The sequence below is a fragment of the Leucoraja erinacea genome, chromosome 3 (genome assembly GCF_028641065.1).
Source record: "Leucoraja erinacea ecotype New England chromosome 3, Leri_hhj_1, whole genome shotgun sequence".
NCBI classification, from domain to species: domain Eukaryota; kingdom Metazoa; phylum Chordata; class Chondrichthyes; order Rajiformes; family Rajidae; genus Leucoraja; species Leucoraja erinaceus.
This window is the reverse complement of record NC_073379.1, coordinates 16439060-16727417: the sequence shown is the minus strand read 5'-3', so window position 1 is coordinate 16727417 and position 288358 is coordinate 16439060.

The following is a 288358-nucleotide window of genomic DNA, read 5'->3' as shown; positions in this document are numbered from 1 at the left end:
GCCGCCCGACTCATCACCCACACCAAATCCTGGCATCTCATCACTCCAGTCCTCAAACAACTTCACTGGCTTCCCATCTCCCACCGGATCACCTACAAAATCCTGGTCCTCACCTACAAAGCCCTCCACCATCTGGCCCCCCCATATCTCACTGACCTCCTCTCCCCCTACCAACCCTCACGGTCCCTCAGATCCACATCAGCCGGTCTCCTCTCCATCCACGTCCAACCTCTGCAGTTTTGGGGACAGAGCCTTCTCCAGGGCAGCTCCCAGGCTCTGGAACTCCCTCCCCCAACTGATCTGCAATTCCGTGTCCCTCACCATCTTCCAGCCTCAAGACCCATCTCTTCACCTCTGCCTATCCTTAGCCCCACGTCCCCCTCCCTTTTCATCTGTGCTTGAATTGCCTCATAATGTGTTTTGTATTGAATTCTGTCTTTAATTTGTGTACTAGTCATGTCTCTACTATTTATTTCATTCCGCTTACATGTTTTTCCTCTACTTGCTAAATTTTTGTAAGGTGTCCTTGAGACTCTTGAAAGGCGCCCATAAATAAAATTTATTATTATTATTATAAACACTACCGCTGCGCCACCATGACAGCCCTATTAAAGGGCCTCAGTAAGGATAGGTGCCCTCAGTAACAAAACTATCACAGCTGCATGTCCTGCAATCCAATATTGTTACTGAAGATAGACTCAAAGAGCTGACATAAATCATGAGTTCAAATCTTCGCAACGGTAGCAACAAACATGAGTTCCAATCTTCTCAATGGTAGCAAGGGGGAACTAATTCTATTAATTAAATAAATCTACCATTAAACATGGATCTGAATCATAATCTAAATCTTGATTCTCAGAATGCATTTGACATGAAGATAGACACAAAATGCTGGAGTAATTCAGCGGGACAGGCAGCATCTCTAGAGAGAAGGAAAGAGTCTGAAGAGTCTCGACCCAAAACGTCACCCATTCTTTTTCTCCAGAGTTACTCCAGCTTTTTGTGTCTATCTTCAGTTTAAACCAGCTTCTGCAATTCCTTTCTACCACTATGGTTACTGTTGTGCTTCAGAGACTGACAGAAGGAAAGGATTTAGGCTATTGTATCCAAGCCAGCGGAATTGAAAGTTGGGACTAATTTCGCATTCCGATTCTGAATACATAGCCACACAATGGGAGGTGGGTGCCTGGAACGCGCTGCCAGGGGTGGTGGTGGAAGCAGATATTATAGTTGAATTTAAGAAGCTTTTGGATAGGCACAGGAATATGCAAGGAATGGAGGGACATGGATTGTGTGCAGGCAGATAAGAGTTGGTCATGGCATACATTTTTTTTGGCACGGAGATTGGGGGTGAAGTGCTTGTTCCTGTGCTGTACTCTTAAGGTCATAAGTGATAGGAGCAGAATTAGGCCAGTCGGCCCATCAAGTCCACTGGGGTCAAGGAAAGAGCATTCACCAATTGTTTCCACCAATCTTTCCACCACCACGCACAAGAAGCACAAGAAGCGACAAGACAGACACCATTGTATGCAAATGCCGAGAGGTGTGTTCAGCTCTGGCTGGGCAACTTCTAATCTTGTGTGTGGACTCCATAAGAAGAAGATCAAGTCTTCTCCACCATTCAAACATGGCTGATCTATCTCCCCCTCCGAACCCCATTCTCCTGCCTTCTCCCCATAACCTCTGACACTCGTACTGTTCTATAGACACAAGGAACCGCAATGCCGGTTTATAAAAGAAGATACAGGTTGCTGGAGTACCTCAGCAGGTCAGGCAGCAACTCAGGAGAACATGGATGGGCAATATTTTGGGTCAGAACCCTTCTTCAGACTGATCATCAGTCTACTATATACTATCCCAACATTTAAGAAACAGGTACATGGATAAGACAGGTTTGGAGGGATATGGACCAAATGCAAGCAGGTGGGACTAGTGTAGCTGGGACATGTTGGCCGGTGTCAGTGAGTTGGGCTGAAGGGCTTGTTTCCACACTGTATCACTCTATGACTCTATGACATCTCGGCATTGCTGACAAGAACATCATTAATTGATGTTCTCTCATTGTCCTTCCATGTTAAATATGCATAGAACATAGAACAGTGCAGAAGACACTAAGTGCTGGCGTAACCCAGCGGGTCAGGCAGCATCTCAGGAGAACATGGATAGGCAGTGTTTCAGGTCAGGACCCTTCTTCAGATTGATGATCTCCTATCCATGTGCTCGCATTTGGTCCATATCCCTCCAAACTTGTCCTATCCATGTACCTGTCTAACTGTTTCTTAAATGTTGGGATAGTCCCAGCCTCAACTACCTCCTCTGGCAGGTTGTTCCATACACCCACCACCCTTTGTGTGAAAAAATGACCCCTCAGACCCATTAAATGTTTCGCCTTCACCTTAAACCTTGATTTCCCTACTATCGGGACAGTTTTAATGTCCAAAGCTCCAGTATTTCCCCCTTGTTCATTTTGACCCATTATAAAAGACACAATTAATAGGAAAGTGAATAAGTAAATTATATTAGCACAGATTGGCATAGTGTAGATAAAGATCAATAAATGCTCTCTCATTTAGCTGACAAATTGTTATCATAATATGCGATAAGCGGGCTTGAGTCAATGAGAAGTGGATGATTAAGCCCAACCTCCAGAGAGTTATTCTGGAGCACTCAACCCATTAGAGACCCTGCTTGTTGCAAATAACACTGTGAAGTGTGTTTATTTTACTTTATCGCTCCTTAACGCACAGATCTCTCACTCGGTGTTTCTGTGGAAACTACTTCAAGTGAACAATCGGTTCTCTGCAATCACCTGATGGTCGCTGGTTAGTGGTCCAACTGTTATAGGAGCTGCCCTTCACAGTAAGTTCCAGATCGATGTTGTGTGAATCACGAGCAATGCTAACATTTCAATAAACCTGTTTCCAATCTCACACTGGTACCTCTGCAGAAATGCGCAGAAACTAGAAATAAATGGTGGCTCACATCATGTGTAGGAAAGACCTGCAGATACTGGCTTAAACCGAAGATAGACACAAAATGCTGGAGAAACTCAGCAGGACAGGTGAGAAGGAATGGGTGATGTTACAGGTCGAGACTCTTCTTCAGACTGAAGAAGGGTCTCGACCCGAAATGTCACCCATCCCTTCTCTCCAGAGATGCTGCCTGTCCCTCTGAGTTACTCCAGCATGTTGTGTCAGATTCAGATTCAGATTCAGATTAAGATTCAGATCCATGTTTAATTGCAGATGTATTTAATTAGTGGAATTTGTTGCCCCTTGCTACTGTTGAGAAGATTTGAACCAATGTTTTGCACACGTCAAGTAACCGAACCACCTCACTATGATATCAAACACATAGCTCACTGCTCGTTAGTGGTAGATTTGAAACGTCGCCTATTCCTTCTCTCCACCAATGCTGCCTGTCCCACTGAGTTTTGTGTCTATCTATTGTGGATCACATAATTTAGCATATTGATTGGAAGATACTTCATGGAGGCAGGCCCTAAAGCCCACTGAGTCTACACCGACCATTGATCACCCGTTTGCACTAGTCCTGTGTTATCCCACCAGGGGTAATTTGCAGAGGCCAATTAACTTACAAACCTGCACGTCTTGGAGTGTGGGAGCAAACTGGAACACCAGGAGGAAACCCACGTGGTCACAGAGAGAACGTGCAAACTCCACGCAGACAGCACCCGAGGTCAGGATTGAACCTGGATTTCTAGCGCTGGGTGTTAGCAGCTCTGCCAGCTGCACCACTGTGCCGCCATAACATATCTGTCGATCAGACGAAGTGACTGTCCAGGGATTCCTATCTAATTCATGAGGGTCACAGCTTAGAAATAAGCAGTCGGGTTAAAATTAAACTATCAATTTAGAGATCAAAGGAATGTCGACTATCCATTTCCCTTCATAAACACTGCCCGATCCGTTGAGTTCATCCAGCACTTTGCTTTACACCATTAGCAGGTTTATACTATTAGTAGATTAACCCATGATGAGCGTTGGTCGGCACTGGGCCTGAACTCTCTGGAGTTTTGAAGAATGAGAGGGGACCTCATTGAAACAAACAGAATGGCGAAAGGCTTGGATAGAGTGGATGTGGAGAGGATGTTTCCACTAGTGGGTTAGTCTAGAACTAGAATTCATAGCCTCAGACTTAAAGGACGTTCCTTTAGGAAGGGGATGAGGAGAAATTTCTCAGGTCAGAGGGTGGCAAATCTGTGGAATTCCTTGCCACAGAAGGCTGTGGAGACCAAGTCAGTGGATATTTTTATGGCAGAGATAGATAGACTTTTGATTAGTACGTGTGTCAGAGGTTATGGGGAGAAGGCAGAAGAATGGGGTTAGGAGGAAGAGATAGATCAGCCATGATTGAATGGCGGAGTAGACTTGATATGCTGAATGGCCTAATTCTATTCCTATCACTTATGACCTTATGACCTTATGACCTTATGAATAGCATTGATGGTGAAATGGGTGCTGTGGCCAATTAATGAAATAATCTTTCCCTGATCACTGTTGCTGGCTTTGACCTGTGTTTTTCATATCTTTCATTTATTTGCTCTATGTACCTTTACATACCTCTAGTTTTTCCTCTCCCCCGACTCTCAGTCTGACAAAGTGTCTCGACCCAATACGTCACCTATTCCTTTTCTCCAGAGATGCTGCGTGACCTGCTGAGATCGCCCAGCACTTTGCTTTATATAAATAGCATTGATGGTGAAAAGGGAACTGAAGCCAATTAATTAGTTAATTGAAGTTCGTTACTTCTTAGCTAGCACTATGATGGGGTTTCATTGTGGAAAATTCCTTGCGGCCCATCACATTAGATCCAATCCCTGAGCCACCATGGCAGGGCCGGCCTTAGGAGGTGGGGGGCCCAATTGGGAACAATTTTCATATAAATATAAATAAATAATTATAAATGAGTCACGTGTCGTGAGTAATATGAAATCTTAAACCGCGCATGCGCAGATTGTTCTCCTCTCCGTAAAAATAAAAATAAAAATAAAAATAAATAAAGTAACAATTCAATTTACCCAAGGCTTCCAAATTTCCTTCTTTCTGATTTACTGAATGGGTGGGGGGTGGAGGGTGATGGCAGGTGGAGAGATGGTGGGAAAAACGGGAGCACACCGGGACAAGTTGAATCAGTTGTCATCTTATTGAATGACTATGCTAGTTCAAAGGACCAATTGGGGGGAAAGTTCCTTTCACAGCGTGTGGGGAGTCGAGCCAGGGGTAAAGTTGTGGGGAGGGCAGGAGCATTGAGAAGGAGGGGGTCGGGGTTCATGCCAGTAACCCACTCACTCACCACTGCCGCGGTGCTCCGGGCGCGGATCCACCGCATTGTGGACGGGGAGGGAAGCAGCGCGCGAGGCGCTATCCCCGGACAGCAGAACCGACTGCCATCTCAGTACCTTCTGCCGGCCCGCTCACCTCTGGCAGTGCTCTCCATCTGAACAGTGAGGGGACCAGCTCAAGAGCAAAGATTATAGAGCGGAGTGGGTCAGCGGGAGATGGATAACATCACAGCGGGCGGTGGAGCTTACTCCTGTGTCAGCGCGAGCAAGGGATCAATTGAGGTTACTCACCCTGACATATGGAGTAAGCTCCACCGCCCGCTGTCCTGTTATCCATCGGCCGTGTAACTGCTCTTGAGCTGGATGCTGGTATGATCCCCGACCGCCTCCTTCTCAACGCTCCTGCCCTCCCCGCAACCTTACCCCTGGACAGACTACCCACACTCTGTCAAAGGAACCCTGCCCCCCCAGCAGCGCTGTCCTTTTACAGCCGCTTCCCACTTTACAGCTGCTTCCCATCAGCTGCTAGCAATGATGGATAGACTTGGCTATCCCTCAGTACAGCGACATCGTTCTTGAAGTTGCTGTACTGAGGGATAACGAAGTCTATCTTTCTTGACTAACAACCTAACCTTCGGCCTCCAAGATACAGGTACATTTTCTAGCAACGTTTCAAATTGTTGAGATTTTAAAAATCACATCTGCAATTTATCACAACAGACAAAGCATAAAAATAAGTTTAATTTGACACCTAATTCACTTTGCAGTCAGGATCGAACCCGGGTCTCCGGCGTTGCAAGTGCTGTAAGGCAGCAACTCTACCGCTGCGCCACCGTGACCGCCCTAGCTGATCTATGCTTTTCCAGGTCATATCTTTACTTATTCACCCAACCTTATCAATCATAATGCCCCAGTGATGCCAGTGCTGTCAGCAAGGCATTTATTGTCAATACATTTTTGCAATTAATTATAACACAGATCAAAGGCTGTCTTCAGTAGAACTTAATTAGATTCAGACACTCTCTTTTTATAGTGGCGTTACAGGAAAGCTGTGCTGCACTTCAATCAAGAGCTTCTTGCTGTATTTGCTATAAATAATTGAAATGGATGACGGCAGATGAACCAGCAGCAAATTTCTCTGTGTGATCTTCAAACTTCTCGAAAGATCTAAATGATTGCCTCTAACTACATCATAAATGACGGCTTCTGTGATGCAAAACAAAATGATGCTTTAAATGAATCATTGACGTTCTTTGTCGACATAACATTTTCAGAACAAAACTTCATCGTGAACGAGACAGCCTCCTTTCTGGTATCTTGTCCCCTTGTTTAATTCTCATTAGGTTTGATGGTTCCTTTATTATTACCTGTACCAAGGTACAGTGAGATTCATTGTAGGAAGGAACTACACTGAAGATAGACACAAAATGCTAGAGTAACTCAGCGGGACAGGCAGCATCTCTGTATGGAAGGAATGGGCGACGTTTTGCGTCGAGACCCTTTTTCAGACTGAGCATCAGGGGAGAGAGAGTCAGAGAGAAAAGGAAGTGTAAGAGATCAAAAGTGATGAAGATCAAGGTAAATGTAGAAAAGACCATAAAATTCTGGGTTTTTTTGCGTACAAATCAGTAAGATGTTTGCCAGACATAAGTACAATCCCCGATTAACTACATATAACCATATAACCATATAACAATTACAGCACGGAAACAGGCCAACTCGGCCCTTCTAGTCCGTGCCGAACACTTATTCTCCCCTACATCTTGCATAGAAACAGCCCACTGAGTCTATACGCTGGAGTCGCCATCTTTTGGCATCATTTCACTGCAGCTGGTCTATAGTCTAAAGGTGGGACTAGTGTAGATGGGGCATCTTGGTTGACGTAGACAAGTTGGGCCGAAGGACCTTTTTCAATGCTGTATGACTATTCGTCATGTAGTTGAGACATTACTGACTGAGTTCCAGTAAGAGGCACGGGCCACATATTTATACTGAAATGTTTTTTTGTTGTTTATTACTGGTTTGACAGAGTACCATGTTTACACATTCTGTTATGCTACTGCAAGTAAGAATTTCATAGTTCCGTTTCAGGACATATGACAATAAGACATTCTTGACTCTCTTGAGGCTTGAAGACTGATAGCCTTACAGGTATAATAGTGTAAGCCATGCAATAATGTTTGCAACTTATCCAAGGTTATGTCGAATAAAGGAAAGTTCATTTTGGATTTTCATGACGGACGGAATTTGATAACGTACACAGGAAGAGCAGGAGAGCTTTCATCAGCAGGAGAGTTGCTGACCAGGGCACACACATTTAAAGTGATGGGCTTAAATTGCCAGGGAAACGGTGGTGGCCAGTGATATCTTCTTCGCTGTTGTGTGCTGGGGCAGCAAGGTAAAGGCCGTGGATGTCAACAGGATGAACAAGCTCATCAGGAAGGCTGGCTCCATCCTGGGGGCAGGGTTAGATTCATGGGAGGGGGCCTCAAACTGCGGAGCATCCTGGACAATACTGTAGCTCACCCCCTCCATGTCACACTGGTCAACCCGAGGAACACCTTCAGCAACAGACTGGTTCCACCAAGATGCAGCACAGAACACACACAGGAAACCCTTCTTTCCTGTGGCTATCAAACTGTACAACTCCTCGTATTCATGTTGTGATCCCTCATCCTGAACTTTCCATTCGGTAATTTAATGTCATGTTACACATGTGCTGTGCAATAACTGGTCACTTAAATTTCATTATTATTACCTAGACACTGCTTCAGCCAATCATCCCTGTCCCGCTTGCAATTGGTCCAAAATGCCACAGCGAGACTTCTTTTTTTTTAAAGCATGTATTTATTTTTTTAATTTATTATTGATTTTAATGAACAGGAAGAAGAAAGATACAAAAAAGAAAGAAGAAATAACCCCTGAACTAACAAAAAAGAAAAAGCAGAGATATATCCCACTGCTCTTCCCTACTCCCGCTCACCTGATCCTAGCGTCGGTTTTGAATTTGTGTTCAACCATTCTGTTGTTGAAGAAATTCAATGAAAGGAGACCATATTTTGGAAAATTGATTTATCAGCTAAAACAAGCCTTATTTTTTTTAGATGTAGTGTCTCGGTTATTTCTGTGATCCACATCTTCACTGTGGGAACTGTTATCGTTTTCCAGAATTTAAGTATAAGTAAATTCTTTTAAAAATGTTGCAGTTATTAAACCATAGTCAAGGAAACATCTTTGGAATATCATTAACTTAGAGCAGCCCTCCGACATTCCTATGCAGCGAGACTTCTAATGGGTACCTGTAAAAGAGACCACATCACCCCGATACTGGCCTCTCTCCACTGGCTCCCAGTACAGTACAGAATCAACTTCAAGCTCCTCTTATATGTATACCAAACCCTTAACGGGCTTGCCCCCCTCTATATCAAAAATCTTCTAACGCACTATTCTGCCTCCAGGTCCCTCAGGTCGGCTGACTTGGGGCTACTGACTATCCCGCGGTCTAGGTTTAAGCTCAGGCGTGAATGCGCTTTTGTGGTTTTCAGCACCTAGACTGTGGAACAGCATCCCTCTCCTCATCAGAACCACCCCTCCATCGACTCTTTTAAGTTGAGACTAAAAACCCATTTCTACTCCCTAGCGTTTTTGAGGCCCTAACGTTCTGTGCTTCCATGTTAATAAAAAGATGATCGTTTGAGGGGGCGTTTTAAACAGTTTTAAACAGTTTATGTATGTATTGTTGTGTGAGTGTACCATTGTATGTAGCACATTAGAATCTGCACTGATGTAAAGCACTTTGGTCAACGTGAGTTGTTTTCAAATGTGCTAAACAAATAAAATTGACTGACTCACTGATTAAAACACAACACAAAGGATTTGGTTTTCTATGAGGATGTTGCCAGAACCCAGGGGAGATGATCAGCAGGCTAGAACTTTATTTCTGAGAGTATAGTTTGGTTTGGTTTAGTTTGTGGTCACGTGTACCGAGGTGTAATGAAAACCTTTTGTTGCGTGCTATCCAGTCAGCGGAAAGACTATACATGATTACAACCAAGCCATCCACAGTGTATAGATATATGATAAAGGGAATAATGTTTAGTGCAAGATAAAGTCCAGTAACGTCCAATAGTCCGAGGGTCTCCAGTGAGGTCAATAGTAGCTCAGGGTCTGCTCTCTGGTTGTGGTAGGATGGTTCAGTTGCCTGATAACAGCTGGGAAGAAACTGTCCCTGAATCTGGAGGTGTGCGTAGGACGCTAAAGGGCGATCTTATAAAGGTGCATAAAATCATGAGGGCCATAGATAGGGCATATGCACAGAGTCTTTTACCCAAGGTAGGGGGGATCAAGAACTCGAGGGCATAGGTTTAAGGTGAGAGGGGAGAGATTTAGAAGGAAACTGAGGGGGATCTTTTTCCACATGGAGGGTGGTGAGTATATGGATAGAGAGGCCCAGAGGAAGTGGTTGAGGCAGGTACGATAACAACATTAAAGAAACATTTGGACAGGCCAATGGAGTTTAGATTGATATAAGCCAATTGATATAGGACTGCACAGTGGCATAGCGGTAGAGTTACTGCCTTACAACGCCAGAGACCCGGCTTTGATCCTGACTATGGGTACTGTCTGTACGGAGTGTGTACGTTCTCCCCATGACCTACGTGTGTTTTCCTCCGAGATCTTCGCTTTCCTCCCGCACTCCAAAGACGTAATTGGCTTGGTGGAAATATAAAATGGATCCCCAGTTTGTGTAGGGTAGTGTTAATATCCAGGGATTGCTGTTCGGTGCGGACTCGATGGGCTGAAGGGCCTGTTTCCGCGCTGTACCTCCAAACTAAACTAAACAAAGCTAAATGCAGACAAATGGGATGACCTCACATGCAGCGTCATAGTCAGCATGGACAAGTTGGGCTGAAGGGCCTGATTCAATGCTATGTGATTTCATGCATCTACGATTTCACTTTGTTAACAAGATTCACAAACATGTCCTGATGCCCAAGAGAGTCTGAAAGAGGAAAGGAAAGTTGGCTGGCTTGTTACCGAGTGGAGGATTACAGTCCTGAAATGAGGAGGCTGATTTTCAGCGAGGTTTCAGACTCTCTGTATGAGATAATGCAAGAAGATTTCCTTCGCAGTAAGTCCGATCCTTCTCAGTTTTGTTTGCTCGGGGAAGATTTGGATTTCCTGTGGAGTCGACGATCATCTTTTTATTAACATGGAAGCACAGAACGTTAGAGATACTCACCGGGTCAGTCATCATTGGTGGAAAGAGAAACAGAGAGGCCACACTTTGATGCTGACCTGCACCGGTCCCAATTGCGGTGTTAGGACCGTATCGCTTGTGCCCTCTCTATTGGATGTCGCTCTGATCCCCATCACTGGCCAACAGGCCTGGAGAGGCCAATCCACAGCACCATTGGTAATAGCTGGCTCCAATTGGTGGCTATCAAGTCAAGTTTTATTTGTCATGTGCACATAAAGTGCAAGTGAAATGAATTTGCCAGCAGCGGTACAATAAAAAAAGAACACACAATACACAATAAAAATTTAACACAAACAAAGGCACAAAATTTGTCCAGTCCTGCTCCATTTACCCCGTGGTCGGGAACATAAACATCGGCAGTCGCCGCTGTGGGAGTCCAGATGTTCAGACAAGGTAAGTCCAGGTAAGTCCTGAATTAGTGCCTCCCCACCGGAGACCGCGGCTTCAAGCTGGTGTAGGCCGCGGGCCAGCGGTCAAAGCTCTTCTCCTCCCGGATCCCCAACGAGGGATCCCAGACTCCGGACGCCGCGCCAGCTGGAGCTTCAGGCTGCCGCGGGCCAGCGAACGGAGCGCTCCCCTCCAGCGACCCCCGGCAAGGGCTCGCCTGCTCCACAACAAAAGCGTCCTCACTGCGCCCGCTGCTGAAGCCCCGGGTGCGTCTCCGGGAAAGGCCGCACCGATCCTCGACGTTAGGCCACGGGGGAGGCGACATGGAAAGAGTCGCCTCTCCGTGGAGGAGGCAGCCGAAGCGGTTTCCCCCTTCCTCCCCCCCCACACCACCCCCCACACAAGACACACAGAGACATTAAAAACACACATTAAGACACACTAAAAAAACAAAAAAAGTAGTAAAAACAAACACGCCGCTGTCAGGGCTGCCGGCTCTCAGTGTCCCCACCATCCATTTGTAATGGTTGGCTACTTGTACCTTGTTAGCCTGCTCCCTATAAAACCCCCCTCCCCAGGTACTTTCCCCTGCAACCACAGGAGATGCAACACCTGTCCCTTTAGCTCCCCTCTCAACTCCATGCAAGGACCCCAAAAGTCTTTTCAGATGAGGCAGAGGTTCACTTGCACCTCCTCCAACCTCATCTACTCCATCCGCTGTTCCAGGTGCCAACTTCTCTACATCGGCAAGACCAAGCGCAGGCCCAGCGATCGTTTCACTGAACACCTCCGCTCAGTCCGTCTTAACCTACCTGCTCAGCACTTCAACTCCCCCCTCCCATTCCCTACTCTGACCTTTCTGTCCTGGGCCTCTTCCATTGTCAGAGTGAGGCCCAAATTGCAAATTGGAGGAACAGCACCTCATAATTTGCTTGGGCAGCTTACACCCCAGCTGTATGAATATTGACCTCTAACTTCAGAGAACCCTTGCTTTCCCACTCCCACCATCCCCTCTCCCTTCCCAGTTCTCCCACCAGTCTTACTGTCTCTGCCTACATTCTATCTTTGCCCAATCTCCTTCCCATCTTTCTGAAGGAGGGTCTCGACCCGAAATGTCACCCATTCCTTCTCTCCAGAGATGCTGCCTCACCTGCTGAGTTACTCCAGCATATAGGTCTACCCTATAAGACCCAAGCCAGGACCGAGTGAAGGGCCACATTAGAGCGCAGCCACTGAGTTTCCAGGATCATCGGAGACTGCCTGCACTGCCCTTTTCAAGCCCACACCTGAGATTGCCTGGATAAAGCTGAGAGTGCCAGCTCTTTCTCTTGAGACAAAAGTGAACTGCAATTACCATGCTTCCTCCTTCGAAGGCCTAAACTGAGTTGCCAGGACAACCCTGGGATCGCCAGCACCACCACACATGTGCCCAAACGGTGAGGGTCAGCGACCCCATCTGATCCTGGACTTTCTTACCACTGTAACTAAAACGTATCAGGTGAGTTCACCTTACTGCGAGTGTCAGTGTGGTCATTGCTGAACCCGGCATCCTCCTTGACGACACATCCTCCACACCTTTCCTTTCCAAAAATCTTTTAAATGTATCTGAATCCATCACTCCCTCCGGCAGGCCATTCCAGATATTCACCACTCTGTGTGGAAAAACCTGCCCCTCAAATCTCCATTAAATGTCTCCCATTCCTCCTTAAACCTGGCCTTCTAATGTCCCCTGCCCTTGGAAAAGGATTGGCCATCTACCTTATCTAGGCTCCTTCATTTCATGAAACTTTATAGGGTCACCTATAATGGCTGGAGATTGTAATTAGTTTCTTACTTTGCGTTTGTCCTCAGAATGTGATATCTGTCCGCAAGGTTGGCTCTCCACTATCAAGGATACCACTCGTCCAAGTAAAGGGGCTGTCCCACTTGGGCGACCTAATCCGCGAGTTCTGGCGAGTTGGCCCTCGATTCATACTCGCAGCATGGTCAACACGAGGTCCTAGGAGGTCTTTGTGACTCTCCTTCAAGCTCGATGGTAGTCCCCGTGTGCTCGAGGCCTCAGCTAGGACGCGGCATATTTTGCAACACTGTGAAAAATGCCCGTGAGTAAAAAAAGGTCGCCAGGGAAAAAATCAATACTTTTTTTACTCGTAGGTTTAGTCGAAGTAGGTCATAGTAGGTCGGCATGTTAGTCGTAGGTAATCAAGGGTAGTCGTTGATAGTCTTCATCACAGTCGAAGGGAGGTCGAAGGGAGGTTGAAGGAGATAGAAGGTCGTCTTCACTCTCCACTATTCGGTGTCCAATTTTCCCGAAGATAGTCTTCAACATAGTCGAAGGAGGTTGAAGGAGGTCTTCAACATGACATTTTTTCAAACTCTCCTAAACTCTTCTAAACTCGCGAATTAGGTCGCCACAGTGGGACAGCCCTTAAGGTTGTTGCCAGGACTAGAGGGTCTGAGCTATAGGCAGAGGTTCAGTAGGCTGGGACTCTATCTCTTGGAGCACAGGAGGAAGAGACGGTGATCTTATAGAGTTGTATAAGATCATGAGAGGAATGAATCGGGTGGATGCACAGAGTCTCTTGCCCAGAGTTGATGAATCGAGGACCAGAGGATATAGGTTTAAGGTGAAGGGGAAAAGATTTAATAGGAATCTGAGGGGTAACTTTTTCACACAAAGGGTGGTGGGTGTATGGAACAAGCTGCCAGAGGTGGTAGTTGAGGCTGGGACTATTCCAACATATAAAAGCAATCAGAGAGGGATAAAAAGCAATAGGAGGGATACACAGGTTAGGAGGGATATTGACCAAATGCTGGCAGGTGGAACTAGTGTAGCTGGGACATGTTGGCCAGTGTGGGCAAGTTGGGCCGAAGGGCCTGGTTCTGTGCTGTATCACTCTATGACTCTAAATGTTCTCGGATTGACATTTTTTATATTTTGTTTATACAAGACTTTCCGCTCCATCTCCCTGAATCCTTTCCGTTCCAGAGAGTGAGCAGCTTGAGATATAGTCTTCAGAGAAGCTTGGCAAGTGCACGGATATATATCAAACTAATAGTTCTCCCTGCAGTAATCTCTGACCATCTATATTGGCAGCAGTGAAGTTTAGTAGCTTCCAGCAGGCTACTCAGAACTGTAATGAGCCTGTCCCACTTAGGCGATTTTTCAGGCGACTGCCGGTGACTGTTCAGTTGCCGGCAATCGCCTGAAAGACTGCAACTGCAACAGCGACTGTCAGAGTGGAACACACGCACACACACACACACACACACACACAAACACACACATACACACACACACACACACACACACACAGACACACATACACACAAACACAAACGCACACACACACACACACACACACACACACACCCCTTCCTTCACCAGCCTGTTATGCAGGCGGAGGTCAGGGCAAGTGGGGGGAGCGCAGTCTGAGTGAAATTCACATGGTGTAAAGCCAATGTGATACAGACACACACCACGATGAACAGGAAGGTTGGCGCTGTAATTAATATGTCTAAAGCACAGTGTACAGTAAGTCCTTTAAAAGAGGGGGGGAGAGGGGGGGGAGAAGAGGAGAGAGGAGGATGTAGGGGGGAGAAGGAGTGGAGACAGCTTTTATGAAACCAGAGATACACGGCTGTGAAGCTCGGCGGACATTTAACATTACCGGTCGGTTATCCTTGGTTCTGAAAACTACTGCTTACTTTTTTTTCCCAATGAGCCAATGAAATTCATCGGTCAGCACGAGAACTTTCGACCTCCAGGTAACCCACTAGGACCTCCTGGCGACCCACCTACGGCACTAGAATTCTCGCTACTCTCCATGGCGGTTTCATTCTAGTCACCGCTAATTTTTCAACATGGAACGACTAGTTCCCAGAATGCGGGAACTCCTCGCGACCATGAAAGCGACTCCCCAGCAACCACCCGCGATCATGTGGCGACTGCATAGTCCCCTGCCGTCGCATAAAAAGTTGCCTAAGTGGGACAGGCCCATAAGGGTACTGGTTGTCAGTGGATTTACCTTAGAGAGAGATTCCTTACTTTAGAGATTATGCTTGGAAACAGATCTTTCGGCCCACCGAGTCTGCGCTGTCCAGTGATCACCCCATACACTAACACTCTCCTACATACCAGGGACAACTTACAATTGTACTGGAGCCGATCAACCTACAAACCTGTACGTTTTGGGAGTGTGGGAGGAAACTGGAGCACCCAGGGAAAACCCGCACAGGTCTAGGGGGAAATGTACAATCTCCGTACAGACAGCACCTGCAGTCAGGATCAAACCCGGGTCTCTGGCGCTGTACAGCAGCAACTCTACCGCTGCACCACTGCGCCGCCTCTTCATGTTTGTGAACTTTAATTACATGCTGTGGAATTTATTCCAGTACCTGGTAGTACTATGGTGGTAAAGTGGTTAGATGGTCAAACTGGAACTTCTGGGTTCAAATCCCACCGTGACAGCTGTGGAATTTAAAGTCGGCTGATAAACAGGAAATTAATGTCAAATTGGCAATAACAAATGCAAAATAAAAGGATTGCAGTAAAAACCCACTTGGTTTGGCTGGAAGGTAGTGAAGCTGAGGCTGTATAAGGCACTGGTCAGGCCACATATGGAGTATTGTGAGCCGTTTTGAGCCTTCTATCTGAGGAAGGATGTGCTGGCTTTGGAGAGAGTCCAGAGGAGGTTTACAAGAATGATCCTGGGGATGTTTGAGAATGGATGAGGAGTGTTTGAGAGCTCTGGACCCCTACTTGCTGGAGGAGTGATCTTATTGAAACCTGCTGGATAATGAAAGGCTGGAGATAGATTGTTTTTGAAAAGGATGTTTCCTCTAGTGGGAGAGTCCAGAACCAGAGGGCACAGCCTCAGAATAAAAGAATGTACCTTTAGAATGGAGATGAGGAGGAATTTCTTTAGCCAGAGGGTGGCGAATCTGTGAAATTAATTGCAGTAGAAGGCTGTGGATACCATGTCATTGGGTATTTTTTAAAGTGAAGTTTGATAGAAACTCAACGGGTCAAGCAGCATTTCCAGAGAACACAGATAGGTGACGTTTTGGGTCAGGGCCTTTCTTCAGACATCAATGTGCTTCTTCAGCTACAGCGCCATTCTTTCAATTTTCTGTGTTCAGTTGCTCAAAAAGCAAACAAAATGCAGATGCTGCAGATACTCACCAGACTAGGTTGCTTCCGTGGAGATAGAAACTCTTTGAAGCACTTCCCTCTGGTAGGTGATAACGGACTGTCAAAGCCGCCACAGTCAGACATAAAAACAGCTTTTTTTCCACAAGTATTAGTTCTATTCAATAACCAAAAGTCTGTAGCCTCCTTTTGCTCTGCTGTTTTATTTAACGTGTTTAACGTTATTTTATTCACGTGTTTAAACTATTAGTAGACTAAGCGCGGACCCCCGACGCAATATTCCACCACTGACCCATAACCCCCAACTGCGCAAGCGCGGCTGAGCAGTTCCCGTTGTAACACCAGAGATCCCCGTTGTGACGCGAGTCACAGCAACCCTCCCGCAACTATGCCTTGCCATCCCTCTTCCTACCTCCCGCTCCTCTTCACCTTCCCGTTCTCCTCCTCCCCTCCCCCACTCCCTCGCTCACCTCTCCCTCCCTCTCCTTTCCCCTACACTCAGTCACTTCCTATCTCCATCCATAACCCCTCTCCCCTCCCTACCCCCCCTCCCTCTATCTCCCTGCTCACCTCCCGCCCTATCCCACTCCCCTACTCTCCCACCTCACCTCCCCCACTACCCCCTCCTCTCCCTCTATCCGCCATCCTCCCCCACACTCCTTCTCAGCACCCCCACATTCCCCTCCCCTCCCTCCCCCCTCCTTTCCCTCTATCTCCATCCTCCCCCACTCCTCACCTCTCCCCTATCCCACCCCCACAATGAAAATCGCATTTAAAAAAAATGAAACCTCCTTGTATGTGTACATACTTGTTCAAGAAACGTGTTCATTCATCCATTCATACATTCACTCATTTATTCATTTATTGATTCACTCATTCATTCAAAGAGAGTTGATTGTTCGGTCGATAACATTTCAACACACATCTGAGCAACTTTCTGCGGATGCTGCCTGACCTGCGTATTCCAATTACACAGTAGCATGAGCAATTAGTGCTAATTATAGGGTTATTTAATCTTGTTAAACCCACGCAGAATAGATTGCCAGTAGTTGATTTTGAATTCATTTCTTGTGGCCAAATCATGTCTCGGGAGCCAGCACTCACTTGTAATCAGTCAGACTACTGAATGTAATTTCCATTGAAGAGCTCCAGTTTCCTCCCGCATTATAAACATGTACAAGGATCAGTTACCTGATGGCAGCTGGGAAGACACTATCCCCGAATCTTGAGGTGTTTGTTAGAAACATAGAAACATAGAAAATAGGTGCAGGAGTAGGCCATTCGGCCCTTCGAGCCAGCACTGCCATTCAATATGATCTTCTTCTTGCGTATGGCGTGCACAGCCTAAAGTTGTAGGACAACTTGTTCTATTTGATCTTATTTGATTGTGCACACCAGGATGATTGCATTTGTCGAAACAGGGCGGACCACGTGAAGGTTGCAATCTCCCATCCCATTCAATATGATCATGGCTGATCAGTACGCAGTTCCTGCTTTCTCCCCATATCCCTATCCACGTTCAGCTGAGATGCTGCCTGGCCCATTGTGTTTTTCTAGTACTAGTTTAGTTTAGAGATGCAGCATGGATACAGGCCCTTCGGCCCACCGAGTCTGCACCGACCAGTGATCCCCGCACACTAACACTATCCTACACACACTAGGGACAATTTTTACATGTTTTTACACCAAGCCAATTAACCTACAAACCTGTACATCTTTGGCGTGTGGGAGGAAACAGAATATCTCGGAGAAAACCCATGCATGTCACAGGGAGAACTCTGTACAGACAAGCAGCCATAGTCAGCATCAAACCATTTCTCTGGCGCTGTAAGAATGCAACTGTACCGCTATGCCACCGTGCCACACGTGGTTATGCTGGTGGCCTTGCCGTGGCAGCATGAAGTGTAGATGGAGATAATCCAATGTTTGTCAAGTTAGATCAGATGTTTCTTTTGAATTACTTCTGATTACCTGTTGGTAATTCCCTGCTCATATGAATATTGAAATGTTCCTTGGAGAGTAATATCAGGAGTTTGGTCACGTTGTGGCACTTGACAGCGCACTGTGTTAGTCCGTTCTTGTCAGCAACTCTCTCACTGAAGTCTGCATGTTTAAATACATTATGAGCTCAAGACAGAGCCCCACTGTGGCAAGATAACATCATGGCAAATTCCCCCGCTTCATCTTTAAAGGTGAACTTATTTATTCCATGTTACCTTGTCTTCCTGGTTGTGGGAATATGAAAATAAGGAAGCACAAAATGCTCTTGTAACTCAACGGATCAGGTAGCATCTCAGAGGAACATGAATAGATGACGTTTCAGGTCGGGATCCTTCTTTAAACTGTCTGAACTTAGAGTCATAGAGTCACACTGCCACGGAAAGAGGCACTTCGACCCAACTTGCCCACTCCGACCAACATGCCCCATCTACACTAGCCCTACCTGCCTGCACTTGGCCATTTCCCTCTGAACATGTCCTATCCATGTACCGGTCCAATCGTCTCTTAAATGTTGTGTTTGTACCTGCCTCAACTACCTCCTCCACCATCCTTTGTGTAAAAAAAGTTACACCTCAGGTTCCCATTAAATCTTTCCCCACCTCACCTTATACCTTTGTTCTCGGGTTCTCGGTTTCCCCTACTCTGGGAAAATTCTCTGACCATTTACCTGATCTATTCCTCTCGTGGTTTTGTACACCTCTATAAGTGCACCCCTCATCCTCCTGTGCTCCAAGGAATAAAATCCTAGCCATGTATACTTTTTGTTGCATGGGTAATACGCAACAAAGAGCTTTTTTCACTGTACCTCGGTACACGTGACAATAATATTATTAAACTAATCTAAAGAATCATTGGAACTGTGAGGGAAGGGGAAAGATTGCCCACAAGGGGCTGTGCAAGCGGGATGGGACAGCTCCTCACTTGACTTGTACTGTGTTTGTGTGTGTGTGTTTGTGTGTAGGGTGTGTCTGCATGTGAGTGTGAGAGTGAGTGTGCGAGTGTGAGAGTGAGCGTGTGAGTGTGAGGAGAGAGAGTTTGAGAGTCAAGAGTGTTTTATTGTCGTATGTTCCAGATAGAACAATGACATTCTTACTTTTGTGTGTTTATCTTCAGTTTTGAACCAGCATCTGCAGTTCCTTACTATACAGAATACATAAACATATTACACTATAAACAATATAATAACGAGGGAGAACATTTTTTTTCAGTGTGTGTGTATACATTCAAATACACATAAAATGCTGGAGTAATTCAGCGGGACAGGCAGCATCTCTGGAGAGATGGAATGGGTGATGTTTTGGAACAAGACCCTTCTTCAGACCGGCTGACAAAGATAGAATGTAGTCGGAGGCAGTAAGACTGGTGGGAGAACTGGGAAGGGGAAGGGGCTGGAGAGAGAGAGAAAGCAAGGGCTATCTGAAGTTAGAGAAGTCAATGTTCATACCGCTGGGGTGTAAACTACCCAAGCAAAATATGAGGTGCTGTTCCTCACCCCAGTTTGCACAACAGCAGTATGAACAATGACTTCTCTAACCAGATAGCACTTTCTTCTCTCTCCATGCATGTGGGAGAGAGTGTGTGTGAGAGAGTGTGTGTGTGAGAGACAGTGTGTGTGTGTGGGAGAGTGTGTGTGTGGGAGAGACAGTGTGTGCAAGAGAATGTGTGTGGGAGAGAAAGAGAGTGTTGGAGAGAGAGTGTGGGGGAGAGAGAGTGTGTGGGAGAGTGTGTGTGTGACCCTGACCTTCCTCCAGCCCACTTCCCCTCCAATTCTGACCCCTTTCTCAACACTGTTTCAATGCAAAATCAGCATAGCATTAAGGAACAGCATCGTATAGCGCGACTGTGCATATTACAGTGCCCCTGGACTCAAAACTGAATTTAACAATTTCAGGTCACATATCTTTCAAGTTTTCTTCAGGATGTCAGAGGGTCAGGAGAGACCTGATAGAGTTATATAAAATTATTAGAGGCATAGATTGGGCAAACATTCATGACACAAGGAACTGCAGATGCTTGTTTACAAAAAAAAGTGCCGGAGTAACTTGGCAGGTCAGTCAGCATCTCTGAAGAACATGGATAGGAGATGTTTTGGGTCAGGACCCTCTTCGAGGAGAACTTCTTCAAAGTAGGCCCACCTTGGGGAGATTTCGCAGTGGAGCAGACAAAATGCCGAATCACGTAACTGCAAATGGAGGTTTACAAGAAAAGAAAAATGCCATAGAACGTTGGTGGGCGCCGTTTTGGGTTGAAGCAGGGTCCCGATATGAGACATTGCCTATCCATGTTCTCCAAAGATGCTGCCTGACCCGCTGAGTTAATCCAGCACTGTGCCTTTGGGGGGGGGGGAGAAAGTTCCAAGGAGGTGTGTGCAGGGCAGGTTTTTTTACACATTAGGCAGCTTGGCGGCCAATAGTGCTGGTGGATGCAGATATGATAGAGGTGTTCAGATAGGCACATTGATATGGATGGAATGGAGAGATATAGATCACCTGTAGGCAGAGGAGATTACCGTAAATTGGCATTATATTTGGCATGGACATTGTGGGCCAAAGGGCTTGTTTTAGTGTTGAACTATGTTCTATTTAAGATTCTGTACCATGTTATATGTTCTATGTCAGAACTAGCAAGTTCTGGTGAAGGATTGGTGACTTTCTTGACAATTGATTTACTCTCTCCACGGCTGCCAAATATTTCCAGCTTATTTTCTTTTATCTCAAATTTTCAGCCGGTGCAGTGTTTGTATCTCACTGTTCCAGCATTGTTTTATACTCCCTACTGTGTTATCCTCTTCTATCTGCATGATCTTCACTATCCTTTCGCAGACAACACCATTGCCAGCTTGTGACATAAGGTCATAAGGCCTAGGAGTGGAATTAGGCCATTCGGCCCGTCAAGTCTACTCCGCCATTCAATCATGGCTGATCTATCTCTCCCTCCAGACCCCAATTCTCCTGCCTGCTCCTCATAACCTCTGACACCCACACTAATTAAGAATCTATCTATCTTTGCTTTAAAGATATATCCATTGACTTGGCCTCCATAGCCTGCAGTGGCAAAGAATTCCACAGATTCACCACCCTCCTCATCTCCTTCCTAAAAGAACATTCTTTCATTCTGAGGCCCTGATACCACCGGGTGGCGCTGTCAGCGATGGCAGCCTTACCATCAGTTTGCCTGTCAACTTGTTTTTTTTTGTTGTCATTTTTTAGCGTGTTTTAAAAGTTTGTGTTAATGTTCTCTGGTTTGTTTTATGTGGGGGGTGGGTGAGGTGGTCGGGGGTAACTATTTTTCAATCTCTTACCTTGCCGGAGATGCGATTGTTTTCCGGATCGTATCTCCAGTCCCTCTGCGGCCTAACATCATTGAGCTGGACGCATTGCTCGAGACTGACTTTGAGCCCCACTGCAGGGCCGTGGACTTACCATCGGAGCCGATCCCTTGCCTGGGATCGACGCTCGAACCGCGGCCTGCGGACGTTAACATCAAAGAGCTCGCAGTCTCCTGTAAAGCTCCAAAAGCCACACGACGTTCGACAAACCCTGAGCCGGGGTAGATCGCCCAGCACAGGGCAGCAGAGATTCCCCCCCAATGCAGGAGCTTAATCGCCCCGACGAGGAGGCCCGCGGCTGGCTACAGGAGTAAGATCGTCCCGTCAACGGAAGGTTAGAGGCTGCCGACCGCGGGAGAGCAAAGAAGCGGATTGAACTTTTTTCCGCCTTCCATCACAGTGAGGAATGTGGAGGTCACTGTGGTGGATGTTTATGTTAAAATGTAATGTGTGCTCTGTTGCTTTTTATTAGCATGACTGTATGGCAAATCAAATTCCTCGTATGTTGCAAAACATACTTGGCTAATAAAGTATGATTATGATCATGATTATGATCATGATCTCTCATCCTAGACTCTCCCATAAGCGGAAACATCCTCTCCACATCCACTCATCCAGGACTTTCACTATTCTGTAAGTTTCAATGATTTCCCTCCTCATTCTTCTAAAATCCACCGGGTCCTTGCTGACCAGTGATCCCCGTCCATTAGTTCTATCCGACACACATGGGACAATTTGCAATCTTTAACAAAGCCAATAACTTACAAACCTGTACGTCATTGGAGTGTGGGAGGAAACCAAAGAAAACCCACGAGGTCACAGGGAGAACGTACAAAACTCCGTACAGACAGCAACCGTAGTCAGGATTGAACCCGGGTTCCTGGTGCTGTGAGCAGCAACTCTACTGCTGCGCCCTATTCCTTGATTTTTTCACTTCTCTGACCGGATGAAAAGCTATTGACTGTAAACCTGTCCAGAATGTTGCCAGCATTTTCTGATTATTTGGACCAACTCGACGACATTGTTGAAGGATTTATAAATATTAATAAACGTTGAATTATCTGGTAATAACACCTGGTAATAATGCAACAATGGAGCAGAAGGAAGATTGCTAAGTGTCAGAAGTGTGCCTTCCACTGGCAATGTAATATAGATCTCATTAGATTCAGTTGGTAGCATGCTGAAGGTGCATAATTGATATCTTTCCTAGCAATATACCTGGCTGCATTGTGAAGTATTTGCATTGCTTTATTGCAAGAACAGTTGTTGAATCTATGGCTGAAGCTGCAGCCAGGCAAAGGCAGGTACTCACTCGTGACCAGTGATCCCCGCACATTAACTCTATCCTACACACACTGGGGACAATTTCCAATGACACCAAGCCAATTAGCCCACAAACCTTTACGGCTTTGGAGTGTGGGAGGAAACCAGGAGATCCTGGAGAAATCCCATGCAGGTTTCAACAAGAACGAAAAGACTCCGTACATACAGCCCTCGTAGTCAGGATGGAACCTGGGTCTCTGGCGCTATAAAAGCCCTGTCCCACTGTACGAGTTTATTCAAGAGTTCTCTCCAGTTTCCCCTGATTCGAACTCGGAGATTTACGGTAATAGCCGCTCGTAGGTACTCGGAGCTCTCGTGGACATTTTTCAACATGTTGAAAAATCTTCACGAGTCTTCCCGAGCTTACCGCGTTTCCCGGGTACCTGCCGTTAGCGATACGAGCCGCTAAGAGATGTCCCGAGCTCCGACATACCCGCTACGTACATTCTACGTGCTTCCACGAGTTTGATTTTTTTTTTAAACTTGGGAGAGCTCTTGAATGAACTCGTACAGTGGGACAGGGTTTTAAGGCAGCAACTCTACCGCTGCGCCACCGTGCGTGTCCCCCTTCTTGTTCAACGTCCCAGTGAATATCTTTTGCAGTCTTTCTTTTGCTCTCACATCCCTCCTGTGGTGTGACGGCCACAACTCAACACAATGCTTCAATTGTGGCCCAATCCCGTTGCAGCCTCACGTCTTAACTCGTGCACTCAATGCCTTGGCCCTATAAACTTAAACATAGCAAATGCCTTTGCCTCGAGTTTCAGTTTAATTTCAGTTTAATTTATTGTCACGTGTACTGATGGTCACCAAACAGGTAGATAGTAGTTCAGGACTGCTCTCCGATTGTGGTAGGATGATTCAGTTGCCTGATAACAGCTGGGAAGAAACTGTCCCTGATTCTGGTGTTGTGCGTTTTCACATTTCTCTACCTTTTACCCAATGGGAGAGGGGAGAAGAGGGAGAGGCCAGGGGTTCGACTCGTCCTTGATTATGCTGCTGGCTTTGCCAAGGCAGCGTGAGGTATAAATGGAGCCAATAGAAGCAAGGTTGGTTTGTGTGATAGTGTAGGCCGCCCACGTCCACAATTCGCTGCAATTTCTTGTGGTTTTGGATGGAGCTGTTCCCAAACTATCCAGAGATGCAACCTTTCAGAGACGTGGACTTGCACCGCTCTGTACATCAACCCTTTAAGGTCCTTGTAGTTCACTCTTTATGTCCCATCAGAATTTGATTTCCCGAAAGTTTGAAGCAGGTTAAGTAATAGCCTTAAAAAGAATTTGGGCAAATATTTGAAAACGTTAAAAAAAAAAAAAATTCCAGGGCTGTGGGGGAAAGAGGACAGAAGTGTGACCCTTTCAGGGAGCTGCCATGGGCCCGATGGGCTGAACGGTCTTCTGCTATGATGTAAGATCTATTGTCTGTTCTGGAGAGATTCTAGCAGCAACCAGAAAGAAAAACTAAGGACAACAAGTGACCCATCAAACTGAACAGGAGAGAAGAGGCCAGGAGAGGGGTGGATGGGGGAGGGGAACGTGGGGGGAAGGGAAGGGCGGTGTTACAAGTTCATAACTTACAGGAGTAGAATTAAGCCATTCAGTCCATCAAGTCTACCGCACTATTATTAACTCATGGCTGATCTATCTTTCCCTCTCAACCCCATTCTCCTGCTTTCTCTCCATAACCCCTGGCACCCGTAAAAATCAAGAATCTGTCAATCTCCGCCTTAAAAATATCCATTGACTTGGCCTCCTCAGCCGTCTGTGGCAATGAATTCCACAGGTTTGAGCAGAAAGTCTGCGTTATGGTCTGCTTGGATTTGCCTGGGGAAATCAATTTGCCTGTCGGTAATCGATGTGAAAAAGATGGAGCCATAGGGTGTCACGGTGGCGCAGATGTAGAGTTGCTGCCTTGCAGCGCCAGAGACACGGGTTCGATCCCGACCATGGGTACTGTCTGTACAGAGTTTCTACGTTCTCCTCGTGACCTGGATCGGTTTTCTCCGGGATCATCGGTTTCCTCCCAAACACCAAAGATGTACAGGTTTGTAGGTTAATTGGCTTGGTATAAAGTGTAAATTGTCCCAATTGTGTGTAGGATAGTGTTAGTGTGCGAGGAACACTGGTCGGTGCGGACTCGATGGGCCATATCTATATCTCTAAATTTCCATGCTATATCTCCAAACTCTAAACTAAAAACCTCTAAACATTGCTGTAAGGGACATGAAAACCATGTCAGTTATTGGCTAGCATTGGACACGAGCAGGCAGTATTTCATGTTTAGTGCAGCAATCTCACGAACATCACTGTAAGAGTCGTGAATCTTGCAGCCACATGAACCACTCGTGTTGATGAAGAGAGCAGGGAAACATTTATTTGGGAAAAGCAAATGAAAATGTTATAAGGGGCTAGCTAGCTTGTTGAAAACCAATCTTCGGTTTTTAAGCTCCTCATACCCTCGCTCAGTTGTACTTTGGAGTGGGAACAACAATATTTTAACTAGAGAACTGACAATAAATAGCAGGACCCTAGGGTTAGCTGCAGAATATAGCAAATAAAGAGGGCGGCATGGTGGTGCAGTGGTAGAGTTGCTGCTTTACAGTGCTTGCAGCACCAGAGACCCAGGTTCGATCCCGATTACAGGTGCTGTCTGTATGTTCTCCCCGTGACCTGCGTGTGTTTTCTCCGAGATCTTCGGTTTCCTCCCACACTCCAAAGACATGCAGGTTTGTAGGTTAATTGGCTTGGCAAAATGTAAAAATTGTCCCCAGTGTGTGTAGGATAGTATTAATGTGCAGGGGATCGCTGGTCGGGCTATGGAAGGTATAGAAGGGCCTGTTTCCGCGCTGCATCTCTAAACTAAACTAAACTAGTCAAGGGATGCAGATTAAGTAATAGCCTTCAAAAGGAGTTGGGGTAAATATTTGAAAATGTGAAGAAAAAAAATTCCAAGGGTTCTGGGGTAAGAGGACAGAAGTGAGACACTTTTAGGAAGCTCAGGTATGAAGATAGTAACATTAGTGGACAGGGGGCGCGATAAAGACTCATCTTCATTAGTCTGGGTGCCGAGTACAGAATCTGCAATATCATGTTAGGGCCATACAAGACATACAAGACCTACATGTAACCCTTGCTACTAGAAGGATGTCATTAAACTGGAAGGAATGCCAGACAGCGGAGTGAGGCAATCCCTTGCCGGGGATCGCCCAGTGTTGGAGCCCCGTCCTGCTCGGCCTGTGGACTTCGGAAGCTGCAATCTCCAGTAAGAAGATTCCTTGAGTACGGTCCTTGACAGATCTGGGTCAGGATCCAGTGGAATGGAGTCCAAGACGACTAGGGACCATTTTCTGGTGCAGCTTTCATCCGCCTTCCCAGCCGTTGTGACAAGTAGCAAGTAATAATTTCATTGTTCTGTCCCGGTGGATATAAAAATGAGAGTCTTGATGTGACTCTTGATTCTATCTGTATCAGAGCATCATTGCTATCCACCATTGTTTTGGTATTGAGTCATTGGGTGACACAGCGGGGAAACAGGCTCTTCGGCCCAACTTGCCCACGCCGACCAACATGTCCCACCTGCACTAGTCCCACCTGCACAAGTCCCACCTACCTACGTTTACCCCATATCCCGCTAAACCAGTCCTATACATGGACCAGTCCAATTTATTTTTAAACATTGCGATAGTACTTGCCTCAACTACCTCCACTGGCAGCTCATTCCATACACCCACCAACCTCTCTAGGTAAAAAAGTTCCCTCAGCTTACGATGAAACCTTTCCGGTGAGTAGTAAGCCTAACAAGATCAGGAGCGATTCTTTAGGATTTGGGAGATAAGATGGTCAGGTGAAAAGTGAAAGTAATAATAATCATAATCATAATCATAATCATAATCATTTTTTATTAGCCAAGTATGTTTTGCAACATACGAGGCGTTTGATTTGCCATACTTTCATACCAATAAAAAGCAACAGAACACACAAAATACATTTTAACATAAGCATCCACCACAGTGACTCCTCCACATTCCTCATTGTGATAGAAGGCAATAAAAATTCAATCTCTTCCCTTCTTTGTTCTCCTGCGGTCGGGGGCCTCGAGCCTTCCATTGACAGGACGATCTTGGCTCCCGGGTCAGGGCTGGTCGAAACTTTATGCGCTGTTTGGAGCTCCCGACATCTACGGTCTTACCTGAGACTGCGAGCTCCTCGATCGCAGTCTCCGATGTTAAGTCCAAGTCCCCGTGGTGGGGCTCAACGTCAGTCCCGAGCAAGGCCGCCAGCTGCATGATGTTAGGACGCGGAGTGACTGGGGATACGATCCGGAAAAGCATTCCATCTCAGGAAAGGTAAGAGATTGAAAAAAAGTATTCCACCGACTCCCTCCCCCACCCACCACATAAAACAACCCAGAGAACATTATAACACAAATTTTAAAAACACATAAAAAAAACAAAAAGACAGACAGATTGTTGGTGACGCTGCCATCATGCGGCGCCCCCTATATATAATAATACAGTTAATAAATGTATATAATAAATAGTTAATAGTTGCTAGTTAACAATAATTAATAACTGACAATAATTAATGATTAACTATTAGTTAACACTGACCAATAGTTAATAAATGAATCATAAATAATACAGTTAGATTTAGCATAGTTATGGAAATGAATAAAAATACAACATATTTTAAATTATGTGAGCCCAGTTTTACTCGACTGGGAACTGATTGAGGAAAATTGGACAAGAGTCAACTCACTGAACGTAAATCAGTGTCAGATCGACAAGAAAACATGCTCCCTTGAAGAAAAAGGTTGGAGCTGTCGAATCTAGAGCTGTTGGATTAGAAGACAGGCCAAAAAAATAAAGCTTCTGACAGACAACAAGAGCTTAATACAACAGAAAGTCTGGAAGGGTGCAGAAAATGTAGGCATGGAATTAAAAGGAAAATTGGAATCGCAAAGAGATGGGTTGGAAAAATACTTTCAACAAAGAAAACACAGGAATATTTTATCAGTTCATAAAAAGCATGAGTATAATTGTCGGGCTATTTAGTGGCGTAAATTAGTTTAGTTTAATTTAGAGATACAGCACAGAAATAGGCCCTTCAGCCCACACCGACCAAGGATCCCCATACACTAGCACTATCCTACACACTGGGGACAATTTACAGAAGCCAAATTAACCTACAAACCTGTACGTCTTTGTAATGTGGAGGAAACCGGAGCACCTGGGGATATCGGCCACGGTCATGGGGAGAACATACAAATTCCACACAGACAGCACCTGTAGTCAGGATCGAGCCCGGGTCCCTTGCGCTGTAGGGCAGCAACTCTACCGCTGCGCCACCATGTTGCCCTAATGATAACCTATGTATGAATCTGAAGATTGTGTTGGGTTATTAATGAATACGTTTTCTTTGCAATAGAGAGGTTGATTCTGTAGTTTGGGCAAAGGAACATGAACCATTGGATGGCATAAAAATGGCAAGAGGAGGTTTTAAGGGATTTAGCATCTCTGAGCATAAATACTCAGTTTAGGTGAAATATAACCAAGGCTACATAGAATCTGTTGAGGGTGGGTACTCTAATGATCATTTGTCAATGCTCCCTGGCTGCTGGAACGTCGCCAAATAATTTGATGAAATGCTAAATTTAATATTATTTAATATGTGCAGGATAAAATGTAAATTACATGCCAATTTAATAACTTTTTCTTCTTCTTCTTATTGCGTATGGCGTGCACAGCCTAAAGTTGTAGGTCAACTTGTTCTATTTGATCATGTTGATTGCATTAGAAGAACCAAGGCGGACCATGTGAAGGTTGCAATCTCCCACCTCATTAAATTAACTGCAATGATGAGACAAATGTTAGAATGAATACTAAGGAGCATTAAAAACCATTTGGAAAATTAATGCTCAAGGACTGTTCAAATGAACTTTTTAAGGTAAGAGGCATCACGGTGGCGCAGTGGTAGAGTTGCTGCCTTACAGTGGCAGAGACCCTGGTTCAATCTTGACTACGGGTGCTGTATGTACAGAGTTTATACAATGGTGGCTGTCTTGCGCTTCTTGTGTTTCTTGTGCTTCTTGTGGTGGTGGAAAGATTGGTGAAAACAGGGCCATGACGTGAACACCCTTTCCTTGACTCCATGGGGATCGCTGGTCGGCATGGACTTGGTGGGCCAAAGGGCCTGTTTCCATGTTGCATCTCTAAACTAAAATAAACCTGGTCCAACTAATTTGAATTTTCAGAGGAGGTGATAAGGATGGCCAACGAGTGTAATGTGGTTGGCATGGCATGTTGTTATTGGTCGCGTTTCTGATAAGATCGCATGCGAAAATCTGGTGGAAAAAAAATTAAACACCGACAGAATCCGAGGAAAGGTGAACAGTTAGGTCCAAAATTGACACCATACAGGGAATAATAATTGACACACGTTTTTTTTGCATTTGAGAGGCTTTTACCGGTGGGGATCCACAGAGCTCAGTACCAAGTTCTTGAGCTTTGCCATACATATTAATGATTTTGAATAATGCAGGCTTGATAAAGAAGTTTGAAGGTAAAACATATTTTACCAACGTCAATCAAAGTGGACGGTGGCAAATGGAACTTAACATGGAGACAAAGTGTAAAGGGAAGAAGTGTAAACTGGAACGATATGAAGAAGGTATATTCCTTTTCTTTTCTGTTCTGCTTTTTTTTATTTTCCTCTTTTTATCTACATCTTTATGGGCTCTTTCTCTCTATCTATCCACAAACTACTAATTGTTAACTTCTGGGGCCTACACATCACTACTTTCATTAATCTCTTCTTTTTTCTTCTTTTCTTGCATCTATCATTTTTCTATTGTTAAATTTAAAACAAGTTGTACACTAAATGTATTATGTTATATGCAATGGTTTATACGACTGTACAATGCATCTAATAAAAATATTTTTTAAAAAAAGTGTAAAGTGAATGTGTTTGGGGAGATGGAACAGGCAAGAAAGCACACAATAGGAGGATTGGCACAAAATGAAACACGAATGAAGGGAGGTGCCCACTTGATAACCACAATGATACACTTGCATCTACACAAATGTGCTTGTTACCATGTAGAGAGTTTATTATTGAATATGGAGTTAGTTATTGTCCAGCATAGGTGTGTGCGTGTGTATACGTAGTTAGAAACTGCTTTGGCTTTGGGCTTAGTTTTCTTGGTTGAGCGCTTATCATACAGTCATAGAGTGGTACAGTGTGGAAACAGGCCCTTTGGCCCAATTCGCCCACACTGAACAACAATGTCCCATCTACCCTAGTTCCACTTGCCTGCGCTTGGTCTATAACCCTCCAAAACTGTCCGATCCATGTACCTGTCCAACTGTTTCTTAAATGATTGGATAGTCCCAGCCTCAACTACCTCTTCTGGCAGCTTGTTCCATGCACCCCCCCACCTTCTGTGTGAAAAAGTTACCTCTCAGATTCCTATTCAATCTTTTCCCCATCACCTTGAATCTATGTCCTCGATTCCCTCACTCTGGCTAAAAGACTGTGCATCTACCCGATCTATTCCTCTCCCGATTTTGTATACACTGTATTATCCTGGTGTTACAGCTCAAGTACTTTGTGTTCAAAAGTAGTAATCAAAACGCTATCTATCTCTCCACTGACATAGCCTCCAAAGCCTTCAGTGGCAAGGAATACAACAGATTCACCACCCTCTGACTAAAGAAATTCCTCCTCATCTCCTTCCTTAAAGAACGTCCTTTAATTCTGTGGCTATAACCTCTAGTCCAAAAGAAATATCCTCTCCACATCGACTCTATCCAATCCTTTCACTATTCTGTATGTTTCAATGAGGTCCCCCCTCATTCTTCTAAACTCCAATGAATATAAGCCTAGTGCCATCAAACGCTCATCATATGTTAACCTATTTATTCCTGGGATCATACTTGTAAACTCCTCTGGACCCTCTCCAGAGCCAGCACATCCTTCCTCAGAAATGTTGCCCAAAATTGCTCACAATATTCCAAATTATGCCTGACCAGCACCTTATAAAGCCTCAGCATCACATCCCTGTTTTTGTATTCAAGCCCTCTAGAATTAAATATAAGCATTGCGTTTGCTTTCTTTACTACTGCTTCAACTTGCAGATTAGCCTTTTGGGAATCCTGCACCAGCACTCCCAAGCCCCTTTGCACCTCCAATTTCTGGATTCTCTCCCCATTTAGAAAAGAATCTATGCCTTTATTCCAAAATGCATGACTCCGCACTTTGCTACACTATACTCCATCTGACTATACTCCTTCTCAGCCCACTCTCCCGACCTGTCCAAGTCCTTCTGCAGAGTCCATGCTTTCTCTACACCACCGGCCCATCGTGTGTCCAATCAAGCCAAATACAAGTCTGTAGAAGGGTCTCGACTCGAAACGTTATCTATTCATTTTCTCCAGTCATCTATTCTTTTCTATTCATGCTGCCTGGCTCACTGAGTTACTCCAGCTTTTTGTCTATCGTCAGATACAAAGAAAAATGTCATAGAGTGCGGAACATAGTGTTACAGCATTATAGTGTTACAGTTACAGAGAAAGTGTAGATAATGAAAGTTCAAGGGTTACAATGAGGTAGGATGGAAGATCGAGACTACAACTTTAGCTGATGAGAAGACCGTTCAGTAGTCTGATAACAGCAGGGAAGAACCTGTTCCTAAATCTGATGGTCTGTGCTATCAAGCCTTTGTATCTCCTGCCTGAAGGATAAGGGGAGAAGAGGGAATGACTGGGGTGGAAATGGTCCTCCATTATATAGGATGGTCTGCCAAGGCAGCGTGTAGATGGTGTTGATGGGAGAGGGCGGAGGCTGATTTTCATGATAGATTCGGCTGCGTCCGCAGCTCTCTCATTTCTTGCAGATTTTGATAGACCTGGCGCCAAGCCAAGCTGCGACATTTTCGACATTGGAGATACACCAACATTCCTTCGTCTTCTTAGGAAGTAGAAGCATTGCTGTGTTTCTTTGGGTGTAGCTTCCAATGTAGTTGGTCCAGGACAAATGATTGATAATATTAACGTGGAGGAACCTGAAGCTCTTAACCATCTCCCCTTCAGCAACCTTCTTTACCAATGATTGGACTGTGTTCACCACCTTGTTTTCTTCAGTCAAATTCCTTTTACAAGTTTGGACTCCGGGTGGCGCCAGCACTGGCTGCCTCGTCAACAGTCTGCCTCGTCCCTTTCTTTTTGTTGTTTTTTAGTACGTGTTAAATTTATGAAGGAGTTTAGTGTTCTATAGCTTGCTTGTGGGGGGGGGGGGGGGGGGGGGGGGGGGGGGGGGGGGGGGGGGGGGGGGATTTAGGGGAAACAGGAGCTTCAACCGCCCCAACGCGGGGCCTTCGATTGCTGACTGCGGGAGCTTCGATCGCCCCGACTGAGGATGGTTCGACTACCCCGACCGCGGGAGAAAAATGAGGGAAGAAGATTGGATTTTATTGCCATCCATCACAGTGAGGAATGTGGGGAATCCGCCGTGGTGGATGTTTATGTTAACTTTTATGTAGTTGTGTGTCTTGTTGCTTTTTTTAGTATGGCTGTATAGTCAAGCCCCCCTCATTGTCAGCAAGATGAAGGACCTGGTTAATGTCTGGATTCAAGGGGTGTTTAATTGTCATATGCACTGGTGATAGAAGCAGAATTAGATCATTTGGCACATCAAGTCTAAACCAATCCAATCATGGCTGATCAATCTTTCCATCTCATCCCCATTCTCCTGCCTTCTCCACATAACCCCTGACAGCTGTACTAATCAAGAGTGTATCTATCCCTGCCTTAAAAATATCCACTGACTTGGCCTCCACGGCCTAGCGGACTGAGGACAAGAGGATCAATCTTACCTTGCCCTTACTTTGTTGCTGCTTTCCCACTTCACCAAAGCTTGACCTTCATCAAAACCTACTCTTTAACTTCTTTAACTTCCCAGCAGCTCATCCACCTCAAAGTAGCCCTTATCTAAACAAGTTTTATATTTGAAAACAATAATCCCTGATTTTGACCCCAACTGCTAGGGGTAAGTAGATCTTTAGACTTTAGACTTGAGATTTAAGGGCCTGTCCCACTTTTACAACCTAATTCGCGACCTCTGCCGAGTTTGCCCTTGACTCATACTCGCAGCATGGTTGTCACGAGGCCGTAGGAGGTCGTAGGTAGGTCGTAGGAGATCGTAGGTAGGTCGTAGGTAGATTGTGATGCTAGTCGTAGGTAATTGTGGCATCAAGTAGGTTGGGCGCTTTTCTAGCCTGATGAAAAATGCCCACGAGTAAAAAAAGGTTGTGAATCAGGTCGTGAAAGTGGGACAGGCCCTTAGCACCATGGAGACAGGCCCTTTGGTGACCCAATGGGCCCGCACGGACAAACAACTGCCTTGTACACTAGCACTACATGCACGCAAGGGCAAATTACAGAAGCCAAATAACCTACAAACCTGCACTTCTTCAAAGTGTGGGAGGAAACTGATGCACCCGGCGAAAAGAGTGTTGGAAGGAACTGCAGACGCTGGTTTAAACTGAAGATAGACACAAAGTGCTGGAGTAACTCAGCGGGACAGGCAGCATCTCTGGAGAGAAGGAATGGGTGACATTTGGGACGAGACCTTTCATCAGACCTGAAACGTCACCCATTCCTGCTCTCCAGAGATGCTGCCTGTCCCGCTGAGTTGCTCCAGCATTTTGTGTCTGGCACCAAGAGAAAACCTACCGAGGTCACGGGGAGAACGAACAAACTCCGTACAGACAGCACCTGTAGTCAGGATCGAACCTGGCTTTCTCCCCCAGTAAGGCAGATAATCTGCCGCTGCACAACCGTGCCGCCCTCTGTTCTAGTTAACCTATATGCATGGCGTATAATGTGGCTCAAACCAATTAACTCTCCCCCAAGCAATCCCAGTCTCTCTACATTATCCTCGTAGCTGAAATGTTGCAGTACTGAGTACATGTTGACAAATTGCCTCAGTGCTATGATTATTGTCTCACGCTTGCTGTGCTCACTTCTACTCTAACCTCCCTGATCTTAAATTTCACGCAGAAAGGAAAACATTCTCTGTGCATTTTTAACAGCATTCTCCCTCTGATATATCTGCTACCTGTACAGATCTGTCAGCATGCCCTCCAACGTCCATTTGTCCCTCCAATGCTACTCAATCCTCTCCTATTGTGTCGGGAGGATGCTGCTTTATACTGATGATAGACACAAAAGACACAAAATGCTGGAGTAAGCAGGTCAGGCAGCATCGCTGGAGAAAAGGAACAGGTGATGTTTCTTCTCACATTCCCCGTCCCTTCTATCTTTCAGTCTGAAGAAGTGCTCCGACCTGACACGTCACCGATTCCTTTTCTCCAGAGATGTGGCCTGACCCGCTGAGTTACTCCAGTACTTTGTATCTTATATTTGGTCGTTACAATTCCATAAACTGAATCCCCATCTGCCCTTTCAGATCAATGATGCAGAGAATGGTGTCAGAGGTTAGAGGGAGAAGGCAGGAGAATGGGTAAAGTGCCTGTCCCACTTGGGTGACCTAATCCGCGAGTTCTGGTGAGTTAGCCCTCGACTCATACTCGCAGCATGGTCGACACGACGTCGTAGGAGGTCTTCGTAACTCTTCTTCATGCTCGAGAGTGGTCTCCGTTCGATAAGATCAGCCCTTAGCCTCTTGTGCTGCAAGGAATAAAGTCCTAGTATGCCCAACCTCTCCCTATACTTCAGCCCCCAAGTCCTGGCAACATCCTTGTAGCTCCAACTTTCCAGCTTCATCGGATTATGTATTGATCTGCCATTATTTTTCCATATAAACCACTCCCATATGACTCCAGATTCTGAGGATCAAATCCAAAATATCTTAACATGTGCAAATTGATTACTCAGCAGCTTTACATTTTGGTTGATGAAGACTTTTTGTACAAATTATATCATAATAATTTTAAACCAGACGTCCTGGAACCAGCTGGGCACAAACGGCACTGATTTGAATTTAGAGAGCGAGAGAGAAAGAGAGAGAAAGAGTGTCAAGTCAAGTCAAGTCACTTTTATTTCTATAGCACATTTAAAAAACAACTCTCATTGACCAAAGTGCTTTACGTTGGTGGAGGTACTAACGGTGTACAACAGTGGTTCATAGAGAAAGAGAAAGAGAGAGAAAGAGAAAGAGAGAAAGAGAGAGAAAAAGAGAATGAGAGAAAGAGAAAGAGGGAGGAAGAGAGATAAAGAGAAAGAGAGAAATAGAAAGAGAGATAAAGAGAAAAAGATAGAAAGAGGGATAGAAAGAGAGAGGGAAGGTAAGGGAGGGAAGAAGGAAGTGAGTTTAGCGAGAGTTAATAGTAAGATTAAATGAGAACTTACCAGTTCAAAGTTTGATCATTATTTTATGAGGAGTACATTGAGGGAATACGTGAAGAACCCTGTAAGGACGCATGCATGTCATTCTTCAAAGCAGCGGTGTGAAATCACAGATAACTGTAATAAATGAACATAGTAAGATTAGAGAAGAAAATGCCAGTTGAGTATATGACCATGGGTGGGAGCGGAGGGTACGTATTCCCTCAACGTACTCCTCATAAAATAACGATCAAACTTCGAACTGGTAAGTTCTCGTTTAATCTTACTATTTTACTTCGGAGTCACATGAGTGACTACGTGAAGATTTCAAAGCTCTGTGATTTCATGCCGTGGAAACGAGTCCATGCATCACATCTGCCTTAATTGACTGTGGGAGGAATTGTGTTAACATGTTTAGACATGAATCCAACATTGAAATCCATGATAAATTGTTAACAACAAATTATAGCCCCTATTTATGGGGTGAAATTATATGACAGAACTTAAAATTGGCTCTGCAAAGTTCCAGTTTAACTACTGGTTTGTGGTAGAATAGTTGGAACATTTTCCCCTGATCCATCCTGCTGTCCCGAGGATTTGGTTCATTGGTACATCCAACTCCATAGCTGCCGATGTAGTTGCAGCCCTGGTGGAATAAGATTTGAATATGTTAGTATCCACCCCAGCTGTTGTTAAAACCTGTTTCAGCCATCTGGAAATAGTTTGAACCAACACCTTTTTGTGGGTTTGTTTGTGGCTGATTAGTAGTGCCATCTCATAGCCTCAGATGTTTTTGGTGTTCTCCATATAGAACAATAATTGTCTTATTATACAGAGACGATATCTGTAGGGTAATCCCTAAATTCTATTTTGAGGCCTGATGATCCCGGTCTGTTCTGTTTGACTAATTCGTAATATGAAATGTTATATTCCTGTTGAAGAAGTCATATAGTCCAGCCTTAACTTATGTACGACTGTACCCTTAGTGCCGTGACCAAAGCCATCAGCATGACTGGTTTGTGTGTCAGTCTTTGCAGGGACAGAGCTGTTGCTGGAGACCAATTCCTTAGCAACGTTAGGGCAATACTCATATCCCATTTAGAGAGTACCTGGTTCTTGGGGATAGATATTAAAAATTCGCCTCATAAGTTTGGTTACCAGGGGTGAGTCCCAACAGAATGACGCTCTGATCCTCGCCATAGATATGTTGATAGGGTACTTCTGGCGCAGTTAATGGCACTGTAACTGAGCCCCTCATCATAATGGAGGCCTGCCAGGAATTCGAGAAGAGACGTTATGTTCATCAAACTGTAGGTGATGTTGTTTTTGTGACTATATATCTCCTATTTCCTGATTTATACCAGATATAGTTTTTGGTGGACTGTCTGTGGCCCGCTGAGATAATGTTCAATGTTCGGTCTGCCAGTCCCACTTGCAGTAGAGGTTTCTTTAGACTCTACAAATTGATAGGTTTGTTTGTTTTTGACATGGATTGGTTCCCCTGTTGTGGGATGAACCAATAATCTGGTTGTTTCAGGATGGTGATGCATGGTTAAACCCCATGTTGAGTATCACAGGGAACCATGGTTAATTAGGCCAATCGGCACTACCAATTAACAGATGCTGAGTCTTGTTGTATTTTTCGTAATACCCGACTGATGATGCAGAAAAGGAGAGAATGCATAGATAAACAATTGCCCCCTCAATGCAGTGAAAAGCATCGAGGAAATCCGGTGGGCGGCGCAGCTCTGGCCAGCAGCGGCCTCTGCAGTCTGTCCGCGTTTTATTATTTTTCTGTCTGTGTTTTAATGTAGTTTTTGTTATTTTTTGTTGGGGTGTGTGTGTGGGGGGGTGGGGGTGGGGTGGGAGGGGGGGGGGATACTTTTTAAATCTCTCCCTGCACTGGAGACCCGACCTTTCTCGTCGGGTTTCCGTTGTCGTTGGGGCCGCAACGAGGAGCGGCCTACAACAGGAAGAAGCCGGGGACTCTGGTGCTACAACTCACCGTCGCCATCGCGGGGCTGGCCGAGTCCGGAGCGGGTGGAGCGGTGGAGGAGCGCTGCTGCTGCTGCTGCTGCTGCTGCGGCCCGACCGGAGAGTCGGAGGCTCCAACGACAGGTCTGTGGACGGCGGCACCGGGAGCCCGCGGCTCCCTGGAGGGAGACCGCTTTTCAGGGCTCTCGCAACGGCGACTTCCCCCGCCCGAGTTGCGGGGTTGAAGAGCTCCTGGAGCGGGGCCTGACACCACTGCCCCGCGCGGCTTGGAATGGCCGCGGGACTCTGCGAGCGCACGCCGGGGGCTCTAACACCAAGACCCGGTGTGCGACCTCGCACCACCCGGCGTGGCTTTAATGGCCGCGGGACAATCGCCATCGCCAGCCGGGGGCTTTGACTTTGACTCTGACATCGGGGGGGGGGGGGGGAGAGTGCTGTGGAGAAATAAGTTTATTTGGCCTTCCATCACAGCAATGTGATGGATGTTTATGTAAATTGTGTTGTGTCTTGGGTCTATGTGTTTGTATGTATTGCTGCAGAAACGGCATTTCATTTGGACCTCAAGGGGTCCAAATGACAATAAATGTATCTTATCTTATCTTATCTTATCTGTCCCTGCTGTCCCAGGGTCTAGTTCCCAAGAAACACAGTTTGGTAACTGGTGATTAAGTCTTATTTTATTGAATTTGCGTGACCTGATGTCTGTCACTGATTTTTGGGTTGCCTGGTAGGTAAGTAGCTGATATTCCATTTCTCTGGATACACCATTACCAAATTGTATTAGTCAGATTGTCACTCTGTAGTCTAACACGCTGGTGATTTATCCCAGAGCAGTATGACTTTAGGCCATAGAACGCACCCCACATTTCCAGGTAGTTTATGCCCAGTGTCTGTGATAATTATGCCTCCTGTGCCTTTCATCTACCTCCACAGATGGAAATTGGTAGTACCCCAACCAAGCGCACTGGCATCAGTTTGTAGCACCGCTAAGGGTTTGCTGATAACGATAGGGTTGGAACAATGCCAAATGTTATCCCTCCACCATTTTAATTCCATAAGCTTTGATTGGTAGCTTATTGGTCTGTCGAAATGACCAGTATTAACTTTGAGTGTTTGTATTTTGCCCTTTGTAGATTTTTGGTAATATAAAGTTCCAAATTGTGTGGCTGGAAAGGCAGACACCATATGCCAATTATACTTGCTACCAATCTGACGGTTCACTGATGTCAGTGGGGTTGTTGCAGGCCTCAGTTAAGACTGTAGCCTTGTCCTTTGGTGAAGTCACCGACATGCGAGCTGTCAATAGTGAACCCCAAATAATCCATTATGTTGGTAGAAGTTAGTTTAGATTCAACTGGATGGATGATAACCCCAGTTTTCACCCAATTGTATGGTGGCTGTTACAGCTAGTTAGGCCAACTCCAAAGTTATGCCCACAATTAGTATGATCATATGATTATGTATTTGGTAGAGCTCTATACTGCCAGAGCTGTCCCATCCAGTTGAATTTTTTAAAATAACGTTTGTGATCAGTCCGTGTAGGCACTGAATAGTAAGCATCTTTTAGTTCGATGCTAGCCATGGAGTAGCCTTTGGAAATCAGTCCTTTAGCAGTTACCAGTTCCCATTTGTACTGAATATATAGTACAATGTATTCCAGCCAATCATGTTGGGTTTACCCATTACCCCTTTTGCACAATTCAATGGTATACCCCTGGATACTGCTTAGGATATAAGTGTCTGTAGTTAATATACACCATGTATCCAAAAGAGTGTAATCTCCCACCAATGTGTGTATTATCCACTCTTCCTATAATTTGTAAGGGACCAAACCCACCTACATCCATTGTTACCAGTGGAAGTTTGCTTCTTCTGTGTGGTCTTCGTGGAGGTTGAGGCACCGGTGTCTGGGTTTGTTTTTGGGTTGGGGGTTTGCGCATCTTCCAGAAAGGCCGGTCTGGGCTATGGTCTAAAAGACCGCTGTCCTGTATGCCCGGCCTTTGAGCTTTCACCAGCTTCTCTTGTTCTGCTGGTGGGTGCATAAGGGTGCTGTCTTTGGCTGTAGGAGATCTTTAATGCTGTCGCCTTTATGAGCCCCAGGGCTTTCCTAAGTCCTGCTCACACATGTTTCCAGATGCTAGTTCCACGACTGAAACATTCAGGGATGCGCAGTTTCCTGGTCCCAAGTATTTTTGCAGTGGTGCATCGTGGTCTGGCTGTATGTATTTGGACACCATGACCAGTAGATTTTGCCTTCCAGCACCCCCTGCACACTTGTAGTTTTGATCATCAAAACCCCTCTTCAGGGTCAGCCCAGAATTGACCCCCCAGTACTCCCCTCTGATGAGGGAGATGCACTGTGCAGCCCTACAAGAGGTGCTGCTGTGGGTTTTACATAGTGCCCACAGTGACTAGACTCCATCTCCCGGAGCCTGTCATGTTGGAGCTCGGCTGCATAAGCCGCTCCAACCGGCTCCAGCGCTCACGGTCGCTGGCCGCCCAAAGTCGGACTCATCAGTCCTCGACTCTTTTGGTTTTCTTCTTGCCTTCCCGCCCAGACGTAGTGTTTAATCTGGCCGGTGCGGGTGCGAAGTCGGGCACAGCTGTTCCCTTACGGGTGATTCCTGTTCCCTTACGGGTGATTCCTGCTGGCGTCCGCAACTCCGCGGTCTTCCCCCGCCAGCTCTGGTCGACTTCTTTGCCTTGTGCATGTTTCCCCCCACCTGTGGAACAGTATGGGAACAATAAAGACCACAATATCACATACCTGCAGGTCCAGGCTTAAAACTTGCTGTTATGGGGGAACGTCTTCCACCCCTCCTCCTGCCGTTTTGATTTGTCAAAGCCAACGGCTCCGTTCTGTAGTCTCCCGCCCAGCCATGGTGTTTAATCTGGCCGGTGCGGGAGCGAAGTCGGGCACAGCTGTTCCCTTACGGGTGATTCCTGTGCCGTCTGCCGTTGTTTGCACAGCTCTCCATGTTTCCCCACCTGTGAAACAGTATGGGAAGAATAAAGACCGCAGTTTTACTTACCTGTAGGTCCTGGTTTAAACTGTCGCTACGGGGGAACGTCGTTCCACCCCGCCTCCTGCCTTTTCGACTTGTCAAAGTCGACGGCCCCATTCTGAATAGTCTCCCGCCCGGCCGTGGTGTTCTGGCCGGCGCGGGACCAAAAGTCGGCACAGCTGATCCCACTTACGGGGCTTGTGCCTTCAGCTGCTGCTGGCTCCCACAACTTCGCGGTCCTCCCCAGCCAGCTTCACTCACAGCACATGTGGACACTATTTTGTCCAGCTTTCCCCCCCCCCCGTGTAAAAACAGCGCGGGGACAAAAACTACCGCAGAGTAAATCACTTACCTGCAGGTCGCGGTTTCAAACTTACCACTGCGGGAAAACGCTCCACCCCGCCTGTCGTTTCGCAAGCGTGAAAGCGATATGACACGCATGCGTCCTGGCGGGGTTCTTCACGTAGTCACTCACGTGACCCCGAAGTAAAATAACAGAGAGGTGTAGAAAAAGGGGAAAGAATAAAGAGCAGATAAAGGACAAGGGGTGGGGGAACAAGTGTAGACATAAGGTTTAAGAGTGTGAAAAGGAAGAACAAGAAAGATGAGGATAGATACCGCAAAGGAGAGAAATATTTCCAGCTACACCACAGCTTTGTCTGAAAGTATTTCATACGGCCAAGTATGCTTTGGTCTGCTTTGGAGAGCAGTTACTACTGGGGTAGATGAACCTAATGCCTTCTGAGGCTCTATCATATGTACCTGCTTTGTTGCTTTAAGTCATGCCATTATTCCTTTCCAGTTTATCCATTAATAAAATATTGCTTACAAACTGTGAAAGAAAGATCACTGCCAGCATCTTTCTGGAATGTGTAATAACTATTTACATTTGGGGGCGACATCTTAGTCTACAATTTACTCTGGCTGAAAGGGATTCGTGATTAATTTTAGATGGAAGCTGTGTTTAAATATCCTCAACATGGTGCAGGATATTAAATAAATATGATGGAATCACAGTGTATTTCTCTGCCATGTGGCATGAAAAATCACAGACTAATGTTAAAACGAAACTACAGAATATTAAATAGATGATTGTTATCGTAATTGGTATTTTTAAATGCAATTTATTATAGAAACATAGAAACATAGAAATTAGGTGCGGGAGTAGTCCATTCGGCCCTTCGAGCCTGCACCGCCATTCAATATGATCATGGCTGATCATCCAACTCAGTATCCCGTACCTGCCTTCTCTCCATACCCTCTGATCCCCTTAGCCCCAAGGGCCACATCTAACTCCCTCTTAAATATAGCCAATGAACTGGCCTCGACTACCCTCTGTGGCAGAGTTCCAGAGATTCACCACTCTCTGTGTGAAAAAAGTTCTTCTCATCTCGGTTTTAAAGGATTTCCCTCTTATCCTTAAGCTGTGACCCCTTGTCCTGGACTTCCCCAACATCGGGAACAATCTTCCTGCATCTAGCCTGTCCAACCCCTTAAGAATTTTGTAAGTTTCTATAAGATCCCCTCTCAATCTCCTAAATTCTAGAGAGTATAAACCAAGTCTATCCAGTCTTTCTTCATAAGACAGTCCTGACATTCCAGGAATCAGTCTGGTGAACCGTCTCTGCACTCCCTCTATGGCAATAATTTCCTTCCTCAGATTTGGAGACCAAAACTGTACACAATACTCCAGGTGTGGTCTCACCAAGACCCTGTACAACTGCAGTTGAACCTCCCTGCTCCTATACTCAAATCCTTTTGCTATGAAAGCTAACATACCATTCGCATTCTTCACTGCCTGCTGCACCTGCATGCCTACTTTCAATGACTGGTGTACCATGACACCCAGGTCTCGCTGCATCTCCCCTTTTCCTAGTCGGCCACCATTTAGATAACAGTCTGCTTTCCTGTTTTTGCCACCAAAATGGATAACCTCCCAGTTATCCACATTACACTGCATCTGCCAAACATTTGCCCACTCACCCAGCCTATCCAAGTCACCATGCAGTCTCCTAGCATCCTCCTCACACCTAACACTGCCCCCCAGCTTAGTGTCATCTGCAAACTTGGAGATATTGCCTTCAATTCCCTCATCCAGATCATTAATATATATTGTAAATAGCTGGGGTCCCGGCACTGAGCCTTGCGGTACCCCACTAGTCACTGCCTGCCATTGTGAAAAGGACCCGTTTACTCCTACTCTTTGCTTCCTGTTTGCCAGCCAGTTCTCTATCCACATCAATACTGAAACCCCCAATGCCGTGTGCTTTAAGTTTGTATACTAATCTCCTATGTGGGACCTTGTCGAAAGCCTGCTGGAAGTCCAGATATACCACATCCACTGGTTCTCCCCTAACCACGCTACTAGTTACATCCTCGAAAAATTCTATAAGATTCGTCAGACATGATTTACCTTTTGTAAATCCATGCTGACTTTGTCCAATGATTTCACCACTTTCCAAATGTGCTGCTATCCAATCTTTAATAACTGACTCTAGCATTTTCCCCACTACAGATGTTAGACTAACTGGTCTATAATTCCCCGTTTTCTCTCTCCCTCCCTTTTTAAAAAGTGGGGTTACATTAGCTACCCTCCAATCCTCAGGAACTACTCCAGAATCTAAAGAGTTTTGAAAGATTATTACTAATGCATCCACTATTTCTGGAGCTACTTCCTTAAGTACCTGAATTTCACTCAATTCCTCCAACTTCTTTGACCCGCGGTCCCCTGCTATTTCCGGCAGATTATTTATGTCTTCCTTAGTGAAGACGGAACCAAAGCAGTTATTCAATTGGTCCGCCATATCCTTGTTCCCCATGATCAACTCACCTGTTTCTGACTACAAGGGACCTACATTTGTTTTAACTAATCTCTTTCTTTTCACATATCTATAAAAACGTTTGCAGTCAGTTTTTATGTTCCCTGCCAGTTTTCCTTCATAATCTATGTTTCCTTTCCTAATTAAGCCCTTTGTCCTCCTCTGCTGGTCTCTGAATTTCTCCCAGTCCTCCGGTATGCTGCCTTTTCTGGCTAATTTGTACGCATCATCCTTCGCTTTGATACTATCCCTGATTTCCCTTGTTATACACGGATGTACTACCTTCCCTGATTTATTATTTTGCCAAACTGGGATGAACAATTTTTGTAGTTCATCCATGCAGTCTTTAAATGTCTTCCATTGCATATCCACCGTCAACCCTTTTATAATTAATTGCCAGTCAATTTTGGCCAATTCACGTCTCATACCCTCAAAGTTACCTTTCTTCAAGTTCAGAACCATTGTTTCTGAATTAACAATGTTACTCTCCATCCTAATGAAGAACTCAACCATATTATGGTCACTCTTGCCCAAGGGCGCACGTACAACAAGACTGCAAACTTCCTCATTACTCAATGCCCAGTCTAAAATAGCCTGCTCTCTCGTTGGTTCCTCTACATGTTGATTTAGATAACTATCCCGCATACATTCCAAGAAATCCTCTTCCTCAGCACCCCTGCCAATTTGATTCACCCAATCTATATGTAGATTGAAGTCACCCATTATAACTGTTTTGCCTTTAACGCACGCATTTCTAACTTCCTGTTTGATACCATCTCCAACTTCACTACTACTGTTAGGTGGCCTGTACACAACACCCACCAGCGTTTTCTGCCCCTTAGTGTTTCGCAGCTCTACCCATACCGATTCCACATCCTCCAAACTAATGTCCTTCCTTTCCATTGCGTTAATCTCCTCTCTAATCAGCAACGCTACCCCACCTCCTTTTCCATTCTCTCTATCCCTCCTGAATATTGAATATCCCTGGATGTTCAGCTCCCAGCCTTGGTCACCTTGGAGCCATGTCTCCGTGATCCCAACTATATCATAGTCATTAATAGCTATCTGCACATTCAACTCATCCACCTTATTACGAATGCTCCTTGCATTGAGACACAAAGCCTTCAGGCTTGTTTTTACAACACTCTTACCCCTTATACAATTATGTTGAAAAGTGGCCCTTTTTGATTTTTGCCCTGGTTTTGTCTGCCTGCCACTTATACTTTTCACCTTGCTACCTATTGCTTCTACCCTCATTTTACACCCCTCTGTCTCTACGCTCACACATTTAAGAAACCCTTTCCCTTTAACTCCATCCTCCACTATCCCATTCAACACCCCACCCCCCTTATTCAGTTTAAAACTACCTGTGTAGCAGTGGCAAACCTGCCTACCAGAATGCTGGTCCCACACCTGTTAAGATGCAATCCGTCCCTTCTGTACAGTTCCCCCTTACCCCAAAACAGATCCTAGTGATCTAAGAATCTAAATCCCTGCCCCATGCACCAGTTCCTCAGCCACACGTTCAGGTCCCGTATCTCCCTGTTCCTGCTTTCGCCAGCACGAGGAACTGGAAGTAAACTGGAGATAACAACGCTGGAGGTCCTGCTTTTCAGCATTTTTCCGAGCTCTCTAAAGTCACGCTGCAGAATATTCATCCCCTTCTTTCCGACATCGTTTGTGCCGACATGCACTACGACTTCCGGCTGTTCACCTTCGCCCTTGAGGATTTTCTGCACTCTGTCCGTGACATCCTGGATCCTGGCACCAGGAAGGCAGCACACCATCCTCGAATCCCGTCTGTTGCTGCAGAAACCCCTGTCCGTACCTCTCACAATGGAGTCTCCCACTACAATGGCGTTGCCTGCCTTAGGCCTTTTTGGTTTTGGCTCAACAGCCCGATTCGCATCGCAAGTCAGTCCGCCGCTCAGTGTAAACACGTCTTCTGTCCCAACAGCTTCTAAGCGGGTGAACCTGTTCACAAGAGGTACAACACCCGGGGACGTTGACATTCCATGCTTCCCTCCCTTTCTCACTGTCTCCCACCTTCTCTCTTCCAGTACCTTAGGTGTAACAATCGTACTGTAGGACTTGTCGAGGAACGACTCCGTTTCTCGGACGAACCGGAGGTCATCCACTTGCTTCTCCAGCTCTACCTGGATGCACTTCTCGCATTTGTAGCAGCCAGAGGCACCAGCGGTATCCTTGACCTCCCACATACTGCAAGAATCGCACTGAATCAGCTTGCCTGACATCTCCTTCTTTCGTCTCTACCTCTCAAGCGTATTGCGTGGTCTCCTCTCCTCAGCCTCCTCGCTGAAGACTCTCGAGCCAAAGACTCACACTTCCCTCACAAGGCCGCTCACTCACTAAGAGCCGTCTTGCTTAAATTGACTGATAAATTGCCTGATTTACCAATTTACAAACCAAATTCCTCAGTTTTCAACTGTTTTCCCGGCACTGACTCACTTCTCTCCTCCCACTTGGGCAAGAGCCAATCAGTCGTATCTCTTGCTAATCTCCTGCTGCTGTTGCTCCCAAATCTACAGCAGTTCTGAGTAAAGTGTGCCTGTCCTTGGCCTCTACTGTTCAACTCTTGATTGTAATCTTGTTACTATTGTAATGACCAAATTTAAGACAGAGTGCTGGAGTAACTCAGCAGGTCAGGCAGCATCTCTGGAGAACATGGATACGTTTCATAGAGTGCTGGAGTAACTCAGCGGGTCAGACTGCAACTCTGGAGAACATGGATAGGTGACGTTTCACAGAGTGCTGGAGTAACTCAGTGGGTCAGGCAGCATCCCTGAAGAGAAGGAATGGATGACATTTTGGTAGAGGACCCATCTTCAGATTGATTATGTGGGAATAGGGAGAGGAAAATTGGAAGAGAGATGTTGGACCAAGTAATAGGTGGAGTGTTCTGGGCCTGTCCCACTTAGGCGATTTTTTATGCGACTGCCAGCGAATAGGACAATGGAATTCGCCGAAGTCAGCACTAGCGACAACCTATGTCACCTGGCGACAACCTACTACAGCACCTACGACAACCTATGACAGCCCAAATTGTCGCCACTGTCGCCGAAAAATTTTCAACATGTTGAATATTTTTCAGCAGTCGCCGAAAAAATCACCTATGTAAGACAGGTCTATAAGGAGGAACAGCAGAAGCTGATTTACACTGAAGAGGTTGGCACAAAATGCTGGAGTAACTATGCGGGTCAGGCAGCATCTCAGGAGAAAAGGAATTGGTGACATAGAAACATAGAAAATAGGTGCAGGAGTAGGCCATTCGGCCCTTCGAGCCTGCACCGCCATTCAATATGACCATGGCTGATCATTCAACTCAGTATCCTGTACCTGCCTTCTCTCGAGACCTTTCTTCGGCAGAGTAGGGCAAACGCCTTGCTGAGGGCCGATGAAAAGCTGAGGCCAGAGCCTCGGGCCGGAGGTGGAGCCTTGCGGGCTGACAAAGCTAGAGGTCTGCGGAGCCCGTAGCAGGGGCCTGGGTCGGCTCCGCGGATGTGTCCGGCAAGTAGCCGGCGACATTTGTGGACAGTTTGGTGCGGCAGTCGATGATGGTGGCGGACAAGGACGGACAAGTGGAAGTGAGGACGCCGTTGCCAGATGGAACAAAGGAGGACCTGGCGTGGGGGGGACCACCGTGAGGGTGGGGAAGAACATTGGACAATGGATGTCTCGGAGTGGGTGGCCGCCATTAGAGAGGGGGGGGGGGGGTGGAGAACAAACAGGGACATGGCGTGGGGCTACTTTGTGACTTTGTTACACTGTAATTGCCTTTTGAGTGGCGATTATTTGCACACCTTGGGTATACAAGCAAAGAATTTCACTGTGACTCGTATTCATTCATAAAGTATGCATTCTTTCATTCATTCATTCATTCATTCATACATTCTGCATTCATTCATTTAATCATTCATTTTTTAATTCATACATTCAATCAATCATTCATTCATTCATTCATTCATTCAATCATTCAATCATTCATTCTTTTATTCAGACCAGTCCGATGAAGAGTTCTGCCCCGAAACGTCACCTGTTCTCCAGTGTTGCTGCTTCACCTGCTGAGGGGGGAGAGGTTGATAGGCAGATGTTTGGACATAAGCCAGAGATGAAAAGACGGATGGTGTATGAAAAAATGATTTGAAGAGTTCCACTTCCTGTCCCCATACTGAACTTTCTGTCCTGGGCCTGCCCCAAGAGTGATGCCACACACAAACTGGAGAAATATCTCCTCATATTTTGCTTGGGTAGGATACTACCCAATGTTGTGAACATTGAATTCTCCAGTTTTAGGTGAGTGGCCACAAACTGATCTTCAGAATCTGGAGTCGGAATGGGAGCAATGCGACTGGGAAAATAACGGCAGGTCGGTATATAATCGCATGCAGCTGGAAAATCTGGAGAGAGTGCTGAGACGATTTACGATGATGTTGCCAGGACTTGAAGGGCTGAACTGTATTATCTTATCTAATATCCATAACTTAATATCCATAAAGTGGTTGGTGGGGGCGCTGCACGCCGGCGCCCTGTCAGCAGCGTGTCCGTTTTATTTCAACTTTTTTTGTTTTTTTTAGTATGTTTTAAAGTGTATTTTTGATGTTTCTCGGTGTGTTTTGTGTGGGGGGTGGAACTTCGGCGTCGGGGGAAACATTCCTCAGCGGCTTGTAAAAGTCTGGAGCGGCTGCCTCCTCCCCAGAGACCGGGGCACTTGTAGCCCTCAGGCCGCGCCGGTTGGAGCTCCGACCCCGGCAAACTCGAACCCTGGCTCTGCGGCGCTCCAAATCCAGTGCCGCCCGCGGCCGGACGCCCGCAGCTCCAGCTCCGCGATGTTTGGATCGACGGCCACAGCGCTCCGGAGCTTACCGCATGGCGACCCGGTAAGGTATCGCCCACTCCGTGTTGGTATCCCAGTGCTGCCGAAGCTGTAGTCCCGGCCGGTCCCGACAGGAAACGCCGCTCCATTCTGGATGGTAGGCCGCGATGACAGGGCGAAGAAGCAGCTTGGAGGGATGCTGCCTCTCCGACCAGGTAGGTGACTAAGAAATACAGTTTCCCCCTTCCCCACCCCCACCCCCCACATAGAAGACCTCCACTAACATTTTTTAACAGGACTTAAAATAAAATAAAATAAAAAAAGGTGTAGAGACAGACTGCGGGCAGGCTGCCATACACAGACGGCGCCCACTCCTGCACATCCACCATTATTCTAAGGAATAAAGTCCTAGCCTGCCCTTTAGCTCAGGTCCTTGAGTCCTGGCATATTCTGAAATTGGTTTCTTATGAGCCCAATGTAATAAGAATTTTGGAAGCATTGATCTACATACCTTAACATTTTGAAGCTACATTGTTTTGATTAGTTAAAATAATTAAAAACCGAATTTAAATATTTAATATGTATGATGCTCGACATCTTGTCCTGTTTTTGATTTGGATACAGATCAATACGCTTTAATACCTTTAAGTGTATGACAGTATATTTGTGTTGAAATCAGAATATTATTAAGATCCAGGTTTTTGGTGACTTGCTTGGAAACCCCTGACATCTGTCCATTAGAGAGAAGTATAGAGAGAAGAGAGTGACACGGTGGCGTAGCGGTAGAGTTGCGCCAGAGACCCAGTTTCGATCCCAACTACAGGATCCCTGCCGGTACGGAGTTTGCACGTTCTCTCCATATCCGCATGTGTTTTCTCCAGATTTCCTCCCACACTCCAAAGACATACAGGTTTGTAGATTGTTTAAGAAAAACTGCAGATACTGGAAAAATCAAAGGTGGACAAAAATGCGGGTGAAACTCAGCGGTTGAGGCAGCATCTATGGAGAGAAGGAATAGGTGATGTTTCGTGTCGAGACCCTTCTTCAGGGTCTCGACCTGAAACGTTGCCTATCCCTTCTCTCCATAGATGCTGCCTCACCCGCTGATTTTCTCCAACATTTTCGTCTACCTTTGGGTTTGTAGGTTAATTGGCTGTTATAATTGTAAATCGTCCCTGGGTTGTAGAATAGTGCTAGTGTACAGGGATTGCTGGGCGGTGTGGACTTCGTGGGCCAAAGGGCCTGTTTTCTCGATGTATCTCTGAACTAAACTGAACTAAACTAAGATGACGGTAAATGAATTAATAATGATATAAAGCAATGTAGGATAAAGTGAGCTTACCTTTATAATGACAGGCATTGAAGACTGTCTGATGTTAGTCAATGCCACACTATTGGCTGTGGTGACTGTTAACTCATGCCCACTGGGAGTGTGGTTAATTTTAATTAATTCATTAAAATGTATTAAGGAAAAGGGTTTTCCATCTGATTAGCCTGAAATGTTTCCAGACCGAGGTCCCATGAGAACCAAGACACGCTCGCTAATCTGCCATGCTGATCAATATCCCCATCCATTTAAAAGAAAATGATTGTGAATACACTTGAACAAACTCCAAAATCGTCATTGATGCTAAACGTTTCCCGGTATGTGGCTGTCGGGCGACTTGTCAATCCTGGTAGCAGCCAAAATATGTAGGAAGGATGCTGGTTTAAACAGAAGATAGACACAAAATGCTGGAGTAAGTCAACGGGACTGGCAGCATCTCTGGAGAGAAGGAATGGGTGATGTTTCGGGTCGAGACCCTTCTTCAGACTGGTCGTAGCAGCCAGTTGCACCACAGGGAATCCTAGCGCACCTGCTAATCTCTTTAGTGGACTGACGGGCTAAGGTTTTTCCCACACAGTGAGTCGATTTGCTCTGGAATATTTTGCCTGAAAAGATGATGGAAGCAGTTTTATCAGTAGCTTTCGAAAAGGGTAATGAAAGGGGGTGGCACAGTGGCACAGCTGGTTGTGCCGTTGCCTCACAGTGCCAGATACCAAGGTTCGATCCTGACCTTGGCTGCTGTCTGTGTGAAGTTTGCACGTTCTCCCTGTGACCGTAAATTGGTACAAAAGGCTGGAGTAATTCAACGGGACAGGCAGCATCTCTGGAAAGAACTGATGGACTAAATTTCTTCAGTGTGAAGTAGGGTCTCAACCTGAAACGTTACCCATTCCTTCTCTCCAAAGAAAGCTGAGTTACTTCAGCATTTTGTGCCTATCTTTGGTGTAATCCATTACCAGCCTTCGTTCTTGCACATTCCCCGTGACTGTGTGGGTTTCCTCTGGGTGCTCCGGTTTCCATTCAGCATCAACAGTTTCCTGCATCTGCAGAAAGCTTCACAATCTTCAACGCCACCAATCCAGGACTGAGCTCACCTGGCTGATAGTTATTGAGTTTTAATGCATAGAAATACTTACATATTGTGCACGTTCAGAAACCAAGATGTAAGCCAATATCATCTCCTACTAGGGTTGCCAACTTTCTCACTCCCAAATACGATGGTCCTTCACCAACAGGTCCCAGAAACAGGCCTTTCAGCCTACTGATTCCGTGCCGCCCAGCGATCCCTGCACATTAACACTACCCTACATGAGGGACATTTTTACATTTATACCAGGCCATTTAACCTACAAACCTGTAGGTCTTTGGAGAGTGGGAGGATGCTGAAGATCTCGGAGAAAATCCACGCAGGTCACGGGGAAAATGAACAAACCCTGCACATACAGTACCCGTAGTCGGCATCAAACCCAGGTCTCCGGTGCTGTAAGGCGGCAACTCCACTGCTGTGCCATCATGCCGCCCTAAGTTAACTAAATCCTAAGTTAAGTATTGCAATGATTAACTCCTGTGTGTGTGTGTGTGCGCGTGTACTTGTATGTGCATGCACGTGTGTGTGCATGCCCATATGAGCGTGTCTGATTGTGAGATTTGTGTGCATGTATGTACACATGTGTGTGGATGCATGTCTGTGCATGCGGTTACATCCATGCGAATGAAGCTGCATTTGACAGCATGATCTAATGAGTAGTTTTATTCACCTTGAAAGTATGAAGCACCCGGGCACTTAGAGGTACATTGGTCAAAGAGCCCAGGAAAAATAGGAGAATAAGATGATATATTTCCACTCTGAAGTTGTTTGTTATCTAAAATGAACTGCCTGAGAAGGCGGTGAAGACAGGTATTCTCATTACATTGCAGAAATATCTGGTCAAGTTCTTAACTCACCTTGGCATAGATGACTACAGACTAAGTGGCGGAAAATGGGATTAATATAGATGATAGACACACAAGAATAGACCATTCTTCAGGATTAATATAGGTGTGTACTTAATGGTAAGCTTAAATATGGTGCGCCTATTGGCCTGTTTCTGTGCTGCATGCCTATAAGTTCACAGCTCTTGACACAGCGGTAGAGTTGCTGCCTTACAGCGCTTACAGCACCAGGGACCCGGGCTTGATCCTGACTACGGGTGTTGTCTGTACGGAGTTTGTGTGTTCTCCCTGTGACCGCGTGGGTTTTCCCCAGGGGTTTCCTACCACACTCCAAAGATGTACAGGTTTATAGGCTAATTGGCTTGACATAAATGGAAAAATTGTCCCTTGAGTGAGTAGGATAGTATTAATGTGCGGGGATCGCTGGTCGGTGCGGACTCGGTGGGCCGAATAGCCTGATTCCGCACTGTATCTCTAAACTAAACTAAACTAAACTAAACTAAACTAAACTAAACTAAACTAAACTAAACTAAACTCTCTGAAGTACTTCTCACATGAAGGATAAATGCTAACATTGACTAACTGGGCTGACTTGCTTCTGTTATCTAACTTCTCTGAGCTGATTGTCTGACACCTCAAGGAAAATATTGAATCCTTGATTGAATTCAGTTTATCTGGGCTTAGTTCTAGTTGCTGATCATAGACTACACACATTCACTTGGCAGCTTAGTTAAACCACCTTCCTCACACCACTTGTGCAGGAAGGAACAGCAGGTGGTGGTTTAAACTGAAGATAAACACACAAAGCTGGAGTAACTCAGCGGGGTCAGACAGCATCTCTAGAGAAAAGGAATAGGTGACGTTTCAGATCGAGACCCTTTTTCAGACTTCGGCCCAACTCACTTTGACCAACATGTCCCATCTACACTAGTCCTATATGCCTGTGTTTGGTCCATATCCCTCTAAACTTTAAGTTAGCTTTCATTGCAAAAGGATTTGAGTATAGGAGCAGGGAGGTTCTACTGCAGTTGTACAGGGTCTTGGTGAGACCACACCTGGAGTATTGCGTACAGTTTTGGTCTCCAAATCTGAGGAAGGACATTATTGCCATAGAGGGAGTGCAGAGAAGGTTCACCAGACTGATTCCTGGGATGTCAGGACTGTCTTATGAAGAAAGACTGGATAGACTTGGTTTATACTCTCTAGAATTTAGGAGATTGAGAGGGGATCTTATAGAAACTTACAAAATTCTTAGGGGTTGGACAGGCTAGATGCAGGAAGATTGTTCCCGATGTTGGGGAAGTCCAGGACAAGGGGTCACAACTTAAGGATAAGGGGGAAATCCTTTAAAACCGAGATGAGAAGAACTTTTTTCACACAGAGAGTGGTGAATCTCTGGACCTCTCTGCCACAGAGGGTAGTTGAGGCCAGTTCATTGGCTATATTTAAGAGGGAGTTAGATGTGGCCCTTGTGGCTAAGGGGATCAGGGGGTATGGAGAGAAGGCAGGTATGGGATACTGAGTTGGATGATCAGCCATGATCATATTGATTGGCGGTGCAGGCTCGAAGGGCCGAATGGCCTACTCCTGCACCTATTTTCTATGTTTCTATGTTTCAATAGACCAGTTAGCCTGACATCGGTGGTGGGAAAGATGCTGGAGTCAATTATGAAAGATATAACCATGTAACCATATAACAATTACAGCACGGAAACAGGCCATCTCGGCCCTATAAGTCCGTGCCGAACAACTTTTTTTCACTTAAAAAAAAAAGCCTCTGGCGTCTCATTCCATACACCCACCACCTTTGTGTGAAAAGGTTATCCCTCAGATTCCTATAAAATCGTTACCCCTTCACCTTAAACCTGTGCACTCTGGTCCTCGAGGCCTCCTCTCTGGGCAAGAGATTCCGTGCGTCCACCTGATCTATTCCTCTCATGATTTAAAAAACCTCTATAAGACCACTCCTCATCCTCCTGCGTTCCAAAGAATAAAGTCCCAGCCTATTCAACGTCTCCCTATAACTCAGACCCTCAGGTCCTGGCAACATCCTTGTAAATATTCTTTGCAGCCTTTCCAACTTATTAACATCTTTCCTATAACATGGTGCCCAGAACTGAACATAATCCTCTAAATATGGCCTCATCAACATCTTATATATCTGCAACATGATCTCCCAACTTCTATACTCAATAATCTGATTGATGAAGGCCAATGTGCCAAAGGCCTTTTTGACCACACTATCTACCTGTGATGCCACCTTCGAGTAACTATTTACCTGCACTCCTATATCCCTCTGCTCTGCAACACTTCCCACAGCCCAACCATTCACTGTGTAGGTCCTGCCCACGTTAGACTTTCCAACATGCACACCTTACATTTTTCCGTTAAATTCCATCAACCATTCAAAGAGTTCCGAGATATTTGAACCAATGACTATGAATAATTGGTAAATAACACTTGGCGTTACCAAGAAAAAAAGATAGGCTCAATAACAGAGTGTAGAAACAAGGAACTGCAGATTCTTGTTAATACCCAAAATGCTGGCTATTACACAAGAAGTATTGGAACAACTCAGCAGGTCAGGCAGCATCTATGGACAACATGAAGTCTGACGAAGGGTCTCGACTGAATCGTCACCTGTCCATGTTCCCCGGAGATGTTGAATGACTTGCTCGAGAAGGCTATTGTGCATTGGCCTTCATAAGTCAGAGTATTGAGTATTGAAGTTAGGGGGTCGTGTTACGGTTATAAAAGACATTGATGACGTCACATTAAGTGTATTGTGTTCAGTTGTGGTCACCAAGGTATAGGGAAGATAAAAGGGGCTGCTCCTTGCCTTCTGGCTGCACTTCGTATCCACGTCCTCATGTTTGGACACCCTGTGCATAGGGGAGAGGGTAGGGTTGACAATGTCCTGGTTGGGTTGCTCCTGGGCCAGGCCAAGCTGGCCATCCGCAAGTCACGGTGCCAGGCGGTAGAGGGCTCTGCCCAAGCCGGCTGCCTGCCCCTTTTCTGGGATTACGTCCACACCCGTGTGGTACTAGAGAGGGGCAGTGCGCTGTCCATGGGGACCCTGGGGGATTTCTGGGACCGTTGGGGGGGGGGGGGGGGGGGGAATGCATCATTGATAAGGATGGGGAAATAGTTATTTAAGAATATTTGATTTAGGTACTAAGGTGGTCGGTTTTGTTGTGAATTATTTAGTATTGTAAATAGTATTGTAAATACTTAGATATATCTATTTTTGATTTTTTTTTAAAGTTATAGGAAAGATGTTGTCAAGCTGGAAAGGTTGCAGAGAAGATTTACGAGGATGTTGCCAGGGTTAGAGAGCCTGAGCTATAGGGAGCGATTGAGCAGGCTAGATTTACTAGGAACCTGAGGGTTACATTTTTTTGCACAAGTGTATGTGAATGGAACGAGCTGCCGAAGAAAGTAGTAGAGACAGGTACTATCATAGCATTTAAGTGACATTTGGGCATGTACATGGATAGGACAGAGGTTTATGGGCTATGCGTTGGCAGGTGGGGCTAGTGTAGATGGGACATGTTGGGCTGAAGGTCCTGTTCCCATGCTGTATGACACTATGACTCCTATCCTCACTGCATACTGGAGCTTCTTCATTTAAATGGCTCACACCAACAGTTGCAAGTACAATTAAGCCGGGGACAATAAATCCTTGTCTTGAACTTCTCTCACATTTAATGAGACAATGTAAAACTAAATGATTTACATGAGGAAAGCTTTTGCGAGTGGAAGTGAAGTCATTACTTAAGTGTTGTCCATTAACAAAGCCAAAAAAGGAAGATTTAATAGGTGGCGCCACTTTGAAAGCAGGGATACAAATAAAACAAAAGTGACTGAGGAACAAGGGAAGGTTAAAATTGGACGGAAATGTTGATGGGATTCGAAATGTAGAATGGACATCACGGTCCGTGACTGAAATTAATAGAACAATCAGCAGCAACATATACTGTACGGTTAAATCTCTGTGCCCTCTCCTCGTTTGTTCACCTTCACTTCAGCGTGTTGTACAGCCTTTGAATGATGTAACTGAGAGACCAAAAAATCCCCAATTCCTTTGAGGGCAATTTCAGAGCAGGGATCGGTGCAGTATGTTTAATATTGTTACGCGCTTGTCTTCATTAAGCCAAGAACCGCCATCTGTGTATCTCAAGTCAGTTGTTCACAGGCATCGTGGAAGCACAGATGGTGTGTTCTGATCCTAGCCTTCTGTAAATTCAACGTCACCCGCTGAAAGGGTTCTAATGTGTACCACAGTTATGCTGCGGATCCAGGGATAGTGATTCATAATTAGCACATTATCACCTCAATAACATACAGCATCTTCCATCCCGATAGAGCTCTTAAATATTGCAGAGTCAGGGGATATGGGGAGAAGGCAGGAACAGGGTACTGAATGTGGATGATCAGCCATTATCACAGTGAATGGCGGTGCTGGCTCGAAGGGCCGAATGGCCTCCTCCTGCACCTATTGTCTATTGTCTAACTCCTTCCCTCAGCGGGAACGCCTTGCCGATTAATACAGGACAGTGCTTGTTTCTGATTTAGACCAGTGGACAGTCATGAGTTAGGGAACTGTTGGGAGTGATCTGGAGGACCACTGGTCAGGTCTCCGGGTGCTTTCCTACTGGGGCAGGGTGTTGGTCATTAACCAACTGGTGGCCTCCATGTTCTGGTACCGGTTGACCAACCTTGGACCCAATGGCCACCATTGCTGGGATCATCCAGAGGAAATTTGGTGGACTTCTTCTGCGGCAACGGAAAGGCACAGGGCATCTGCAGCAGTCCTGGGTCTCCCGATCCAGGAGGGCGGGCAGTCACTGGCATGAATTTGCACCCAGCTGGAGGCTCCTGCAACGGCGACTTCTCCCGCCCGAGTTGCGGGGATCGAAGAGCTCTTGGAGCGGGGCCTAACATCACCGCCCCGCGCGGCTTGGAATGGCCGCGGGACTCTGCGAGCGCACGCCGGGGGCTCTAACACCAAGACCCGGTGTGCGACCTCGCACCACCCGGCGTGGCTTTAATGGCCGCGGGACAATCGCCATCGCCAGCCGGGGGCTTTGACTTTGACTCTGACCTCGGGGGCGGCATCCGTGGAGAGATAAGTTTTTTTGGCATTCCATCACAGCAATGTGATGGCGACGCTGGGGTCTATTTGTTTGTAATGTATGGCTGCAGAAACGGCATTTCGTTTGGACCTCAAGGGGTCCAAATGACAATAAATTGACTCTTGACTCTTGACTCTCTCTTGACTCTTTCTGCCTCAGGGCAGAGATACCTGAACTCTGGGCAACCTCCCAGGTGGCACATGCTGGCGACGCACTTTTTCCAACGGGGCCGCTGCCTTCAAGGAGATACGCGGATCCCGGTGGTGGGCGTCAGCCGTGGTGTCCTGTAGAGGATGCCCGGGCTTCTGCTGGGACCTGCTGATAGTCTGCAAACTGGTTGCCGTCGACCAGGGCCCGGGCATGAGAGCGGCCGGCTCTTGTCCCACCCCATCGGGTGTCGGGGAAGTTATCCTCGATGGAGATGGTATTATAGGTATATAGTAGTTTATTTCGTATATTTGTTTGGCTTGTGGTTGTGGGTTTTGTCTTGGTTTATTTTGTACTGTAAATATTATTGTTAATAATTGGAAATTAATAAAATGAGTGAGATGGACCATCGAGACTGAAGTGGACAATTGAGAGCAAGATGGACCGTCGAAGAGTTTATTTTTAACAAAGAGAAATGTAATCAATTATTGCAATAATATATACAATACAAAACAACACCAAAACAAACCCCCCGCCATAATATAAAATCAACCAATTATCTACACAAATATTCTTAACTCTTCTACACTCTTAAACAAGTACATTACATAGAAACATAGGTGCAGGAGTAGGCCATTCGGCCCTTCGAGCCAGCACCATCATTCAATATGATCATGGCTGATCTTCTAAAATCAGTACCCCGTTCCTATTTTTCCCCCATATCCCTTGATTCCATTAGCCCTAAGATCTAAATCTAACTCTCTCTTGAAAACATCCCGTGAATTGGCCTCCACTGCCTTCTGTGGCAGAGAATTCCACAGATTCACAACTCTCTGGGTGAAAAAAAATGTCCTTATCTCAGTCCTAAATGGCCAACTGTGACCCCTGGTTCTGGACTGCCCCAACATCGGGAACATTTTTACAATTTTATTAAGGATCCATTCCACCCCCCGCGGTGCCCAGCGGTCCCGGTAATCCACCAGGGTGCCCGTGGACAGCGCGTAGTCCCTCTCTAGTGCCATCCGGGCACGGACTTAACTCCGGAAAAGGGGCAGGCAGCTGACTCGGGCAGAGCCCTCTTCTGCCTGGCATCATGACTCGCGGATGGCCAGCTTGGCCAGGTCCAGGAGCAACCCAACTAGGATATCTTCGGCCCTACCCTCTCCCCTACGCACAGGGTGTCCAAAGATGAGGAGGGTGAGTGTGTAGTGCAGCCAGAAGGCAAGGAGCAGCCCCTTTAGAAACCATGAGCTACCTGGTGATGGGCTGCTGAGAACGAAGGGGGGACCTGGAAGGTTGAGGAGCGGGCGGGTGAGTGTCTGCCGCCACATACGGCCGAAGGCAGATAGGACTGTTCTGTGAACTTCTGCAACTGTCGGTGCCAGACACATGCCGATACTTGCATGCTGCCCAGGTGAGGTCCGCAGTATGGCTCTACCGGGTAGTCTGCGAAACAAAGCATTTCACTGTTCCTAGATGTACATGTGGCAAAGAAGTATCAGTGAATTTATCATCATGTGATTATTTATCAGTGAATTATTTAATTGATTATCATGAACAGTTTATGGGGTGGGAGATTGCAACCTTCACGTGGTCCGCCCTGTTTCGACAAATGCAATCAACCCGGTGTTGCACAGTCAATAAGATCAAATAGAACAAACAACTTTAGGCTGTGCACGCCACACGCAAGAAGAAGAAGATGAACAGTTTATAAGCAAAGGAACAAAAGCAAGGGAACAAAACCCTGCTAACAATGGAAGGACCATTTCAAACAATTAACAAACTTAAGAAGTGAAGGCAGCAAAACTATGGATAGATTTAGCAGTCTTGCTAGTTTGTTGTAAGAGGTGCATAATCGGCCTGTCCCATTTAGGCAATTTTTTCGGCGACTGTCATAGTCGTAGCAGGTCACCGAATAACCGGCGACTAGACCTCCCTACGACAATATTTACCACAATCTACCACCTAGTCGACGTCAAGCTACAGCAAGCTACCGACAACCGGCGACTCATTAGGACGTCCACCTACAATCACACCGACGACAACCTACGTCCACCTGCGACAAGCTACGACAATTCAGTTGCCGGTACCTATCGCCGGTTGACGTAGGTTGACGTAGGTAGTCGCCAATGGAATCCACTGAAGTCAGTACCGGCGGCAACCTACGTCATCCTGGCGACAGCACCTACGTCAGGAGAAGTCAAGCTACACTCGTTAGCGTCAAGCCAACTGTTGCCGACTTTCGCCAAAATGTTTTGAACATTTGAAAATCCAGCGGTGACCAGAAAAATGCTATGATTCTTTGGGCACGAACATACAGGCGACACCCGTCGACCATGTGCCTACAGCCTAGTCACTTGTAGTCGCCTAAAAAGTCACCTAAGTCGGACAGGCGCATTACACATGGCATTGGTAGATTTCAGCAAGTCAGGCAGCACAGACACAACCTCATCTGCTGTATCTGCTGTATCTAGTGTAGACTCCTGTATGTAGGCGCAAGCGCAGGCTCGCCAATTGTTTCGCTGAATACCTCCGCTCAGTCCACGTAGGCCTATGCGATTTCCAGTTGCTAAATACTTTAACTCCCCCTCCCATTCCCACACTGATCTTTCTGTCCTGGGCTTCCTCCATTGTCAGAGTGAGGCCCAGTGCAAATTGGAGGAACAGCACCTCATATTTTGCTTGGGCAGCTTACACCCCAGCGGTATGAACATTGACTTCTCCAACTTCAAATAAACCTTGCATCCCCTCTCTCACTGTCCCTCCCACACCCTAGTTCTCCGACTAGTTTCACTGTCTTTCTGATTAATTTACTAATTGTATGCCTCCTCATCACTTTCCCCTCAGCTAGCTATGTACTTTTCTACATTTCTTTAACCTCATCTGCTTTGATCATTGATAAGGAAGTGCAAGGTGGTAAAACAGGACAAAGGGAATGGAGATCAAGGAAAATATTGAATGGATCATTGTTAGCTGGGAGTTAACTGTTTTTAAAAAATCTCTGTTCAAAGCAAACAGAGATAAAATGTAATCGGAGACTGGTCCGAGAACTGGGAAGGGAGATGGGATAGAGAGAGAGGGAAAGCAAGGGTTACTTGAAATTGGAGAAGTCAATGTTCATACCGCTGGGGTGTAAACTACCCAAGCGAAATATGAGGCGCTGTTCCTCCAATTTGCGCTGGGCCTCGCTCTGATAATGGAGGAGGCCCAGGACAGAAAGGTCAATGTGGGAATGGGTTTCTTTGCCTCTGTAGTGCTTCTGCTTGTGATAAGGTTGTGGGATAGGTTCAGCAGACCAGACTGTAAATAAAATACAAAAAAAGAAAGGTACCAGGTATTAAAGAGGCTACATTTAGAGTATTGTGTTCAGTTTTGGTCACCCTTTTATAGGAAAAATGTTGTTAAGCTGGAAAGGGAACAAAAAAGATTTATGAGGATGTTGCTCGGACTCAAGGGCCTGAGCTATAATGTCCCACATGGGAGATTAGTGGGCAAAATTAGAGCACATGGTATTGGGGGTAGGGTACTGACATGGAAAAAATATTGGTTGGCAGACAGGGAACAAAGAGTAGGGATTAACGGGTCCCTTTCAGAATGGCAGGCAGTGACTAGTGGGGTACCGCATGGCTCGGTGCTGGGACCGCAGCTATTTACAAAATACATCAATGATTTAGATGAAGGGATTCAAAGCAACATCATCAAATTTGCAGATGACACATAGCTGGGTGGCAGTGTGAGGAGGATGCTATGAGAATGCAGGGTGACTTGGACAGGTTGGGTGAGTGGGCGGATGCATGGCAGATGCACTTTAATGCGGATAAATGTGAGGTTATCCACTTTGGTGGCAAAAACAGGAAGACAGATTATTATATGAATGGTGTCAAGTTGGGAAAAGGGGAAGAACAAAGAGATCTGGGGGTCTTTGTTCATCAGTCACTAAAAGTAAGCATGCAGGTACAGCAGGGAGTGAAGAAAGCGAATGGCATGTTGGCCTTCATAACAAGAGGAGTTGAGAATAGGAGCAAAGAGTTCCTTCTGTAGTTGTACAGGGCACTAGTGAGACCACACCTGGAGTATTGTGTGCAGTTTTGGTCACCAAATTTGACGAAGGACATTCTTGCTATTGAGGGAGTGCAGTGAAGGTTTATGAGGTTAATTCCAAGGATGGCGGGATGTCATATGTTGATAGATTGAAGTGGCTAGGCATGTATACTCTGGAATTTAGAAGGATGAGAGGATATCTTATTGAAACATATAAAATTATTAAGGGATTGGACACACTAGAGGCATGAAATATGTTCCCGATGTTGGGGGAGTCCAGAACCAGGGGCCACAGTTTAAGAATAAGGGGTAACCCATTGAGAACGGAGATGGGGAAAAAACATTTTTACCCAGAGAGTTGTGAATCTGTGGAATTCTCTGCCTCAGAAGGCAGTGGAGGTCAATTCTCTGGATGCTTTCAAGAGAAAGTTAGATAGAGTTTTTAAAGATAGCGGTCAGGAGATATGGTGAGAAGGCGGGAACGGAGTACTGATTGTGGATGATCAGCCATGATCACAGTGAATGGCGGTGCTGGCTTGAAGGGCCGAATGGCCTACTTCTGCACCTATTGTCTATTGTCTATTGTCTATAGGGAGTGGTTGAGCAGGTTAGGACTTTATTCCTTGGAGCACAAGGGGATGAGGGGTGAACCTATGGAGGTGTATAAAATCATGAGGGGATTAGATAGGGTAAACGCACAGACTCTCGCCCATAGTAGGGGAATCGAGAACCAGAGGACAGAGGTGAGCGGGGAAAGATTTAATAGGAACCTGAGGTGTAACCTTTGCACACAAAAGATGATGGGTTATAGGAACAAGCTGCTAAGAAGGGGCAACAGTTTCACTCAAAGGGTATTGTGTGTATGCTGTAAGAGTTAATTGAGGCAGGTGCTATCACAACGTTTGATAAATATTTAGACAGGTACATGGATAGGACAGGTTTAGAGGGAGTGTGTAGGAAAGAACTGCAGATGCTGGTTTAAATCAAAGGTAGACACAAAATGCTAGATTAATTCAGCGGGACAGGCAGCATCTCTGGAGAGAAGGAATGGGTGACTTTTCGGGTGAGACCTGAGTCTGAAGAAGGGTCTCCAGCCAGCAGAAGGACAATACATGATTTCAATCGAGCCGTTTACAGTGTATAGATACAAGATAAGGGAATAACGTTTAGCGCAAGGTAAAGCCAGCAAAGTCCGATCAAGGAGAGTCCGAGGGTCACCAAAGAGGTAGACAATAGTTCGGCACTGCTCTCTGGTTGTGGTAGGATGATTCAGTTACCTGTTAACAGCTGGGAAGAAACTGTCCCTGAATCTGGAGGTGTGCGTTTTCTCCCTTTGAGTTACTCCAGCATTTTGTGTGTTTCTTCGAAGTATACGGCAGGTCTAGAGAACTGAAAATCAGGCAGGTCCATCAGCATTGTAGAACGTCACCTGTATTAAAACAAAAATTAGATGGGCAAAGAGAAGCCATGAAGTATCTATGGAATCCAAGATTCAAGCAAATGCCAAGGTTTTTGTTATAAATATACTCACTGCTACATCTGGCATTGCATGGGTTATTATGCCAGCAGTCATTATGATTCGATTTATTTCCACACAATCTGGTTTTATAAATGAAATAAAAATCTAACTTAAATACAGACTTATGCCATGAATAGCAAAACTTTATTTATGTCCTTTATTTTTAAAGTTATTAATAAAAACATACACACTGAAGATAAAAATCTGTTATGCTGTTAATAGGCCACTGAACCATCCTTTCACCAGCTAGAGTACAGTCCCGACCTCCTATCCCCCTCATCGGAGACCTTTGTACTATCTTTAACAGATTTTATTTTGCACTAAATGATAATTATACGTTTTGTCCTGTATCTGTACATTGTGGATGGCTTGATTGTAATCATGTACACATTAAATGGACAGCAGACAACAAAAAGCTTTTCACGGTATTTCAGTACAGGTGACAATAATAGACTAGACTAATGCCCCTGTCCCACTAGATAGATAGATAGATAGATAGATAGATAGATAGATAGATAGATAGATAGATAGATAGATAGATAGATAGATAGATAGATAGATAGATAGATAGATAGCCTTTTATTGTCATTCAGACCGAAGTCTGAACGAAATTGCAGCAGTCATACATATAATACAATACAATAAAACAACAATAAACACATATTAACATCCACCACAGTGAGTCCACCCAACATCTCCTCAATGTGATGGAGGCAAAAGTCTTAGGTCTGCAGTCTCTTCCCTCCTCTTCTCCCTCTGCGCTGAGGCGATGCGAGTTTACCCAAGAGCTCTCCCGAGTTAAAAAAAACCAAAACTCGTGGTAAGTTCATCACGAGTATTTTTTTACTCGTGGACATTCTTCACACTGTTGAAAAAAGTTCACGAGTTACCGCATTTCCCGAGTACGTTACGAGCCGCTACGAGACATCCACGAGCTCCTACGTACCCGCTACGTACATTCTCCGAGTTCGAATCGGGGAAAACCCGGGAGAACTCTTGAATTACCTCGTACAGTGGGTCAGGGCCTTAAACTAAACTAAACTAGACTAGTTTAGACTAGACCAGACTAGGCTAAACTAGATTAGATTAGACTAAACTAAATATCAATAAGAAAATTACCTGTACATAGGAACATAGAAACATAGAAAATAGATGAAGGACGAGGCCATTTGGCCCATTGTGATCATGGCTGATCATCCATAATCAGTAACCTGTGCCTGCCTTCTCCCCATACCCCTTGATTCCGCTGGCCCCTAGCTAGAGCTCTATCTAACTCTCTTTTAAATTCATCCAGTGAATTGTCCTCCACTGCCCTCTGTAGCAGAGAATTCCACAAATTCACAACTCTCTGGGTGAAAATGTTTTTTTCTCATTGGAATGGCAGTGATGGCTCGAAGGGCTGGGTGGCTTACTATTGTATATGTATCCATGTATCTATGTAGCTGTGTGTGGTCTAAGACATGTGCGGCATGTCCACTTTGCATACAGTGTAAAATGAACAGACGTCGTAACTTTGTGCTCTGTTTGAGACCAGGTGAAGCCCTGTAGAAATAAGCAACATCTTCTGCATTTCTGTCACGCTCTCTTGCTGGACGAAATAAATCAACCAATTCACGCAATTCAAGGGCTCACAAGCTGCACATAAACCACTCAACCACTTCAATAGACAGATGCTGAAGAGAATTTTGGACTTTGTTGCTTTGCATAGTTATCAAAGGCCCTGAATAAATCGCAACACAAATTCACAGAAATGCTAATTTTTCTCAGTTTGTAGATTCTATTTGCTTCAACATATTTGCTTAAACATCTTGAAAATAAATGTATGTAGAAAAGTAATAGTTCATGGAAAAAAATGAATTTCCTATTTTATCTTACTTTCGACAATTGAAAATTACTTTCTCATCTGAATCCTAAGCGATTGTAAAGATGTTTTATTAGCCAAATGGGACAGTTTTACCTGCAATGCCATTATGTATTATTTGTGAAATGTTTTTGAATCTCTGACTAAAATCATGCAGCATTTGAAAGCCGCAATAACTTTCAGACTGCACACCTTCAATACCATACCATGGGCGGCACTGTGACGCAGTGGTAGAGTTGCTGCCTTACTGCGCCAGAGACCCGGGTTCAATATAGACTGTGCGTGCTGTCTGTACGGGGTATGTACGTTCTTCCTGTTACCACATGGGTTTTCTGTGAGATCTTCGGTTTCCTCCCACACTCCAAAGACGTGCATGTCTGTAGGTTAATTGGCTCCTGTAAATTATAAAATGTCACCAGTGTGTAAGCTACTGCTGGTCTAAGGGGTGGTCGCTGGTCAGCGTGGACTCAACAGGCTGAAGTGCCTGCTTCCGCGCTGTATCTCTATAGTCTAAAGTCTAAAATCTAAATCAACAATTACAAAGTTAGTGGCTGCGTGAAAATTCTATCTGGAACTCCCTGCACTCTTGGAGTTCCTTCACCAGAATGATAACAAGTGTTTCAAGAAGGTGGTTTATTTCCGCCTTCTGAAGGGTATTTAGTAATGGATAGTAAATGCTGCCTCTGCCCAGCACCAAAACATTTGCAACTCTACTGCTACATCACTGTGCCGCACTATCCATGTGCCTATCTAAAAGCCTCGTAAAAACCACTATCATAAGAGTCATAGAGTCTTTGAGTGATACAGTGTGGAAACAGGCCCTTAGGCCCAATTTGCCCACAACCTCTATCACAATCACTGGTAGCTCATTCAAGGGACCCACCACTTTTTGTGTCAAAAACTTGCCCCGCACATCTACTTTAACCATTTCTCCTCTCACCTTAACATCCCCACTCACCTTCAGAGATGGGAATAATGGATTAGAAGGGAAAAGGTGACATGGCAGGAAAGAAAGCTTTGTTTAATGTGCCACTGTTCAGTTTAGTTTAATTTAGCTTAGTTTATTGGATTGTATTAAATTGAATACTTTATTGTCACATAACAAGTCACAGTGGAATTCTTTGTTGGCATACCTGAGGTATGCAAATAGTCACCACATAAAGGGCGCTGAAAAATTTACAAAGTACCCGCGTCGGCTCCTCCCTTGTTCTCCCCCCCTCCTTCCTCTCCTTTGTTTTCTCCCTCCCCCCCTCAATTGGCATAAGCAACAAGGTAATGTGAAAAGCTTTTTGTTGCCTTCTAGCCAGTCAGCGAAAAGACTATACATGATTATAATCCAGCCATCCACAGTGTACAAAAATTAATTAAAAAAACCATCGTTCTTTTAAGACACTTTTTAAGATTGAAGATTTAAAGTCTGAAGAAGGTCCTGACCGGAAACGACACCTATCTATTTTCTCCAGAGATGCTGCCTGACGAAGATGTGTCTTGACTCGAAACGTCGCCTGTCCTTCTTCTCCAGAGATGCTGCCTGACCCGTTGAGTTACTCCAGCACTTTGTGTCTATCATTGGGGCTTTAAAGCAATCTCGTAGTTCCATGATCATCATGTCTGATTCCGTTTCTTTCAATATTCCAGGTTATTTCGAGTTTGGTCTGAGTTTAGTTTAGTTTATTGTCACATGTACCGAGGTACAGTAAAAAGATTTAATTGTATTTATTTATACGGGTGTCAGGGGTTATGGGGAGAAGGCATGAGAATGGAGTTGCAGGGGAATAGATAGATCAGCCATGATTGAATGGCGGAGTAGACTTGATGGGCCGAATGGCCTAATACTGCTCCTTATCACATGACCTTATGACCTAATTCCAATATCCCAATTAGTGAGACTTTAATTGCATTTTCCGGTGGATAACCTCAGGCTCTGGATTATTAGGGCAGTAATGCATGATTTCACAACACAATTTGCTGCCACCTTATCAAAAAGGTTGCATTAATTGAGTTAAGGATGTAATGAGCTGCAGATAGCAGGCTTGTCACTGGTAATGTCTTGTGTCTCTCCACATGATGGGCTGAAAATGAACTGCTCCAGATAATGCCGAGAACTCCCTATACCATCTACAAGGAAGCAGCATATCTGTCTGTACATTAACAGTGTTCTGATTTGGAAGGAGATTTTTACTTTATTTTGGTTCAGTTTAGAGGTACAGCATGCAAACATAGAAACATAGGAAATAGGTGCACGAGTAGGCCATTCAGCTCTTCGAGCCAGCACCACCATTCAATATGATCATAGCTAATCATCCAAAATCAGTACCCCGTTCCCGCTTCCCCCCCCATATAGCCCCAAGAGCTAAATCCAACTCTCTCTTGAAAACATCCAGTGAATTGGCCTCCACTGGCTTCTGTGGCAGAGAATTCCACAGATTCACAACTCCCTGGGTGAAAATGTTTTTCCTCATCTCAGTCCTAAATGGCCTACCCCTTATTCTTAAACTGTGGTCCTGAGGGAAGTCCAGCTGAGGATTTTTGAAGCAGAAAATAGGATTGTATGTTTAGTTTTTATTTTAGTTTAGATATACAGCATGGAAACGGGACCTTCAGCCCACCGGGTCCACGTCGACCAGTGAAACCCACACATTGACACCACCCTACACACACTAAGGACAATTTTTACATTTACCAAGCCGATTTACCTACAAACCTGTACGTCTTTGGAGTGTGGAAGGAAACCGAAGATCTTGGAGAAAACCCATGTGGTCACAGGGAGAACGTACAAACTCTGTACAAGCAGCACCCGTAGTTGGAATTAAACCGGGTCTCGGCGCTGCGAGCACTATAAGGCAGCAACTCTACCGCTGCTCCACCGTGCCGTTCTGTAATGATGTATGTGTATGATGCAGTGTTTTTGTGTCTTTGCCCATAGCAATATCCATGGGCAGATTAAGTAACATTCAATATTTTTTATATAGCAACTAGACCAAGTGGGACCCGTTGGGTCTTGTCCACTCAACGTGCGGTTTTGGGGGTGGGGAGGGGGGTCGGGTGTGGCCTGCGGTGTCACACACACACTAACCACCCCACACACACGCACACATACTCACCACCCCCCTTGTTATTATATTAATATTATTAATTTACACCTTTTACCCCATCCCCCGTCCTATCCACGCATGCATAGCCCCAACTCGCAGGCGCGGCTAGAGAGGAGGGAGAGAGTGGAGAGGGCAGAGAGAGAGAGAGGGCGAGAGAGAGGGCAGAGAGAGAGAGGCCAGAGAGAGGGAAGGCAGAGAGAGAGGGCCAGTCAGGCAGAGAGAGGGGGGTCAGAGAGAGGGGTGGCAGAGAGAGGGAGGGGCGGCCAGGGAGAGGGAGGGCAGAGAGAGAGAGAGGACCTCCTATTGTCTATTGTCTATTGACCCGACCCGACTCGAGGACCTGACCTGACCCGAGGACCTGACCTGACCCGAGGACCCGACAATTCGGTCCTGTCCCCTCAACGAGCGCAAAGAGGGGGGGATGTGGACTCGGCGAGCAGGGCGAGCCCGACTTACTCGTTCTTTCTGTGTCATTTGGAGCGGAGGGAGGGTTGAGTCTTGAATAACATGGGGGAGGAGGGAGAGGTGGGGGAGGTGACGTCACTCGCAGTGCGAGGAAGAAGGGCACGCAGATCCATTGTGACGTCATCAGCGAAAGACAGTCATTTTTAAATTCAAATTTTTGTCTGATTTTTGAACAATTTCAGTAATAACTCGAGAAATAGAGCATGACATTTTCAGATAAGGCCGGAAAAATGTCTATCGGACTATGTAAAAATGTTACCGTTACAGCGTTGTTTTTTCACGAAGATGTGATCACACACACGCGCACGCGCGCGCACGCGCGCACACACACACACACACACACACACACACACACACACACACACACACACACACACACACACACACACACACACAAATGAAATCACATCACAGATCAGAGTTTTATCAGTAGAGAGATGAACCTGGATCTTAAACCTATGCCCTCTAGTATACAACATTTCTACGCTGCGATAAAGATTTTGAAAGCCATCTTTTCTGTAGCTCCAGTAAATTTCTGAACCTCATCATGTCTCCCCTCAGTCTGCAATGCTTCAGGAAAGACAATCCAAGTTTGGCCAGAAAAGGGACACAAACTGCTGGAGTCAGCAGTTCTGATAGCTTTTCTGGAGAACTTGGAGAGGAGACATTTTGGGTCGAAACCCTTCTGAGGAAAACGTCACCCGTCGTGAACTTCTTCAGAAGAACGGTGTCGACCCAAGATTCCCCAAGATATCAGCATTCCAAGTTCTTCAGAGGTGTTTGAAGAAGGGTCTCGATCACAAAACTTCACCAATTCATTCTTTCCAGAGATGTTGTTGCTGACCCGCTGAGTTACTCCAGCTTCTTGTGTCTATCTCCAGAGATGCTGCCTGACCTGCTGAGTTACTCCAGCACTGTGTCCTTTTGTGTGTATTAAGCGGCGTTTGCAGTTCTTTATTTCTCCAGCTTTGGCCAACTTCTCTGAAGAGCGCACCAACTTGTCCTTATAGCTAAAGTTCAAATCTTATCAAATAGCCGGCTGGAAGGTTGCGAGTCACTAAAGCTCCTCCTGTGATTTTGATGACTGTGGAGATTATGAACGGCTTAATCTCAAGGTGTTCTGTCACTGGGACGATATCCCCAGGGCTCACGCCAAAGACCGCTTCGGCAGATGGTCCCTCTGCTGGCAGGAATTCAAGCCGCGGATCGGAGGAGAGGACTCCAGGTGTTGGGGGCAAACTCAAGGACAGGCCAACTGGGAGACTGGCTGATGCGATAGAAGAGCGGCAAGCATATGCGTCAATTATTTTGAGATTTCCCCACGAGGGATTTATGACGTCAAGCAGACCAGAACATGAAAGTGGAAACAACTCAGGCTAAAAGAGGAACCCTGGTGCCAAAGGGATATACAGGTCTCAAGGCGAGCAAGTCAACTCTAGCGCACACAAATTCTCCAGTGCATATACTACCCCGAAGGTATACCTCTGTAGGAAACGTAAGCCGCTTTTCATATGTTCACAAGATGATAAGAACCTAGTTAGCTGGCATCTATAACTTTGATCATGAAATGTAAGATAATCTAACTGCGTTGAATCAGCTGTAAAGTACAAGATATGTTCCGACTTTGTAAAACCACATTCTAGACCAATGCTGTTAATTCAAGGAGGAGTAAAGAAGTCAGAAAATAGAACATAGAACATAAACAGTACAGGCCCTTTGGCCCACAATGTCTGTGCCAGACATGATGCCAACACCATTATTGAGTCTGAAGAAGAGTTTCGACCCGAAACCTTGCCTATTTCCTTCGCTTCATAGATGCTGCCTCATCCGCTGAGTTTCTCCAGCATTTTTGTCTACCTTCGATTTTCCAGCATCTGCAGTTCCTTCTTAAACATCATCATTTATCTGCCTGCTCATAGAGTCATAGAGAGTCATACAGCATTGGAACAGGCCCATCGGCCCAACTTGCCCATGCCGACCAACATGTCCCATCTATGCTGGTCCCACCTAACTGTCCTATCCTTTCCTATCCATGTTCCTGTCAAAATGTTTCTTGACTGTTGCGCTAGTACCTGCCTCAACCACCTCCTCTGGCAGCTCGTTCCATACACCCATCAACCTCTGTGTAAAAAAGTTACCCTTTGGGTTCCTATTAAATCTTTCACTCCTCACCATAAACCTTTGTCCTCTGGTTCTCGATTCCCCTACTCTGGGCAAAATACAGTGCATAACCCATACCCCTCCATCCCATCCAAATCCATATGCCTATCCAAAAGTCTTTTAAATGCCAACAACATATCTGCTTCAACCACCACCCGCAGCAGGGCATTCCAGGTATTCTCCACCCTTTGTGTAAAATAACTTGGCTCGCACATGTCCTTTAAACTTTGCCCCTCTCATCTTAAAGCTATGCCCTTTACAAGATGGTTGTGAGTCAAAGCTTAATGTAAAGTGTCAGATTTCAACCAGAAACAACTTGAAAATGAATGACTATCTGGCGACCTTTTCTATCTATACAGTTTCTGAATCAACTAAACAGTATTTTGATGGTTGAGAAGTCTGTATTCAATGAATTGACACTTTGGTTTAAATTTTTATTCTTATTTTAGAGCAAAAGCAATCCGACACTTGTGTTATAACCAATTGCAAAATATCATTCATAATTGGAATAAAGGTTGAGTTTTCAAGCCAAATTCTTTCAAGAAATTAAAGTACACTTATTGTTTATGTAGGGAGGCACATCGATGCAGTGGTCGAGTTGCTGCCTTACAGCACCAGAGACCGGGTTCGATCCTGACCTCGGGTGCTGTCTGTATGGAGTTTTATGTTCGCCCCATGACCATGTGGGTTTTCTCCGGGAGCTTCAGTTTCCTCCCACATTCCAAAGACGTGCAGGTTTGTAGGTCTGCAGAAGATTTCTGACCCGAAATGTCACCTATTCCTTTTCTCTGTAGTTACTCCCGCTTAGTAACTCCAGCACTTTGTGTCTATCTTTGGTATTATCCAGCATCTGCAGTTTCTTTCTAGGGGTTTGTAGGTTAATTGGCTTCTGTAAATTGGCCCTAGTGAGTAGGATGTGAAAGTAGGATAACAGAATGGGTGATCGATGGTCAGCGCAGACTCCGAGGGCTGATGGCCCTATTTCCACACTGTATCTTTAAACTAAACTAATCTAAAAAAGAGCACCACTGTCTCATATTGAAGAAATCTTAAGGACATGTGGGAAAATAAGGGTTTTCTTCATGTTGGTTGCCTGCCCATCACTCAGGACAATTGCTTCAGGAGTCAGATAGATGAAGACTGTCATGACAGTAACACATGATGAGCGTTTGATGGCACTGGGCCTTAATTCGCCGGAGTTTAGTGGAATGATGGGGGGCCTCATTGAAACGTACAGAATAATGAAAGGCTTGGATAGACTGGATGTGGAGAGGATGTTTCCACTAGTGGGAGAGTCTAGGACTAGAGGACATAGTCTCAGAATTGAAGGACGTTCTTTTAGGAAGGAGATGAGGAGCATTTTCTTTAGTCAGAGGGTGGTGAATCTGTTGAATTCTTTGCCACAAAATGCTTTGGAGGCCATGTCATTGGATATTTTTAATGCAGAGATGAATAGATTGTTGATTAGTACTGGTGTCAGAGGTTATGGTGAGAAGGCAGGAGATTGGGTAAAACTGAATCCCTCATTTCAAATTGAAACTAATCCCTAATTTTCTCTTATTTCAAGTAACCCCTGAATTCTCGCCCTCCCACTCCCCCCCCTCCCCCACCCAAGTCATCCTTCTAGTTCCACTGTTCACATCCCTTGTATCCGTTCGTTATCACCTCCTCACCAGCCAACAATGGATCATTGTGGGCTCCACCCTTCCTTGGTCATCTGTTACCAGTCCTGATTTGTTCTGGCCTTTCCCGATCTCCAGTGGGGGGACTGGAGATCGGGAAAGGTTCTCATTACTTGCAGTCTGAAGAAGGGTCCCGGCCCGAAACGTCACCCACCTTTTTCTCCAGAGATGCCGCCTGACCCGCTGAGTTACTCCAGCAACTTTGTGTCCATAAACTGAATCCGCATCTGCCCTTTCAGTTCAATAATGCAGAGGGTGAACCTTCTAGTATCCTGGCCAATAGTTATCTCTTCATCATTATCAATAATAATGATCAATACTAATTTACTATTAAAACACAAAGTACTTGTGCTGTAACACCAGGATAAGTCTGGGATATAAAGTATTATCATGCTAGAGATCTGAGTTTATTTCACAGACACGATGAACTACAGACACTGGAATCTTGCGTACAACAAAAGGTGCTGGAATAACTCAGCGGGGCAGGTAGCATCTCTGGAGGACAAGGGCAGGCGGCATTTCGGATTTGTACCCTTCTTCAGACTGTTTTATTTTCTTCACTGCAACATGGACAACAATTCAAAAGTTGACACCTTCTGAGTTGTCAAAAACCTCATGTTTTGCTTGGGCAGTTTACACCCCAGCGGTATGAATATTGACTTCTCCAACTTCAAGTAACCCTTGCTTTCCCTCTGACTCCATCCCTCCCCCATCCTAGTTCTTCGACCAGTCTGACGGTCCCCCTGATTACATTTTATCTTTGTATGCTTCGTTGCCACCTTCTCCTAGCTAACAATGATCTATTCTACATTTTCATTGGTCTCCATCCCCTTTGATGTCTTGTTTTCACACCTTACACTTCCTTATCTCTGATCTTCCCCCTCCCCTGACACTCAACCTGAAGATGGGTGCCGACCTGAAACATCACCCATTCCTTCTCTCTAGAGATGCTGCCTGTCCCGCTGAGTTACTCCAGCACTTTGCGTCTAACTTTGGTGTAAACAAGCATCTGCAGTTCCTTCCTACACCAACTCAAAAGTAGAGCAGCAATCGTAAAATATTTTGGGCTGGATTCACTATCCAGGATTTGCCAATGCACACCTGCATATGATTTATTTGTTTTATTCGCCATCAATCCTTTTGAAATTTGATTATCTTACTGTGAATCCTAAGATATATGTATGATCTCCAATGGTGTGATTTACCTTTTGGAGAGTTGGGCACTCCTGCGACAGAGATGAATTGCTTGAATGAGCTAAGCATATAATATTGATGCAGCAATATTGCTCGGTGCCAAGGAGAATCCAACAAAAAACAATATAACTCTATCCCAAGAGAGCTGTATTCACGTCCACTTTGCTACAAATAAAAATCATCAGCTTCAAAACAAATTATTTTGGATGCTCTCTGCTCTGGCTGTGACTTTCTGAGCAGTGTAATCTTGAAACAGTACCATCCATATCTTTTGACAGTTTCACCTCAGCGGCAATGCTTGTTCACATTTCAGACCTGACTCTCATGCCAGGGAGCTGACTGGAAGAGTCGATGTGTTTGCGCTGTTGAGGATAAGGGGTAGGTTATTTAGAACGGAGATGAGGAAAAACTTTTTCACCCAGAGAGTTGTGAATCTGTGGAATTCTCTGCCTCAGAAGGCAATGGTGGCCATTTCTCTGGATGCTTTCAAGAGAGAGTTAGATGGAGCTCTTAAAGATAGCACAGGGGATTTGGCGAGAAGGCAGGAACGGGGTACTAATTGTGGATGATCAGCCATCATCATATTGAATGGTGGTGCTAGCTCGAAGGGCCGAATGGCCTACTCCGGCACCTATTGTCTATTGTCTTTTTGTGTGCTAATCACCTTTCATCAGAAGTGGAATGGTGAGAATAACATGTGTTTGAAGTTGGCAGGGATGGCGACTGCTGTTGAAGGGATCAAAGATAGTGCAGGTGACAGAATACCTTCAGAGATATCTAGCTAAGAAATGAAGAGAGAATAAGAAAGGAAAAAAATGAGCTGCTGGCACTCTGAGCCTCAGCACAGCAGTTACTGGAGACTGGTAAACATAAAGAATGCTGCAAATATCCAAGATAGATACACAAACCTGGAGTAACTCAGCAGGTCAGACTGCATCCCTGGAGAAAATAAATGGGTGATGTTTCATAAGTTAATGTTCATAAGTGAGCAGAATTAAGCCATTCACCTCATCAAGTCTGATCTATCTCTCCTGCCAAATCCCATTCGCCTTCCTTCTCCCCATAACCTCTGACACCCGGACTAGTCAAGAATCAATCTATCTCTGCCTTAAAAATATCCATTGACTTGGTCTCCCCAGCCTGTGGCAGTGAATTCATAAGGTCATAAGATCATAAGGGATAGGAGCAGAATTAGTCCATTCGGCCCATCAAGTCTGCTCCGTTTCAGGTTGAGACCCTTCGTCAGACTGAGAGTCAGGGGAGAGGGAAACAAGAGATAAAGATGGTGAGGTAGGGAGACATAGAACAAATGTATGAAAGACATGCAAAAAATTAACGATGATAAAGGAAAGAGGCCATTGTTAGCTGCATGCTCGGTGAAAACTAGTACAGACAATGACACTAAATCAGACGACTTTGAAGCTGGTACAACTTGGGTGGGCGAGGGACAGAGACAGAGGGAATGTAAGGGTTACTTGAAGTCAGGGAAATCAATATTCTCAAATACCCAAAGGATCAGGTAGTCTCTGTGTACAGTACAAAACCGAGTTAGATTGATGACCTTATGTCAGATTTATACTCACAAACTTACCGTTTAATGAAAGGCCCGGATAGTGTGGATGTGGGGAGGATGTTTCCACTAGTGGGAGAGTCTAGGACCAGAGGATATGACCTCAGAATAAAAGGACATACATTTAGAAAGGACATGATGAGGAATTCCTTTCGTCAGAGGGTGGTGAATCTTGGAATTCATTGTCACAGACGGCTGTGGAGGCCAAACTATTTAGTATTTTTAAGCCGGAGATAGACAGATACTTGAGTAGTACGGGTGTCAGGGGTTGTGTGGAGAAGGCAGGAGAATGGGGTTGAGAGGGAGAGATAGATCAGCCATGATTGAATAGCGGAGTAGACTCGATGGGTCGAATGGCCTAATTCTGCTCCTATGAAGGATGAAATTGATTGGGTCAGTAGGTGCACAAGTACAGGTGCACAACCTTTTATCCGGTGTTCCAGAAACCGAAAAGCTCCGAAAACCGGCCATTTTTTCCAGATGTCGTCTGCGCACCAAAGCTCGCGTTTGGCGCCAAACCTGACCCAAAACGACCCACGGTCAACCCAGGTCTGTACTACTGTAGCGGCTGCCTCCTCCCTGGAGACCGGGAGACGCTTAAACATCTGTAAATCATTGCTTAAATGTTAGTCAGTTAGTTTGGAGGGCTTTTATGTGAAGGGGGGTGAAGGGGTAAACTTTAATTCTTAGTCCCCTACCTGGTCGGAGAGGCGGGGAGCGGTCAATGCCTTACCGGGTCGCTGTGCAGTAAGCTCCGCAGCGCTGTGGCCGGTGGGGCCGCGGGCGGCGCCAGTTGTAGCTCCGACCCCGGCAACTCTACCCCTAGCTGCGAGGCGCTCCAAATCCAGCGCGGCCCGCGGCCGGACGCCCCAGCTCCGCGAATGTCGGGTCTGTCGTCCGGCGGCGTCGCAGCGCAATGCCTTACCGGGTCGCCGTGCGGCAAGCTCCGGAGCGCTGTGGCCGCCGACACATAAACATCGCGGAGCGTCGCTGGATTTGGAGCCGCGCAACCAGGGGTAAAGTTGCCGGGGTCGGAGCAACAACCGGCGCCGCCCGCGGCCGGACGGAGCCCCCAGCTCCGCGGCTCCAAATCCAGCGACGCTCCGCGAATGTTGGAAGAAGGCGGCCACAGCGCTCCGGAGCTTGCCGCACGGCGACCCGGTAAGGCATTGCTCGCTCCCCGCTGGTATCCCAGCGCTGCGACGTCGCCGACTCCCGACATTCGCGGAGCTGGGACGTCCGGCCGCGGGCCGCGCTGGATTTGGAGCGCCTCGCAGCCAGGGGTAGAGTTGCCGGGGTCGGAGCTACAACCGGCGCCGCCCGCGGCCGGACGGAGCCCCCAGCTCCGCGAGGTTGGGAGTCGCCGACCAGGTAGGTAGGGGACTAAGAATTAAAGTTTCCCCCTTCACCCCTACACCACCACCACCACATAAAATCCCTCCAAACTAACTGACTAACATTTATGCAATGATTCTCCCGGTCTCCGGGGAGGAGGCAGCTGCTCCAGACTTTTCAAACCGCCCGCGCTACCTACCTAATCTACGCTAAAAATCTTCCATTCTGAAATCCGAAAAAGTCCGAAATCCGACAAGTGTCTGGTCCCAAGGCTTTCGGATAAAAGGTTGTGCACCTGTAGTAATATGGATTCTAAGAGCTGCAATGTGTCTAAGACAGACAACAGACAATAGACAATAGACAATAGACAATAGACAATAGGTGCAGGAGTAGGCCATTCGGCCCTTTGAGCCAGCACTGCCATTCAATGTGATCATGGCTGATCAACCCCAATCAGTACCCCGTTCCTGCCTTCTCCCCATATCCCCCGTCTCTGCTATTTTTAAGAGCCTTATCTAGCTCTCTCTTGAAAGCATCCAGAGAACCTGCCTCCACCACCCTCTGAGGCAGAGGATTCCACAGACTAACCATTCTCTGTGAGAAAAAGTGTTTCCTCGTCTCCGTTCTAAATGGCTTACTCCTTATTCTTAAACTGTGGCTCCTGGTTCTGGACTCCCCCAACATCGGGAACATGTTTCCTGCCTCTAGCATGTCTAAACCCTTAACAATCTTATGTTTCAATGAGATGCCCTCTCATCCTTCTGAACTCCACAGTGTACAAGCCCAGCTGCTCCATTCTCTCAGCATATGACAGTCCCGCCATCCCGGGAATTAACCTTGTAAACCCATGCTGCACTCACTCAATAGCAAAAATGTCCTTCCTCAAATCTGAAAATGAGATGTGGTCTGTATTGGGGGGGATTGAGTGGAAACAATAATTCGGGTTCACACTCTGTTGGTGCTAATTGTACATAAAAAATAAATGTCCAATAAACAGTAATATAATAAATTATCAGTTATGCTCGGTAACCAGACCATAATAGTGCAAGCTGAATAGGTGGGATTAGTTCAGTTGGAACATGTTAGCCAGCATAGGCAAATTGGGCCGAATGGCCTGTTTCCACGCTCTATGACTCTATAACACATGTAAAGCCAACAGTAGTTTGGTGCCAAGGTAGGGTTGTGGTTAGGTTTGCACAGTGTGGTTCTACAGTATGATCTTCGATGGTTCTTGAAACAGGAGATAATGGTTCCTGTAACTTCTACCTGATGGTAGCAATGAAAGCTGTGCGGCTCTGGAGTTGAGGGGTCTTTCATAATGTTAGCTGCCTTCTTGAGGCAGAGCTTCCTGGAGATACCTTGGATGGTGGGGAGGTCTATACCTGCGACGGACCGGGCAACGTCCACCATTTTCTGTTGTCTCTTTCGGTCTTGAGTGTTCAAATGTCCAAACAAGACTGTGATGCAACCAGTCAATTGTCAAAATGCCAAATCTCTGAGGAAGCAACAGCATTGCTGAGCTTTCTTTGTGATTGCATCAATATGTTGAGCTCAGGACTGATCTTCAAAGATAACGCATGCCCAGGAACTTGAACCTCACCACTGCCACCCCCCTCACCCCAGTGAAACAGATGTATGGTCCCTCGACATTCCCTTTCCAAAGTCAACAATCTTCAATCCTTTTATCTCACTTCTTCTGTCTTTTCCTCCCTGGCCTGTATCCACCCATCTGCCCATGGTGGTGCAGAGCAAAGAGCGCCTGGGTAGGACTGTAATATGTCAAACTGCAAACTGGAGGAACAGTGGCTTTGATTCCTCTTGGGCAGTTTATCATCCAAAGGCATGAACATAGAATTCTACAATTACAAGTAATACCCCCCTCCACACACCTCACCTTCTCATCCGCTTCCCCATCTCTCCACGCACACATTTCTCCCACCATCTCCAACCCCGTCCAGCACTATGCTTGGAGTAAAGTGCAGTTTAGTTTTAGAGATACAGAGCCGAAATAGGCCCTTCAGCCCACCGAGCCCGCGCTGACCAGCGATCCCCGCACACTAACACTATCCTACGCACACTACAGACAATTTACGCGTATACCAAATACCAAGCCAATTCATCCGCATACCTGTACGTCCTTGGAATGTGGGATTAAACCGAAGATCTCGGAGAAAACCCATGCTGTCACGGGGAGAATGTACTAACTCCGTACAGACAGCACCCATAGTTGGGATCGAACCCGAGTCTCCGGCCCTGCAAGCGCTGTAAGGCAGTAATTCTACTGCTGGCACCACTGGGTTTTTTTTTGGAAAGAAGGCGAATCTGCCACTGCTTGATACTGCTAAACCTTCGGGTTGAAGCAATGTGCCAGATATTTTGATTAGTCGAGAAGGCATGCGAATGAAATAAATTCCTCTGGAGAAAATGGAAGAAGATCTTTCATTAATCTTCCATTAATCCCTTCCTTAGATTGACATGTTATATAATCATGAACAGAGACTAGTCTCATTGATATTGGCACGCCAGTCTACTGAACACAGCATATATTGGCTTCAGTGGTGGGATTACTAATAGATAAATCTATCAGCAATCTGTTTTGCTATATTATACGCGACTTTGGCCCTGGAATGATGTTATCTTCTGGTGTAGTAATGCTGCTTCTCTTAATAACAATTTAATGATGCTTAAAACAGGAGTACTCTCTGTTTAACCAAACCTCTATCTAATAGCTTCCAAGGTAAACAAATGTCTGGTTATAAATTATGGTATTATTCCCTTGAGCCAGAGTGTAGAAGAAATGTGAGAGTAGATGAAATGAACTGCAGATGCTTGTTTACAAAAGAAGACACAGAGTGCTGGAGTAACTCAGCGTGACGGGCAGCATCCTTGGAGCGAAGGAACGGGTGACGTTTCGGGTCGAGACCCTTCTTAAAATGGGATTAATGTAGTATGATTCAGCGTGTGATGGACAAAACGGACCTAGTTGGCTGAAGGACCCATTTTTTGACCCAAAATGTCACCCATTCCTTCTCTTCAGAGATGGTGTCTATTTTCAGCATCCCTGGAGAACATGGATTTGTGAGGTTTTGGGTCAAGACCCTTCTTTGGACTCTGATACAGGGACATAGGGACATATAGAACAATAAACAGATCCTTTAGCCATCTAGATCCGTATTGCTCATCACACGCTGAACAATACTACATTAATCCCATTTTAATATTCCCCCATTCACATCAGCTCCCCCCTGATTCTACCAATCACCTACCCATTAGGGACAATCAATGTTAGCCAGTTAACCTACCCTGTCTGAAGAAGTGTCTCAACCTGAAACCTCACCCATTCCTTCTCTCCAGAGATGCTGCCTGTCCTTCCAACAACATACCAACCTCCATGTATTTTGAATGTGGAAGGAAAACAGAGCACCTGGATGAACTCACATGGTCAGAGGGAGAAATTGCAAACTCCACACCGGCAGCAACCCAGGGGCGGGGTTGAACCCGGGTCTCTGGCGCTGGGAGGCAGTGGCTCGTTTAGTCATGTCATCCCGCTCCAAAGTCAACAGTAGTCCACTGATGTGACGTGGAGAAAGCCCTTGGCCTGAGCTGTGGATGATGTTCAATCAGTATATTCATGTTTGTGAGTCATATGACCAGAATTAGGCCATTTGGCCCATCGAGTTCTACACCATTCGATCATCTCCCCGTCTCAACCCCATTCTCTAGTCTTTTCCCTGTAACCATTGACATCCTTGCTAATCAAGAACCTGCCAATCTCTGTTTTAAAAACACCCTCCTTTGGCCTCCACAGGTGTCAGTGGCAATGAATTCCACCCATTCACCACTTCAAGGCAGAGATGGGCAAAGTTTTGGATATGGGAAATTGGGGGATTTGGATGTTGGTGCAGGGACATGGCACTAAGCCAAACAACAGGTATAATCTTATTGAATGTGCAGGAATGAACTGCAGAAGCTGGTTTAAACTGCGGAGATTTCACCGGGTTTTAAAATCGGGATTACAAGAAATGGGGGGGGGGGGGGTGGTTGGATCGTCCCCCACCCCTCAAAACAGCGGACCCTCGACGCGGACCCTATGGGCCAATGGGCCTGCTTCTCTGCTGCATATATGGAGTCCAAAATCAGAAGAGGGCAGAGACGCGTTAAATCAGAGAAAGGATATTCTGATAAGCTGAACTGAGCTTCAAAGATCCTCTAAAAGTTTAGTTCCAAATGCCAGGCCAACATTGCTGCTATTTATTGCACTGTTTTTTCCTCTTCATACACTGCTAAAAGTCAGAGAGAAGAACCTCCTTCCACAGTGTCTTGACACAACCCAATCTTATTTGCAATTGCTCTTTTGCAGGCTCCTGATCCTGAATCATGTCGGTCTAATATCACGAGCTGCCATGAAGTGACAGTACTTGCCACTGACCTTTGGTGAGGCTATCTACAAAGATCCAGCCATCTCCTTGGTGTACAATTTCCTTCCCCAAGTGTCAGATGAAGACGACATCTAATGTCCAGCGGCTAGGATGTTATTGGACTGCACGAGGAACCCATTCAGACAGGAACAGTCACATCAATAACAAAGAAAATTGCACATCCAATCGACCTTAAACACAGGGCGATACAGTGACACAGCGGTAGCGTTGCTGCCTTACAGCGCCAAAGAACTAGGTTCGATCCCGACTGCGAGTGCTGTCTGTAACAGAGTGTGTACATTCTCCCTGTGACCGCGTGGGTCTTGGCTGGATCCTCCCCACAATCCAAAAACGTACAGGTTTGTAGGTCAATTGACTCCTGCTTATTGTAAATTGTCGCTAGTGTGTAGGATGGTACTACTGTATGCGGTGATCGCTGGTCGGCGCGGACTCAGTTGGCTGAAGGACCTGTTCCCACGCTCTATGCCTAACATAAAGTAAAGTAAAGTAAATATTATAAATGTCACAGTGCCACACAGAATGGAAACAGGCCATTCGGCCCACCATGTCCATGCTGTGGAGAATGTATTAAGAAGATTGGTACATTCACATGTGGTTAGGATTATAACTGTCTATCATTAAAAAAACATTAGAAAATATACCCTTTATATTAAAGCCCATTAAATATTTAAATGTTTACAAGAGGAAGCGACAATTCACATGCATAAAATTGTTATTTTATTTGCTTGTACCAATTAAGCTATGGTAAACAATCCCACCTCATTCAGCTTTCATAAAATAAAGTTAAGGACATTTGGAATATTTTACAGAGTCAAGAGTCAAGAGTGTTTTATCCCAAACAGTAGAATTACATTCTTACTTGTAGCAGCACAGCAGAATATGTAAACGTAGTACCCTGTGAACAATATAATAAACAAAAATTGTTCAGTATATACATATATCTATCTATGTATATACAGTATATATTTATATGTATGTGTGTACATATACACCTATATATATACATACATATATATACACACATTTATACACACTCACACACATGCGCACGTACACACAGACAGACACACATAAATATATCCTAGACTAAGTGGGACCCGTTGGGCCTCCGTGGGGGGGTGTGGGGGGGGGTGTGTGGGTGCGGGTGGTGAGCTCCGCCAGCGCCTGGTGCCGCCAGCGCTCGGCTCCCTCAATCCCCCCACTCTAACCCTTCACTTCCCCTGGATATCGGGTTTGCAGCAGTCAGGCAGGCTCCACGCACCGGGCGGCTTCTGGACTCACAGTTCACTGAATCATGGCTTCTGGACTCACACTGCATGGACTCACAGATTCTGGACACACAGTTCACTCACTCAAAGCTTCTGGACTCACAGTTCACTGACTCACGGCTTCTGGACTCACAGTTCACTCACTCACGGCTTCTGGACTCCCAGTTCACTGACTCATGGATTCTGGACTCACACTTCACGGACTCACGGATTCTGGACACAGTTCACTTATTCACGGCTTCTCGACTCACAGTTCACTGACTCACGGCTTCTGGACTCGCAGTTCACTGACTCCTGGCTTCTGGCTCACAGACTCAGCCCGGCCTGAGTCACTCATTATTTTGAGTGAGATTGCAAAATTAAGGTAGGTTTTAGAGCTATTATATTTTCTCCTCCATATGAATAATATTAAACAATATCAAATAATATCAAATAATTGGAACTGCTTTCTTTTCCTTGATAACAATACTGAAAAATATGAATTCCATAGTTTGTGACATAAATACACATTTTAATGGGATCATTATATACAGATGTAACATTTCCATTTTGAGATCGGGGGAGGGGTGGGAGCTGGGGGCAAATATGCATCAAGCCGATAGCCTAATCGTTAAAGAGTTAAAAGATAGCCTAATCGATAAAGCGCTGAGAAGATGAATCAGAGCAGCCAAGGAAAGGTACTCTGAGAAGTTGAGGAGCAAGTTCTCAGGTAGTGACTCTTCTTCAGTTGGAAGGGCATGCAAGAAAGCACCAGCTATAAGAGGAAAGCCCCCCACTCTTTGAGCAATTGTCAGCTGATGAACTACCTGAATGAGTATTACTGCAGGCTTGAAAATCAGAAGCGTAACCCTGAAACCCCCTCCCCAACAAACACAGCCAGACTCCAGTCTGCAAAGAATGGACCCTGCACCCTCTCCTTCCCATTCATCCCTTCACACCTACTTAAGGCAAGACTCCAGTATGAAATGAGTGGAACCTTTCCCACCCCACCCAACCACTTCACACCCACTCACAGCCTGACCTCAGTCTGCAAAGACTGGGCTGTTCTACACCCACCCCACTCCAATCACCACTCCACTCCAATCACCACTTCACACCCAATGACTGCACCTCCACAGACACCTCTGTCAAGCTTCTCAAGTTTGTGGATGACAAAACCCTGATTGGACTGATCCAGGATGGGGATCTCTGTACTCTTTTCAGTTTGACATCTTTCCTATAACATGGTGCCCAGAACTGAACACAATATTCTAAATGCGGTCTCACCAACGTCTTATACAACTGCAACATGACCGCCCAACTTCTATACCCAATACTCGGACTGATGAGGGCCAAAGTGCCAAAATACTTTTTGACCACCTGGTCAAATATACCTGCGACACGACCTTCAAGGAACCATGCAACCATCAACCATTCCTCTGCCCACCTGGCTAATTGATCCAGATCCTGCTGCAATCTTTCACAACCGTCTTCACTATCTGCAAAACCACTCACTTCTGTATCATCAGCAAACTTGCTAATCTTGCCCTGTTCTGTGACGTTTCACAGAGTGCTGGAGTAACTCAGTGGGTCGGGTGAGTATAGAAGTTGGGAGGTCATGTTGCAGTTGCATAAGAAGTTGGTGAGGCCGCATTCAGAATAATGTGTTCAGTTCTGGGCACCATGTTATAGGAAAGATGTCATCAAACTGGAAAGGGTACAGTGAAGATTTATGAGGATGTTGCCGGGACTAGAGGGTCAGAGCTATAGGGAGAGGTTGAGTAGGCTGGGACTCTATTTCATGGAGCACAGGAGGCTGAGGGATGATCTAATAGAGGTGTATAAAATCATGATTTGAATAGATATGGTTGAGTCTTTTGCCCAGAGTAAGTGAATCGAGGAGCAGAGGACATAAGTTTAAGGTGATGGGCAAAAGATTTAATAGGAATCTGAGGTGTATGTTTTTCACACAAAGGGTGGTAGGTGTATGGAACAAGCTGCCAGAAGAGGTAGTTGTGGCAGGGACTATCGCAACATTTAAGAAACAGTTAAACAGGTACATGGATAGGACAGGTTCGGAGTGATATGGATCAAACGTGGGCAGGTGGGACTAGTGCAGATGGGACATGCTGGGCCGAAGGGCCTGTTTCCACACTGTATCACCCTATGACTCTATCTTTCCCTCTCAAACCCATTCTCCTGCCTTTTCCCCATTACCTCTGACACCCGTATCAATCAAGAATCTATCAATCTCCTCCTGAAAAATGTCCATTGACTTGACCTCCACAGCTGTCTGTGGCAATGAATTCCACAGTTCACCACCCTCTGACTTAAGAAATTCCTGCTCATCTCCTTCCTAAAATAATGTCTTTTAATTCTGAGGCTGTGGCCACTGGTCCTAGACTCTCCCACTAGTGGAAACATCCTCTCCAAATCCACTCCATCCAGGTTTTTACCAGGCTGGGGCAGACGGCAACAGCTTCACACCGTGCCACAAAGCTTGTGTCCTGTCCTGCATCACCCAAGGCAGCAGAGACGTTATAGGAGAGGGCAAGCACCGTAACAAAGTAGCTCACGATGCTTTGGGTAACACTCAGGAATGTCTATGCATGGCACATCATAAATATTACTGAAGAACGGTCTATACCTTTTCTCCAGAGATGCTGCCTGACCCACTGAGTTACACCAGCACTCTGTGACGTCACCTATCCATGTTCTCCACAGATGCTGCCTGACTCACTGCGTTACTCCAGCACTCTGTGATATGTCACCTATCCATGTTCTCCACAGATGCTGCCTGACTCGCTGAGTTACTCCAGCACTCTGTGAAACGTCGCCTATTCATATTGTCCACAGATGCTGCCTGACCCGCTGAGTTACTCCAGCACTTTGTGACTATTTTCCCTTAACCCATCTGCCCAAGCCCACTCTCCCCCCTCCTTTCCTATGTTCCTTTCCACCCATAAACCTCTGTCTGCCTTTAAATTTCACTCCTCTTTCAAATCTATACTTATCTACAAGCATTTTTCTTCTTCACTTTTTAGTCATAGAATGATGCAGTGTGGAAATAGGCCCTTCAGCCCAACTTGCCCACACCGACCAACATGTCCCATCTACACTAGTGTCACTCACACGCGTTTGGCCCATATCCATCTAAATCTGTCATATCCATGTATGTGTCCAAATGTCTCTTAAACATTAGGATAGTCCCAGCCTTAACTATCTCCTCTGGCAGCTCGTTACATACACCCAGCACCCTTTGTGTGAAAAAGCTACCTCAGATTCTTGTTAATTTCTGAAATATTGGCCATAAATTTGGTGCAAAAATGCTCCAAAACAAGGCTCAGAATGGATCAGAGAGCATCTAAAACCCCTGAGCTTCCAGGGCCCTGGACCCCGGCATCGAGGGACTTCAAGCTTTGCGCTCGTGATGTGTGCAGCGCACACATTATTTCACATTACGTTTTTTGTAATCCTGTCATGCCACCCCCCTTTTTGAAAAGCTTCGTACGGGCCTGATTTAAGTAATTTGCACTGCAAATCACGGCTTACTACATTTTATAAATGTTTATTTCAGAACAGAAGTGTTTCCAATTGCAGAGTTAAATTGAAAAGATAAATGTCCGTTTGCTCCATTGGATTTGCTATGGACCAAATTATTTCTCTTAAAGTGCTTGTGGGATAATTGCTGATTAAAATAAGACTATTCTACGGCAATTACAATAACTGATGATGATAATCAGTTGCATTTTGGTGACCTCTGCCTCGGCAAAGATTGAAAGTACAGTTTCAAAACAGTAACTATGGTAACAGTAAATTTGGCCTCTCAGAATAGAAATACATATTATTCAGGAAAACCCAAGTTCAATAAAATCCATATTACAAAATGATAGCAACATAAAATTTATAAATCAGAATGATTATTGCACTACAAGTAAATATATTTTTCACAAAGTGGAAACATAAAAGAAGAGGTGAATAGCTAGTTAATCTGTTGTCAATGATGGTTACTGAGGAGAAGAATGTTGGCCAGGACGCACATAAAGATCTGGAGAGCCTGAAGAAAGGTCCTAACCCGAAACACCAACTATCCATATTCTCCAGAGATGCTACGGGATATGCAGAATTAATTTATTTGGTAAACCAGTTTAGAAACATAGAAACATAGAAATTAGGTGCAGGAGTAGGCCATTCGGCCCTTCGAGCCTGCACCGCCATTCAATGTGATCATGGCTGATCATCCAACTCAGTATCCCGTACCTGCCTTCTCTCCATACCCTCTGATCCCCTTAGCCACAAGGGCCACATCTAACTCCCTCTAAATATAGCCAATGAACTGGCCTCGACTACCCTCTGCGGCAGAGAGTTCCAGAGACTCACCACTCTGTGTGTGAAAAAAGTTCTTCTCATCTCGGTTTTAAAGGATTTCCCCCTTATCCTTCAGCTGTGACCCCTTGTCCTGGACTTCCCCAACATCGGGAGCAATCTTCCTGCATCTAGCCTGTCCAACCCCTTAAGAATTTTGGAAGTTTCTATAAGATCCCCTCTCAATCTCCTAAATTCTAGAGAGGATAAACCAAGTCTATCCAGTCTTTCTTCATAAGACAGTCCTGACATCCCAGGAATCTGTCTGGTGAACCTTCTCTGCATTCCCTCTATGGCAATAATGTCCTTCCTATTCATGTATCTTTCTTTTGTTCTGCAGAGTTTAATATGTTTTTTTTAACATTCCTTTGCGTAGACCAGGTTTGCTATTTAACTATGAAACAGACCATTAAAATTAGATAGGCAAACCCCCAAAAGCCTTGAATAAAGAGGTTCACATAAAGAGATTTTAATTTCCTACTTTCCTTTCTCAATTATACCATGCATTAGTGCCTGTCCGAACCAGATCTTAAGAGCAAACGGTCTAGGAACACTGGATTGTATAATTCAATATTGTTCTTAGTCCATTCATTACAAATTTTCACTGCTAAAGTGTTCAAACTGTGAAGGTTAATTATATTATACAGTTAATAAATCCGCAATTGATCCAAACGTTTTGCTGTAAAATTAAATTGTCTATCTGTAATTAATTATATAATCTTCTAATTAGGAAATCCCTAACTGAGCACTGGAGATAAGATGTGTTGGATTGTTCATTGACAAGAGAAATCTTAATTATCACCCTTGTGTAATGTTGTAATCTGAATCAACAGAACTTCCTACCTTAAGACATCTGCTGGGAAATTAGTTGAACAGTATTAAGCTAACTTCTGGATGCCTTCCAACTTCAGGCAAAAATACCACGACTAAAAACTAGCTACTGATGATTTGCTGAAAGCAAAGAAGTTGGAGTTCTAACATCTGTTACTGAAGTGTCCTTGGAGCTAGGAGGTTGTTTGAAGAAGGGTTTCGGCCCGAAACGTCGCCTATTTCCTTCGCTCCATAGATGCTGCTGCACCCGCTGAGTTTCTCCAGCAATTTTGTGTACCTTTGTCCTTGGAGCTAAACTCTTAATGTCGATGTGTAGGAAGGAACTGCAGATGTGGATTTGCACCGAAGATGCTGGAGTAACTTAGCAGGACAGGTAGCATCTATGGAGAAAAGGAATAGGTGTCGTTTTGGGTCGAGACCCTTCTTCAGACTGTCTCTCAGTCTGAGGAAGAATCTCGACCCGAAACATCACCTCCAACATTTTGTGTCTATCTTAATGTTGATGATAGTTGTACCAATGAACTACAGGGCTAAAGATAGACTCCCTTCATGATGAAGTCCAAAAACTCAATCCAGGCCTTTCAAGATTTGGTACGTTTCAATGAGATACCCCTCATCCTTCTAAACACACGTGAGTAAAGGCCCAGATCCATCAATACTCCAATGTTGTCGAAAGAGGGGAAATACCTTCGCAACATCTATTGTATCAATCTTTCCTGAAATTGTATATATTTCATTAACATCCACGCTTCATTGAATGCTTCATATCTGAACTCCAAGGAATATCAATGAACATTCTACATCTTTCAAATTATTTTAATCCTAGGAATAAACTAGCTAAACCTTCCCTGAACTAAATTCAATTACTTGGACTGGTACATGACTAGGAGAAGTTTGGAGGGATACAGACTAGGTTAGATGGAACATCTTGGTTAACATGGTTGAGTTGGGCCGAAAGGCCAGTTTCTGATCTGTATGACTCTATGACGAAGTGAGTACATCCTTCCTTAAATAAGGAGATAAAAATTGTGCACTATGAGTGTTGGCTCTCCAAAGTGCTATATAGTTAGAACATAGAACATAGAACAGTACAGCACAGGAACAGGCTTTACAGCCCACCCTGTGTCCACCCTGAACATGATGCCAAGCTCAACAAATCTCCTCTGCCTGTATGTGGTGCATTTCCCTCCATTCCCTGTATATACTTGTACCCATCTAAAAGCATCTTAAATGGCACTATTGTATCTGCATATGCCAAAATCCTTGGTAACGTGTTCTGATACCTCTCTGTAAAAATAAACTTGCTCTGCACATCTCCCTTAAGGATTGTCCCTTTCACCTTAAAGCTATGCGACATTTCCACCATGCGGACAAGGTTCCGACGGTCTACGCTATCTATGCCTCTCATAACGTTATGTTCTTATATCAGGTCTCACTCACCTCTGATGTTCCAGAGAAAACAATCCAAGTTTGTCCAACCTGTCCGTGCCGCAGATATTCTCTAATCTAGTTATAGCGAGATCTCTCTGCATTCATATTCTAGCCACATTGCATTAAAATCCAACAATCTGTTGCTCTTGCATGCTGGGTTTTATGTATGAGGAAACCAGAACCTAGCAACAGCCTGCAGTCTCTCTCCATTTAAGCAATATCCTGCATTTTCCACGTGATACTCCATCGGACAAATGTTTGTCCTCTTCCTGAACCCACCTACTTTTCTTTACATTGTCCAAACACATTGTTTATGCATCGCTTCCAGTTTCCTCATCAAATTCGCTTGGTTCCTTTATTTCAATAAATACAATTATTTATTCATGTTTAAAGCTCAATCACTGATCATGTTTGCATTCATATCTCAGGGACTATTGCAATGTTTAAGAAACATTTAGACAGGTCCATGGATAGGACAGGCTTAGAGGGATATGGGCCAAATGCAGGCAGGTGGGACTAGTGTAGATGGGACATGTTGGTTGGTGTGGACAAGTTGGGACAAAGGGCCTGCTTTCATGCTGCATAGCTCAGTACCTCTGGAGAACATGGATACGTGACGTTTCAGGTCAGGACTCTTCTTCAGACTGTTTGTGACCCTCTGCTACTCCAGCACTTTATGCCCTTTTGTCTCAACAACTGTCTGCAGTTCCTTGCTTCTGCAATCTACTGGACGAACTGAGCAGACTGAGCAGCATCTAGGATGGCTTGGATGGGAAGGGCTCGATTCCATTCTGTACAAGTCTGTGAGGCTAGGTCGGTGACGGGGAGCGGAGACAGAGGCAGAAGGAGGAGAGATGGAGGCAGGCGACAAAGAGCCGATGGAGGCAGGTGGTGTAGGGGAATGTGAAGGCCAAGAAGCTGATGAACAGGAACACGATGGCCACCAGGGCCTTGATCTGGCAAGTAAGGAGGACCAGTAGGGGAAAGGCGAAGGACAGGTGCAACTGGATCTAGGAGGATGCGAGGAGGCGATCCGATGGAAAAAAGGTGGGTAAATCTCTCGGGCCTGATCAGATAATCTGGGAAGCTAGAGAAAAACATTGCAGGCACCGTAGTTGATATATATGAATCAGCATTAAATGTAGGTGAGGTACTGGAAGACTAGAGGGTGGCTAATGTTGTGCACCATTGAAGGTGGACCATACCTCTTCTTCCAATTCACGTTGGATCTTCACATTTCTGCCCCCTTAACCCCACTCTCTCCTCCCCTCCTTCAACCGACCGTCAACCATTCTGTCCCCCTCCCTCTCCTGCTTCGATCTAGGCCTCTCTCTCTCTACTTACCCTCTGTCCCGTATTGTACATAAAATCTCTTTGGATTTTCCTTAACGTAACATGCCAGAGCTATATCCTTTAAATCCCCCCCCACACGCACGCACGCACGCACGCACGCACGCACGCACGCACGCACGCACACACACACACACACACACACACACACACACACACACACACACACACACACACACACTCCCCATTTGCCCTTCTGATTAATTTCTTAATATGTTCCTCACTTCCCTAAACTCCTCCAGGAATTCCCCTCGTCATCCAGGCTTCCTACCTTCCACCTGCTCTGCCTCACACTCTAACAGGAACATGAATGCCCTGAACTCTCTTCATCTCCATTTTAAAAGCTTCTCACTTCCCGGATGTGCCTTTGCCCGCAATAAACCTGCTCTAATCAAGGGTCATAGTTTAAGAATAAGGGGTAGGCCATTTAAGACTGAGATGAGAAAAAACATTTTCACCCAGAGAGTTGTGAATCTGTGGAATTCTCTAACACAGAAGGCAGTGGAGGCCGATTCACTGGATGTTTTCAAGAGAGAGTTAGATTTAGCTCTTAGGGCGAAGGGAATCAAGGGATTATGGGAAGAAAGCAGGAATGGGGAACTGATTTTGGATGATCAGCTATGATCACATTGAATGGCAGTGATGGCTCGAAGGGCCGAATAGCCTACTCCCACACCTATTTTATATGGTTCTATGTTTCTATGTTTCCAATCAACTTTGGCAAGTTCCTGTTCAGTACCACTAAAGTTGGCCTTGACACAAATCAGAGTTTTCACACATGAGCCAACCCTGTCTTTATCCATAACTATTTAAAAGCTAATAGAACTGTGCTCGCTAGTCCTAAAACACTCACCCACTGACACTTCAGGTTAATTGGCCTCTGTAAATTGCCCCTGGTGCAAAAATGGGATAACACTAATGTGAACGGGTGATCGATGGTTGGCGACTTGGTGTGCCAAAGGTCCTGTTCCCATGCTATTTCTAAACAGCTTTTCTTTTTATTGTCAGGCTCTGGGATTTTGCAGTAGGAACAGTTCTGGAGGATGTTAGTTGCCATGGGGAGATATGCATCATAAAAATATCATAAACATATAGCAGGGAATTTACTGTTATCAAGAGGAGAGAGGATTGTTTAACGCAGCTGATACAACACAAAGTTTGATTGTTAAGATTGCTTAAGTTATTTTCGGCAGGTGTTAAGAAAATGACTTTCATTGCTTGTTGAATCAGGAATTACTGAAAATGGGAGACCAGAGACAGCTCTCTCCCAATGAGAAAAGGTTATATGAAATCCTTCAGTGAGGCAGAGACGATGAAAATTTTAAAAGAGAATGGGATGAATATTTGAGCAGGAGGAATATAGAGACATGACAAGCTCATACAGGCATAGTCACTGTGGATTGATGGCCCTCTTCTGTACTGCCACGTTTGTTAACCCACAACTCATATCAATTCAGTGCCAGACAATTCATGTTGGATTAAATTCTACATGGAACCATCAGACAGCTGATTCAATCCCATCAGATTCCCTTTGGAAACCACAGGCTCAGTTAGGTGGCACAGTAGTGCAGCGGTGGCGTTGCTGCGTTACAGCGATTGCAGCGCCGGAGACCCGGGTTCGATCCCGACTACGGGTACTGTCTGTATGGAGTTTGTACGGTCTCCACGTGACCTCGTGGATTTTTTCAGAGATTTTTGGTTTCCTCCCACACTGCAAAGACGTACAGGTTTATAGGTTAATTGGCTTGGTGCATATGTACAATTGTCCGTAGTTTGTGTAGGATGGTGTTAATGTGCGGGGATTGCTGGTCAGCGTGGACTCGGTGGGCCGAAGGACCTGTTTCCGCGCTGTATCTCTAAACTAAACTAAACTAAACTAATTCATGTGTAGGAAAGAACTTCAGATGCTGGTTTGAATCGAAGATAGACACGAAATGCTGGAGTAACTCAGCGCGACAGGCAGCATCTCTGGAGAGAAGGAATAGGTGATGTATTGATTCTGAAAAAGGGTCTAGATCCTAAACTAATTCATGGTGTATTAAATTCTACATATAACCATCAGACTGAGAGAGTTAGATATGGCTCTTAGCAATCAAGGGATATGGGGCAAAAGCAGGAACAAGATACTGATTCTGTATGATCAGCCATGGTCATATTGAATGGCGGTGCTGGCTCGATGGGCCGAATGGCCCACTTCTGCACCTATTTTCTATGTTTCTATGTATCTATGTTTCTATGTCACAACTACCTCCTCTGGCAGCTCGTTCCATTTGCCCAACACCCTCTGTGTGAAAGGGTTGCCCCTCAGGTTCCTAAACCTTTGAGTGTCGTAAGACAACAAAAGCTGCACTGCAGGAGAAGGTTGACTCCATTTATACGTCACACTGCCTCGGCAAGGTCAGCAGTATAATCAAGGACGAGTCGCACACTGGCCACTCCCTCTTCTTCTCTCTCCCATCAGGCAAAAGGTATAGAAGTGTGAAAGCGCACACCTCCAGATTTAGGGACAGTTTCTTCCCAGCTGTTATAAGGCAACTGAACCATCCTACCACAACCAGAGAGTAGACCTGAACTACTATCTACCTCTTTGGGTGACCCTCGACCTTTCCTTTGCTGGCGTTACCTTGCACTAAACCTTATTTCCTTCGCATGTATCTGTACGCTGTAAATGGCTCGATTGTAATCATGTATTGTCTTTCCGCTGGCTGGGTTGCACACGCCAAAAGCTTTTCACTGTACCTCAGTACACGTGACAATAAACCAAACTAAACCAGAAATAAACTAAAGTAAACTAAAAGGTTGCAGAGAGTGGAAGACTCAGCCCGGTTCATCATGGACACCACCCCTCTCACCAGCGGAAACATCTACATAATGCGCTGCTCCAAGAAGGCCACATCCACCATCTAGGATCTCCACAATAGAAATACTCAATGTCAGCTCCACAGCCATCTGTGGCAATGAATTCTACAGATTCACCATCCTCTGGCCAAATAAATTCCTCCTCATCCCCTTTCGGAAGGTTCCTTCTTTTATCCTGAGGCTGTGCCCTCTGGTCCTAGACTCTCCCCCTACTGGGGAGGCACGGTGGTGCAGCGGCAGAGTTGCTGCCTTGCAGAGCCAGAGATCCGGGTTCGATCCCAACTGCGGGCCCTGTCTGTACGGAGATTGTACGCTCTCCACGTGACTGTGTGGGTTTTCTCCGGGTGCTCCGGTTTCCTCCCACTTTCCATAGACGTACAGGTTTGTTAGTTAAATAGTTTTGGTAAATTGTTCCTACTGTTTTTTTTAATCAAAAATAATGTATTTGATTACGATCACAATACAAAACAAAACCGTGGTGGCACGCCCACCACCATAGTACAAAATCACCAAATTTTCCAACAACTATGGTACAATCCCTACAAATATAATAAATAACTCCTATACAACTATGTCCCTCTCTACACCACCCGGGCACGGACGTAACCCAGGAAAACGGTCAAGCATCTGGGTCAGGCAAAACCCTCTTCCGCCTGGCGCCATGACTCGCGGATGGCCAGCTTGGAGCAACCCAACCAGGACATCTTCGGCCCTACCCACTCCCTAGATCCCGTCACCAGTCCTTCAGTCCACAGGCCGTAGGTGGAGTGGCGGTGAGCCTTGCCCTCCGGACCCTGGCTACAAGGAACGCTCTACTGGTCCCTATTGTCCCTTCTGTTTATAGGATTGTGCTAATGTATGAATGACCGTGGGTTGGTGCGGACACGGTGGGCCGAAGGGCCTGTTTCCTTGCCACACCTCTAAACCAAACTAAACTACTGGAAACATCCTCTCCACATCAACCTCAGGATGCTTGTTCAGATTCCTTGCAGAAACTTGCAGGGTTCAGTGAGATCATCTATCTTTTTTCTAGTCTTCAATAAGATGGGCACAAAAATCATTCAGGGGGGAACACAATCAATATACATTTGTCCTGCTTGCTTTTGAGCCATGAAAGTGTGCAATTTAGCATTTAAAAAAAAGGTCAAAGCTTGGCGATGCATCCTGCGAGTCTGCGGGTAGGTAAACAACCATATTCCACAGCCTACCCCTGCAAAAGGCAATATCACTAGCAAGTTTAATGTCACAGCGGGCAACATTGGAGGAAAGCTGCAATTTCAGTGAACACCTCACTGTGGAAAGAATTTGTCAATACTCACCATCCAAAAATTCTCACGAAAGTGAATCATATCGAAAGGACATCCTCAAACATTACCTGTCCTTTCATTTTTATTGATTTAGCAGAGCCGGTGTATTATTTGGCAGTTTGGATTCACATAGTGCAGTGAGTGTCTCATCTTGGACTCAGGCTGGGTCTTATAATCCAACGGTTGACAGTTGGCACTGACAGGGGATTTAGTTTTTAATATGCGCAAATCCCAACGTGAAGCCCGACAATAATGAACCATTAAAGTATTTAAGCACCAAACCAGAATATTAATAGAATAATCCGCGAGCATTGCCACTTTCATTTCACTGCACATCTCGTATGTGCATGTGACAAATAAACTTGACTTGACTTGACTTGATAAAGGACTTTTATAGAAGACATTGATGGGAAGTTGATGAAAAGATTAAAAAAAGAGAGACCTGGGTTCGATCCAGACTATGGGTGCTGTCTATGCGGAGTTTGTACGTTCTCCCCGTGGCCGCGTGGGTTTTCTCCAGGTGCTCCAGTTTCCAACCACACTCCAAAGATGTGCAGGTTTGTAGGTTAATTTGCCTTTCGTAAAAATAGCAAATTGTCCCTACTGTGTAGGATAGTGCTAGTGTACGGGGATCGCTGGTTGGCGGGACTTGGTCGGCTGAAGGGCCTGTTTCCGCACTGTATCTGTAAACTAAACTAAATTAAACTAAACTAAAGAACATGGCGGCACAGTGGTGCAGCTGGTAGAACTATTACTCATTGCTTCGGAGACCCAGGTTCGATCCTGACCTCGGCTGCTGCCTCCGTAGAGTTTGCACGTTCTCTCTGTGACTGCATATGTTTCCTCCGGGTGCTCTGATTTCCTCACACACCACAAAGACATGCCTCTTTGTGGATTAATTGGCCCACTGTAAATTGTCACTGGTGTGCAGGGAATGAATGAGAGTTGGATAACAAAGAATTAGTGTGAACAGGCTGGCTTGGTGGGCCCGGACGGCCTGCTCCACGCAGTTGCTCTAAACTAAGCACAACTCAACTCAACTCCTTGGAATTAAATACAGGAATAGTTTGTCAGCTTCATTTATCTTTACTTTAATGTGATATTTGACAAATTTGGAAAATCCGTTGGGATTGTAACAATAAGCTTCAGCAGCAAGGAGGCGCCTGTATAGTTTAGTTTAATTTAGTTTAGAGATAGATACAGTGCGGAAACAGGCCCTTCGGCCCACCGAGTCTGCACCGACCAGCGATCCCCGCACATTAACACTATCCAACACACCCTATGAACAATTTTACATTTATACCAATCCACTTAATCTACAAACCTGTATGTCTTTCGAGTGTGGGAGGAAACAAAAGATCTTGGAAAACACCCACGGGGAGAACGTACAAACTCCGTACAGACAGCACCGGTAGTCGGGATCGAATCCGGGTCTCTGGCACTGTAAGGTAGCAACTCTACCACTGCACCACCGTGCTGCCCCATTCACACTAGTTCCCTGTTATACCCTGTCCCATCCACTCCCTGCACACTGGTGGCAATTGAAAGAGGCTTTTAAAAGTTGTGATAGTCCCTGCCATTGGTAAAAGACATTTGTTCAGGTACATGGATAGGAAAGGTTTAGAGGGATATGGGCCAAACACGGGCAGGTTTAACTAGGTGGACATATATATATATGATATATGCCATTTATTGTCACTATACATGTACAGTGAAACTGAAAGCTGCTCGTACTCGGTGCATACATACAACTTAGCACAAAAAACAAGAGACAGATAAACAAAAAAACAGAGGGGGGAGAAGGGGGGGGGGGGGGGATGGATGGGGGGGGGGGGATAGGTGCACAATTTCTGCGGCGCTACATACATATATATATATATATACAGATGGAAGTCCGTGGTGTTGGGCAGTGAAGTCAGTGCATGTGTGAATTAGAATTAATAGTAGTTATAATTCTCGCATGGAAAGCAGCTATTTCTGAGTCTATTTGTCCTGGATTTTGATGCACCTATAGCGCCTTCCAGAGGGCAGCAGGTCGAACAGTCCAAACGCAGGATGGGAGCTGTCTTTGATGATCTTCTTTGCCCTGCTAAGGCAGCGGGAGGTGTAGATGTCCATCAGGGAGGGGAGAGGGCAGCCAATGATCCTCTGCGCTGTCCTAGTTACCCTCTGAAGCCTCTCCCTGTCTGCCATGGTGCAGCTGCCATACCATGCTGTAATGCAGTATGTCAGCAGGCTCTCGATGGACGAGCGGTAGAAGGTCAGCAGCAGGTTAGAGTCCAGGTTGTGCTTCCTGAGGACCCTCAGGAAGTGCAGCCGCTGCTGAGCCTTCTTGATGACCGCTGTCGTGTTGTCCGTCCAGGAGATATCAGCAGCGATATGGACGCCGAGAAACCGGAAGGTGTTGACCCTCTCCACACACTCGCCGTTGATGTGTAGGGGGGCTAAGTCGGTGCTGTGCCTCCTGAAGTCGACAATGAGCTCTTTTGTTTTCCTGATGTTCAGAGCCAGATTGTTTTCTGAGCACCAGGTTGTCAACTTCAGGACTTCCTCTCTGTAGGCTGCCTCGTCTCCCTTTGAAATAAGTCCGACTACAGTAGTGTCGTCAGCAAATTTGACGATGCGGTTGTTGTTGTGGGCCGGACTACAGTCGTGGGTGTAGAGACAGTATAAGAGGGGGCTTAGCACACAGCCCTGTGGGGAACCGGTACTCAACCTGCGAGTGGAGGAGAGGTGGGGGCCGAGTCTCACAGTCTGGGGCCGGTTGGTGAGGAAATCCTTTATCCAGGCACATGTGAGAGTGGGGAGGCCGAGAGTGACCAGTTTACCGATGAGAATGTCCGGAATGATTGTATTAAAAGCTGAGCTAAAATCCACAAAGAGCATCCGGACGTAGCTCTGCCCCTGCTCCAGGTGGCTCAGCACAGAGTGGAAAGCTACGGTAATGGCGTCTTCTGTGGATCTGTTTTGGCGATAGGCGAATTGGTGGGGGTCGAAGTCTGGTGGTAGATAGTCCTTGATGTGCTGGAGGACCAATCTCTCGAAGCACTTCATGATTACCGGAGTGAGGGCATGGGCAAACTGGGCCGAAGGACCTGTTTCTGTGCTGTGTGACTCTATGAGGCCAATTAAGTAACAAACCAGCACATCTTTGGAATGCGGGAGGAAATTGGAGTACCCAGAGACAACCCAGTGAGAACATACAAATTCCAAAAAGATGGCCAATTCTCTCTGGCGCTGTGAGAAAACAGCTCAACCAGCTGTGCCACTGTGCCACCCTAAGGTAATTAGTGCTGGAAGATGGAATTAGGCTGGGCGGCCCTTTTCATGATCAAGTTCAAAATGGGCTAAATAGCTTTGCAGCATGTTGTAGATTTTCTTTGATTCTATTAACTTTCATTGAAATGCAAATAACGCTTCACAGACTCAAAAATAGGATATGTAATCTTCATCAAGGGATGATACAAGTTCTATACAACTATGACAAGTTCAAGTTGTCTGCAAGGAAAAGCTAATTTATGATATTTTAGTCAGATCGATAATTTTGTGATTAATTAATTTGTATCTCAGTTTCGCTGTTTCCCCATTTACTTGCAATCCAACAGTAACTGCATTTATATAGCACCTTTAACATAGTAACATGTCTCCAGATTTTTCACAGGAATTAAGTTGGGCAATCTTGGAAATGAGGAGATGTGATGGAAGGAACTGCAGATGCTGGTTTAAACTGAAGATAGACACTAAATGCTGGAGTAACTCAGCGGGACAGTCAGCATCTCTGTATTGTAATTGTAATTGTAAATCTTTATTGTCATTTCCTGAGTATTCGCATACTCAGAGGAAACAAAAAAACGTTTCTCAACCAGTGTCCATTCAGTTTTCGTTACAAAATAAATAGCAATTAAAATTAAAATGCATGTCATGAACAATTTAACCCTCTAATAACATTCAATAACATTCAACAGCCGTTCCGACCAGCAGCGGCACAACAGTGGCTCTGCTGCAGTGTGGGGTGTTTGTGCGCGATACTTGGCAGGGGGGAAAGTTCATTTAACAGTCTTATAGCCTATGGGAAGAAGCTGAGGAGCATCCTGCTGGTTTTGCAGCTGATGCTCCTGTACCTCTTCCCAGATGGGAGGATGGTGAAAAAGTCATGCGATGGGTGGTAAGGGTCTTTGATGATGGAGATGGCTCTGTTGATGCATCTCTTCTTGTATATGTCCAGCAGGAAGGGGAGTGGAGCACCAATAATCCTGCTTGCGGTCTTCACTATCCTGTCCAGTTGGTGCCGTTCGTACGCCTTGCAGCTCCCGAACCAGGAAGTGATGCCGTATGTCAGTGTGCTCTCGACAGTCCCCCTGTAAAAAGTCCGTAGATGTGTGGTGGGGAGGCCTGCTTTCCGTAGTCTTCGGAGGGGGTGAAGTCGCTGCTGGGCTCTCTTGACCAGAGCTGTGGTGTTGGCCGTGGACGTCAGGTCATCAGACAGGTGTAGTCCTAAGAACTTCATGCTGCTGACCCTTTCCACATCAGCTCCGTCGATGTGCAGAGGTGCATGGTGATGTTTCCCCGCCCTCCTGAAGTCCTGAAGGAATTGATGACGTATCGGGTTGAGCCCCTTCTTCAAACTGACAAAGTCGTTGGAAGGGCCCTTATTCAGACTTCAGGTCCAAAGAAGGGTCTTGATCTGAAATGCCACCCATTATTTCTATCCAGAGATGCTGCCTGTCCCGTTGAGTTACTCCAGCATTTAGTATCAATTTTTCCGCATGAGGAGTTGTTGGGACATGTGAACACTTGTGGCAAGTATTAAGGCATATATTAAAGGTGCAAAGAGTGGTTGTTAATTTGTGCACAAGCAAATAGAGGTGACTTGCATTATTACGGTTTAGTTTAGGTTCGAGATATTGTGCAGAAACAGGCCCACTGTGTCCGCGCCGACCAACGATCCCTGCACACTAACACTATCCTACACGCACACTGGGGACAACTTCCAATTTTACCAAGCCAATTAGCCTGGTGGAAACTGGAGTACCCGGAGAAACACACACAGGTCACATGGAGAACGTACAAATTCCATACAGACAGCACCCATGGTCAGGATCGAACCTGGGTCTTAGGCGCCGCAAGGCAGCAATTCTACCGCTGCGCCACTGTGCTGTATCACAGCCTTAAACACTCTCCAAATCAGGAGGTTGTAATTTAATTCTGAATCTGTGATGTCAGTGCGAAGCTAAGAGATGATTCTATTTCCATTGTTTCTATTGCTCTGCATTTTCACGGCATTTTATTTGAATGCCTGTAGATTTACAATCCCCCGTGACATGAGCTACATCAAACGAGAGGTTGTAAACACAGAATTAATTCCATTAATCTGCCATCTTCACCAATTTATGGCAGTGTTGCTTTCCCGTAGTCCTGGTGAGTTGTGCGTGCTGAACTGAGTTTGCTGAGATTAGCATTTTTGCTTTTCAACCATTGTGATCAAAATCCGGGCCTGTATTCCAAAGCAGATCTGAGGGAATACTGCACTGTTTGAAGTAAATTCATTCTAATAGCATGTCCTCTTTAGTGGAGGCATGAAAACCCATGGCACCATTCAGATGAACAGCAGGGGGATTTATCTCTTTAGTTTATTTAATTTAGTTTAGTTTAGAGATTCATTGCTGAAACAGGCCCTTTAGGCCCATCGGGTCTGTGCCGACGAGCAATCCCCGCGCATTTAACACTATCCTGTACCCACTAGGGACAATTTTTACATTTACCAAGCCAATTAACCTACGTACCTGTACGGCTTTGGAGTGTGGGAGGAAACCGAAGATCTCGGAGAAAACCCACACAGTTCACGGGGAGAACGTAAAAACTCCGTACAGACAGCACCCGTAGTCGGGATCGAACACGGGTCTCCGGCGGTGCGTTCGCCGTAACTCTACCGCTGCGCCACTGTGCCACTCTTAACCATAGAAATACAGTCATAGAGTTGTTCATGGCATTGTTGTCGGGAATTTTGAGAATTATGAGGAAGATGAGTGGGTTATATTGTGATTAACCCTAGAGCTCACATACTGGGGAAACAGGATTGGAAAGATGGCCAAGAATGTAGTCAGAATAGCAATGCTGAAACTAGGTATGTTGCAAAACCTATCTTCAGCGGCGCTGCAGATCTGTCGCTGCCCTTGTGAGCAATTTTGGCACCTTTGAGAGGGGGGCGGGTTTAAAACGCGATTTTCTCTCGGCTATTCAAATCGAGGTTGTTCACCTTACTTAGTTGCAGACGAAAAATCACTGCGAGGTTCGTTCGCTGCAGCTATTTTAAACTAAATTGGTTAATTTAATTGTTATAGTAGGTTAAAAATCATCCTCTAAACGCTCGACCGCCGCCAACGGGACAGATCTCATGTAGGGGCAACGCAAGGTAGGTTGTTTATTTTTACATTAAAAAGCGCTTCTTAAGATCCCTTTATACAAAATTTTATGTTGCGAGTAGCTAATTTGGGGGCCCATTAAATCCCGCAGTATTTTTCTGGGCATATGGGGGTACAAATCTACCGCAATTGGAACGTTCCAAACCAGCGCGTTCCACAGAGTTCCACAGGATCCCACTCGAAAGCTGATTTAAATGGCCATTAATTTACAGCAATTGAACACTAAATTCCTTCCATTTGGCCTATAAATTAATGTCAATGAGATTTTAAAATCATGTTTTATTGTGCATTCTTGTCTGAATGTTCTTTGGACACTTAGGCTATTTAGAAATGTTAATCTTTCCTTAAGAAATGGATAGATGTTTAGATCTAGTAATTGAATTTTGGAATTAGCTACAATTGGGTAACTAACTAATTATATGCTTTAATTGCAGGTCATCCAAGTAAGATTGCTTCATATTTGTTTCAGAATGCTTCAATTTAAAATAACTGAAAATTTATTTCAGTTCTCTTAATTTTTAATAAAGTTATGGGCTTTAGACTATCCTCGATCACAGCTTTTGTGTTGTCAATGGAAAATCAATAGGGAACAAGATGCTAATTTCCGAGTATGTAAATGGCCATAACTTTTTTAATACTGAAGCATGGACTTGTGATGGCCTGTTTCCGTGCTGTAATTGTTTGTTATATGAATTAGGTGTTAAAATTAAACTTCTTTTTATGCTTTATCTGATGGGATAAATTGCAGACTTGATTTTTTAAATCTCAAAATTTTGTAACATTGCTACTGAAACATTCTGTTTTCTTGACCTGAAACGTCACCCATTCCTTTTCTCCAGAAATGCTGCCCGTCCCGCTGAGTTACTCCAGCTTTTAGTGTCTGCATTGTGCTGAAAAGCAGGTTTTCTTATGGGTAAGGGGGAGGTTCGTAATTAACAGTTCTCTCTAGGTTCTTATCTGTTGCATTCTTGCGATTACAGATGCTCTTTGTCACCTTGTTTCGCAGGCATGCCTCCTGAAGGTTAACAAATCACCTCATTAACGAAGGGACCCCACCTAACGAATAGAATTTTGATATTTATGGTATCTACATTAGATATACGGGAGGAGAGTTTGAAAACACCAGGGAACGTAAGATTAAAGTGGGGAAAGATAAATATGAAAAGTTACAGAGACATTGATTAATGATGGTTTATTTCAACTCCACAAATAATAATTGTGTCATGAGGATATAAAAAATGTACAGTTGCTTTGGCTTGTTGAAGCCGTTTGGGCTTGCTCACACTATTTCCCGATGTACGTCGTTATGGCCTATAATAACCCAACTTGTTCGATAGACTCACCACTGATCTATGAGCTGTTATAGTTTGTGTCTGTGCCTATTTGAGTAAAGTCAGATATAGGGTATGGGTATAGTACAAAATACACTCCTACAAGCATGGAAAAAGGCCTTTCAGCCCAGCCCATCCATACTGACCAAGATGTGTGTCTGAGGTAGTCACATCTGCCTGCATTTGGCAGAACAAGTCTTTTAAACAATGTAATTGAAGCTGACTCCATTGCTTCCTCTGGCAGCTTATTCAATATATCCACCAGCTCTGTGTGAACAAAATAATTGGTGCTCAGACCACTTTTAAATCTCTCCCCTCATCTTCAATCTATGCCATTTAGTTTTAGATTCTGCTTCCCTGGAGAAAACCCCCCCAGTGACATCCACTGTATCTACCCCACTTATGATTGTGTACAGTTCAATAAGGTCATTCCTCTGTCTCTTAAGGGGATGTCTCACTTAGGCGAACTAATTGGCGAGTTTAGAAGAGTTTAGGAGAGTTTGAAAAATTGCCATGTTGAAGACCTCCTTCGATTATGTAGAAGATTTCCTTCGACCACCTTCAACTATGTTGAAGACCAGCTTCGACTAGCTACGACTAGCTACGACTAACTTCGGGAAAATTGGACACCAAATAATGGAGAGTTTCCTTCAAACTCCTACGACCTCCCTTCGACCTCCCTTCGACTATGATGAAGACTATCTATGACTACCTTCGACTACCTTTGACTACCTTCGACTACCCTCGATTAACTAACATGCCGACCTACTCCAACTAAACCTATGAGTAAAAAAAGTATTTCTTCCATGGCAACCTTTTTTTATTTGCAGGCATTTTTCAACATGTTGAAAAAAACGCCGAGACCTAGCTGAGTACACTGGGACTACTCTCAAGCATGAAGGAGAGTTACAAAGACCTCCTACGACCTCGTGTCGACCATACTGTGAGTATGAGTCGAGGGCAACCTCGCCAGAACTCGCGAATTAGGTCACCCAAGTGGGACAGCCCCATTACGCTTCTGGTAAAGAAGTTTCAGCCTGTCAATAATCAAGAGTCAAGTGTGCTTTATTGTGATACTGGACTAAGTGGGACCCGTTGGGTCCCAGCTTCACATGGGAGAGCAGGTCCCTCAATGCAATATTCCACCTCTCCACCATTTCCAATATTGCTGACCAGTGGGCGGGGTGGGGGGCTTTCTGGAGATCTAGTATGGGTGTTGTGGGTCGAAGGGACTGGTATCCAGAGGGCTAGTATGGACATTGTAGGCTGAATGGATTCTTGGGCTGGCAGCTCAGTCACTCATGCTTGGCAGTTCAGGTACTGATGCCAGGCAGCTCAGTCACTCAGGGCAGGCAGCTCTTAATTTTGGACATTTTCATCTTTTTTTACAGATCACAGCAATGAAGGAGGAAAGTCCATTCTTGTGTGAATCTCTGGTGTGCTAGTATGGGTGTTGTGCACTGAAGGGACTGGTTTCCAGAGGGCTAGCATGGACATTGTGGACTGAATGGATTCTTGGACTTGCAGTTCAGTGAGTCATGGCTGGTGGACTGGCATTTCACTAGGTCACCCCTCCTCTCTTCACCCCCCTCCCCCCCCCCCACTCTGCTCCTTGTCATTCCCCTCCCACGCACGCATTCAGTCCATCTCCCCTCAGCCTCACCCCCATGCACTCTTAGTGGCTCTCCGACAGTGCAGCCATTCCTGCCTATTAGGTTCCCATTGTGATGCAGAACACGCAGGCATGGCAAGTGGAAAAAGGATTTATTAAAGTTTAAAATGTGAATTACTTAAAATATAACAACAATTTAAATGTTAAAGATGAGATTTATTAAGTTATTTCTTGTTGTGTCTCTTGTTCCGTCCTGCTGCTCACTGCCTCTTGATGACTCTTTGCTGTTAATATTTTAAAAAAAGGCAATTTTAATATTGGGAGATTTCGAGGTCAAATTAAAAAAAAAGAAAATTTACCTAAAGAGGCAGAATTCAGTGCAGGCCTGTAAATCCAATCTCACGGCAATTGAAGCGGAGTGCAGACTGCAAGTTCAACCTCACAGCACTCCAAGCAGAGTGCAGGCAGCAAGTCCAAAAAGGCACAGTTGCAAATGGCACACATTTCTATAGGCACACATTTCAATAGGCACACATTTCAATACCACAAATTTCGAATAGCCACACATTTCAAATAGCCACACATTTCAAATAGCCACACATTTCAAATAGCCACATATTTCAAATAGCCACATATTTCAAATAGCCACACATTTTAATAGCCACAGTTGCAGAAGGCACAGTTGCAGAAGGCACAGTTGCAGAAGGCACAGTTGCAAAAGGCACAGTTGCAAAAGGCACAGTCACAAAAAGCACAGTCGCAAAAGGCACAGTTGCAAAAGGCACACATTTCAATAGCCACACATTTCAATAGCCACACATTTCAACAGCCACACATTTCAACAGCCACACATTTCAACAGCCACACATTTCAACAGCCACACATTTCAACAGTCACCGTTGCAAAAGGCACAATTTAAAAACACGTAAAGGGCACTCACAGGTCAGTAGACACTAAATGTTCTGTAGATTTCCAGCTCGGACTGAGAGTCGTGACCTCTCGCTTACCATCTTGCAGCAACAGAGCCACATCCAGACTTCCAGGTTTTATAGCTCCTCCCAACACCCCCAGGAAGGGGCGTGGCCTGTTGCTGCATGGCGGTGATTGGCAGAGTGCAGGCAGCAAGTCCAACCCGCACAGCACTCCAAGCAGAGTGCAGGCCACAAGTCCAACCTCACAGCACTCTAAGCAGAGTGCAGGCAGGAAGTCCAACCACACAGCACTCCAAGCGGAGTGCAAGCCAGCAAATCAATTTCACAGCATTTCAAGCAGAGTGTACACATATACACTCACACAGACACTCACACACACAGATACTCACATTCACACACACACAGACACACACACACACACACCACACACACACACACACACACACACACACACACACACACACACACACACACACACACACACACACACACACACACACACACACACACACACACACACAAACACATTCACACACACACACACACACACACAAACACAAAGACACACACACACACTCACAAACACATACACACACTCAGACAGACATTCACAGACACTCACACTCACACAGACACAGTTAGACACACTCACATACAGACACAGCCAGACACAGACAGACACACAGTCAGACACAAAGATAGACGCACCGTCAGACACAAAAACAGACACAAAGACAGACACACAGAGATACACACACACACACACACACACACACACACACACACACACACACACACACACACACACACACACACACACACACACACACACACACACAGACACACAGACAGACTGACACATGCATAGACAGTAACATGCACAGACAGACACATGCACAGACAGACACATGCACATAGACAGACACTCACACACAGACACTCACACTCAGACACACACAGCACACAGACACACACACAGACACACACATACACACACAGACACACACACAGCCACACACACACAAACACATACACACAAACACAAAGACACACACTCACAAACACATACACACACTCACAGACACTCACACTCACACAGACAGTTAGACACGCTCACAGGCAGACACACAGACAGACACACAGACAGACACACAGACAGACACACACACACACACACACACACAGACACACGCACAGACAGACACATGCACAGACAGACACACGCACAGACACGACACACGCACAAACAGACACACGCACACAAACAGACACTCACACACACACACAGACAGATGGACACACACACAGACACACACACACATACACTCACACACACACAAAGACACACTCACACACGATAGCCTCCGAGTTCATGCCGACCATGGATCACTACATTCTGACATGCTGACCATTCACATTAGTTCTACATCATCCGGCTTTTGCATCCACTCCCTAAACAGAAGGTACAATTTATGAAGCCGCACGTTTTGGGGATGTGGGAGCCGCAGGAATCTGAGGCGGTCACAGGGAGAACATGCAAACTCCACACAGACAGCACCCAAAGACGGGACCGAATCCAGTTCTCCGGCACTGTGAGACAGCACTGTGCCGCACATCTGTGGTAATCACCTGAACCTGCAGAGTTTCTGTGCTGCGGGAAGGAACTGCAGATGCTGGTTTAAACCGAAGATAGACACAAAGTGCTGGAGTAAGTCAGCGGGAGAGGCAGCATTTCTGGAGAGAAGGAATGGCTGACATTTCGGTTGGAGACCCTTCCTCAGACTACCTGAATGTGCAATTTGTTGAAGTTCTGAGAGCTGTATGGGGATGAATTGGTTTCACCTATCTCACAGTGCAATGTCCATCCACACAACACTTTGCTAATACTTTCCACCTAAGTTTATTCAGCATTTATTTGATTTATAGATTGAAGAACAGCTTTCGCAGTTTCCTTTTACTCCCTATTCTCAGAGCTGTGATTTATCACCTTATTACTTTGCTGGGGTGTTTGGATCATTTGTGTTTGACTAAGGTTATGGACTGTGACGAAGAGTCAAGATGAAATGGAAAGAAATAATTATTGGCAGTTCATCCGAAGGTCTGCATTGCTCATCATTAACTTTTTTTTAAATAGCCAACGAGGCTAATCTAGTCTTTAAAGGTTGGCTCAAACTGTATTGTGCAATCTGAAATCCTGCTTGCTTCATCTCAGCTTCGCAATACATTTACACCTTGTTATCATCCAACATAATTTTTATGGCAGAAATTATGGCAGAAATGTAGTATTTGTCGGCACTGGGCTTCTACTCGCTGGAGTTTAGAAGAAAGAGGGGGGGACCTCATTGAAATGTACAGAATGGTGAAAGGCTTGGATAGAGTGGATGTGGAGAGGATGTTTCCACTAGTGGGAAGGTCTAGGACTAGAGGTCATAGCCTCAGAATTAAATGACGTTCTTTTAGGAAGAAGCTGAGGGGGAATTTCTTTAGACAGAGGGTGGTGAACCTATGGAATTCTTTGTCACAGAAGGCTACGGCCAAGTCAGTGGATATTTATAAAGCAGAGATAGATAGATTCTTGATGCGGACGGGTGTCAGGGGTTATGGGGAGAAGGCAGGAGAATAGGGTTAGGAGGGAGAGAAAGATCAGCCATTATTGAATGGTGGCATATTGATGGGCCAAATGGCCTATTTCTGCTTCACTTATGACCTTATGAAATAAGGACACTTTTAGTGTCCTTCTAGGGGAAGTGGTTATGAGAAAGGTGGAATTTATGTGGAAGCAAAGCTTTTTGATGGAGACATCGACTAAAGAAAAGAAGGTGTGGAAGTTCAGTTGGGAAGTGATCAAAGTCCATAGCTGCAGTTTGTGGAGCTAGTAGTACTTTTTATTCATCAGCCCTGAAGCATTATGTTCCATCATCTCATGAGCGGGCCTCCTGCCTTTGCTAAATACCCAACAGTTAACAAACTATATCATTCCTGAATCGTTCAGGGTCATTTCTTGATTGTGGATTGTAAATCTCAACACTCACAGATGGAAGTAATTTCATAAAACAGGAGGTCAATAGAAAGACTTACCTCTCTCCAGGAATCGGGCGGCACAGTGGCGCAGCTGGTATTGCCGCTGTCTCACAGCGCCGGAGACCTGGGTTCGATCCTGACCTCGGGTGCTGTCTGTGTGGAGTTTGCGCATTCTCCCTGTGAGAGCACGTGAGATTCTTCTAGGTGCTGTGGTTTGTAGGTTAATTGGCCCTCTGTAAATTGCCCCTAGAGTGCAGGAAGTGGATGCAAAAATGGGATCACTGAGAACTAGTGTGAACGAGTGATCTAAAAACATGTGGACGGGTGATCGATGAATGGTGTGGACTCATAGATACATAGACAATTTGTGCAGGAGTAGGCCATTTGGCCCTTCAAGTCAGAACCGCCATTCAATGTGATCATGGCTGATCGTCCACAATCAGTGCCCCGTTCCTGCCTTCTCCCCATATCCCTTGATTATGCAAGCCCCAAGAGATCTATCTAACTCTCTTTTGAATACATCCAGTGAATTGGCCTCCACTACCTTCTCAGGCAGAGAATTCCACAGATTCACAACTCTCTGGGTGAAAAAGATTTTTCCTCATCTCAGTTCCAAATGGCCTACCCCTTATTCTTAAACTGTGGCCACTGGTTCTGAACTCCCCCAACATCGGGAACATGTTTCTTGCATCACTTAATGTGTTAGGTTTGTGTAAATGTTCTCTGGTTTGTTTTATGTGGGGTGAGGGGTCGGGATCGGGGTCGGTGGAAACTTTTTTTCCCAGTTTCTTACCTTGCCGGAGATGCGATTAATTTTTGGATTGCATTCTCCGGTCACTCTGCGGCTTACGATGAATGAAGCTTGAGGCCTCCTCAGATTGACCTTGGGCTCTACTGCGGTGCATGGTCTTACATCAGAGTCGACCCCTTGCCTGTAATCGCTCCAACCACGGCCTGCGGTCTTTACATCGGGAACTCACAGTCTCAGGAGAGGCCGTGGATGTCGGGAGCTCCAACGTTGTGGAAGGTTTGATCAGCCCCGACGCTATGTCCGATCGTCCAGCGCGGGGGAGCCGACATCCCCATGATGCAGGAGCTGATCGCCCCGACGTGGAGGGCCAACATGCCGCCGGCTATGGGGATCAAGATCTTCCCGTCAACAGAGGGCTCGAGGCCCCTGACCGCGGGAGAGCTAAGGGAAGAGATTCATCTTGTTTTCGCCTTCCATCACATGCGGAATGTGGAGGAGTCACTGTGATGGATATTTATGTTAAAATATGTTTTGCGTGTTCCGTTGCTTTTTAGTTGTATGACTGACTTGGCAAATTAAATTCCTCGTATGTTGCAAAACATACTTGGCTAATAAATTATTATTATGATTGTGATTGTGATTGATTTTGTGTGTTTCTATAAGATCCCCTCTCATCCTAAATTCCAGTGAATACAAGCCCAGTCGACCCATTCTTTCATCATATGACTCGGTGGGCTGAAGGGCCTGTTTCCGTGCCATGTCTCTAAACTAACTAATCCATTTTGGAATTCCAGTACAGTTCCAAACTTTCTGCTTTCCCAACATTGTGAGTGTGGTTGTGATCTGTGCTTAAAAGATTGGGCTGAGGAAACTATGTCAGAAGGCAATAAAATCTCTTTCCACACAGCTTCATAGAACTGGACACGGCATTAGGTCATAAGGTCATAAGTGATAGGAGTAGAATTAGGCCATTCGGCCCATCATTCAATCATGGCTGAACTACTTCTCCCTCCTAACCCCATTCTTGGACTTTGGACTAAACGTTAATCTCTTGTCATGTACAGTATCTGTACACTGTTAATGACTCAATTGTAATCATGTATAGTCTTCCTGCTGGCTGGTTAGTACGCAGCATAAGCTTTTCCCTGTACCCCTGTACACGTGACAATAACCAAAACTGAACTGAGGTAATCTGAAATAGAAAATGAGATTAAAATTTAGTGTGTGTACACACACACACACACACACACACACACACACACACACACACACACACACACACACACACACACACACACACACACACACGCACACACACACACTGTATGTACACATAAAAAAACAAACAATAATAGTGCCTTTGATAACAATAATAATCTATGTAGTTCAGAGCTTATTTGATGTTGTGTTTAATAGCCTGTCGGCTGTAGGGAAGAAGCTGTTCCTGAACCTGGACGTTACAGTTTTCAGGCTCCTGTACCTTCTTCCCGATGGCAGTGGTGAAATGAATGTGTGGTCAGTGTGGTGTGGGTCTCTGATAATGCTGGATGCCTATTTGAGGCAGCGACTCCGGTAAATCCCTTTGATGATGGGGAGGTCAGAACCAGTGATGGACTGGGCAGTGTGCACCACAGTTTGCACTCTTCTTCTCTCCTGGGCATTCAAGTTGCCAAACCAGTCCATGATGCATCCAGTCATTATACTCTCTACTGTACACCATATATCAGAAGCCCTCTCTCCTACCCCAGCTCCTTAGCCACCCATTGAACTGCACTGTTCTATTCAATTTCTATTTCTTGCCTCACTTGCTGGTGGCAGGGATAGTTTACTTTTGAGATACAGCGCGGATACAGGCTTTTCGGCCCACTTAGTCCGCACCGTCCAGCGATCCCCGCTCATTAACACTATCCTACACACACTAGGGACAATTTACACATACACCAAGCCAATTAACCTACAGACCAGCACATCTTCGGAGTGTGGGAGGAAACCGAAGATATCAGAGATCAAACCCGGGTCTCCAGCGCTGCAGGCGCTGTAAGGCAGCAACTTTGCCGCTGCGCCACAGTGGCCGCCAAAGTAGTAATCATGAAACTTTGTTCTCACGTAAACACCATTACACAATCAGGCAATTCCATTCCCATCTCAATAGGATAAATCATATCACTACGGCCTCATCAGTTTGTTAATAGCTTGCCCACCATGCCAGTTTAATTTAATGAAAATAGATGGCAAATGGATGCGGTGATTGACTGTAGTCTGTAGTCATTTACACATGACCCTTGGTAGGAAAATATAATTATGACAACTCAAAGCGCACCATAATTAAATATGGTATAAGTATCGTTCCGCGGAAAGATGGCAGTAATTCAATTAATTGAAGAGGACAATCAGAATCCTAATTTACATTTAGGCTATTAAGCAAATGACCTTTTCGTACTGCCCCCACTGTACCAGCTAAATGGAAGTGCAGTCGACATTAGTTCAATGATTATCTACAGTGGATATCCAAGTTGCTCAATGCTAACTGGTTTTCCAATGTACGAGGAAGCTACTGTGTTGACAATCCAGGCCTGCCCTGACAGTGCAGCACCAAGAGGTTGATGAGGATCCCATTGATCAGGGAAAGATGCCAAGCTATGTCTTATCTTCCCTGGTGTATTGTAATGATGTTTTCCCAATGTTGTTTTGTACCTGCCTCAACCATCAGCACATCCATATGTGTGTGAGAGTATTCCATCTTAATTTTGATGCACTTGGTGGATGGCGGTGTTAATTCTGGCCAAATTGGAGAGGCCAGGACACTAAAATTAAGTAAAGGCTTCTGGGCTGCTAGGCCATTTGGTCAATTTAAATGTGCCTTCTGCAGAAATAGGACAAGCTGCAGAATGGTGCCAGTTTGGGTAGAGCCTAGGTAAGAGCTGCAGGAAGAGAATGAAAACATCTGCAGATCCTGACAATTAGGTGCAAATTGCATGGAATGGATTGGATGAATGCAAACCAGACATACACATTGTAAATAATGTTGCAAAGCTTTACTTTGCTAGATGTTGATTGGATTAAGTATTGAACCTTTTCTTGAATATCTGGGTAAATGTTGCTATGTTTGCTTCCTCTCAGAAGCTCCGTTTGAATACAATGAATCAGTCACTGTATTATTGGTTTAGGGAAATGTCTACCATATACTGTGTTAATCAATATCTGTTACTGGACTGTATAGAGACCACCCCTATGTGGTTCAGCCCCTCAAGGTTCAGGGACCTATAAAAGACTGCTCCCACAAGGTCCTGTGTTGATCTTCTGGGTGAATGCTTAGGACTGTGTGACTTTCTGGAGTGTCCCTGCTTGAGCGAGGCTAAAGAGGGCTTGATCAGTCAGATGTGAAGATCGAACCCGCGGTGGTTAGGTACAGTAGTTGGAACTGTAATTGTGTTTTGTCAAAATAAAGTTAAGATGCGCAACTGCTTGACTCAGTGACTTTTGACTGAAACTTGACTGGGGGAAGCTTAGGACGAGCTATTTACAGTGGAAGGCGGAAAGGGGATTCGTACAGCATAGGAACAGACCCTTCGGCTCAACTCGTCCATGCCGACAAAGATGCCTCTTCTAAGGTAGTCCCATTTGCTTGCATTTGTCCCATATCCCTCTAATCCTTCCCTATCCAAACGTCTCTTAAATTTTGATATTGTACCTGCCTCATTGACGTCCTCCGGCAGCTCATCCATTATATGTACACCCTCCCTGTGAAAAGACTTAAGAGGGTCACAAGTTAACTCACTCAAACGCATCATGACAAGTAGGGAACTTTAGTTCAATCAAATAAATAAATTTGCAATTTAAATAGATAAATAAAGAGATAGTATCCGTAATAGATAGCAGTAATGGTGCACAATGCCGCCCCATAGAATCTTCACATCCGTTCTATGGGGAATAGTTCAGTTTTCCTTGGTTTATTGTCATGTGTAACAAGGTACAGTTTCAAAGGCATTGCTTACAAGAAAAGTAATGCAACTCTGTGCTGTCCAAGATTTGCTTTTAGATGTAGGGATACACTGCGGAAACAGGCCCTTCGGCTGAACCATTCCAAAGGCCAATTAAAAGTAAATCTTGTTACTGTGGAACAGGAGCGAAAAATAGTCCCAGACTTAGTAAAAGTGTCACATTTTATCTATTTAACCTTATGCACCTTATTCTCTTTATCATGTATCTTTACATTGTAAATGGCTTTTGTCTGAAAAAGGGTTTCGGCCCGAAACGTTGCCTATTTCCTTCGCTCCATACATGCTGCTGCACCCGCTGAGTTTCTCCAGCATTTTTGTCTACCTTGTAATCATGTATTGCCTTTCCACTGACTTGCTAGCACGCAACTAAAGCTTTCCACTGTACCTTGTTACACATGAACATAGACTATCTATTACTGATACTATCTCTTTATTTAAAATTTTAAATTACAAAATTATTTAATTGATTAAACTAAAATTCCTTGTTCTTCATGATGCATTTGAGTGACTTAACTTGTAACCCCTCCAACCTCCTAATTATTTTTACACTGAGGGTGTAGGTACAATGGATGAGCTGCCAGAGGAGGTAGTCAAGGCAGGTACAATAACAACATTTAAAGGACATTTAGATAGGAAAGGATTAGAGGCATATGGGACAAATAAGGCTTCCTTAGATAGGGCATCTTCGTCGGTATAGATTAGTTGTGCCAATGAGTCTGTTTCCATGCTGTACAACTCCCCTTTCTGCCATCCACAAAGTGCATCAAGTCTAAGATGGAATACATAGAAACATAGAAAATAGGTGCAGGAGGAGGCCATTTAGCCCATTCATTGTGATCATGACTGATCATCCACAATCAGTAACCCGTGCCTGACTTCTCCCCATATCACATGATTGCGCTGGCCCTTAGAGCTCTATCCAACTCTCTTTTAAATTCATCCGGTGAATTGGCCTCCACTGCAGGGAATTCCACAAATTCACAACTCTCTGGATGAAAAAGTTTTCTCTCATCTCAGTTTTAAATGGCCTCCCCTTTATTCTTAGACTGTGGCCTCCTGGTTCTGGACTCACCCACCATTGGGAACATTTTTCCTGCATCTGGCTTGTCCAGTCCTTTTATAATTTTATATGTTTCTATGATATCTCCTCTCATCCTTCTAAATTCCAGTGAATACAAGCCCAGTCTTTCCAATCTTTTCTCATATGACAGTCCCGCAATCCCGGGGATTAATCTCGTGAACCTACGCTGCACTGCCACAATAGCTAGGATGTCCTTCCTCAAATTAGGAGACAAAAACTGCTCACAATAGTCCAGATGTGGTCTCACCAGGGTCCTGTTCTCTCCACTTGCCTGGATGAGAGCTGTTTCAACAACTCATGGAGATCAAGGACACACAGGACAAAGCAACCAACATGATTGCTGTCCCTTCACCTAGCCTAAACACTCATCCGTTTCACTGCCAATGCATTGTGATTAATGTCCGAACATAAACAAAGTGCTGGAGTAACTCAGCAGGTCAGGCAGCATCTCTGCCTGAGGAAAGGATGGGCAATGTTTCAAGTCGGAACCCTTCTTCAGACCGAAGCATCTCCCATCTTTTTTCCCCAGAGATGCTACCTGGCCCGTTGTGATACCTCCAGCACTTTGTGTCTATCTTTGATATAAATCAGCAACTGCAGTTCCTTCCTACACATAATGATTAAGGCCTTTTAGGAAATGCACTACAGTGATTCATAAGGTCATAAGAAATAGGAGTAGAATTAGGCCATTCGGCCCATCAAGACTACTCTGCCATTCAATCATGGCTAATCTATCTCTCCCACCTAACCCCATTCTCCTGCCTTCTCCCCATAACCCCTGACACCCGTACTAATCAAGAATCCTTCTATCTCTGCCTTAAAAATATCCACTGACTTGGCCTCCACAGCCTTCTGTGTCAAAGAATTCCACAGATTCACCACCCTCTGACTGAAGAAATTTCTCCTCAACTCCTTCCTAAAAGAATGTCCTTTAATTCTGAGGCTATGACCTCTAGTCCTAGACTCTCCCACTCTCCACATCCACACTCTGGTGTCATCTATAATTCTCTGTGCCTGCGATGCTGCTGGAAACACGATTGTTATTGCACCTGTACCTCACTATAAAGGGCACAAAATGCCGGAGTAACTCAGTGGGTCAGGCAGCATCTTTGGAGAACATGGATGGGAGATGTTTCGGGTTGAGACCCTTCTTCAGATTGGAGAAGGGTCCTGACCCAAAATGTCACCTACTCAATAATTCCATGACATTTTATTGTCACATGTACCTAGGTTCAGTGAAATGCTTTGTTTTACAGTCAACCTGGTAAAGTTGTACAGCAGACTTCAACTAGGCAGTACACAAGAATCACCACATGTCTGGCAAGTCCCAACCCAAAACATGTTCTCCAGAGATGCTGTCTGACCCGTTGTGGTACTCCAGCACTTTGTATCCTTTTATGTAAACCGAGTTAATCCACCACCTTGTGTCCTTTTATGTAAACCAGTACCTGTATTTCTTTTTTGCTGTGTGAGAAGGAACTGCCGATGCTGGTTTAAACCAAAGATAGACACAAAAAGCTGGAGTAATTCAATGGGTCGGACAGCATCTCCGGAGAGAGAAGGAGACAGCATCTCTGGAGACGTTTCGGATTGAGACCCATCTTCAGACTGAGTCAGGGGATAGGGAAAACGAGAGATATAGACAGTGATGAGGAGTGATATAGAACAAATGTATGAAAGATATGCAAAAAAGTAACAATGATAAAGGAAACGGGCCATTGTCAGCTATGGGCTATGTGAAAAAAAGTACAGACAATGAGACTCAACAAGACGATGTTGAAACTGGTGCGACTTGCGTGGGGTAGGGATGGTGAGAGAAGGGATGCAGGGGTTACTTGGTTAGAGAAATCAATATTCATACCACTGGGTCGAAAGCTATTGATTTTCCTTTCCACTTTTTCTACTTTTGTACCTCACTGTTCGCATGCAGATAACACTAATCTCGACTTCACTTGACCTACAAGTCTCCCTCCGAGTCACACCCCTGGAAATATATTACCAATCCTTCTTGGTGCTGGTTCCAAATCCTGGAGTTCCACCTCCAACATCTGGATAGAAATGTCATGGCCAGCAGTTTGAAGACCTCCCAAAAGACAATTAGGAATGGATCAAGCAGTTGGCATTTTCAACAAAACAAAAACCTTAGTAAATAAACAAATAGCTTTCCAAGATAGAAAATCAATAAAGAAATCAAGATTTAGGAAAAGTTATTTCCTTTTCACTGCATATCTTTGTAGAATCGCAACATTACATTCCGGTTCCAATGGCGCTGCGAGTCGGCTGCCTCGCCTGCAGCAGGTTCGTTGTTTCAACTTTTTTTGTTTTTTTTAGTTTGTCCAAAAGTATGTTTTAATGGTTCTCTGTATGTCTTGTGTGGGGGGAGGGGAATAGGGGGAAACTGTTGTTTCAGGCCCCTACCTTGACAGAGATGCGACTTTCTTCCTTGTCACTTCTTTGCCCCCCCTTCGTGCGGCCTTACAGCTGGTTTAGTGCAGCCTTTCCCGGAGTCGGGCCCAGAGCTTCAGCGACGGCGCAGCGGGGACTTTAACATCGCGGAGCGGGGAAGCGCTCCGACCACTGGCATGTGGCCTACAACATTCTGGTGCCTCGGTCTGTGAAGCTTCTGGCAGCAGGTGTGGAGCAGACCTTCCATTGTGGAGCAGGCGATCACTCGCCACGGGTCGCCAGAGAAGAGCTCCGACCGCCGGCCTGCGGCCTACAACATCTTGATGCCATGGTCTCCGGTAACGAAGTGGCCGATTTGGGAGCTCCAGGTGTGGTCGACCTGTCCCAACGTCGGCTTTCCGACCATCCCAACCAGAGGGCTTGAACATCGGGCCGTCCGTAGCGGCAACTATGGAGGGTCAGGGCCCCGACCACGGGTGAACAAAGGAGGAGGAGAAGGATGACTGTCTGAACTGTATTGCCTTCCACCACAGTGAATAATGTTGTGGTGGATGTCTGTGTTGAATTATGTTGTGTATGGTGTCCCTTTTTAATTGTAACGCTGCATGGTAAATCACATTTCACTGCACCTTATGGTGCATGTGACAATAAATTTGAACTTGACCTTGAACATGTGTGGTTTGAGGGCTAATAATTGGTTTGATTCTACTCTCCAGCCTGTTAGATCATTCTAATCACACAACACATACTGGGTAAAGAAATCCCAACAAAAATCAGTTTTGAATAACAATTCGCTCATCTATATTTATGGCCTCACTCTCTTGACTGAGATGAGTTTAATATGCATGCACAGCAGTATTGGAACATTTTAAATCATAGAGGCAATACACTCTTATTTTATTACTTTTATTGTGAATGATGATGGATTCAATATGAGCTTCACTGTTGATCTGAACGGGTGGCTTGATGCAGGCTGCTGCTTGGTTAAACCAATGGGAAGTAAAGCTTTATGGCCCAAATACAGTTTTAACTAATTGTCAATAAAACATTCTACTCACAGAAGGGCCTATTTTACTTCCTTTGCTGCAATGACCATTGGCTAAATATTCGTCACTTAATCCTTCCCCTCCAGAATATGATGATGATGGATGATGGTGGATGATGATGGATGAATAATGGATGATGATTGATGATGATGTATGATGATGATGGATAGGTGATGATGATGATGATGATGGTGATGATGGATGATGATGATGGATAGATGATGATGATGGATGATGGATGATGATGATGATGATGATGATGATGATGATGATGGATGATGATGATGATGATGATGATGATGATGATGATGATGATGATGATGATGATGATGATGATGATGATGATGATGATGATGATGATGATGATGATGATGATGATGATGATGATGATAGGTGATGATGATGATGATGGATGATGATGATGGAGAGGTGACGATGATGATGATGATGGATAGGTGATGATGATGATGATGATGATGATGATGATGATATTTTATTGTCACATGCACAGTGAAATGCTTTGTTTTGTATAAAATCTTGTAGTATCACACAATAGATAAGCACGATCATAGATAAGTACAAAAGTGCAATGATTGTAGTGTAATGGTCGACTTCACCAAGACAGTAAACAAAGGGTCTCCATGTTTCTGGTGCACACAAAGTTTCAGTTCTTAAGAGTACAGCCTTAAATGGCCTTGAAGGCCCGTTGTCCTGGAGACACCGATCCTCTCCTCCGTTATCTTGAAAACAGCTCTGGGTTCAGAGTCCACCAACGTTGCCGACTCCCTTCACACCTCGTTCCTGGTTCACGGTCCTCAGAGTCTAGCAGGAGACGAGCCTTTGACGACTCCAGTTGGGTTTCTAATTCCGCTGAGGATGAGCCAGGCCTGTTGTCAAGGTATGGCCATGGCTGGCCAGGAACATGCCACTTGCTTAACGAAAATGTGTTGAGATATCAGCATGGACAATTTGATCAATAGTCCAAAGGAAGCAACAAGCAATTAGTAGATTGCTACTGGGCATGCTGTCAGCAAGACTGGCCCATTGATGTTGGGAGGGCAGGATTTAAAAGCGATTTAGCAAGTGAATAGATTTTCCAAGCAAATCTTATAGAGGTGTATTGATCTTACAGAGGTGTATAAGATCATGAGAGGAACATATCGAGTAGATGCATAAAGTCTCTTGCCCAGAATAGGGCAATCAAGGACCAGAGGACATAGGTTTAAGGTGAAGGGGAAAATATTTAATAGGAATCTGAGAGGTAACCTTTTCACACAAAGGGAGGTGGGTGTATGGAACAAGCTGCCAGAGGAGGTAGTTGTGGCTGGGACTATCCCAACGTTTGAGAGACAGATAGGTAAATGGATAGGACAGGTTTGGAGGCATATGGGCCAAATGCTGGCAGGTGGGACAAGTGTATCTGGGACATGTTGGCCGGTGTGGGAAAGTAGGGCTGAAGGGTCTGTTACCACACTGTATCACACTATGACTATGACTCTGTGTACCATTACAATGATTCAGCTATCAGGATGAGTTTAAAAACAAGAGTGTCAAGAGTCTGAAGAAGTGTCCTGACCAGAAACGTCATCGATCCATAATGTAATAGAAAATAATGTAGATGGTTGTTTATACCAAAGATAGATGCAAAGCACTGGAGTAACTCAGCGGATCAGGCTGTATCTCTGCAGAGCGTTTCAGGTTGGGAGCCTTCTTCAGACTGAGAGTAGGGGGGTAGAGCTGGCGGTCACGGTGGCGCAGCGGTAGAGTTGCAGCCTTACAGCGAGTGCAGCACTGGAGACCTGGGTTTGATCCTGTGCGTGGGTTTTCTCTGAGATCTTTGGTTTCCTCCCACACTCCAAAGACATACAGGTCTGTAGGTTAATTGGCTTGGTAAATGTAAACATTGTCGCTAGTGGATGTAGAATAGTGTTAATGTGCGGGGATCACTGGTCGGCGCGGACCGAGTGGGCTGAAGGTCCCGTTTCCCTGCTGTATCTCTAAACTAAACTAAACTAAGCTGGAGGCGTGAAAAGCTGGTGGTTTCCAAATTTCAGCCTTTGTAAAGGGGCAGGACAGACAGCATTTTGGATCAGGAGCCTTCTTCAGGCTGTGTCTATTCTCCATAGAGACTGCCTGATCCACTGCTCCATCGAGTACTTGTGGTTTTTAGCGCTTTGCGTGCATGTGGTCCTGCACTGCAGCATCACCAACACCATTCGCGGGTCTTTGCGCGTGCTCAGGAGACAGTGGCGCAGCTGGTACATGCCGCTGCCTTACAGCGCCAGAGACCCAGCTACGGTCCTGACCTCGGTTGCTATCTGTGTGGAGATTGTACGCTCTCCCTGTGACCGCATGACTCAGGTGCTCCGGTTTCCTCCCACATCCCAAAGTTGAGCTGGTTTATAGGTTAATTGGCCTCTGTAAATTACCTCTAATGTGTAGGGAGTGGATGTGAAGTTGTGAGAACATCGATCTAGTGCAAACAGGTGATGAGTAATCAGCATGGAATCGGTGGGCCGAAGAGCCTGTGTCCATGCTATATCTCTAAAACTAAAACTGATAGGATTAATGAATCAACCCTGTATCCCTTCAATATCACCTCTTCACCAGCCAATAGTAGGGCATTGTGGGCTCCACCCTTACTTGGTCATATGTTGCCGGCCCTGATTTGTTCTGGCCATTTCCTATCTCAATTTCCCTCCCCCTCTGCTTTCAGTCTGAAGGTTACAACCCAAAATGCCACCTATCCTTTTTCTCCAGCAATGCTGCCTGACACGTTGAGTTACACCAGCACATTGTGTCTATCTTTGATCAGCATCTGCAGTTCCACCCTACACAGGATTAATGGGGCGGCACGATGGCGTGGCGGTAGAACTGCTGCCTTATGGGCCTGTCCCACTTAGGCGACTTTTTAGGTGACTGCAGCAGACGATGTAGTCTGCGGGTGGTTGCCGGGGAGTCGCCTTCATGGTCGTGAGGAGGTCCCGCATTCTGGGAGCTAGTCGTGGCCTCTTTATGGTCGCAGTGAATTTTCCAACATGTTGAAAATTAACGGCGACCAGAATGTAGCCGCCATGGAGAGTAGCGAGAATTCTCGGGCCGTAGGTGGGTCGCCAGGGGGTCCTAATGGGTGGCCAGGAGGTCGAAGGTTCTCGGGTTCTCGTAGATTGTAGCCGGTGCTGACCGGTGAATTTCATCGGCTCATTGCGAAAAAAAAGGTAAGCAGTAGTTTTCAGAACCAAGGATAACCGACTGGTAATGTTAATGTCCGCCGAGCTTCACAGCTGTGTATCTCTGGCTTCTTAAAAGTTGTCTCCACTCCTACTCCCCCCTTCTCCCCCCTTCTCCCTCCTCTCCCTCCTCTCCCCCCCCCCCCTCTCCTCCCCCCTCTCCCCCCTCTTTTAAAGGACTCACCGTACACTGTGCTTTAGCCATCTTTTTACAGCGCCAACCTTCCTGTTCATCGTGGTGTGTGTCTATTTCACCTTGGCTTTGCACCGTGTGAATATTTTAGACAGTGCTTGCCCCGCCTGTCCTGTCCCCCGCTTGCAAAACAGGCTGGTGAAGAACGCGATGTGTTTGTGTTCAATCCTGATTACGGGTGCTATCTGTACGGAGTTTGTACGTTCTCCTCGTGACCTGCGTGGGTTTTCCCCGAAATCTTCAGTTTCCTCCCACACGCCAAAGACGTACAGGTTTGTAGGTTAATTGGCTTGATGTAAATGTAAATTGTCCCTAGTGTGTGTCATATAGTGCTAGGGTGCAAGGATTGCTAGTTGGTGCACACTCGGCAGGCCGAAGGGCCTGTTTCTGCACTCTATCTCTAAACTGAACTAATGAAATACATTGAGATGACGCATATTTTAATTTCTTCCCCAACCATTGCAGAATGCATTGTCATAAATATCCATCACTAGTCATAGAGTCAGAATGAACACTTTAACTCTCCCTCCCATTCCCACACTGATCTTTCTGTCCTGGGCCCCCACCATTGTCAGAGTGAGGCCCAGCGCAAATTGGAGGAACAGCACCTCATATTTTGCTTGGGCAGCTTACACCCCAGCTGTATGAACATTGACTTCAAGTAACCCTTGCTTACCCTCTCTCTCCATCCCTCCCCCTTCCCAGTTCTCCGACCGATCTAACTGTCTCCGACTACATTTTATCTCTGTTTGTTTTGAGCAGAGATTTTTTTAAAAAGCAGCTAACTTCCAGGTAACAATGATCTATTCCACATTTTCCTTGATCTACATTCCCTTTGTCCTATTTTCAAACTTTATATTCCCTTTTCCATGTATCTCCCTGTCCCCTGACAACAGTCTGAAGAAGGGTCTCGACTTGAAACGTGACCCATTCCTTCTCTCCCGAGATGCTGCCTGTCCTGCTGAGTTACCCCAGCATTTTGTGTCTATCTTCGAGTCATAGAATGATACAGTGTGGAAGCAGGCCCTTTAGCCCAATTTGCCCACCCCGGCCAACATATCCCAGCTACATAAGTCCCAACTGCCCGCGTTTGGTCCATATCCCTCCAAACTTACTTCAAGTGGTTTTGAATTTAGAAACATTTGCGGTCTGGTTTTAGAATTGAATTCATGAGACTCTTCTGCTGCCTGTGTTGATAGGATTCATTTGTGACTTTTGTTGTTACTATGGCACTGTTCTCTTTCTGACAAGCAGTGATGTGTAAATAGGTTAGATTTTCTGAGTCACTGCCAGGTGAAATTCCTTCGTTCCTTCTGGCATCTCAAACAAGGAATGACGATTGCCAGCTTTGGGTAAAATGTCAGAATCCCCTCTCTGCTTAGGGTTGAATAATTAAAGATCAGAAGGCTTGCTCCTTAATTATTCTTTTTCATAAACAACACATATTTTCCTTCCATGTGTGCGTATGTCATAGAACAGAGGGCAGGCTTGGATCTTACTGAATATGATGTTCAAAAGGAAGGGATAAAGGATTGATGTATGTGTATATACACACACTGAACTCTTTTTTTTTTTCTCTCTCTCCTTTATTATATTGTTTACAGTGCACTATGCTTACATATTCTGTTGTGCTGCTGCAAGTAAGAATGTCATTGTTCTATCTGGGACATATGACAATAAAACACTTGTTCTCTGAAACATTGAAGCAGTTTATCCTTCTAAAACCAAAAACTATCTTGACACATAATCACCGCAGCATCAATTTACAAACCAGATATTATAATCTTGCACACGAGACAATCGTGTACTGTTACAGATGCAGCACATTATAATCTCATTCTCAATGGATGCAAAGAAAATGCATGCATTTGCTGCATTTACATAAAGGATAACTGGACTTTATGCAGAAGGGGGCGGTACTAACATACTGTGTATGCGTGTGGTACACCAGCTGCACAGCGGCTCAGAGGAAAGCGCTCCAGAGGGCCATTGACAATGCCCAGAGGATTGTCGGCTGCCCTCTCCTTACCTTGGAGGACTTACACAGTTCCCGCTGCACCAAAAAAACCCAGAATATCATAAAGGACATTTCCCACCCTGGACACTCCCTGTTTGAACTGTTGCCGTCAGGCAGACGGTACAGATCTACAAGGACAAGGACAAACAGACTCAAAAACAGTTTTTACCCCACTGCTATAAAGGCACTAAATGTAGCCGCCAAGGAATGCAGGGGCGATACAGACTAAGGGACTGTGGTAACTGTGAAATCGACAGTAGGATGGAGGGTTGGGTGCGCATGCGTGCTGTGTTCGTGATATTTATTTAGTTGTTTATCTTTATTATTTTATCGTGTATGTATCGTTAGCTTTTAGAAATGTTTGAATGCTGCACTGACTGGCTGACATTTTAAATTTCGTTGTACATGGTCCATGTTACAATGACAATAAAGAAACTATTCTATTCTATTCTATTCACAGTGGTAGAGTTGCTGCTTTAATAGCCTGTCCCACGATGCGAGTTCACCCAAGAGCTCTCCCGAGTTTAAAAAAAATCAACTTCGTGGTAAGCAACTCGGGAAATGTGGAAACTCGTGAAGTTTTTTCAACAGTGTGAAAATTTTCCAAGAGTAAAAATATACTCGTGATGTAGTACCACGAGTTTGATTTTTTTTTTAAACTCGGGAGAGCTCTTGGGTGAACTCACATCATAGGACAGGCCCTTAACAGCGCCACAGACAGGGGTACGATCCTGACTACGGGTGCTAGCTGTAGGGAGTTTGTACCTTCTCCCTGTGACCGCGTGTGTTTTGTACGGGTGCTCCGGTTTCCTCCCACACTCCAAATGGCGAGCGGGTTTTGTAGGTTAATTGGCCCTCTGTAAATTCTAAATTGTCCCTAGTGTGTGTAGGGTAGAACTAATGTAATTTATCTATCCCATTTACTTTCAAGGACCCCCCTTTGCAGTTGCAGAACAATTCCCATGGGACCTCAGGAACGAACTGTCTTATGGATACATAAAGCTCATCCGAGGAATGTTCTGATGGATGAACATCCAGTAACAATGACAAAGTCTGGAAAGCATGTTGACAAAATGAGGGCAAAGAGTTCATGTTTCAAAGGTTAATTATATTGATTACTACTGAATTATTGGCCAGGGTCATTCGTCATGGGAGCAATGTTCACCAGACCATTACGCTACTGTGATAAATGTATGAGCATTGAACTAACATTGCCTTAAGCTTATATTAAAAGGGCTTAGAGGAAGTAAATGAGAGGAATTATTTACCAGCGGCTGTGCAGGTAACCAGGAGACACAGCCTTAAAAAAATAGGTTAAAGAATGAATATGGACACAAATTGCTGGAGTAACTCAGCAGGACAGGCAGCATTTCTGCAGAGAAGGAATGGGTGACGTTCTTCAGAGAGACCCTTCTTTAGAGAAATTCACGGGAGCAAGAACGGAACTCACTATCAAAACATGGAGGGGATGGGGGACACAATTTTTTGGCGGCCGCGCGTGCATGCGCACACTCACACACGCGCGCGAGGCTTCGGAGGCTCAATCCAGCGCTAAATGAAGCTCAACTGCCTGTTTCACCAGGTTAACTAACAGCCCTGTCTGGACTGACGGGACACCAGTGCTGCTTCCCTGCGCTGGCCATATTTCCCACAAGCCCAGGCAGGTTAACCTGGCGGGGATGTCGACCACCTCTCAAAACATGGGGGGGGGACGTGTCCCCTCTGGCCCCCCCCCCCCCGGGATTTCCGCCCCTGCATGGGAGAGGGTATTGAATGGAAAGACTGAAGAGAGAATATATTTCGTATAGTTGTTGCTTTCTGAGGTGCAGTGCTGGAAATATTGGTGGAAGCAGATTTTACATTAATTTGAAAGGAAGTTGGATAAGTACAAAAAAGGCAAAAAAAAAAGGTTTTCGAGGAATGGCAAAAAGCGCTTTAATGGTAGCACAATGGCGCAACGGTAGAGTTGCTAACTTACAGCGCCAGAGACCCTGGTTCAATACTGACATTGGATACTGACTGTACAGAGTTGGTCCGTTGAATGAATGAATGAATGCATGATGCATGATTGAATGAATGAATGATTGAATGAATGAATGGATGAATGAATGATGTGAATGAATGAATGATTGAAGGTCCCCGTTGTTCATCCTTCCCCCTCACGTTGGTCCCCCTCGCCGGGCCCTCCTTTGTTCTTGGCAGCGCGTCCACCATCCACCACTCGGCTTCTCTGCGGCCTCCTGGGCTCGCCCTGTGACTGCATGGGTTCTCTCCAGATGCACCGGTTTCCCCCCACACTCCAAAGACATTCAGATTTGTAGGTTAATCAATAATGCTAGCTGACCCGCTGAGTTACTCCAGCATTTTGTGTTCATCTCCACTATATTCTGCATGCTTTGTTTGTACTTATGCATTGGATGTTTCACTTGGACAGTACACAAAACAAAAGTTTTTCTCTGCATCTCGGTACACTACCAATACTAAATTAAAGATAGGTTATAGAAGTCCAAATGGGAAAATCAAGTATCGGATCATCAGAGGCACAGCATTCATGTCAAATGATTTGACTTTTAGAACCCCAGGCACTCTTGCAGGTAGTTGCCCAATGTTTTTCTTCAAGAAGCGCCATCTAATTAATGGTAAACACAAAATGCCGGAGTAACTCAGCGGGACAGGCAGTATCTCTGGAGAGATGGAATAGGTGACATTTCAGATCCAGACACTTCTTCAGACTGAAGAGTTTCCAAGATTCAAGATCATGGAGTAGCTCCTACTTCAAGATCTTGGGAGGATCTTGGGCTTGGGAGGGTAATATTTATAGCACATAGAATCTAAAAATAAAACAGATTCTGCCTGATCTGTTGAATATTTCCAGCACATTTGAAAATTTGCATAATTTACAGCACTTAACTTTCACTTAAAATGTGAGTTCAGGATCCACTTCAACGTGTCTTTTGCTATAACAGGTCAATAACACTTGGTAGACGCAAAAAGCTGGTGTAAATCAGGTGGACAGGCAGCATCTCTGGAGAAAAGGAATGGATGACATGTCGGGTCAAAAACCTTCTTTAGTCTGAAGAAGGGCCGAATGGCCTACTCCTGCACATTTTATTTCATCTATATATCTACAAAGAGTTAACTGTTCCCCCACAACACTGATTACACTGCGAGAGGCATAACGGAAGTCGGGTTTTGCATACTAAAGTGGCGGACGTTCTGCTCCGTTGCTACTACACCTCATTGCATTGGATTTTGCAAGAGTGGCCTATCTTGTCCTTATCTTTGCTCTCTGCCCAAAACATCACCCATTCATTCTCTCCAGTGATGCTGCCTGTCCCGCTCAATAACTCCAGCATTTTGTGTCTACCTTCGATTTAAACCAGCAGTTCTTTCCTATATCATCTAATTAACATTGGTTCTCGAAATAGGATAAAAGGAGGGACAAGGGAAGGCCAGTCTCACATTTATGTGGTCCATGGAGCACAACTACTCTCTTTCGCACAAAGATGTAAATTCCAGCAAAATGCAACCACTCTCAATTTTAGTTCATCTTCTAGCAGCATAAGGAGCAAGATGAATATGTGCAGGTAGTCAGAAAATGGTTAATGCCTCCCCAAAGCCATTTCAACATCAACAAGGCACTAAATTGGCAGCACGGTGGCACTCCCTGACAGCGCCAGAGACCTAGGTTCGATCCTAACTACAGGCACTGTCTATACAGAGTTTGTACATTCTTCCTGTGACCATGTTGGTTTTCCCCGGGTGCTCCGCTTTCCTCCCACACTCCAAAGATGTACAGGTTTGTAGGTTAATAGGATTCTGTAAATTATCCCTAGGTGGAGACAAAATGCTGGAGTAACTCAGCGGGACAGGCAGCATCTCTGGAGAGAAGGAAAGGGTGACGTTTCGGGTCGAGACCCTTCTTCAGACTGAAGAAGTTTCGGACCGAGACCTGAAACCCATTCCTTCTCTCCAGAGATGTTGCCTGTCCCGCTGAGTTACTCCAGCATTTTTTGTCTATCTTCGATTTAAACCAGCATCTGCAGTTCTTTCCTACCTGTAAATTGGCCCAAGGATGTAAGATCAAAGTAGCATATGGGTGATTGCTGGTCGGTGTGGGCTCGGTGGGCCAAAGGGCTTGTTTCCATCTCTAAAACTAAAACTATAAACTAAACCTATAATACATTAGAGTGCCATCTCCTACAGTTTAGTTTAATTTAGTTTAGTTTAGAAATACAACATGGAATCAGGCCCTTTGGCCCGCCCACCGAGTTCATGCTAAATATCGATCACCCTTTTACACTAGTTCTATGTTATCCACCTTTCTCATTCACTCTCTACACACTAGGAACAATTTACAGAGGGTAATTGACCTACAAACCCACATGTCTTTGGCAAGTCATCCCGACTGAGAGGTACATAATCACTTGATCTAAATCCTGGAACTCCTTCGAAAAAAGCACTGTGGTTTACCTTCTCCAGAAGAACAGCAAGCCAGCTCACTATCACCCTCACAGGGGCAATGAGGGATGGGCAATAAATGCTGGCCTTGGCAGAAGTGCCTTCATCCCAGAACAGGAATGAAAAAAGAGGTGAATAGTTTAGATGGCGCAGCAGTAGGGTTGCTGCCTTACAGCGCTTAGAGGGCCAGAGACTCGGGTTCGATTCTGACTACGGGCCCTGTCTGTACAGAGTTTGTACGTTCTCCCTGTGACCGGCGTGGGTTTTCTCCGAGAACTTCGGTTTCCTCTCACACTCCAAAGACGTACAGGTTTGTAGGTTAACTGGCTTGAATTAAAATGTGAAATATTGTCCCTATTATAGTGGGATCAGGTGCGGGGATTGTTGGTCGGCGCGGACCCGATGGGTAAAAGGGCCTGTTTCCGCGCTGTATCTCTAAACTAAACTAAAGCAGTGAGAGAATAATAGAGGCAGGAAATGGGTTAATTGAATTACAAAATAAAATACTCATTGCATATTCACTCAGCGTTGTCCAAAATTTACAAAGCAGTGCACCACATTTCAGCAGCTACTGTATCTGGTAAAAAGTCCCTTTGAAGAAAATGAATCAACTGAATGTATCCAATCTGTATGGACATAGCATTCCTTGCAATCTCAGATCAGTGAAATCCAGACCCATTGATTTCTGGCCACTATCTATTTTCTGTGCCAGTCATTCTTGTGAGAATCTGTACTAGAACAGAATAACAATGACACCAACATCATAATCTTGCAAGCTTATTTCACATGGATAGGACTGGTTTGGAGTGATATGAACAAATGCAGGCAGACAATAGACAATAGACAATAGAAAATAGGTGCAGGAGTAGGCCATTCGGCCCTTCGAGCCAGCACATTCAATGTGATCATGGCTGATTATCCCCAATCAGTATCCCATTCCTGCCTTCTCCCTAACCAGCTCTCTCTTGAAATTATCCAGAGAACCTACCTCCACCGCCCTCTGAGGCAGAGAATTCCACAGACTCACAACTCTCTATGAGAAAAAGTGTTTCCTCGTCTCCGTTCTAAATGGCTTACCCCTTATTCTTAAACCGTGGCCCCTGGTTCTGGACTCCTTCAACAGCGGGAACATGTTTCCTGCCTCTAGCGAGTCCAAACACTTAGTAATCTTGTATGTTTCTATAAGATCCCCTCTCATCTTTCTAAACTGCTGATTATACAAGCCCAGCCGCTCCATTCTCTCAGTAAATGACAGTCCCGCAATCCTGGGAATTAACCTTGTAAACCTACGCTGCACTCCCTCAATAGCAAGAATGTCCTTCCTCGAATTAGGGGACCAAAACTGCACGTAATACTCCATGTATGGTCTCACTAGGGCCCAATACAACTGCAGCTCTTTGCTACTATACTCAACTCATCTTGTTTCAAGGCCAACATGCCATTCACTTTCTCCACTGCCTGCTGTACCTGCATGCTTACTTTCATTGACTGATGAACAAGGACTCCCAGATCGCGTTGCACTTCCCCTTTTCCCAACTTGACAACCTTTTAGATAGTAGACTGCCTTCCTGTTTTTGCTACCAAAGTGGATAACCTCACATTTATCCACATTAAACTACATCTGCCATGCATCTGCCCACTCACCCAAACTGTCCAAGTCACCCTGCATCCACCTCACAGTTCACACTGCCACCCAGCTTTGTGCCATCTGCAAATTTGCTAATGTTACTTTGAATCCCTTCATCCAAATCATTGATGTATATTGTAAATAGCTGCGGTCCCAGCACAGAGCCTTGCAGTACTCCACTAGTCACTGCCTGCCATTCTGAAAGGGACCCGTTAATCCCTACTCATTGGTTCCTGTCTGCCAACCAATATTCTATCCATGTCAGCACTCTACCCCCAATACCATGTGCCCTAATTTTGCCCTATGTGGGACCTTAATCTCCTATGTGGGACCTTATCAAATGCTTTCTGAAAGTCAGGTCAGCTGGCTCTCCCTTGTCCATTTTCCTAGTTACATCCTCAAAAAATCCCAGAAGGTTAGTCAAGCATGATTTCCCCTTTGTAAACCCATGCTGACTCGGACCGATTCTGTTACTGCTATCCAAATGTGCGGCTATCTCATCTTTTATAATTGACTCCAGTATCTCCCCACCACCGTTGTCAGGCGAACTGATCTATAATTCCGTTTTCTCTCTCCTGCCTTTCTTAAAAAGTGGAATAACATTAGCTCTTAAAAAGTGGGATAACATTAGCACAGTTTTAGGCAGGTAGGACTTGTGTAGCTGAGACATGTTGACCGGTACAGGTAAGTTGGGCCAAAGAGCCTGTTTCCACGCTATGACTCTATGACTCTAAGCAGTGCCTTGCAATGTCATGCAAAGTAATAACACCATCATAAAGCCATTCATAAAAACGCTGTGTAAAACTTAATTTTACTTCGGAGTCACGTGAGTGACTACGTGAAGAGCCCGCTCAGCACGCATGCGCGGCATTGCGTTCAGCAGTGCAACAGCGGCCGCAGCGGGAGTCATGCGCTCCCGCTGCAGTTTAAAAGACGGACCGTCAGGTAAATTAAACTGAGGTCGGCTTTACATGGAGCGGCTCCTGGAGTACGTGCTCCAGCGAGACGCGCTGCGTGAGGGGCGCTCTCGCAGGGGGAGTTCAGGCACTCCCTCCACAGTGCCTTGTGCACTGCCCATCGCTTCCTCCTCACCCGAGGGTAGCTTTGGTGACCAGGACTGGGCTGGTCAGGAAGAGGGGATGCTGGCTGAAGAAGTCGGGAGTATGCAAGGGGTGCAGGACCAGGAAGAGCTGCTGGGTGTGGTGGACCACTACGTGGCAGCTCCACATGCAGGAAGGCCATTAGAGCCTAAACTAGCGGCCAGCATTAACCACCTCTCCAACAGGCCCCTACAGGAGCAGGTGGTTAATGAGGCCTTAGAATTGTACACAGCTCCAGAAAATTGTGTGTCTCTCAAAGTGCCGGCTGTCAACAGCCAAATCTGGGGGCACGTCGGGACAAATATTCAGAACCAGGAGCTGAAACTGCAGCGGATCCTCAGGCTCCTGACGTCAGCCATCACATCATTTGCTCGTTCTGTGGACAATACGGAGATGACCACAAAACAACAAAACACTCTCGCACTGTTGTGCAACACGCAGTTCGAGATAAATAACCTCCGTAAAGAAATTATAAGACCTGCCCTAAATCCAAAATTTGCGGGGTTGTGCAAAACCCCAGCCACTGAGCCAGACACACTGCTCTTTGGCAAAGACCTCACGAAAAAAGTAAAGGATATGGAAGAGGCCTCTAAAAAACTTTCGGTCTCATGAGCGCAGGCCCCGGGACGAGCAAACCCAAAACGACAATACCCAAGCGGCAGCACCCCATCACGTCCACCAGTTGACGTCTACCCTATGGGACTGGTGAAAGCTCGGGGTCCGCATATCACCACCTGAAATCTTTTTTAGACCAAGGCCCAGAGTGGACCTCATGGAAAATGCACCACCCCCAAACATCACTGCCACGTCAGACAACGTGCAAGACTCGCTGGTCTGGGAAGAGACAGAAGAAACACCCATAACCATGGAGGTAGGTAGGTCTGGTTCCTACCAGCATATAGAAAGTAGGGGCGCAATACTAACAGGGGGGAGATTACACCTGTTTAAGGAAGCACGGGAGTCTATCACGAGTGACAAGTATATACTCAATAGCATTAGTGGATACAAAATACAATTTATACTAGAAAAATTGCCACCAGTTCAACATTCACCCCAGAGGGTCTTTTCCCTCTCAGTTAAAGAGAAACGAGAGGGACAAGCTGAACTGGTGAGAATAATCACTAAGGGTATCATGGGAAAAAACAAAACATGAACCCTTAGAATTTGTGTCAAATATATTCACTAAAACTAAAAAAGATGGTGAGTGTCGCATCATCATTGACTTAACTTCACTAAATATGTTTGTTAAGTATGTACATTTCAAAATGGAAACATTTGTTACTGCCAAACAACTGATTTCCAAAGGATACTTCATGGCAAACATCGACCTCAAAGATGCTTACTATTCAGTACCCATTCACAAGGATCATCGCAGATACCTGAAATTTACCTGGATGGGGCAGCTATGGCAGATTAAAGCATTACCCAATGAGTTAACATCAGCCCCAAGATTATTCTCCAAGATAATAAAACCAGCCCTGGCAATATTAAGAAGACAAAAACATATGGTCATGGCATATCTTGATGATATCTTAATAGTAGGCAAGACCATGGAATTGGCATATCAGCTGTGTCAGCTACCAAACAGTTGTTAGAAACCTTGGGATTTGTCTTACATCCAGATAAATCTAAGTTGAAGCCATCCACAACCATGGACTACTTGGGCTTCACAATTAACTCAACCCACATGTCTGTAACTTTGCCAAAAGACAAGACAACTGAATTGGCACAATCATGCAACAATTTAATGGTCAACGAGCGACCAACTATTCGACAAGTAGCAAGAGTAATTGGGGAAATGGTAGCAGCATTTCCGGCTATACAATTTGGACCTTTGCACTATCAAAACTTACGAAGAGCAAAGGTACAGGCACTAAAATGACATGTACGTCATTATGATCGTATCATGAAATTACCCACTGAAGCAATATTGGAACTACAGTGATGGGCAGAAAACGTTTGGCATAGTTTCAGCCCTATCATCATCATTAACCCTACTTTAGTTATCCAAACAGATGCCAGTACTCAAGGCTGGGGAGCGACTAACTCCATATCCAGCATAGGTGGTAGATGGACTAATCCATATGGGCGGCATAAAATCGATATCATGCGACATATTTGGCGATCAGCAACTTACATGCCAGGTAAGCTAAATACAGCGGCAGACAGCAGGTCACGCATATTTAATGACAACACCGAATGGATGTTAAACCCCAAAGTATTTGTTAAAATTATCAAGCAATATGGCACGCCAGATATCGACTTATTTGCATCAAGACTAAATCACCAGGTACCTATGTATGTCGCTTGGGAACCAGACCCTGAGGGAGTGAAAAAGCCTTATGGATCAGTCATAAAAAACCTTATGGTCGGGTAACGAGCCAAACCATTTCGAGATGGCTCAAGCAGGTGCTAAAAGCTGCTGGGATAAACACTAACATGTACAAATCTCACTCCACCAGGGCAGCATCCACGTCGACGGCCAAAAGAATGGACGTGCCTATAGACCACATCTTGGCTACAGCAGGATGGTCAGGGGGAAAGAACATTCAGAACTTTTTATAATAAGCCGTTGGCAAAACCTGCTTTATTTGCAGAACATTTTTTACAGACTGCAAATATTTAATTTAAGCCCAGGGGAGCAATTTAATTTCTTTGTTGTTATTGTTAAAAAATACTGTTGTGTTTTTCTACAAACAGATTAATTGGTTGATTACGATAACACACTTCCTCCCTCAAGGACTTCGGCAGTGAGTGAAGTAATAACTGTTACACGGTTTGAAATCACAGAGCTTTAAAATCTTCACGTAGTCACTCACGTGACTCCGAAGTAAAATAGTAAGATTAAACGAGAACTTACCAGTTTGAAGTTTGATCTGTATTTTATGAGGAGTTACGATGAGGGATTACGTGCCCTCCGCTCCCACATTCAATAATATGGGTCAAACTGATAACTGACGTCTCCTTTTTTTTTTACTATGTTTATTTCAATAACTGTGTCTATCTGTGTTTCCACACCGCTGCTTTGAAGCATGCCGCGCATGCGTGCTCAGCGGGCTCTTCACGTAATCCCTCATCGTAACTCCTCATAAAATACAGATCAAACTTCAAACTGGTAAGTTCTCATTTAATCTTACTATTATACAGGGAATGTTCTGGCACTAACTCATCTCAAGAGAAACGTGATTTGTAATATCTATTTCCAGACTAAATGTTAATTGTTTTTTGCCATCTTCACAGAAAAGTTGAAACATCGGTGAACATGAAATAAATAACTTGATCGAGTTTCCACCATCCTTTGGGTAAAGAATTAAGGGCCTGTCCCACTTGGGCGTTATTTGCACGTCATTTACGCGACATCATTTATGCGTCACAACGCGCATATGGTGTGAATTTACGCGCGCATGGCGCGTAGTGAGACGTGGTGGCGTAGGCAGTGACGCGTGGTAGCGAGCGGTGCCCCAGGACCTTGGGATACCCAAAATCCTTGTGCACCACCTGAGTGACTCGCAAATGACGCCCAAGTGGGACAGGCCCTTTACATGAACCATGAACCTCTAAGAGTGTGTAAAAAAACTTATTTTTGATCTATCTCTCCCTCTTCATCCCATTCTCCAGCCTTCTCCCCATAACCCTTGACACCCGTTCCAATCAATCATTTGTCTATCTCTGCCTTAAAAATATTAAAAATAAAAACATTTCACACAGAGAGTGTTGAATCTTTGGAATTCTCTGCCACAGAAGGTAGTTGAGGCCAGTTCGTTGGCTATATTTAATAGGGAGTTAGATGTGGCCCTTGTGGCTAAGGGGATCGGGGGTATGGAGAGAAGGCAGGTACGGGATACTGAGTTGGATGATCAGCCATGATCATATTGAATGGCGGTGCAGGCTCGAAGGGCAGAATGGCCTACTCCTGCACCTATTTTCTATGTTTCTATGTTTCTATCCACTAACTTGTCCTCCACAAGGCAATAAGTTCCACAGATTAACTACCACTCTGATTAAAGAACTTCCTCCTCAACTCCTTTCCAAAAGAACGCCCTTTAATTCTGAAGCTATGACCTCTGGTCCTCGACTCTCCCACCAGTGGAAACATCCTTTCCACATCCACTCTATCCAAGCCTTTCAATATTCTGTAAGTTTCAATGAGATGCCCTCTAGCACGCCGACAAAGGTACAGAGTATTCCATTTAGTCCCCAATGGCACCTCTTTGATCTCTGTAATAGGAATCTGCGGGACAACTTTTTTTACACAAAGGGTGGTAAGTGTATGGAATGAGCTGCCGGAGGAGGTAGATGAGGCAAGTACAATCACAATGTTTAAAAAAACATTTAGACAGGTACAAGGATAGGATAGATTTAGAGGGATATGGGCCAAATTCAGGCAGGTGGGGCTAGTATCAATGGGGCATCTTTGCTTGGGCAATTGGGCCGAATGGCCTGTTTCCACGTCGTTTGATTCAAGGACATTATATGACTATTCTTTTTTATAAATTATGAATTCAGTTTGTGGCAAGAAACTGAATCATTTTGATGTTCAGCAAAAGTAGTTATTTTTGGTTCTTTTTGACCTACAGCTAGAATAGGTGTCAACTTTCTTTTAAGTACAACTAAATATAAATCTGTCATAACAGCCTTTTTTGTGTTTTATCCTAATTCTTTGCAAAATCTTCATTTGTTTTGTGCATAGACATCGAATGCACAGCTTGGAATTAAACCCTTCAGACCAGCCAGTTTGTGCAGACTATTAAGTGCCCATTACTACTAATCCTACACTAATTAAATTTCATTGTAGCACATAAATCATAGAACATAGACAGTACAGCCCAGGAACAGGCTCTTCAGCCTACTTTTGATGCCAAGACCGTCACTTATCGAACTGCACATCACCCATATCCTTCCATTCCCTGTATATCCATGTGCCTATCCAAAAGTATTTTCAATGTCACTAACGTGCCTGCTTCAACCACCACCCCGACAGTGTCTGGCAGGCACTCACCATCCTCCGTGTGAAAGACTTTCCTTGTACATATGTTCATAAATTCCTGTCATAAATTGGCCCATCGAACCTACTCTGCCATTCAATCATGGCTGATCCATCTTTCCCTCTCAACCCCATTCTCCTGCATTGTAATCAAGAACCTCTCAAATCAAAAAAGACTTGGCCTCCACAGATATTTGTGGCAATGAATTCCACAGATTCCCTACACTCTGGCTAAAGTATTTCCTTTTATTCTGAAGCGGTGGCCTTTGGCCATTAATGGAAACATCTTCTCCACATCCACTCTATCCAGGCCTTTCATTAGTTTCAATGAGGACCCAGCTAATCCTTCGAAACTCCAGTGAGTACAGGCCCAGACCCGTCAAACTCCCATCATATGTTAACCCAACCATCCCTGAAATTGTTCTCATAAATCCCCTCTGGACCCCATTCAACACCAGCATTTCCATCCACAGATATGGGGCCAAAACGGCTCACAATACCCCAAATATGGTCTAACCAGTGTCTTATAAAGCCTCAGCATTACATCCCTGCTTTTATATTCCAGTTCACTGAAAAGGAATGCTAACATTGCATTTGCCCACCTTAATACTGATTCAACTCGCAAATTAAGCTATTGGGAATCCTGCACCAGCACTCCCAAGTCCCTCTGCACTTCAGATTTCTGAATTCCTTAAACATTGCTCTCCCATCTTAAAGCTATATTCTCCCCATGTCCCCAGATTCCACCACTCACCAGCATATTAATGGCAATTTGTAGTGGGCAATTAATCTACCAAACCATATCATAAGGTCATAAGTGATAGGAGCAGAATTGGGCCATTTGGCCCATCAAGTCTACTCCACCATTCAATCATGGCTGATCTATCTCTCCCTCCTAACCCCATTATCCTGCCTTCTCCCCATAACCCCTGACACCCGTACTAATTAAGAATCCATCTCTCTGCCTTAAAAATATGAATTGACAGCTTCCACAGCCTTCCATGGCAAAGAATTCCACAGATTCATCACCCTCTGACTAAAGAAATTTCACTTCATCTTCCTAAAGGAATATCCTTTAATTCTGAGGCTATGTCCTCTAGTCGTAGACTCTCCCACAAGTGGTAAACATCCTCTCCACATCCACTCTATCCAAGCCTTTCACTATTCGGTAAGTTTCAATGAGGTCCCCCCTCATTCTTCTAAACTCCAGCAAGTACAGGCCCAGTGCCGTCAAAAAGTTAATCGGATGTTAACTCACTCATTCGTGGGATCATTCTTGTAAACCTCCTCTGGACCCCTTCCTCACATCCTTCCTCAGATATGATGCCCAAAATTGTTCACAATACTCCAAATGCGGCCTGACCAGCGCTTTGTAGAGTCTCAGCATTACATTCCTGTTTTTGCATTCTAACCTCTTGAAATAAATGCTTGCATTGCATTTGCTTTCTTTACTACCAATTTGACTTGCAGATTCACTTTTTTTGGAATCCTGCACCACCATTTGCACCTCCAATTTCTGGATTTTCTCCCCATTTAGAAAATAGTCTACGTGTGTTATGTGCATGGTTTAGCATAAACAACTATTAATTAGTGCCTGGATTAATGCATAGATTGCACAATAAACAAACTTGCCATAACTCTGTGCTAGTCACCACTTTATAGTGACTGGAAGTTGACTAAAAAATACTCAGTTGAGAACATACCCATCAGGAAATTGTCCCAGCTATTTCTGTGTGCAAATCATTTCAACATATCTGATACCAATGACGAGTTATTTAAAGAAATAACAATGTCACGAGTCATGTACCACACATTTCCGTTCAGTTCAGTTTAATTTATTGTCGTGTGTGCTCAGGAACAGCTAAAAGCATTTCTTTGCTTGCTACTCAGTCAGCGGAAAGACTATACATGATTACAATCGAGCCATCCAAAATGTACAGGTACATGATAAGGGAATAACGTTTAGTCCTAGGTAAAGCCATTAAAGTCTGATCAAAGATAGTCCAAGGGTCCCCGATGAGGAAGATGAGGTGATTTGCTTCTGAACTGACATATAGAAGCTATTGGATGTAACTTACAGTCTACATTAAACAGTGACAGAACTATCACTCGAATATCTTTGCGTCTATTGAAAGAAAAACTCTCCTGCCACTGTGAAACCTGATTGAGCATCTTTAGAGCTCACTACAATAGCTAGATTACGGAAGGACCGCTCAGAAGTCTGATTACAGAGGGGAAGAAGCTGTTCCTGAGTCTGATGGTACTTCTTTTCAAGGCACAAGGTATAGAAGCTGGAAAGCACACAACTCCAGGCTATGAAACAGATTATTCCCCTTTGTTATTTGACTTCTGAACGGACTTTCCATAAGCTATGGCATGGTCCTATTTGTACAACCTATCTGATTGTAGACATTGTACTTTTCCTCTGGAACTATTACGCTACAATGCTTTGTCTTCTTATCGAGTCCACACACAAGATTAGAGGTTGATCAGCCAGAGCTGAACACACTTCTCGGCATCTGCATACAATGGTGTCTGTCTTGTCGCTTCTTGTGTTTCTTGTGTGTGGCGGTGGAAAGATTGGTGGAACCAGGGCCGCAACGTGAACGCTCTTTCCTTGACCCCGCAACAATGCTGATAAACTAGATACTGCACTCTGATATTTTTCTCTTCGTTCTATATGTGGTACTTATATTTGGTTTGTTTGTATTCATCTGAAGCATTATCTGACTTCATTGGATAACACGGAACCCAGTACACAGTAGCACAGCAGTAGAGTTGCTGCCTTACAGCATCAGAGACCCAGGTTCAATTCTGACTACGGGTGCTGTCAGTACGGAGTTTGCACGTTGTCCCGGTGCACTGGTGCATTTTCTACAGGTGCTCCGGTCTCCTCCCACATTCCAAAGACGTGCAGGTTTGTAGGTTAATTGGCTTCTGTAAGTTCTCCCAAGCCTGTCGGATAGAGCTAGTGTACGGGTGATCATTTACATTTATACAAAGCCAATTAACCTACAAACCTGTACGTCTTTGGAGCGTGGGAGGAAACCAACGATCTCGGAGAAAACCCACATGGTTACGGGGAGAACGTACAAACTCCATACAGACAGCACCCGAAGTCAGGATTGTACCCGGGTCTCTGGCGCTGTGAGGCAGCAACTCTACCGCTGTGCCACTGTGCCACCCTTATCTTATCAAAGGCAATGGCTGAGGTGCACAAAAAATATCTGAGGCATAGATAAGATAGATAGTAGGTTAGTACTTTTCTCTATGGCAGAGGTGTCTAAGACTACAGGACAAATAGTCATAAAGTCATACAGTACAAAAACAGGTCCCCCTTCAGACTGACTGTGCTGGTGAGGGCAGTGGGGGTGGGGGGAGCAATTTGCTACTCTTTTCATTAACTTGCCTATGCTGACCAAGATGCCCCATCTGCTAATCCCACTAATCCCATCCTCACTAGGCTCCTGCCCATATCCCTCTAAACCTTTCCTATCCATGTACCTGATCAAATGTCTTAAATGTTGCTATAGTTCCTGCCTCAACGACATAGTGGTGCAGTGGTAGAGTTGCTGCCTCACAGTACCAGAGACCAGGGTTTGATCCAGACTACGGGTGCCGTCTGTACGGAGTTTGTATGTTCCCCCTGTGACCATGTGAGTTTTCTCAGGGAGCTCCGGTTTCCTCCCACACTCCAAAGATGTCCAGGTGCTCCTCAACTTACGATGGGGTTGCGTTCTGATAAACCCATCGTGGATGGCCTAATTCTGCTCCTATCACTTATGACCTTAGGACCGTATGAAAATGTAGCAGTAGCCTGGCTTTTTGCCCATTTTTGCCATTTGGCCCATCAAGTCTACTCCGCCATTCATTCATGGCCGATCTATCTTTCCCTCCTAAACCCAAGTCTCCTGCCTTCTCCCCATAACCTCTGGCACCCTCTACTAATCAAGAATCTATCAATCTCTGCCTTAAAAATATCCATTGACTTGGCCTCCACAGCCTTCTGTGGCAATGAATTCCACAGATTCACCACCCTCTGTCTAAAGACATTCCTCCTAAAGGAACGTCTATACATTCTGCGGCAATGACCTCTAGTGCTAGACTCTCCCACTAGTGGAAACATCCTCTCCACATCCACTCTATCCAAGCCGTTCATTATTCAGTATGTTTCAATGAGGTCCCCCCTCATTCTACTAAACTCCAGCGAGTAGAGGCCCAGTGCCTGGGTCCAACCGGGAATAAAGGGATCAACAAATAATCCAGTCACGTTGTGACACTGGCTCAGGGGAAAATCTACTCTTCTATCCTGGGATTTTGCTGGCTTGAACTGGTATGAGTTCCAGAGCATCAATAAGTGAGACTACATTTTCTCTGGCGTGTTCAAATCCCCTTTTTTGCAACTTGCTTCTCAGCATTTTCAGATTTGTGCTCCTCTCTGTTTTCTTATTTCCGATTTATTGTGTCTTCCTATCTCTTTGGTTTCTTCTCAGCCTCAGAATAAAGGGACGTACCTTTAGAATGGAGATGAGGGCTAATTTATTTAGCCAGAGGGTGGTGAATCTATGGAATTCATTGCCACAGACAGCGGTGGAGACCTGGTCAATGGGTATTTTTAAAGCAGGGGATAGGTTCTTGATTAGTAAGGGCAACACAGATTATGGGGAGAAGGTAGGAGAGTGGGGTTGGGAGGGGAGAATCAATCAGCCATGAATGAATGGTGGAAAAGACTTGCTGGTCTGATTGGCCTAATTCTCCTCCTATGACTTATGAGCATGAGTTCATTCTGTGTAGAAAGCATGCACTGCATCTCTCCGCAATTGGCCTGTAGATTGAAACTGAACAAGATATAAGCTCGGCTTTGAGCCTTGAAGTGTAATTAAGAAACAGAGCTCTGGGAACAAGAACACTTAAGAGTCAGAAACCTGTCAGAGTGGAATGTCCATGCATGTAGGAGCCACATGATTTTCAGAAAGTGACTTTGATGTTATGAAAAACCAGCAGCATCTAAAATGCGCATCACCACAGGCAAATGTGATTCCACTCTATTTCTATTTAAAAACATATTTCCCATGCAATGGTGAAATACTTGTGCAATGTAACATTAATGTTCGCTTGGAATCCCTTTGCCTTGTTAAAGTTCATTAAATGTGAAGGTGCAGGAGTGTTTATGAGAGGAATGCCATCGTTACAGGAATGTTATCTTTAGTTTCGAGATGCAGGGTGGAAACAGGCCCTTCAGCCCACTGAGTACGGCGCATCGACTAGTGACCCCCACACATTAACACAAGCCTACACACAATCGGGTCAGTTTACACTTATACCAAGTATTAAAACCTGTACGTCTTTGGACGTGTGCGAGTAAACCTATCTCGGAGAAAACCCACAAACTCCGTACAGACAGCACCTGTAGTCAGGTTCGAACCTGGGACTCTGAGGCTGCAAGTGCTGTAAGGCAGCAACTCTACCCCTGTGCCACCATGCCGTCCCTTGTGGAGGGGCAACAATTGGTCATCTCCTTGAACGAATTAATATTTAAATTTCAAATCCTCATTTTTAGTTGTATCATGTAGGTACATCTATCTGGTGAGGTGCTGGGCTGCGAGGTGCCGAGGTGTGGGAATCCGCGGAACCGGGAATCCTCCGCCGGAAGACCCGAAGGTATAGCCGACCGCAGAACCAGGAAGGAACCGCTGGAGAAACGGACACCAGGAGTAAGGGCCGATGGGAGGCTGAACCGGGGTAATGCCTCCAGCGCCTTCAAGTTGGCTGCAGGAGGTGTCCCCGGGACACATAGACGGCAAGGGCGAGGAGAGAAGAGGGACCTCGGTTCACGGGCCGATCCGGTCGAAGGCGACGGTGGAATGCCCTGCATGGGGCCTGTGGCCTTCCCTGGATCAGGAACCGAGCGGGTGGGCGGACCGGACTTTTAAAATGGCGCCAAAATATGGCGGTGCCTGCACGTGTAAATATGCAAAAAGAATTTTCATTGTGCAGTCACACATGAGACAAATAAAACAATATTCAACCATTGAACCATTCTGTATCCTCCAATAAGGATTACAGGCAAATTGGAATCAAGCTCCTCTTGAATTGCAGTTCACTCGTCTCAAAGATCCATCTTACTGATTCCAGGGATACAATACATTAATTTTCCAGGTGCTCAGTTCAGAAAAGGTATTGTCTTATTTTACATCATTAGGAAATGCCAGATCTTTTTTGCCTCCTTATTTTAAACATGTAATAATGCTAAATAACACGGTGGCGCTGCGGTAGAGTTTCTGCTTTACAGCCCCAGAGACCCGGGTTCGAGCCTAACTACAGGTGCTGTCGATGTGGAGTTTGTACGTTCTCCCTGTGACCGCATGGATTTTCTCCCGGTGCTCTGGCTTCCTCCCACATTTCAGACACACTGGTTTGTAGAACATTAGGCTTCTGTAAATTGTCCTTAACGTGTAAATAGTGCTGGTGTACGGTGTGATCACTGGCCGGCACAGACTCGGTGGGCAGAAGGGGCTGTTTCCACACTGTATCTACCTAAAAGTTTGAAGGAGACCATTTGGCCCATTGGGTCCATGCCAGCTCACATGAGAGCAATCCCATTGGTCCTGTTCCCCATCTCTTTATTTCCCAGTGCTTGTGACATATGCCCATTAAATATGCTTTAATTATTTTTGTCATTAAAATATACCAAGGAGTATATTCAGGTTTTACTGGGTTGCATGCAAGACAAAGCATCTCACTGTATGTAGGTACATGTGACAATGAAGTGTCATTGAATTGTTGAATTGAATAATTGTTGTCTTATACACTGTTGAGCCCACGGCTTGATTATTATTTTTGATTTTATATGAACACTGAAAAAACATCAACATTGCAGAATTATGACAGTGACAAGGACAATTATGAAGCAGTTAAAGACCCTATCGTGGTCACGGTGGGGCAGCGGTAGAGTTGTTGCCTTACAGCGAATGCAGCGCCGGAGACCCGGGTTCGATCCCGACGACGGGTGCTGTCTGTACGGAGTTTGTATGTTCTCTCCGTGACCTGCGTGAGTTTTCTCCGAGATCTTCGGTTTCCTCCCACACTCCAAAGACGTACAGGTTTGTGATTAATTGGCCTGGTAGAAGTAAATAAATGTCCCTTGTGGATTAATGCGTTAATGTGTGAGGATCGCTGGTCGGCGTGGACCCGATGGGCCGAAAGGGCCTGTTTCCGTGCTGTATTTCTCTAAACTAAACTAAACTAAATTAAACTAATATTCATAATCATACTTTATTAGCCAAGTATGTTTTGCACCATACGAGGAATTTGATTTGCCATACAGTCATACCAATAAAAAGACACACAAAATACATTTTAACATCAACATCCACCACAGTGGCTCCTCCACATTTCTCACTGTGATGGAAGGAGAAACAAAGTCCAATCTTAGCGACTATTACACTGGCGTGAGGAACTCGGTCAGTGATGCACTGAGGTGGGGATGATTGGTCTTGAGCAACTACAATCATTTATCTCTCTGCTAATTATGACTTCAGTCTGTGGCAGGCACTCCCTTAGATTCCCATTAACTCCTATTTTACCAACCTCATTCAGTCAAACAATGCTTCGATATCAAGAGAAATCCCTCTCTAAAGACAAATAAATCAGGAAACTATGCTTATGTTCCGTCCGAGAAGTCAGGCAGCAGATGTGGGAGAGAAACAGAGTTAATGTTTCGTGGCAGAGATCGTTCATCAAATGGGAAATAGACTAACAAGTTTTAGTTTAATTTCCTATAGAGACACAGTGCGGAAATAGGCCTTTCAACCCATCAAGTCTGTGTGAACCAGCGATTCTCATACATTAACACTATCCTACACACTAGGGACAATTTCACAATTTTATCGGCCAATTAGCCTACAAATCTTTATGTCTTAGGAATGTGAGAGCACACCGGAGCAGCCAGAGAAAACCCACGCAGTCACGGAGAGAACGTACAAACTCCATACAGACAGCACCCTTAATCAGGATCGAACCCAGGTCTCCGGCACTGTGAGGCAGCAACTCTACAACTGTGCCACCATGCTGCCTCATGCGCCACCGTGCTGCCCTGCTTCTCTCTCCACAGATACTGCCCAGTCGACTGAATGTTCCCAGCACTTTGAGTTCATTTCATATCATATTTCCAGCTTGATTTTCATTCAAGCTATAAGGTCCCAATGTTTTCTCCAACTGTGTGACAGGTCTCAAATTCTCCCTCCTATCCACTTCAGACATCTGAACTATCGACAGAAGGCAACTTAAATAAACATGTCACTAATGCTGTTGCGGTAAAACCCTCGAAACTCACTGCCAGAAGCAGCAAAGTATTGTCGGAGGAGACACAAGGAACTGCAGATGCTGGAACCTTAAGCAAAATACAAAGTCATGGAGGAACTTGATGGATCAGACTGGAACTGTGGAGGGAGATGAAGGGTACTAACCCAAAACGTTGCCAGTCCATTCCCTCCCCAGATGGTGATTAACGAGGTTAATTCCCGGGATGGCGGGACTGTCATATGTTGATAGAATGAAGCGGCTGGGCTTGTATACTCTGGAATTTAGAAGGATGAGAGGGTATCTTATTGAAACATATAAGATTACTAAGGGTTTGGACACGCTAGAGGCAGGAAACATGTGCCCGACGTTGGGGGAGTCCAGAACCAGGGGCCCCAGTTTAAGAATAAGGGGGAAGCCATTTAGAACAGAGATGAGGAAAAACTTTTTCACACAGAGGGATGTGAATCTGTGGAATTCTCTGCCTCAGAGGGCGGTGGAAGCCAATTCTCTTTATGCTTTCAAGAGAGAGTTAGATAGAGCTCTTAAAGATAGCAGACTCAGGGGATATGGGGAGTAGGCAGGAACGGGGTACTGATTGTGGATGATCAGCCATGATCGCAGTGAATGGCAGTGTTGGCCCAAAGGGTCGAACGGCCTACTCCTGCACCTGTTGTCTATTGACCCTCTGAGTTCCTGTAATGTTAGGGTGAAACAGACTGTGAGCTAAAATGTTGTCAGCTAAATTAGCAGCACTGCATTTCCAACCCTGCTTAGGAAAACAAGTAGATGTTTTCGAAGAATGCTTGGGCTAATTCATAGGGACCAGTGGATCACGAGGACACGTGCAAGGCCACTGAGATAAGTTTTGCTTTCCCAGAGACATCCAAGACTAGCTCGGTGTCTGATAGCTCATAACTCACGCCAGTATATGGTGCCAAGGAGGATAGCTGGCTTGACAGCATGAGCTTCATCTTTGGGTTGAGAAAAGAGCTTCACCAAGGGGGGAGAGAGAGAGAGGGAGAGCTTGGGCCATGGTGTGTGTCGGTACCAGACAGTGCAGACAGGAGACTCGAATACACAGAGGGGGGTAAGAGTTATTTTGTATTGTTTCTTTATTGGAAGTTGATAGTTTTTCTGCGTTTTACTTGTGTTTGCTATAATAGATAGTAATTTGTGCTCTTCACCATGTATTTCCTCCATTCATTGATCCGAATCCTTGAATCTTGCAGATATTTCATTACATTTCCTCCAGCTCTTTATGTTTGGAGCCAACCTCGGCCAACAGCGCCTGTACCAAGGGTCCACGTAACTTTAGTAATCTCCATTGGGCAGGCAATAATCGCTGAAATAGGCTTTCTATTCCACAGTCCTAGGAAGAGATTTCCAGCTGAACAAAGAGATTGATTTAACACTCTGTTGGCAAGATGGAAAAAAATAATCTCACAAGATAGCTACATGACTTAGAATCAGTCGCGCAGCGGTAGAGGTGCTGCCTTACAGTGTCGCAGACCCGGGATCGATCCTGACTCTGGGTGCTGTCTGTATGGAGTTTGTATGTTCTCCCTGTGACTACATGCGTTTTGTCAGCATGCTCTGGTTTCATGCCACATTCCAAAGATGTGTAGGTTTGTGGGTTAAGTGGCTTCTGTGAATTGTCGCTAGTTTGTAGGATAAAACTAGTGTGTGGGTGATTGCTGCTCGGCGCGGATTCGGTGGGTCAAAGGGCCTGTTTCCACTCTGAATTTCTAATCTAAACTAAACTAAACTCAAGGTTAAACAGCACGGAAACAGGCCCTTCAGCCCAACCTGTCCATGCTAACCAAGATGCCCCATCTAAGCTATTCACATTTACCAGCATTTGGATCATATCTCTTGAAACGTTTCCTTGGCCATCCCAAACTCCTATGCTCCCTGTTGCTGCTTGGCCTTAGTCACCTCCCTTGCCAATCTTCTGAGCCACCTTCACATATGTGGTGTTCAATGTAGTCTTCACCCAATTCACGCCTAAATGTATTGCACTATGTAATGTGTGCAGTTTTGGTCTCCAAATCCGAGGAAGGACATTCTTACTATTGAGGAAGTGCAGCATAGGTTCACGAGGTTAATTCCTGGGATGGCAGGACTGTCATATGTTGAAAGATTGGAGTGACTGGACTTGTATTCACCGGAATTTGGAAGAATGAGAGGGAATCTTATTGAAACATACAAGATTATTAAGGGATTGGACGCTCTAGAGGCAGGAAACATGCTCCCGATGTTGCGGCAATCCAGAACCAGGGGCCGCAGTTTAAGAACAAGGGGTAGGCCATTTAGAACGGATATGAGGAAAATCTATTCCACCTGGAGAGTTGTGAATCTGTGGAATTCTCTGCCTCAGAAGGCAGTGGAGGCCAATTCTCTGGATACTTTCAAGAGAGAGTTAGATAGAGCTCTTAAAGATAGCGGAGCCAAGGAATATGGGGAGAAGGCAGGAACGGGGTACTGATTGTGGATGATCAACCATGATCACAATGAATGGTGGTGCTGGCTCGAAGGGCCGAATCCTGCAGCTATTATCTCTTGTCTATTGAAGATCTTACTGCGGCACAAAGGGGCCAAATCGCCTTCTTGTGTGATACAATTCTTTGATTCCAAAGTCTGGCAGCCTAGTGTAAGACATAAAGTGTTGATGTAACTCAGCAGGTCAGGCAACATCTTTGGAGAACAAAGATGGATGGCATTTCGGGTCAGGACCCTTCTTCAGACCAGACTGACGAAGGGCTCTGACCCAAGACATCACCAATCCTTTTTCTCCAGAGATTGTTATGGACTTGTGATGGATTTAATTGCAAACCTCTTCAACCATATAATGTTTAACTGAAAACGGACACAAAATGCGAAAGTAACTCAGCAGGTCGGGCAGGATCTCTGGACGAAAAGGATGGGTAGCTTTTCGGGTCGGGACACTTCTTCAGTCTGAAGAAGGGTCCGGACCAAAAACGTCACCTATCCTTTTTCCCCAGAGATACTGCCTGACCCGCTGAGTTACTCCAGCACTTTGTGTCTCGAATCCTGCATATATTTCATTACATTTCCTCCAGCTCTTTATGTTTTGAGCCAATTTTAAGTATTCTCCCCCAGGCCAACATCGTCTGCACCACGGACCCACATACCTTCAGTCATCTCCATTGGGCAGGCAATAATCACTGAAACAGGCTTCAGCCCCTGTCCCACTTTCATGATCTAATTGGCGACCTTTGCCGAGTTTGCCCTTGACTCATACTCACAGCATGGTCGCCACGAGGTTGCAGGAGGTCGTAGGAGGTCTTCGTAACTCTTCCTCATGCTCGTGAGTGGTCTCGCGTACTCGTGGCCTCAAGTAGGTTGCGGCGTTTTTTCGAGCCTGACAAAAAATGTCCACAAGTAAAAAACAGGCCAGCATGGAAAAAATTGATACGTTTTACTCATAGGTAGGTCGTAGGTAGGTCGTAGTAAGTCATGATGGTAGTCGTAGGTAGTCGTAGGTCGGCAACTGGCCCGAGAAAAAAAAAATCAAAACATGACATAATTTTATCATGTGATCATTTTCCAGTCGTAACTAGTCGTAGTTGGTCTTAGATGTGGAAGACTGAGGTCGAGGGGGGTTGTAGGAGGTCGTAGACATAGTCGTGGAAGGTCGTAGAGGACGTAGAGGTCGTTTATTTCGGCGAGTCAACACGATCTTGCCATTTTTTTCAACTCGTCTAGGGTCTTCTAAACTTGTGGATTAGTGGGACAGGCCCTCTTTTCAACTCATCCAAGTGGGACACGCCCTTTATTATTCCAAAATCCTGGGAAGGGATTTCCAGGTGAATAATATCTTTGACATTAACCACATATCAATCTCACATAAATAAGGTAACAAAGTGTGCTTTCTATCACCTCAGATATATTGCTAAAGTACGGCTTTTCTTAACTTAACATGACTGTAAAAAAAATCATTTATGCTTTGATATCAAGCAGAATTGATTACTGTAATGCCTTATTTACCGGTCTGCTTTCAAAATCCACCAACAGGTTACAGCTCATTCAAAATGCTGCAGCCCGGCTTTTAACAAATACCAAGAATAGGGAACATATCACCACAGTATTATTCTCCCTTCATTGGCTCCAAGATAGACTATAACGTTCTCCTTCTTGTCTATCAAGCCCTAAATGGCTTGGGAGCAGCATATTTTACTCCCTCCTTCCCTGTGCCCCTACTCGAGCACTCAGGTCTTCTTATGCCGGCCTGTAAGCCTCTTGCTGTGGCAGCAATAAGAAAATTGGTGCAGCAGCCTTTTTCAATTACGCCCCTAAGCTGTGGAATACCCTACCCAGGGCTATGAAATGTCCACTCAGTTGTCATTTTTAATGCCGGCTAAAAACTTATCTTTTCAATCAAGTTTTTAACTGACTTTACTTCTTCTGATGACATTGTAAAAATTACCTTTATGGGCCTGTCCCACTTACGTGACTTTTTAGGCGACTACAGGAGACTATGAGGTCGCCACAAGGTCGTCACATGTTCGCCGGAGGTTTCTGCCTGCATGGTGGCGAGTCGTTCCTGCATTCTAGTAACTAGTCACGGCTTCATTCTGGTCGGCACTAATTTTGCCACATGTTGAAAAATTAGCGGCGACCAGAATTTTGACGCCATGGAAAGTAGCGAGAATTCTCATGACATAGGTAGAGTGGTACTGGGTTGCCAGGAGGTCGTGGGTTGTCATAGGTTGTTGCCGGTGCTGACCGGTGAATTTCATTGACTCATTGGGGAAAAAAAACATAAACAGTAGTTTTCAGAACCAAGGATAACTGACTGGTAATGTTAATGTCAGCCAAGCTTCACAGCTGTGTATATCTGGCTTCTCCACTCCTTCTCCCCATCCCGTCTCCCCCCCTCCTCCCCCCTTCTTTTAAAGGACTTTCGTGACCCTTCCCGTACACTGTGCTTTCACCATCTTAATTATCGCGTCAACCTTCCTGTTCATCGCGGTGTGTGTCTGTATCACATTGGCTTTGCACCGTGTGAATTGCACTGAGACAGCGCTGCCCTCGCTTACCCTGTCCCCCGCCTGCATAACTGGCTGGTGAAGGAAGTGATGTGTGTGTGTGTGTGTGTTCCACTCTGACAGTCGGCGTTTTTCAGTGACCTGCTACGACTTGGCAGTCGCCTGGAAAATCGCCGAAGTGGGGCAGGCACATTATTCTCTTGTATTTATCTCAGCAGCTTGTGTGTTCATATAGTAAATGGGACTGTATTTGACATCAGTGTTTTTGCTTTTTGTCCTTTTACACTCTCAATTTTTTAATTTTTATAATATATGTTTATATAAAGTTGTGCTTTTTATCTTATTAACTGTCAATGTCCTTTCTGTTTTAAATAGTATTTTTGTTTTGACCTGGGTTTTTGTGAAACCACTTTGGGTTGCATTCAATTGTATGAAAAGTGCTATACAATTAAAGTAAATTATTATTATTATTATTATTATTATTATTATTATTTATTATTATTATTATTATTATTATTATTATTATTAGTAGTAGTAGTAGTATTAGTAGTATTATTATTATTATTAACCAGCATTTGCATCACTTTGTTTCCAGCTTATTGTAAGAGGTACTTTTATCCTCAACCAGTCCCGGAGGAAACAGTGAACAGTGAACAGAATTCTGGCACTGAAACAAAACAGATGAAGTTTAAACCTACCAAACAAGACAAATGATAAATTAGGAGCTGTGAAGTTTTAACTAAGGAGCTGAGACAAATGGAGTGATCTTGCACTGTTGCAACCTCTGTCGCCTTGAGATAGAAGGAAGTTGGCAGTTGCTGAAAAGTAAAGAGTGATCCTTTTGGGAACGGCAGTCATGCTTATCATATTGCTTTGGAAACACAGGGAAGAGAACAAATTGATTGTGCTGAGAGGAAAGGATCCACTCAGCAGCGAGCCTGAGTGTCACTTAGCAGAACCAAAGGCAGCTTCAGTGCTTAATCTCACCATTTTGCATGTCAAAATTACATTTTTTTCTTCAGCTGCGGGGGTAGAAGATTGTACTTGGGTTAATAGAATTTTATTCTCTCTGTTCAACACGATGATCCGGCAGGAGAATTATTACTTCTCTTCTGGGTCGGCGCTAAATAGAACGGCAAGCCTAAAGCTGGCTGGAGTGTTAATTAAAGCGTCAGAGCAGAAACCTCCAGTTGCACCTAAACTGTGGACTTGTTTCCTCTATTACAATGTGGACAACATTTCAATGACTGTGAAACCTTTCTATAGCGCCCTGCAATATGGATGTGCAAGGCGTTATAGAAATGAAATAATTGTTTTTCATAAGTTAACAGCAGCTATATCATCTGCTTCGGTTTATTTAAGTATAGATAAACAACATGAAAACGGGACCTTCGGACCACCGAGTCCACGCTGATCATCGATCACCTGTACACTAGTTCTATATTATCCTACTTTCGCATCTTATACACTAGGGGCAATTTACAGAAGCCAGTCAACCTAAAAAACTGCACGTCGAAACCGGGAAAACTGGAGAAAACCCACGTGGTCACAGGGAGAATGCACCACAGATCTGACAGACTCCAGAGCCAGGATCGAACTGGGGACTCATGCTCTGTGAAGCATCAGCTCTACTACAGCTCTATTGGGTGCTGGAGCAGTCCCAGCTGCCGGTCGAGTCTGGACCCGACCGAGGTCCCGGCCGCGGCGGCCATGTTCGAGCTCGACGGCCGAAGTGACCGCTGAGTACGAGAACGAGCCGGACAAGCCGGACAAGAACCACCCAGAACAAAGGACGGGCCTGGTGGCCCACGAGAACAAAGACCCAACGGTCACGTGCGGGGGAAGCTCGGAGCCCCAAAGAGGTGCTGGCTCGAAGGGCCGAATGGCCTATTCTTGCACCTAATTTTCTAAGACCGGAGAGTCGAGGACTGAGCCATTGGTGGCGACGGATGCAATCCAGTGGAAGAGTTTGCCTCCAGTGCCTTTAAAGTCAGCTGCAGAAAGTGCCCCCTTGGACACAGAAGCAGTCGGCAGATGAGAGGGACATCGGGTCGAGCGTAGTAAAGGGCATGTCCCACTTGGGCGTTGTTTGCGCGTCATTTACGCGACATCATTTACGTGTCACACACACGTGTGTGACGCGCGCATGGCGAGTGGTGAGACGCGATGGCGCAGGCAGTGACGCACGTCGACCCAGGATTTTGGGATTCACATGACGCTTTGGATTGTTGCGGTTCTAATTTTGTTTCTTTTTATTTAAACGGCACCAAAATTTGTGGCGCCTGCATTTTGTGGTTGTGCAAATTAATATTGCCATGCTAATAATTAAATTAATATCACCGTAATATCGCTAGGATTAACAAACTCATCAGGAAGGCTGGCTCCGTCCTGGGGGCGGAGTTGGATTCATGGGACATGGTCTCGGAGGGGAGGATGCTCCTCAAATTGCGGAGCTTCTTGGCCAATACAGCTCACCCTCTCCATGACACACTGGTCATCCAGAGGAGCACCTTCAGCAACAGACTGGTTCCACCAAGATGCAGGACAGAACGCCACAGGAAATTCTTCTTCACTGTGGCTATCAAACTGTACAACTCCTCCCCCTTATTGTCATGAGTAGGGTTGCCAACTGTCTTGTATTAGCAGGGACATCCAGTATTTTGGGCTAAATTGGTTTGTCCCATATGGGACCGCCCTTGTCCTGTATTTGACTGCTACCACTTGGGTCGAGGAGACTGTTGGGTCAGAGCTCCGCATCCGGCCCCGCCTCACCCGTCCCGACGTAGTGCAGCCCATGGATTGCAGCAGCAGCGCCTCGACTGTGGCCCCGTCGGTCGGCAGCCCGGCCAGCTGTCCGACCTTCGGACCTTCGCTTACTGCCGACACCACTGGTTGGGGTGGGCCAAAACTCCTCAGCTGGCCCGCCGGCTGGGCTTTGTGTGCAGTCCAGCACCCGGGCGAACTCACCATTCACTCAGCCACGGCCGAGCCGGTCAACGAATTGCCGTCGGGAATTTGTCCCTTATTTTGACCTTTTGTCCCTTATTTGGGAGTGAGAAAGTTGGCGACCTTAGTCTTGGGGTTGACTGAGACTGACCCCCTTTCCCCTCCCCAATCTATGCACATCCCCAATCCTTTCCACTCGTCACTTTAATTTCATGTTTCATGTTTTTTGTATTTTTATGACTGTTGGCAGATCAATTTCCATCCTAGGATAAATAAAGTTCTATCATATTGTATCTTATCATGCACCCGTAAAGAACCATTGAACCCTTGCGCAACTGTGCCACCTTTAGCTTTGTTCTGTCAGGTCAGTCTGCTCTGAGTGATGCAGATAGCAGTCATTCTTTGCTGAGTTATTAGATTTAGACATATTATTGCGACTTACACTGAGGTACAGTGAAAAGCCTTGTTTAGCTGTCCAATCAAGTCAGGGGGTACGACAAATAAATACAATCAAGCCAAACTCAGGGACAATAGAGAGAGGGAGGGGAAAGATAATGAGTGAAGAATATAGTTTTGACTAAAAGAGCAAGATGATTTTTCTCGACCCGAAACGTCAACCATTCCTTCTCACCAGAGATGCTACCTATCCCACTGAGTTACTCAAGCATTTTGTGTTTACCTTCATAATAAATTCTTCTGTGGGACTAGGTTTAGGGCAAAGGACATGGGTTTAAGTTGAAGGGGAAAATATTTAATAGGAGTCCAGGGGATACAATGCACTCCATAATGTTTGGGACAAGAACCCATCATTTATTTGTTCAAGAAGGAACTGCAGATGCTGGAAGATCAAAGGTACACAAAAATACTGGAGAAACTCAGCGGGTGCAGCAGCATCTATGGAGCGAAGGAAATAGGCGACGTTTCGGGCCGAAACGTCGCCTACTTCCTTCACTCCATAGAGGCTGCTGCACCCGCTGAGTTTCTCCAGCATTTTTATGTACCTCCCATCATTTATTTGTTTGCCTCTATACTCCATAATTTGAGATTTGTAACTGAAAAAAATCACATGTGTTGGTCATAGAGTTATAGAGTGATACAACATGGAAACAAGTGCAGTGAAACCTTTCCACTGTACCTCGGCACACGTGACAATAAACTAAACTGAAAAAAAATTCACTGTCTTCTCTTAACCACTCTTGAACTAAGGAGGCAGTTATGCCACAGTTTTAGTGTTTTAGTTTTAGAAATACAGCACGGAACCTGGCCCTTCGGCCCATCGAGTCCACACCGACCTGCGATACCCGCACATTAACACCATCCTGCACACACTAGCAACAATTTAAACTTACACCAAGCCAATTAACCTACAAACCTGCACGTCTTTGAGGAAACTGAAGATTTCGGAGAAAATCCGCGCGGTCACGAGGAGAACGTAAAAACTCCATACAGACAGCAGCCGTAGTCAGGATCGAACCCGGGTCTCTGGCACTGCAAGTGCTGCAAGGCAATACTACCGCTGCACCACCAGTTGATGGACCTGGAATATCTGATAGGCCAGACCTGACTGTGCAAGGATGATTGATTTCTATTGTCGAAGGTCATTAGTGAACCAGACGGGTTTTATAACCATCCCGTTCCATCATGGTCACGGGCTCTGATTCTAGCTTCCTTTGTAACAAAAGGAAAAAATAAAGACTAGATTCATTTAATTGCTTGAATTTAAATTCCCTAACTGTTGCGATGGACTTTGAACTCGTTTCTCTGAGATCAATGGTGCAGAACTTTGGCTGCTGGTCCAGTAAATTAAATGATGCACCACTGTATCTGATTTATTCGGTTCTGCCCCTCACCCTGTTCTCCACTGCTAAACATGAAGCTGGCTTTTCTCAGCAAGTATTTACCAAGAATCTAATTATTTTTCACGGTGCTACACCACACACAAGCTGGTTGTAAATTCCAGGTTAAAACCTGGACTGGAAACTGGACTGGTCCAGGAAAGCTGAGGCCCTGGACAAGGAGGGACAGAGCCGGCTGTGTTTTTTGAGAAGGCTCTGCTCCTGCAACATCTGCAGATGTTCTACCAATCGGTGATAGCCAATGCCATCTTCCTCGCTGCCGTGTGCTGGGGCAGGAGGGTGAAGTCCGCGGACGCCAATAGAATCAACAAGCTCATCAGGGAGGCTGGCTCCGTCCTGGGGGCGGAGTTGGATTCATGGGAGGTTGGTCTTGGAGGGGAGGATGCTCCTCAAACTGCAGAGCATCCTGGACAATACAGCTCACCCCCTCCGTGACACTGGTCAACCTGAGGAGCACCTTCAGCAACAGACTGGTTCTGCTGGGATGCAGCACAGAACGCCACAGGAAATCCTTCTTCCTGTGGCTATCAAACTGTACATCTCCTCCCCCCTTCTGTCGTGGGGTAGACTGACTCCCCTCCCTAATCTCTGCATATCCCCACTCCTTTCCACTCATCACTTTAATTTCATGTTTCATGTATTTTGGATTTTATGACTGTTGGCAGATCAATTTCCTTCTGGGATGAATATAAAGTTAAATCGTATTGTATCATATCGTAATATTCTGTTGGAGTCATAGAGTCAAAGTCGTACAACATAGGAACAGGCTCAATGTGTCCAAGATGCCCATCTAAGCTAGTCCCACTTACCAGTATTTGGCCCTTATCTCTCTAAACCTTTCCTATCCATGTATCTGTCCAAACAGTGTCATGGAGCCAAACAATATGGCAGCTGGCCCTTGGGCACAACTTGTCCATGCTGACCAAGATGCCCCATCTAAGCTAGTTCTATTTACCTGCGTTGATCCCGTCCCTTTAAATCTTTCCTATCCATGTACCTGTCCAAATGCCTTTTGAATGTTATCAATACCTGCCTTAACTACCACCTCTGGCATCTTGTTCCCAATGCCACCACTCTTTGTGTGAAAAAGTTGCCCTGAAGTTCCTGCTAAATCGTTCACCTCCCACCATTGGAGGTGTAATATAAAAGTATTTGGTTTCTTCTTGATTCGATTCAATGAATGAACAATGTCAGACTTCAAATTCTGCTTCCAAAACGGAAAGTGCAACACTTTCTCAAATATTTATTTTACATTTGCATTTGTGTTTTACAATATAATTGTCCTGAACCCCCTTTTTTAAGGCAGAGATAGATAGATTTGTGATTAGTATGGGTATCAGGGGATATAGGGAGAAGGCAGGAGAAGATAGGAGAGATAGATCAGCCATGATTGAATGGCAGAGTAGACTTGATGGGCCAAATGGCCTAATTCAAATGGCCAAATGGTCTTCTCACTAATTACATTATGAGAAACACGCAGTGCGAATCTCACCGATATTTATATCATGGCAAGAGCTCTTACTTGAATAATAAATCATTTTTTAAAAACAGATGGATGCTGGAAATGTAAAAGTAGAAAATACTGGGAATATTCAGCTGGTCAGGCAGCATCTAGGGAGAGAAAAGTAGACACAATCGCCTTTCACCAGATTGAATGAAGTAAGCTTATCACACAGAGAATGGAGGAAGGAAGGAGAGGAGATTTTGTGGTGGGGTAAATGTAGGAAAGATAAATGATTATTGTACAAGGTAAAGGAAGCAGGAATGGTAAACGTTTTTTAAAGTTTAGAGCTTAGAGATACAGCGCGGAAACAGGCCTTCCGGCCCACCGAGTCCTGCTTCCTTTCCCTCGCCAGAGGGAAAAATTCCACATCTAGAGTATTGTGTGCAATTTTAGTCTCCTAATTTGAGGAAGGACATCCTTGCTATTGAGGAAGTGCAGCATAGGTTCACCAGGTTAATCCCCAGGATGGCGGGACTCATATGAGGAAAGATTGGAAAGACTGGGCTTGTATTCACTGGAATTTAGAAGGATGAGAGGGTATCTTATAGAAAAATATAAAATGATAAAAGGACTGGACAAGCTAGATGCAGGAAAAATATTCCCAATGTTGGGTGAGTCCAGAACCAGGGGCCACAGTCTAACAATAAAGGGGAGGCCATTTAAAAATGAGATGAGAAAAAACCTTTTCACCCAGAGAGTTGTGAATTTGTGGCATTCTCTGCCACAGAGGGCAATGGGGGTCAAATCACTGGATGAATTTAAAAGAGAGTTAGATAGAGCTCTCGGGGCCATAGGAATCTAAAGGATATGGGGAGAAGGCAGGCACGGGTTACTGATTGTGGATGATCAGTCACGATCACAATGAATGGCGACAATGAATGGCAGTGCAGGCTCGAGGGGACAACGGCCTCCTCCTGCACCAATTTTCGATGCTTCTATGCTTCCATGACCTGCCTGCTCTTAAACTACTCCACCGCCATAGAGTGAAGCAGTCCAAGAGCGCGGAAACAGGCCCTTCAACACGCCGACCAACTTGCTACACTACACTAGTCCCACCTGCCCACGTTTGGCCCACATCTCTCTATTTTAAAGTGAATCCAAATGGAAATGAAAAGATCAGCATCTCATATTCCACTTGGTAACCTCCAAGCCTATGGTCTGAACATTGAGTTCTCCATATCAGGTGGCCTTGTGTTTCGACCAATAATACTGTGTGTGTTTTTTCTTTGGTGACCAATTGTACAATTTACAATTTTTACCAAAGCCAATTAACCAACAAACCTGTACATATTTGGAGTGTGGGAGCAAACCGGAGGTCCCAGAGATAACCCACGTGGCCACGGGGAAAAGCTACAGACAGCACCTGTAGTCTGGATCAAACCTGGGTCTCTGGCGTTGTGAGGCAGCAACTATACCACTGCACCACTGTGCCGCCATGATGGGACAACACAGGACTAGTGTGAACAGAAATGGTCCGCATGGACTCGACCGGCTAAAGGGCCTTACTCGATGCTGTATCTCTACACTAAAACTGGGATGGGAGATTGCAACCTTCACGTGGTCCACCCTGTTTCGACATGCAATCTATGATCTACGGGTTATTGATTGCGGACCTGTACGTCTTTGGAGCATGGGATGAAAGCGGAGCACCCGGAGTAAACCCACGGAGTAATGGGGAGAATGTCAGCCAGCATCTCTGGAGAAAAGGAATAGGTGACGTTTTGAGTCGAGACCCGTCTTCAGGCCAAAGGGCCTGTTTCCATGCTGTATCTCTAAATGAAACCTATTTACTCTCACATGCCCATCAACACCACCCTAGTTTCTCCATATCCCCACCTGCACAAAGGACAATTCAGAGTACCTAATTTAACTTAGAATGTGGATGAAGCAGAACATAGTTTAGGTTAATTATTGTCATGTACCGAGGTACAGTGAAAGGCTTTGTTTTGCATGCTATCCAATCAAGCCTGCCAGAGGTTGTGGGTGTTGGGGAGAAGGCAGGAGAATGGGGTTAGGAGGGAGAGATAGGTCAGCCAAGATTGAATGGTGGAGTAGACTTGTTGGGCCGAATGGCCTAATTCTACTACTATCACATGATCTTATGAAATCCGACAATACTATACATTAATGCAAGCAAGCCAAACTCAAATACAATAGATAGAGCAAAGGGAAGATACAGAGTGCAGAAAATAGTTCTCAGCCTTGTAGCGCAACAGTTCCAGAGACAATGTCCAATGTCCGCAATGGGGTAGAGGTGAATCGGACAGCACCCTAGCTTATGGAAGGACCGTTCAGAAATATAAAAAAACACAGAAAAACATAGAAAAATAGGTGCAGGAGTAGGTCATTCAGCCCTTCGAGTCAGCACCGCCGTTCAATATTGTCATTGTGAATCAGTACCCCATTGCTGCTTTCTCCCTATATTCTTTAATTCCTTTAGTCCTAAGAGCTAAATCTAACTCACTCTTGAAAACATCCAGTGAATTGGCCTCCACTGCCTTCTGTGGCAGAGAATTCCACAGATTCACAACCCTCTGGGTGAAAACGTTTTTCCTCATCTCAGTCCTAAATTGCCTACCCCTTATTCTTAAACTGTGACCCCTGGTTCTGGACTTCCCCAACATCAGAAGCCTGATAACAGAGGGGTAGAAGCTGTTCGTGGGGGAAACACTGGGGAGGTGGGGTGGGGTGAGTTTGTGTTGGGGGTGGGGGATTGGGGAGGAACCCATGTACTTACGGAGAGATATGCATAAATCCACACAGACAGCACAGGGCATCCCCAGAGGTCAAAATTGAAACTGGGTCATGGGATCTGCGAGGAGCAGCACCAGCCCGTGTGCTAGTCTGCTTAATGTCACCGAGCTGACAAAGCAATGCATCAACTGAGACACAACTGGAATACTAGGTAGAACTGCAAAAATAAAAGTTGAAATTGCTGCAACCGCTCAGATCCGTCTGTGAAATAAAATTAAAGCTGTTAATGTTTTATTCTAATTTAATTTAGAGATACAGCATAGAAGCAGGCCCTTCAGCCCACCAAATCCATGCTGACCAGCGATCCCCACACACTAACACTATCCTACACAGAATAGGAATAATATATAATTTTTACCTAAGCCAATTAACCTACAAACCTGTACATCTTTGGAGTCTGGGAGGAAACTGGAGCACCCGGGGAAAACCCATGTGGTCTCGGGGAGATACAAACTCCATACAGATGTAACCCGTGGTCAGGATCGAACCCGGGTTTCTGGCGTTGTAAAGGGCCTGTCCCACTTGGGCGACATTTTCGGCGACAGCCTGAAAAGAGGTTGACGCGGGGTGACGCGGGTTGACGCAGGGTGACACGGGTTGATGTAAGGGGAGAGAAAGGGGGGCAGTTGTACAGTTTGATAGCCACAGGGAAGAAGGATCTCCTGTGGCGTTCTGTGCTGCATCTTGGTGGAACCAGTCTGTTGCTGAAGGTGCCCTTCAGGTTGACCTGTGTGTCATGGAGGGGGTGAGATGTATTGTCCAGGATGCTCAGCAGTTTGAGGAGCATCCTCCCCTGCAAGACCATCTCCAATGAATCCAACTCCAACCCCAGGATGGAGCCAATGTTCCTAACAAGCTTGTTAATTCTGTTGGCGGTCTTCTCTCAGAGAAATATCCTCCTAACATCTACACTCAGAATTTTCTGTTTACAAGAGATCATCTCTCATATTTCCAAAAGTCAGCTTGGACCCATGCTGCTTAATCTCTCCTCACATGGCAAGCCCATCAGCCCAGTAAATAATCGTGTGAAGCTCCATTGCATCCCCTCTATTGCAAGTACATGTTTCCATAGGTAGGCAGGCCAGACCTAGTAAAGTAAGTACATTTTATTTATATAGCACGTTTAAATCAACTCGCGATGAAACCAAAGTGCTTTACATACAAGAAATAATTAGGTTTCCGTGCATCCATGGAAAAATTAAAAAAAACAAAAATGACACAACACATTATAGAATTTAATATGAACATCATCCCACAGCAGAATCAACATTTTCCACTGTGGGGAAAGGCACAAAAAAGTTCAGTCCTCTCCCTCTGTGATCACCCGAAGTCGGGACCATATAACCATATATAACCATATAACCATTACAGCATGGAAACAGGCCATCTCGACCCTTCTAGTCCGTGCCAAACACGTATTCTCCCCTAGTCCCATATACCTGCGCTCAGACCATAATCCTCCATTCCTTTCCCGTCCATATAACTATCCAATTTGCGCTCCAAAGAATAAAGCCCTAACTTGTTCAACCTTTCTCTGTACAAAATATTCCAGCTGTGGTACTATTATGTGCTATATTATTGGAGAACATCTCCATTCTTCTACTCAAATTCTCTTGCATTTGGTGAGCAATCTTGGGCCCCATATCTGAGAAAGGATGTGCTGGCTCCAGAGTGGGTCCAGAGGAGGTTTACAAGAATGATCACAGGAATACGTGGGTTAGCATATGATGAGCGTTTGACGGCACAGGGACTGTACTCGCTGGAGTTTAAATGGATGAGGGGGGACCTCATTGAAACTTACCGAATAGTAAAAAGTTTCAATAGAGTGGATGTGGAGAGGATGTTTCCACTAGTGGGAGAAATTAGGACCAGAGGCCATATCCTCAGATTTCAAGGACGATCCTTTAGGAAGGAGATGAGGAGGATTTTTTTTAATCAGAGGGTGGTGAATCTGTGGAATTCTTTGCCACTGAGGGTTGTGGAGGCAGTCAGTGTATATTTTTAAGGCAATTAGATAGATTCTTGATTTGTACAGATGTCAGGGATTATGGGGAGAAGGCAGGATAATGGGGTTAGGAGGGAGAGATAGATCAGCCATGATTGAATGGCAGAGTAGACTTGATGGGCCGAATGGCCTAATTCCGCTCCTATCACTTGTGACCTTATGACCCGATAATGGTTAACACCCTTTCTCGGGATGGCAGGATGTCATATGATGAAAGAATGGGTCAACTGGGCTTTTATTTACTGGGATTTAGAAGCATATAAAATTATAGAAACATATAACTATAGAAACATATAAAATTCTCAAGAGATTGGACAAGCTAGATGCAGGAATATTGTTTCCGATGTTGGGGGAGTCCAGAACCAGGGGTCATACTTTAAGAATAAGGCGTAGGCCATTTAGTACTGAGATGAGGAAAACATTTTTCACCCAGAGAGTTGGGAATCTGTTACATTTTCTGCACAGAAGGCAGTGGAGGCAAATTCATTTGATGTTTTCGAGAGTTAGATTTAGCTCTTCGAGCTAAAGGAATCTTGGGATATGGGGAAAATGCAGTAACGAGGTACTGATTTTGGGTGATCAGCAATGATCATATTGAATGGCTCAAAGGGCCAAATGGCCTACTCCTGCACCTATTCCTTATGTTTCTATGTTTCTATGAATCATCCCATCACAACCAGAGAGCGGTGCTGAACTAGTAGGTACCTCTTTGGTGACCTTCGGACTATCCTTGATCGGACTTTGCTGGTTTTACCTTGCAATAAACGTTATTCCCTTATCATGTATCTGTACACTGTAAATGCATCGATTGTAATCATGTATTGCCTTTCTACTGAATGGTTAGCACGCAACAAAAGCTTTTCACTGTACCTTGGTACATGTGACAATAAACTCAACTGATAATGAAAAACCTAAGGGAAATTTGGGCTTGAATTGAGCATTGTTGGTGACTCTGGATCGCAAATTCCAATCCAGGGTTGACCCTTCTTCCCTCATCCTTCTATCTATCCCTTCCTCCATCTTCCCCAGGTGTTAAAGGTTAACAATGTTAACTATTTTATCCATTCCTTAATTCTCTTTAACCTCCATGAAGTTCTGTGCCGGGGTTTAACCCGTCTCTTTCACAGTGACAGCACGTTTAGTTTAGTTTAGTTTAGTTTAGTTTGGAGATACAGCATGGAAACAGGCCCTTTGGCCCACCGAGTGGCATGATGACCAACAAGCACCCCTTACACTAGTTCTATTCTACATTCTAGGAACAATTTTCAGAGACCAATTAATGTACAAACCCGCACGCCCATGGAATGTGTGCGAGGAAACCAGAACATCGGGTGAAAACCCAATTGGTGACAGGCAGAACCTGCAAACTCCGTACAGACAGCACCCGTAGTCAGGATTGAACCCGGGTCTCTGGCCAGTGGGCGGCGCGGCTCTGGCCAGCAGCGGCCTTTGCAGTCTGTCCGCGTTTTATTATTTTCTGTCTGTGTTTTAATGTAATTTTAATTTAATGTAGTTTTTGTTATTTTTTGTTGGGGTGTGTGTGTGTGGGGGGGGTGGGGGTGGGGTGGGAGGGGGGGGGGGGGAAACTTTTTAAATCTCTCCCTGCACAGGAGACCCGACCTTTTCTCGTCGGGTTTCCGTTGTCGTTGGGGCCACAACGAGGAGCAGCCTCCAACAGGAAGAGACCGGGGACTCTGGTGCTACGACTCACCGTCGCCGTCGCGGGGCTGGCCGAGTCCGGAACGGCTGGAGCGGTGGAGGAGCGCTGCTGCTGCTGCTGCTGCTGCGGCCCGACCGGAGAGTCGGAGGCCCCAACGACAGGTCTGTGGACGGCGGCACCGGGAGCCCGCGGGTCCCTGGAGGGAGACCGCTTTTCAGGGCTATCGCAACGGCGACTTCCCCCGCCCGAGTTGCGGGGTTGAAGAGCTCCTGGAGCGGGGTCTAACATCACCGCCCCGCGCGGCTGGGAATGGCCGCGGGACTCTGCGAGCGCACGCCGGGGGCTCTAACACCAAGACCCGGTGTGCGACCTCGCATCACCCGGCGTGGCTTTAATGGCCGCGGGACAATCGCCATCGCCAGCCGGGGGCTTTGACTCTGACATGGGGGGGGGAGAGTGCAGTGGAGAGATAAGTTTATTTGGCCTTCCATCACAGCGATGTGATGGATGTTTATGTAAATTATGTTGTGTCTTGGGTCTATGTGTTTGTATGTATGGCTGCAGAAACGGCATTTCGTTTGGACCTCAAGGGGTCCAAATGACAATAAATGTATCTTATCTTATGGCGTGGTAGGGCAGCAACTCTACCGCTGCGCCACCGTGCTGCCCTCTGTGACGTCGTTGCTTGTAAGATGCCTTGGGCATCCTGAACGTGTAAAAGCTTTTATGTACAGATAAGCCTATTCAATTAAAAAGGGGAAGGTAACACAATTTAATATTTTCAACCCTTTCTAATACATGGACAAGTGACACTTTTAGGTCCAGGTGATTTATTGATGTGGAGTTCCTGTTCTTTACTAGGATGCATGTTCCCGCTCAAGACCAAGAGTGTGAAGAACAGAGAGATGAAGGAAAAATGAAAGTGAAAAGTAGACAGTGCATAGCCAAAACACAGCATCCACATAGCCTGATATTTTACACATAGGGCATCAGTTTCTAAGGTAAGAATTCATGTAATATCATAAGTGATGACATAAGAAAGCAGGAAACGGGGTGCTGATTGGGGATGATCAGCCATGATCACATTGAATGGTGCTGGCTCGAAGGGCCAAAGGGCCTCCTCCTGCACCTATTGTCTATTGTCTATCGTGATAAGGTCTCCAGACCCATCAATGTGATTCTACCCCTGAATTAAATTAAGCCATTCTACTCCACCATTCAAGCAGGGCTGATCTATCGCTTCCTCCTAATCCCATTCTCCTGCCTTCTCCCTATAACCTCTGACACCCATACTAATTAAGAATATATCTATCTCAGCCTTAATAAAAATCCATTGACGGCCTCTACAGCCTTCTGTAGCAAAGAATTCCACAGATTCACCACCCTCTGACTAAAGACATTTCTCCTCATCTCCTAAAAAAAAAGGACTTTAATTCTGAGGCTATGTCCTCTAGTCCGCTAGTGGAAACGTACCTCTCCACATCCACTCTATCCAAACCTTTCACTATTCTGTTTGTTTCACTGAGGTTCCCCCCTCATTGTTTTAAACCCCAGCTCATTATATGTTAACCCACTCATTCCTGGGATAATTCCTGTAAAACCTCCTCTGGACCCTCTCCAGAGCCAGCACATCCTTCCTCAGTATTTAAGAAAGAACTGCAGATGCCGGTAAAGTCGAAGGTAGACACAAAATGCTAGAGAAACTCAGCGAGGGAGGCAGCATCTTTGAAGACAAGGAATTGGCAACGTTTTGGGTCGAGACCCTTCTTCAGGGAGTGAGGAAAGGAGCGTGAGGATGGGACTCGACCCAAAACGTCACCAATTCCTTCGCTCCATAGATGCTGCCTCACCCGCTGAGTTTCTCCATCATTTTGTGTCAACATCCTTCCTCAGATCTGGTGACCAAAATTGCTCACAATATTCCAAATACGGCCGGCCTGACAAGCACCTTATAGAGCATCAGCATTTCAATTCAAGGAAGAAAATCTGCTTTCCTTATGCTGCCTGCATCATATTGACTCCAGACCCATCAATGACTTTTAACAGCCTACTCAATTCAGGGTCAATTGGAGGTTGTCAATGCATTTATGCACTGCCAGCAATACCTACAACCTGTGAGTGAATAAATAATCAATAATGTAAAAAAAATCATTATAACCAATGGATCCAATGATGCTAATCTGTAGATAAACACAAAAAGCTTGAGTAACTCAGCGGGACAGGCAGCATCTATGGAGAGAAGGAGTGGGTGATGTTTCAGGTCGAGGCCCTTCTTCAGACTGAGAGTCATGGGAAAGGGAAACAAGAGATATAGACGGTGATGTAGAGAGCCATTGAACAAATGAATGAAAGATATGCAAAAAAGTAACGATGATAAAGGAAACAGGCCATTATCAGCTGTTTGCTAGGTGAGAACGAGAAGCTGGTGCAACTTGGGTGGGGGAGGGATGGAGGGAGAGGGAATGCCGGGGTTACTTGAAGTTAGGGAAATGAATAATCATATCACTCAGGTGTAAGCTGCCCAAATGAAATATGAGGTGGTGCTGGGCCTCACTCTGACAATGGAGGAGTCCCAGGACAGAAAGGTCAGTGTGGGAATGGGAAGGGGAATTAAAGATGTTAGCAACCTGGAGATCAGGTAGGTTCAAGTGAACTGACTGAAGGTGTTTAGCGAAACGATCGTGCTGTCTATGTTTGGTTTCGCTGATGTAATCTGCGATGTAGTCTCGCTAACCTGCAACCATCATTCCCGGCGGGCCGCTGCGACAGATGCCTCCCGGCGGGCTACGGACTCAGTGAGGCTGGAGCCTGGAGCCCGTGGCTGAGGTCAGAGCCTGGTCGCCGCGAGTCGACGGAGCCCTGCGGCTGGGGCCTGGGGCGGCGCCATGGAGGCGGCCGGAGAGGACCCGGCAGCGTTAGTAGAGACGTCGTTGTGGCGGTCGATGATGGCGCTGACGGACGGATGAGGACGGACCAGGTAGGAGTGAGGTAAGGAACAAAGGAAGACCCGGCATGGGGGGACCTCCGTGAGGGAGGGGGAAGAACAATGGGAACCCGGCGTAGGGGGAGGGGGAGGGGGAGGGGGGAGAACAAAGCGGTACCTGGTGCAGATACTGCGTATACATTGTTACTTTGTCAGCGGCCTTATTTATTGAAAGAAAAACACGTTTGTAGACAGCATAAGGGAAATCCGAATTGACCTAGTTGTCATCGGATAATTAAAGATTGCCTATTTTAAAGTCATTGCTTATTAATCATTTTAATAATACTAATCACATTGGGAGCAGTATCATTTTTCATTTAGCTGAAGTTCTTTCCCTGGTGAATCACCTTTCTGAGCATGGTGTAAGAAGGTTTCATATGTCTCTTCTAAATTACTTCAGTACTTGTAATTAGAACAGTTTTTTTTGTTTGATTAAAGTCTATTAATAGGAACGGAGCTAGTTTTGTGTAATTATCTTCACTAATTAACTATTTACGAATTGTATTTTGCAATCATAAGATCATAAGTGATAGGAATAAAATTAAGCTATTTGGCCAATCAAGGGGCCAATGACATCAAGGGATATGGGGAGAAGTCAGGCACGGGTTATTGATTGGGAACGATCAGCCATGATCACAATGAATGGCGGTGCTGGCTCGAAGGGCCGAATGGCCTCCTCCTGCACTTATTTTCTAGGTTTCTATGTAAGTCTACTCCCCCATTCAACCGTGGCTGATCTATCTCTCCCTCCTAATGCCATTCTCCTGCCTTCTCCCCATAACCCCTGACATCCAAACTAATCAAGAATCTATCTAAGGTACACAAAAAAGCTGGAGAAACTCAGCGGGTGCAGCAGCATCTATGGAGCGAAGGAAATAGGCAACGTTTCGGGCCAAAACCCTTCTTCGGACTCTATCTATCTATCTACCTCTGCCTTAAAGGTCAAATTTAAAACATAGAACATAGAACATAGTACGGTAAAGAACAGGAACAGGCCCTTCGTCTCATAATGTCTGTGCCGAATATGATGCCAAGTTAAACTATTCTCCTCTGCATGCCCATATCCATATCCCCAACAAAAGCCTCATCAATGCCACATCCATTTATGCCTCCTCCACATTCCAAGCACCCACTAATCAGTAAAAACTTACACCACTGCCACCTCACAGCGCCAGAGACCAGCGTTTGATCCTGACCCCGGTTGCTGTCTGTATGAAGTTTATATATTTTCCCTGTGACTGCATGAGTTTCCTCCGGTTGCTCTGGTTTCTTCTCACATCCCTTTGACGTGTGGATTTGTAGGTTAATTGGCCTGTGTAAACATTGCCCCCGATGAATGGGAAGTGGATGAGAAGGTGGGATAACATAGAACTTGTGTGAATGAGTGATTAATGGCCTGCATGGACTTGGAGGGCCGATGGGCCTGTTTCCATGGTGTATCTCTAAACTACACTTTAACAAGCCTGGTTCACTTTACAGTTTTCCAATCAATTGCAGAAGATGGGCTTTATAATTCTGAGAAGCATAGACAATCCCCGACTTACAAAATAGGCGACTGGTGTAAACTGCCACTTACGTAAACAATTCTGTACTCAGTCCCTAGTAGAATTAAGGCAGTTTGTAATTTCCACAACACAGCTTACATCGGAAACAAGCCGGCAATGGTGGCAGTGCTTACCCAGAAGGTAAGTTATAGAAACTTAGAAACATGGAAAATAGATGCAAAATTAGTACCCAGTTCCTGCTTTCTCCCCATATCCCTTGATTCCGTTAGCTCTAAGAGCTATATCCAACTCTCTCTTGAAATCATATGGAATACTGTGAGAAAATCTGGGCCCCATATCTGAGGAAGGATGTGCTGGCTCTGGAGAGGGTCCAGAGGAGGTTTACAAGAATGATTCCAGGAATTAGTGGGTTAACATATGTGAGTGCTTGACGGCACTGGGCCTCTACTCGCTGGAGTTTTGAAGGTTGAGGGGGGGACCTCATTGAAACTTACAGAATAATGAAAGGCTTGGATAGAGTGGATGTGGAAAGGATGTTTCCACTGGTGGGAGAGTCTAGGACCAGAGATCATAGCCTCAGAATTAAAGGCACTCTTTTAGAAAAGGTGAGGAGGAACTTATTTAGTCAGAGGGTAGTTAATCTGTGAAACTCATTGCCACAGAGGGCTGTGGAGGCCGTCAGTGGATATTTGTAAGGCAGAGATAGACAAATTCTTGATTATAACGGGTGTCAAGGGATATGGGGAGAAGGCAGGAAAATGGGATTAGGGGGCTGAGATCAACCACGAATGAATGACGGAGTGGACTCGATGGGCTGAATGGCCTAATTCTACTCCAACAATTTGTGAACTTGTGAAGGCCGCCCACCGCAGAAAGTGCCCCTATGGTGAGACGGATCACGAGCCGGCAATGGCGGAAATACTTACCCAGAAGGCGTGTGCCCTAGAAAGTGCCCTGGACACAGCAGTACGCCACGGAGACAGTTGACACTCAGTGACCGACACAGTGCTGGAGTAACTCAGCGGGCCAGGCAGCCTCAGGAAAACATGGATTGGTGTCGTTTCTGCTTGAGACCTTTCTTCATACTCAGTGAGTTATTTTGGGAAGTGGATTGGTAAATCCTTCACATTAATCAGAGTGTGCCTGTGTGTGTAAGTTTTGCAATTTACAACTCGGCTCTGGCAGTGGTGATCAATGACGGTATAAGTGAAGTGTATGTGTGATGAGAAACTCGCTGTCTGTTTGCATTGAGCTGAAGGTCTGGCTTTACAATGCTTTACACATTCAGTCATCGTATAACAAACAAAATCACCAATACATCAGAGCCTTGCATTTGGTGCAAATTAAATCCAATTAGAGGAGATGATAAAAAAGTAGATACTATTTTGAAAAAGGTAGACTTCATTTCAAATGAAGGTGAAATTATTAACATTGACAGCATGGGGGCAAATCTCATTTCTCATGTGCAAACCTGCGTGTTTAGGAAATAGAAACCAAATCTAACTGGCCGTGGATGAGACGGGTTTTCTGAGAATTCAGATAAAAGGAACAGTCATAAGTTCTTAAGTTACAGGAGAAGAATTAGACCATTTGGCCCATTGAGTCTACTCCGCCATTCAATCACGGCTGATCTATCTTTCTCTCTCAATCCCATTCTCCTGCCTTCTCCCCATAACCCCTGACATCCGTACTAATCAAGTATCTGTCAATCTCCACTTTAAAAAGATCCATTGAATTGGAAGATAGACACAAAATGCTGGAGTAACTCAGCGGGACAGGCAGCATCTGTGGACAGAAGGAATGGGTGACGTTTTGGGTCGAGACCCTTCTTCAGTCTGGACTTGGCATGACTTGACTTCCATTGACTTGGCCTCAACAGCCTTCTGTGGCAATGAATTCCACGGATTCACCACACTCTGACAAAATAAATTCTTCCTCGTCTCCTTTCTAAAGGTAAATCCTTTTATTCTGATACTGTGCCCTCAGGTCCTAGACTCTCCAAGTCAACCAATCTTGCTGTGTTTCTTAAGCAATGTTCAACTCCCTGCACATTATAATCCAAAAGTAACAGTTCACTAATGTCTTTGCTTTTTTTGCAGCTAAGATCAGATAGAATAGATTCCTAATACATTTCAGTAGTTCAAAATTAAAAGAGTAAAAGTTGGTGCAGTGGTTACGCTGCTTCCTCTCCAATAGCAGCCTCTTTCGGTGTCACAACAAGTAAGAAGAAATAATGTAATCACCTTTTAAACCTTTTGCTTAATTTTGAATTCAGCCATTCTCTTGGGTAATAAATTTCACCCATTCAACACAGTTCGAATTTGGTCTTCTTCACTAGAATAATCAGATTGGGTGATAGAGGGTTTGAATGGAGTCATATAAAATACACAATTCAGACTCAGACCCTTCAGCCCACTGAGACCATGCCAGCCATGTGCAACCATTGAGCAACCCTGAAGTTCAGAGGTTTGGAGATTGATTGAGGTATACCCATCTTGGACACATGGCTGGACTGCAGTTTGTGATGTTTTTGCCCAACGTTCAGGACCTGGTGTGAAATGTGCACCTTCTACCCCAAGACTGTTTCTCGAAATGTTCTGCATTCCTACCGCCTCCCAAAGGCACGTTGCATTTGTTGGTTAATTGGTTGCTGTAAACTACCCCTCAACTGGATGGGTGGAGGGGGGAATCAGAGCGAGTTTTTTTTAGTCATAGTGTGATGCAGCGTGGAAACAGGCCGTACAGTCCAACTCATCCAAACTGACCAACATCCCCATCTACACCATTCCACTCGCCTGCATTTGGCCCATATCACTTTAAACATTTAAGAAAGAACTGCAGATGCTAGAACATTCTTCAGACAGTCTGAAGAAGGGTCTCAACCCGAAACGTCGCCTATTCCTTCTCTCCATAGATGCTTCCTCACCCGCTGAATTTCTCCAGCATTTTTTGTCAACCTTCACTCTAAATCTTTCTTATCTATTGGGTACCAGTCCAAAGGTCTTTTAAATGCTGTTAAAGTACCTGCCTCAACCTGCAAACATAAACCCACCACTCTGAGCGAAAAAGGTTTTTATTAAATCTTGCTCCTCTCACTTTAAGTCTATGTCCTCCGGTTCTTGATTCCCTTACCCTGGGTAAAAGACTCCGTTTGCCCTTTAATATGTATTTGCCTTGAACACCTTACCTCATGCAGTTCAGTGTGAGAGTCTGAGCTTATGCCACATATCCTTTTATATTGAGGATCATAGGACATTGAACGGTGCAGCACGAGAACAGGCCTTCACCCCACCATTTCTGTGCCGACCACGAAGCCACATTAAACTAACCCAATCTACCTGCACGTGCTTCATATCCATCCATCCGCTGACTAAAGGCTTCTTATACATCACTACCGTATCTCCTTCCACCACCCCTGGCAATGCGTCCCAGGTACCTGCCACTCTTTGAGTTGAAGCGTATGTGGGAAGGAATAAATTACTGGGAGAGCGGCACGGTGGCGCAGCGGTAGAGTTGCTGCCTTACAGCACTTGCAGCGCCAGAGGCCCGGGTTCGATCCTGACTACGGGCGCTGTCTGTGCAGTTTGTAAGTTTTCCATGTGACCGTGTGGGTTTTCTCCGAGATCTTCGGTTTCCTCCCACACTCCAAAGACGTACAGGTTTGTAGGTTAATTGGCTTGGTATAAATGTAAATTGTCCCTGGTGTGTGTTGGGTAGCGTTAGTGTGCGGGGATCGCTTGTCGGTGCGGACTCGGTGGGCCGAAGGGCCTGTTTCCGTGCTGTATCTCTAATCTAAACTAAAACAAAACTATTGTCTCTCACATGCTCATTTATCTCCTGAGTTTAGAAGGATGAGGGGGTCACCTCATTGAAACTTACCGAATAGTGAAAGGCTTGGATAGATTGGATGTGGGGAGGATATTTCCATTAATGGGACAGTCTAGGACCAGAGGTCATAGCCTCAGAATTAAAGGACGTCCATTTAGAAGGGAGATGAGGAGGAATTTCCTTCAGCAGAGGGTGGTGAATCTGTGGAATTCATTGCCGCAGTGGAAGCCAAGTCAATGGATATTTTAAAATATTTTTAATAGGTAGTTTCTTGATTAGTGCGGGTGACAGGGGTTATAGGGAGAAGGCAGGAGAATGGGGTTGAGAGGGGGAGATAGACCGATGGTGGTGTAGACTGGATGGGCCGAATGGCCAAATTCTGCTCCTATAACGTATGAATTTATGAAAACCCAACATAGACAGTGGGCTGAATGACTTTCTTTTAGATCGTGAGAAATATGAACAATCCAGGCAACAATGTTATACATGGTTAAAATGTCAGAGGTGAGAGATAGTGGGAGTGATGGCAATGGCTTCCCCAGGGTCGAATTGAAGAACATTTCTACCAATTACCTAAATGCCAGTGAGGCAATCTGACAATTTTGAATCTGCGGAGGTGGAAAGAAGGATGACAATAAGAAACTAAAAGGTACCTGCTCATGTTGGAATCCAGTGCAAGGGTTTTGGTGGATAATGTTGAGGGCATAATGTAGATCAGAAAGGGAAGGGGAGCCTGATCATTGTGGGGACATTGTTAATGGTAGGGCAGCCGGAAGGATCCATTACGCATGATTCTCTCATTATAACAGTGGGGAGACCCATCTATCACACCCATTTCTCCCCTCTCACTCTCCTCGCACCTACATTCCTTCTCTGATTTCACAATTCGCAACTCTTCTATCCTTATTCCACTGCGTCTTTCTTTCTGCACTAGCTTTGACCATTAGACCAACCATCTGCCTATCCAAACTCCCCTCATCTGTATCCACCTATCACTTACCTGGTTTTGGCCTTCCCCACCCTAGCTTTCTCCCTCCTCCTCCCCACCCCCTCACCCCCCAATCCCACCCCAATCAGTCTGAAGAAGGGTCGCAACCTGAAACGTCGCCTATTCATATTCTCCGGAGATACTGCCTGACCCACTGAGTTATGGGCCTGTCCCACTTAGGAGACCTTTTAGGCGACTGCAGGAGACTATGCAGCCGCCACATGTTTGCGGGTAGTTACCGGGGAGTCGCCTTCATGGTCGCGAGGTGTTCCCGCAGTCTGGGAACTAGTCGCGGCCTCATTAGGGTCACTGCGAATTTCTCAACGTTGCAAAATTAGCGGTGACTAGAATGAAGCCGCCATGAAGAGTAGCGAGAATTCTCGTGGGTCGCCAGGAGGTCCTAGTGGGTTGCCAGGAGGTCGAAGGTTCTCGTAGGTTCTCGCAGGTTGTATCCGGTGCTGGTCGGTGAATTTCTTTGGCTCATTGGGAAAAAACGTCAGTTGCCTGAAAAATTGCCTAAGTGTAGGTATGAAACAAAACCTACCTGAATCGTGGCTGAGCATCTGCCCCACCCCTTGTGTGTGATTTTGGCGCTGTTTAGAGGGGGCGGGTTTAAAACGCGATTTTTACTAGGCTGTTGCAATCGAAAATGTTCAGCCTAGTAAATCATTAACGGAAAATCGCTGAAAGACCCCGTCGCAAAAGGTATTATTAGTTTTTATGGCCTTGTAAAATAGTTAGAGTAGTTTAAAAATCACTCTCTCACTCCGCAACCTCTTGCAGCCCCAGGGTTTTATAAAGCAAACAATTAAAGGTATGTACCTTATTTTTACATTAAATGGGGCAAGTATATAACCCTGTAATTAAAGTTTTCTATAGCGAGTAGCTCATTTTGGGCTCTTTATATCCCGCAGTATTTTTCTGGGCATTTGAGGGCACAAATCCAGCGCAATGTGAACGTTCTAAACCAGCGCGTTCACAGGAACCCACTAGAAAGCCGATTTAAATTGACTTTAATTTACAGCAAATTAACACTAAATTCCTTCCATTTGGCCTATAAATTGATGTAAATGAGATTTAAAAATCATGTTTTATTGTGAATTATTTGTGAATATTATTTGGACACTTGGGCTATTTAAAAATGTTAATCATTTATTAAGAAATGGATAGATGTTTAGATCTAGTAAATTGAAGTTTGAAATTAGCTACAATTGGGTAACTAACTAATTATATGCTTTAATTTCAGGTCATCCAAGTTAGATTATTTTATATTTGTTTCAGAATGGTTCAATCTATGATAACTGAAAATTTCATTCAGTTCTCTTAATTTTTAAGAAAGTTATGTGCTTTTGACTGTCCACGATCACAGCTTTTTTGTTATGTCCATAGAAAATCAATAGGGAACAAGATGCTAATTTCTGAGTATGAAAATGGCCATAACTTTTTTATTACTTGAGATATGAAAGTGAATTAGGTGTCAAATTAAACTTATTGTTAAACTTTATCTGATGGGATAAATTGCAGACTTGATTTTTTAAATCTCAAAATTTTGTAACATTGCTACTAAGTGGAACAGGCCCATTACTCCAGCACTTTGTGTCTTTCATTGTAAACCACCAACTGCAGTTCCTTGTTCCGCCATTCCATGTATTGTAGGCTGACTCTCCAACATGCATGCTGAAGACTGCAGTGAGTTGTGGAGATGGAAAACAGCTCTACTCTAATGGAAACATAAGAAACTGTTTTTGCTCAGGATTTCAGCATCTGCATCTGCTAAGTGCTGGACAAAATTAACGCGTCAGGCAGCATCTGTGGAGGTAATGGACATGTGATGTTTCATGCCGCGACCTTTTGTTGGATCAGTCTGACCATTGGGATGAATCTGAAGAAGGGCCCAGACTCAGAATGTCATCTGTTCATTCCCTCCGCAGATGCTGCCTGATCTTCTGAGTTCCCCAGCAGTTTGGTTTTCACTCTGCTCTATAATGTGTTTTATTGTAACTGACGTGATGGATTTCTCTGCAAACCTCTTCAACCATATAACATAGAACATAGAAATTATAAAATAGGTGCAGGATTAGGCCATTCGGCCTTTCGAGCCAAGACTGTCATTCAACATGATCATGGCTGATCATCCAAAATCAGTACCCCGTTCCTGCTTTTTCCCCATATCCCTTGATTCCCTTAGCTCTAAGAGCCAAATCTAATGTTTCACTGAATATAGACACAGTGCTGGAGTAGCTCAGCGGGTCAGGCAGCATCTCTGGAGGAAAAGGATGGGTGGCGTTTCCGGTCAGGACCCTTCTTCAGACTAAAGAAGTGTCCCGACCCGAAACATCAACTATCCTTTTTCTCCAGAGTTGCTGCCTGAGCCGTTGAGTTACTCCAGTACTCTGTGTCCCTCTTGGGTATAAACCAGCATCTGCAGTTCCTTCCTGCACACTTTAATGCTTCACTGAGATCTGCTAGGTGTCTGGCATGAGGGGTGTGCTGTGTATTCTACAGCTTCTGCACGCATTAATCCTGTACCTTTTTTAATTTGCAGATAAATCCTTGAGGTTATCCTGGTAATGCAGCAGTCAAATGTCATTTCCCAGAGTGGCTCCCAAAAGGATTACGCTGTTTAAACGTTTTTTTTTTTGCGTAAAACAACAATAGAGCAGGACATTTCAGCTCAAGTTAATTAAATGCCATGAATGAAAAGCCCTAGATATCGACATTGGTAGTAGGGAAGGCAAATGCAATGATCACATTCATTTTGAGAAGACTGGAATATACTGTGAAAGCAAGGATGTAATGCTGAGGCTTTGGAAGGCACTGGTCAGACCACACTTGGAATATTGTGATCAGTCATACATAATCCCTGCCTCAACTAACTCCTCTGGTACCCACTACCATTTGTGTGAAAATGTTGTGTGAAAATTCCTGGGAAATCTTTAACCCTTCACATTAAAACTATGTCCTCTGGTCCTCGATTCACCTACTCGGGGCAAGAGACTGTGCATCTATGCGATCTATTCCTTTCATGATAGACACAAAAAGCTGGAGTAACCCAGCGGGACAGGCAGCATCTTTGGCGAGAAGGAATTGATGACGTTTCGGGTCGAGACCCTTCTTCAGACTGGTTAGGGATAAGGGAAACGAAAGATATAGATAATGATGTGGAGAGATAAAGAACATTAAATGAAAGATATGCAAAAAGTAACAATGATAAAGGAAACAGACCATTGTAAGCTGTTTGTCGGATGAAAATGAGAAGCTAGTGCGACTTGCGTGGGGGAGGGATAGAGAGAGAGGGAATGCCGGGGCTACCTGAAGTGAGAGAAATCAATATTCATACCACTGGGCTGTAAGCCAAAGATCTGCTATAGGATCTTTGCTGTAAGCTGCCCAAGCGAAATATGAGATGCTGTTCCTCCAATTTGCATTTAGCCTCACTCTGACAATGGAGGAGACCTAGGCCAGCTCCTATTCCTCTCATGATTTTATACGCCTCTATAAAATCACCCCTCATCCTCCTGCGCTCCAAGGAACAAAGTCCCAGTCTACTTATCCTCTCCCTATAGCTCAGACCCTCTAGTCCTGGCCAAAAATGCTTGTGAATCGTATCCGTACTCTTTCCAGCTTGACAACATTTTTCCTATACATAATGCCCAGAAATGAACACAATACTCTAGATTCAACCTTACCAACGTTTTAGACAACTGCAACATGACTTGATGGAGCGGGGCCTACATCACTGGACTGGAGCGGGGTCTACATCACTGCCCCGCGCGGCTTGGAATGGCCGCGGGACTCTGCGAGCGCACGCCAGGGGCTCCAACATCAAGACCTCGCACCACCCGGCGTGGCTTTAATGGCCGCGGGACAATCGCCATCGCCAGCCGGGGGCTTTGACTTTGACTCTGACATCGGGGGGGGGGGGGGGGGAGTGCAGTGGAGAGATAAGCTTTTTTTTGGCCTTCCATCACAGCAATGTGATGGATGTTTATGTAAAATGTAAATTATGTTGTGTCTGGGGTCTATTTGTTTGTAATGTATGGCTGCAGAAACGGCATTTCGTTTGGACCTCCAGGGGTCCAAATGACAATTAAATTGACTATTGACTATTGACTATTGACTTCCCAACTGCTATACTCAATATTCTGACTGATGAAGGCCAATGTGCCAAAAGTCTTTTAGACCACCTTATCTACCAGCGACTTGACCTTCAAGGAACCATGCACCTGCACTCCTAGATCCCTCTGCTCTACAACACTCCCCAGAGGCCTACCATTCACTGTGTAGATTCTGCCTATGTTGGACTTCCCAAAGTGTAACATCTCACATTTCTCTGTGTTAAATTCCATCAACTATTCCTCAGCCCACCTGCCCAACCGATCAAGATCCTGCTGCAATACTTCACAACCATCTTCACTATCTGCAAAACCACCATCTGCATCATCAGCAAACACGGCAATCTTGCCATGTATGTTCTCATCCAAATCATTGATGTAGATGACAAACGGTAACGGGTCCAGAACCAAACCCTGAGGCACACCACTAGTCACAGGAGTGGATGCGGAAGGAATGTTTTCAGTGGGGGAAAGTCTAGGATCAGAGAGGGCACAGCCATCTGACTTTACTCATGAGTTTGAAATGTGACTCTGGATGCACAGTTGCTGTCTGACCAGCTGAATGTTTATCATTTTCTTCTTTAATTTCACATGAAGATGCACCAGATTAAAGATTCTTGATTCAAGCAGCTGCCGCCACCTTTGGTAATGAGAAGGTTCCACACGTCCTGAAGACAATCTTCCTGCATAACCTGTTTCTGCATTGATATTCTGGATGTTCCCACCATGTAGAACGGCATTGTACACCTTTGCTGAGGCCCTTTAATCATCTCACACATGTATGCAAGTTAATATTATTTTCCTCCTGTTCAATCCCACTGGATTCTTCCAACGTGACTGTCTTTGGATTAATACAATTATCACTTGGCTTGGATTCTGCAGTGTGCAGTACAGTGACCCAGACTGCCACACGATCACAGTCGCTGGCGTCGCAGGTAGATAGCGTGGTCTTTTAAAAAAAAAATATTTTATTTTATTAGAAGTAAGTACAGTCATATGGCACCAAAGTGCCTAATATATATTTTCATAATACATTTTATGTACAACTTCTTTTTTTTTGTTACATTGAAAAAAGATGAGAATAAGAAAAAGAAGTTAGATAGTAAAGGATAGAAAGACGTGAAATATATAGTGTGTGAAGAAAGAAAACGAGAGTAAATGAAGAGAGAAAATAGTGAAAAGAAAATAAAATAAAAAAGAAAAGGAGATCATTATTTATAATCTTGACCAACCCTCGTCCAGTCCTGAAACAGTTATTTTTTACAATTGTGTTGCACCATATGATTCCAAAAAAACGACGAATGGAGACCAATTCGATATGAATTGGTCTGATTTATCCATTAGGAGGAATCGCATTTCCTCAAGATGAGCGGTGTCCAACATACTTGCAATCCACATTTTAAGCGTTGGTATTGATGTACCCTTCCAAAATGTAAGTATTAATTTTTTTGCTATTATTAAACCATAGTTAAGGAATAGATTTTGAGATGTGTTCAATTTATTCCCATCTTCCATTACACCAAATATAATCATTTCAGTATTAGGTTCCATTCTTGTCTTGAATAATTTTGTAGATAGCGTGGTCAAGAAGGCTTTTGGCACATTGGCCTTCATCAGAATACTGAAGGGTCTCAACCCATTCCTTCTCTCCAGAGATGCTGCCTGTCCCGCTGAATTATTCCAGCACTTTGTGTGTCTATATTTAGTATAGAAGTCAGGAAGTCATGTTATAGTTGTACAAGATATTGTTGAGGCCACATTTAGAGTATTGTGTTCATTTTTGGTCACCCTGACATAGGCATGATGTTATTTAGCTGGAAAAGTGTAATGGATATGTACGATGATATTGCCAGGATTCGAGGGCATTAGTTATAGGGAGAGGTTGAGCAAGCGAGGACTTTATTCCTTGGAACACAGGAAGATGAGGGAGTGATCTGAAAGAGGTGTGTAAGATCATGAAGCTTCTAACATATCTGCCTCTAGCATCACCCCTGGCAATGTGCTCCAGCCCCACCACCCACTGTGTTATAAACTGCTCTGCAAGTTCACTCCTCATTCCCAATCATCCCTGGGATAATTCTCGTGAATCTCCTCTGGACCCTTTCTCACATCGGCACATCCTTCCTCATATATGGAGCCCAAGACTGCTCTCAATGCTCCAAATGTGGCCTGACCAGAGCCTTAAAGCATGAGCGTTAGATCCTTTCTTTTATATTCCAGCCCTCCCAAAATGAATGCCAACATTGCATTTGGTAACATTGCATTTGCCTCCCTTACCACCAATGTCGATCCCTTTGTCATTCATGACATTTAAATGTTGAACTGGAATTCTTTGCTCTATTGTGGTTTTATACCAGAATCCTGTATCAAACTGGTCCTTTAAACCTTCCCCTTCTCACCTTAATAGCTATTATTGGACAGTCTGCTGTTGGACATTTCTACCTTGGATAGACACAAAATACTGGAGTAACACAGGCAGCATCTCTGGAGAGAAGGAATGGGTGACATTTCGGGTTGAGATCTTTCTTCTTACTGGATATAATGTTCTGACTGCCTACCCTATGCCTCTCATAATTTTATACACTTCTATGAAGTTTCCTCTCAACCTCTTTGTACCTGAAAACACTGCTACCCTGCTCAACCCAGGCATGAGAACCAAGCCCACTGCCTCTGATCAGTGAGACAGCTCTGGTATTGCTCTCAATGGGGAACTTAGCATGTGGTGAAATCATTAACTGTGTTAATTGACATTAGCAGAGCTAAAAGGATCTCTCCACAGAAAACCTGCAACCCAACTGCACACAGATTCCATGCACGGAGCTCACAAGAGCTTCCCAGTTGTCTGGACATATGTGGGATCAATCAGACTTAACATAATCAATTCCTCCCCTCTCAGACACACATTTTTACTTTATTTGTTTTATTTAATGATACAGCGCGGAAACAGGCCCTTCGGCCCACCGAGTCTGCGCCGACCAGTGATACCCACACGTTAACACAAGCCTACACACACTAGGGACAATTAACACTTTTACCAAGTATAATTAATAATTTATAACAATTATTAATAACAAACCTGAACGTCTTTGGAGTGTGGGAGGAAACCAAACATCTCGGAGAAAACCCACACAGGTCCCGGGACGAACGTACAAACTCCGTACAGAGAGCACCCGTAGTCGAGATCGAACCTGGGTCTCTGGCACTGCAAGTGCAGTAAGGCAGCAACTCTACCGCTGCAGACTATCAGTCTGAAGAAGGGTTTTGACCCAAAACTTCACATTCCTTTTCTCCAGAGGTCCTGCCTGACCCGTTAAGTTGCTCCAGCATGTTGTGTCTGTCTTTGATTTAGAGCAGCATCTGCAGATGATTGAATCTCCAACATCGGGACGGTCGAACACACTCGCTTGTCGTGCGACTTTTCTACCGGAGACCGCGGCTTCAGGATATTATAGGCCGCAGGCCGGCGGTCGGAGCTCTTCTCCGGCGATCCCCGGCATGGGATCCCAGACTCCCAGATGGTAAGTCCACACCATGCCTGCAGCTAGAAGCTCTGCAGACAACAGCCCCATGATGTCAACGACACCAGGCCAGCGATCGGAGAACCCCTCTCTGGCGACCCCCGGCAAGGGTTCGCCCCCCGCTCCGCGATGGAAAAGTCCACGTTGCTCCCGCTGCTGAAGCTCTGGGCCCGGCTCTGGGAAAGGCTGCTCTAATCCAAGCTGTTAGGCCGCGAGAGGGGAGGCGGAGAAGCGACATGGAAAAAGTTGCCTCTCTGCCGAGGAAGTGACTGAAAAATGGTTTCCTCCATTTCCTCCCTCCCCCCTCATCACCACCACCCACATAAGACATACCGAGAGACACCAAAACAAACTTTTGGACACACTAAAAAACCAAAAAAAAGTCAAAATAACCAACACGCTGCTGGCAGGGCAGCCGACTCGCAGCGTCCCCAACCAACCATACTGTTCATTTATGGGATGATCGCTGGTGAGCGTGAGCCAGTGTGCTGAAGGCCCTGTTTCCGTGCTGTGTCTCTAAAATCTAAAAACTAATAAGTAACGCCAATTAAAATTCAAAGAAAACAGATAAAAGCAAGTGTTGAAACATACACATTCATTAAATATAACCTCCTTTCCTCTTTGCCTAAAGGCCTGAGGCCAACAATCTGCTTTGAACTTAATAGGTTGGAGAGCCTGCAAGATGTTAGCCTTGCTCAAGTTTCAACTGCTGAAGACCAGTCCTTTCAATCATCGCACCAAGTCTAGATGTAGAAACATAGAACCACAGATGCTGGTTAATATGCAAAGGGTCACAAAGCGCTGGAGTAACTCAGCAGGTGAGACAGAGTCCCTGGGGAACATGGACAGGTGACGTTTCAGGTCGGGACCCTTCTTCAGACATCTTTTGAAGAGGGATCTCGACCCAAAACGTCACCTATCCATGTTCTCCAGAGGTGCTTCCTGACCCGCTGAGTTACTCCAGCACTCTGTGTCCCTTTTGTGTAAACCACCAAGCCTGACCTTGTGGGAGGAAAGCAGAGCATCCCGGGGTAACCCTGGCAGTCACAGGGAGAAGGGCAAACTTCACACTTGGACACTAAAGGTGGATACACCTCGATCTATCTCCAAACCTCTGAGATCCAGGATTGCTCAATAAAAACAAAGTCTACCCTCCTTGCGTTAGATTATACCACTTGACATCAGATTCGACGATGGAAATGGCTGGAAGGTTTAAAAGGATTGCAAATGCTCCTGTCGACCTGTGTTATATACAATGATCTGTGAGCATTGTCAAAGAATTTTAACAAACGTCCTTCGGCTCAATAATGAGGGTTTGTCCATACAGCATGTAACCTTCACATGCAGCTCTCATTAGAAAGAATAGAAATGCCAGGGTCATTTGACCGTCATCCATCATCCAGGCTATGACAATTATAATGAATATTTAACTGCCTGAAAAGATGGCTGCTGTTAGTTACGCTTCTGAAGAGAAATCAATTAAATTACATAGAAATATGCATCACAAAACAGCTGAAGTCCGAGCCTCCCATCTACCTCAGTGGCAACCTGTGAACTATCTTTAATCGGACCTTATTTTGCACTAAATGTACTACTTTAGATTAGTTTGGAGATACAGCATGGAAACAGGCCGTTCAGCCCACTGGGTCAGCGCCGACCAGCGATCCCCACACATTAACACGATCCTACACACTCTATGCAACCTAGTTTCCTCCTGATGAAAGCAGGCGAGGCTCCAGGATGGTGTGTTGCCTCCCTGATGCCAGGGTCGAGGACATCTCAGAGCAGCCGGAGGTTGTTGTGCATGTTGGCAATTTTTACATTTACCAAGCCAATTTACCTACAAACATGTACGCCTTTGGATTGTGGGAGGAAACCGAAGATCTCGGAGAAAACCCACGCAGGTCACAGGGAGAATGTACAAACTCTGTACAGACAGCACCCATAGTCAGGATCGAATCCGCATCTCCGGCGCTGCATTCGCTGTAAGGCAGCAACTCTACCGCTGCCCCACCGTGACTACCGTGACTACCTGTGACAGTGACTCTTTACTCTTTATCTGTACACTGTGAATGGCTCGATTGTAATTATGCATAGTATTTTTTAGCACACCTCAAAACTTAACAAGTTTTACTCTTTTTCATTAAAAAAAAATCAGGTAGTTAAATAAGATTCCATTGCTTCCATCCCCTCTCTCACTAAGTCTACTTCAAATCCAAATTGTGGGTTGTCAAAATTAGGGGCGTAGATGTTCACCATAGTAAGTGGGGTTGAATATAACTCCCCAGATACTATAATGTACCTACCCTCCTTATCGGCTATGGTGGCTTTGTGTTTGAATGGTATGTCTTTACGAATTATGATTGCAGTAGCTCTAGCTTTAGAAAGGAATGTAGAATGATATAATAATTCTATCCAGTTAGCCTTTAGCCTGTTATGAGCTCCATCCTTGAGATGTGTCTCCTGTAAAAAAATTATATCAGTATTAATAGATTTTAGATGGGCTAACTCCTTACTCCTTTTTATTGGCTAATTAACAGCCCTAATATTCCAACTACAAAAGGTGATTCCTCCAGTTTTTCTAGAAAGATCGTCTTGCATTCAAGCTTACATGGTTTCCCTCGTTTCAAATGGAGTAGCACAATATTTAAAATAAGACTTTTGGTTACTGGGTGGGTGAGCCCAATTCCAGACCCCTGCAGGTATCTCCCAAGAAAAAGTGCCTTAGAAACATAGAAACATAGAAATTAGGTGCAGGAGTAGGCCATTCGACCCTTCGAGCCTACACCATTCAATATGATCATGGCTGATCATCCAACTCAGTATCCCGTACCTGCCTTCTCTCCACACCCTCTGATCCCCTTGGCCACAAGGGCCACATCTAACTCCCTCTTAAATATAGCCAATGAACTGGCCTCAACTACCCTCTGTGGCAGAGAGTTCCAGAGATTGACCACTCTCTGTGCGAAAAACGTTCTCCTCATCTCTTTTTTAAAGGATTTCCCCCTTATCCTTAAGCTGTGACCCCTTGTTCTGGACTTCCCCAACATCGGGAACAATCTTCCTGCATCTAGCCTGTCCAACCCCTTAAGAATTGTATAAGTTTCTATAAGATCCCCTCTCAATCTCCTAAATTCCAGAGAGTATAAACCAAGTCTATCCAGTCTTTCTTCATAAGACAGTCCTGACATCCCAGGAATCAGTCTGGTGAACCTTCTCTGCATTCCCTCTATGGCAATAATGTCCTTCCTCAGATTTGGAGACCAAAACTTCACGCAATACTCCAGGTGTGGTCTCACCAAGACCCTGTACAACTGCAGTAGAACCTCCCTGCTCCTATACTCAAATCATCTTGCTATGAAAGCCAACATACCATTCGCTTTCTTTACTGCCTGCTGCACCTGCATGCCTACCTTCAATGACTGGTGTACCATGACACCCAGGTCTCGCTGCATCTCCCCCTTTCCCAATCGGCCACCATTTATATAATAGTCTGCTTTCCCGTTTTTGCCACCAAAATGGATAACCTCACATTTATCCACATTATACTGCATCTGCCAAACATTTGCCCACTCACCCAGCCTATCCAAGTCACCTTGCAGTCTCCTAGCATCCTCCTCACACCTAACACTGCCCCCCAGCTTAGTGTCATCCGCAAACTTGGAGATATTGCCTTCAATTCCCTCATCCAGATCATTAATATATATTGTAAATAGCTGGGGTCCCAGTACTGAGATACCTTAAAAAAGATAGATAAAGTGTGTAACAGACAAGCTAAGAAATAAAACAAAACGTCAAAAATCACAGCCTATAGGCATGCTGTGGGTGTGTCCCACCCCCTGGTGGAATAATTGTTGTAAACTTCCGTAGATGTTAATTTCAGTTAGCTCCGCCCCTTACAGAGTAATAATTTAAAAGAAAGGGACTGAACAGAACAGAATATAGCAAAAAAAAGAGGAAGATCAGTATATAATTTACTCAGGGGAGACAGATTTCTAACAAATTAGATATGGTTTTATACAGTGAATATTAGATGAATATTTGGTAATTAGATTACTATATGGAACATTAACTAGCTTACTGAAATTGAAATGTCAAATAAATAGCTGATTTAAAATTGGTAGACTTAAAGCAATTTATTACTACCACCAGCAGTTCTGTAGACAGAGCGAGTACTCTCTCTCCTCCCCTCTCAAACACCCGTCAACTCCCCAACAGCTTCCCCACCCGTTCTAATACCAGTTTAGTTTAGTTTAGTTTAGAGATACAGTGCGGAAAAAGGCCCTTCGGCCTCCCGCGTCCACACCGACGAGCGACCCCGTTACACTAACACACACTACACACTTGGAACAATTTACCATTTTAAACCTACAAACCTGTACGTGTTTGGAATGTGGGAGGAAACCGGAGCACCCGGGGAAAACCCCCTTGGTCACAGGAAGACCATACAAACTCCGTACAGACAGCACCCATAGTCAGGATTGAACCCAGGGCTCTGGAGCTGTAAGGCAGCAACTTTGCCGCTTTGCCACCCGTGTCATTCATTGCTTGAGATTCCTCAACCTTGGGGAAAAGATTGTGACTGTCTGTCCAACCTCTCCCTGTAGCTAATGCCCCATAACCCAGGCATCATTCTGCTCAACCTGCTCTGAACCGTTTACCAATCCTCCACATCCTACCTGTTACATTTACCCATGGTTGGAGAGTCTCAAGCAAAGGGCGGCACAATGGTGCAGTAGTAGAATTGCTGCCTTACAGCACCAGAACTGCACGCAATACTCTAACCTTGGCCCAAACACAGGCCTACGAAGCAGCATCGTGGCGTCCTGACTCTTATGGCCGAGTTATGACTCAATTTATAACAACTTTTAACTTGAATTGAATAAAATGGCACTGGGAACGTAGCAAATCTTGTTTAATGTCTCAGTATAAATTTCAATTCGCAAACTCTTGGATTTAAGTATAATTGTGCCTACATATAGAACAGTTTTACTGAACTGTGTGCAAAAAAAGAGAAGTTCATCGAACCTTGGTACATGTGACAAAAATACATATTGAAGCATTATATACCTTTAGATGTCTCAAGACAAAGTCCCCAAAGCAACCCGTTCTCCCAACGCAATATTCCACCACTTACCCATAGCCCCCAACTGTGCAAGGGTGACTCATTTCCCCTTTTGCACCCTCCTCTTTTTAAACTTAAAAAAAAATCCAATGCACGTGCTGCCAGGAAAACAAAATCCAATTGCACTTGCTGCCAGGACTCAGTGTCCTGGGATTTGCAACATTGTAGTGGGCAGAGCTACAATCCCACTGTAACATTAAAGCTGTAACTGCCACTGCAACTTCATGTCATTTTACTCAAAGTGGGGTTTTGTAAAGTTAAAAATGTGAATTACTTGTAAAATATAACATCAATTTGAACAAAGCCTGACACACCACACTACAGGACAATGGTGAGTAAAGTGGTCCAAAATTTGTAGTGCTATCGTGTACCATTTTGGCATAATTCAGGGCATCAGGGCATGAGTCACAGACAGACTCCCAGACTCACAAACAAGATGAGTTTTTGTAATATATAGATAGTTGTAGCAGGTTTATGAATGTTCGTTCAGTCTGCATTTAGGGTATTATCTGTATTTTTGGTCACAGCCTTACAGAAAGGATGTGGAGGATTTTGGAGAGGATGCAGAAGGGGTTCATTAAGATGCTGCCTGATAAAGAGTGTCTTTGGTATAAACAACGAGCTTAGATTGTTTTCTCTCGAGCCTCCGTGACTTGAGGGGACCTGATGGAAGTAAATACAATCATGCAAGGCATCGGTGGGACAGATGGTCAGAGTTTTTGTCCTATACTGGAAATATCAAATACTAGAGAACATAGCTTAAAGGCGATTTTTGCAGGGCAAGTTTTTACAGAGAGTATTCGGTGCCTGGAATGCATTGCCAAGGGAAGTAATGGAAGCATATATAATACCAACATTTAAGATGACAGACACGTGAACAGGTAGAGTATAGATGGACATAGACCACATACAGGTGAATGTATACTGAATATATGCAGCTTTAGTTAAGTTGAGAGATAACGTGGAAACAGGTTCTTCGGTCCACTGAGTCCGTGATGACCAACTAGCACGATCCTACATACTAGGGCCAATTAACCACTTTGGAGTCTTTGGAGAGTGGAAGAAAGCCAGAGCACCTGGCGGAAACCCATGCGGTCAGAGCAAGGAAGTGCAAACTCCACGCACACTGCACCCGTATTCGGGATCAAACCCAGGTCTCTAGCGCTGTAATGTAGCAACACTACCACTGTGCCACCATGCTGCCCTTTAATAGGCATTGTCATAAGGTCATATAGTCATGTGACAGGTGCAGAATTAGGCCTTTCAGCCTATCAAGTCTACTCCGCCATTCAATCATGGCTGATCTATCTCTCCCTCCTAACCCCATTCTCCTGCCTTTTCCCCATAACCCCTGACACCCGTAATGGATACAGATGGAGACAGACATAGTGGGCTGAAAGGCATGTTCCTGTGTGGTACTGTTCTATGTTCAATTTCTAAGGCATATTTGTAGTTCAATAACTAGTTCAAATTCCCATTTAGTCATAGTTAAGGGTAGGAAGAATAAGAGTGGAGTCAATGAAAATGTGAAGGGACAGTGCAGGGGTACAAGGAAATGTGGGCAAGTGTGAATAGGTCTGCTTCAATTGCTTTGCTAGGTGCTGGCATTGATGTGATGGGCCAAATGGACCCTTCTGCACCATGATAAGCATAACATATGAGCCCATGCCAGGAGCAAAAGACTCGCGTTCAAGGAGAAACCTTCATTACATCTGGTTATCCCACAGAGTGAAAAAAAGCTCTGGGGAGATTAAAAAGGCATTCAACCATACTGAATCCCACAGGGCAGCACAGTAGTACTGTAAATAGTGTGGCCGTCTCACAGTTCCAGCGACCTAGGTTTTATTTTTGTCACTGCAACAATCTGTTTGGGATTTGCCTATTCTCCCTGTGACCGTGGCTTATTCCCATCCGGGTGCTCCGGATTGCTCCCATATTCCAAGGACGTGTATGAAATTATGAGAGTAATAGATCGGGTAGATGCACAGAATCTCTTGCCCAGAGTAAGAGAATCGAGGACCAGAGGACATAGGTTCAAGGTGAAGGGGAAAAGATTTAATAGGAATCATCCTCTCTACATCCACTCTATCCAAGCCTTTCACTATTGCAATGAGGTTCCCCCTCATTCTCCTAAACTCCAGCGAGTACAGGCCCAGTGCCTGCTGCCTCCCATTCACAAATGAAGCAATTCACAGTGTCCGTTTAAACCTTGCATCATAGAGTCATAGAACAACACACAAAACACTCCACTGCGGCAAGCCTCAAGACTTCCGCCCAGTTGCACTTACTCCCATCATCACTAAGTGCTTCAAGAGGCTGGTCCTGGCACATCTCAAAGGTTGCCTACCTCCCACACTGGACCCCTATCAGTTGGCCTACCGAAAGAACAGGAGTGCAAAGGAAGCCATCTCAACGGCACTTCACTCCGCCCTCTCCCACCTCGACAACAGAGACACCTACGTGAGAATGCTGTTCATCGATTATAGCTGAGCATTTAACACCATTATCCCCTCAAAACTGATCACCAAACTCAGCGACCTGGGCATCGACCCCTCCCTCTGCAACTGGATACTGGACTTTCTAACAGACCTCAGTCTGTTAGGTCAGACAACCACACCTCTTCAAGCCTCACCCTGAACACCGGCGTTCCACAGGCTGTGTGCTGAGCCCCCTCCTCTACTCCCTCTTCACCTATGACTGCACACCTGTACATGGAACTAACACCATCATCAAGTATGCAGATGATACAATGGTGATTGGCCTCATCAGCGGCAACGATGAGTCGGCCTATAGGGAGGAGGTCCAGCTCCTAGCAGTATGGAGCGCTGACAAAAACCTGGCCCTTAACTCCAAGAAGACCAAGGAGCTCATTGTAGACTTCAGGAAGTCTAGGGGCGGCACGCACACCCCCATCCACATCAACGGGACGGAGGTGGAACTTGTTTCCAGCTTTAGGTTTCTGGAGGCCAACATCTCTGATGACCTCTCTTGGACCCACAATACCTCAACTCTGGTCAAGAAGGCTTACCAGCATCTCTTCTTCCTGAGGAGACTGAAGAAGGTCCACCTTTCTCCTCAGATTCTGGTGAACATCTACCGCTGCACCATCGAGTGCATCCTTACCAACTGTATCACAGTATGGTATGGCAACTGCAGGCAGGCTGAAGAAGGGTTTCTGCCCGAAACGTCGCCTATTTTCTTCGCTCCATAGATGCTGCTGCACCCGCTGAGTTTCTCCAGCAATTTTGTGTACCTATGGTATGGCAACTGCTCTGTTTCCGACCGGAAAGCACTGTAGAGGGTGGTGCAAACTGCCCAACGCATCACCGGTTCCTCACTCCCCTCCATTGAGTCTGTCCAAAGCAAGCGATGTCTGCGAAGGGCGCGCAGCATCGTCAAGGACTGCTCTCACCCCAACCACAGTCTGTTTACCCTTCTCCCATCCGGGAGGCGCTACAGGTCTCTCCGTTGCCGGACCAGCAGGTTCAGGAACAGCTTCTTCCCTGCGGCTGTTACACAACTTAACCCTGCACCTTGGTGATGGCCAGTCACCCCCACCCCCCACCCGGACATTCCTTCCCCCAGAAAAATTGCACTACTACTACTGTTTGTACATATATATATATTACAGTTCCATTATTCTATGTTCGCTCTTCTGGGTGAGATGCGAAATGCATTTCATTGTCTCTGTTCTGTACACTGCACAATGACAATAAATTGAATCATTTCATTTTCATTTTCATTTTTTTAAAGATTGAATCTGAATCTGAATCTGAATCTTGTGGCCTTAGACACTGTTCCCAAACTGTGCTGTGTTGCATCCCGGTATTCATTTGTCTGATTTCGCAATAATGTTTGCATAATTCTGTTGTTATTTGTTGCTGTATTTATCAGTATCATGTATATCGTGTATGCTATGAACTTCATGCAAACAGAGAATTTCATTGCACTGTGGTGTATGTGATAATGAACTAATCTGAAGCTTAATTGTAATCTGATTCTGAAAATCAGCTTCTGTCTGAAACAGTGCCTTAAGGAGAAATATAAAAGCAGATTACAAGTGAGCTTTGGGGATATTAATATTTGTGTTGAAAGACACAAAAAGTGTTGGAGTAACTCAACGGGACAGGCAGCATCTCTGGAGAGAAGGAATGGGTGACGTTTCGGGTCGAGACCCTTCTTCAGACTGGTTAGGGATAAGGGAAATGAGAGATATAGATGGTGATGTGGAGAGATAAAGAACAATGAATGAAAGAGATGCAAGAAAGTAACAATGAAGTTAGAGAAATCAATATTCATAACCCTAGGCTGTAAGCTGCCCAAGCGAAATATGAGATGCTGTTCCTCCAATTTGCATTTAGCCTCACTTTGGAGGAGACCGAGGACAGAAAGGTCTGTGTGGGAATGGGAAGGAGAATTAATCTGTCCAGCAACAGGGAGATCAGTTTGGTTCACGCGGGCCGCGCACAGGTGTTCCGCGAAAAGATTGCCCAGTCAAGTTTGTATACCCAAAAGTAATATATATTCAATATAGGCACAAAATGCTGGAGTAACTCAGTGGGACGGGCAGCATCTCTGGAGAGAAGGAATGGGTTTAACTTCGGGTTGAAACCCATCTTCAGTCTGAAGTAGGGTCTCGACCCGAAACGTCACCCATTCCTTCTCTCCAGAGATGCTGCCCGTCCCACTGAGTTACTCCAGCATTTTGTGTCTATCTTCGATTTATACCAGCATCTGCAGTTCTTTCCTACACTGGATTATATATTTGCTGCAACTTGTGTAAATTTATATGAATGCTCACCTGCTGTCTGACTTCTGTCAGCTATTCCAGCCGATCTGCTCCACACCTTCATAGTTTCCTTTGTTTAAATTGAAATCACTACTTTTTGATTAACTTACAAAATTAATGTATATTTCAATCATATCACTGTCATGCTTTCCTTGGGACCCCTTTACAATATGATTAATTAAACCTTGAACATTTCAAAATATTCTAACTCGTGTGTTTCTTCTTTCTTTTCTCAAAATATGGATCTAGAAATCTATCTCCTTTACATTTCAAAGATTCATCCACATCATTATTTTATACTAATTTGATGTGTCCAGTCTATATGGACCAAAGGATCCTTTGATTACTTTACTTTACGACCTCTGTTATATGCATCCTTCATTAAAACATGCCCTACATCATAAACACTATTCACAATAAAACATATCTACTTATGTTTATCCCCAACCAATTCTTCACCCCCTTTAAGCCAGTTCTATTTCTATACAATAATCTGCCTAACCAAAATTCTTTCTAACTCAGTTCTGGTGCAAAATCGTATTAACTGCACCAGTCCACTTCCTTTTCCTTGATGTGTCGGAAGGAACTACAGACTCCGGTTTACACCAAAGATAAACACAAAATGCTGGCATAACTCAGCGGGACAGGCAGCATCTCTGGGGAAAAGGAATGGGTGACGTTTCAGGTCAATAGACAATAGGCTATAGGCACAGAAATAGGCCTTTCGGCCCTTCATGCCAGCACCGCCATTCAATATGATCATGGCTGATCATCCACAATCAGTACCCGTTCCTCCCCATATCCCCTTCCTCAGACCGAGAGTCAGGGGGGAGGGAAACTAGAGGTATGAAAAGGTACAGAACAAATCAGAGGCGGCACCAATGTCTCAGGAAAAGTGGAGCCCACAATGGTTCATTGCTGGCTGTGGAAGAGGTGGATAACGAAGTGCACATTGGGCGATCATTTCTCTGAACACCTCCACTCAGACTGCCTTGGCCAACGCAATCTCCCAGTTGCCAAACGCTTTAATTCCCCTTCACATTCCCACAATGACCTTTCTGACCTGGGCCTCCTCCACTGTTAGAGGGAGGCCCAACGCAAATTGGATGAACAGCACCCCAGCCAGCAGCCTTGCCGAGGTAGCGTGAAGTGTCTCGTCCTTCGATTGTGGAGATGTCATCATCAAAACAATTCTGGAGAAAGCTCCACAACCTGAAAATGGTCATCTGAAATTAGTAAACATGAGGTGTTTCGACAAGAATATTTTTACAGTTAATTAAATAACCAGGCAGAGAAATTTCAAATGAACCGTTGCGAAATGAGTAAAGAAAATGAATTTGTATGGGAACGTGTTAAAATGTTTGTCAGTCATATAAGACTGTGCTAGTTCAGCTCACCGATTCCTTGAATAACAAACTGATTGCTCACTGCATGTTCTCAAGACCCGGCGGCTAGTCTTTAACTAAAGTAATAAATAATGGCTCTTTTTCCTGTGTCATTTTTGAACAAGGTGTGAGCGAGTGGATAGGGAGGAGGAGTGGAAAATGTCATCTTCCACGACGAGATATAATCAGCCCATTCTTTTTATTTGCCTGGAGACTCAAGGCGTCTTGTGTAAAGAATTGCCGATGTCTAAAAAGGAAACGAGGTAGCTCGGTATCGTCATTTTGTTGGAGAGGCATCCACCATCAGTTGTGATTTTAAAATTCAAGTGGTGGCCAAAAACATATTATTAAACAGAATGCTGTCACTGGGTCAGGTAGTACTTGTGGAGAGAAATAAACGGGGTCAGCACGGTGGCGCAGCGATGGAGTTGCTGCCTCACAGCGCCGGAGACCCGGGTTCAATCCCGACTACGGGTGCTGTCTGCACGGAGATTGTACGTTCTCCCTGTGACCGCGTGGATTTTCTCCAACAGCATCGGTTTCCTCGCACGCTCCAAAGACGTTCATGTTCGTAGGTTAATTGGCTTTGGTAAAATTGTAAGTTGTCCTGGAGTGTGTAGGATTGTGCTAGTGTCTGGGGTGATCGCTGGTTGCACCGACTCGCTGGGCCGAAGGACCTGTTCTGTGCTGTGTCTAAAGTTTAAAGAAGCAGAATTAATATTGGAGTAATTAATTTACAGGTCCTGTCCGAAATGTCACCTGCCCTTTTTCTCAGGAGATTCTACCCAACCAGCGGAGTCACTCCTGCACTTTGTGTCTCTCTTTGGTATAAACCAGCATCAGTAGTTCTTTGTTTTTACCTTTCCTTTACATTTGGTTGATTTCTTGCCATTACTTTTGCATCTTTTAACCGCACAGTTTAATTAAAATATGAACAAAGTCATGCCATGAATTCTTTGTGTCAACAAGTTTAGACTTTTACTCTGCGCCAACCAGCGATACCCGCGCATTAACACTATCCTACGCACCAGGCACAATTTACACTTCCACCAAGCCAATTAACCTACAAAAACTGTACGTCTGTGGTGTGTGGGAGAAAACCGGAGATCCCGGAGAAAACCAACGCAGTCATGGGGAGGATGTACAAACTCCGTACAGACAACACCCGTAATCAGGATAGAACCCAAGTTTTTGACCACTAGGGGTGCCGCATGATGGCAGCCTCTGCCTACAATATTTCTGTTTTTCCATCTGTTTTAAAGTTTTTAGTCTGTTTAAAAAGTATGTTTTGGAGGTTTTCTTAGTATTTTTATGTGGGGGAGGTGGGAGAGGGGGGACATGCTGCATGGGCAACAGCCTGTCCTCCGCATGACATCGCCCAGGCTTGCATCCGACCAGGATGCATCACCCATGGTCAATCATGACCGAGGGGGGCCTACTAGAGGTGGGCAGGGTTAGGGGGAAAATGTTTCTCAATCACTTCCTGGCGAGGATGTGACTATTCTCCGAGTCGCACCTTTACCCCCACCTCACGGCCTACCAACTGGCTCGAAGGGCCGAATGTCCTCCTCCTGCACCTATTTTCTATGTTTCTGTGCTTCTAACAGAGTCAAAAAGGCACAACAGAGGATGTACTTCCTGCGGCAGGTGAGGAAGCACAATCTGCCACAGGCAATGATTGTCCAATTTTATACACTGCAAGGACCAGGAAGTGAGAGGGTAAGATCATCGACTCCTCTCACCCTGGCCACAAACTCTTTGATTCACTTCCTTCTGGAAGGCGACTCCGGACTGACAAAGCTGCCACAGCCAGACATAAAAACAGCTTTTTTCCACAAGTAGTAGCTCGACTCAATAACCAAAAATCTGTAGCCTCCTTTTGCTCTGGTATTTTATGTAATTCACATGTTTAATCGATAACGTTTTATTATTAATGTTTAATTTGTCATTCCTAACTGTCATTGTATGTCATGTTGTCACTTGCGGGCAGAGCACCAAGGCAAATTTCTTGTATGTGAATACTTGGCCAATAAACTTATTCATTCATAAACATTAATTGATTCATTCATTCAAAATCAGTACCCCATTCCTGCTTTCTCCCCATATCCCTTGTTTCCATTAGGCCTAAGAGCTAAATCTAACTCTCTATTGAAACCATCCAGTGGCAGAGAATTCCACAGATTTAGACAACTCTCTTGGTGAAAATGTTTTTCCCTATCTTACTTCTAAATGGCCGACCCCTTTTTCTTAAACTGTGACCCCTGGTTCTGAACTCTCTCAACATCAGGAACATTTTTCCTGCATCCAGCCTGTCCAATCCCTTATTAATTTTATATATTTCTATAAGATCTCCTCCCATCCTAAATTCCAGTGAATACAAGGCCAGTCGTTCCATTCTTTCATCATATGTCAGTCCCGCCATCCCGGGAATTAACCTGGTGAACTTACACTGCACTCCCTCAATAGCAATAATGTCCTTCCTCAAATTAGGAGACCAAAGCTGCACACAATACTCCAGGTGCTGTGTCACCAGGGCCCTGTACAACTGCATTAGGACCTCCTTGCTCCTATACTCAAATCATTTCCACTATCAAAGCCAGCATGCCATTTGCTTTCTTCACTGCCTGCTCTACCTGCATGCTTACTTTCAGCGACTGATGTACAAGCACACCTAGGTCTCATTGCACCTCCCATTTTCCTAATCCGACACCATTCAAATAATAATCTGCCTTATTAGTCTTGCCACCAAAGTGGATAACTTCACATGTATCCACATTATATTGCATCTGCCATGCATCTGTCCACTCACCAAACCTACCCAAGTCACCCTGCAGCCTCATAGCATCCTCCTCGCAGCTCACATTGCCACCCAGCTTTGTGTCATCCGCAAACTTGGAGATGTTATGGCAGAGATAGATAGATTCTTGATTGGAGGTAGACACAAAATGCTGTAGTAACTCAGTGGGACAAGCAGCATCTCTGGAGAGAAGGAATGGGCGAGACCCTTCTTCAGACTGATGTCAGGAGTGTGGGCGGGATAGAAACAGATAGAATGTAGTCGGAGACAGTAAGAAAAGTGGGAGAACTGGGAAGGGGGAGGGGATGGAGAGAGAGGGAAAGCAAGCGCCATCTGAAGTTAGAGAAGTCAATGTTCATACAACTGCGGTGTAAGCTACCCAAGCGAAATATGAGGTATTGTTCCTCCAATTTGGCTGGAGGAACAGCACCTCATATTTTCCTTGGGTAGCTTATACCCCAGCGGTATAAACATTGACTTCTCTAACTTCAGATAGCCCTTGCTTTCCCTCTCTCTCCATCCCCTCCCCCTTCGCAGTTCTCTGGCGCTGTAAGTACTGTAAGGCAGCAACTCTATATAGTACTTGTATTACAGAAATCATTCTTGTTACTTCAATGGATTGAATTTGGGGTGTGGAATACAATGCAACAGGAGCCATTAATCAGGGTTGATTATAAAACAATAATAATTTGTAGTCACTAGAAACTGCAGATGCTGGTTTATCAAAAAAGACAGAAGTGCTGAAACTCAGCAGGTCATGCAGCATCTCTGGTCAACATGGATAGATGACGTTTCGGGTCGAGGCTCTTCCTCAGACTGAGGAGAACATCTTCAAAGTAGGCATGCCTCAAGGAGATTTTGCAGTGGAGCAGTAATATGTGGGCACAAGGATGTATCTGTACAGACGATGTTTCAGGTTGCTACCCTCTTCAGACACGTAGGCTATGTTTCACGCCAGGATCCTTCTTCAGACCCTTGACTCGAAACGTCACCTAAACATGTTCTCCAGAGATACTGCATGACCTGCTGAGTTCTTCCAGCATTTTATGTCTTTTCACACACAGGACTTGCAGGCTGATGACGAGTGGCCTGAGGGAGGTGGGTCAGAAGCACTGTGGGTCAGACTACTCTATGTTAAGAGTAAAGCAACTTCCTTGAACTACTCGAAGTTAGACACAAAATGCTGGAGTAACTCAGGGGGACAGGCAGCATTTCTGGAGAGAAGGAATGGGTGACTTTTTGGGTCGAGACCCTTGAATGGTCTTGACCCAAAACATTACCCATTCCTTCTCTTCAGCGATGCTGCCTGTCCCGCTGAGTTACTCTGGCATTTTGTGTCTATCTTCAATTGAAACCAGCATCTGCAGTTCTTTCCTACTCTCCTTGAACTACTCCATGTATTAACCTGAAATAGGATTATACACCATCGATGAAGCATGGTGTATTGTGCAGATCAGTTTCATTCTGTGGGTGTAAATGCGTTGCAGTGCGTTGCAGGTGTGCGTACTATCGTGAGACACCCTATTCTAATTAAACCAGATTACCTGGGCAACCGTGTTAGCACTAAAAGATGTTCTTCTGCACTTTGAACCCAGTAAAGATATGTGTTCTGAAAGCTAATTACTAGTTATTTTCTGATCTTAAAATTCTTTTCCCAATGCTTGATAATGTTGAACATTAATAATTGAATTTCTCATCTTTTTTTAGAATTTAAAATATTGTTCAAAAGACCTAAACCTGCACATTAATTAAAATGGTAATACATTTTTCGCTTCAATCACCAACACCGACCGTGTATTTGAAGTAGACTTCAGGAAGTCCAGAGGCGGCACGCACACCCCCATCCACATTAACGGGACGGAGGTGGAACGTGTTTCTAGCTTCAGGTTCCTGGGAGTCAACATCTCCGATGACCTCTCTTGGACCCACAATACCTCTACTCTGATCAAGAAGGCTCATCAGTGTCTCTTCTTCCTGAGGAGACTGAAGAAGGTCCATCTGTCTCCTCAGATCCTGGTGAACTTCTACCGCTGCACCATCGAGAGCATCCTTACCAACTGCATCACAGTATGGTATGGCAACTGCTCTGTCTCCGACCGGAAGGCATTGCAGAGAGTGGTGAAAATTGCCCAACGCATCACCGGTTCCACGCTCCCCTCCATTGAGTCTGTCCAAAGCAAGCGCTGTCTGCGGAGGGCGCTCAGCATCGCCAAGGACTGCTCTCACCCCAACCATGGACTGTTTACCCTCCTACCATCCGGGAGGCGCTACAGGTCTCTCCGTTGCCGAACCAGCAGGTCGAGGAACAGCTTCTTTCCGGCGGCTGTCACTCTACTAAACAACGTAACTCGGTGACTGCCAATCACCACCCCCCCCCGGACACTTATTATTTTTTTTATTCAAATCGTTTGCTATGTCGCTCTTCAAGGGAGATGCTAAATGCATTTCGTTGTCTCTGTACTGTACACTGACAATGACAATTAAAATTGAATCTGAATCTGAATCTGTATTTCTCACCGGTAAAACCCCTGGGTGTTTTTCTTCATCATTTAATTACTTTGCTCTTTCTATCTCAGTTCAACTTTCCATATTTTCAGCATCGGAAAGGACTGCATAGGCTTGTTCACACCAAGGAGAGACACAAAATGCTGGAGTCACCCAGCGGGTCAGGCAGCCTCTCTGGAGAAAAGGAATCGGTGGCATTTTGGGTCGAGACCCTTCTTCAAGGTAAAAATATGAACCTTACAGCGCCAGAGTTCTTTTCTTGCTTTCTTATCAAAGTGGATTTTTAGTCACCATGGCAACGCCAGGCATATTCTGTTGATCAATGCCTTAGGATTTATTTTATATTTACATTAACATTCAATCTAGTCTTTGGGGTCGGTAGAATATTTTGTCAGGCCTCATCAACCAAATAGATTTCATAAAAGATGGCAAAGCACATCATTATCTTTAAATAAATTGTTAATTAAGAACAAAAGTCAACATTTCACTTAGTTCTTGGATGGGTGGAAGTGGATTTCTACTACAATGACCAAGCTACATTGTCTCTATGTTAAAAAACATAGTGTTCTCACAGTGGGAAAGCTATATTAATGTGGGTAAGATCGGGAAGGCATGGTGGCGCAGTGGTAGAGTTGCTGCCTTACAGCACCAGAGACCCGAGTTTGATCCTGTCTGTATGGAGTTTGTACGTTCTCCCTGTTACATGCTTGGGTTTCTCTGGGTGCTCCGGTTTCCCCCCACACTCCAAAGCCATACACGTTTCTAGATTCATTGGCTTGGTAAAATTGTAAATTTTCCATTGTGTGTGTGTCGGATAATGTTAGTGAACAGGAATCGCTGGTCGGTGGGCCGAATGGCCTGTTTCCGTGCCGTTTTCCCTAAACTAAACTAATTTAACTGTCAAAAACAAGAAGGATGCATGGGATAGGTATAGGCAGCTAGGATCGAGTGCATCCCTGGAGGAGTTTCGGGAACTGATGGGCCTGTCCCACTTAGACGATTTTTCAGCGGACTGCCGGCGGCTGTCAAGTTGCCAGCAGTCGCCTGAAATACCTGGAACCAGGACAAGCGAGGGAACGCTGTCTGAGATTCACACGGTACAAAGCAAAGGTGATACAGACACACATCGCAATGAACAGGAAGGTTGGCGCTGTAATTAAGATGGCTAGCACAGTATACGGTAAGTCCTTTAAAAGAGGGGAGAAGGTGGAAGAAGGGGGGAGAGGGGGTGAGAGGGGTGGGGAGAGTGAGCGGAGAAGGAATGGAGAAAACTTTAAAGAAGCCAGACAACTTTTAATAAGCCAGAGATACAAAGCTGTGAAGTTCGGTGAACATTTAACATTACCGGTCGGTTATCCTTGGTTCTGAAAACTCCTGCTTACGTTTTTTTCCCCAATGAGCCAATGGAAAAGGTGATTAACTAAAACTACCTATGACTACCTCGACTACCCATAACTACCAACCAATTGTTGGTCGCAGAAAATGTTTCAACATGTTGAAAAATTTGCGGCGACCATACTGAGGCCACAATTAGTTCCCAGAATGCGGGAACTCCTCGCGACCATGAAGGAGACTCAGCAGGGACCATGGTGATCATGTAGCGAGCGCTGAGTCTCCTGCGCTCGCCTAAAAAGTTGCCTAAGTGGAACAGACCCATAAAAGGTAAACTGAAAAAGGAGATCAGAAGGGCAAAAAAGGGCTAGGAGATAGCTCTGGCGGGTAGCATTAAGGACAATCTAAAAGGATTTTATAAATACATGAGGGGGAAAAGGGTAACTAGAAAGAGTGTTGAATTCCCAGGAATCAAAGCAGTCACCTCTGTGTGGAGCAACAGGAAATGGCAAGGTCATCAATGGGTTTTTCTCCTCTGTATTTACCGAGGCGAAAGACAGTATGATGGAGGAACTTGGGGCAGCACATGGAAATGTTTTGAGAGCAGTCAGTGTTACTATCAAAGAAATACTGAAGGTACTAATGTGTATGAAGGTAGACAAATCTCCAGGGCCCAATCAGATATATCCGAGGACATTGCGGGAAACCTGAAAGGAAATCGCGGGAGCCCTGGTTGAAATTTACAAGTCATCTTTAAATACAGGAGAGGTGCCGGAAGACTGGAGGGTGGCAAATGTTGTGCCTCTTTTCAAGACGGGCTGCAGGAAAAATGCTGGGAACTATGGGCCGGTGAGCTTTACATCTGTAGTTGGTAAGTTACTGGAGAGTATTCTGAGGGATAGGTTATACAGGCATTTGATTAGGGATAGTCAGCATGGTTTTGTACGTGGGAGGTTATCTCGCAAATCTGATTGAGCTTTTTGAAGACGTAACCAAAAAGGTCGATAAAGGCAGAGCTTTCTATGTTGTATACATGGATTCAGTAAGGCATATGACAAGGTTCCACATGGTAGGCTGCTCGGGAAGGTTAGATCGCATGGGATCCAAGGATAGTTCAATTGAGATAGCTCAATGGATAGCAAATTGGTTTCATAGAAGGAAGCAGAATGTGATGGTGGGAGGTTGCTTCTCGGACTGGAGGCCTGAGACTAGTGGTGTGCCTCAGGGTTCGGTGCTGGGACTGTTACTGTTTGTCATGATTTGGATGGGAACATGCAGTGCAAGATTAGCAAGTTTGCTGATACAAAAGTTAGTGGTTTTGCAGACAGTGGCTGTGAAAGATTGCAGCAGGATATTGATCGGTTAGGCAGGTTGGCTGAGGAATAGTTGACGGAATTTAATGCAGAGAAGTGTGAGGTGTTACATTTTGGAAAGTCCAACATAGGCAGAACCTACACAGTAAATGGTGGGGCTCTGAATAGTGTTGTAGAGCAGAGGGATCTAGGAGTACAGGTGCATGGTTCCTTGAAGGTTGAGTTGCAGGTAGATACGATGGTCAAATAGGCTTTTGGTACATTGGCCTTCATCAGTCAGAGTATTGAGTATAAAAGTTGGGAGGTCATGTTGCAGTTGTCTTAGACATTGGTGAGACCACATTTAGAATATTGTGTTTAGTTCTGGGCACCGTGTAGGAAAGATTATAGGAAAGATTTTGTCAAGCTGGAAAGAGTACAGAGAAGATTTATGAGGATGTTGCCAGGACTTGAGGGCCTGAGCTATAGGGAGAGATTGAGCAGGCTGGGACTCTATTCCTTGGAGCACAGAAGAAGGATTTTACTTCGGAGTCACGTGAGTGACTACGTGAAGAGCCCGCCAGCACACATGCGCGTCATTACATCTAACGCATGGCGCAGCGACCGGTTGGACAGGCGCGCAGCTCCTGCACCTGTTTCCTGTGGGATATTACAACGGTAACCCTGTCGGACCGCGGGGTAACCAATTGCACCGCGGGGATGCCGGCTACGGACCGCAGTATGCGGGTAGCGGGTGGCCGTCGGGTTTACTGCTCGAGTCGCTGACAGTGCGGTCAGCGACCCCGAATTCGGCAGCCCACAAGGAGGGCAACCATACGGAGTCAGAGGGGCCTGGGCTGGACGAGGCCGGCCTGGAGGGTTCCCCTCCGACATTATGGACATTCTACACATCCTGATATGGTCCACGGATCAGGGCCATATCAGCGCAGGTCCTCTGGGGACTACGGCAGCGCCTGTTTTCAGGGCTGCTTTCAAATCTTCCCTCAGTGGAAAGGAGTGCATAGGGTCAGTGTGTGTCTGGCCCCAACCCTGGAAGTGTGTCAGAGGTATTTTAGTTTCAGTGCACATTCTACATTAGGGGGGGGGAGGACAAGAGATCCCCTCACGTTACTAACGACTACATCACCCTTAAGTCTCCTATAGCAGTAGTTTCTAAAGTTGGTAGAAGCCAGGGAACTGATTATGTGGGCAGAGGTTTCAGGCCTAGGCCCAAGCTGGCCTTCAGGGGAAATATACTATCCATGCACCTCGGCAGTTCTACCCTCCTAATCAAGGACGGGATGAGACCTTCAAGACCACGGGTATCTACGCAGGTACGTGAGTCTGGGGTCCGTAACATGGGTTGCGTGGTCTAGTTATAGTTATATTCTTCTTAAGTAGGGCTATCAGGGTGGGCATTTATTTAGTTGCCATTAGGTCACCTTGTCACTATTATTGCCAAGAGAGGATTATTGTCACTTGCACCAACAAATTGGGTAATAGAATTGCACCTGCCATGGCAGTCTTAATCATTGGTTGGAAAGCCTTGTTGAGCTTTAATTATCAGTCACCTGTGCGAGCTATACATGGTGGCGTCATGGTTAATGTGCTCATTAAGGGACTGTGGAAGATTCTTCCCCAAATTGCCAATATCAATTAAGTGATCAAATCTCTCGTTAACTGGGAGGGGTGTCTTCATTCAGGTAAATGTCTTTGCCCATGACATATAACTGGAAGGTTGTGTCCAGCATTTCTCCCACTATGTCTGACGTACGGGGGCCAGAGGCGCTCCAGTCATTCTCTGTATACTGCGTTAGCATTGGAAAGGAGCAGGATTCGGAGTCACTAGCACGTGCAGCCTGTTTGGGGAATGAGGATACCAACAGAGCATCGATTTGCACAGCTAGTCCTGGCAGCTGCTGAAGGAAGCAACCAGACAAACCTAACTCGGAGTGAGCGGCAAGGCTTGGGCATCTATGTCAGGCGAGATTGGGATTCGTCGCAGTCAAAGAACGCTCCATCAAAAGGCATGTCAGGCAGCAGCTACTGGTTCAGGGTTGCAAGTTCCTCCCACTCAAAGGACGGAGTGGTAGAGAGAGTGCTACAGGAGTATGCACATGTGCCTGAAGCAACGCCTGGTTCAGGGTTGCCATTCCTCCCACTCGGTTGTATAAAGGATGAAGATGGAGCCATATATATTATAAGACCATGGGAGATGGAGTTGCAAAACATGGTGCGTACAGAGGCATGCACAGACAAGTTGAGGAGGCGGATGGTGACAACGGATTCAGGTGAAATTACTTCCACTCTAAAAGAGTGCCTAAGGTTAGTATGGATCGACTCCAAACAGGAACGGAATATGACTGTGCCGGGGTCCCATTCTTAATGCATAATGCACAATGGTAGCATGAGAGAAAATGGTGCTTTGCCTCTACAATTGTTGCTCCGTTGGTGACGGACTAGTCACTAGAAGAGAAGTTGGCCAGCAGCATCAGCGATCTAATTGGAATGACAACATGGCAATGAAATTTCGCTAGAACTCCAGTAAGGTAAGGGACCTGGAGTTAGAGACACTGGTAAGTAGGTCTCGTTATTTACCTCCATGAAAGTCACTGGTGGACGAACAGTATTCAGTATTGCTCCACATAATTTTTCGTCAGCAAATCTTCAGTTATATTACAAACCGATGCGAGGTGATGGGATTTGCATGAAATACCTATTCTTTAGTTCCTTGGTATCGGCTACCTTAAGACACTAGGTGTATACTATGGGTTAAGGGTTGTGTGTATATGCATAATCAGGATGTTCAAGTCCAAACTCGTACGCTTTGGTGGTGTCATAGGTTAATCACTTGGGTGCAATCAAGTCTACGTAGCTAGGAATGTTTATCTAACCTTTTGGCCCGAGTGTAGCATTATGTTAAATCAATGTTAAAATCAGAATAGATGAAGGATCACTAGTATTTTAATGACGATGACTTATGGAACACCAGATCGAGATGTTGCATCCAGGCTCTATCACCAGTAGATCTATATTTTATAGATATATGCAGGCATGGTTCCCGCTGATGTTGGGAAACGTATAAGAACCTTGTATGGTTAATTCTAACAGAGTTGCTGGCTCAGCCGTGACTGGTGAAACTGTCCTATGCATGATAATTAATTCGGAGACATATATACAGCACGGATACTGACGACTGGGAGTTCATTTTCGAATGGGGTTTTGACATAATTAGTTATAGTACCGTTATCTGTGCCAAATGTGCCTTCTCATCATCTCATCTGCCTTCAACTGCTTCCGCAGATAGTATGTTTCACACACCCAACACTCTCTGTTTGAAAAGTTGCCCATCAGGTTCCTATGAAATCTTTCTCCTCTTACCTAAAATCTATTCCCTCTAGTTCTTGATTCTAGATAACAACAATGTGCGATCATCCTGACTATCCCCCTCATGATTTTATACATCTCTAGAAGATCACCTCTCGGCACCAAGGAGTAAGGTCCTAGCCGTCCCAGCCTCTACCTGTAGCTCAGGCCCTTGAGCAAATCCCTCAAATGTTTGCCACACCATGTGGGAAGACCATAATTATCTAGGAGAGATTGTGGTGTAGATTTAGAGCCATAGATTCGTGGAAATAGGGCCTAAGGCCCAGCAGTCCCATTAGCATTTTAACCCCCTGCCGTGCCCAGCGGTTCCGGAAATCCCACAGGGTGCCCGTAGACAGCGCATAGTTCCTCCCTAGTACCACCTGGGCGTGGGCACATCAAGGACCCATACCATCCTGACCACACACTCACCTTCCCGCTACCTTCAGGTAGAAGGTACAGGAGCCTGAAGACTGCAATGTCCAGGGTCCGAAATAGCCACTTCCCCACAGCCATCAGGCTATTAAACTCAACTGAAACAAATCTCTGAACATTAATAGACTATTATCTGTTTGTTTGCACTTTATCTGCTTATTTATTGATGTGTGTATATATTTATACAATGGTATATGGACACACTGATATGTTCTGGATTTATGCCAACTATATTCCGTTGTGCTGAAGCAAAGCAAGAAATTCATTGTCCTATCTGGGACACATGACAATAAACTCTTTTAACTTGATTTGAGGTAACCCCGGAAATTACGTAACCCTGGTTGGGTTGCTCCTGGGCCTGGTGCCATGACTTGCGGATGGGCAGCTTGGCCAGGCCCAGGAGCAACAAAACCACGACATCTTCAGCCCTACCCTCTCCCCTACGCACAGGGTGTCCAAAGATGCGGATGGTGGGTGAGAAATGCAGCCAGAAGGCAAGGAGCAGCCCCTTTAGATAACGGAACAGGGGCTGCAGCCTTACACACTCCATATACACGTGGTACACAGACTCTTCCAGCCTACAAAAGTGGCAGGCGGCTGGCGAGTCTGTGGACCTTGACTTTACAATCCCATTATGGCCAGTGTGGCAAAGATAATAATTGTCCATCAGAAAATCAGGGTTAAAATAGTTGGGAACTTAAGTGACAGAATTTTATGTGCCAACTCTACTCTTTTATGCTGTTATTTCATTCTCCTTCTTTGCACCTCATTTATTTCTTGATTTATATGCCACTTGCAATGGAGTGTGACACCAGGTTTCCTATTTATTCCAGAGCCTGAAGCTTATAATCCCCAGCAATCCCAACATTTATTATCCATCCTTAATTTCCCCCGAGTTAGACAAGCAATGAAGCATTGGCCACTGTGTGTACAGAGTCACAGATAGGCCACTTCATGCATGATTACCTTCCCTGTCAGATGTGAGTGAGCTGTGTGGACTTGTAGCAACAATATAATGTTTTGTTTGTTTACTTTTCCAGATTCTGATGTTTAACCTAATTTGAATTTAGATCCCCTATCTGCCCTGATGAGAAACAAACCTCACAGTGGTAGAAAAGTATGAAAACGCACAGCTCCAGATTCAGGGACAGTGTCTTTCCAGCTGTTATCTGGTAACTGCTCATCAGCTAGAGTGCGATCCTGACTTCCCATCTGCATCACTGGAGACCTATGTTGAATTGGACTATTGGCCTTCATCTTATCCTAAATGTCATACCCTTCATCTAGGATGAGTTGCACCCTGGCCACTCCCTCTTCCGCCATCTCCCATCAGGCAAAAGGTACAGAAGTATGAAGACACGCACCTCCAGATTCAGGGTCAGTTTCTTCCCAGCTGTTATCAGGCGACTGAACCATCCTACCACACCCAGAGAGCAGTGCTAAACTACTATCTACCTCACCGGTGCCCCTCAGACTATCCTTGATCGGACTTTGCTGGCTTTACCTTGCACTAAGCGTTATTCCTTTATCGTGACTGGAAATGGCACTGCAAATGGCTCGATTGTAACCATGTATTGCCTTTCTGCTGACTGGTTAGCATGCAACAAAAGCTTTTCACTGTACCTTGGTAATGATATAAAAATTCATTCCTATAGGTATTGGGGACTGTACCTTTAAGAATCATGTATGGGCAAGTCTATCTTGGGATGACATTATGTGCTGACTGGGTTTGTGCTTTGTACCCTGCATGATGAGATTAAGTTGCACCCTGCGTGATGAGATTAAGTTGCACCCTGCGTGATGAGATTAAGTTGTACCCTGCGTGATGAGATTAAGTTGTACCCTGCGTGATGAGATTAAGTTGTACCCTGCGTGATGAGATTAAGTTGTACCCTGCGTGATGAGATTAAGTTGTGGTCCTGTGTGATGAGATTAAATTGGGGAAACCGATACCTGCATGATGAGATTAAGTTGTGGTAGATACATCCTTGTTTACTCCATTGTATAAAAGAATGAGTTTGGGTACTGCTTCGGCAGAGAGACTCCCTCAGACGCCTGTACTCTGTGCGATCCTCTCTCATGTATTAAACATTCAGTTGGATCTAAATTTCTGTTACTGTCGTTTGTTGGGAAAATATTTCTAACATAATTGGCGCCCAACGTGGGGCCCCAATACCTCTGTTGCCTTCTTCCAATAAACCAAGACCGCTCACTTTAAGGATTTACGGAAGGTGGAAACAGAGTGACGAGGTCCAATCGACACGACCGAGATAAAACTGAATGTTCCGTAGGAAGGGGCCCCCGGGTTAAGTAATTTTGACTTTGCTGAGTTGTATTTTGTTACCTTCCTCGGAGACCAGAGACGAGGTACAGAATTGTCTGGGACAAAATTGAAGAGAGTATTTGGACTACTCCAGCGACTGGGTCACCAAAGAAGTCTGGGACTTCAGAGTCAAGTTGGACCTGACAGGGAAAAAGTATCGTCGTATGTCTCGAGGAGGGAATCGGAATGGGCTCGACAAACTGAAAAGGTAAACTGTTTGATTTTGACGAACCACTTTGTACTCTCGCGAAACTGTACAGGAAACAAAAAAAAGGACAAAGTAAGGGTAAGAGACAACTGTTGTGAATAATTGTCCCTGAGTATTGCGACTACTCGTGCGGTGCGGCTACGGATGTCTGGGACTTCATAAACCCTTGTCAAGTGCGACTTGAAGGAAAAAGGAATTTGTAAGTACTGACAGTGTAAACGAGAAGGGAGTATGGGTTTGACAAATACAAAAACAGTACAAAGGCGATGAAAAATGCATATTTATAGATGGCAAACAAAATTGTAAACATCTGCGGAGGTGGAAAAGGGACTATGGGTTTAGTGATAAATTATTGGTAGACGATTGTTCTAAACTATTGTCCGCAATATTAAATGATGCTGTTAAGAAACATATAAACAAAGATAAATTAGGCTACCAACAGGCACGAATTTGGCTCCGTGTAGCCAAAGGATGGGCAGGAGGAGAAAAAGAAAAAATAAGAACAGACGACGGCGTACCTACAGAAAGGAGACAACGAGGTCTTCTATCGATCGCCGCCTCAAAATACATTGGTGCCTTTGCCGGCGAACCCCGGGACGGCGAGTGCCCACCCCCCTCCCTATTTTCGGGAAGGTGGAGTGTACTTGCCACCGGGAGAAAGGAGCGAAGCTGGGACCGCGACGGCACGAGTTCACGGACCCATACCAGGTTTACAAAATCCAAGCGTCACCAGGTCAGGAACTCATTTTAAACCATTGGGGCCATTAATGGATCAAATAAAAGAGGGAATGGGGACCCTAATGAACCCATCTCGCCCGACCTTTAACTAAGTGGGCGAAGGGGAGGGAAATATCCTGCCAATGATAGCCATGCCTAATCCAGGAGGAGCAGCCCAGCCTGTACATGTATATCGGGCATGGACACTCAAGGATGTTATGAAGGCAGTAGAAGTAATCTCTCGCGTTCTCTCTCGCGTTCTCTCTCGCGTTCTCTCTCGCGTTCTCTCTCGCGTGCTCTCCCCTCCCCTCATCTATCTATCTATCTCTCTCGCTCTCTCTCTCGGCATTCCTGGAATCATTTGCCATTTTGCAAGAAAACTGCATCTACAGTTCCTTCCTATTGAAGAAGAACCCTGTCCCGAAACAACTCCAAATCCATTCCCTCCACAGATGCCCCCTAGCCCGCTGAGTTCCTCCAGCACTCTGTTTTTAAAAAAAAATTTAACCCTGAAATTGAAGAGAGACACAAAAAGCTGGAGTAACTCAGCGGGACAGGCAGCATCTCTGGATAGAAGGAATGAGTGATGTTTTGGGTAGAGACTCTTCTTCAGACAACCACACGTACTCTCACCGACGAGAGTTCAGTTCAGTCTGAAAAAGAAACGTCACCCATTCCTTCTCTCCAGTCTGGAATTCTCTGCCTCAGAGGGCGGTAGAGGTCAGTTCTCTGGATGCTTTCAAGAGAGCTAGATAGGGCTCTTAAATATAGCGGAGTCAGGGGATAAGGGGAAAAGGCAGGAACGGGGTACTAATTGGGAATGATCGGCCATGTTCACATTGAATGGCGGTGCTGGCTCGAAGGGCCAAATGGCCTACTCCTGCACCTATTGTCTATAATCGCTGCCTGTCCCGCTGAGTTACTCCAGCATTTTGCGTCTATTCACAAGTACTCTTTGTATCTCTGTGGAATATAGACCCCCATGGAGGTGTTGCATGGAATTATGTAACTGGTTTGGACTGATGGTTGGATGGGAGAGGTGGAGTGTCTGCAGTCCATATGCTTTTGGTAAGAGCAGTCGATTTACTGCCATTGTTTATGTATCTCCCGTAACCCGTTTCAGTTCAGATGTTTACCAAATCGCATATAAGAAACATGATCTAAGCTCCTTCTACCCTGTCAGGCTTTGGATTCAGATCTTAGTTACTCATTAAGTTTTTTCTTCGCGACATCCCTGTTTCTTTTGGCAACCACTTAAAGTCTATGGTCGCCAGTTCTCAAGTCTAGTTTATTTTCGGATGCACAAGTGTATTGAGGTACAGGAACAATGAAAACCCTGCTTGCAGCAGCATCGCAGACACACATGGACAACGCACAAAACCATAAATTATACATAAATTGTACAAGACAGTGAAAAGAAAAATACTATGCAATGAAATCAAAACATTAGATCAAACAGCCCAAACTGCGGTGCGACATTTCGGATCGAGCCCCTTCCTCAGACCGACCACTCGAAACTTGATCACCGCGCCACCGTGCCGCCCAGGAGTCAAGGTAACTAACTACCTGTAAAAAACATGCTCACATTACTGACTTGCACTATTTTCCCTCAGTAAAAAGCTCAGTATTTTTCCTCCAGTACAATCTCACTGCCAGCGTGGGAATGGTTAAAAGAAACAAAATAAGGTGCTTTCATTTTTACAGCCTTTTACTAAGTTGTTAAAATGGCCTGAAGCATGTCAAGGAATGAATTACTCCTGAAAGGCATTATTCTCCAGACAATGCTAACAGCTATTCCACATCAAAAGCTGGCCTGTAAGCAGGGATAAGAGCTATCCAGAACAGAAACAGGCCTTTCAACCCATCGAGTCAATGTTGGCCCGTCAAACAACCATTCACACTAATCCTACACTGACCACATTTTATTACTTTAATTTCAAGATACAGCACAGAAACAGGCCCTTCGGCCCAACGGGTACATGCCAACCAGTGATCACCCCATACACTGACACCATCCTACACACACTAGGGACAATTTCCATTTTTACCAAAGCCAATTAACCTATGAACCTCTAAATCTTTGGAGTTTGTAAGGAAACCAGATCACTCAGAGAAAACCCACGCTGTCACTGGGAGAATGTATAAACACCTTACAGACAGCATCCGTAGTCGGGATCAAACCCGGGTCTCTGGCGCTGTAAGGGCAGTCACGGTGGCGCAGCAGTAAAGTTGCTGCCTTGCAGCGAATACAGCGCTGGATACCGGGTTCAATCCCGATTATGGGTGCTGTCTGTACGGAGTTTGTTTGTTCTGCATGGATTTTCTCCGAGTCTTTGGTTTCCTCCCACTTTCCAAAGATGTGCAGGTTTGTAGGTTAATTGGCTTGGTAAATGTAAAACATGTCCCTAGTGGATGTAGGATAGTGTTAATGTGCGGGGATCGCTGGTCTACACAGACCCAGTGTATCTCTAACACAGACGCAGTGTATCCCAGTGTATGTCTTTGGGTTGTGGGAGGAAACTGGAGCACTTTCAGGAGAACCAAGGGAAACCCACGTGGTCACAAGGCCATCAGGTATCTACCCCCACTGGCTCCATCGCACACATCTCAATGATAGAAACCAAATCTGCTTTCACAATGTGTAAGAAGGAACTGTAAATGCTGGTTCAAACCAAAGATAGATACAAAATTCCTGGAGTAACTCAGCGGGGCAGGCAGCACCTCTGAAGAGAAGGAATGGGTCAGTCTGAAGAAGGTTCTCGACCTTAAACGTCACCCATCCCTTCTCTCCAGAGATGTTGCCTGTCCCGCTCAGTTAGTCCAGCTTTTTGTATCTATCTTCTGCTTTTACAAGGGTAAGCTTTCAGAAAGTGACATGGGTGTTGAAATGTTTAAGAAAGAATTGCAGATGCTGGAAAAATCAAAAAATGCTGGAGAAACTCAGCAAGTGAGGCAGCATCTATGGGGAGAAGGAATAGTTGACGTTTCGGGTCGAGACGGACTTGACCCAAAATGTCACCTATTCCTTCGCTCCATAGATGCTGCCTCACCTGCTGAGTTTCCCCAGTATTTTCTGTCTACCATGGGTGTTGAAATCGTAACTGTAGGTGAGAATTTTGTGTTTCTCCAATTGGCGGCGTGGGCTTGTATCCCACTTCTGACACCATGTAATGAGTCGAGTCGGATACACGTCAAGATCCAACACGTTTATTAGAGTCCACTTACAGCGTTGGTCTGCAGGATAGTACAGTAACTAGCAGCTACTCAGAATGAATTATGTAGGCAAGCTCTTGGTAATATAAATCTCATATTAGGCGGATCAACTACTAACAAGCACTACAATTGGTTCGTAGGAAATAACCATTCTACAACCGTTACCCTGAATCTGACTTCATGTGGGGCCCAGCTCAGATAGGAACGCTGAACAGTGGAGAGAAATTGATGAAACTGATGAAGCTGCAGAATCAACAAAGGGGCCGCACCTTACTCCAGGATATTAACAAACCAGATTGCAATGTGCGCGTCTCAGATGCTGTGGCATATTCAGTGGATTTGGAGAAAGGTCAAACTCATTTTTATATGGGCCCAAAGGTGCTAAACCCCTTCTTGCTATTCTTTAAGAGATTTAGCTTAGAGATACAGCGTGGAAACAGGCCTTTCGGCCCACCGAGTCTGCCCCGACCAGCGATCCCTGCAATTGTACAATATCCCGTACACACTAGGACAATTTACACTTATACCAAGCCAATTCACCTACAATCCTGTGCTTCTTTGGAGTGTGGGAAAAAAACGAGGATCTTGGAGGAAACTACTACTTACTGACAGCACCCATAGTCGGGAGCGAACCCGGGTCTCTGGCGCTGCAAGCGCTGTAAGACATCGTGGATACCGCTGCACCACAGTGCCGCACCAGATTTGCTTCCGAAATATCTGCCCTTTGTCTATCCCTTCCTTTCAGGCCCTAATCAAGCTGTCTCCTGGTCCAAACTCATGCAAGCGTGATACAGCACAAACATAGAACAGTATAGCAGGGGCCCTTCGGCCCATAGTATTTGTGCCAAACATGATGCCAAGTTAAACTGCTCTCATCTGCCTGTATATGTCCCATATCCCTCTATACCCTGCACTACTTCCACACGCCCAACTAAAAACCTCTTAAACTGCACTATTGTATGTGCTCCCACCACGACCACCACAGGCAATACATTTCAGGCCCCCACCATTCTCTGTGTAAAACACTTGCCATGCATATCTCCATTAAACCTTCCCCCTCTCTCCTCATAGCTATGCCCTCTGCTGTTGGACATTTCCACCTCTGGAATAAAGGTTTTATGCGTATCATAATTGTATGCACTTAACTTCTCTCCCCTCAAATCTCCCCTCAACCACTAATGTTCCAGAGAAAACAATCCAAGTCATGTTATAAGTGATAGGAGCTGACTTCGGCCATTCGGCCCATCAAGTCCAGTTCCCCATTCAACCATGGCTGATCTATCTCTCCGTCCTAACCCCATTCTCCTGCCTTCTCCCCATGACCCCTGACACATGTGATAATCAAGAATCTATCGCTGCTTTAAAAATATCCATTGATCAAAGAAATTCTTTATCATCTCCTTCCTAAACGGACGTCCTATAATTCTAAGGCCTTGACCGCTAGTCCTAGACTCTTCCAGTGGTGGAAACAACCTCTCCATATCCACTCTACCCAAGCCTTTCACTATTTGGTAAGTTTCAATGAGGTCCCCCCTCATCGTTCTAAACTCCAGCGTATACAGGCTTGGTGCCGTCAAATACTCATCATATGTTAACCCACGCATTCCTACGATAATTCCTGTAAACCGCATTTGGACCCTCTCCAGATCCAGCACATCCTTCCTTAGATATGGTGCCAAAAAATTGTTCACAATATTCCAAATGCAGCCTGACCAGCGCCTTAAAGGCCTGTCCCACGAGCATGCGACCTGCATGCGGCAAGCACGACCTAAAGGGCCGGTCCCACCAGCATGCGCCTGCATGCAGCAAGCGCAACCTAACATGGTCGCTTGAGCCGCATGGCTTCACGGGGCCAGTCCCACTTTGATCGCTGGAGCCGTATGGAGTTGAGCGGAGCTGGTCCCGACATCGCGCGGCTCTGAAAACTGTCCGTGTTTAAAAATTCCGCGCGGCAGCGGCCTGCCGGCCCGCAGCCATCTCGACGCCGTGTCACTCACTCGTCCTCCGTGCGGCTCCCGCTTCTGGTTTAGTCACGCTTGCCGCATGCAGGTCGCATGCTCATGGGATAGGCCCTTTACAGAGCCTCAGCATTACATCCCTGTTTTGTACTGTAAACAAGCCCTCTCGAAATAAATGCTAACATTTCATCTGTCTTCCTTACTACCGATTCGACTTGCAGATTAACGTTTTGGGAATCCTGCACCAGCACTCCCAAGTCCCTTCGCACCTCCGATTTCTGGGTTCTCTCCCCAAGATTCCAGCTCATCATATGTTAACCCACTCATTCCTCGGATCATTGTTGTAAACCTCCTCTGGACCTTCTGCGACCTCCATCCAACCTCTTGTGGCTGAAACCTTCTAAGCCAGGCAGCGTTCTGGCAGCTCTGCTGTCATATCTGGTGGCTCAGCGTTAGATTCTGTTTGATAATGCTGCCGTGTTTCACTAATGTCCAGGTAGTTCCATTGCTATGAAAGATTTATAAACCCAGTTCAAAGATCGCATAGCACACCATTCACAGGTAATAGCTATTAGAGGAGAATGAAATTGAAAGCATTGCAGGCACGATATTTTATTCCAGCTGGAGTCTATTTAAACAGTTTATGCTTTTTTTATTTCAACCACCTTGTTCTCTGGTGAGTTCTGGGGAATTGGCTGACGGCCAACACATCCACTTCAGAAGCTAACGCTACATGTTAGTTTGATATTGATAAATAGGGATTGCTACACTCTGTTGTTTATTCATCCTGTCAGCTACTTTAGATGTTGGGTACAATATGTTCAAGGCCAGAGTGCAATGTTCTTCCTCTTCTACATGGAGTCATAGTGATACAGTGTGGAAACAGGCCCAACTCGCCCATCATGTTCCAGCTACACTAGTCCCACCTGCCCACGTTGGTTCATATCCCTCCAAACTTGTCTTATCTATGTACCTGTTCAACAGAATTGAATTGAATTGAATTAAATAAATGTTATTAGCCAAGTATGTATACATACAATAAATTTGCCATGGTGCTTTGCTCGCAAGTAACAAGACGATATGCAGTAAACAACTGAGAATAAAACATTATAATTTAAACATGTGAAGAATGAAATAAAATACCAGAGCAACAGGAGGCTTGCAGACTTTTGGTTATTCAGTAGAGCTACTGGTTTTATGTCTCGCTGAGGCGACTCTGACGGTCCGGAGTCGCCTTGCAGAGCAAAGTGTTTCAAAGAGTTTGTGGTCAGGGTGAGAGGGGTCAGGGATGATCTTACCTGCTTATCTTCCTGGCCCTTGTAGTGTACAGTTCGTCGATGAGGGGAAGGTTGCAGCCAACAATCTTCTCGGCTGATCGGACGATTCGCTGCAGTCTCCGGTTGTCGTGCTTGGTGGCTGAGCTAAACCAGATCATGATGGTGAAGGTGAGGACAGACTCTATGATGGCCGTGTAAAACTGGACCATCATTGCCTGTGGCAGATTGTGTTTTCTCAGCTGCTACAGGAAGTACATCCTCTGTTGGGCCTTTGTTTAAGAGGGAACTGCAGATGCTGGAGAATCGAAGGTTACACAAAAAAGCTGGAGAAACTCAGCGGCATAGATGCTGCTGCACCCGCTGAGTTTCTCCAGCTTTTTTGTGTAACCTCTGTTGGGCCTTTTTGACTGTGGAGTCGATGGTGGCCTCCCATTTACGGCCTCTGTAGATGATGGTTCCAAGGAACTTAAATGACGCCACAGATGTGACTGTGGTGTTGTTAATGGTGATTGGGGGGAGGGGAGGGGGAACTCTCCTAAAGTCTACAAGTCTGTTTCTTAAATGTTGGGATAGTCCCTGCCTCAACTAGTCTAGAAGAATGAGTGAGAACCTCTTTGAAAAATACAATATAGTGAAATGTTTGTATAGAGTGGATGTGGAGAGATGTTTCCACTTGTGGAAGTGTCTAGGACGAGAGGTCATAGCCTCAGAATTAAAGGACGTTACTTTAGGAAGGAGATAAGAAGAAATTTCTTTAGTTGGAGGGTGGTGAATCTATGGAATTATTTGCCACAGAAGGCTGTGGAGACCAAGTCAGTGGATATTTTTAAGGCAGAGATAGATAGATTCTTGATTAGTACGGGTGTCAGAGGTTATGGGGAGAAGTCAGAAGAATGGGGTTAGGAGGGAGAAATAGCTCAGCCATGATTGAATGGCAGAATGGACTTGATGGGCCGAATGGCCTAATTCTACTCCTATTCCTTTTGACCTTATAACATGATCTCAACCCCTTTCAGTCCTGCACGGATATCCATGTAATCACAGAGAATAAGCGATCATATTGATACCAAAGCGATTTCTAGTTATGTCACATTTTATTGAACGCACAACAGAATAGTGAAAGGCTAATAGTGAAAGGTCTAATCTTATTGATTCAGTTTTCAACTTTGGTTGGAATATTTATTTTGCCAAGTAAATCTTCAGTCTTTCTTTACATTAGTAAAGTCCTTGTTGTCCCAAATAAAGTACCATCGATTGAACCATTGATGTTGGCCTTTAAAAAATGATTTTGAGGAGAGAAGGTTAGTGGGTTCACTGGCTGACCGCAGCTGTCACCTGCCACCAAACGGTTTTAATTAGTGAATGAGCACATTGTCACTGCAATCACTAGAGCCATAGTCATAGAGTGATACAGTGTGGAAACAGGCCCTTTGGCCCAGCTTGCCAACACCAGCCAACATGTCCCAGTTACACTAGTCCCACTTGCCTGCGCTTGGTCCATATTCCTCCAAACTTGTCCTATCCTTGTACCTGTCTAATTTTTTCTTATACATTGGGATAGACCCTGCCTCAACTACCTCCTCTGGCAGCTTGTTACATGCACCCACCACCCTTTGTGTGAAAATGTTACCCCACAGATTCCAAATCTTTTCCCCTTCACCTGAAACCTATGTCCTCTGGTCTCCGATTCACCTACCCTGGAGTCAAGAGACTTTGTCTACCCGATCTGTTCCCCCTCATGATTTAATACACCTCTATAAGATCACCCCTTATCCTCCTGCGTTCCAAGGAATAGAGACCCAACCTAATCAACCTCTGCCTATAGCTGAGTTCTTCCAGTCCTGGCAATATCCTCATAAATCTTCTCTGTAGCCTTTCGAGCTTGACAACATCTTTCCTATATCATGGTGCCCAGAATTGAACACAATACTCTAAATGCAGTCCCACCAATGTCTTATACAACTGCAACATGACCTACCAACTTCTATACTCAATACTCTGGCTGATGAAGGCCAATGTGCCAAAAGCCTTTTTAACCACCCAATCTAGCTGCGACTCCACCTGCAAGGAACCATGCACCTGCACTCCTAGATCCCTCTGCTCTACAACACTCCCCAGAGACCTACAATTCACCGTGTAGGTCCTGCCCACGTTAGACTTCCCAAAAATGGAACAGCTCACTTTTTTCTGCATTAAATTCCATCAACCATTCCTCAGCCCACCTGGCCAATTGATCAAGATCCTGCTGCAATTTTTCACAACCATCTCCGCTGTCTGCAAAACCACCCACTTTTGCCTCATCAGCAAGCTCGTTCATTTTGCCGTGCATGAACTCATCCAAGTCATTGATACTGATAACAAACAGTAACAGGCCCAGCACCGAACCCTGAGGCACACCACCAGTCACCATTCTCGCATCAGAATAATAATCTAGACTGTGAGCGCACGGGCGGACTGGACTTTGGACTCGGGAAATGGCACCAAAACATGGGATGCATGTGTGAGGATACAAAAAGAATGTCACCGTGCAGTTGCACATGTTACAAATAAAAATTCATTCAACCGTTCAAGCTGCTGTTCCATCAATTTCCATGCACAGGTCATGTCCCATCCACCACAATCAACATCATCTTCTTTACCCTCCTCCATTGCCCTTGTGTGAATGCACTCACGTGAACCAGTCCTGCATGACTCCACAAATAAATACATCCAGAGCAGTTATTTGGACATCCTTCCCCCAATGCAAGTACATATATCAGTCAGGCATAGTGTATGGGACACTGATGGACAGAAAACTGTGGTGGTGCAAATCGATAGGCATTGAAGAAACATTGCATTAACACCTATACCAAAGCGAGATGCTCAGGCTTAGTCATAGAGTCATACGGTGTCGAAACAGGCCCTTCGGCCCAACTTGCCTATACTGGCCAACATGTCCCTGTTACACTTCACTCACCTGCCTGCGCTTGGTCTATATCCCTCCAAACTTGTCCTATCCATATACCCGCCTAACTGTTTCTTAAACGTTGAGATAGTGCCAGGCTCAATTCCCTCGTCTGGCAGCTTGTTCCATACACCCACCACCCTTTGTGTGAAAAAGTTACCCCTCGGATTCCTGTTAAATCTTTTCCCCTTCACCTTGAACCTATGTCCTCTGGTCCTCGATTCCCTTACTCTGGGCAAGAGACTCTGTGCATCTACCCGATCTATTCCTCTCATGATTTTATACACGTCCTTGGAATATGGGAGCGAACCGGAGCACCCGGATGGGAATAAGCCACGGTCACAGGGAGAATGGGCAAATCCCAAACAGACTGTCGCAGTGACTAAAATATAACCTAGGTCGCTGGAACTGTTAGACGGCCACACTATTTACAGTACTACTGTGCTGCCCTGTGGGATTCATTATGGTTGAATGCCTTTTTAATCTCCCCAGAGCTTCCTATATTATAGAAAACAATCACATTTTGTTTTTTGGCTCTGTGGGATAACCAGATGTAATGAAGGTTTCTCCTTGGTTTCTTTTGCTCCTGGCATGGGCTCATATGTTATACTTATCATGGTGCAGAAGGGTCCATTTGGCCCATCACATCAATGCCAGCACCTAGCAAAGCAATTGAAGCAGACCTATTCACACTTGCCCACATTTCCTTGTACCCCTGCACCGTCCCTTCACATTTTCATTGACTCCACTCTTATTCTTCCTACCCTTAACTATGACTAAATGGGAATTTGAACCATAGTTATTGAACTGCAAATATGCCTTAGAAATTGAACATAGAACACAGGAACAGGCCTTTCGGCCCACTATGTCTGTCTCCATCTGTATCCATTACGGGTGTCAGTGGTGAAGGGGAGAAGGCAGGAGAATGGGGTTAGGAGGGAGAGATAGATCAGCCATGATTGAATGGCGGAGTAGACTTGATGGGCCGAATGGACTAATTCTGCACCTATCACATGACTATATGACCTTATGACAATGTCAATTAAAGAGCAGCACGGTGGTGCAGTGGTAGTGTTGCTACCTTACAGCCCCAGAGACTTGGGTTCTATTCGAATACGGGTGCTGTCTGTGTGGAGTTTGCACATTCCATCTGTGGCTGAGTGGGTTTCCTCCAGGTGCTCTGGTTTCCTTCCACTCTACAAATACTCCAAAGAGGTTAATTGGCCCTAGTATGAAGGATAGAGCTAGTTGGCCAGAACGGACACGGTGAGCCGAAGAACCTGTTTCCGTGCTACAGGTATCTCCAAACTTAACTAAAGCTGCATATATTCAGTATACATTCACCTGTATGTGGTATATGTCCATCTATACTCTACCTGTTCACGTGTCTGTCATCTTAAATATGTGTCTGTTACTTCCCTTGGCAGTGCATTCCAGGCACCGACCAGTCTCTGTAAAAAAACTTGCCAAAACGTGACCTTTGAATTTTTGTTTCCTCGCCTTAAAGCTGTTCAGTAGTATTTGATATTTCCACTATAGGACGAAAACTCTGACCATCTGTCTCTTCAATGAAAGGGAGGTTGGTTTGCGTGATGGTCTGGGCTGCGTCCACAACTCCGAGTTGCCTGATAACAGTGTTATTGTTCTTTATTATTTATCATTATAGAGGAACAAAAACATATTATTAAATATAAAAGGATTTGTTCTACAAAATTTGGATTTATTCAAAAGGCCCACTTAATGGGTTAGAAGGTTGCAGGTTCCCCACATGTATGGAATGGAAATAAGAAAGAACTGCTTCTCTAAGTGGGCTGTGTATCTTTGGAATTTTCTCCCCTATAGTCCTGAGGAGGTGGTGACATTAAGTATATTCAAAGCTTGCTCAGGTATATATTGGACTAGGAAGTGATTAAGAGATGGAACAAGAAAGTGGAATGGTGACCAAAAATTAGATCAGCTATGTTTCAAGTTTCCGCCTCAACTCTATTTCCCAGATGTGGCCAGTATTTTTACTGATGGTTCTTTGATTAATGACTGGGTGACGAATTTCATTCCATTCAGATTAAATTTATTTCACAGTGTAGAAGTTTATTCTCTCATTGTTTCATCTCCTGTCTCCCTCCCACACACAAAACATAATTTTCTCTTTGTAATGACTGATTAGTTTAGTTATATTTTGTTAGATTTGTTAGATATGATTTACTGGCTCCTTCTATCGTTCTACATTTCAATTGCTGTTTGAGTTACGTTTTGAATTTTAATATTTTATTTTAATTCCGGCAAATTGTTCATTTGGAATGTTCAGAACTAATTACTCTGGAATAACTCGGGAACACAAAAAAACATGAGGGCTTTGGTGGAGGATCTTAACATTTTCCTTAAAAGGTGTCAGAAAATCTAGATTGCAGTAAATTAGTTGCTTCCTGATTTTAGATTCAGATAGGGACGACAGTCAGATACTTTTTCCCAGGGTGGAAATGTACAACACTAGAGGGCATAGTTATAAGGTGAGAGGGGGAAGGGTGAATGGAGATGTGCAGGGCAGGTATTTTTACAGAGTGGTGGGGGCCAGGATAGTGGTGGAGGCAGATACGAAAGTGGCATTTAAGAGGATTTTAGAGCATGCTGATTGGTTGTATCGTGACTTGGTTCTACAACCTGAGGGTCCAGGAGCGGAAAAGGATGCAAAACGTTGTAACCACTGCCCAGTCCATCATCGGCTCTGACCTCCCCACCATCGAAGGGATCTATCACAGTCGTTGCCTCAAAAAGGCAGCCACACCATCCTGGCCACGCACTCATCTCTCCGCAGCCATCGGGCAGAAGGTACAGGAACCTGAAACCTGTTACATCCAAGTTCAGGAACAGCTGCTTCCCCACAGCCATCAGGCTATTAAACTCGCCAACAAACAGACTCTGAGCTGTATCAGCCAATTGCACTTTATCTGCTTATTTATGTGTATATTGAACAGAACTGTTCTGTATTTTTGTTTACAATACTCTGTTGTGCTGCAGTGTCCTATCTGGGACACATGACAATAAATTCTCTTGTCTTGACTTCTTCTTTCGTGTGGCGTGCACAGCATAAAGTTGTTGGATAACTTGTTCTATTTGATTTGTCTTGACCTGACTTGACTAGATAGCTGTACCTCTTGCGTGATGGGAGAGGGGTAGAGGGTGATTCTGGTCATCGGATGACCTTGCCGAGTCAGCGTGAAGTGTAGGTGAAGTCAATGGAAGGAAGGTGATGGTCTGGCCTGCATCCACAATTCTCAGTTGCTTGATGACAGTGTTATTGGTGTTTATTGTTTATTCCAGGATTATGTGGTGGTGGAGGCAGATATACAATAGTGACATTTAAGAGTTTTTTTTAGATGGGCTCTTGGTGCAGGAAATAGAGGGAAATGCATCATTTTCCTGGCAGAAGAGATCAGTTTAACTTGGCATCATGTTCGGCACAAACATTGTGGACCAAAGGGTCCTGTGCTATGCTGCTCTATGTGGTATTTTCTATGTATTTGTATTCAATTCTCAGGGACAAGTTTAAAACTGAGTATTTCCTCATCCTGAATTTTCTGCTTTCCTCCGTCTTCGCCTTGGATTCACCAAAGTAACATTTCTGACGAGGGACTGGATCAGCAATGAGTTAACTGCTTCCCTAGCCCTTCTAAGCCGTCGTAGAGTGGAGCTTTGATTCCACAGATGTATATCAAGTCTTTCGCTGGATGTTTTCAAGACAGAGTTAGACTTAGCTCTTAGGGCTAACGGAATCAAGGGATATAGGGAGAAAGCTGGAGCAGGGTACTGAGTTTGAATGATCAGCCATGAGGATTGAGGATTATTCCCAGTACTGAATTTTGCCATTTGACAGCTTGTGCTATGAAAGCCTGAGTTACTTTTTTTTTTAAAGATAATTCTAATAAATGTTCTGTCTGTGGGCATCAATGATATTTGCCCTTGCCCTTGCCTTTGCCCTTGATCTTGAGAAGCTGTGGTGTGCCACCTTCCTGAACCCCATGGTCCTCCAAGTGAAGACACTCCCACAGGCCATTGGGAGAATAGGTTGCAGAATTTAGACACGCCGATTTATTTCCAAGTCAAGATGGTCTCCCACTTGTCTAACATGATGGTTGGGCAGCACGGTGGTGCAGCGGTGGAGTTGCTGACTTACAGCACCAGAGATCTGGGTTCGATCCTGACTGCGGGTGCCTTCTGTACGGAGTTTGTACGTTCTCCCCGTGACCGCATGAGTTGCCTCCCACATTCCAACGACGTGCAGGATTGTAGGTTAATTGGCTTCTGTAAATTGTCCCCAGTGTGTAGGATAGAACTAGTGCACGACTGATCAGTGGTCGGCGCAGACTCAATGGGCCGAAGGGCCTGTTTCCACGCTGTGTCTCTGGAGCACATTAACAATGAATAAATATTCAATAAACAATAATACAAAAAATGATTAGTTGTCCTAGATAACTAGACCATAATAGTGAAAGCAGAAATAAGAGAAGAAATGTAGAAACAAAGAATTGCAGATGCTGGTTTATACCAAATATTGATACAAAGTGCTGGAGTAACTCAGTGGGTCAAGCAGCATCTCTGGAGAAAATGGATGGTTTATGGGACCCTTCTTTAGACTTCGGCCCGAAACGTCACCCATCCTTCTCCAGAGATGCAGCCTGACCCGCTGATATACTCCAGCATTTTGTGGCGTATGTGTCTATCTATAATGCGTCATGGGCTTTGTGTATGCTATAGTGGAACCTATGAAAAGTCCAATGAGGCTCATTGCTGAGGTTGGCTTGTAGTTAGGGTTGTGCGGTGTACTTCAACCCTTCCAACAGTTGCGAGGCAAGATGCTATTGTAGACTCTGTAGGTAATGGTTCTCAGGCTCCTGTACCTTCTTCCCGATGGTGGCAGCGAGATGAGAGCATGGCCTGTGTGGCGTGGGTCCTACACTTGTGCAGCTTACAACCCAGCAGTATGAATATTGATTTCTCTAATTTCATGTAAACCTTGCAATCCCTGTCTCTCCTTCCCTCCCCAACCCAAGTCATCCTGCTAGTTTCACTGTTTGTATCCCTTCATTATTTCCTCTTCCACAGCCAACAATGGACCATTGTGGGCTCCACTCTTCTTGAGTCATCGGTGCAGTTTGTTATGTACCTTTTCGTATCTCTAATTTCCTCCTCCTCTGACTATCAGTCTGAAGAAGGGTCTCCGCCCAAAACTTCACCTATTCCTTTTCTCCAGAGATGCTGCCTGGCCCACTGAGTTACTCCAGCATTTTGTGTCTATCTTCGGTGTAAACTAGCATCTGCGGTTCTTTCCTACATATTTGATCAGCTAGATATTAGTTGCCTTCGTGAGGCAGCACCTCCTGTGGCTTCCTTGGATGAGTGGGGCATGCTAGACATGGCCAGACCCAGAGCAAAGAGAACAAATCCAAACTGCATCTAAAGCCTTAAGGGGCTGTCCTACTGCGGCGACCTAATCCACGAGTTCTGACGAGTTTGCCCATGACTCAAGGTCGACACGAGGTCCTAGGAGGTCTTTGTAACTCTCCTTCATGCTCGAGAGTAGGCCCCGTGTACTCAAGGCCTCAGCCAGGTCGTGCCGTATTTTTCAACATGTTGAAAAATGCCTGCGAGTAAAAAAAGGTCGCCATGGAAAAAATCGATACTTTTTTTTACTCGTAGATTTAGTCGAAGTAGGTCGAGGTAGGTCAGCATGTTATTCGTAGGTAATCGAAGGAAGTCTAAGGTAGTGGCAGATTGGCTTCATCATAGTCGAAGGGAGGTTGAAGGAGGTCGAAGGGAGATCGAAGGAGGTAGCCTTCACTCTCCACTATTCATTGTCCAATTTTCCCGAAGCTAGTCGAAGCAAATTTTCTACATAGTCGAAGGAGGTCTTCAACATGTCATTTTTTCAAACTCCTAAACTGTTCTAAAGTCGCCAATTAGGTCGCCCAAGTGGAACAGCTCCTTTAGCCTAGCATGTCATGGAATGCTGCTAGACTCAATGATCAGACCAGTGGTGGAGTAAGTCACGCATGCCCAGACTGGCACCCAGCATGTCTATACTTCCATGCCACAGTCAAATATACCTGGTCCATCATACAAAGCTACAGAGCTGTATCATGTTGGCGTTTGATGGCACTGGGCCTGTACTCGCTGGAGTTTAGAATGATGAGGGGGGACATGAAACTTACCAAATAGTGAAAGACTTGGATAGAGTAGATGTGGAGAGGATGTTTCCACTAGTGGGAGAGTCTAGGACTAGAGGTCATAGCCTCAGATTTAAGGACATTCCTTCAGGAAGGAGATGAGGTGGAATTAATTTAGTCAGAGGGTGGTGAATCTGTGGAATTCTTTGCCACAGAAGGCTGTGCAGGCCAAGTCAGTGGTTATATTTAAGGCAGAGATAGATAGATTCTTGATAAGTACGAGTGTCAGAGGTTATGGGGAGAAGGCAGGAGAATGGGGTTAGGGAGAGAGATCAGCCATGGCGAAGTAGACGATGGATCGATTGACCTTATTCTGCTCCTATCACTTATGAACACATCGTGGATCATTCTCCCACTCATTTACACTGTGAAACCATGTGAAAATTATTTGATGCAGTGAGGTAGTCCTGATACTTGGTTTCGACCTAAAACACTGACAAATCCATGCCTCGAGGCGCGGCACAGGGGCGCAGCGGTATACTTGCAGCCTCACAGTGCCAGAGACCCGGGTGTAGATAGCTAGTGCATGTGCCTTTAACATAGTGACCTCACCACCCTTAACCACTCCCCTTATTAGGTGTATAATTGCATGTTCCCTCCCTGGGGTCTCTCTCTCTAGCTCCAGTGACAGACCACGTACAGCTAGTATAGCAATTATGTGGACAGTTAATAAAAGCTACAGTTAAGACAATGTGTTGTTGAGACTTCTTTACATGGTGTCTCAGCTGTGAGACCCTGCGCCTCCTGTTTGCCGGTTTTCTTTTAGTTTATACCCCAGTACCCTTATCCTGTTTCCTTCCCTCGTGCCATGGCAAACTCGTGCCGCAAGCCCGACCCGCTTGTATTTGATGGGGACATTGCCCATCGATGGGATGTCTTCCGACGTGATTTTCAGCATTATGTGACCATCGACACCGGGTTCAAGTCTGACTGAGGATGCTGTCTGTACGGATATTTAGGTTCTCCCTTTGACCGCGTGGCTTTCTCCGGGTGCTCCGGTTTCCTCCCTCATTCCAAAGACTTCCACGTTTACAGCTTAATTGGCTTCTGTGTAGAATAGAACTACTCATGGAGTGATACAGTGTGGAAACAGGACCTTTGGCCCAATTTGCCCACAGTGGCCAACATATCCCAGCTACACGAGTCTCATCTGCCTGTGTTTGGCCCATATCTCTCCAAACCTGTCCTATCCATGTACCTGTCTAACTTTTTCTTAAATATTGGGAGAATCCCTGTCTCAACTGCAATCTTCTCTGTACCCTTTCCGGCTTGACAACATCTTTCCAATACCATGGTGCCCAGAGCTGAACACAATACTCTAAAGGCAGCCTCACCAACATCTTATACAACTTCAACATGACTTCGCAACTTCTATACTCAATACTCAATATGACTCATGAAAGCCAATGTGCCAAAAGCCTTTTTGACCACCTTATGTACCTGCAACTCCACCCCAATGGAACCATGCACCTGCACTACCATATCCCTCTGCTCTACAACACTCCCAAGAGCCCGACCATTCACTGCATAGGTACTGCCCATGTTAGACTTCCCAAAATATAACACCTCACATTTCTCTGTATTAAATTCCATCAACCATTCCTCAGTCCACCTGGCCAAGAGATCACAATCCTGCTGCAATTTTTCGCAACCATCTTCACTATCTGCAAAACCACCCATTTTTGAATCATCTGCAGATAGACCTGGTGAATGGGTGATTGTTGGTCGGCACGGGCCTGGTGGGCCGAAGTGCCTGTTTCAGCTCTGAATACCTAAGCACAAATCCTTTCCCCCTAAAGAACCTGCCTGACCCACTGAATTTCTTGTGTCTCCACGCCGACATGTTATGGTCTGAAAACAAATACAGTATATCATTTATCTTCTCCTGGAAATGAAGTACAGGTACTAAGCCATCATTAATTTCCTATAATTTACTTGTTTCTAAAGTTTTGCCCCGCTGAAGTAAAATGCAAAAATCAATATTAAATAAAGCAAACATAATGTTCCTAATGAGAATCTTACAAATATGATATTCAAATCAATAAAGCAGGATGGAAAATAAACTAATTTACTTGCATGATTTCTTATAAAGTTTTTTTTTGAGTCTGTTCCCTGCTCTGGGTTTAGCCTCAGGCATTTTAACCTCTGCTTTATGATTCGACATATTGTCTGAGTCTGTGAATTTGGGGTGGCACGGTGGTGCAGCGGTAGAGTTGCTGCCTTAAGGGCCTGTCCCACTTGGGCGTCATTTGCGCGTCATTTACGCGACATCATTTACACGTCACGATGCATGACGCACGCGTCGCGACACGCACGTGATGCGTGCATGGTGCGCATTAAGCACGCATGGTGTGTGGTGACGTAGGCAGTGAAGCGCGGTTGCATGCAGCCCCCCCAGGATTTTGGGATGTACAAAATCTTTGAGCGCCATCTGCATGATGCGCAAATGATGCCCACGTGGGACGGGGCCTTTACAGTGCCAGTGATCCAGGTTCAATCCTGACTACGGGAGCTGGCTGTATGGATTTTCATTGTACCTGTACCTAACATTAATCATACACATGACAATAAACTCTACTTGAATTTCCCAGTGTTTTCTATTTCAATCGCAGTATCCCAGCATTTTGCCTTTGGAAAAGTGAGATATTTGATCAAACATAAACCTTTACTCACATTACAGTGTTCAAGGTGAAGCCTCAAGTTCACAGGTTATACGAGTAGAATTAGGCCATTCGGCCCATCGAGTCCACTCTGCCATTCAATCATGGCTGATCTCTGCCTCCTAATGCCATTTTCCTGCCTTCTCCCCATAACCCATGACAATCATTATAATCAAGAATTTGTCTATCTCTGCCTTAAATGTTTAGAGTTGAAAGAGAAGAAAGTGGAAATAAAGGGAATGGTTTAGTTTTATTTCTTTAGAGATACAGCGTGGAAACAGGCCCTTCGGCCCACCAGGTCCGCACCAACCAGCGATGCCCGCACAAGCCTATACACACTAGGGACAATTTACACATATACCAAGTATACAAATCCAAGCCAATTAACCTACAAACCTGTACGCCTTTAGAGCGTGGGAGGAAACCGAAGACGACGGAGAAACCCCGCGCAGTCACAGGGAGAACGTACAAACTCTGTACAGACAGCACGTATGGCTGCAAGTGCTGCAAGCACTGCAAGGCAGTGACTCTACCACTGCGCCACCGTGCTGCCCTATTTGTGAGTTTGAATTTCTCATCCACATAAATAATCCAAAGTCACAGGCAGATGATCAAATTCTAAAGTGAACTTGAAGAGGAAAACTAAACGTGTACCGATACATAATTCATAGCTGCTGGGTAGAAAGATTTCAAATTAACATCAGATCCACCATTAAGTTTAACATGTCATGTACTGCAAGATAACATCAAGGACTCACTTTATCAATGTAGAGTTGAATTACGTTGTGAAGTGGCATTGTCTAACCTGTTTTTTTTCAAATTGGAAGGATAAGGTTGGACTTGAAAGAAGGCACACAGAAAAGCTGTTCAAACAAATGATCAGAAAGAACCTGAATATATATAATCCTCGGAATATCCTAAAGCAATAAATAGTTAAATATCAAGTATTGATTATTGATTTTGAGAGCAATGTAGGATGGCAGAGTGGCACAGCATTAGAATTACTGCCTTACAACACCAGACGACCGGGTTCGATCCTGACAATGGTACTGTCCATACAGATTTTGTACGTGCTCCCTGTGACCGCGTGGAGTTTCTCCGGGTGCTCCGGTTCCCTCCCACACTGCAAAGATGAACAGGTTTGTCAGTTAAATGACTGCGGTAAAATTGTATAATTGTCCCAGTAGATTATCAAACTCATCAGGAAGTCTGGCTCTGTCCTGGGTACGGAGTTGGATTAATTGGAGGTGGTCTTGGAGGGGAGTATGCTCCTCAAACTGCAGGGCATCTTGGACAATACATGACACACTGGTCAACCTGAGGAGTACCTTCTTCCCTGTGGCTATCAAACTGTACAACAACTCCCCCTTCTGTCGCGGGGTAGAGTGACTCCCCTCCCCCCCCCCAACATCCCCCCCCCCCCCCCCCCCCCAATCTTCGCACATCCCCCAATCCTTTCCACTCGTCACTTTAATTTCATGTTTCATGTATTTTGTGTTTTTATGACTGTTGGCTGAACAATTTCCCCCCTTAGATAAATAAAGTTCTATCGTATCGTATCGTAGGATAGTGTAGGTGTGTTGGCTGGTCGGCGTGGACCCAACGGATACATGCTGTTTTCATGCTGGCTGGTGTTCATGTTAAAGTCTAAAGTTTAAAAAAATGTGCAGCTACCCTGAGAAGAGCAGGCAGGAGATTGATGGTGTTGCCAAACAGTTAATGTTTGCTGAGGCACAAGCAGGCATCCCCAGACTTATTCAGCCTTACAATTACTTCCAGCCAATAAATTCATGTGAAAGTAGTCAATATCATGCTCATTAGAAAAAAAGGCTCAAAGAATATGGATAGGAGACGTTTCACAGAGTGCTGGAGTAACTCAGCAGGTCGGGCAGCATCTGTGGAGAACATGGGTAGGTGACGTTTCACAGAGTGCTGGAGTAACTCAGCAGGTCGGGCAGCATCTGTGGAGAACATGGGTAGGTGACGTTTCACAGAGTGCTGGAGTAACTCAGAGGTCAAGCATCTGTGGAGAACACGGGTAGGTGACGTTTCAGAGTGCTGGAGTAACTCAGCGGGTCAGACAGCATCTCTGGAGAACATGGATAGGTGACGTTTCAGGTGGGGACACTTCTTCAGACTGATTGTAGGGGTGGGACAGGGGGAAGCTGGAAGAGAGGGTGTGGGGCAAAACAAAGCCTGGCACCTCATATTCGGTTTGAGCAGCTTTCAAACCAACAGTATGAACATTGATTTGTAGGCTAATTGGCATCAGTAAAATTTGTAAATTCTCCCCAGTGTGTAGAATATTGCTGGTGTGAAGCGGGAAAAATTCAATAGGAATCTGAGGGGTAGCTTTTTCAAACAAAGGGTGGTGGGTGTACAGAACGAGCTGCCAGAAGAGGTAGTTGAGGCAGGGACTATCCCAACATTTAAGAAACAGCTAGACAGGTGCATGTATAGGACAGGTTTGGAGGGATATGGACCAAACACAGATAAGTGGGACTAGAGTGGAAACAGGCCCATCGGCCCAACTTTCCCACACTGGCCAACGTGTCTCAGCAACACTAGTCCCACCTGTCTGTGTTTGGTCAGTGATGTCCGCTCACAGTCCGAAGATTATGGAATTGCCTCCAATAATTCCTAATGTATTCACTATAAGTTTCACGAGGGCGGCACAGTGACACAGCGGTAGAGCTGTTCGATCCTGAATACAAATCCACCGTTCATTATACTTTGGTGTAGACTCTCAGTTTAACCCACACGGGATGTCATGACATTAAATACGACCAAAATGACAACGTTATAGTTGCCTGAAAACAGTGCAGAGTGCTGGAGTAACAGCGGGTCAGGCAGCATCTTTGGAGGACGTGTTTCAGGTCGGGACCTTTCTTCACACTGATTGTGTGCAGGGTAGGATGAAGAAAGCTGGAAGAGAGGAAGGGCAGGACAAAGCCTGGAAGGTCTGTAGAAGGGTCACAATCTGAAACATCACCTATTCCTTTTCTCCAGAGATGCTGCCTGACCCGCTGGGTTATTCCAACATTTTGTGTCTATCTTAGGTAATAAATTTGATACAGGTGAGGATTTGTTTTGATAGGTAGAAGGTTGGGCAAAAGCCAGAGATGAAAAGACAGAAGATGTGAGAAGAAAGTATTAAAGAATTGCGAATTGTGAAGCTCGAGGAAGGAATGTATGTGGAAGGGGAGGGGAAGTGGAGAAATAGGTGCGTCCCTCCTCCCTCCCAGCTCTCTCCCTCACTTCCTCTACAATCAGTCTAGAGAAGGGTCCTGACCTGAAACTTCAACCATCCATGCTCTCCAAAGATGCTGTCTGACCCACTGAGTTACTACAGTAATCCATCCTTGGACTTTAAAGAACAAAAATGAGAATAGCTTGAATAACTGTGTGAAAACAGTGGACAGATGTGAAAGTCTCAGGATAATTCAGCTGTTACAAGACAGCTGATAATATTTTGGTTCATGTGGCATTATTAATATTGGAATACATATCTCAGCATCGCCAAATGATTCAATGCAAAGAAATGCCTCCTTCCAAGTCACATTAAAATATACTAAATATACTGCATGTGGGGTTTTTTGGTAAAGCAGCATCTGCAGTTCCTTGTGTCTACATTAAAGCTGCCAGATGGTCCTTAAGACTCAAGGCCATTATCTCTATCCAATTCTGACAACTAGTCTTTCGATTATAACACATGGTAAAAAGCCAATTCATAGCATGCAGGAGACAAACTCATTTGACAGCAAATACTCTCTTGCCAATGTCAACATCTCTGAAATTTGCCAAGTAAGGAATCAAACATATGAAATAGAGATGGGATTAAAAAGTAACATGTGCAGGAAGGAATCGCAGAAGCTGATTTTAAATCAAAATGCTGGAGGAACACAGCGGGACAGGCAGCATCTGTGGAGAGAAGGAATAGGTGATGTTTCGGGTCGAGACCCTTCTTCAGACTCTTAAGAGCAACGGACATATTTGATTTTCGAATAGGGGAAACCTCTATAGCAGAAACTTTGCTTAAGATAATTAATGTAAGTTTGATGACTGATATCCATTTGATGGGAATTAGAAGGACATTATTCACGTCACATTTAATGGTTACGTACTGTGAAAGGAATAATAGCAGTGACCTTTAAGAAAGGAACATCATTAACATCATCACAGCAAGGAGTGCATTTAACACCATTCTTCCTTTTCATAGTTCAGCACAAATTCAGAGAATGCATAGTTTCTGCCGTCTAATATTTATTTACCGGCAGTTTTTCACTCGGTAAAATACACAGCAAAGACCATTTCAAAAATCCAGAGAACGTAGAGACTGCCTTGAGGGCTCTATTGCAAAAATGGCATAGACCAATTTGATTTAGACTTTAGAGATACAGCGTGAAAACAGGTCCTTCGGCCCATTGAGTCCACGCCGACCAACGGACACTTTCCTATACAATAGAGATAATTTACAATTTTACCGAAGCCAATTAACCTACAAAATTGTTCGTCTTTGGAGTGTGGGAGGAAACTGGGGCACCCAGAGAAAAACTACGCAGGGTGAACGTGCAAACTCTGTACAGACAGAGCCCTTAGTCAGGATCAAGGCCGTGTCTCTGACGCTCTAACGCAGCAGCTCGACCCCTGCCCCACTGTGACCGCCCGATTCTGTGATTTGTTTTTGGGGATCTTGGCGTCATTTTCAAGTCTAGTCTAAACTTTATTCACAATTATTTACCAGAATGTTGGCTTGATTATAAAGGGTTAGTTATAAAGAAGATAGACACAAAATGCTGGAGTAACTCAGCAGGACAAGCAGCATCTCTGGAGAGAAGGTATGGGTGACGTTTCGGGTCAAGACCCTTCTCCGGGAGGCTATGAGATGAGGTTGGACAAACTTTAATTGTTTTCTCCCTGAGGGGCGACCTGACAGAAGTATAGAACGCTTTGAAAGGCATAGATAGGATAAACAGTCAGGGTGGAAATGTCAAAGTCTAGAGCAAGGGTTCCCAACCTGGGGTAAATTTACATTTCCCTACCCAAGGGGTAACTCAGGGGGTTTATGGCCCCGACCATGGGCGAAAATTGAGGAGGACTGACTGTACTTTGTGCCTTCCACCACAGTGAAGAATACTGTGGTGGATGTGTGTGTTAAATTGTGTATTATGTGTTCTTATTTATTGTATCGCTGCTGGTAAGTTCATTTCACTTGACTTTATATGTGATGAATAAATCTGCTTGACTGATTGATTGATTGAAATTAAACTTGTTGATTCAGGATTTGGACATATTTTTTCTCATTGACTGACAGTGTTTGGTTCTGGTATAGCGGTATCTGTTCATCATTAGTTGTTCATAAATAAGTGAAATAACATTGTTATGTGTTATTAAAGTTGCCAGGGGTAAACGGGACGAAAAATGTTGGGAACCTCTGGTCTAGAAGGCATATCTTTAAAGTGTGAGGGTCAAAGTTTAAAGGAGATGTATGGGAAAAGTTTTTTTGCAGAGTGGTGGATGCCTGCCTGCGATGCGCTGCCTGGGTGGTGATGGAGGCAGATACAATCGTAGCTTTTAAGCAGTTTTTAGATGAGCACATGGATATGCGGGGTTTGGAGGGAGATAGATCACGGGCAGGCAGAAGAGATTAGTTTAACCTAGCATCATGTTCAGTACAGACATTATGCTCTGAAGGGCCTGTTATAAGGTCATAAGTGAAAGGAGAAGAATTAGGCCATTTGGCCCATCAAGTCTACGCCATTAAATCATAGCTGATCTATCTCTTCCTCCTAACTCCATTCTCCTGTCTTCTCCCCATAACCTCTGACACCCGTACTAATCAAAAATCTATCTATCCCTGCCTTTGCCTCTATATATATCCACTGGCTTTGCCTCCACATCCTTCTGTGGCAAAGAATTCCACAGATTCACCACCCTCTGACTGTAGAAATTCCTCTTCATTTTCTTCCTAAGGGAACGTCCTTTAATTCTGAGGCTATGACCTCTAGTCCTAGACTCACCCACTAGTGGAAACATTCTCTCCACATCCACTCTAAATGGTGCACAGGTTTAACATAATTTTCATGTTTTTGTACCCTTTGCTTAATATTTGTCAATCCTATATGTTTCATTTTCAACATTCTCGGTCGTTTTCAAGGATTTATATGCATTTGTACGTCTCTTTTCTGCTGAATGTATGAGATATATATGTACGAGTGCAATATTTCTTCTTATTCTTTCGAAGGAAGTGTCAGTTCACTGTTTTTTGTAATAAATGTTCTCCGCCACTTGTCACAGCCCGCCTCTCTATGTCTTCTTCCATTACTTATTCTTATTACTTCTTCTTATTACTCAGTGATACTCCCTCCTAACCATTCTCCTGCCTTCTCCCCATAACCTCTGACACTCGTACTAATCAAGAATCTATCTATCTCTGCCTTAAAAATATCCATTAACGGCCTGCACGGCCTTCTGCGGCAAGGAATTCCACAGATTCACCACCCACCAACTGAAGAAATTCCATCCACATCTCATTCCAAAAGGAAAGTCCTTTAATTCTGAGGCTGTGACCTCTGGTCCTAGACGCTCCCACTAGTGGAAACATCCTCTCCACATCCACATGATCCAAGCCTTTCACCTTTTCCTGATTCTGTGTTTAGTTCAGTTTAGTTTAGTTTAGTTCAGTTTAGTTTAGTTCAGTTCAGTTCAGTTTAGTTCAGTTTAGTTTAGTTTAGTTTAGTTTAGTTTAGTTTAGTTTAGTTTAGTTTAATTTAGTTTAGTTTAGTTTAATTCAGTTTAGTTTAGTTTGGAGATGCAGCGTGGAAACTGCTCCTTCGTCTAACCGAGTCCCTGCCGACCAATAAACACCCCATATACTAGTTCTATTCTACACACGAGGAACAATTGTCCATTCCTAATAGCCACTGAGGTGAGGAAGCAGTTAAGAGTCAACTGCACTAGTCTGGAGTCACGTACAGAACAGATTGTGTAATTATACAGAAACAGCAGGAGATAGATTCACATTGACTAAAGTCAATGATGAATAAATCACTTAACTGGCAGCAGCAGACAGAAAGCTGCTAACGCAATAGCAATTATCAATGGCTGTTAATAACCAGCTTCATGTTACTGTAATTTCCCATTTTGACAACGAAGGCCAGAAATATTACACTGGAATGCCTTAAACATAACTTTCAATTTTAAATTATTCATGTTTTCGGTCTGGGAAAAACGGTTTCTCATGCAGCCTTCTCATTCTTCACCGGAAGATATTTTAAACATATCTCATCTTGTCTGTAATTATCCAGCTCACCGGGAAACTATATTGGTCCTCTGGAACTTTCATCAGCTATATTGGTCCGCTGGAACTTTCATCTTTGTCTGGTTCTGTGAGCTGTGCATCTGTGCAGACTAAGTCGCTCCACTTTGTGACTCACTGATGTAGCATCAAGTGGAAATGCGCAAGTTTCATATAATTTGTTTCACGTGGAATTCAATTATTAGTCACTGACGAGTTAATGGTCGTGCCTGCTCGCATGTACAACACTTCACTCTGCCAGTCCTTGCCCCCTGCACAATGGCCTAATTCTGCTCTTATCACTTATGACCCTATGAGCCATCGAATTCTAATCATGAGGTGGAATGGATTGATTGATTGAATTGATTGAAAGATACGGCATGGAAACAGGCCCTTCGGCCCACTGAGTCCAGTCTGGGGCCACATTGGGGACAATTTAAAGGGAGCAATTAACCTACAGACCCGCAGGTCTTTGGGGTTCGGGCAGAAACTGCAGCACCCGGGGGAAACACACTAACGCACAACCGGTCATGTGGGGGGAGCGGGGGAATGGTGGGGGAGCAGCGTGCAAACTCCACACAGGCAGCACCGGCGGTCAGGATCAAACCCGGGTCTCTGTCACCGTGAGGCAGCAGCTTTACTAGTTATGCCACTGTGTTTCCCATGTTTTTGTTTTACAGGGAATAAAGTGAGAGCTATGATCACGTTAATTGAGGTTGGAAAATCACTGTCATGGCCTATTTGCTGCCGTAGCATTTTTGACATTTAAGGGCCTGTCCCACTGGGCGTCATTTGCTCGTCACGCAGATGGCATGCAAAGATTTTGTGAATCTCAAAATCCTGGGGCACCATGTGCGACCTCGTGTCACTGCCTACGCCATCATACCTCACCACGTGCCGTACGCCGGTAATGCACGGCATGCATGTCGTGACGCGTCAATGATGTCGCGTAAATGACGCCCAAGTGGGACAGGCCCTTTAGGCTTTGGAGATACAGCGTGGAAACGGGCCCTTCGGCCCACCGGGTCCTCGCCAACCAGCGATCGCCCCTTACACTAACAACATCCTAAACACTAGGGACAATTTACAATTGTTTTTTACCTGAGGGAATTAACAAATGTCATTGCTCAAACAGGCATGCAGAATGACTAATGGCTGTATGGTGTTGAGGTGCAGAGATAGATCAGCAATGATTGAATGGTGAAATAGACCTGATGGGCCGAATGGCCTGATTCTGCTCCTATCACTTATATCTTATGAACCTTTCAATAGATGCTGTCTTTGTGTCTATCTATGGCTATTGGCTACATGCATGCAGAATGACTAACAGCTAAAGGGAAGCCATTGTGCATACCTATTCGAGCAATACCCAAGTTGGCTATGGGGTCGTAACAATATTGTTAAGCAAGACCTTGAGGCATTGACTGTAGAGAGAAGATACGATAAGGGACCTCCACATGATGACTGGTTTAAGTCGGATAAATACGTTGACATTACTCTTGTTAGAAGGCAGTTCCAGGACGAGAGGACTTAAATTTAATATTCTGAGTTAAAATTACAAGGGAGTTGTGATGAAAAATATCTTCACTCAGAAAGTAGATGGCATCTGTAATTCCCTATAAGGTCCCTACACTTATAGCCCTTTAACCTCCTCTTCCTCAGATGTCCATTAATTTACTTTGTAATTCATATCCACCTTTATAACAATTTACACCAGCCAACAAACCGGCACAGTGGAGCATAGTAGAGTTGTTGCCTGATAGTGCCAGAGACACGGGTTCAATCCTGACTATGGGTGCCGTCTGCATGGAGTTTGCACATTCTCCCTGTAATCTCGTGGGTTTTCTCCAAGTGCTCCAGTGTCCTCCCACTCTCCAAAGACGTACAGGTTTGTAGGTTAATTGGCTTTGGGAAAAGCACTTGGAGAAGTGCAAGTGTCACATCGCAATAAAGTGCAAGTGAAATGAATTTGCCAGCAGCGGTACAATGAAAAAGACACAAAAAAACGCACAAAAAAAAATGTACAGGATGATGTTAGTGCAGGGAGCGATCGCTGGTCGGCGCGGACTTGGTAGGCTATTGGCAGTGGCGGAGCGTGGGGAGGGCCAGAGGGGCGGTTGCCCAGGGCGCTAAATTTTAGGGGCAAAAAAAAATTGTTGGATAAATATTTTAAATAAAATTAAGAGGCCTGGGGAGCCGTTGGAGCGAGGAGGAGTTACCTGGAGCTGTGAGTATAAAAACAGCGCGGGGCTTGCTTCTACAGAGGCCCGGGGAGCCGTTGGAGCGAGGAGGGGTTACCTGGAGCTGTGAGTATAAAAACAGCACGGGGCTTGCTTCTACAGATCTGTGTTGGGTCCACTGGAGCTGAGCTCTGATGCCAGGCCGCCGCTGCCGCCGCCCCAGCTCCGAGGTCAGGCCGCCGCTGTCGCTGCTGCTGCCGCCATCCCCGCTCCGAGTTCTGGTCGCCGCTGCCTCTGCCCCAGCTCCGAGGCCGCCAGCTCCGCCATTAGGCCTCGGCGCAGGCGGAGACGGGGGATATGACAAAATAAGTCGCATCCCCCGAAGGAAGAGACCAAAAACGTGTTCCTTCCCCTTCCCCTTCCCTTCCCCTTCCCTTCCCCTTCTCCCTTCCCTTCCTCTTCTCCCTTCTTTTCTCCCCTTCTCCCTTCTCCCCTTCTCCCCTTCTCCCCTTCTCCCTCCCCTCCCCTCTCCCTCTCTCCCCCCCCCCCCCCCCCCCCCCCCTAATGAGGAGGCGCAAAATTTTAAACTGCCCCGGGCGCTCAAAACCCACCCTACGCCACTGGCTATTGGGTCTGTTTCCATGCTGTATCTCTAAAGCCTTAAAGTCTAAAGTAAAGAAATATGTTTTTTTGTAGGAAACTACTGCAGATTTTTCGGGGGGGGGGGGAGTTCGGAGGGTAAGAGGAATCACAGACGGGCAGCAAGCAGTGAGAGAGGATGTTGCTGAACTTTTGTTGCTGAATCACAGAGGGTCTGAAGAAGGATCTCGATCAGAAACATCACCCATTCCTTCTCTCCAGAGACGCTGCCTGTCCCGCTGAGTTATCCCCACCATTTTGTGTCTACCTTAAAGAAATACATTGCTGCATTACTCAATCAAATTTGTCTAAGCTACTTTTGCAATGTAGATTTTCTCCAGGTGCTCCTGTTTTTTCCCCACACTCCAAGAGACATTCAGGTTAATTGGCTTCTGTAAATTGTCCCTAGTGTGTAGGATAGAACTTGTCTATGGGTGATCAGTTGGGTGTGGGCTTGGTTGGCCGAAGGGCCTAGTTGCGCAGCGGTAGTCGCTGCCTGACAGAGCCAGGTCGGCGAAGGAAGACCAAAACATAGCAAGGTGCCCGAACAGGACAGGCAGACCTCTGAGCAGATGCTCCATCATATGGTGAGGGACAGCTCCAAGAACAAGGGGCTTGGAGATGTCTCCCTTAGCATATGGGGTGGCATCTGGATCCGAATCAGACAACCGAGGGAACACAGTGGACCTCAGTGCAGCCTTCAGCTGGATGATCCGAAGAGGCTGTGCTGACAAATGGACGGCTGATTTGTCCTCCCGGGTGGAACGATGCCAATCCAGCCTGGGTTTACTTTCCAAAACAGGATGAAGTGCGCCTGCATGTGCCTGCCCTGGGATAACTCAGACGGGCAGACTAGCGGTCCCTGGTGCCCCTTTGCAAAAGGCAGCACAAACGTTATTGCTCGCTATTGCACTGATGCGCTGCATCAAATTGCCGGAGATCAGATGTTTCGGAAAACTGACTGAAAATAGGGGTGATTCCACTATGATGACCCAATAACCAACTTGGCTACCTCTCACATGTAGAAACAAGGAACCACAGATGGTGGTTTGTACCAAAGATAGACACAAAGTGATGGAGTAACTCAGTGGGTCAGGCAGCATCGCTGGAGAAAAAGGATGTGTCGATTTGAGTGACGTTACACACAGATTGGATTAGTCTGAAGTAGGGTCCCGACCCGAAACGTTACCCATCCTTTCTCTCAAGAGATGGTGCGTCACCCGCTGAGTTACTCAAGCACTTTGTGACCATCTTTGGCTATTGTTCAAATGGGCATGTTGAATGCCTAATGGCTAAAGGATATCCATTCTGCTTGCCTATTTGAGCAATACCCAAGTTGGCTATGGGCCCATTGTTTCCTCTCTTGGGCAAAAAGCAAAGTGCTGGAGGAACTCAGTGAGTCAGGCAGCAACAGTGGAGGGAATGGACAGGTGGCATTTTGGATCAGGACCCTTCTTCAGACTAATCCGATACGTCACCTGTCCATTCGCTCCCCAGATGCTGCCTGACCTGCTGAATTTGCCAGCACTTTGTGTGTTGCTCAAGATTCCAGCATCCACAGATTCTAGTGTTATGACAGACATTGTTTTATAAGTTCATAAGTTCATCAGTTCTTGGAGCAGAATAAGGCGATTAGGCCAATCAAGTCTACTCCACCATTCAATCAAGGCTGATTTATCTTTCCTTCTCAACCCCACTCCCCTGCCTTCGCCCCATAACCCCAGACACTCATACTAGTCAAAATTCTCCACCTTAAAAATACTAATTGATTTGGCCTTTGCAGCCATCTGTGGTAATGAATGCCACAAAGTCACCACCGGGTGACTGAAGAAATTCCTCCTCATCTCCTTCCTAAAGGTACGAACTATTATTCTGAGGCTATGACCTCTGGTCCTTGACTCTCCCACTAGTGGAAACATCCTCATCACATCTACTCTATCCACGTCTTTCACTTTTTCGGTAAGTTTCAAAGAGGGCCCCCCTCGTCCTTTGAAACTCCAGCGAGTACAAACTCCAGTGGCGACAAACGCTCATCATATGTTAAACCCAAAGTACAAAGTAAGCAAGATAAAAAATTGTCAATCCCATTCATGACTTTTCTTTCAACTTCCAACACTGCTTGTTCATTCCCTCCACTGATTCTGCCTAACCGGCTGAGTTCCTCTGGCACTCTGTTTTTCCCTTAAGATTCCCGCATCTGCAGTCTCTTATGTCTCCTGATTTTCTTACTTTCCCAACTATGATAAAGTTTGACCTGTAATGTTAACTTCATCACTTTCCACAGATTGTGTCTAACCTGCCCTTTCCAACATTTTCTATTTTTTTATTGCCTTTCATTAAAACGTAATGAAAACATTTGACCGAGGCCCTGCAATAAATGCAATAGGGTCAATTTTGTGAGAAGGAGGCGAGAAGTGAAGAACCAAATGGAGATAAGGAAAACTTTCTTTAGCCAGAGGGTGGAAAATCTGTGGAATTAACTGCCACATATGACAGTGGAGGCCAAGTCATTTGGTATTTTATAAAGCAGAGGTTTATGGAGTTTGTACGTTCTCCCCGTGACCTGCATGGGTTTTTTTCTGAGATCTTCGGTTTCCTCCCACACTCCAAAGATGCACAGGTTTGTAGGTTAATGTAGAAATTGTCCCTAGTGGATGTAGGATAGTGTTAATGTGTGGGGATCGCTAGTCGACGCGGACCCGGTGGGCCAAAGAGCCTGTTTCCCCGCTGTATCTCTGAAATAAACAAAGTTTGCGGGGAGAAGGCAGAGGAATGGATTATTCACAGCATGGTAAAATGCCTTTTGGCCCACTGTGTCCGCGCCGACCAGCGATCACCCGTACACTTGTTCTATGCTACACACAACAGATCATTTATAGCAGCCAAATTACCTTCAAATCTGCACGTCTTTGGTGTGTGGGAGGAAGCAGAAGCACCCAACGAATACCCACACAGTCACTAGGAGAACGTACAAACTCCACACAGACAGTACCCATAGTCAGAATCAAATCCGGGTCTCTGGCGCAGTGAGGCAGCAACTCAACTTCTGCGCCACACTGCAGGGAGGGTAAAACAGATCAGCCATGGTGGTGGAGACTCGATGGGCTGAATGGCCTAATTCTGCTATTGTGTCGCATGGTCTTATGCTGTCCTATGAACTGCACAATTATTTTAACCCAATGAATTTTTTTTTTGGGTGTCCTGAAAATGCAAAGGACATAATTTCCACTTGAAGTCTGGATCATTAATCAATGCAAGACTGTTTTTCATTCCACACAGGGTAGAAGCAACAGATTATTCAAAAAATATTGATCTCTATTGCCATTTAATAAAAATGGCTGATTGATTTGTTTTGGTTACACTGTCAAGATGAAGGATATCTCATGTTCTTCACTTGTATTTATGTTCTACAAAAACAATCCTTTACTGCAATAGGCTGAGTATTGGCCTGGGATTAAAATTGAAACAAATAGTCTTCGGCATTAGATCACCAACTTTAACCTTCTAAATTGATTGGACCCATATAAGAGGTCAATGAGAAAGTAATAGTCCCTTCCACATTGTGGTCGAGATATCCAACAACAAATTGGAATCAATGAAGTCGTTTTGAGGCATGATCATTGTTTAATTGTAGGCCCCATGGCAGTCAAATAGAGCAAAGCAAGTTCCAATGAAACCCAGCATGATTGGAATATATCAGTAATATGGCATGATAAATGCAAATGATGATTTCTCCTGGTCTCTTACAACATTGGAGGCCATTCAGCCTCCTGCTTCTATGCTGACCCTAAAGGAATTTTAATCTGTCCTCACCTCGCCTGTATCCACCTATCACTTGCCAGTCTTTGTCCCCACAAACCCCACCCCCTATCTCCCTTTTAGCTTTATTTGTCAAAGCCTTCTTTCCGCTACTACAATCAGTCCGCAGAAGGGTCCCAACCTGAAATGTCACCTACAGTATCTATGTCCTCCAGAGATATTGCCCAACTGGCTGAGTTTATTTCGAGATCCTTCAGCCCACTGAGTCTAGGCTGACCAGCGATCAAACCAAATACTAACACTATCCTGCACACTTGGGACAATTTGCAGAAATCAATTAACATACAAACCTGCATGTCTTTTGAGTGTGGGAGGAAATTGGAGCAACCGGACAAAACCCACTGGGTCACAGGGAGAAGGTACAAACTCCACACAGACACCACTCATAATCAGGGATGAACCCAGGTCTCTGGCACTGTAAGGCAGCAACTCTATCACTGCACCAACCATAAGTTACACCAGCACTTTTTGTCTTTTTTTCCAATCTGTTCTATTCCATTGAGCAGAAAATAAAGCGTTGAAAACTGCTGGAGGAAATCATTAGGTGAGGAAGCATCTTTAGAGTGAATCGATAGACAGTGTTTTGAGTCGGGATGCTTACACATCATAAGTAAGTAAGGTCATAAGTGATAGGAGTGGAGTTAGGCCACTCGACCCATCAAGTCTACTCCGTAATTCAATCATGGCTGACTTATCTCTCCCTCCTAACCCCATTCTGCCTTCTCCCCATCACCCCCTGACACCTGTATGATTCAAGAATCTGTCAATCTCCACCATAAAAAATATCCTTGACTTGGTCACCATAGCTTTCTATGGCAATGAATCCCACAGATTCACCACCCTCTGACAAAATAAATTCCTCCTCCTCGTCCTTTTATTCTGAGACTGTAGCCTCTGGTCCTAGACTCTCCCACTAGTGGAACCATCCTGTCCACATCCACTCTATCCAGGCCCTTCACTATTCAGTAAGTTTCAATGAGGTCCCTCTCTGCCCTTCGAAACTCCAGCAATCTTTGGCCGTTGTAATTCTGAATGGGGGCCTATTGAAGTCGAACTAGCTGAGAGTCAGAGCAAGGCTGAGATGGCTGACAGCAAAGGATGCCTTCCCCAGTGGCAACAAATAATTCCATCATCTAATATGTATGACTGCTGAAATTTTGTTCAGACTTCGGTCTGAATGACAATAAAGGCTATCAATCTATCTATCTATCTATCTATCTATCTATCTATCTATCTATCTATCTATCTCCGAACACTGGCGTTTCTCCGCTCCCAGTGAGGAGGGGTGTAATACAACATAGGGCAGTATTTAGTTAGGTCTAGTTTAGTTTATTGGCACGTGTACCGAGGTACGGTGAATAGCTTTTGATGCCTGCTAACCAGTCAGCGCAAAAACGATACGTGATTGCAATTGAGTTATCCACAGTGTACAGATACAGGATAAAGGAATAACTTTTAGTGCGAGTTAAAGAGCAGTGAAGTTCGATTAAAGATAGTCCAGGGGTCTCCAATGAGGTAGAGAGTAGTTCAGGACCGCTCTCCAGTTGTGGATAGGATGGTTCAGTTGCCTGATGACAGCTGGGAAGAAATTGTCCCTGAATCTGGAGGTGTGATTTTGCACACTTCTGTACATCTTGCCTGATGGGAGAGGGGATAAGAGGGAGTGACTGGGGTGAGACTGGCTGGTCCTTGATTATGCTGGTGGCCTTGCCGAGGTTGCGTGAAGTGTAAGTAAGTAAGTAAGTAAGTAAGTTTTATTTATATAGCACTCGCAATGTAGATGGAGTCACTACAGTCAAGGAACAGGCCCTTAATGTTCATGCCGTACATGATGCCAAATTAATCTAAACCTTCTGCTTATAGGTGATCTATACCTCTGCATTTCCTGCTTATAGGGTCTTAAGTAGTAGGAGCATGACTGATCTATCTCTCTCTCCTATTCCATTCTCCTGCCTTCACCCTATAACCCCTGACATCTGTACTAAAGGGACTATTAGGTCACTTGGGCGACCTAATCCACGAGTTCTGACGAGTTTTTGTAACTCTACTTCATGCTCGAGGCCTCAGCTAGGTCGTGGCGTATTTTTCAACATGCTGTAAAAAAATGTTGCCATGGAAAAAATGGATACTTTTTTTAATCGTATGTTTAGTCGTAGTAGGTCGTAGTAAGTCGGCATGTTAGTCATAGGTAATCAAGGGTAGTCGAAGGTAATCAAAGGTAGTCGTAGATGATCGAAGGGAGGTCGAAAGGAGATCAAAGGAGGTCGCCTTCATTCACTATTTAACCATATAACCATATAACAATTACAGCACGGAAACAGGCCATCTCGGCCCTACAATTCCGTGCCGCACAACTTTTTTCCCTTAGTCCCACCTGCCTGCACTCATACCATAACCCTCCATTCCCTTCTCATCCATATGCCTATCCAATTTATTTTTAAATGATACCAATGAACCTGCCGACACCACTTCCACTGGAAGCTCATTCCACACCGCTACCACTCTCTGAGTAAAGAAGTTCCCCCTCATGTTACCCCTAAACTTCTGTCCCTTAATTCTGAAGTCATGTCCTCTTGTTTGAATCTTCCCTATTCTCAAAGGTAAAAGCTTGTCCACATCAACTCTGTCTATCCCTCTCATCATTTTAAAGACCTCTATCAAGTCCCCCCTTAACCTTCTGCGCTCCAGAGAATAAGGACCCAATTTATTCAACCTATCTCTGTAACTTCGTTGTTGAAACCCAGGCAACATTCTAGTAAATCTCCTCTGTACTCTCTCTATTTTGTTGACATCCTTCCTATAATTGGGCGACCAAAATTGTACACCATACTCCAGATTTGGTCTCACCAATGCCTTGTACAATTTTAACATTACATCCCAGCTTCTATACTCAATGCTCTGATTTATAAAGGCTAGTATACCAAAAGCTTTCTTTACCACCCTGTCTATATGAGATTCCACCTTCAAGGAACTATGCACGGTTATTCCCAGATCCCTCTGTTCAACTGTATTCTTCAATTCCCTACCATTTACCATGTACGTCTTATTTTGATTTGTCCTGCCAAGGTGTAGCACCTCACATTTATCAGCATTAAACTCCATCTGCCATCTTTCAGCCCATTTTTCCAAATGGCCTAAATCACTCTGTAGACTTTGGAAATCCTCTTCATTATCCACAACACCCCCTATCTTGGTATCATCTGCATACTTACTAATCCAATTTACCACCCCTTCATCCAGATCATTGATGTACATGACAAACAACAAAGGACCCAACACAGATCCCTGAGGCACCCCACTAGTCACCTGCCTCCAACCCGACAAACAAACTATTTGGTGTCCAATTTTCCCGGTTAGTCATAACTAGTCAAAGCTAGTCTTCAACATAGTCGAAGGAGGTCGATGGAGGTCTTCTACATATTCGAAGGAGCTCTTCAATATGACAAATGCTCCTAAACTCTTCTAAACTCGCCAATTAGGTCGCCCAACTGGGACAGCCCCTTAATGACGAAATCTTGATCTTATCCATGTGCCTACCAAAAAACCTCTTAAATGCCACTATTTTATCAGCCACTATCACCCTGGCAGCGTGTTCTAGGCACCCACCCTCTGTCAGATATAAAGTGCCTTGAACGCCTCCTTTAATCTATTCCCCTCTCCCCTTAAAGTGCTGCAAGTTGATATTTCCACCCTGGGTAAAAGGTTTTGGCTGTCTACCCTATCTATGCCTCTCATCATTTTAAAACTTCTTTCAGGTCTTTTAGTTTGGTTTAATTTAGTTCAGAGATACAGTGTGGAAACAGGCCTTTCAGCCCACCGGTCCGCGCCGACCAGCGATCCCCGCACATTAACACTATCCTATACCCACTAGGGACATTTCTTTTTTTTTTACATTTACCAAGCCATTTAACCTACAAACCAGTATGTCTTTGGAGTGTTGGAGGAAACCGAAGATCTTGGAGATAACCCACGCAGATCACGGGGAGAACGTACAAACTCCGTACAGACAGCACCCGCAGTCAGGATCAAACCCGGGTCTCCGATTACAGCATTCGCTGCAAGGCAGCAACTCTACCACTGCGCCACCGTGACCGTCTGGCCTTAGTATCCAAAACTCCTGAGAAAACAACGCAAGTCAATGGAAGCATGGACCATAGAATGATTTGACTGAATTGGATAGCAAACCTTTCCGGAAAATGTGGACTGGCATTTTTTGGCAATTTTAATTGAAGGACTAAAATTGGGGTTGTCTAACAACCTCACAAGGCATCCTCACATTGTCATCGCCTTTGGTCATTTTACATTCCCCTGAGAGAGCGGAGATGGCTGTCAAGTTAACCACTCATCAAAGGAATGGAAGGAATAGTGTTGATGTACTAACGTAACGAGCGAGCCCACACAATTCGAAATCTCCTTGGAAAGAGTTTGTCTGTCAACACTAAAGGGGCGGGTTAAAGCTTCAGCAAACTGGAAATTGTTGATACAGTAAGGCATGTGATAAACGCTCCCGCCTTTCAGAGTATTTAGTTGCAACATAAAACAAATCAATCAGATGCTCCTGGAACACATTGCCAGGGGAGATGGTGGAAGCAAGTACGATAGTGGTGTTTAGGAGACTGTTAGACAGGCACACGGATATGTTGGGAATGGAGGGATTTGGATCACGTACTAGCAGAGGGGATTAGTTTAAGTTTGCATTATATTAATAATAATAATAATAATAATAATAATATGTAGGTAATGTAAGTAATAGTGTCATATCTCTGTCCACACTGCGGCCTAACATCAAGGAGCTGGCGGCCTCTTCCTGGAGACCGACTTTGGGAGCTCCAAACGTGGGAGCCTGCGGACTTTAACATTTTGGAGCTGGCGATCCCTGTCGGGGATCGACCTCGGAGCTCCAACCGCAGGAACCAGCGGAGATCGCGGTCACCTTGTTAGGGATCAACTTCGGGAGCTCCAACTGCAGGAGCTTCGATCGCTCCGACACGGGAGCTTCGATCGCCCCGACCGCAGATGGTTCGACTGCCCCGATCGCAGGAGAATAAAGAATGAAGAAGATTAGACTTTATTGCCTTCCATCACAGTGAGGAATGTGGAGAATCCGCTGTGGTGGATTTTTAAGTTGTGTGTCTTGGTGCTTTTTTCGGTATGACTGTATAGTAAATCGAGTTTCACTGTACCTTAATTGGTACACGTGACAATAAAATATGAAATGCTGTCCGAAACGTTGCCTACCTCCTTCGCTCCATAGATGCTGCTGCACCCGCTGAGTTTCACCAGCATTTTTGTGTACCTATTGAGTATAGAAGTTGAAATGTCATGTTGCTGTTGTACAAGACAGTGGTGAGGCCACGTTTAGATTATTGTGTTCTGTATCGGACACCCTGTTATAGGAAAGATGTTGTTAAGTAGGAAAGCAAGCAGACAAGATTTACGGTGGTGTTGCCAAAACTTGAGGACCTGATCTACAGGGAGAGGTTGAAAGTCAGGCAGGATTTTATTCCTTGGAATGCAGGAGGATGAGGTGTAATCTTATGGAGGTGCTCAAGATTATAAGGGGACTATATAGGGTAAATACAGTCTTTTAACCAGAGTAGGGGAAGTGCGAACCAGAGGAATTAGATTTAAGATGAGTGGGGAAATATTTACTAGGAACTAGAGGGTGAGGTTGAGTTGGCTGGGTATCTGTTCCTTGGAACGCAGGAGGATGAGGGGTGATCTTATAGAAGTATATAAAATCATGAGAGGAATAGATTGGGTAGATGTACAAACTCTCTTGCCCAGAGTAGGGGAATTGAGGGTCCGAGGACATGGGTTCAAGGTGAAGGGGAAAAGATTTAATACGAATCTGAGGAGTAACTTTTTCACACAAAGGGTGGTGTACTTGAGGCAGGGACTATCCCAATGTTTAAGAAACAGTTTGACAGGTACATGGATAGGACAGGTTTGGAGGGACATGGACTAAGTGCAGGCAGACGGGACATGTTGGCCGGTGTGGATAAGTTGGGCCGAAGGGCCTGTTTCCACACTGTATTACTCTGTCACTAAGACTCTATGAATCTATAACCTGAGGGCAATCTTTTTACACAAAGGGTGGTTAGTATATGGAACAGGCTATCGAAGGAGGTAGTTGAGGCAGGTACAAACACAACATTTAAGAAACATTTAGACATTTACATGGATAGGATACGGGTTACTGATTGGGGATGATCAGCCATGATCACATTGAATGGCGGTGCTGGCTCTTTCACCTATTGTCTATTGTCTATTGTCTATTGATAGGGATTGAGTGATATGGTGCCAAATGCAGGCAGGTGGGACTAATATAGATGGGGCATGTTGGTCGGTGCGGGGAAGTTGTGCCGAAGGGCCTATTTCCACGCTGTATGACTATGTAACTATGATTCTATGAAGCTTCTTCAGACAGAGTATCACTGAGTAATCGACTGGAAGAAGACATAGAGAGGTGGGCTGTGACAAGTGGCGGAGAACATTTATTACAAAAAACGGTGAACTGACACTTCTGCAGAAAGAATAAGGAGAAGTATTGCAGATTAACTCGTACATTCAGCAGAAAAGAGACTTGTACAAATGCACATAAATCCTTGAAAACGACAGAGAATGTTGAAAATGAAGCATATAGGATTGACAAATATTAAGCACAGAGTACAAAAACATGAAAATTATGTTAAAATTGCACATAATTTATTTGGTGTCCAAAGGAACATTGCCCCAATCCTGGTTTCATAAGGTCATAAGGTCATAAGGCTTGAATTGAGTGGTGTGGAGAGGATGTTTCCACTAGTGGGAGAGTCTAGGACTAGAGGCCATAGCCACAGAATTAAAGGACATTCCTTTCGGAAGGAGATGAGGATGAATTTATTCAGTCAGTGAGTGGTGAATCTGTGGTATTCTTTGCCACTGATGGTTCTGGAGGCAAAGTCAGTGGATATATATAGAGGCAAAGGCAGATATAGATATAATTTTGTTTAGTGTGGGTGTCAGAGGTTATGGGGAGAAGGCAGGAGAATGGGCTTAGGAGGGAGAGATAGATCATCCATGACTGAATGGCGGAGTCGACTCGGAGGTCGAATGGCCTAATTCTACTCGTATCGCTTACAATCTTATGATCTTAAGATCTTATGGTGTTATAGGAGCGGTTTTCCAAAAACACCTACCAACTTGCACGTGTTTGGAATGTAAGAGGAAACTGGAGCACCAAGAGGAAGTCCACGCGGTCAGAGGGAAAACGTGCAAACTCCACTCAGACAGCACCTGAGGTCAAGTTCAAACACAAGTCTCTGGCTCTGTGAGGCAGAAGCTCTACCAACTGTGCCACTATATCGCACAGACGCAGGCCCTTTGTCCCACCACATCCACACTGTACAAATCACATTTCCCAGCACTTGGTCCATAAACTTCTAATGTGGTGGTGATCCTATCCCCATCACTGCCACCTGAGAAGATAATGGGAGCCCGACTTTGAGATCATTATATTCAACTGCAGTATTTCTTTACACAAACGGTGGTGGGTATATGAAACAAGCTGCCTGAGAAAGTAGGCGAGGCAGGTACTAACAAAACATTTAAAAACTTTGGACAGGTACATGGATAATCATAAGCATCATATTAATACTTTATTAGCCAAGTATGTTTTGCAACATACGAGGAATTTGATTTGCCATACAGTCATACCAGTAAAAAGCAACAGAACCACACAAAATACATTTTAACATAAACATCCACCACAATGACTCCTCCACATTCCTCACTGTGATGGAAAGCGAAAAAAAGTTAAATCTCTTCCCTGCTTTGTTCTCCCGCGGTCGGGGGCCTCGAGCCCTCCGTTGACTGGGCAACCTTGGCTCCCGTAGCCGGTGGTCGAGCCCTCCGCGTCGGGGCGATCAAGCTCCTGCATCGGGCTGGGGGGGGGGGGAATCTCAGCTCCCCCGCGGCGAGGATCGGACCCTAGGTCGAGGCACGCCGAAACCTTCAGCATCGTTTGGAGCTCCGACATCGGTCTCTGCGCGAGAATGCAATGTTGAAGTCCGCAGGCCGCGGTTGGAGTGTCGATCCCAGGCAAGGGGTCGCAGGCTCCGATGGTAAGACCATGTCCCCGCGGTGGGGTTCAAAGTCAGTCCCAAGCAAGGCCTCCAGCTCCATGATGTTAGGACGCAGAGCGACCGGGGATACAATCCGGAAAACAATCGTATCTCCAGGAAGGTAAGAGATTGAAAACAAGTTTCCCCCCGACCCCCTCCCCCATCCCCCACATAAAACAAACCAAACTTTTAAAACACACTAAAAAAAAACAAAAAAAGACGAAAAGACAAACAGACTGTTGGCGAGGGGCTGTTCAGAGGGAACTGGGCCAAACGCAAGCAGTTGGGACCAGCGTAGATTGGGCATGTTGTTCAGAGCGGGAAAGTTGGGAGAAGAGTGTTTCCACGGTGTATGACTATATACATCCATCATTATCTCACTAAACACAGAAAGGACGTTTGCAGAAGAAGAATCACAAGAGAGTGCAGATGGTGGAGCTTCAGCAACAAAACAAAATACTAGATCAACAGGCAACATTTATGGAGGGAATTGGACAATGTTTCAGGTCGGGACCCTTCTTCAAGCAGTAAATTGTTAATTGAGGTAATTGTGTCTCTGACCAGTATATCTGTGATATTTAAAATCTATTCAAACAATTTAATTGAAGTACCAGAGGAAATGTGAAGAACCAGAGGAACAATTTAATTAAAGTACCATTGACCATTGAGGAAAGTAAGTCAACATACCAAGCTGATTTGACTCAGTTACTCATGTCAATGATTTCCAAATGGAAGATTTTTGACTGACTTCAATAATTTTGCAGCTAGAATAATAATGAATATAATTTTCCACAAAAAAAAAACAAGCAAACATTTCCAAGTAACAATTTTATAATGGGGAACATCACTGCGTTTTAGATTATTAATGTGGTGGGCAGAATGAGTTTTACTGGTGATGCCTCTGTTGGCTCATTAATCTTTTTACATTCTCTTTCTAATGTTACACTTAGGTGAATAACGACATGACCACAAGAACAGCAACATGTCATTAAGTCCCTTGTGTACGCTTCCCATTTAGTTAGGTCATGGCTTAATGGCTCACCAATCAAAAATCCATACAACTTAGCTTTGAAATGTTCATCTGACTTTTAGCCTTAACAGCATTTTTCGATGAATGGTGTTCCAGATTTTACATCAGTTGGCGCAAAGGTTGAGCATCTTTTTGCAGGCTTCCCACTTGTGAAGAAGCAATTTCCATTGGTCTACCCTAATGACCTATTTAACCTTTGGGATCACCCACCACTTAATCTTTGATACTCAAGGGAACCCAAGGCTAGTTTGCTGCAGTCTGTCCTCATAATTCAATGCTTCGTACACCTCAACTTTATCCATCCACACTTGGAACGTTGTGCGGAGTTATGGTCTCCCAGCTTTCCGGAGGGTGGCGTTAAGTTCGAAATTGTGCAGTAAAAACCAGGAAGGTTTTTTTCTGGGACTGGAGGGCTTGTGTTATAAGGTGAGGCTGGGTAGGCTGGGACCTTTCCCTGGTGCCTGGGTGACTAAGGACTGACCTATCTCATCAGGAAGGCTGGCACTGTCTTGGGGGCAGTTGGATTCATGGCAGGTGGTCTTGGAGGGGAGGATGCTCCTCAAACTGCAGAGCATCCTGGACAATACAGCTCACTCCCTCCATGGCACACTGGTCAACCTGAGGAGCACCTTCAGCAACAGGATGGTTCCACCAGGATGCAGGACAGAACGCCACAGGAGATCCTTCTTCCCTGTGGCTATCAAACTGTACAACTCGTCCCCTTCTGTCATAGGTAGACTGAGACTGAGACTGACTCACACTCCCCCCCCCCCCCCCCCCCCCCCCCCCCCCCCCCCCCCACCCCACACTCCCTCTCACCAATCTTTGCACATCCCCCAAGCAATTCCACTTTAATTTCATGTTTCATGTATTTTGTGTTTTATGACTGTTGGCAGATCAATTTCTAAATAAAGTTCTATCGTATCGTATCATGAGATGCATTGATAAGTTAAAAGGTCACAGGCTTTTTCCCGCTTTAGTTCAGTTTTACTTTAGATTAGTTTATTATTGTCACATGTACTGAGGTGCAGTGAAAAGCTTTTTTGTTGCATGCTATCCAGTCAGCAAAAAGATTACAATCAATGTACAGCAGGCAGTGAAGAAAGCGAATGGCATGTTGGCCTTCATAACAAGAGGATATATAAAGAGGTCGTTCTGCAGTTGTACAGGGCCTAGTGAGACCACACCTGGAGTATTGTGTGCAGTTTTGATCCCCTAATTTGAGGAAGGACATTCTTGCTGTTGAGGGAGTGCAGCGTAGGTTTACAAGGTTAATTCCCGGGATGACGGGACTGTCATATGCTGAGAGAATGGAGCGGCTGGGATTGTACACTCTGGAGTTTAGAAGGATGAGAGGGTATCTCATTGAAACATATAAGATTATTAAAGGTTTGGACACGCTAGAGGCAGCAAACAGGTTCCCGATGTTGGGGGAGTCCAGAACCAGAGGCCACAGTTTAAGAATAAGGGGTAAGCCATTTAGAACGGAGATGAGGAAACACTTTTTCACACAGAGAGTTGTGAGTCAGTGGAATTCTCTGCCTCAGAGGGCGGTGGAGGCCGGTTCTCTGGACGCTCTCAAGAGAGAGCTGGATAGGGCTCTTAAAGATAGCAGAGTCAGGGGATGTGGGGAGAAGGCAGGAACGGGGTAGTGATTATGGATGATCAGCCATGATCACATTGAATGGTGGTGCTGGCTCGAAGGGCCGAATGGTCTACTCCTGCACTTATTGTCTATTGTCTATTGTCTATTGCCTATTCCAAAGACATACCGGTTAGTAGGTTAATTGGCTTGTTATAAGTGTAAATTGTCCCTAGTGTTAATATGCGGGGATCAGTGGTCGGTGTGGACTCGGTGGGCCGAAGGGCCTGTTTCCGCGTTGTATCTCTAAAACAAAAAAAAGTAAAACTAAAAAAAAACTAAAAGGACATTAAAGCCACTAAATCTGAGACATCCAAAGGACATTAAAGCCAGTTTGAATGAACTTCTTTACGCAGAGAGTTGGTTTTTGCCGCTAGTGGTGGAGGCAGGATGGCAAGATTCTCCAGGAAAGGGTTATAGTAAGTGCAGGCAGACTAAGGGGAACATCACGGACTTGTAGGGCCGAGGGCCCATGCTGTCGGTAACAACTGCTCTTTTGTTTTTGCCTCTATTGATGTTTCACTGTACAAACAGATAACAAATGGGGACAACTAGCGCTTAAAACAAAATGCATGCCATGCCCGAAATAGCATCTGAGTGCTGTGTGGGTGTATTGAATCCACTCCAAATACATGACTTGATTACGCAGGATTCTCTTGTCAAGATGCAAGAAGGTTGTAATTCCGCAAGAGACTCCGACTGCAAATGATGTCTAAAGTATTGACACTGATAAGAATCACGCTGCCAATTCAGGTAAACAGCCAAGGCCTGAAAGTGAAAGCTGATGAATAAGCAATGAGGCTGGAAAATAAGGCTCCGGGTAAGTATTAGATGTTGATATCTTGGTTAATATTTATGTGATTCCCCTACCAGCAAAAATAGTTGAGCTATCATTTATATGGGAAATGACAATGTAAGTGGACAGATGATTCCTTTCCAAGTGCACCTCACTACAATGCAAATATATAATTATAAAATGTATGTCCGAATTATTGCAGCTAGCCTGCAGCAAGCTATTTAAAAACATTAATAATAAACTTACAAGGTAGACAGAAATGCTAGAGAAACTAAGCGGGTGAGGCAGCATCTATGGAGTGAAGGAAATAGGCAACGTTCGGCCGAAACCCTTCTTCAGACTTCTTTATAATAAACTTACCTTTTGGTTCATTAGTCTGGATTGATCCTGGGCCTCTGCCGCTGAAAGGCAGCAACTCTACCGCTACGACACTGTGCCACCCAGTCTGGGGAAAAATCCATCTTGTGTTTATTTCTTCCATTCTGACGCACATGTGTTGATTCTCCGTTTTTCCTGCGGTGAACTTGCCCCTGACAACGAGTGGGCACAACTGAGGGGGGGACCTCAATGAAACATACAGAACAGTGAACGGCTTGGGTAGAGTGGCTGTGGAGAGGATGTTTCCACTAGTGGGAGAGTCCAGGACTAGAGGTCATAGCCTCAGAATTAAAGGGCAACCTTTTAGGAAGGAGATGAGGAGAGATGTATTTATTGGTGAATCTGTGGAGGCCAAGTCAGTGGATGTTTTTAAGGCAGAGATAGATAGATTCTTGATTAGTACAGGTGTCAGAGGTTATGGGGAGAAGGCAGGAGAATGGGGTTAGGAGGGAGAGATAATCAGCCACGTTTGCGGAGTAGACTAGATGGGCCGAATGGTCTAATTCTTCTCCTATCACTTATGACCTTATGACATGACTGATTCACAGTTTAGATGAGTGGAAGACACGGAGGGGATGGAACTTCACCAGCCCTATGTACCCGGTACAGTGTGACACAGCGGATGTGTGCAGTTACAGCAGCAGATCAAGGCTCATCCTGCAGTATAAGATATAGCTCACAGATGAATGAGATCTGTCGGATTAATGACTCAGTCGGCAGGCAAATGGGATTTGAGGCTGAGCCACGATAATTATGACAAGAAAACCAAAGATAGTTACAAAATGCTGGAGTAACTCAGTGAGACAGGCAGCATCTTTGGATAGGAGGAATGGACGAGGTTTCGGGTCCAGACCCTTCCTCATTCTGAAGAAGGGTCTCCACACAAAACGTCACCCATTCCTTCTATCCAGAGATGTTGCTGGTCCCGCTGAGTTACTCCAGCTTTTTTTAATGTCTATCTTCAGTTTAAGCCAGCATATGCAGTTTCTTCCCACACAAGAAAGCAATTGCTTGGTTCAAGAATTTTGATCTCAATATGACAACTCGGGACTTCAAACTCCAGTAAATAAATAAACAAGGGATAAATAGAACATGGAACGTAGAATAGTACAACTGTAGCAACCACTTTATCCGGTGCATCATAGCATGGTTTGGGAACAGTTCCATCCAAAACTGCATGAAATTGCAGAGAGTTGTGGACCCAGCCCAGACCATCACACAAACCAACCTCCCTTCCATTCTCGTCCCCTTCTCAGCTCTCCCTCAGTCCACTGGCTCCTCCTCTTCCTTTCTTCTTCCCGCCCCCCCACCCCCCCCCCCCCCACCCTCACATCAGTCTGAAAAAGGGTTTTGACCCGAAACGTTGCCTATTTCCTTCGCTCCATAGATGCTGCCTCAACCGCTGAGTTTCTCCAGCATTTTTGTCTCCCTTCAATTGGCTCAATTTATATCTGACGCTGCCTCGGCAAGGCCAGCAGCATAATCAAGGACCAGAATCACCCCGGTCACTTCCTCTTCTCCCCTCTCCCATCAGGTAAGTCGTACAGAATTTGAAAATGCACACCTCCAGATTCAGGGACAGTTTCTTCCCAGCTGGTAACAAGCAAGTGAACTATCCTGTCACCAACTGGAGAGTGATTGTGGCCACCATCTACCTCAATGGAGACCCCCAGTCCACATTTCATCAGACTGTACTGGACTTTATCTGACCTCCCATCTATTTCATTGGAAACCTTGAACCATCTTTAATTGGGATCTTCTGGACTTTGTCTTCCACTAAACTTTATACCCTTTATCCTATATCTGTACACTGTGGACGGCCAGATTGTAATCATGTTTTGTATTTTCGCCAACTGGATAGCATGCAACAAAAAGCTTTTCACTGTACCTCGGTACATGTGACAATAACAAATCAGACCAAATTGAGGTAAGAGCAATATGAAAAGAATGATAACTTTAACATTTTGGAACGCCATTAGGGACCTCATTGATGACAGGAAAATAAGATGATGTGGCAATTCAGCCATGCAAGTGGATAATGGTGTTCAGAAAGCATTCATTTCGGACTTCATTATGCTGGAGTGGAATTTACACAGATGCTTCACGGCTTTATTAAAGGGGCTTCAGGTCACGGAGGCACAGCTAGACATGCCTCACGCTGATGCAGATGACTCCCAGCTTGGGCATGCGTCATCGGTGATGTACGATACATTCTGGTGTGCAACGTCATGTTTGAGGGGGAGTTGGGGGAAAAGGCTTTGCCCGTGAAGGAAATGCGACAGTGGTGTCAATTATAGACTCCTGTTACACAGAGAAGGCTCCAATGATGAGATGTAGTCTGACGGCTTTTACATGACTCCTCCAAAATTACTGCCACTAAAGTTACCGCTGGAGATTGGAAGAATCCCCAAGGACATTCTAATCCTTGCTTGGCATGCACTGATGGCTGTATTGCCTTAAGAGAGCATTTGGGAAAGATGGTATGTATTATAGACCGCAATTTTGAGATGCATTTTGATAGTACAATGGTCTTTAAGATTATTTTTATAGCAATGCATGTCCTCAGTAGATTTCGCTTTACTGCTGTAGTGAATCTATTTCATTTTTTATTAATTAATTCGAGAATGATTAATTTTTAAGTATGAACTAATTGAGATCATAACCCTGCTACTTTGATCTCTGTATGAGCATTACAATTGCTTGCATGTAAATGCTATTTATATGTTTAATGCTATTTTATCTCTTTCATAAAGGAATGACTCAAATTGTTGCATCTTTTCCACATGATCTAGTCAACCAGTTGCAAGAATCTGTAAAGATTATTCTTACTTGCTTTTGAAATATGGGTGAAATGGTGTCCAGATATGTTGCCTGTCAGTTGCCATGAGAAGTTCTTTTCTCGGCCAGCAAAGAGTCATAGAGTTAGAGTTAAGATGGCGGCGCGCACAGTCGCAGCGGCTCGAAACTCTCCCTTTTGGTGCTTTTTTTGTGTATTTTTGCTTGTATGTCTGTTTGACAATGTTACGTTTTGTCGTGCGAATCTCACCTTCAGCCGACAGGATCTTCTGATTATTGGATTGCAGTGTAAACAGGCAGTTAAGTGTGTTTTACTGCATTCACGCAACATACCGGAGGAGATAGCCAGGACACCGGGCTCTCTGTGGATTGTTGTCGGCTCCGGCAAACGCTGGAGACGGAGGAGGCACAGGAAGCAAAAGCGTGGTCGCCGGTCCGGACTACTCACTAGGCTAAGGCAACAACCGCGTAAACCACTGCTACCCAGCATCATTCTCACCAACGCCAGATCCATCACCAACAAAATGGACGAACTAAGACTACAGGTCGCCACAAATAAATTCATCGCGGACAGTTGCATTCTGCTAATAACAGAGACGTGGCTACACGCACTTCTACTGGACGCAGCCATTGAGCTAGCAGGCCGCACAGCATTTTGCTGGGACAGAAACAAAGACTCCGGTAAGAGCAAAGGAGGGGGGTTATGCATCTACATTCACAACAACTGGTGCACAAATACCACAATCATAGACAGACTGTTCTGCTGATTTGGAGTACCTGATAGTTAGATGCAGGCCTTTCTACCTTCCACGTGAGTTTACCATGGTCATAGTTACAGCTGTGTATATCCCACCGGATGCTAATGCTAGCATAGCCCTAGGCTACCTCCATAGCGCTATCAGCAAACAAGAGAACACCTACCCCAAAGCAGCCCATATCATAGCTGGTGATTTCAATCACGCAGACTTAAAATCAGTTCTCCCCAAGTTTGAACAACACATCAAATGTGCAACCAGGGGAGAAAATACATTAGACAAGGCCTACTCAAACATCAAGAAGAGGTTTAGAGCCACACCACTACCACATTTAGGCCAGTCGGATCACCTATCCATTCACTTAGCACCAGCACACACACCCCTCAGGAGAAAAGCTCAACCCACCACCAGGACTGTTAAAACTTGGCTTGAAGGAGCTTCCTCACAGCTACAGGACTACTTTGAAAGGACAAACTGGGACATTTTGGGAAATCTGGACTTGGAGGAGTACACATCCACGGTACTCTTTTACATCCAGAACTGTGTTGACAACGTCACCGTCGACAAACTCATCCGGGTGTACCCCAACCAGAAGCCGTGGATGACAAAAGAGGTCCAAACTCTCCTCAAGGACCACAACACCGCCTTCAGGTCTGGCGACAGAGCCCTGTACAGCGCTGCTAGAGCCAACCTGAAGAAAGGCATCAGGGATGCCAAAGCGGCCCACAAGAGGAAGATAGAGGACCAGTTTAACAACAACAATCCACGGCGGGTGTGGCAGGGCATCCAGCACATCACCAATTACAAGCCCAGCAACAGCACGACGGCCGACGGCGATGCCTCACTGGCAGAGGAGCTGAACTGCTTCTTTGCTCGCTTCGAGGCAGAACCAGAAGAGTTTGTCACCATTCTCCCACCAGCACCTAACAACAACAACTACACCCTCACTGTGCAGGAGCATGAAGTGAGGCGGGTGCTCAGGGCGGTGAACCCGAGGAAGGCTGCCGGCCCGGATGGCGTGACAGGAAGGGTTCTGAAGGAATGTGCAGACTAGCTCTCCGAGGTCTTCACGGAAATCTTCAACCTAATAACTAATAATATATTATCTACGAAATTCCAATTAACAAGGGGTAATAGACAAGGGTGTTCATTATCACTGCTATTATTCGCTCTGGTAATTGAACCTTTAGCGGAAAAAATTAGAACACATCCTGACATCTATGGGTATAATACAAAATATTCAAATAACAAAATATCCTTATACGCAGACGATGTATTACTATATATCACAAAACCCCAAATCAGTATACCAAACATATTAAACCTAATCGAGGATTTCGGATCTTTCTCAGGATACAGAATAAACTGGAACAAAAGTGAAATTATGTCAATAAAACCGAAAGACTCAACACATCTTTTGAAATTCCCCTTTAAAATAACTACAGAAAAATTTAAATACTTAGGAATTGAAATCACTAGAAATTATCACGGTATGTTTAATGCTAATTATAGCCCCTTACTTAAGAAATTAAACAATCTAATTAAATTCTGGAAAACGCTGCCGATGTCTTTAATAGGTCGAATAAATGCTATAAAAATGATCTTTTTACCACAAATCCTTTATTTATTTCAATCAATTCCAATATATCTTCCAAAAAAATTTTTCAAAAAATTAGACAGACATCACAAATTTTATATGGGATTATAAATCCCACAGAATACAAAGAGCACACCTCAGTAAACCAAAAGAGATGGGTGGTCTAGCACTCCCTAACTTCATGTACTATAATTGGGCGGTAAATATTAAAAATATGATTCACCTGCTGGACAACTCTGCCCAGCAGGTGGATTGGATTATAATGGAGAGAGAGGACTGCGCTCCTGGTAATACAGGAGCGACTCTCCTCTCACCAACGAATTTGAATAACAAACATTATAATAAAAATCCAATGATACATAGTACAATTAGAACTTGGAAACAAATAAAACAGAACTTAAAATTAAGAAATCTATCTCTGCTAATGCCAATAGCCAATAACCCTTCGTTTAAACCCTCAATTATAGATAAATCATTTACACAATGGGAAAGAACGGGAATCAAAACGCTCGGAGACCTGTATGAATTAGGGAAATTATTACCATTTCAACAATTACAACTGAAATATAACTTGAAAAATAATCAATATTTTAAATATCTTCAAATCCGTGATTATCTGAAAAAAATATACAAAGGACTATTATAATATGCCCCCAGACTTATTAGATGAAGCCACGAGGATAAAGGCTGAATCAGCAAATCTAATATCATATTTATATAATATTATATTGAATATAGAAATACCTACAACAGATAATATTAGAAGAGACTGGGAACAAGAATTAGCTATAAAAATTTCAAAAGAGAGCTGGGATAAACACTTATTATATGTGCATAAATGCTCGATCAACGTACGACATACTCTAATCCAATATAAAACATTACATAGACTATATTATTCAAAAACTAAAATAAATAAACTTTTCCCCAATGTCTCACCCATTTGTGATAAATGTCAGTTACAAGAAGCTAACATAGCGCACTCTTTTGTTTTCTGTATAAAAATCCAAAAATTCTGGAACGAAATATTTGAAATCTTCACAAAATTATTTAAAACAAAACTACTACCCAAAGTAGAATGGATCATTTTTGGAATATCGGAAGGTAACCCAGAATTAAATATGTTTCAAAAGAATTTATTTAATTCTGGGCTAATAATCGAAAAAAGCTTATACTTAAATTTTGGAAAAATGCTCCAATACCTACAACAAAAATGTGGATTTCAAACATGTTCGAAACATTACACTTGAAAGAGATGAGACTCCTCCTAGCAGGCAAAGCAGATCACTTCCAAAAGACGTGGTCTGCATTTATGGAACTATTACAAGCATAAAGTGCAATAATAAGTTATAACATAAAGGCTACTAAGACCTGGAAACGGGGGGAATAAAATAAATTTTTAATAAAAACACAGTTTGTATATCCTTTTTTGCGGAGTTTTGTGTTACAATAGAGCGATTGATTTTTCTTTCTTCTTTTTTTTTTCTTTTCTTTCTAGGGTCTTATTTCTTTTCTTTGCTTCCTTCTCTAAATCCTTCCCTAAGGGGTTCTCTTTTCCCAACACTTTCCTGCACCTTCACGATTCTTGCTTACTTTCCTTACTTCTTTTATTTCTATCTTTTTTAAAGCTCAAAAAATGAAGTGGTACAACATAATGTAATAAGATATATGCGATGTATTAATGTGATTTACTGTACTGCTAATAAAAATAAAATAAAAAAAAAAAAAAAAGGAAATCTTCAACCTGTCCCTGTCCAAATCCATCATCCCACCGTGCCTGAAGTCTGCCACAATCATCCCACTACCAAAAAAGCCTGTTATCGGCGGCCTTAACGACTACTGACCGGTCGCTCTCACACCAGTCATCATGAAGTGTTTCGAGAGGCTGGTCCAGCAGCACATCAAAGCCAGCCTCCCGCCCACCTTCGATCCACACCAGTTTGCCTACAGAGCAAATAGGTCCACTGAGGATGCCATCGCCACTGCTCTTCACACTGCACTGACCCACCTCGAACAACAGGCGAGCTATGTGAGGATGCTTTTCATTGACTTTAGCTCCGCCTTCAATACCATCATCCCCAGCAGACTGGTCACCAAACTCATGGATTTAGGACTCTCCCAACCCATCTGCCTCTGGATCAAGGACTTTCTGTCTAACCGCCCCCAGACCGTCAGACTGGGCCATCACCTCTCCACCCCCATCACACTCAGCACCGGCTCCCCACAGGGCTGTGTGTTGAGCCCCTTCCTCTACGCCCTCTACACCCACGATTGTGTCCCAGCCCACTCCACCAACACCATCGTCAAGTTTGCGGACGACACGACTGTGGTTGGACGTATCTCAGGAGGAGATGAGACAGCCTACAGGGAGGAAGTCCAAAGACTGGCAGCGGGGTGTTCAGACAACAATCTCTTCCTAAACACCACAAAAACAAAGGAAATTATCATAGAATTCCGTAAGAACAGTGCAGCCCCCAAACTGTTGGAAAGGGTCTCAGACTTCAGATTCCTGGGCACACAAATTACGGAGGATCTCTCCTGGACTACAAACACCACTACAGCAGTCAAGAAGGCCCAGCAGCGACTCTACTTTCTGAGAATCCTCAGGAAAAACAACCTGGAGGAGAAGCTGCTGGTGTCCTTCTACCGCTGCTCCATCGAGAGTGTGCTGGCATACTGTATAACCACATGGTATGCCAGCTGCTCTGCAGCGGACAGGAGAGCCCTTCAAAGGGTCATCAACACTGCCCACTGCCTTCCCTGAAGGACATCTTCAGCTCTCGCTGCCTTGGCAGGGCAGCCAACATCCTGAAGGACCCTTCCCACCCTGGACACAACCTGTTCCACCTGCTGCCCTCTGGCAGACGGTACAGGTCTTTCAAAACTCGCACAAACAGACTCGGAGACAGCTTCTACCCCATAGCCATACGTGAACTTAACAATGCAAAATAAGAAATAACACTCAAATCAACTGAAATCCGTAGGACGCGGTTGGAGCGTCGATCCTAGGCAAGGGGTCAGCTCCGATGGTAAGTCCACATCCCCGTGGTGGGGCTCAAAGTCAGTCCTGAGCAAGGTCGCAAGCTCCATGACGTTAGGCCGTAGAGCAACTGGAGATATGATCCGGAAAACAATTGCATCTCCGGCAAGGTAAGAGATTGAAAAACGTTTCCCCCGACCCCCCCACATAAAACAAACCAGAGAACATTAATACATACTATTAAAAACACACTCAAAATAACAAAAAAAAGATGAAAAGAACAGACAGGCTGTAGGCGAGGCTGCCATCGTGCAGCGCCCCCTGGTGGAATTGTGTGCAGTTCTGGTTGCCAACCTACAGGAAGGATGTGACTGAACTGGAGAGGGTGCAGAGGCGATTCACCAAGATATTGTGTGGATGGTATATATGTGTGAGGGGGGTGTGAATAGGCTGGGCTCCTTGGAATGGAGGAGGCCGATTGGAGAATCTGATGAAGGGACGTAGACGTGGCAGATACTGGTAGATGTTGGCCCCCTACTGGAGACATCTACAACCATAAGGCATAGGTTTGAAATGAGGAGGTAGAAGGTTAGAGGAGATCTGAGGAAAACGATTTTCACCCTGAGGGTGGGTGGTAGTTTAGCGGTGCAGAGACGAGGACCAGTTTATTTAAACAGGTTTTATTACAAAATCTTTTTATGGTCAAACAGGTCTACACACATACGATGGCCACCATGGTGGTCAGTCGATCAACTGCTGCGTGAAAGCGAAACCGCACGAAACCAAAAGCCCCTCCTGAGTCACGTGACCGCTACATGCCCCCCCCCCCCCCCCAGAATCCGCGGTACGGAAACGCATGGGTAACCGGACGGTTCGAACAGAACTCGTAGTCCGAGGTCGCGGGGCGAGCGTAACATTAGGGACCGGCAAAACAGAACCAGAGGGACGTGAAAAACGCGAACCAGGGACAGGCATAACAGAGGGGACCGGTGAAACAAAACCGGGGGTAACAGGTGCAGACGGCGGCAGAACGGCCGGAGGACGCCCTCTACGCCGCGGAGTGGCCACAGGCACCGGGCTTTCCTCTAGGCTGTGGATGGCGTCGCCTCCAGGCAATCGGGGCGATCGGGTGGGCTTTACCCCCTTGAAACATCGCAAATGACCCGCACGCCTGCAGCGCCGCAAGGCACTTCAGTAAGTTTAAGTCCCGATTCAGCATTGCGGTAATCCTCCATTCTGGCATCAGCCCTTTGAGCCGCTGCCAGCTCCACGTAATCCACACCTAGGTTTAAAACGGAAACCTCAGAGACCGCCAGATGGGATAGCGTGTCAGCCACAATGTTCAGCTTCCCCGCCACATGCCGAATGTGAGACGTGAATTCGGATGTGTAGGCGTGGTGCCACTGTTGCCTGGCAGACCAGGGGTCGGTTACTTTATTCAATGCGATAGAAGGCTATTTGATGCATATTTCAGGAGTCAACAGAAATGTTATATACTGTACAAAGTGGTGTCAGCAATGCATATATATTTTTAATAACACTTTTAATATCGCTACGCCGATATTCGCTACGAAAATAGTTAAAAAACTGATGAAGAACTGATAAAGAACAAATTGAGGTGATTTATTACATTAAATGGAGGGAGGCTTCATTAAGGATGTACAAGTAACTGGGAACAGGCCCCAACTCTAAATACTTTTGACAGCCTTGCTAAAATTGGGAGCAATGTTGTCAATGTTAGTTCTGGCTTTGATAGCTTTTCAAGCAGCTTCAATATTCAGCGGCATTTACTAGGTGCTAAAGCTGATAAATAATTAAAGCAATTATAAATTATTAAAATCTAGCAAAACCAAAACAAGTAAAAGAATGTCAAAAGTTCACAAATAAAATCATTAAAGGGAAATATAAGATTGAATGTACCTTCAAAAGGAACTTTTTTCCTGATTCTTTCATCCTCAATTACCAATGAAATAAACATCTTCGTGGATTCAAGGGCTAATTCTTCAACAGTTAATAAAAATGATACCAAAATGTCCTGATTTCTATGTTTCCTTGGGTGAGCATAGAACTCCAAGAATGTTTTTAATCTCTTTCCTCAGCATGTCTCTTTTTCAGCGTATCTCTGTCTGCAACAATCAGGAGCTGGTCTCTTTGTTGTTTACACCAGGGATCAACTGCTGGAAGTTCCAACCGCCCCGACTGGCTGGCTTCACCAGGGTTATATCAGAAATCCCCGAGGAACTGAGGAGGAAATACAGGGGATGCCGGGCGGGAGTAAAACAACGTGTGGAGAAGAGGAGGTACAAGCCATACTTGCCTTCCATCACGATGGAGAATGTGAGATCGCTGGCTAACACGATGGGCGAGCTAGCTGCACTAGTGAGGACTCAGAGGGAGGACTGTGAGAGCAGTGTGATGTGTTTCACAGAGACATGGCTCCACGAGGACATCCCTGAGTTCCACACGAGTGTGAACGGATTTCAAGCTGTTCGGGCGGATAGCAGTGAGAGTGGCAAGTGTAAAGGTGGGGGACTTGCTATTCTCGTTAACACCAAATGGTCTCATCACGGTTAAGGAGCATGTGTGTAGCCTGGACATTGAACTGATGGCTGTGAGTCTTTGTCCATACTATATGCCCAGGGAGTTCTCACACACCATTGTGTTGGCTGTTTACAGTACATTCCTCCACCCGCCAACCCTCTGTGTGCATGTGATGTCATCCATACAGTCACCGCGAGACTCCAGACACAATGCCCGAGTGCTTTCATCGCAATCTCGGGGGACTTCAACCATGTGACTTTGGGCGCTACCCTACCCACTTTCACTCAGATTATTGACTGTCCCGCCAGGGATATGAAAACATTGGACCTGCTGTAAGCCAATGTTAACGAGGCATTCAGCTCCATAGCCCTTCCGCCACTGGGAAGATCTGACCACAACCTGGTTCACCTTCTACCCAGGTATAACCCAATGGTCCACAGGCTGCCTGTGACCACATGTCAGTGAGGAGGCAGTCACAGGAGGCCTATCACGCTCTACAGGGCTGTTTTGAGGACAGACTGGGACGCACTATGTAGTCCCCATGGAGAGGACATTGATGGACTTACGAACTGTGTTACCAGCTGCATAAAGTTCTGTGTGAATAATGGTGTACTAGAGGAGACTGTACACTGTTTCCCCAACACCAAGCCCTGGGTCACCAATGACAGAAAGGCCCTTCTCAACCAGAAGTAGAGGCCCTTCAGGAATGGTGACAGGGAGGGGGTGAAACAGGTGCAGAAAGACCTGAAGGCCTGACTGAGACAGAGCAAGGACAACTACAGGTGGAAGCTGGAGCATAACCTTCAGCAGAACTACATGAGGGATGTGTGGACCAGGATGAAGAGCATTACAGGCTGCAAGGAGACCAGTTTTTTTTTTAACAGATTTGATGGTGGGGCCTCTGCCCACCCTCCCCCCTGTTCCCCGACAGTCTCTCCCCCTCAATCTCCCTGATCCACTTCCTCTCCCCTTTCTTTGTCGCGTCTGACCATCAAGGCTGAGCAGGCGAGGGCACGGGTCCTGAAGGCAATAGACAATAGACAATAAGTGCAGGAGTAGGCCCTTCATTCAGCCCTTCGCACCAGCACCATCATTCACTGTGATCATGACTGATCATCCACAATCAGTACCCCGTTCCTGCCTGCGTGTGCCAACCAGTTGTGCGGAGTGCTCCAGCATATCTTCAACCTGAGCCTGAGCCTGGAGAAGGTTCCTGTGATGTGGAAGACATCCTGCCTGGTTCCTGTACCAAAGAGGACATGTCCCAGCTCCTCCAATGACTACAGACCGGTGGCACTGCCTTCACACCTCATGAAGTCCCTGGAGAGGCTGGTGCTCACTCACCTGCTATCCCTAGTTAAATCCTACCTGGACCCCGTGCAGTTCGCTTACCAAGCAAAGATGGGGGTTGAGGACGCCATCATCCACCTGCTCCATCTTTCCTATGCTCACCTGGATAAGCCAGGAAGCCATGTTTTTTTTAACTTCTCCAGTGCTTTTAACACCATCCGGCCTGCACTGCTGGGGAGAAAACTGATGAAGATGTGGGTGGATGCTCCATAGGTGTCCTGGATCATCAACTACCTGACTGGACGACCACAATACGTCAGGCTACAGAACTGTGTTTCGGACATGCTGGTGAGCAACACAGGGACCCCACAGGGGACGGTCCTCTCTCCCTTCCTGTTCACCATCTACACCTCGGACTTAAGGTACATCTCGGACTCCTGCCACCTGCAGAAGTGTTTGGATGACTCTGCAATTGTGGGCTGCATGAGTGAGGGGAGGGAAGTTGAATACAGAGGTGAAGTCAACAACTTTGTTAAGTGGTGTGGGATGAATCATCTGCAGCTCAACGCCAACAAGACTAAGGAGTTGGTGGTGGACTTTAGGAGGAGAAGAACACCCCTGTCCCCTGTCCCACACAATGGTGTGGATGTGCTGTTTACCAAGGAGTGCAAATACCTTGGAGTGTACCTGGACAGTAAACTGGACTGGTCCAGAAACGCTAAGGCCCTGCACAAGAAGGAACAGAGTCGGATATACTTTTTGAGAAGGCTCCATTAAGATGCTGCAGATGTTCTACCAATCGGTGGTAGCCAGTCCCATCTTCCTCGCTGGCATGTGCTGGGGCAGCAGGGCAAAGGCCGCAGACGCCAATAGGATCAACAACTTTTGCTCCCAAAGAATCTTCCTTTTGCTCGATCACATGAGTTCCTCCAGCAGATTGTCTGTCGCTCCACATTCCAGCATCTGCAGGCTCTTGTGTCTCCTACTTCCTGAGGATTCCTGTGTAAATCAAGGCAGCTAATCGCTCCCACCTTTCAAGCACAGTTTATAAAAAAGATACATGTATTTTTAGAGAACATTTTGCAAACTATAATCTTGTTGAAAGGTTAACTTGTTCCCCTTTATCTTCCAAAGAAGAATGAGATGGCACAATTTAATAGCATGTCAGTATCGTACAGTTGATTTTCAGTTTTTTTTAATAAAAATGTGGCTGTGGAAAGAGCAATTGATTTTTCATAAGTTCCAAGAGCAGAACAAGGCCATTCAGCCCATCAAGTCTAGTTCACCATTCTATCATGGCTGATCAATCATTCCCTCTGTACCCCATTCTTCTGCCTTTTCCCCATAACCCCTGACAAAGAAACATAGAACCATAGAAAATAGGTGCAGGAGTAGGTCATTTGGCACTTCGGGCCAGCACTGACATTCACTATGATCATGGCTGATCATCCAAAATTAGTACCCTGTTCCTGCTTTCTCCCCATATCCCTTGATACCATTAGCCCTAAAAGTTATATCTAACTCTCTCTTGATTACACCTAGTGAATTGGCCTCCACTGCCTTCTATGACAGAGAATTCCACAGATTCACAACTCTCTGTGTGAAAAAAAGGTTTTACTCATCTCAGTCCTAAATGGCCTACCCCCTTATTCTTAAACTGTGGCCCCTGCTACTGGACTCCCCCAACATCTGGAACATTTTATGTGCATCTAGCGTGTCCGATCCCTTAAGAATTTTATATGTTTCTATGAGATACCCTCTCATCCTTCTAAATTCCAGTGACTACAAGCCCAGTCCCGCCATCTTGGGAATTAACCTGGTGAACCTATTCTGCACTTCCTCAATAGCAAGAATGTCCTTCCTCAAATTAGCATCCCAAATCTGCACGCAATACTCCTGGTGTGGTCTCACCAGGGCCCTGTACAACTGCAGTAGGACCTCCTTGCTCCTAATCCACTCACTAGGAAGGCCAACTTGCCATTTGCTTTCTTCATTACCTGCTGTACCTGCACGCTTACTTTCAGTGACTGATGTACAAGGACACCCAGCTCCCCTTGCACCTCCCCTTTTCCTAATCTGACACCATTCAGATCAGTCTGAAGAAGGGTCTCGGTGGTCCTAGACTCTCCCACTAGGGGAAACATTCTCTCCACATTCACTCTATCCAGGCCTTTCACTATTTTTGCACATATATGCTACACATCAGCTGACCAGCAATAAAAATTGAAAATGCTGGACATCTTCAGCATGTCAAGCAGTAGTTTAGCTTTGGTTAGTTTAGATATACAGCATAGGTTTATTGTTGTCACATGTACCGAGGTACGTTGAAAAGCTTTCCTTTGCAGGCTATCCAATCAAATCAGGTAATACAATGCATAAATACAAAGAAGCCGAACTCAAGTACGATTGGAGCAATTTGCAGGGAGCAATTAACTTACAAACCTGCACATCTTGAGAATGTGGAAGGAAAACCACAGACGTTGGTGAAGGCCTAGACATCGGGTATATTTAAAGCGGAGATTGATTAGTAAGGATGTCAAAAGGTTACGGGGAGAATGCAAGGGTAATGGGGTTGAAAGGGAAAAATAGATCAGCCACGGTCAAATGGCAGAGCAGACAAAATGGGCCGAATGGCCTAATTCTGCTCCTATGTCTAATGATCTTATGCAACTTGAACACCCGGAGGAAACCCATACAGTCATACAAGCCCTCTTGAGATAAATGCTAGCATTGAGTTTGCATTGAGTTTGCTCACAGGAAGAACGTGGAAACTACACACAGGAAGCACCAGGGGTCAGGATCATGCCTGCATCGCTGGCACTGTGAAGCAGCAGCACTACCAATTCTACCAGCTTTTATTAAATCTATTTTAGTTACCTCCATTCTATGTGTGGACGGAGAAACGGATTTAATATTTCAGGTCAACACAAGAGTCAAGAGTCAAGAGTCAATTTAATTGTCATTTGGACCCCTGGAGGTCCAAACGAAATGCCGTTTCTGCAGCCATACATTACACACAAATAGACCCCAGACACAACATAATTACATTTTACATAAACATCCATCACATAGCTGTGATGGAAGGCCAAAAAAAAAAACGTATCTCTCCACTGCACTCTCCCCCCCCCCGATGTCAGAGTCAAAGTCAAAGCCCCCGGCTGGCGATGGCGATTGTCCCGCGGCCATTGAAGCCACGCCGGGTGGTGCGAGGTCGCACACCGTGTCTTGGTGTTGGAGCCCCCGGTGTGCGCTCGCAAAGTCCCGCGGCCATTCCAGCCGCGTGGGGCGGTGTAGTGAGGCCCCGCTCCAGGAGCTCTTCGACCCCGCAACACGGGCGGGAGAATTCGCCGTTGCAGGAGCCCCGAAAAGCGGTCTCTCTCCAGGGATCCGCGGGCTCCCGGCGCCGCTGTCCGCAGACCCGCAGCAGCAGCCTCCGACTCAGCAGCGGCATTGGCAGCAGCAGCAGCAGCAGCGGCAGCAGCAGCAGCAGCGCTCCTCCACCGCTCCAACCGCTCCGGACTCGGCCAGCCCCGCGACGGCGACGGTGAGTAGCACCAGAGTCCCCGGCTTCTTCCTGTTGGAGGCCGCTCCTCGTTGCGGCCCCAACGACAACGGAAACCCGACGAGAAAAAGGTCGGGTCTCCAGTGCAGGGAGAGATTTAAAAAGTTTCCCCCCCCACCCACCCCACCCCCACCCCACACACACCCCAACAAAAAATAACAAAAACTACATTAAAACACAGACAGAAAATAATAAAAACGCGGACAGACTGCAGAGGCCGCTGCTGGCCAGAGCCGCGCCGCCTACCGTTTTTACAACACCTTTTTAACGGAACCGTTCTGAGAATCTCCAATAATTTCTGCATTTATATCATATTTCCAATGTATTGATAATTGATTTCTGTAAAAATGAAGGTTGGGTTAGCAGGCACGTCTGGCATTATGATGCTTGAAAAACATTTGCCAGGACCTGAATAAAATTTACAGACTATTATGAAGTGCAAAATACCATCTATTCATTAAAGAGTTTTCATGAATGCAGTTCTGTTGCCTTCTTCAAACATCAAAGGGAAAAACAAGTTAAAAAATATTACCTGAAGATAAGCAAAAGTAGAGAAGAAAGCAGGGGGAAATATCCACATTGTTGCTAAGTTACTGAACTAATTTCTGAAAGCTTCCACTGCTGAAGCAGCGATCTGAGTTTCATCTCCAAGGAATTTAAATTCGAGTGATTAACTGGAGATGGAATTAGAGCTAGTATCAATAATAGAAAACACGGAAATATTGGATTGCAGTAAAATGCCTTCAAAGAAAGAAATCTGGCATCTTTGAGCTGACTGGCCTGTCTGGGGCTTGACATCCTCTGGTTGACCCAACAGTCCACCAACATGGATTTATACAAAAAGCTGGAGTAAGACTAACTCTACAGAACGTTTTTCCTTCCATTATTTATTATGTAAAAGAATATGTGTGTTATGATTGTGTTTATAATTTGTTTGGTTGTTTTGTTGTTTGTCTTTTGCACAAAAGTCCGCGAGCATTGCCACTTTCATTTCACTGCACATCTCGTATGTGTATGTGACAAATAAACTTGACTTGACTTGACTTGACTTGACTAATCAGCGGGTCAGACAACATCTCTAGAGAAAAGGGATAGGTGATGATTCGGGTGGAGAGGAAGGGTCTTAACCCGAAACGTCACCTATTCCTATTCTCTAGAGATGCTGTCTGACCTGCTGAGTTACTCCAGCTTTTTGTGTCTATCTTTGGTTTAAACCAGCATAAGATCCAGAAGTTAGTGTTGTGTTGTGGTCAAGGGCCTGATGTTGAGTTCTTGGGAAGAAGCTGCTCTTGAATCTGGTCGTCACGGTGGTCACGGTTTTCAGGATCCTACACCTTCTTCCCAACAGTAGGAGAGAAAAATGAGAACGTGGCCAGGGTGGTGTGGACTTTGATGATGTTGGCTGTCTTTTGGAGGCACCTGTGATGTACCAGGCAGTACCTGTGATGAATCAGGCAGTCTCTTCCAGGAGTGGATGGAAAAGTGGGGTAATATAGAACTAGCATGAAGGGGTGATTGATTCTTTCTTGGCGTGGACTCTGTTGGCCAAAGGGGCTGCTTCCATTGATCTGTCTCCAAACTAAACTAAATGGCTCAGCTCACGACCAACACTGGGTCGCCGAGAAGAGTCTCGGAAGGATGAAAAGCCTCCATCTGCAACTTATGTGGGAGATCTTTTACCTTAAATTCTATCCCCTTGTTCTGGATATCTCACCAGGGGAAATATCTCTCAGCATCTACCCTGTCAAGACCCTTTAGAATTTCATATGTGGAAGAAGGGTCTGATGGTCGCCGAGTAGCCGAGGTCGGTGCCTCGTGGGTTGGAGGTGGGGCCTCGCCGGTCGACGGAGCCTGCGGCCAACGGTGCCTGGGTCTACGGAGCCAGCAGCTGGGACCTGGGTTGGCGTCACGGAGGCATCCGGACAGGACCCAGCGGTGATAGTGGAGGGGTCGGTGCGGTGGTCAATGAACGGAAGAGGACGGACACGTGGAAGCGAGGAAAGGAACAAAGGAGGAACCGGCATGAGACGACCGCCGTGAGGGAAGGGGAGGGGGAGAGAACAAAGGGGGACCGGGCACTTTGTAAATTTGTAACTTTGTAGCGCCCTTTATGGATGACTATTTGCATGCCCTGGGTATGCAAGAAAATAATTTCACTGTGACTTGTCACATGTGACTATAAAGTATTCATTCAATTCAGGCGATGGGTACTTTTTGTAACTTTGTCAGCGTCTTTGTGGCGACTCTTTTGTGAATCTGTGGAATTCTCTGCCACAGAAGGCAGTGGAGGCCAATTCACTGGATGTTTTCAAGAGAGAGTAATAGCCCTGTCCGACAGTACGAGTTCTTTCCAAGAGCTCTCCCGAGTTTAAAAAAAATCAAACTCGTGGTAAGCATGGAGAATGAACGTAGCGGGTACGTCGGAGCTCAGGGATGTCTCTTAGCGCTAACGGCAGGTAATCGGGAAGACTCGCTAATGGCAGGTAAGCACGGGAAGATTCGTGAAGATTTTTCAACATGATGAAAAATGTCCACGAGAGCCCTGAGTGGCCATTACTGTAAATCTCCGAGTTCAAATCAGGGCAAACTCGGGAGAACTCTTGGAATGAACTCATACCATGGGACAGGGGGTTTAGATTTAGGGCTAATGGAATCAAGGGATACAGAGAGAATGCAGGAATGGCGTACTGAATATCGATGATCAGACATGATCATATTGAATGCCGGTGCTGGCTCGAAGGGCTGAATGGCCTACTTCTGCACCTATTTTCTATGTTTGTTTTGTGTACATTATATGCAAAAACACCACCACCACCACCACCACCACCATCAGCATCACCATCACCTAGCAATGTTACAAAATTTTGAGATTAAAAAAATCAAGTCTGCAATTTATCCCATCAGATAAAGCATAAAAAAGAAGTTTAATTTGACACCTAATTCACTTTCATATCTCAAGTATTTAAAACGTTATGGCCATTTTCATACTCGTAAATTAGCATCTTGTTCCCTATTGATTTTCTATGGACATAACAAAAAAGCTGTGATCGTGGACAGTCAAAAGGCCATAACCTTCTTAAAAATTAAGAGAACTGAATGAAATTTTCAGTTATCGTAGATTGAACCATTCTGAAACAAATATAAAATAATCTAACTTGGATGACCTGAAATTGAAACATATAATTAGTTAGTTACCTAAGTGTAGCAAACTTCAAACTTCAATGACTAGATCTAAACATCTATCCATTTCTTAATAAATTATTAACATTTTTAAATAGCCCAAGTGTCCAAATAATATTCACAAATAATTCACAATAAAACATGATTTTGAAATCTCATTTACATTAATTTATAGGCCAAATGGAAGGAATTTAGTGTTCAATTGCTGTAAATTAAAGTCCATTTTAAATCAGCTTTCTAGTGGGATCCTGTGAACGCGCTGGTTTAGAACGTTCACATTGCAGTAGATTTGTGCCCTCAAATGCCCAGAAAAATACTGCGGGATATAATGGGGCCAAAATGAGCTACTCGCAATATTAAACTTGTATAAAGGGTTCTAAAGAAGCCCTTTTTAATGTAAAAATAAGGTACATACCTTTAATTGTTTGCTTTATAAAACCCTAGGGCTGCGAGAGGTCGCGGGTGTAGAGAGTGATTTTTAAACTACTATAACTATTATACAAGGCCATAAAAACTAATATAACCTTTTGCGACGGGGTCTTTCAGCGATTTTTCGTTAATGATTTACTAGGCTGAATATTTTCGATTGTAACAGCCTAGTGAAAATCGCGTTTTAAACCCGCCCCCTCAAAAACGCCAAAATCACACACACGGGCTGGGGCAGATTTTCAATGACACTTCAGGTAGGCATTGCAACATACCTACATCACCACCATCACCATCACCACCATCACCATCACCACCATTACCACCACCACCACCACCATCACCACCACCATCACCACCACCATCACCACCATCACCATCACCATCACCATCACCACCATCACCACCATCACCACCACCACCACCACCACCACCACCACCACCACCACCACCACCACCACCATCACCACCACCACCACCACCATCACCACCATCACCATCATCACCACCATCATCACCACCATCACCATCACCACCATCACCACCATCACCACCATCATCACCACCATCACCATCACCATCACCATCACCATCACCATCACCCATCACCACCATCATCACCACCATCACCACATCACCACCACCATCACCACCACCACCATCACCATCACCACCACCACCACCACCACCACACCATCACCACCACCACCACCACCACCACCACCATCACCACCACCACCACCCACCACCACCACCATCACCATCACCACCATCACCACCACCACCACCACCACCACCACCACCACCACCACCACCACCACCACCATCACCACCACCACCACCACCACCACCACCACCACCACCACCACCACCATCACCACCACCACCACCATCACCATCACCACCATCACCACCATCACCATCACCATCACCACCACCATCACCATCACCACCACCACCACCACCATCACCACCACCACCACCACCACCACCACCACCACCACCACCACCACCACCACCACCACCACCACCACCATCACCACCACCACCACCACCACCACCACCACCACCACCACCATCACCATCACCACCACCACCACCACCACCACCACCACCACCACCACCACCACCACCATCACCACCATCACCATCACCACCATCACCACCACCACCACCATCACCACCACCACCACCACCACCCACCACCACCACCACCACCACCACCACCACCACCACCACCACCACCATCACCACCACCATCACCATCCACCACCACCATCACCACCACCACCACCACCACCACCACCACCACCACCACCACCACCACCATCACCATCACCACCACCACCACCACCACCACCACCACCATCACCATCACCATCACCATCACCATCACCATCATCACCACCATCACCATCACCACCATCACCATCACCACCATCACCATCACCACCATCCATCACCATCACCACCATCACCATCATCTGTATCAATAAAATCATCTTTCATTTTTCTATCCAGAGAGTGTATGCACAACTTAAGCTCTATATTTCTTCTTTGGGTAACCCATTCCAGGAGCCTTCTAGAAAATAATTGAAAAGATTCCACACCAGAGAAGTGACCTTGTGACGTAGATAATTGATCTGAGTTATTAAAGATAAAGGAAAGGGGCAGCACGGTGGCGCTGCCGTAGAGTTGCTGCCTCGCAGCGCCAGGGACCCGGGTTAGATCCTGAGGTGCTGTTTGTACAGAGTTTATACGTTCTCCCCGTGACCTGCGTGGGTTTTCTCTGGGTGCTCTGTTTTCCTCACACACTCAATAGATGTACAAGTTTGTAGGTTAATTGACGGGTAAAAATTGTAAATTGTCCCTGGTGTGTGGGATAGTATTAGTGTGTGGGGTCGGTGCGGTCGGTGCGAACTCGGTGGGCCGAAGGGACTGTTTCCGCGCTATATCTCCAAACATAACTAAAAATAAACCTGAAGTTGTGAAAACCATGAATGAAAATAGAGATGAGAAATGAAAAGAATTAGAAGTGGTGAGCACAGTGCCAGAGGAATCAGTGTCTGGACTTTGTTATCTCAATATGTAATAATGACATTGTTGAATGGGCAGATTTTTACATACAACATTCCAGATGTCACCACTTTACTTGAGAGTTCTCCTGGTGAAAGCAGGACATGACATGGCAACAGATAAAGCAACCAGACCTGTGGCAGATTGAATTCAAGATGAGGAATCACACTTTTCACTTACAACACTAAATCATAACATTTCTTAGAGGAGACTGGGAACTGGGGAGAAACAAAGAGATTAATGTCCTTACCCACGTCACTATTCTCAAAGGTGAATTGAATGTTATCTTTATCTGAAGGGTATTGAAAGGCAACAGGACATAAGTTGTGCGTCAGTCTTTAGTTTAGTTTAGTTTAGAGATACAGTGCAGAAACAGGCCCTTCGGCCCACTGAGTCCACACCAACCAGCGATCCCCGCACACTAACCCCATACTAAACACACTTGGGATAATTTACACTAATACCAAGCTAATTAACCTACAAACCTGTCCATCTTTGGAGTGTGGAAGGAAACCGGAGATCTCGGAGAAAACCCATGCAGGTCACGGGGATAACATTTAAACTTCAGTCGTATGAATCCATGGTCAGTCCAACAAGAATTCCTCATTCAGTTGAAGCATCTAAACTCAGTAATCTTTCTCTAACAAGCTGTGCAAGTTAGACTGACTCAAATTTCAAAGACTGTTTAGTTTAATTTAGAGATACAGGCCCTTCGGCTCGCTGGGTCCGCGCCAACCATCAGTCAAACGTACATGAGTTACATCCTACACGCTAGCGACAATTTATAGAAGCCAATTAACCTACAAACCAGCACGTCTTTGGAATGCGCAAAGAAACCGGAGCACCTGGAGAAAACGCATGGGATTGCAGGGAGAACGTACAAACTCCATGCAGACAGCACCCGTCGTCAGAATCAAATCTGGGTCTCTGGGTGGTAAGGCAGCAACAATACCACTGCACCACCGTTCTGCTTACCGTACTGCAATGATGTATTCTTTCACCTCAGTATATCAAGTGCCGTAGAGAAAAGCAGCTACATTGAAATTGGCCTTGGGGAGCATCCCAGGCAAATTCATTGAAATTATATCCGAATGTAAAAAATACATTATGCCAGAATGTTGTCATAATTTGCCTGACTGTACAGTATGCCAGCTCAGACTTGATGGGCTGAACGGCCTACTTCTTTGCCGCAATGATTCACACTATTCCCGAAGACCAATTCACACTAAGGGCGGCACAATGGCACAGAGTTAGAGTTACTGCCTTGCAGGGCCAGTGGTTCGATCCTGACTACAGGTGCTGTCTGTGCGGAGTTTGTACGTTCTCCCTGTGCACACATGGGTTTTCACCGGGTGCTCCGGATTCCTCCCACACTCCAAAGACGTACAGGTTTGTAGATTAATTGGCTTTGGTAAATAATTGTAAATTTGTCCCTAGTGTGTAGGATAGTGCTAGTGACCACGGGCAACAGTGGAGGAAGAGACTGACTTTGGTGCCTTCCCACACAATGGGGAACTTTGATTCTGCTGTGTGGGGATGTTTTTTGTTAAATTCTATAGTGTGTTGTGTCCTTTATTTTTATTTTTATTGTATGGCTGTATGGGAATTTCATTTCACTGTGCCATCTGGCACATGTGGCAATTAAATCTATCTTGTATCTTGTAGTGTACAGGGTGATTGAGAGTCGGCGCAGACTCGGTGGGCCAAAATGCCTGTTTCCGCACTGTATCTGTATCTCTAAAGTGCGATGTCTAAAGATTCTTCTCAGAGATTTTATAACAAATTGTACAATCTTGCATTGCATTGTACCAGCACTCCAAGGCTAAAAGGATCTTCAAGTTGAAATGTGTAAACGACGATGGAACTCAGTGGGGTGGACAGTGAATGGCAGAAATTTGCCATTGCATTGAATGTATAGCAGATCAATACAGGGCTTGTTGAATTCACATCCTGACATGAAAGTCTGGAGACGTCAATCAATCTGAATGTGCACAGGTGGCTCCTGTTACAGGTGCTGAGCAAAGGCAATGGAAATTGAATTTGTTTTTTTGTTTAACTTTAGAGATACCTTCAGCCCACCGAGCCCATACCAACCAGCGATTACCGCACATTAACACTACCCTACACTACACTCACAAGGGACAATTTTACCTTTTTATACCAAGCCAATTAACCTTAAAACATGCAGATGCTGGTTTAAATCGAAGACAAGACACAAAATGCTGGAGCAACTCAGCGGGATAGGCAGTATCTCTGGAGAGAAGGAATGGGTGACGTGATGAAGGGTCTCGACCCGAAACGTAACCCATTCCTTCTCTCCAGAGATACTGCCCAACCCGCAGAGTTATGCCCCTGTCCCACTTAGGAAACCTGAATGGAAACCTCTGGAGACTTTGCGCCCCACCCAAGGTTTCTGTGTGGTTCCCGGAGGTTGCAGGTGGTTGCCGGAGGTTGCAGGTAGTGGAAGCAGGTAGGGAGACTGAGAAAGACCTCCGGGAACCGCACGGAAACCTTGGGCGGGGTGCAAAGTCTCCAGAGGTTTCCGTTCAGGTTTCCTAAGTGGGACAGGGGCATTACTCCAGCATTTTGTGTATCTTCAACCTAAAAACCTGTATGTCTTTGGAGTGTGGGAGGAAACCGAAGATCTCGGAGAAAACCCACGCAGGTCATGGGGGGGGGAACGTACAAACTCCGTACAGACAGCACCCGTGGTCAGGATCGAACCTCGGTCTCTGGCACTGTAAGGTAGAAGCCATAACGCTAGGCCACTTTGCTGCCCTTTTACTGATTGCAAAACATTTAATTTATATTTAACCTGGAAATTACATCTAGACTATTTGGAAAGAAAACAGTGGTTGGTACAGTGGCCTCATAGTAATGCAGCCGGGAGAGCTGATGCCTCACAGCACCGGAGAACCGGGTTCCATCCCAACCTTGGGTGCTGTCTGTGTGTGGAGTTTGCAGGTTCTCCCTGCGACCGTATGGGTTTCCTCTGGGGGCTCCGGTTTCCTCCCTCATCCCAAAGACGTGCGGGTTTGATGCAGGAAAAATGTTCCCCATGTTGGGGGAGTCCGGAGCCAGGAGTCACAGTTTAAGAATAAGGGCACCTATTTTCCTGCACCTATTGTCTATGTTTCTACGTTTCTGTCTCTTCCTGCGACTGTGTGGTTGTCCTCAGGGAGCTCCGGCTTCCTCCCTCAACCCAAAGACGTGCGGGTTTGTAGATGAATGGACCTCTGTAAAATTGCTCCTAGTGTGCAAGGAGTGGATGAGAAAGTGGGATAACATGGATCTAGTGTGAATGGCAGATCAATGGTCAGCAAGCACTCGGTGGGCTGAAGGGCCTATTTTCAAAACAAAAATAAGGATAGGGCTTCTCTACAATGTGCTGGTGACTGGAATGTCCTCCCCTTAACAGCCTCTGCAAGTTAAATTTACTGAAATTTCTAAGATTACAAGCATGTGCACTTTTGACTAAGTATATGAAGTGATGAGGAGAAAATACAGGTACAATTGAAACGAGATACAGGTCAATCCAGATCTGACAGAACAAACGAGTGGCATGGTGGCGCAGCGGTAGAGTTGCTGCCCTACTGCGAATGCAGCGCCGGAGACCCGGGTTCGATCCCAACTACGGGTGCTGTCTGTACAGAGTTTGTACGTTCTTCCCGTGATCTGTGTGGGCTTTCTCTGAGATCTTCAGCTTCCTCCCACACTCCAAAGATGTGCAGGTTTATAGGTAAATTGGCTTGGTGAATGTAAAAAAAAAATGGTCCCAAGTGTGTGTATATGCGGGGATCGCTGATCAGCGCGGACCCGATGGGCCAAAGGGCCTGTTTCCGCTAAACTAAAAACAAAGAAAAATATTGGGAGGCTTAATGGCATAATCCTCTCTCCCTGCAACAGAAGACTGATTCCTTGCGTAATTGTCAGTAAGTCCTCAAGCTACAGGAAACAGTGCATCAGCTCTACAATGAAACAGATCCTACCACCGCAGTCATTAATTCACTTCAAGTATAATTAAAATTATTATTCATCATTACAATCAATTTATTGTTATTGAAAATTCCTAACTACATATTAGCGCTTTCGAAATTACACCAAGGGTGGTGTGCAAATAGATAAGTCAGCTGGAAAAAAACGCTTCAAGCACATACAAGTAGGTTCCAAAGAGAAAGCAGAGCAGGATTTTTTTTAATCATGTTTTGAAGCAGGCAGGGTGTCCAGTGCTCATCTCTTCTCTGCATATAGCGTGTGCTTTGACAATGATTAGGAAATATAACCGTGATGGGAAGGAGGCACTTAAACTGCCTCAACTCCAATGGTAGGAAAGAACTGCAGATGCTATTGTGCCTAATTCCATTTGTCCACATTTGGTGTGGCAATGATGAAAGGTAAGAATGTTTGACCTAGGGAAGAAAGAAAGGGCCAATGCACTTTTCCAAACACGTTGTAGAAATGTCTAATTATTCATACCTTGCACCAATGGAGACAAATGGGGTCACTCAAAAAAGGTCTAGGAAGGACATGGTTCGTTCGCTTGTGTGTCAGATGAAGCATAGTACACTGTTGGCTTCCGTCGTTGTCCAAAATGTTGACAGAATTGGTCACTCGACACGTCACAGAGTGCATCGTGTCGTCGTTTCCGGGGAACGCCACAAGGAGGCTTCTGTCATGATCCCCATGGACATGGTGGGCTGACTCTACGACTCCAACTGACTATTTGTGCTGACTCCTCCAGAGTTCCTGCAGCTCTCTGTCTGAGGCAGGAGTGGAAATTACCCCATTCCATTCTTATCAAGTTTAGTTTAGAGAAACAGCGAGTCCGCACTGACCAGCGATCCCCCGCACATCAACACTACCCCACCCACACACGTGGGATGATTTACATTTATACCAAGCCAATTAGTCTACAAACCTGTACGTCTTAGGAGTGTGGGAGGAAATCAAAGATCTCTGAGAAAACCCTAGCAGATCTTGAGGAGAACGTACAAACTTCGTACTGACAGCATCCGTAGTCAGGATCGAACCCGGGTCTCTGGCGCTATAAAGCAGGTGCTCTACCGTGCCGATCTACAGTCACATCTGCCTCTAGTATTTGCCAACAATGCTGAAATTGTGATGCTCCCCCTCAATATGTGCTGATCAATCCACTAGTATCCTCCAGCTGTTTGCTTTTTGTGCTTCAGATTCCAACATCTGCAGTCTCTTGTGTCTCCCTTTGCCTGATGTTAGCTTGTCTGTCGATGGGACTGAGGCAATACAAAGCTGAGAACTATATTCTGCACAGACCAGATGGACGGCACCCTAGGGTTCTGAAAGCAGTGGCTTTAGAGATTGTGGAGGCATTGACAGAGATATTTCAAGAATCACTAGAGTCAGGGGAGGTTCCAGATGATTGGAAAATTGCCAATATTACCCCATGCTGAGCAAAGTGAGTAAAGCAGAATACTGGGAACTATTGGCCAGTTAGTCTGACTTCAGTATTTGGTAAGACTTTAGAGTCCATTATCAAGGGTGAGGTTACGGAGTACTTAGAAGTTTCTAAAATAGGCCAAAATCAGTGTGGCTTTGTGAAGGGGAGAACTGAAGTGAAGTAAATAGCAGGACAGACATCAGTGGATGTTGTTTATCTCAATTTTCAGAAAGCCTTTGATAAGGTGCCTAGGTGCGGCTGCTAAAGAAGGTGAAAGCCCATGGTATCAAACCACAGATACTGGTATGGATAGCAGGTTGGCTGGATGGCAGAAGGCCATTCACACCTTTCCAACAGACAATGGACAATAGGTGCAGGAGTAGGCCATTCAGTCCTTCGAGCCAGCACCGCCATTCAATGTGATCATGGCTGATCATCCCCAATCAGTACCCCGTTCCTGCCTTCTCCCCATATCTTTAAGAGCCCCATCTAGCCCTCTCTTGAAAGCATCCAGAAAACCAGCCTCCAACACCCTCTGAGACAGAGAATGCCACAGACTCACCAACTCTGTGTGAAAAGGTGTTTCCTCGTTTCTGTTCTAAATGGCTTACCCCTTATTCTTAAACTGTGGCCCCTAGTTCTGGACTACCCCAACATCGGGAACATGTTTCCTGCCTCTATGTGTCCAAACACTTAATAATCATTTGTTTCTATAAGATTCCCTTTCATCCTTCTAAACTCCAGAGTGGACATGCCCAGCCGCTCCATTTTCTCAGCATATGACAGTCCTGGGAATTAACCTTGTAAACCTACGTTGCACTCCCTCAATAGCAAGAATGTCCTTCCTCAAATTAAGGGACCAAAACTGCACACAATACTCCAGGTGTGGTCTCACTAGGGCTCTGTACAACTGCAGAAGGACCTCTTTGCTCCTATACTCAACTCCTCTTGTTTTAAAGGCCAACATGCCATTCGCTTTCTTCACTGCCTGTTGTACCTGCATGCTTACTTTCATTGACTGATGAACAAGGACCCCCCAGATCCCGGTGTACTTCCTCTTTTCCCAACTTGACACCATTTAGATAGTAATCTGACTTCCTGTTTTTGCTACCAAAGTGGATAACCTCACATTTATCCACATTAAACTGCATCTGCCATGCATCTGCCCACTCACCAAACCTGTCCAAGTCACCCTGCATTCTCATAACATCCTCCTCACAGTTCACAGTGCCACCCAGCTTTGTGTCATCTGCAAATTTGCTGATGTTACTTTGAATGCCTTCATCTAAATCATTGATGTATAATGTAAATAGCTGTGGTCCCAGCACCGAACTGTACCAACACTAGTCACTGCCTGCCATTCTGAAAATGACCCGTTAATCCCTACTCTTTGTTTCCTCTCATCCAACCAATTTTCTATCCATGTCAGCACTCTACCCCCAATACCATGTGCCCTAATTTTGACCACTAATCTCCTATGTGGGACCTTAAATTTCATTCAGACTTCGGTCTGAATGACAAATAAAAGGCTATTCTATTCTATTCTATTCTATTCTATTCTATTCTATCAAATGCTTTTGTAAAGTCCAGGTACACTACATCCATTGGCTCTCCCATGTCCATTTACCTAGTTACATCCTCAAAAAATTCCAGAAGATTAGTCAAACATGATTTCCCCTTTGTAAATCCATGCTGACTCAGACCGATCCTGTTACTGCTATCCAAATGTGCCGCTATTTCATCTGTTATAATTGACTCCAGCATCTTCCCCACCACCGGTCAGGCTAAATGGTCTATAATTCCCGTTTTCTCTCTCCCGCTTTTCTTAAAAAGTGAGATAACATTAGCTACTCTCCAATCCACAGGAACTGGTCCTGAATCTATAGAACATTGGAAAATTATCACCAATGCATCCACGATTTTTAGAGCCACTTCCCTAAGTATCCTGGGATGCAGACCATCAGGCCCTGGGGATTTATCAGCCTTTAGTCCCATCAGTCTACCCAACACCATTTCCTGCTTAATGTGGATTTCCTTCAGTTCCTCCATCACCCCAGATCCTCTGGCCACTAGTAAATCAGGAAGATTGTTTGTGACCTCCTTAGTGAAGACAGATCCAAAGTACCTGTTCAATTAATCTGCCATTTCCTTGTTCCCCATAATAAATTCACCTTTTTCAGTCTTGAAGGGTCCAACTTTGGTATTAACTAATTTTTTCCTCTCCACATACCTAAAGAAGGTTTTACTATCCTCCTTTATATTCTCGGTTAGCTTACCTTCGTACCTCATCTTTCCTCCCCGTATTGTCTTTTTAGTTATCTTCTGTTGCTCTGTAAACATTACCCAATCCTCTTGCTTCCCGCTCATCTTTGCTACGTTGTACATCTTCTCTTTCATTTTTATACTGTTCCTTACGTCCCTTGTCAGCCTTTGTGTCTGAAGAAACGTCACCTGTCCTGACCTGAAACGTCACCTATCCATGGGATCCCGTGCAATATTCCTTAGGTTGAGCAGGTCCAGTTATACGTCTGATTTTTCAAGCTATTACCGCTCCATTAGTTGTTATGTGTTTCTGACAGCGCGTTCGGCGAGTCCATTGGACTGTGGGAACTCAGAGGCTGCTGGTTATATGTCTAAACAACTAATGGAGGGGTCCTACCTTGCAAAAACAGATGTATACCTGGACGTGCTCAACCTAGGGGACATTGCACGGGATCCCATACTGGGTTCCCCAGCCCAACGACTGATGTCTCTCCAAACCCGTGCTCCCCTGCCTGTGTCCCAGCAGCTTTTGCAGCCACAAGTTTGTTCCCAGCCTGTAGTCCAGAAACAATTACAATTCAAACATGACACATAGAAACGCTCTTTGACAAATCCATCAAGCCACTTCAACCTCTCGCACGTGGACAAGTGGTCCGTCTCCAGATAAACAAGGGCCATGCATGTCTGGGTCACATCCACGGCCCTGCTAAAAAAACAAACTCTTATCTGGTTGAAGTGGACGGAGCCGTCTACAGACGCAACCATCAACATATCCTTCCGGCACAGGAACCACGTCCTGCGACTCCGCATCCAGATGTCTCGCGTTTCGTATACCCTTCCACGTCGGTCTTGCGGACCCACTGTCAACTAACGTTTCCACCGCGGCCTCCGCGAGGCGTTTGGCGACCAGCTCGCATATCTCATCACCCTCCCTGCCAGTTGGGTTGCTGGTCTTTTCCCCAATTCCCTCCCTAGTATTTTCTCTGGTGAAAGGAGGAGAGGTGGATTCGGACGGGCCGGACAGGTTTGCAGGCTACCCATTAGATACGGTGTGTTTGTGTAATTTTATAAACTTTCCCAAACGTGCTATTAACTCTGAGAGACGATCTATTTTCGAAGACCATCACCTTCTTCAATACCTTCATCCCCAAGTCAAACAAAAATGGCATCATTTTTTTACGATTCTCATAATTCCTCTTCACTGGAAAAATGGCCCCGACTGCTCATTTGCCACAGAATTAATGGAGCTGAAAGTTAACTACATTTTATAATAGGTTGCTGCCCATGCGATGATGGTGAAAATGGTCCCCCAGTGAGTTGTCTCAGGAGGTTTTCTATGCAACAATATTGAAGGGATTAAGGCAGCATGTTTACAAGCAAAGGAGAGCTCAGGCTACCTTAGGGACAATTACTTCACACTTAGTGCTTTCAATTTATGGAAATGCTTCTCACCACGGTGATCTTGAGTGAAGCATTCAACAGTAATTGAGTAATTCAGTGGAGGGAAAAGGTGTATAAGGTTGGCAAGGAAATTGATCAGATTTGCTTAGGTGTTCTTTGAAAATGCATTGTCTCACACTTGGTTTTCTCTCCTACAATGGACCACCTTGGGCTAGTTACTATTAGCTTTGTTTTAGTTTAGAGATACAGCGTGGAAACATGCCCTTCAGCCCACTGAGTCCGCACCGACCAGTGATCCTCGCACATTAACACTATCCTACACACACTAGAGATGGTTTATGCTTCTACCAAGCCAATTCACCTACAAACCTGTACGTCTTTGGAGAGTGATAGGAAACCAGAGCACCTGCAGAAAACACACGCAGGTCACAGAGAGAACCTACAAACTCTATATAGACAGTACCCGTAGTCAGGATCGAACCCGGGTCTCTGGCGCTGTAGATGCTGTAGAGCAGCAACTCTACCGATGCATCACTGTGCCACCCTAATTACCTGGAGACACAACAAACCGCAGACAAAATGTGTCGGAATGAACAGCAGGTGCTGGTTTATACCGAAGACAGACACAAAATGCTGGAGTAACTCAGCAGGTCGTAGCATCTCTGGAGAACACGGTTAGAACACAGTTGGCTCTGGAAGCCAAGGCATAGGGTATTTTTAAAGCAGAGATTGATAGATCGTTGATTAGTAAGGATGTCAAAGGTTATGGGGAGAAGGCTGGAGAATGGAGTTGAGAAGGAAAAACAGATCAGCCATGATTGAATGGCAGAGTAGACGAGTCATAGAGTCATAGAGTGATACAGTGTAGAAATAGGCCCTTTGGTCCAACTTGCCCACACCGACCAACATGTCCCAATTACACTAGTCCCACCTGCCGCGCGTATGGTCAATATCCCCCCAAACATGTTCTATCAATCAATGTACCTGTATAACTGTTTCCTAATCGTTGGGATAGTCCCAGCCTCAACTACTTCCTCTAGCAGCTTGTTCCATACACCCCCCACCCTGTGTGTGAAAACGTTACCCATCAGATTCCTATTAAATCTTTTCCCCTTCACCTTAAACCTATGTCCTCTACTCCTCGATTCACCTACTCTGGGGAAGAGACTCTGTGCATCTACCCAAACAATTCCTCTATGATTTTATATACAATCGGTTGAATGGCCTAAGTCTGCGCCGATGTCTTATGGTCTAATATGTTTAAGAGGCGTTTAGATGAGCACATAAACATGTGGAATTTGTGCAGATTGGCCAAAAAGATTGGCATGGATGTGTACATTTATCTAAATGAACAAATTACATCGCGCTTCAGTACTAAATAGCCAAAGACTGATGGTGAGACATTGACTCAAATCAGGCGAAATATCTTAGTATAGTCAGACTGAAGAAGGTGCCTGACACAAAACATTATCTGTCCACGTTCTCCAGAGATGCTGTCTGACCCGCTAAGTTACTCCCGCACTTTGTGTCTTTTTTAAACTATTAATTACCCACTGTTTTGCAGCGATCAGTTTTACCCTCGGTTTCATCTCTGGTTTCTTCCAATTTTCAATGGTGCAAAATAACCCCTCTGAGGTGAGTATCACTCTGCAGTAAACAACTTTTTATTGTTCTCCATGTGCATTTCTGTAAATCACTGATTCTTTGATTCATCAAGATTCTTTGCTATACTAGTGATAAATTCTCCATGGTACCGGCATATAACAGAAATTGTAAGTCAAATTAGTTATAATTAACAAAATTCATCGGCTGATTTTGACAACAGTGTTATGCGAACCACATACTTTGTTAACTAAAATTATTTTGTCAAAACCATTAGTGCGAACAAGAAATCTCTGATTTATTTCATTGTAGTGTGAAGCTCTTTGGAGTCTTAAATATCCCAGTACATACTTCACTAGTAACTTCTAATTTCAGATACCACCTGGATGTACTGTGAAAAGCGATCTCTCTTTGAAGACCCTCAACTTCTTCAATACCTTCATCCATAAGCCTAACAAAAGTATCATATAATTTTCTTACCGTTTTCATAATTCCTCCAATATTCTTTGTTTGTGCCATTTACTAACCGCTATTTTGTTTTTGCAAATACCTGTTTTTGGCTCGGTTAGTTAGACCTTTGCCTCAAATTTGCAGGTTCTAGTCCCATCCCAGTGACTGGAAACAATATTGACACCAAATGTCCAGGAGATGCTGTTTGCAGATGAGATATTAAACTCATATGAAAACACATATAAAAAATTGTATAATATAATTAGGAAGAAGAATTGGAGGACGTTCACAGCACCCTCCCTGATATTGGCCATCATATCCAAAACTGATTAACTGGTTAAACCACATTTCTGTTAATGGGTTCTTGCCGTGCTGTGGCCTGTCCAAATACAGCAGCACATAGATCGGTTGAATATTCGGGCAGAAAAATAAGTGATAGGAGTAGAATTAGGCCATTTGTCCCATCAAGTCTACTCCGCCATTCAATTATGGCTGATCTATCTCTCGCTCCGAACCCCATTCTCCTGCCTTGTCCCCATAACCCCTGACACCCGTACTAATTGAGAATCTATGGCAGGTGTAGCTTATTTTGAACAAGAGACATTTGGACAGATAAATGGATAGGACAGGTTTAGAGGGATATTTGCCGACGCAGGCAGGTGGGAAATTGTGGTAGATGGGACGTGTTGATGTAGACAAGTTGGGCTGAAAGGCTTGTTTCTATGCTGTATGACTCTATGACTTAAAGTGTAATGATTTTGGGAGATCAAATACCAATGGAAAGTTCACAAGGTTAGTTCCCGGGATGGCGGGACTGTCATATGTTGATAGAATGGAGCGGCTGGGCTTGTATACACTGGAATTTAGAAGAATGAGAGGGGATCTAATTGAAACATATAAGATTATTAAGGGGTTGGACACACTAGAGGCAGGAAAAATGTTCTTGATGTTGGGGGAGTCCAGAACCAGGCCCCACAGTTTAAGAATAAGTGGTCTGTCATTTAGAATGGAGATGAGAAAAACTTTTTCACCCAGAGAGTTGTGAATCTGTGGAATTTTCTGCCTCAGAAGGCAGAGTTAGTTGAGCTCTTAAAGATAGCGGAGTCAGGGGAGAAGGCAGGAACGGAGTACTGAATGTGGATGATCAGCCATGATCACAGTGAATGGAGATGCTAGCTCGAAGGGCTGAATGGCCTACTCCTGCACCTATTGTCTATTGTGTATTGTAACAAATGAAAATACATTAACGAGAATTGAGCTACAGAGGATCTTGTGGTTCAACTCCATGGCTCCCAAAATTTTGTAACATGAGTTGATAGGGTAATAAAATAAGGTGTACACCACGTTGCCTTCACCATTCAGGCCGTTGAGTATAACATTTGGGGAGTCATGTTGCAGTTGTATTATATTTTGTATATTGTACACAGTTTAGTTTCGTTTAGAGATACAGTGCGGAAACAGGCCCTTCGGCCCACCTGGTCCACGCCGACCAGTGACACACATCCTACATCCACTAGGGACAATCTTTACATTTACCAAGCCAATTAACCTACAAATCTGCACGTCTTTGGAGTGTGGGAGGAAACCGAAGACCTTGGAGAAAACTCACGCTGGTCACGGGGAGAACGTACAAACTCCGTCCAGACAGCACCCGTGGTCAGGATCGAACCTGGGTCTCCGGCCCTACATTCACTGTAAGGCAGCAACTCTACCGCTGTGCCACCATGACCGCCTGGTCAAGTTCTGGTTGTCACACTATAGGATAGATGTGGTAGGATGGGACAGGGTGCAGAAGAAGTTCACCAGGATGTTGCTTGGATTGGACTATATTTGCTATAAGGAGAGGTGGAACAAACATGATTTGATTTCTCTGGAACATTGGAGTCGAGGGATGACCTGATAGAAATCGTCAACAGCCAGAGGGTATAGGTTTAAGATGAGAGGGGTGAGTTTAAAGGAGACATGTGAGTCGTGGTTGTCGCAGAGATGGCAGCCTAAATGGTCTGTTCCCGCGCTGTAGAGTCATAGTCACACAGCATGCTTGAGTCATTATTGAGTCATAGAGTCATACAGCATGGAAACAGCCCTTCAGCCAACATTCCCATGCTGACCAAAATGCTCGATCATGATCGATGCTACCCCACCTGCCCACCTTTGGCCCATATCCCTCAAAACCTTTCCTATCCATGTACCTGTTCAAATGTCTTTTAAATGCAGTTATAGTACCTGCCTTATCTACCTCCCCTGGCAGCTTGTTCCATTTGTTCACCACCCTGTGTGTGAAACACATACCCTCAGGTTGCTATTGTATCATTCCTCTCTCTAGGTAAAATACTCTGTGCATTCACCCTATCTAGGCCCCACACGATGTTATGCACCTCTATAAGATCACTCCTCAGTCTCCTGATCTCCAAAGAATAAATTCCTAGCTCGCCCAACCTCTCCCTGCAGCTCAAATTCTTGCATCATCCTCATAAATCTTCTATCTTCTCTGCATTCTTTCCAGCTTTAACGGCTTCTTCCTGTAATAGGGTAGCCAATACTAGACACATTAATTCAGTCTGAAGAAGGGTCTCAACCCGAAACGTCACCCATTCCTTCTCTCCAGAGAAGCTGGCTGTCCCGCTGAGCTACTCCAGCATTTTGTATCTATCTTCGGTTTAAACCAGCATCTGCAGTTATTTCCTACACAATCCTCCAAATGCGACTTATACCGTCCGATGTTCAAAAAGACAAGGTGACAATGCAGGGCAGTGAAATGGTAAGTCATCAGCGGTCACTTGAAACGAGTATGACTGTCCTCTCATGGAGGACGCCTGTGCGTGACTTTGTTTAACGTGGGGAGACTGGTGCACAGACAGCCACCTCACGGTCCTTGACAGATCTGGGTCAGGATCCAGTGACATGGAATCCAAAATGACCGGAGACCCTTTTCGGCTGCAGCCTTCATCCGCCTTCCCAGCCGTTGTGACGCTCCACTAAAGTCAGCTATCATCCTCCTCCGCCTGTTCCTCCATTGAGGTCTTGGTTGGATTGCTCTTTGTCAGAGACCTACCCCATGGGTGGCCCCTTACCGCCATGGGTGGCCCTACCAGGAGCATGGCTCCAGGCGGCATCGCTCTCAGGATCTCAGCACCACACAAGCTGCTCCACCACGACAAGGTAACAGTCCACGGAGTATCCACAATCCACAATCCACCTTTTGGTAAGTTTAAGCAGACGGGAGACACAATGACCTGGAGTAACTCAGCGGGTCAGGCAGCATCTCTAGAAAAAAAGGAATAGGTTAAGTTTTGGGTTGAGACCCTTCTTCAGCAGTATAAGCAGAGTTTGTTAGGAAGAGATAATGCAAATGAACAATGCGTCAGTGCAGGGAAAGATAGTAAAAATTCAAACTGATTTCCCTTTAACTCAATGCTCATCCTACTCATGACAATACAGCTGAATTGATATTTTAAATAGAAAAGCATGGATAAAATCTCATAAACATCGCAGTGACATGGATTTAATGTGTTGATAGTTAAGAAATACATATTCCAGGATACCCTGCCTTTCTGTAACACACACAAGAAGAAAAAGGCGGAGGGAGATGGAGGGGGAGGAGGGGGGAAAGGATTATAGACTTGCCAGTGAAGATCCATGTAGGTAGAGGAGGCAAAGAACTGCAACTCAGAAAATCAATAAATCAATTTGATAAGAAACAACAAGCATCAGAAAGCATTGGTGGGAGTCACCTACAGTATCATATGGTAGAGGTTGTGGGGTACCGCAAGGCTCAGTGCTGGGACCCCAGTTATTTACAATATATATTAATGATCTGGATGAGGGAATTGAAGGCAACATCTCGAAGTTTGCGGATGACACTAAGCTGGGGGGTGGTGTTAGCTGTGAGGAGGATGCTAGGAGACTGCAAGGTGACTTGGACAGGCTGGGTAAGTGGGCAAATGTTTGGCAGATGCAGCATAATGTGGATAAATGTGAGGTTATCCAATTTGGTGGCAAAAACAGGAAAGCAGACTATTGTCTAAATGGTGGCCGATTAGGAAAGGGGGAGATGCAACGAGACCTGGGTGTCATGGTACACCAGTCATTGAAAGTGGGCATGCAGGTGCAGCAGGCAGTGAAGAAAGCGAATGGTATGTTAGCTTTCATAGCAAAAGGATTTGAGTATAGGAACAGGGAGGTTCTACTGCAGTTGTACAGGGTCTTGGTGAGACCACACCTGGAGTATTGCGTGCAGTTTTGGTCTCCAAATCTGAGGAAGGACATTATTGCCACAGAGGGAGTGCAGAGAAGGTTCACCAGACTGATTCCTGGGATTTCAGGACTTTCATATGAAGAAAGAAAGATAGACTCGGCTTGTACTCGCTAGAATTTAGGAGATTGAGGGGAGATCTTATAGAAACTTACACAATTCTTAAGGGGTTGGACAGGCTAGATGCAGGAAGATTGTTCCCGATGTTGGGGAAGTCCAGGACAAGGGGTCACAGCTTAAGGATAAGGGGGAAATCCTTTAAGACCGAGATGAGAAAAACATTTTTCACAGAGAGTGGTGAATCTCTGGAACTCTCTGCCACAGAGGGTAGTTGAGGCCAGTTCATTGGCTATATTTAAGAGGGAGTTAGATGTGGCCCTTATGGCTAAAGGGATCAGGGGGTATGGAGAGAAGGCAGGTACGGGATACTGAGTTGGATGATCAGACATGATAATATTGAATGGCGGTGCAGGCTCGAAGGGCCGAATGGCCTGCTCCTGCACCTAATTTCTATGTATCTATGTATCTATGGAACATTAGGAAATTAGAGAGTTACGTAGCAAATGGAGTCGAATAATTGTTTCTGAAAACGGGTCTCGACCCGAAAAATCACCCATTCCTTCTCTCCAGAGATGCTGCCTGCCCTGCTGAGTTACTCCAGCATTTTGTGTCAGTCTTCAGAATAATTATGGGAGTCTCTGGTCCATGACTGCTCAGAGTAATGTAAGGAGACTTGGGCTGGCATCCATGTTCTGGGGCCCATTGTTGGGAATACATGGAAGACCAGTGTAAACAATGGGAAAGGCATGCAGTGTACTAAACAACCCACTTCAATGTCTTCAATGTCCATTTCAATGTCTTCAATACGTCTCTAGTTTTCCATTGAAGACTTCTTGCTAAAACTGAAAGATTCAAGATTCAAGAGAGTTTATTGTCATGTGTCCCAGATAGGACAATAAATGTCTTGCTTTGCTTCAGCACAACAGAATATAGAAGGCATGAATACAGAACAGATCAGTGTGTCCATATACCATTATATAAATATAAACACACATGAATAAATAAACAGATAAAGTGCAAATAAACAGATAATGGTCTATTAATGTTCAGAGTTTTGTTTGAGTTGAGTTTAATAGCCTGATGGCTGTGGGGAAGTAGCTATTCCTGAACCTGGACGTTGCAGTCTTCAGGCTCCTATACCTTCTACCTGAAGGTAGCGCGGAGATGAGTGTGTGGCCAGGATGATGTGGGTCCTTGATGATGCTGCCAGCCTTTTTTAGGCAGCAACTACGATAGATCCCCTCGATGGTAGGGAGGTCAGAGCCGATGATGGACTGGGCAGTGTTTACTACTTTTTGTCGTCTTTTCCACTCCTGGGCGCTCAAGTTACCGAACCAAGCCACGATGCAACCGGTCAGCATGCTCTCGACTGTGCACCTGTAGAAGTTAGAGAGAGTCCTCCTTGACATACCGACTCCATAATCTTCTCAGAAAGCTGATGTGCTTTCTTTATAATTGCATCAGTGTTCTCTGAGTTAGTTGGTGCACTGATCAGAAAGTGACTGGACCATCAAATATTACAACATTTAAAAGACACTTTGACAGATGCATGAATAGGAAAGGTTGATAGGGTTATGGACCAAATGCGGGCAAATGGATCTAGCTTACATGGGGCATCTTGGTCATCATGAGTGAGTTCGGCCAAAGGATATGTTAGATTTAGATTTAGTTAGGGTTAGATTTATCTCTTGGGACTGAAGGAATCAAGGGATATGGGGAAAAAGTAGGAACGGGGTACTGATTTTGGATGATCAGCCATGATCATATTGAATTGGAGAAGTTAAAAATAGGGGGTTATGTATTAGATCAACATAAACTTGCCAAACTAGAGCAGTAAGCCTAAGGATAAGAAACGTATCAGGATGCAGACATCAGAGGACAAAGAAATTGAAAATGAAGGGGAAAATAGAATCTAGCTCAATGTAAGGTTAAGAAATAACATTCATTTTTTCAACTGGGCATTTTATAAGATCCAACATCCAGTTCAACTTCATTTTTCTAACATTCATTTTTTGTGATCTGGTAGACCTTATGGGCCTGTCCCACTTAGACTATTTTTCAGCGGACTGCTGGCGACTGTCAAGTTGCCGGCAGTCGCCTGAAAAACCGGGATCTGGAACGGCGACTGTCAGAGTGGAACACACACACACACACAAACACATCGCAAAGGCGGGGGCCAGGGCAAGCGGGGGGGAGCGCTGTCTGAAATTTACACGGTGCAAAGCCAAGGTGATACAGACACACACCACGATGAACAGGAAAGTTAAGACGGCTAGCACAGTGTATGGTAAGTCCTTTAGAAGTGTGGGAGAGGAGAAAGGGAGAACAGGGGAGAAAGGAGGAGAAGGGGAGGTAAGGGGGGAGAAGAGGGGAGAAGAGGGGAGAAGAGGGGAGAAGGTGTGAAGACACTTTTAAGAAGACAGACATATTTAATAAGCCAGAGATACACAGCTGTGATGTTTGGCAGACATTTAACATTACTGGTCAGTTATCCTTGGTTCTGAAAACTATTTATTTCCCCCAATGAGCCAATGAAAATGACCAGTCAGCGAAGGCGATTAACTAAAACTACCGACGACTATCCATAAATACATGGCGACACCACTACCACTGCACCTATGACTACAGGATTATCGATTTTCTCCATGGCGACCATGTTGAAAAATTTGCAGCGACCATACTGAGGCCGCGACTAGTCCCCACAATGCGGGAACTCCTCGCGACCATGAAGGAGACTCAGCAGGGACCACCAGTAAACATGTGGCTACCATATGGCGAGTGCAGAGTCTCCTGCACTCGCTTAAAAAGTTGCCTAAGTGGGACAGGCCCATTACAGCGTCAGAGTCCCAAGTTCGATCCTGACTACGGGTGCTTATCTGTAAGGGGTTTGTACATTCTCCCCGTGACCTGACTGGGTTTTCTCTGAGATCTTCAGTTTCAACCCACATTCCAAAGGCCGACAAGTTTGTAGGTTAATTGGCATGGTGTAAATGTGTAAATGTAAATTTGTCCCTAGTGTGTGTACGATAATGTTAATGTGCGGGGATCTCTGGTCGGTTCGGACTCATTGTGCCAAAGGGTCTGTTTCCGCTCTGTATCTCTAAACTAAATTAACATTTGGTGGTTGGATAGAAACAAAGAACTGCAGATGCTGGTTTATACCAAAGATAGACACAAAGTGCTAGAGTAACTCAACGGGTCAGGCAGCAGCTCTGGTGAAAAAGCATGTGTGAAATTTCATAACGTCACTCAGAATGTTTCTGCAGAGATGCTGATTGAGTTACTCCAGCACTTTGTGTCTATAATTATGTTTTACATTTATTGCACATCATGATGATAGATTCAAGAAGGCATTGGTAGACAAAATTGCTGGAGAAACTCAGCGGGTGAGGCAGCATCTATGGAGAGACGGAATTGGCGACATTTTGGGTCGAGACCCTTCGTCAGACTGATGTCGAGGGGGGGGAGGGGAAAGAACGGAAGTAAGCGGAGACAGTAGGACTTGTGGGAGAGCTGGGAAGGGGGAGGGGAAGGAGGGAGAAAGTAAGGGCTATCTAAAATTAGATAATTCAATGTTCATACCGCTGGGGTGTAAACTGCCCAAGCGAAATATGAGGTGCTGTTCTTCCAATTTGCGCTGGGCCTCACTCTGGCCATGGAGGAGGCCCAGGACAGAAAGGTCAGAGTGGGAATGGGAGAGGGAGTTGAAGTGCTGAGCAACCAGACGATCAGGTTGGTTAAGACGGAGTGAGCGGAGGCGTTCTTGGTCTTGCCGATGTAGAAAAGTTGACACCTGGAACAACGGATACAGTAGATGAGGTTGGAGGAGGTCCAGGTGAACCTCTGCCTCGCCTGGAAAGACTGATTGTCTCCTTGGATGGAGTCGAGGGGTGAGGTAAAGGGACAAGTGGTGTATTTCCTGCAGTTGCAAGGGAAAGTACCTGGGGAGGGGGTGGTTTGGGTGGGAAGGGACGAGTTGATCAGGGAGTTATGGAGGGAACGGTCTCTGTGGAAAGCAGAAAAGGGAGGGGATGGGAAGATGTGACCAGTAGTGGGATCCCGTAGGATGTGGCAAAATTGTCGGAGGATTATATGTTGCATGCGACGGCTGATGGGGTGGAAGGTGAGGACAAGGGGGGGGGACTGTCCTTGTTACGAATAGGGGGAGGGGGAATAAGAGCAGAACTGCGGGATATAAAGGATACCCTGGTGAGAGCCTCATCTATAATGGAAGAGGGGAACCCCCATTTCCTAAAGAATGAGGACATCTCCGATGCCCTGGTATGGAACACCTCATCCTGGGTGCAGTTGTGGCATAGACGGACGAATTGGGAGTAGGGGGATAGAGTCTTTACAAGAATAAGTGTAGTCCAGATAGCTATGCTAGTCAGTAGGTTTGTAGTAGAAACCCACTGACTCCCATAGAATCACTGTCGTGCCTCTGGTGAAGATATTCCCACTGTGCTGTTGCACAGAGAATTCCAGGCTATAGAATCAGTGAGGATGGTAGATTGGTGTGGTATTTCTAACTCAGGATTTTGTGAGCTTACAACGGACCTTGCACTCGGTGGAGTTGTGTACTGTCCTCGTCATTCTTAATGTCAGAAGCCATGAGTTTGAGAGGGATTTAGATCCTGCTCCACCCTTTAAAGATCCGATAAGCCATCTCCTGTGCCTTTTCCAATCCTCGCCCTCTTTCACATTGTATAATTATCCTTTTGTCAATTAATCTCGACTACAACCTCCTCAACCACAGTTCCCTCCTGTTCGTTCTCTCCTCCCCTTTCTCTGTATCTTAAAACTTGGTTGCCTCTAACATCACCAGCTTCTGTCTCTACACATGTTGCTTGACCTGCTGAATCTTCCAATCTAAGTCATGAATAAAACAAAAACAAAGTGTTGGAGTAATTCAGTGGGTCAGGCAGCATCTGTGGAGGAATTGGACTAGCGATGTTTTCCCCAGTATTGTTTTTGCTCAAGATTCCAGCTTCTGCAGTTTCCTGTGTCTCTATTCTTTTTATTAGTTTAGTCTAGAGATACAG